Here is a 214400-nt window from a genome sequence, read left to right on the forward strand (position 1 = left end):
GTACCACACCTGTAGCCAGGGAGGATTGGAAAATGATGGTCAGAGCCTCCGTTATTTCCTCCCTTGCTTCTCTTAACAGCCTGGGATAATTTCATCCGGGCCTGGTGATTTATCTATTTTCAAAGATGCTAAACCCCTTTGTGTTGAACTAATCAGATGCAAAGCATGGGTTGGGGATGATAAAAACAATTGGCTCCTCAGGACAAGGGTGCGGGCAATGAACACTGAGCCAAGAAAAGCAGATCCATGGAAAGAAAAATGAAAACAAAAAAAAAGGAGCCTCAAACCTGGAATGGCTGAAGTCTCAGATACACGGTGTGGCCATCACTTCCCTGTATTATGAGAGCCTTGCAACATGGTTGTTGACTGACATTGACTACACATTGTCACTGGAAAATAAAGTGTAATGTAATTACTCAACAGTTGGAATAGTGTTTCTACTTAAGTCTTCATTTGTAAAACCATTAGCATTTCAAGGAGGAGTGTCATGGGAACAGAGAGAAAAAACAAGAGGACAATGGAGGAGTTTGAAATCATTAGACAGAGGTCATGGATGCACACAGGCCTGCAGTTGTACCCACAGTCCAGCTGAAGATCAAAGGTCTGAATAAAGCAAAAGGCAAGTCTAAGGCCCCCTAGGAGATGCCTCTAGGGTGAAACTTCTAATGGGGGAGGTGCAGGTTTATTGGTAAGCTTTTTACCTTTTCCCCCTCACAAATTCTGCATTGTCATGAATTTTATTTTTTAAGAGTGTACATAGTGGGGTGAGCAGACAACCAACATGGCCATGCAAGGCCTTGGAAATATTTTTTTTTTGTGAATGTGTATTTTTGGACAGACAGTGACACAAGTCTTTGTTGATTAGCTCAAATTTCACATTTGCATCACATTTACTGATCAGCATGCTTTGGGTGCATGGACATTTTTCCAGATGCAAAAGAAGTAAATGCTGAGCCAAGAAAAGCAGATCCATGGAAAGAGGAATGATATAATAATGTGGGATGTGGGGTGACCACCAGGCCTCATGCTGAGCTCGTGTGATGGCCCCTGTTCAGCCATCGTTCTTGCTACTTCAGTAGACTTCAGAATTTAGCAATTCTGTCAACATTCATCATACTCTCGAAGTTAAAATATAACTGTAATGTTTGTTAAAGGCTTCAGAATTCTTTTGGTTGCCTTTCAAAGGTCCAATCTTAAAACTATCAAAATCATATATCTACTACCTTCAACTCAGCACACCGAAACCAGAAGCTTCACAGACTTTTTTCCAGAACTTTGAAAACAATGACAGCTTTCATATATCGATATGTATAGTGTATATATAAACACACAAATGTGCATTAGAATACTTTGAAACAGTTAAAAATATATTGATCAAAATGTTACATGATTTATGTTAATGTAATTCAAAATGCATTTTTAAATAAAGCATAAAATATTGCATAATATCTATTTTATAAATAAGATTTAGGTTAAAGGTTCAGAGTAACCCATAAAATTGAAAACAATTTAACAGAATTTCAGGCCCCTACTTAACCTATTCTAGGTTATCATTGGGCTGAATGGCCTTTTTCTATGCTGTAAATTTGATGTAATATGTAGAATCTGTAGATGCTGCAAATTCTCAGTGTAGGTAATGGTTGCAACCACAAGCAAGTTTTCTATATTATCTACACTTAACATTCAAATTATTGAAATACCACAATGCAGCATTTATGTGCTCTACAGAAATTGGTTGTAACTTTAAGGTAGTGAATAAAATACAATTCATCTTCATAGAACCAGTGGAATTGAACGAAAAAACAATCCATGAAAACTCTAACAAAAATATAAGATAATTTAATACTGTACATGAAAAGAAAGTTATGTAGTGTCTCAAATGATCACTACATGACAGGATGGGTTTTTACACTTTTGGAGATTTCATTAAATTTTGTAATCTGATGGAATGTTCTAGAAGTAATACTAGATCTTGGTATTTGACTCTAATTGATTGAATGCTGTATGTTTATCCATGAGCCAAGACAGGCTGATTAATGATGCCCTCATGAGATGAATTAACAGATAACAGGTGTCATCTAATCAGACACTTTAGCATCTTGGTAATAGAAATATCTCACTAAGGGAAACAAGGGATATGGGGATCGGGCAGGAAAGTGGAGTTGAGGTAGATCATCAGCTATGATCTTATTGAATGGCGGAGCAGGCTTGAGGGTCCGTATGACCTATTCCTGCTCCTATTACTTATGTTCTTAAGTAAAGAATGAGAAAAGACAATTTCACAGTGAAACTAATAGCATTCAAGATGATGAAAGAAGTGAAACTTAAAAAGTGAAGAATTGTTTTCCTGGCTGAACCTCGTGCAGGTAAACAATCTCTCCCACAGGAGATGAAACCTAATGCTTCAAAGGCAGAGGGAGAAAAATTGAAGGAACGCAAATTCATAAAACTTACCCTACGTTCTGGTCAAATGTTTTGACCGTACAACACGAGAGAAGTTATTTCTCGAAACTATTCCATATTCTCTCCATTTATTGATAGCAACATTTTAACTAAATGCCTGGTTCAATGGGGCAAGGTACTAATAACAACTAGTTCAATTGGTATCATGATGTTTGGTTCAATAGGGCAGAGTTAGGGGAGGCAATGTCGACCACTAGTGTTCTTTTAAAATTGTCGTCTTGCAGTAAGTAGATAAGCCTATTTTGGAGACTCTATTGGGCATTGAGAGAATGTCAGAAGCTCTGCTGTATCATTTCTGGTCACATAATTGAATCCGGCTGATGCTCACTGGTGTGAGACAGATCTGTCACAGTAACATCCATTTCAGGTAAGTCTTCCATTATGTGAGGGTGTCAGTGTGACATTCTAAATATTGGTGCAGGATTATGATCAGTAAGCTTGATCAGAAACTCTAGACTTAATAGGTTGATGCCAAGACGTCAGTGAAAACATTCCTCCAGGCTGATAAATTACCATAGTGTAAGAAACTGCATTTACAGGCTCTCTGTTAAAGACTGTTAAGAGCATCAACAGACATTTTGTTAAGATGACCTAAACCTTGTTGTAGTAGTCCGTCCTTGATGTGTCCACATAATGAGACACGCTGTCTCCATTATTATCTACTGTTTATAGGATGGTGGCATGGGAAACTGTTAGACGTCAGTTTCTTCCTTCTTGTGGAATGTGACAGAAAGAATGATTGTTGTGCGAGCCCAGAAAGGGAGGTGGGGGGGTGGGGGGCGGTGCTCCAGGTCCTATAAGAACTAATGGGCGATTGTAACGTATATAAGTGGAGATTAAAGCATACTAGTTAGAATGTTCTCGGAGCGAGACCGGTCCACTCAAGTGTTAATCACAAGAACCTTGTCGATGTTAAGCTTTGCCAGGTTGTATCTCAATGTCTTATTTAGTATGTTATAATTGTACCCTTATATTTTAACATCTTTACTACTTATATTGTAACTTTTTAATAAAACCTTTATACTTCGGAACAAAACATCCTCTAGTCTCTTTGTGCAAGGGTCCTAACTTTTAACAGATTACTCACACATAGCAATATCAGGGGGGCTAAAGAATGAAAGAACTTGCTTTTATACAGTGCCTTTCATATCCTCAGGATGCCCTGAAGTGCTTCACATTCAATTAATTACTTTTGAAGTCTAGTCATTGTTGCTATGTAGTTAAACGTGACAGCCAAACATCAAATTAGATAAATAACTGTTTAACGTTTTGGTGGTGTTGATTGAGGAATAAATGTTGTCCAGAACATCGGGAATCTTTGGTCTCATTCGAATAGAATGACAGGATCTGTTACATCCACCTGAACAGCCAGACAGAGCCTCAGTTTAATGTCTCATCTGAAAAAACTCCAACAATGCAGAATTCCTTAGTACTGCAATGAAGTGTCAGCCTAGATTATGTGCTCAAGTTCTGAAGTGGGGCTTGAACCAACAACCTTCTGAAGTTTGAGTGTGTTGCCATCACTGAGCCAAGTTGAAGAGGTTGATTATATGTGGAATCAAAAAATTGTGGCATTATGCAATGTATGTTTTGTCTCTGGAAGGAGCTGTTTACCAGAATGATGTTATGTGCTGAGCGAGATCAGAGGCGGATAAAGGAGGGCCCGAGAGCGGGAGAGCTGAGCTGAGCGAGATCGGAGGGGGATAAAGGAGGGCCCGAGAGCGGGAGAGCTGAGCGAGATCGGAGGCGGATAAAGGAGGGCCCGAGAGCGGGAGAGCTGAGCGAGATCGGAGGCGGATAAAGGAGGGCCCGAGAGCGGGAGAGCTGAGCGAGATCGGAGGCGGATAAAGGAGGGCCCGAGAGCGGGAGAGCTGAGCTGAGCGAGATCGGAGGCGGATAAAGGAGGGCCCGAGAGCGGGAGAGCTGAGCTGAGCGAGATCGGAGGGGGATAAAGGAGGGCCCGAGAGCGGGAGAGCTGATCGAGATCGGAGGGGGATAAACTGGGACCAGCGGCGGAGTTCCAAAGGTGACGTCACCAGTGAAAAAGGGACGCGGCGCAGGGGAGGCAGCTGATTGGTGAGTAGGTTCAGTGAATCAAGGTCCCTGTGAGGAGGGCAAGCAAGTTGACTAGGAGGATCGAGCTACTGCAGCTGCTGGAGGCACGAAGTCACAGCCAACAGGTAAGTAATTGGCTGGTGACTGATAAGTAGTTTTTCTTTCCTTTTTTTTTCCTCGAGATTGTAGTTGTTGTTAAGCTAACTTAAGGGTTAAGTCATGGCAGGAGATCCCAGACCCGTGTCATGTTCCTCTTGTGGGATGTGGGAATTCAGGGCTCCTTCCTGTGTCCCTGGTTCCTTCACCTGCGGGAAGTGTGTCCAGCTGCAGCTACTGTTTGACCGCTTGACGGCTCTGGAGCTGCGGGTGGACTCACTTTGGAGCATCCGCGATGCTGAGAAAGTCGTGGATAGCACGTTCAGTGAGTTGGTCACACCACAGATAAAAATTACTGAGGGAGATAGTGAATGGGTAACCAACAGACAGAGGAAGAGTAGGAAGGCAGTGCAGGGGTTCCCTGCGGTCATCTCCCTCCAAAACAGGTATACCGTTTTGGATACTGTTGGGGGAGATGGCTCACCAGGGGAAGGTGGCAGCGGCCAGGTTCATGGCACCGTGGCTGGCTCTGCTGCACAGGAGGGCAGGAAAAAGAGTGGCAGAGCTATAGTGATAGGGGACTCGATTGTAAGGGGAATAGACAGGCGTTTCTGCGGACGCAACCGAGACTCCAGGATGGTATGTTGTCTCCCTGGTGCAAGGGTCAGGGATGTCTCGGAGCGGCTGCAGGACATTCTGGAGGGGGAGGGTGAACAGCCTGTTGTCGTGGTGCATATCGGTACCAACGATATAGGTAAAAAACAATGAGGTCCTACAAGCTGAATTTAGGGAGTTAGGAGTTAAACTAAAAAGTAGGACCTCGAAAGGTAGTAATCTCAGGATTGCTACCAGTGCCACGGGCTAGTCAGAGTAGGAATGACAGGATAGCTAGGATGAATACGTGGCTTGAGAGATGATGCAAGAGGGAGGGATTCAAATTCCTGGGACATTGGAACCGGTTCTGGGGGAGGTGGGACCAGTACAAATTGGACGGTCGACATCTGGGCAGGACTGGAACCAATGTCCTAGGGAGAGTGTTTGCTAGTGCTGTTGGGGAGGGTTTAAACTAATGTGGCAGGGGGATGGGAACCAATGCAGGAAGTCAGTGGGAAGTAAAGTGGTGACAGAAACAAAAGGCAGTAAGGGAGAGTGTACAAAACATGACCGGACAGATGGTCTGAGAAAGCAGGGCAAAGACCAAGGGAAGTCTAGATTAAACTGCATTTATTTCAATGCAAGAAGTCTGAGGGGCAAGGCAGATGAACTCAGGGCATGGATGGGTACATGGGACTGGGATGTTATAGCTATTACTGAAACATGGCAAAGGGAGGGGCAGGACTGGCAGCTCAATGTTCCAGGGTACAGATGCTATAGGAAAGATAGAGCAGGAGGTAAGAGAGGAGGGGGAGTTGCGTTCTTGATTAGGGAGAACATCACGGCAGTAGTGAGAGGGGATATATCCGAGGGTTCGCCCACTGAGTCTATATGGGTAGAACTGAAAAATAAGGGAGAGATCACTTTGATAGGATTGTACTACAGACCCCCAAATAGTCAAAGGGAAATTGAGGAGCAAATATGTAAGGAGATTACAGACAGCTGCAAGAAAAATAGGGTGGTAATAGTAGGGGACTTTAACTTTCCCAACATTGACTGGGACAGCCATAGCATTAGGGGCTTGGATGGAGAGAAATTTGTTGAGTGTATTCAGGAGGAATTTCTCATTCAGGATGTGGATGGCCCGACTAGAGAGGGGGCAAAACTTGACCTCCTCTTGGGAAATAAGGAAGGGCAGGTGACAGAAGTGTTAGTGAGGGATCACTTTGGGACCAGTGATCATAATTCCATTAGTTTTAAGATAGCTATGGAGAAGGATAGGTCTGGCCCAAAAGTTAAAATTCTAAATTGGGGAAAGGCCAATTTTGATGGTATTAGACAGTAACTTTCAGAAGTTGATTGGGAGAGACAGTTGGCAGGCAAAGGGACGTCTGGTAAGTGGGAAGCTTTCAAAAGTGTGTTAACCAGGGTTCAGGGTAAGCACATTCCTTATAAAGTGAAGGGCAAGGCTGGTAGAAGTAGGGAACCTTGGATGACTCGGGAGATTGAGGCCCTAGTCAAAAAGAAGGAGGCATATGACATGCATAGGCAGCTGGCATCAAGTGGATCCCTTGAAGAGAATAGAGATTGCCGGAGTAGAGTTAAGAGAGAAATCAGGAGGGCAAAAAGGGGACATGAGATTGCTTTGGCAGATAAGGCAAAGGAGAATCCAAAGAGCTTCTACAAATACATAAAGGGCAAAAGAGTAACTAGGGAGAGAGTAGGGCCTCTTAAGGATCAACAAGGTCATCTATGTGCGGAACCACAAGAGATGGGTGAAAACCTAAATGAATATTTCACATCGGTATTTACGGTTGAGAAAGGCATGGATGTTAGGGAACTTGGGGAAATAAATAGTGATGTCTTGAGGAGTGTACACATTACAGAGAGGGAGATGCTGGAAGTCTTAACGCGCATCAAGGTAGATAAATCTCCTGGACCTGATGAAATGTATCCCAGGACGTTATGGGAGGTCAGGGAGGAAATTGCGGGTCCCCTAGCAGAGATATTTGAATCATCGACAGTTACAGGTGAGGTGCCTGAAGATTGGAGGGTAGCAAATGTTGTGCCTTTGTTTAAGAAGGGCGGCAGGGAAAAGCCTGGGAACTACAGACCGGTGAGCCTGACATCTGCAGTGGGTAAGTTGTTACAGGGTATTCTGAGAGACAGGATCTACAGGCATTTGGAGAGGCAGGGACTGATTAGGAACAGTCAGCATGTTTTTGTGAGTGGAAAATCATGTCTCACGAATTTGATTGAGTTTTTTGAAGGGGTAACCAAGAAGATAGATGAGGGCTGTGCAGTAGACGTGGTCTACATGGACTTTAGCCAGAGGCAGTAGTAGAGGCGGGTACAATTTTGTCCTTTAAAAAGCCTTTGACAAGGTACCGCATGGTAGGTTGTTACATAAGGTTAAATCTCATGGGATCCGAGGTGAGGTAGCCAATTGGATACAAAATTGGATTGACGTCAGAAGACAGAGGGTGGTTGTAGAGGGTTGTTTTTCAAACTGGAGGCCTGTGACCAGCGGTGTGCCTCAGGGATCGGTGCTGGGTCCGCTGTCATTTGTTATTTATATTAATGATTTGGATGAGAATTTAGGAGGCATGGTTAGTAAGTTTGCAGATGACACCAGGATTGGTGGCATTGTGGACAGTGAAGAAGGTTATCTAGGATTGCAACGGGATCTTGATAAATTGGGCCAGTGGGCCGATGAATGGCAGATGGAGTTTAATTTAGATAAATGTGAGGTGATGCATTTTGGTAGATCGAATCGGGCCAGGACCTACTCTGTTAATGGTAGGGCGTTGGGGAGAGTTATACAACAAAGAGATCTAGGAGTACAGGTTCATAGCTCCTTGAAAGTGGAGTCACAGGTGGATAGGGTGGTGAAGAAGGCAATCAGCATGCTTGGTTTCATTGGTCAGAACATTGAATACAGGAGTTGGGATGTCTTGTTGAAGTTGTACAAGACATTAGTAAGGCCACACTTGGAATACTGTGTACAGTTCTGGTCACCCTATTATAGAAAGGATATTATTAAACTAGAAAGAGTGCAGAAAAGATTTACTAGGATGCTACCAGGACTTGATGGTTTGACTTATAGGGAGAGGTTAGATAGACTGGGACTTTTTTCCCTGGAGAGTAGGAGGTTTAGGGGTGATCTTATGGAAGTCTATAAAATAATGAGGGGCATAGATAAGGTAGATAGTCAAAATCTTTTCCCAAAGGTAGGGGAGTCTATAACGAGGGGGCATAGATTTAAGGTGAGAGGGGAGAGATACAAAAGGGTCCAGAGGGGCAATTTTTTCACTCAAAGGGTGGTGAGTGTCTGGAACGAGCTGCCAGAGGCAGTAGTAGAGGCAGGTACAATTTTGTCTTTTAAAAAGCATTTGGACAGTTACATGGGTAAGATGGGTATAGAGGGATATGGGCCAAGTGCAGGCAATTGGGACTAGCTTAGTGGTATAAACTGGGCGACATGGACATGTTGGGCCGAAGGGCCTGTTTCCATGTTGTAAACTTCTATGATTCTCTGATTCTATAATCAATCTCCAAGTGGCACAATTTTCCTTCTCCCCAGCCAAAAAGGTGCGAGTATTTCTTTGATGGCTTTATACGTGTGGAAATAAGGTTGCCTGCAGTAATATTACTATTAACTCTGACTGCCAAATAGTTTCTGGGGCATTAAAATGTATTTTGGGTTTCCCAGTCATTGAATTGCGTTCTTTGAATTGATAACATCCATTACTACCAAAGTACTGTCATTACTGAAACCAATAACCGATGGCAGAGCAGACTAAATTAAGTCTGGAACGTATTTTTTTTAAGGCATTAAGCATTTGAAATAATGTGGAATATCTCCCCTCTGTACAAGTATTGAATCACAACTCTGTCATGCAATTATTTCTACATAAGTTGTTAAGATTTCTTGCAGAACTGGAATGCATTAATGATCACTGACACAATTAGAGAGGACTATGAATTTATAAACATTTGAGTTTTAGAAGCTAGCTACAATCACAGAAGTATATTATGTACAATTGTTTGATAGGCACAGCATTGCAAACTGACTATAATTAAATACATTTACTATAGAATATACTATATAACACACACTCACATGCTAGGAGATCAACTGTGGTGCTGTCCAGTGAGTCTGAGAGTATGCGGTTTTATAGTTGGGTTACTATGCCATGTAACACACAATATATTATCAGGACCACTGATTTATAGTGACTGAAAAAAAATATATAAAAAAAAATATAAAACATATTCCTTTACCTGTGTTTTCATTTTTATCTATAGAATTACATAGAATGTGCAGCACAGAGACAGGTCACTCGGCCCAACTGGTCAATACAAGTGTTTATACTTCACACGAGCCTCCTCCCACTCTAATTACCTTTTACCACCCTACCCACATTTCCCTCCAATTCCATCTCCCTCCTGTATGCATTAATTCCACCCCCCCATAAATATGTCAAATGCTATCTATTTCAACCATTCCATGTGGCAGCGAGTTCCATATTTTTACCACGCTCTGTGTAAAGAAACTCCTCCTAAAATCTTTATCTGATCTGTTAGTGGCTCTTATATTTATGCCCCTTTGCTCTGGACTCACTCAAGTGGAAATAGTGCGGTAGAAATGAGTCCAGTCCCATTTTCAGAAGCAGCATGTATACACAGCAAGAGGCCCACGATCTGTAGAAATTGGTCCTGGGCCAAGTTATAATATACAATGGAGCTGGGGGAAGATCACCTGACCAACATAGTTACTGGTTGGTGCCAATTACTTTAAGGGACAGGGGCTTCAGGTGCTTCACTTCCCTGCTCCGTCCAATCCCCCCCACTAACCCTATAACTGTACATGTCGTCTTGCCAATTTTATGTCGAGGCTGAATAAAAAAGGCAGAAATAATTAAGGAAAAAGTAGGGGTGGGCCAGGGGATGGATTCACTGAAGACAAAAACCTCCCTCTTGAAAAGCATAATTTTATCTCATTCTGAAATTTTTCCACTGTGATTTGTAATTTCACAGCTTGACGCTAGCAGGCAAGAGGAAAAAAAATGACTAAAATAATGATAAAAGCTGAAAGATGCATATTTACACACAAAATCTCATGATAAATGTATCTCTTGTTCACAACACTTTTTTTTTAATATCGTATGCTTTTATAATTTGTTCCCTCCTCACATTACCTCCCGAGATGGGAGACTTGGATACAGTAGTGCTTAAGAGCTCGGCCAAAAAGTAAGATTGAGCCATGTGAGAGAAAATGCAGCCTCTTTCTCGCACTTCTCCTCCACCCCCTCTCCTCCTCCACCCCCCCCCCCCCCCCACAACAATTGGCACTCTCAATCCACAGGATAATCTAGAACATAAAAGTCAACTAAAACTGGGGAGTCAGCCTCTCAACTGGACAGAGACGAGGTCAAGTTGAAACCCTGGAATCCCCAGGCTGCCCCAGCTACCTTCTTTGAAGCACAGTAATTTATAACTTACAGCAATTTTTATTTTTTTTTAAAACTAAAAAGCAGCTATGGTAAGTGACAGGTATATTTGGAAAATCCAGTAATGACTGGATGTGATACTAAAATAAGGTAGCATATCTATTCAAATCTTTTTACAGATAAGTTATAACATTGTCTATAGATGGAAAAAATTGATTAATATATTATACTGTAGGATATAGCAATGGAACACAAGAGCTATTGTGCCACAGCTAGACAAAAACACAACCACAAACATGCAAATATCCTTTCCCCAAATCAATTGCATCTTGCAGCTGATTTGCTCCTGGACCTCTGCCAATGCTTCTCCAAGTCAGCTGCCATGAGGTGTATGACAGCAGCGCTGCAATGATATTGGGGAGACCTGGCCTCTACTCAACGACCTCCCAGAATAGTGCTACAGAGATTGGGAATCAAACGGTATGGGAAATCAAGAATATGTTCTAGCTTCCTCTGCCATGATATGCCAATGCACTGCACTATGATGCCTTGCAGAGGAGGGGCAGGTGACCTGCAAACTTACACGTCTACAAATATAATGTACCTTTCAGCAGCAGCTTCGATTAAAGATTTTCCTTTCTTTAATACTACTTCCAGACTGACTGACATCAAAAAGGGCAGCTAGGTCAATTTTAAATTGAACAAGTTTAAGAGGGAGCCTTGCACTATTTTGTTAGGCCCATTTTATGGGCAGGTGCAAAATACACTAGTGAAGTAAAACAACACAGTATATTTGAAGTGAACTTTCTGCATTATTACACGGTGATAAGACAAGAACCACAAGTACTTGACATAATGGCACCAGAATGGACCCTGGATTTTAAAGATGAATGCAGTCACTCAAAAAAGATTTCAAACAAATTTTGTTTTATTAAATACAGTAAATGCCAGGAAAACTGTTAATTTCATATCACTTGCAGTTAAATAGGTAATGCAGTGTCTTCTAATCAGTAGTTTTCACAGATGAACAGGTAATGTGCAGGCAAAATAGTACATTCAACCAAAAAGGAGTCGCATTTAAATTATTAATATTGGAGTAAGGCAAGTCACCACAATGTATCAATGACTTCTATTTATTACAGGCAGTCCATTTACTCATGATGGAATATTAGTGCATATGGTTGTTTACACAGTACTAACTGAGGCAATGTTTTCTACAAGGGTATGTTGTCTCTTCACATCTGAAACTATAGTGCAAGACCTAGCTTACAAATAGCATTTCTAATGTGCTTTATAGTATAAATCAGAGCTGCCCTTCAACTTTGTGTACAAATATCTTCTCTCAAAGTCCAGTGCACTCACACAAAGCACAAGATTCTGAAAACGGGTTCTGTATGATTGTACAGTGTCCCATTTTTAATACTTAGTGGTTTGTTTTTGTTCTATAAACATAAAAAACAAATCTCTCCACAGAACTGTAACCAACACGAAAACACCTAGCTGGAATTTTTAAAAAAATGATGCAAGATGAAATGAACCAGAAGTAACTCGAGTGATTCTCCCTCCCAGGAAACTGCTATTAAGTGCCCCAGTTAAAGTCGTAGTTACAAATACAAAAACACCCCCCAGCTACGAAATGTGGATACATTCCTATGGATTGAGTGCCACAATGAATGTCAATACCAAACTCCACACTGTACAACTTAGTCAGTCACATTATTCTAGCCAGTCCACCTCATCAAATTCAGAATCATCCTCAGAGTCACTGTATTCCACTGCAATACGCCGGGACAGAATGGTTGCCACATCATTTCCAACTTGTTCGTGTTTTGCCTCCTGTTCACGCTGCTCTTCTACCTTGCGAAGTTGAATGCCTACCAATGAATCAGAAGATACAGGAGATTAATCAAACACTTAATTGTAGCAAAGATTTGATTTTATTCCTTGAAAAGAAAGGTTTTATTAGATGAAAATGCTGTGCATTCTGAAAAGTATTGGAGAAAGCCTTGTTCTTCGACGACTATCTCCTTTGCAATGCAAAATAGGGCAACGTAAACCTGCCCAAGAATTTACAGTATTAGAATTTCAGAGATCGATTTTCACTGTATATTGTTACAATAAAATTTTATGTTTGCTATCTACATTAAGTCTGTTGTTTACATCGTGCAAGTTGACGCAATAAGCTCATCGTCTTCAAGATACAACCACCGTGACTTAGTTCTTCACCCATCCCAACCTTAAATATAACATTTTAGATAGTGCAAGGAAAATTACAAAAAACATAAAACGTACCCATAAACTTGGCTACAACATTTCCCACCTCTTCTACAAACAGCATGACAAACCCCAGTGGGCCTCTGTGCTAGGAAACCAATGAATGCACAAACTAGCAGCTGGCTCCAGAGGCCCTCTGACACTCCAACACATGTACAAACTAGCCAGATGATAAAACACCGATGTCCCCTCCAGACTCAACTATTCCAATGGTCTCCTGGTCGACCTTCCATCTTCCATCCTCCATAAACTTGAGCTCATCCAAAACTCTGCTGCCCATATCCTAACTCTCACCAAGTCCCGTTCACCCATCACCCCTATCCACGCTGACCGACATTGGCTTTCAGTGCGGGAACGTCTCAATTTTAAAATTCTCATCCTCGTTTTCAAATCCCTCCATGGCCTCGCCCCTCCTATCTCTATAAACTCTTCCAGCCCTACAGCCCGCCGAGATCTCTGTGCTCCTCCAATTCTTGCCTCTTGCGCATCCCTGATTTTAATCGCTCCACCACTGGCGGTCTAGGCCCTACACTCTAGAATTCCCTCCCTGATACCCCTCTCTCCTCCTTTATGACACTCCTTAAAACCTACCTCTTTGACCAAACTTTTGGTCACCTATCCCAATGCCTCCTTATGTGGCTCAGTGTCAAATTTTGTTTGATAATGCTCCTGTGAAGTGCCTTGGGATGTTTTACTACGTTAAAGGCACTATATAAATGCAAGTTGATGATGTTGTTGTTCTCCTGCCCAAAACATTACTATGTTACCATGTGCACAGAAGTCCAATATAAAATGCCTTGGGTATTAATATACAGTTCCAAATGCACTGACACAGTAGATCCATTTTCAACGCATTATAAATATTGATAATTTCAATTAAGAGTACATTTACTTACCCTTACGTATTGCTTCAAGCAGAACACTCCTAGCATCACTTATCACTGGCAGAGAAGATGGATGTCGTTTGGCTTCAGATCCTGGATGTGCTTGGGAAGGAGATGATGGTGGGACCAAGGGAATAGGAGGTCTAGAGCCAAAGGATGGTGGTGGAGGGGGACCCGGTGGTGGTGGGACAGGTCCTGCAAGAAGTGGAGAAAAGGATCGTGGTCCAGATGGAGGAGGTGGTGGTGGTGGTGGTGGGGGTGGTGGAGGAAGCCCTTGTGCTTCATTTGTCTGAGCTGGAAAGGTAGTCATCATATCAACCCCAGGTGCCATGACAGAAACTGGAAGGGAAGGCTTTATTAATGGGGGAGCTACAGGAGGAGCAGCTAGATGGAGTACTCCAGGGGCAATCTGAAGAGGTGTTACAGATACCATTGGCTGTGGCAGTGGAGGAGCAAGTGGAGGAGCTGAATTGATGGCAGCTTTGACTGAAGCCCCTGGCACAGCAGCAGGAAGAGGAGGTGGTGGTGGTGGTAGTGGGGGAGGGGGTGGCGGAACAGCAGGGCTCACAAAAACAGTCGCTTTGCTTGTTGCTGGGGACCTAAGTCGATGATCCATTAAATCAGAGTTGGAACTGAAAAGGAAACCCAACATTTCTTTAGCACAAATATCAATGACACTTTAACAAAATATATAAAGGCAAAAAGTAGTTTGCTCAACTTATAAGATTGCTGTCATTTGTCAAATAGAAGAATATCCATCTATTAATATGAAAATCTGTGTAAAGAAGAGCCACAAAGTTGATTGCTGGTGTCAACATATGAGCTTGTAAAGAACAAGATTCTAGCCCGTTATGCACATGGGACTAATGAAAGTTTTCATGTACCTGCCATTCACAGGGAAACTATCCTATGTTCCGAAATCCACATTCCAGTCAAAGGAGGGCGGGTAAACGCCAAAGACTACCAGGTGGACTGTTAATGAACTAAGTGATAAACTTAGAAAATATGGATAGATTATCCTGGTTTTAAAAATTAGACTATGAACAAAAGATAGATAGAAATATAAAATTAGTAGCCTCAAGCAAGATTTGAGATTAGAAGGACCTCTTTCCCCCACAACCAAAGTATTGGGCACATGGAATAGGTTAGGTATTACATCAATAGAGGGTAAAATAATGGAAACTCTACAGATTAGAATGGAGTACATGTACAATATTAGCTTAATAATTAACAGCCAGCATGGATGATATTATAAAAAAGTAGTGCAAGTTCCTACAATATAAATTACTTGGCCTTAAAGATCCCTTTGACAAAGTTGTACATCAAAGAGTATTAAAACTAAAATCCATGGGAGTCCAGAGAACATTTTCGGACTATATATGGATGTATAAAAACAGAGTCCTTGTGTGAGATGTAATATCATACTCAAGTTTTGCAGTTAAAGTTTTGCAGAAGGATTTAAATCTGTAATGCAAATGTGCCGATAAATGGCATTTAAGTAGGAGAAAGAATGAGCAAATTATATATACAATAAACGGTTCAGAATTACCATAAGGAGACTATGAAAGTCACAAGTTTACTGTTACTCTTGAGTCCTTTTCAATGTCATGACCAAGTGGAGAAACAATTTAAAAGGCAAATAGAATGTTGGGATGCAGAGCCAGAAGAGTGGAATACAAGTCTACATAGGTTATGCTGAAGTTTTATAATATACTGGTCAGACCTCACTCAAATAGTTGAATGCTTTTTGCCTTATGTTCTAGTAAGGACATAAACTGCATGAAGTACGACCTGAGTTGCTTGGATTGTGGAAATCTTTTACCAAGGAAGGCAAGAGGTCAAAGGTGAATAATTTGGGATATCAGGCTAGATGTTTTGGAGTTCAGTTGGGTAGGACACAGCCCATGATAGTGCAAATTATAAATGATCTCTGGAAGGAACAGGCTTGATGGTCAAAATAGCCGGTTCTTGTTTTCCTGAGGTGATGAGTTAGTATTCTCAGATTCTCAGGTGTGGGGGTCTAATCAGGTTTGATTCTAAAATCTAGCAAAGATGATACAATACCAGTGTAGTTTCTAACTACTTAGCCTTACCACCCCTTCCACAACTTGATTAAAATGTACAACTTGTGGCTGTTGGCATGAGTACATGGTGTACCAACAGCAGAAAGAATGAGAGACTAGTTCTATGTAACTGATAAAATTTCAAGTGTTGTCACTCTAAAATGGAAGGGGGAAGACAAAGGAGAGGAATGAGATATTTAGCTGGGTAAGAGGGTTCTAAAGAGTTATCAAATTCTGAAAGTTGTACAAATTACTGTAATTTTATTTACTGATTAAAATAACACAAAGCAGATCTTAATTTGCAGTTTGTCTCATCACTGTGGTGGTCTAATCAGGTTTGATTCTAAAAACAGTCAAAGATCAAAAGATAAATAGGACTGCAGTGAATTTTAGTTACCTAAAAGCTGGTAGTACTGGCTTCACGTCAACTGCTGTCTGTACTGGTGGAGGTGGGGGTGGCTCATGCGGTCTTGAAACAAATAGTTTGTCTCCCATTCCACTGGGATGTTCACTAATATGTCTAAAAGGTACTGTGGACTGTATAAGGTGATCAAGATGGTCATCTGAGTGATTAACACACGTGTCCATCCTTAAAAAAAAAGTGCAGAATTGTGAGTATTATATTTGCTCTTTACATATTATGCATCACCTATTGGCAACTCATTATACACAGATTGGCCATTGGATGAGTTACAACAGTCAATGGACCAAAATTAACAGGAGACTGCATACAAGTCTCTGACAAGCCAGTCATTCTCTGAATAGCCTGTGTCTTTATACATAAAAAAAAGTTAAGGGCTTTTTTGATAATACAAATTTAGTATCTCATTCTACTGGAGAGGGCAGGAACTAAGCAAACATTCATAGAAACATACAGCACAAAAAGGGGCCACTCAGTCCATCGTGCTTGTGCTGGCTCTTTTGAAAGAGCTATCTAATTAGTCCCATTTCCCTGCTCTTTCCCCATAACTCTGCAAATTTTTCCTTTTCCAGTATATACCCAATTCCCTTTAGAAAATTATCAAATCAGCTTCCACTACCCTTTCAGATCATAACAATGAAAGCAATGCAGCAGTGCACATCACATAATACACACAAGAATGTTTTCATTCAGAAGTAGCATCTTCATAACTTCTCATTAACTCGAGTTATCGCTCTTCACTCTTCCACCAGGATTGATAGTCTTGCTGTCTACAAGTTTGGCAATAGCTTTCAATGCTTCTACACTTACTATTTTGCCTGAAACAGAGTTACAGTTCAATATCCTAGATATATTAATTTCATCCTATATTTTGACTTTCACAAGAATATGCAAGCTTTAGGTATGGCATTCCAAATATCGTAGTAAAAGAGTATTGAAACACACCTTGGCTCAGGGTACAATGGTGGTCCATTGATATTATCTCTGTGTTTCTGTGGAAAATCTCCATCAACTGCAAGCTCTAGACCTGGTGCCTGTTTCTCCCATACCTTTCGCCTGTCCTGAGGCACTCTAGGCATTTTGTCTGGTTCTCGAGGACGATCTATTGGTTTCTGCTATAAATGAAAGATGGTGACCACAAGTGAGATACTTCTACTGATATAGAATTATGAAATTAATGCCATAATACAGAACAGAAAGCAGTCATGTACTATTACATTCTCAAAGGGATCTATCGTTTGAAGGCAAAGTACATATTTATTTTTAATACAAGGGGCTCAATTTTCAAAGTAAAAAACGGGTGGGTTGGGGGCAGTGAAAACTGCCATGATTTCAGACCTGCCCCCAACCTGCCCATGCCTGGTTTTCACTGGGGCGGGGAGAAGGGTGAGCGACCAACCCGTTCCCAGGTGGTGGGTCGGGCCTTAAAACCTTTCAAGGAGGCTTTGGGCCTACATTTTTCTGGACTTCCCGATTTCAACCCCGGGGGGCAGGGATTCCTGGGCCTCCAATTTTACGCCTCGTGAAAGGAGGGAGAAGGCCTGAGACTAACAGGTAGGTGCCTAGAAAGGCACAGCTTGTGGGCCCGGAGGAGCAGAAGTGCTTCCCCTGGGCCCAACAAACCTACTTGCACCGACCCCCTGACAATCACGGATCTCCGACCCCCGATCCTCTCCCCAACCCCCCCCACCCACGATCCTTCCCCCTCCACTCCGATCCCCGATCCTCCCCCTCAATGATCGCAGACCCCTGCGATAACCCCCGATCCCGACAACCCCCCCCACGGTGACTGACCCCCGATCCCATCTCCCATGACTCACGACCCCCGTGCCAACCTTTGTCCACCCATGCCCCTCCTCCCATCCATACAAAGACTTACCTGCAGACTTACCTGAACACGTCCTCCACTGGTTTCCCATTTGACTGAGCCTGTCAATCAGGCCGGTCAGTCGGACAGGAAACAGACAAAAAAAAAATCCGTACTAATGGGTTTCCTGACCTCAATTTGACAGCCCCACCCCCATCCCGGCTCGGTTTTAAAATTGAGCCCAAGGACGAGAAATACTGAAATATAGAAATACAGAGAGTGTGCAGACAGACACTTACTTCAATAAAACCTAGGTTTTGCAGAAACCTACTATAACGCAAAAGAGACATGCAATTGAATTTTTTGAGGAGGTAACAAGGAGGGTCAATGAAGGTAGTATATTTGATGTAGTCCACATGGATTTTAGCAAGGCTTTTGACAAGGTCTCACATGGCAGACTGCTCAAAAAAGTACAAGCCCTTGGGATTCAAGGCAGAATGCCAAGTTGGATCCAAAATTGGGTCAGTGGCAGGAAACAAAGGGTAATGGTCGACAGGTGTTTTTGTGACTGGAAGGCTGTTTCCAGTGGGTTCTGCAGGGCTCAGTACTGGGTCCCTTGCTTTTTGCGATATATATTAATGATATGGACTTAAACATAGGAGGCATGATTAAAAAGTTTGCAGATGATACAAAAATTGGCCATGTGGTTAATAGTGAGGAGGAAAGCTGTAGACTGCAGGAAGATATCAATGGACTGGTCAGATGGGCAGAAAAGTGGCAAATGGAATTCAATCCAGAGAAGTGTGAGGTGATGCAAATGGGGAGGGCAAACAAGGCAAGGGCGTACACAATAAATGGGAAGATACTGGAAAGGTGTAGAGGAAGTAAGGGACCTTGGAGTGCATGTCCACAGCCCCCTGAAGGTAGCAGGACAGGTAGATAAGGTGGTTAAGAAGGCAAATGGAATACTTTCCTTTATTAGCCGAGGCATAGAGCAGGGAGGTTATGCTGGAACTGTATAAAACACTGGTTAGGCCACAGCTTGAGTACTGTACAGATCTGGTCACCACATTACAGAAAGGATGTAATTGCACTAGAGAGGGTACAGAGGAGATTTACGAGGATGTTGCCAGGATTGGAGAATTTTAGCTATGAGGAAAGGTTGGATAGGCTGGGGTTGTTTTCTTTGGAACAGAGGAGGCTGAGGGGTGATTTAATTGAGGTGTAAAAAATTATGAAGGGCCTAGATAAAGTGGATAGGAAGGACCTATTTCCCATAGCAGAGAGGTCAATAACCAGAGGGCATAGATTTAAAGTAATTGGTAGAAGGATTAGAGGGGAGCTGAGGAAAATGTTTTCACACAGAGGGTGGTGGGGTTCAGGAACTCACTGCATGAAAGGGTGGTAGAGGCAGAAACCCTCATCACATTTAAAAAGTACCTGGATGCGCACCTAAAGTGTCGTGACCTGCAGGGCTACGGACCAAGTGCTGGAAAGTGGGATAAGGCTGGGTGGCTCATTTTCGGCTGGTGTGGACACGACGGGCCGAATGGCCTCCTTCTGTGCTGTAAATGTTCGATGATCCTATGATTCAATGAGGTGCTTAACCAGGCGACTGTAAGGTGAGCAAGTATAACTGTCCTCAACTTGTTGTTCAATTCTGGCAAAGATTTGAACTCATGTTCACATTTCATGTAAACCTAGATGATTATACAATATGCACCTGCATTCATTCTTTCAGTACATTTAAACAAATGCAAGTTCTATTTTATAATTTATAAATTCAATGGAAAAAACCTTTTGCTTCCGTTCTTTCCTCTTATCTTCAGTATCCTGAAGCATCTTCTCTTTCCACAGATCAAAGAAATATGATGGATTTGTGTAGAACTTTAAGCCATCTTTACCATCATCTCTGCAGCAACAGAATATTCACAGTTAACATCAGGATAATTTCTTCAATTTCATACATAAAACATTACAAGTGACATATGCAGGCCAGACATTAAATAGCCATTCAGAATAGGCACTTAGTGTATTTTATGAGCTATAGAATTCTATCTCAAGGGGACTGGAATATAAAAGTGAGGAAGTGATGCTTCAATTGTACAGAGCCTTGGTCAGACCCCATATGGAGTACTGCGTTCAGTTTTGGGCACTGAACTTTAAGATATATTCCCTTAGAAGGGGGCATAGCACAGGTTCATCAGAATGCTACCAGGGCTTAAAGGGTTACATCATGAAGACAAGTTACATAAACTTGATTTGTATTACCTCGAGTTTAGAAGGCTGAGGGGTGATCTAATTGAGGTGTTTAAAATGATGAGAGATATTTGATGGTGTAGATACGGAGAAACTATTTCATCTGGTGGGGAATCCACAACAAGGGGGTATAATCTTAAAATTGGAGATAGGCCATTAGGAAGTAATTTTTCACACAAAGGGTAGGGGAAATTTGGAATTCTCTCCCAAAAGTCTGTGGATGCTGGGTCAATTGAAATTTTAAAGACCAATTGATAAATTTTTGTTAGGTGAGGGTATTTAGGGTTATAGAGCAGAGGTGGGTAAATGGAGTTGTGGTATAGCTCAGCCATCATCTATCTGAATGGCAGAACAGGCTTGAGGGACTGATAGGAATACAGGAACAGGAGTAGGCCAAATACCAATTACATTTTTTGTGGCAACTGATATATTTAGCATTAGGCAAGAACCAGAATTAGTCACTGTGGTTGATTTGCCCCAACATCATCTACCCTGCCACCACATTTGTGCATAGTCAGCCCAATCAAGAGGAGCAATAATGCTTAGCTGTGTGTATTGGATAATTTGGTTTACAATGTGTTAGAGTTTGAGATGTCACACCTTGGAAGCAAAGCTTAACAGTTTGCGTTACTGCTCATGTTACAGTAGACTACGCTTTGTCTGGACTACACTCCAGACAAGTGCCAGGCAATGACCATCTCCAACAAGAGAGAGTCTAACCACCCCCCCATGACATTCAACAGCATTACCATCGACGAATCCCCCACCATCAACATCCTGGGGGTCACCATTGACCAGAAACTTAACTGGACCAGCCACATAAATACTGTGGCTACAAGAGCAGGTCAGAGGCTGGGTATTCTGCGGCGAGTGACTCACCTCCTGACTCCCCAAAGCCTTTCCACCATCCACAAGGCACAAGTCAGGAGTGTGATGGAATATTCTCCACTTGCCTGGATGAGTGCAGCTCCAACAACACTCAAGAAGCTCGACACTATCCAGGACAAAGTAGCCCGCTTGATTGGCACCCCATGCACTACCCTAAACATTCAGTCCCTTCACCACCGGCGCACTGTGGCTGCAGTGTGTACCATCCACAGGATGCACTGCAGCAACTCGCCAAGGCTTCTTCGACAGCACCTACCAAACCCGCAATCTCTACCACCTAGAAGGACATGGGCAGCAGACACATGGGAACACCACCACCTGCACGTTCCCCTCCAAGTCACACACCATCCCGACTTGGAAATATATCGCCGTTCTTTCATCGTCGCTGGGTCAAAATCCTGGAACTCCCTTCCCAACAGCACTGTGGGAGAACCTCCACCACACGGACTGCAGCGGTTCAAGAAGGCGGCTCACCACCACCTTCTCAAGGGCAATTAGGGATGGGCAATAAATGCTGGCCTTGCCAGTGATGCCCACATCCCATGAACGAATAAAAACAAAATACCGTATATAATAGCAACTTAGACAGTTTTTCATCTTGGTTTTATTTGCCATTAGGCTGTGCTGGCAGTAACAATTCAACTTCAGTACCACACAGTTACGCCAGAAATTATCATGGGATTTATTTTACTGGCTGATGCAGCAGAAAAGCATCACTTCTATATATATTTTATACAAAGTGATAGGTTTCTTTTGGCTTTTAAGCATTTCTGTAGGAGGCAGTTAGTACTCAATCTGGAAAGCTACAGCAGGCTCCCAGTTGTGTATACATGATTCAATGAGGACCAATATTGGGATTTCATTTTACATTACAGGGAAACAACAGTGCGTATATTAGAGCATATTAATGCATTTTGTAAATGAGTACAGCATGGCATTGCTTAGCAACAAAAATTAACTCCAGATATTTTAATCCAGATAGCTGCGCACAGAGCTTCTCAACTTAAAATACATTTTATAACGTTTTGCTGAGAACATTACAAAGCAGAAATCAAAATAATAGGTACATATCGAACTGCACATTGGTCATCTAGCCAACATTTGCACAAACTTTCCTTCCTGCTGCAAAATCCCCCTCTATCAAGAACATGGGATATTTCAGGCCACAGGCAACTCCCCAATCCTCCCATGATGGCCTAGTGGGTAAATCAACTAATGAAATACTGGGCCTAGAAGGCCTGAGGTTCAATGCCTGATCTGTGCTGAGCTAGAGGATCTGAGACAGGGAAGTTGTTAGGTGTGTTAGAAACCACCTCAGCCCCAATGGGGAGAAGAGGAGAAAAATAAAACAAACATTCAGCTCCTAATTGGTATCAAGTGCATGCATGTAGGTATTGAGAAAGGATAGGTCAGGCTTGGCTGTGATGCTTTTGGTGGTCAAACAACATCAATATTCACTGATTCTGTGTGTGCCCAGATGATCATTTGACTGAGGTACCGGAGGTTTGTCAGCAGCTGTGGAACTGTATCCAGTAAGGAGGGAAGAAAAGCAGAGAAAATTGAGGAAGAAGCAAGATATTTTTTAAAAATCCTACTGGGGGAAAAAAGCCCTCTGGTCAACACACCAGAAGACTTGAACAAATGGCGAGTTAAGGATCACAATCCTTTCCGAAACAACCTGGCCTAAGAAAAATATAAAGTCAACGTCGAAGAGAATGTGCAAATAACAATGAAAACTAGGATTCCTGGTTGGCCCACCTGCTCAAAACTAAACCAAACTAAACAAATATAATTATGGAGTCATTTGCTTATTTAGTCAGTTTCTGCCATCTAGTGGCTGAAATAGATACCACGTGCAACTCAGTAACACAAAAAAGTAAACAAAAAAACAGCTGCAAACTATTTCAGAATTTTAGCACCGTAGAATTTGCTTAACGTACAGTCTTATCAATTTCTAACATTTGCACAAAAGACTACCAACATTCTGTATAGTCTTCCTCATTCTTTAATTGTAGTTTACCTACTATATAAGGTACCTTCATAGGCTTATTGTCTATTTGGTGGGGAGGGGGGGGAACAGTGGGAAGATCATCACTGGCAAACTTCAGGGGCTTTAAACTTTGTCATGTGATCTATACAACATAGACCAAATTAATTTTCAATACATAACCTGTAGCATATGGCAGTGGTTTCAAAGACAGACAGACAGCAAAAACCAACACGCTTCTAGGGACCCCTGTCTTAACTTCTGAAAGACCATGTTTGCTGCTCAAAGGAAAACAATGCTATCATTGCTGGAAACCAATTATTATTGAGTCAGCAACTAAAGGACATAAATTTAAGATCACTACTAAAAGAACAAGGGAAGAGATAGGAGAAAAATCTTTTACGTGGGGGCTATTAAGACATTGAATACCCTACCAGAAAAAGTAGTGGAAGCAGAATCCAAATAGCTTCTAAAAGGGAAGTAGATAAATATTTGAAAAAGAAAAATGAAAGGAGTACATGGACAGGGCTGATAAGTAGACCAATCTTGGAGCTGGCACAAGTAACTGGAGCAGAATCGCCATCTTCTGTGCTGTACAGAAATAGGCCCCAAAATGGCTCGGCCGTTCCAGTGGACGTGTGTCAAGATAGCTGAAAACTCTACTGGACTAGGACTAGCACTTTCCACTTGGTCGGGTCTATAGACTCTTGGAAACCTATGGTTTAGGGTATGGATAATCCAAAAATAAAATATTAAAATTATAAGCCAGGACTCCAATTTAGAGCTAGAAACAAATGGTAAAGGGTAACCCCACTTTCAAAAGAATGATGAAATTGATCCAAAAAGAAAAATTATCCTCCATGTAACTTTAGTACACAAATAGGGACTGCTCAATAAAGTGTATTATGGAGCAATCAACAAATTGTACCTTTTTTGGATGGCAAATCCAAATAGAAGTGTTTAGTAAAGGTGTAAGGAGCACTCCAGATGTCTACCAACAGATTGTTTCTGGAGCTACTGTTAGGACTGGTTCATTGGGTGGCTGTAGTTTGAGTGAAATTATTTCTCATTTATCTGAAAACCATCAGTTTATAAACATATATTTCACAACTCAATCTAGCAACACCCTGATTGGTGAAAGGTTAATCTAACATTTGTTCCTCAGATAAAATATGCAAATGTACAGATTTTTATCACTGTTTAATTTGGAGCCCAAGTTGAGCGATTTTGGGTCTGGGAATGGGGAATTTAACAATGTCCAGTATCAGCTATAGCATGAAATAAATGCAAAGTAAAGCTCTCTCTGTGCTGCCCCAACAATATGTCTTAGGTTGAATCACAGAAAAGCACCCTCTAATACACCAGTGCAATATTTCAGCTTCCCACAGAAACCATCCTTTTGGTCTCGCCAAGTAGGATTACCAATTTAGAGCCCAGTTAGGAGCAGCTCTATACTGTGAGCCAAGCCCATTAGTAAGACTGCCAATATTCATTCATGTTGGACTCTTCCAGTCAGTAGAGGAGACTTCATCCCAACACTGAGCTAGACTTGACCCAGGTCTCAGTGGCAAAAAGACAATGCTAACCCACTGGACCATTCAGCCCCATATTTAGTTTTACACAAAATGTCAGTAATATCCCCCAAAACTTTGAAAGATATATATGTGTGTGATGAACCCTGCATTTAATCTCAGAGGAATGCTGCAGCAGAAAGAACAGTTGCACTGTAATTACTTCAGAAAGTTGGAACACAGCTGAATCTTTTAAAAAAAAACTAAAACTAACCTAACTGGAAATGCCAAATGGAGAGGGGATCTATAAAGAGACGCTGAAGGTCATCAAGTTGAAACTAAGATCAGGAGTAGGATGGTTTTAAACACAAAAGATTTAAGGCCACAAGATCAACACAGGCTAAATAAAAATACATAAAAGGTTTATGGAAAATAAGATCATGATTCCACAGAGGACAGATCTAATCTTCCAAGTCTCCTTGAATAAACTGGATGCCAGGGACACTTTCCATGCATTTTCTATCTATAATGGTTTTGAAAGATGGAAAAGCTACTAAAGTACTTTCACAATAAACTAGATTTGAGCCTCTAATTGAACAGATAAAGTAATATAATCGGCATTTCATAATTTAAGGCTGTAAAGTACGGCTGCCACCATAAAGCAGACCTTTCATTTAGAAGCATAGGCATTTGCAGCACAGGAGATCATTTGGCCCACCATATCTCTACCAGTGCAATCCAAAACTAATCGCACTGCCTTGCTCTCCCCATAGCCCTGCATCAACATCAGTTTCAGATATTTATCCAACTTTCCCTTTTAAAGATGCAATGCTCTTTACCTCAGCCACACCCGGTGATAAAGCATTCCAAGCTCCAATAACCCTCTCCATGAAGAAACTTTTCCTAAAGCTTCTCTCCTCATTCTCGGTGACAATTTTTAAATTGATAGTCCGTCACTGACTCCCAAATCAGAGGAAACAGTCTCTCCCTACTCATCAAAACGCTTCATAATTTTGAAAACCTCCATTAAATCTCCTCTTGGCCTTTTCTGCTCCAGTGGAAACAGTGCCAACATGTCCTTTCGCTTCCTAACTATAATTTCCTATCCCTGGCATCATTCTGGTGAATCTACTTTATGTTCTCAATACTTTCTATGGTGGGATGTCCAAAACTTTACATAGCACTCCAACTCCAATTTGCACATAACAAGCTCCCACAAACAGCAATGGGATAATGACCAGATCAGTTTTAGTGCATGATTTAGTGGAGAGATAAATATTGGCCAGGACAATGGGAATAATGCCACTGCTCTTCTTTGAATAGTGCCATGGGATCTTTTATGTCTACCTGAGAGGACAAATGGGGCCTCGGTTGAACGTCTCATCTGAAAAATGGCACCTCTGACAGTGCAGTGCTCCCTCAGTACTGCACTGCAGTGTCAAGCATCGATTACGTGCTCAAGTCTCTGGGTTGGGCCTCTGACTCAGAGGAGAGAGTGCTACCACTGACCCATGCTGACACCAATAAAGGCTGACACTGCAGTACTGCACTGTCAGAGGTGCCATCTTTCGGATGAGACGTTAAACCAATATTTATCCATCAACCAACATCACTAAAAAAAAATTATCTGGTCACATACCTCATTGCTGTTTGTGGAGACTTGCTGTGTGCAAATTGGCTGCCGCGTTTCTCTACAAGTGATTACACTTCAAAAAAGTACTTAATTGGCTGTAAAGCACTTTGAGACATCCTGAGGTCATGAAAGGCGCTATGGAAATGCAAGTCATTTTCTTTCCTTATTACTTCATACCTATCCCCCAATCTGCTCATCACACTAATTTGATAAAGCCTTTTATGGTCCTTCTCACTGTTTGCCAAAATCCACATATTTGTGTTGTCAGCAAATTGTGAGATTGTGCTCCCCACGTCCACGCCATCTACACACACCGCAAACAAAAGCACAGACCCTTGGGGTAAATTACTTCCAACCTTTCTCAAATCTGAGTAGTACCCATTTACCTTAACCCTTCGTTTCCTGTCTGTCAATCAATTTTCAATGCTGCTACATTTCCTCATGCCCACAATTGTGAATTCTAATAAGCCTCGTGAACACCTTATCGAAAGTCATATAAACTACATATACTGCATTCCCTTTATCTTTCCAAATCAGTTATTTCTTCAAAAAACTTTAAATTTGCCAAACAAGACTCACTTTCAACAAATCTGTGCTGGCTGTCCATGATTAATCTATGCATTTCTAAATGCTCACTAATTTTATCTCGAATTATAGATTCCATGAGTTTGCCCACGACTGACACAAGATTAACTGCTACTCAGTTTATCCTTCTCTCCCTTCTTGAACAAAGGTGTTGCGTTGGCTACTCTCGTCTCACAGCACAACTTGTATATTTAAGGTAGGCAGCATTACTGGTACTTCCTCTCTGACTTCTTTCAATAGCCTATGGTGTATGCACATAGGGCTTGGTGGCTTAGCTACCACTATTTTTTTTCAGAACTGTAGAAACCTTTTCTACAGTTATCTTTAATACTTGTTCCATATCCTCCACTAGTGCAGCTATATTTTCACCTTCACTAACATTTGTAAAAACTGATTCATAGTATTTATTTAGTATTTCTGCCATACCATTATCCTTTGTATTTAGACTCTCAGTCCTACCCTCATCTAACTCTTTAGTTGCTGTACCCACCACAAAAAGATTTTCACCTAACAGCCTGTTCCTTTCAAGAACCGAACCATTTGTGGAAGGTCCAGATTGAAACAGCAGTTTTAAAAAGTCAATTGAAGACAGAAGCCCAGCAAGTGAAATGCAGTTGGAGGCGCATTTGTGGATGACAAGGCAGCGTGCATCACCGATCCGTAGTTGCCCTTTGGGCATAAAGAGTATGTGGGAATGGAGTTACACGTAGGCCAGACCAGATTCTCTTCCCTAAAGGGCATTAGTGAACCAGTTAGGTTTTTACAACTATCCAGCAACTCAATTTAAATTCAATTTCTCAACTTGCCATGGTGGGATTTGGCAGTTAGTCCAGTACAATGACCACTATGGCACCGTACCAAGAACAGAGTTGATACTTCTCAGGTTAGATCAGCCTGGAATTGAATATCTCACTCTGAAAAATAGATTTAACAAGAGATCAGTAAAATTACCTTACTTTGAGGCCAAGTCAAAGCTTACATTGATTCTCAATTAATCTCAATGCTCCAACATTACAATAGAGTAGGAATCCCTTTACCAGTAATAAGGGCAGAAATGAGAAAGGAATATATCACAGTCAGTACTGAAGTATTCAATCAGGGCATCCAGGATCTGTATTATTTAGTTTCTTCCTGCGCCTTGCTGGTTTCCTGTCTTTAGATCCAGGTGTATGAAGATGCTGACTTCAAAAGTATTCTAATACTATAGGAAGGATATTGAGGCTCCAGAGTGTACAACGTAGATTCACTAGGATGCTGTCTGGTTTGAGGAAATACAAATATAAAGACAGACTTGAAAAATTGGGTCTTTTTTCAATGGAGCATTTCAGGTTATGAGGCCTGATGATAGATATGTTTAAAATTTTGAAAGGATGGGACAGGGTAGATAGAATCAGACTGTTTCCAGTAGTTGAGGGGGTCTAAAATGAGGAGCGCGAGACACAAGATTAAACTTAACAGTAACAGAAACTTCTTTACACAGAGAATTGTGAGGCTATGGAATTCACTTCCAAGGTTAGTGTTTAAGGAAGAAACTAAGTCAACATTCAAAATTAGATTGGGTAGGTGGATGAAGGAAAAGAGGATAAAGGGATACGAGAATAGAATGCATACATTTAAATCAGGTATTTGCTTGTATGGAGGGTTGTTTCTATGTTGTAACTTCTTTGTATTTCTATATAAGTATTTCAAACTTGTTCCCAAGGATCAGCCTCAATTTTAGCTGAAGATCCTCAGGACTTGAGATACACAAGCAAACAAGTCTACAGAACAGGATCTCTCACCTGATTGGCAAGAGTACTTTAAAGCTATTTTACAGTCTGCACAAATTTTTTATCTACTAGTGAAAATGCACCATCCCACACCCAGGTTCAAGTTATCCTGTCAATAGTTTAAATTCAAGCTATTTGGAGGTGGATATATTTTATTCAGTTCATTCAACAGGCAGCCATCCTTATTACAAAGTTCCCTAGAAGTATATCCTCTTGCGCTATGCAACCAATTTCTTGCAACCTTTGAGGGAATACAGGAGAGGCATTCCATACTTCATTTAATATTGTTGAGGAATGTGTGACAAAGAGGTACCTTGATGTCCATTAGAAACTGTATTTTATATCTTTCAAATGGAATCTTTGGCAAACTTCAAAAGGATGTGGGAATGGAAATCCAGGAAAGCTATGCAATAATTCCAGAGCTTTTGGGGTAGAGTTCTGAAATTTCAGGGGTAGTAGGCAAGAGTACACCAAAGACACATGGTATTCAGATATCAAGAAATGCACTCAATGGCAGCATGGTGCCTCAGCATCATGGAGGAATGAGAGTGTGTGTGTGTCTACAGCCCATGTTTTCAGCAGGTTACTTTCTTAGCCACACCATTGTGGGCAGTGAATCCAGTCTTCAAGGATGAATATGCCATGGAAGGGTGTATCAAACTACCAAAAAAAAAACTTAATTTGAACAAAACACAACTTCCAAAGCATCTGTACTGGAGAGAAAGGAAGGAAATAGTACATCACGTATCTCAGAAAAGTAACATTTCTTTGGTCTTGAAAGAACTCCCTGCTCCTCTTTGAATAGTACATCAAGGCAAAAGAGACTACTGTTTAATCCAAAGGCCAGCACAACTGACAAGGCAGCACTCCCTCAGTACTACACAAGAGAGTGTCAGCTTTGACTATTCGTTCAATTGTGAATTAGGCCTTGAATTCACAATCTTCTGACTTAAGAACTAAAAGCACTAACTGAGCCAAGATGACAGTGGGATATCAACTTTGCAGACCCTGCTGCCAAATAATAGAAGAAAAAGAACAAGAGGTTGGTCTTGTGGTAGAGCTCTTATGCAGAGTGGAATTGGAGGAAGATGAGATTCTCACATGACTTCCATAGAACGCCCGGAGGACACACTTGCTCAGTGATTTCTTCCCTAGTGAGATGAAGTGCCTATCTTGAAGGCATGTATAGAGAAGCGAATGAGAAAAATGGCTCAAGACCTTCTTGAATACCAGGCTACATTAATGCTGTCCCTTACTGCCGCATCAGATCAATGGCTTCATTCAAAAAGCAGACTAACAGCAATAAGTGCAGTCAATTAGTCTGTTGCTTTGAAAAACAATTCAAAGTGCTTTCATTCTATTTTTTCCCCTGCCACTATACATTTCTTTGATCAACGATCGGTGAAGACGACTTTTCAGGAAGCAACTGAAAGAATTTAAATGAGAAACCGTTTTCCCTCCTTCCAGTTTGTGCAATGTACTCCAGCTGGCTGATCAGGATAGCAGGCTCACCTGAACTTCTGTTACTACCTTTCATTGGATTCTAAGATACTGCTCAGTCACAATTCACTTTATGTCACGTTAGCTTTTTTCAAAGTCTGATTAGTGTTAGTACTTAAAAAAAAAATTCAATTTTTCAAAGATCTAAAAGTTTTTCTAACCTGTATGCAGAAAGGATGTTAAGAGGCGGGGGTTTCTCACATGTGCTGTACGTTTCCAGCAATGGAATGGGCAACGACTTGCGGTCAAACAGTTGCTGGTCTTGAACTGTGGAGCTTCGAAAGGCTTTCCTCATAGTAATATCTTGAAGCGAGACTGAAAAAAAATAAATGTCCACTCACTATGCAAATCAGTTTAAAACCTCTGCATGATTGTCTACTGTAAATTTTACACTAATTCCACTGTTATGTTCACAAAAGGGTATCATCGTACATTGACGCCAGCATTGCACTGCTTCTAATAGCCACTGACATTCTCTTAAACATTACAGCAGTTTTATAACAATTTTGCCTGAGTAGTTTCTGTAAAAAATATTTACGAGAGTTTACACGCAGCACTGTCAGATTATTTTTTTAAAAAATAGTTTTCTAACATTGACACAACCACTTCACAACCTGTGCATCAGTTTAGTCACTAATTAATGGCCAAGTAAACAGCATGTGGTATAAATTGAATAATCAGCATGTGGCATAAATAGAATATACAACGAGAAGCCATGGAATAGTATATATACCCCTCAGAGCATTTAACATAACTTGAGAGTTATCAGTAGCATACAAATAAGATCTGACTCCTTGTCAAATATCCTCCATTTCTAACACTGGCACACACAGATTGTAGTTTCCTCGAAAGCAGATTTTATTCCGCTCTCAAAATCTTCCTGAGGACACTCTACAAAGCTTGCGTTTACAGGCTCCAGTCTGATTTGTAGAAATGCACTCCTACTGCCTATGTGGTTTCCAAGGTTATGAGTAATAGAAATCCATGTTAATCCACAATGATCTGAAAATTCAGTATCACTATCAATGCAAGGAAAGAAATGGACAGATATATTAGAAGTAAAATATGTTAAAATTATCGAAGAAACAAAAATACACAATCTACACAATTTTTGCATATTTTGTAGGAAAGGATAACACAAAATGCATACACTTCTTCCATATCCCCTCCACCATCCCCGGATTCTACACATCGGAATTATGGTTATGCATTTTTGATACAGTATGTAATCTTGTTCATACGGAAGTCTAGCACTTAAACAGTGAGTTACTGCATCTTATCTATAATAGGCCCCAATCAAACATCAAGAAACTGTGCAGCTTTTTCATTAGTTGCAATTGCCTTGATGTTTCAGTAATTTTGGTTGTGGTAAGTGCAATGAAGGCCCAGCAAAAGATCAACTATTTATGTACAAACACAAGCAATTTCACTTCAAGACTGATTTAAGCAAATTGACTCTTGGTACTTTACTAGACGGTTTTGGAGTTGTCAGGCATTTTGTTAGACCACTTTTTAATACCTCAGAATTTTTGGTTGGAATGAAGAGGAAACCTCAATATTTCATTGCTTACACATCAAATAAATATACCAGTAAAAAAGACTGGAAAGAAAATGCATCTGCTAGGCAGTCTCAATTACTGAAGGAGTCACAACCACTAGCATTAGTCATCCTGGACAAATATCAGGGTAGAGAAAGACCGCAGAGGATGTGATCTGTACTAAATGACATAATACTGTATTGAGAATGAGTCACTGGCTTAATCCAGAGTGTTCACTTGTAGCGACACGAGACTTTTTGTATGTGTAGTAACAGGTTTGTAGAAAACACATTGTTCTACATTGCGAAGACTGCTGCAAAAACAGAGGCAACTGTGCAACTTCACATCATGCACTTTGTATTTTCTTTTTAAAAAGTCGTCTATAGCAAAACATGACCGGACAGATGGTCTGAGAAAGCAGGGCAAAGACCAAGGGAAGTCTAGATTAAACTGCATTTATTTCAATGCAAGAAGTCTGATGGGCAAGGCAGATGAACTCAGGGCATGGATGGGTACATGGGACTGGGATGTTATAGCTATTACTGAAACATGGCTAAGGGAGGGGCAGGACTGGCAGCTCAATGTTCCAGGGTACAGATGCTATAGGAAAGATAGAGTAGGAGGTAAGAGAGGAGGGGGAGTTGATTCTTGATTAGGGAGAACATCACGGCAGTAGTGAGAGGGGAAAAATCCGAGGGTTCGCCCACTGAGTCTATATGGGTAGAACTGAAAAATAAGAAGAAGGGAGAGATCACTTTGATAGGATTGTACTACAGACCCCCAAATAGTCAAAGGGAAATTGAGGAGCAAATATGTAAGGAGATTACAGACAGCTGCAAGAAAAATAGGGTGGTAATAGTAGGGGACTTTAACTTTCCCAACATTGACTGGGACAGCCATAGCATTAGGGGCTTGGATGGAGAGAAATTTGTTGAGTGTATTCAGGAGGAATTTCTCATTCAGTATGTGAATGGCCCGACTAGAGAGGGGGCAAAACTTGACCTCCTCTTGGGAAATAAGGAAGGGCAGGTGACAGAAGTGTTAGTGAAGGATCACTTTGGGACCAGTGATCATAATTCCAGTAGTTTTAAGATAGCTATGGAGAATGATAGGTCTGGCCCAAAAGTTAAAATTCTAAATTGGGGAAAGGTCAATTTTGATGGTATTAGACAGGAACTTTCAGAAGTTGATTGGGAGAGACTGTTGGCAGGCAAAGGGACGTCTGGTAAGTGGGAGGCTTTCAAAAGTGTGTTAACCAGGGTTCAGGGTAAGCACATTGCTTATAAAGTGAAGGGCAAGGCTGGTAGAAGTAGGGAACCTTGGATGACTCGGGAGATTGAGGCCCTAGTCAAAAAGAATGTGGATCCCTTGAAGAGTATAGAGATTGCCGGAGTAGAGTTAAGAGAGAAATCAGGAGGGCAAAAAGGGGACATGAGATTGCTTTGGCAGATAAGGCAAGGGAGAATCCATAGAGCTTCTACAAATACATAAAGGGCAAAAGAGTAACTAGGGAGAGAGTAGGGCCTCTTAAGGATCAACAAGGTCATCTATGTGCGGAACCACAAGAGATGGGTGAAATCTTAAATGGATATTTCACATAGGTATTTACGGTTGAGAAAGGCATGGATGTTAGGGAACTTGGGGAAATAAATAGTGATGTCTTGAGGAGTGTACACATTACAGAGAGGGAGGTGCTGGAAGTCTTAACGCGCATCAAGGTAGATAAATCTCCGGGACCTGATGAAATGTATCCCAGGACGTTATGGGAGGTTAGGGAGGAAATTGCGGGTCCCCTAGCAGAGATATTTGAATCATCGACAGTTACAGGTGAGGTGCCTGAAGATTGGAGGGTAGCAAATGTTGTGCCTTTGTTTAAGAAGGGCGGCAGGGAAAAGCCTGGGAACTACAGACCGGTGAGCCTGACATCTGTAGTGGGTAAGTTGTTAGAGGGTATTCTGAGAGACAGGATCAACAGGCATTTGGAGAGGCAGGGACTGATTAGGAACAGTCAGCATGGTTTTGTGAGTGGAAAATCATGTCTCACGAATTTGATTGAGTTTTTTGAAGGGGTAACCAAGAAGATAGATGAGGGCTGTGCAGTAGACGTGGTCTGCATGGACTTTAGCAAAGCCTTTGACAAGGTACCGCATGGTAGGTTGTTACATAAGGTTAGATCTCACGGGATCCAAGGTGAGGTAGCCAATTGGATACAAAATTGGATTGACGACAGAAGACAGAGGGTGGTTGTAGAGGGTTGTTTTTCAAACTGGAGGCCTGTGACCAGCGGTGTGCCTCAAGGATCGGTGCTGGGTCCGCTGTTATTTGTTATTTATATTAATGATTTGGATGAGAATTTAGGAGGCATGGTTAGTAAGTTTGCAGATGACACCAAGATTGGTGGCATTGTGGACAGTGAAGAAGGTTATCTAGGATTGCAACGGGATCTTGATAAATTGGGCCAGTGGGCCGATGAATGGCAGATGGAGTTTAATTTAGATAAATGTGAGGTGATGCATTTTGGTAGATCGAATCGGGCCAGGACCTACTCCGTTAATGGTAGGGCGTTGGGGAAGAGTTATAGAACAAAGAGATCTAGGAGTACAGGTTCATAGCTCCTTGAAAGTGGAGTCACAGGTGGATAGGGTGGTGAAGGCGGCATTCAGAATGCTTGGTTTCATTGGTCAGAACATTGAATACAGGAGTTGGGATGTCTTGTTGAAGTTGTACAAGACATTAGTGAGGCCACACTTGGAATACTGTGTACAGTTCTGGTCACCCTATTATAGAAAGGATATTATTAAACTAGAAAGAGGGCAGAAAAGATTTACTAGGATGCTACCGGGACTTGATGGTTTGACTTATAGGGAGAGGTTGGATAGACTGAGACTTTTTTCCCTGGAGAGTAGGAGGTTTAGGGGTGATCTTATAGAAGTCTATAAAATAATGAGGGGCATAGATAAGGTAGATAGTCAAAATCTTTTCCCAAAGGTAGGGGAGTCTATAACGAGGGGGCATAGATTTAAGGTGAGAGGGGAGAGATACAAAAGGGTCCAGAGGGGCAATTTCTTCACTCAAAGGGTGGTGAGTGTCTGGAACGAGCTGCCAGAGGCAGTAGTAGAGGCGGGTACAATTTTGTCTTTTAAAAAGCATTTGGACAGTTACATGGGTAAGGTGGGTATAGAGGGATATGGGCCAAGTGCAGGCAATTGGGACTAGCTTAGTGGTATAAACTGGGCGACATGGACATGTTGGGCCGAAGGGCCTGTTTCCATGTTGTAAACTTCTATGATTCTATAAGTATTAAAAAGTTAGGTAAGTAAATTCTATAATCTTCACAATGAAAGTCATCTCAACAGGATCACACAAACTTCAGAAAAGAAGGGGACAATAATTAAACTAAATTGTACAAATTTCAGGGTTTGCAAGTGCAATTTGGATTTTGTTAGTCTAAGTGCCAAACAATGTAACTGGGCTTGGATGAGACTACCATGCATGCGCAATAGCAATTTCAGGAGTTTCCCATACAAAATTTACTAAATGCACCAGTTTTTTTCTGTGGCTTCGGTATGAAGTTCATTAATAGTAAGTCAGTTGTTTCAAAGTGTTCGAACTTTTTTAATTTTTAAAAACTTACGTTCCTCCTCTTTTGGATCCAGCTGGGTCACGCTAACAGAAAGACGGTCAACACGTTCCTGCAGAGAGTTAACCCTGAAGGAGAAACTATGAGCTTCATTGAAGAGCTCCCCAAATATATCTTCTGCATATTTACCTAAAGAACAGTTTGGAAAAAATCTAGATCAGATCCAAGTTTGGAAAAGGACACAGAGATTGTATCAATGATAAAGCCGAAAACTGAGCTTAAACAACTATCCACCAGCCCAAGAAACTCTTATTATGCACTAAGATCACCTACAGGACTTAAAAGTGGAAATTAGTCAATCAAAAGCTGTTACTCACAGAATTCATCAAGTTTTACAGCACATTGTGGCTGAGATTAATCCACTTAGTTCTAATTCTCTGCCTTTCTCCTATACCCTTTTAAATTTTTCTTTTTCAAATATTTATTCACTTTATTTTTAAAAGTTATTATGGATTCTGCTTCCATCACTGTTTCTGGTAGGGTATTCCATGCAGTAACAACACTGCATAAAAAAAATTCTTCAAACTTCTCTTGATATTTGATGATCTTGAATTTATACCCTCGAATTATCAACTCACCAACCAATGGAAAGTTTTTCCTTGATTTACCTCACCAAAACGTCTCATAATTTTGAGCACCTCTATTAGATCGTTTCTTGGCCTTCTTTGCTCTAGTGGAAAGAGTCCTGGTTTCACACAACAAAAGTCCTTCCTTAGTAAAGCTCTTCTGTGCCCTTCCCATCCTTTCTAAAGTAGGGCACCCAAACTGGACACACCATCCTAACTGTGGACTCACCAATGATTTGTATAGAATTACCTCTTCAGTTTCCTACTCTACGCACTTAGGATCCAACATTTCTTTTTCTTTACAAAGATGTATCTGAACCTCCAAGTTTCTCAGCTCTTCTACTACTTTTAATGTTTTACCATTTGGTATATATTTCTTCTTCTCATTCTTCCTTCAAAAATGTGTCAACTCACATTTATCCACATGAAATTTCCTCCACCTGCCCAATCTACTAACCTGTCTATGTCCTCATGAAGTTGCCTACAATTCTTCTTTCGTTGCTGGACACCACGGTTTATATCCCTCCATTCCAAAAACATCCATTATAGGTACATAGGAACAGGAGTAGGCCATTCAGACCCTCGTGCCTGCTCCGCCATTTGATAAGATCATGGCTGATCTGTGATCTAACTCCATGTACCTGCCTTTGGCCCATATCCCTTAATACCTTTGGTTGCCAAAAAGCTATCTATCTCAGATTTAAATTTAGCAATTGAGCTAGTATCAATTGCCATTTGCGGAAGAGAGTTCCAAACTTCTACCACCCTTTGTGTGTAGAAATGTTTCCTAATCTCACTCCTCAAAAGGTCTGGCCCTACTCCTAAAATCCCCAACCAGCGGAAATAGTTTCTCTCTATCCACCCTATCTGTTCCCCTTAATATCTTATAAACTTCGATCAGATCACCCCTTAACCTTTGAAACTCCAGAGAATACAACCCCAATTTATGTAATCTCTCCTCGTAACTTAACCCTTGAAGTCCGGGTATCATTCTAGTAAACCTACGCTGCACTCCCTCCAAAGCCAAAATGTCCTTCCGAACGTGCGGTGCCCAGAACTGCGCTCAGTATTCCAGGTGCCGTCTAATCAGGGTTTTGTATAGCTGCAGCATAACTTCTGCCCCTTTTTACTCTAGTCCTCTAGATATAAAAGGCCAGCATTCCATTAGCCTTATTGATTATTTTCTGCACCTCTTCATGACACTTCAATGATCTATGTACCTGAACCCTAAGTCCCTTTGGACATCCACAGTTTTTAACTTTTTACCATTCAGAAAGTACCCTGTTCTATCCTTTTTTGATCCAAAGTGGATTACCTCACATTTGTCACAGTTTTGCCCATTCACCTAATCTATCAATATCGCTTTGTAATTTTATGTTTTCATCTACACTGCTTACAATGCCACCAATCTTTGTGTCATTGGCAAACTTAGATATGAGACTTTCTATCCTTTCATCTTAGTCGTTAATAAATAGTGAATAATTGAGGCCCCAAGACAGATCCCTGCGGGACTCCACTAGTCACATCCTGCCAATGTGAGTACCTACCCATTATCCCTATTCTCTGTCGCCTTTCGCTCAGCCAACTTCCTAACCAAGTCCGTACTTTTCCCTCGATTCCATGGGCTTCTATCTTGGCTAACAGTTTCTTATGTGGGACCTTATCAAATGCCTTCTGGAAGTCCATATAAATAACATCCATTGACATTCCCCTGTCCACTACTCTAGTCACCTCTTCAAAAAATTCAATCAGGTTTGTCAAGCACGACCTACCTTTCACATATCCATGCTGGCTCTCTCTGATTAACTGAAAATTCTCGAGGTTTCAGTCACCCTATCCTTAATTATAGACTCCAGCATTTTCCCCACAAGTTAGGCTAACTGGTCTATAATTGCCCGGTTTCCCTCTCTCTCCTTTCTTAAAAAGGAGTGACATGTGGCAATTTTCCAATCTAGAGGTTATAGTTAGGGCATCTGCATTGTGCTCACCTACTTCCTTTAAAACCCTGGGATGGAAACCATCTGGTCCTGGGGATTTGTCACTCTTTAGTGCTGTTATTTTTTTCATTACTGTTGCTTTACTTATGTTGAGTCCCTGTCCCCGATTCAGTATGGGTTTTCTTGGGATTTCCGGCATGCTATCCTCTTTTTCTACTGTAAATACTGACGCAAAGTAATTATTCAACATGTCTGCCATTTCCCCATTGTCAATGACAATATCCCCACTTTTAGTTTTTAAGGGGCCAACACTGCTCCTGACCACCCTCTTTTTCCTAATAACTAAAAGTTCTTCGTATTGGTTTTGATATCCCTTGCAAGTTTCTTTTCATACTCTCTTTTTGTAGCTCTTACTATCTGTTTTGTGATCCTTTGTTGATCTTTGTATCTTTCCCATTCGCCAGGATCTGTACCATTTTTTGCCTTTTTGTATGCCCTTTCCTTATGTCTTATACTGTCCCTTACCTCTTTAGGTGTCTGTGGCTGTTTTTTTTGGCAAGTATAGTTCTTGCCCTTCGGGGTATAAACCAATTCTGTATCACGTCAAATGTTTCTTTAAACATTTCCCACTGATCATCAGTCATTTTACCCATTAACAGATTTGCCCAGTTTACTGTGGACAGTCTCTGTCTCATCCCATTGAAGTCGGCCTTACCCAAGTCTAGAATCTTAGCAGCTGACTCACTTTTTTCCCATTCAAACATTACATTGAACTCTATCATGTTATGATCGCTATTGGATAGATGTTCGCACACAGTTAAGCTGTTAACTAAATCTGGTTCATTCCTTATTACTAAATCTAATATGGCTTGCCCCCTTGTTGCCTCTGGGACGTACTGCTGTAGAAAACTATCCTGGACACATTCAAGAAATTCACTACCTTTCTGACAGTTGCTAGTCTGCTTTTCCCAATCTATGTGAAGGTTAAAGTCCCCCATTAAGATCACTATGCCTTTGTTACATGCTTGTCTAATCTCTGCATTTATACAATCTAGCATTTCAGAGCTGCTGCCAGGGGTCCTATACACAACTCCCACTATAGTCTTAGATCCTTTCCTATTTCTCAATTCAACCTATAAGGTCACTATTCACTACTCTCTGTTTTCTATTCTTTAGCCAACTTCTTATCCATGTTATGGTGGTCTTTTAAACACAAAGCACCTTTAATTTTACCAATAGGCTCTACAGTTACTACCTTTCAATGTTCAGAGGCACTTTTCAATATACATCTACAGCATAATTCTTTGATGAAGATGAAGTAACGAAGAGGGTTGATGAAGGTGGTGCAGTAGATGTATATATGGGCTTTCAAAAGGCATTTGATAAAGTACCACATAACATTCGGAAAACAGAAGCACATGGGATTAAAGGGACGGTGGTAAATTGGGTACGTAATTGGCTAAGGGATAGGAGGCAGACAGTGGTGAATGGATGTTTTTCTGACAAGAGAGAAGTATGCAGTGGGGTCCCCCAGGGGTCGGTATTAGGACTATTGTTTTTCTTGTTATATATAAATGGCCTGGACTTGTGTATAGGGAATACAATTTCGAAGTTTGCAGATGATACAAAACTTGGCAACAGAGTAAATAGTGAGGACGATAGTAGCAGACTTCAGGAGGACTTAGAGGCAGTATAATTTAAATGGTACTATTTTGAGAGGGGATGCAAGAGCAGAGAGACCTGGAAGTAAATATTCACAAATCTTTGAAGGTGGCAGGGCAAGTTGATAAGGCAGTTAATAAAGCATATAGGATATTTGGCTTTGTAAATAGGGGCATTGAATAGAAAAACAAGGAAATCATGCTAAACCTTTACCAATCACTGGTTAGGCCTCAGCTGGAGTAGTGTGTACGATTCTGGGCACCACACTTTAGGAAGGATATCAAGGCCTTGGAGAGGGTAAACAGGAGGTTTATCAGGATGATACAAGGGAAGAGGGACTTCAGTTATGTGGAGAAATTGGAGAAGCTAGGATTAGGAACATAGGAATAGGAGTAGGCCATTTAACCCCTCGAGCCTGTTCCGCCATTCAATGAGATCATGGCTGATGCTGAGAATCCCTACGTGGTCAGTTTTCTGTAAAATATTAAGATGCCTATGTGGCAAAGAAGCAGAATGCAAAATGGTTAGAAAGGGTTAATTAGTTAGTAACTGAGATTGGTACAGGTGGCCTGGCCTCCTGCTGGGCCATATGTTTGCGTAGTCAGCAGGTTTGCATGGTCTTAGCAATGTAGAGTCTTTGATGTGATTCAAGGACTGGTCTGAATGTCTCCATGTTTATGGCAGATCAATATAGGTAACGAGCTTAGCCAAAGTTGAAAGACATTCCAGGTTGGGAGATAAGGAACAGAAGGAACAGGGAAGAACATTCCAAGTTGGAAGGTGAGGAAGTATCCCCTTTGATGTCTAACAGCAACATGGTCAGCACATGATTATCTATGATTGGCCGGAAATAATGTAACCTCGCATGGCAACCTATGCCCGGCTTATGATTGGTGTTGACCCTCGTTAAGTATGTTCCAACCCTATTCATCTGTATAAAAACGTGTGGATTTCTGTATGTTTTTGTTCTTGCTCTGCCAGCATAGAGGGACTCTATCAGGAGTCCAAATCAATGCTGCAGACTAAGAACCCTGCTATTAAAGTTGTGTTGAACTTTAAAATGTATTCGACTTCAGTTTTTACTGAACCAGACTGAGGGGAAAGAATCCGGATCGTCAATGCGACCTAACTCCGTATACCCACCATAGCCCCATATCGTTAATCAAAAGGTATTATCAATCTCAGATTTAAAATTAACCACTGAGCTAGCATCAACTGCCATTTGCGGAAGAGATTTTCAAACTTCTACCACCCTTTGTGTGTAGAAGTGTTTCCTAACTTCACTTCTGAAAGTCCTGGCTCTAATTTTTAAGCTATGTCCCCTAGTCCTCGACTCCCCAACCAGCAGAAATAGTTTCTCCCCAACTTTGATCAAATCACCCCTTAATCTTCTAAATTCCAAGGAATACAACCCTAGTTTGTGTAATCTCATCTCATAATTTAACCGTTGGAGTCCAAGTGTCATTCCAGAAAATCTACGCTGCACTCCCTCCAAGGCCAATATACCCTTCATAAGGTGCGGTGCCCAGAACTGAACATGGTACTCCAGGTGTGGTCTAACCAGAGCTTTGTATAGCTGTAGCATAATTTGTACCCCCTGTATTCTAGTCGTCTTGATATAAAGGGCAGCATTCCATTAGCCGTTTTGATTATTTTCTGTACCTGTCCATGACATTTTAATGATCTATGTACATGAGCCCCTAAGTCTCATTGGACATCCATTGTTTCAAGCTTTTCACCATTTAGAAAGTACTCTGATCTATCCTTTGTAGGTCCAAAGTGGATGACCTCACACTTGCCTACATTGATATCCATTTGCCACAGTTTTGCCTATTCACTTAAATCTATTAATATCTCTAATTTTATGCTTCCATTTACATTGCTTACAACGCTGCCTAAGGATTGTTCTCCTTAGAGCAGAGAAGGTTAAGAGGAAACCTAATAGAGGTATTCAAAATTATGAGGGGTTTTGATAGAGCAAGTAGGGAGAAACTGTGTCCTCTGGCAAGTGGGTCAGTAACCAGAGGTCATAGGTTTAAAATAATTGGCAAAAGAATAAGAGGGGAAGTGAGGAGAAATTTTTTCACACTGAGGGTTGTTAAAATCTGGAACACACTACCTGAAAGGGTGGTGGAAGCGGATTCCACAGGAACTTTCAAAAGGGAATTGGACATGTACTTGAAAAGTACTAATTTGTAGGGTTATGGGGAAAAAGGCTGGGGTGTGGGACTAAATTGGATAGCTCTTTCAAAGAGCCAGCACAGGCATGACAAGCTAAATGGCCTCCTTCTGTGCTGTAAGATTCTATGATTCTATAATGTTGCATTCAACAAGGCTTCATCTCATATTTCTCTTCATGATTCAGTGTATTCATCATTTCTTAGGGTGGCATTGCAGAATAGTGGGATGAATTTGTGATTACTTCATTCTGCCAAACTCAGCTGTACCAAATAAGCACCAGGGCTATAGTTGTTCTTCATATTGCAGGGAGCGAGGGGGCAGGGGGTGCAGGAGGAAGAGATATAGATATATTTAGATATGGGGGGCAAGAAGAGAAATGGAAAAAACTGTCTCCACAAAAGGAAATATGATTTCTTAAATGCAAAAAAAATCATCCAATTAGACTTTAGATTCTGTTCCCTACAGTATGCAGTCAGTTTCAGGTCAAACCTGCTCAGTCAACTAAGTAATTCTGATCATACAAAATAAACAAAAAGGTTTTACTATAATGAAAGTCACACAAGTGGTAATGAAGACTACATAAATGGATTGTAAACATATCAAATGGAATATAAAGTCTTTATTGAACGGAAACTTGTCATTCAAATAGTTCAGGCAATAGGAGGCACCACAATAGGCATGCTGGTAGTAGATACTGCAGAGGTCGAATCACACTCATTTAATAGGAATTGATTAGATTAATGCAGAGAATCCTTTGCCTTTACAGTGTAATTTGTTACATCAAGAAAGAAGCAGATAAAAATATAGATTGGCTTCAACTGGTGACCTATTTGCTGAGGATGAATCATATAAAATTAGTGTCAACAGAAGACTGTGACAGAGGCATTGGTCCAAAAGGAAAGTGAATAATTTGCCACTGAGGTTAGTCTGAGCCCACTTACCTGGGTTGACAGCTGGTAGGCATCCATTTATAAGCATGGAGCAAGTGTGCATTAATCTTTTGTTAATGCATCAGCCATTTAAAAAAGTAATGTACACCACTGTATTTTAAAGGTAATATTTATGTATAACTTTCTCAACTGCAGTTATAAAACTAAAAGATGGAAATTGTATATAATTTTGATCTACATTTTAAAAGAAACACCGTAGTATCCAAAAGCAAGAAAAACTTACTTTAAAAAAAACCTGTGTCATTAATGAGAAAACGTGGAATTGCTTTTTTAAAGTAAACGTGGAAAAATAATTTTAAGGTTATACAATAAACCATATAAATAATTTCTCTTGTCAACTACACCATGCACTTTATGCTACCAGTAATTTGTTTCCATGTTATGTTGCGAGTGTTATAATAGAATGTTTCAGTTTGCGACAATAAATCATCAGGAGCACAATGTCAAACATTATGGGAAAATGCATTCATAGTGAAATGCAAGTTACTTACTAAGGCTGCTCAGCTGTCGGATTACATTTGCTAAAGAAACGTTAGTCACGCATTCCAGTTCATTCCGGATACTTCCTGGCAGTACTGTATGGCACAAATATCTGGGCTCTATGTTCCTTTTCACTAATGGCATTCTGAATTAAATTTACAGAGCAAGAAACCTGGGAGAGAGGAAAAAAAATATCCATTAGTGTTCTTTAGGAATGATTGGAATCGCTGCAACATGTAAATTTGCTACAAGTAAGGATGCTTTTACTTTTCAGGAACCTAAACCCAATTGCTTCCCTCTCCACAAAAACATGATTTCTCCAGGGAGAGGCAGGCTGGAAGAAAGAGTACGAGGACACTAAAAATACAAAGCTGTTTTTAATCCCAGAAAAGCTAAATAAGTTCTGGAACATAAAGTTAAAGCAGCATCATAATAATTAAGTGGATGAAAAGTTAAGTAAAGCGGATGACATCACCACCAGGGTTTAGGTCCCCTTTAATGAGGTACTCAGATACTGAAACCAAAAGATTCCATTAATGCAAATTGCTGTTTGGTAGAAGATTTTTCCAGTAAGGTCAAAAAAGTATTAAAATTCTGCCTCGGACATACTTAATTTTCCTTAGAACATAATAAATGACATATGTAACAAATAATCATTGCTGGAGATGACACTTAGAGACTGGAACATTAAATCCAGTGCCTGAATAGCGATCGTAACGTATTAAGGTTTAAAATAATGATTGAGAAAAACATAGGTAAGACAAAGACCAAAGTAGTAGATTGGAAAAAAGCTAAGTTTGAGGGGACGAGAATGGAACTAGGGCAGGTAAACGGGAAAAAAATTTTGATAGACAAAGAAATAGAACAGCAATGGGTAATATTTAAAATGATGATCAAGTGTGTTCATTAGAAATATATTCATCTAAAAAGCAAGAACAAACTAGCCAATAATGAAACACCATGGATGAATAATACGGGTAAAATTGAAACTAAAGAAAAAGGCATACTCTAAGTACATAGACGATAAAGGAGAGGGTGACAAAAGGGAATACGAAGAAGTTAGGAAAGAAGTCAAAAAAATAATTAGGAAAGCAAAGAGGAACTACGAGATTAAATTATCTAGGAACATAAAAAGAAATTACGTATTCTACAGACACAAATAACAAAAGAAAAATCAGAATACCGTTGGGCCACTAAAGGACGCACAAGATTATCTCACAGGTAACGATAGCAAAACGACAGAAATACTGAATAGTTACTTTGCCTCCATATTTACCAGGGAGACTAACAGGACATTAGAAGAGGAGATCAAAAAAAGATATTAAAACATTTAAGATAGAAAGGGGGAGAAGATAATTGATAAACTAATCAAACTTAGGGAGGATAAGACCCCTGGTCCAGGTGGACTGCATCCGCTAATATTAACAGAAGTTAGGGAGGAGATAGCAGAGGCGCTATATATATATATATATATATATATATATATATAAAAATTCACTAGAAAAGGGAATAGTGCCAGGGGATTGGTGCTGGGACCACTGTTGTTCACAATTTATATTAACGATTTGGATTGGGGAATTGGAAGTACAATTGCAAAAAACAAAAAATTGGGGGGTATAATTAATACAAAGGAAGAACGCGTCAAAATAAGGCAAAGGAGAATCCAAAGAGCTTCTACAAATACATAAAGGGCAAAAGAGTAACTAGGGAGAGAGTAGGGCCTCTTAAGGATCAACAAGGTCATCTATGTGCGGAACCACAAGAGATGGGTGAAATCTTAAATGAATATTTCACATAGGTATTTACGGTTGAGAAAGGCATGGATGTTAGGGAACTTGGGGAAATAAATAGTGATGTCTTGAGGAGTGTACACATTACAGAGAGGGAGGTACTGGAAGTCTTAACGTGCATCAAGGTAAATAAATCTCCAGGACCTGATGAAATGTATCCCAGGATGTTATGGGAGGTTAGGGAGGAAATTGCGGGTCCCCTAGCAGAGATATTTGAATCATCCACCGCTACAGGTGAGGTGCCTGAAGATTGGAGGGTAGCAAATGTTGTGCCTTTGTTTAAGAAGGGCAGCAGGGAAAAGCCTGGGAACTACAGACCGGTGAGCCTGACATCTGTAGTGGGTAAGTTGTTAGAGGGTATTGAGGGACAGGATCAACAGGCATTTGGAGAGGCAGGGACTGATTAGGAACAGTCAGCATGGTTTTGTGAGTGGAAAATCATGTCTCACGAATTTGATTGAGTTTTTTGAAGGGGTAACCAAGAAGATAGATGAGGGCTGTGCAGTAGACGTGGTCTACATGGACTTCAGCAAAGCCTTTGACAAGGTACTGCATGGTAGGTTGTTACATAAGGTTAAATCTCATGGGATCCAAGGTGAGGTAGCCAATTGGATACAAAATTGGATTGACGACAGAAGACAGAGGGTGGTTGTAGAGGGTTGTTTTTCAAACTGGATGCCTGTGTCCAGCGGTGTGCCTCAGGGATCGGTGCTGGGTCTGCTGTTATTTGTTATTTATATTAATGATTTGGATGAGAATTTAGGAGGCATGGTTAGTAAGTTTGCAGATGACACCAAGATTGGTGGCATTGTGGACAGTGAAGAAGGTTATCTAGGATTGCAACGGGATCTTGATAAATTGGGCCAGTGGGCCGATGAATGGCAGATGGAGTTTAATTTAGATAAATGTGAGGTGATGCATTTTGGTAGATCGAATCGGGCCAGGACCTACTCCGTTAATGGTAGGGCGTTGGGGAGAGTTATAGAACAAAGAGATCTAGGAGTACAGGTTCATAGCTCCTTGAAAGTGGAGTCACAGGTGGATAGGGTGGTGAAGAAGGCATTCGGCATGCTTGGTTTCATTGGTCAGAACACTGAATGCAGGAGTTGGGATGTCTTGAAGTTGTACAGGGCATTGGTGAGGCCACACTTGGAATACTGTGTACAGTTCTGGTCACCCTATTATAGAAAGGATATTATTAAACTAGAAAGAGTGCAGAAAAGATTTACTAGGATGCTACCGGGACTTGATGGTTTGACTTATAGGGAGAGGTTAGATAGACTGGGACTTTTTTCCCCTGGAGAGTAGGAGGTTAAGGGGTGATCTTATAGAAGTCTATAAAATAATGAGGGGCATAGATAAGGTAGATAGTCAAAATCTTTTCCCAAAGGTAGGGGAGTCTATAACGAGGGGGCATAGATTTAAGGTGAGAGGGGAGAGATACAAAAGGGTCCAGAGGGGCAATTTCTTCAAAGGGTGGTGAGTGTCTGGAACGAGCTGCCAGAGGCAGTAGTAGAGGCGGGTACAATTTTGTCTTTTAAAAAGCATTTGGACAGTTACATGGGTAAGGTGGGTATAGAGGGATATGGGCCAAGTGCAGGCAATTGGGACTAGCTTAGTGGTATAAACTGGGCGACATGGACATGTTGGGCCGAAGGGCCTGTTTCCATGTTGTAACTTCTATGATTCTATGAAAATGCTAGAGGACATTAATACACTTGCAGAATGGGTGTGTAATTGGCAAATAAATTTCAATATAGAGAAGTGTGAGGTGGTGCATTTTGGTAGGAAGAATAAGGAGGTCACACACTATTTGGTAATAAGAGTCTAAACGAGATAGAGGAGCAAAGGGATCTAGGGGTACAGATACACAAATCACTAAAAGTAGCGATGCAGGTTAATAAGGCCATAAAAAAGGCAAATCAAGCACTGGGGTTCATTTCTAGAGGGATAGAATTGGAAAGCAGAGAAGTTAGTTAAACTTGTATAGAACCTTGGTTAGACCTCGCTTGGAGTATTCTGCACAGTTCCAGTCTCCATATTATAGAAAGGATATAAAGGCATTGGAAAGGGTGCAAAAAGATTTACAAGGATGATACCAGAACTGAGAGGATATCCTTATCAGGAAAGGCTGAGCAGGCTGGGGCTTTTTTCTCTACAAAAGAGAAGGCTGAGGGGTGACCTGATAGGGTAGATGTAGAGAAAATGTTTCCACTTGTGGGGGGAGTCCAAAACTAGAGGTCATAAATATAAATTAGCCGCTAATAAATCTAATAGGGAATTCAGGAGAAACTTCTTTACGCAAAGAGTGGTAAGAATGTGGAACATGCTACCACAAGGAGTAGTTGAAGCAAATAGCATAGATGCATTTAAGGTGAAACTAGGTAAACACATGAGGGGAAAGGAATAGAAGGGTATCCTGATAGGGTTAGAAGAAGTCGGGAGGGAGGAGGCTCGTGTCGAACATAATCGCTGGCATAGACCAGTTGAGCTGAATGGTTTGTTTCTGTGCTGTAGTTTCGATGAATTCTGTATAAGAACTGGACAATGTTTTTAATCAGAATAGTGAATAAATTAGTCCTGTGTCTTTAAGGCAAATACATTTGATCAGAATGGAGACCATTATAAAACTATTTCAATTGAGCTTTTGAATAACTACTTTCCCAATATTTTATATTATCAAGAGCTGAAAAATCTAATTTACCAACTACTTTACATAGTAGTTTAGGGGATTGAGAAATGGGCACTATTTTCTTCTGCTTGCAAGCATTCTCTTCTCTAATTCCTTCTTGCATCTGACCCTCAACTCCATGCCCTAGGGTTTTTTGATCATTGTGTCGACAGTAATCAATTATTTTAATGGTTCCCGCCGGCATTACATTTGGAAGATCTCTGCCATGTCTCTTACTATACTGTACATCTACCCTATCAAACCCCATCAGGTCACCCCTCAGCCTTCTCTTTTGTAGAGAAAAGAGCCCCAGCCTGCTCAGCCTTTCCTGACAACAAGTGGTGGATGAGCTTCTCCAGCTGACAATACCAAAGCCATCCTATTTGGATATTGCCAGAATCTTTGTATCCTTGCCTCCAATCCTGACTTGCACCAAGTCATGTTCACCCATCAACTCTGTTCTCTCTGACCTACATTGGCTCCCGATCCAGCAACACCTCAAATTTAAAATTCTCATCCTTGTGTTCAAATCCCTGCATGGCCTTCCCCCCGCCCCACCGCCCCGCCCCCCCACATCTCTGCAACCCTCAGAGAACTCGGCATTCCTCCAATTCTGGCCTCTTGTGCATCCATGATTTCCTTTGCCCCTCCACTGGCGGCCATGCCTTCTGCTGTCTAGGCTCCAAGTTCTGGAATTCCTTCCCTAAACTTCTCTGTCTCTCTGTCCTCCTTTAAAGTTGCTCCTTAAAACCTCTTTACCTAACATCTTATGTGGCCCAGTGTCAAATTTTGTCTGATAAGGCACTTCACAGCCTTAAGACGTTTTACTTCATTAAAAGGCGCTATATAAGTGCAACTTGTTGTTGTAGTTGCTTGCTCAGGCTGAACTCTACAGTGCACCACCTCAGTGACGCTGTTTGACTGCATGACCCATTCCCTCTGCCCCATCACTGCTATTATAGGCCAGCACTTCTAATTCTTCACCCCCCCCCTGAAAACCTTTTGTTTTGTTAAGTTTTTGCCCTCTTTTAAAAGTTTCTTCAAAAATCCATTTGCAAGCATGCCTTTCCTCACTCCCCATAACTCTTCTACTTTCTTCTGAACAGTTTTGGCTTCTCCCCTTTCACATGTGAAGTGCCTTGAGATATTTCGCTTGTTGAACAAGGATCATTTATGGTTGCCAGATGTATTTATATACATGGATGATGTGGATTTAGAAATTGAAGAAGCAGTATCAAAATTTGCTGAAGACACCAAATTGGGGAGTATGAGAAATTGTGAAAGGTTGAAGGAGGATAGGTTTGATTCCTAGATGGGCAGCTAGAGGGCAGATGCAGTTCAGTTTGGTGGAAAATATGAAGAACAGGGTAAGAAAATAGACCTCAAATGGCATGGTTTTAAATGGAGCAAAGGGGAAGAAGCACCTTGGTGTGTAAATACACAGGTCAAAGGTGGCAGCACAAGTAGTTAGGTGAGAAAATAAAAAAAATGCAAACACAATCTTGGGTTATGTATCTAGATGCATAGAATACAAAAGCAAGGAGGTGTTGTTGAACTTGTACAAGTCCTCAGTTAGGCTGTAGCTGGAATACTGTGCCCGTGAAAATCTGCAGCAAGGCACATCCCTGTATAAGTGCCAAGATGCACCTACATGGAATCTCCATTGTTGATCCTGGTGTACGCTGAATGGTTTTATTTTGAGAGGGAGCCTGGACACCCCTGGAAACAACTTATAACTTCCCCCAGTGGCCCGCTTGTAAAACAAATTGTCCTCCTGTTTGGTCAACTAGGCGACAATCCCTAGATTGAGCCCCGAGTAGGGCCCAAACTTTGATGGCCACCAGCACTTATGCCTGGTTTGACCAGGCACACCTTTGATGATGCCACAACAATGACCAGAAACTTAACTGGACCAGCCATATAAATACTGTGGCTACGAGAGATGGTCAGAGGCTGGGTATTCTGCGGCGAGTGACTTACCTCCTGACTCCCCAAAGCCTTTCATCCATCTACAAGGCACAAGTCAGAAGTGTGATGGAATACTCTCCACTTGCTTGGATGAGTGCAGCTCCAACAACACTCAAGAAGCTCGACACCATCCAAGATAAAACAGCCCGCTTGATCCACCGCCCTAAACATTCACTCCCTTCACCACCAGCGCACAGTGGCTGCAGTGTGTACCATCCACAGGATGCACTGCAGCAACTCGCCAAGGCTTCTTCAACAGCACCTCCCAAACCCGCGACCTCTACCACCTAGAAGGACAAGAGCAGCAGGCACATGGGAACACCACCACCTGCACGTTCCCCTCCAAGTCACACACCATCCCGACTTGGAAATATATCGCCGTTCCTTCATCGTCGCTGGGTCAAAATCCTGGAACTCCCTTCCTAACAGCACTGTGGGAGAACAGTCACCACACGGACTGCAGCGGTTCAAGAAGGTGGCTCACCACCACCTTCTCAAAGGCAATTAGGGATGGGCAATAAATGCTGGCCTTGCCAGCGACGCCCACATCCCATGAACGAATAAAAAAAAAACAGATCCACTGAGGACTGGGAAAACAGGAACTCCCGAGATAGAAGGGCCCTACTTCATCCTATGCTGATGGCCACGTTTGAGGCACTACTGGCTCTGGCCCTGGTCCAAACAAGGCATCCGCAAACCCCTATTCAAGTTTGAGACCTAGCACATCGGGGTCATGGCCCAACTTCTGGCAGACTCCTATGAAAGTTACAGCAGGTGTCTAAGGGCCACAGTTTTTTGGAAACCCAGTTATAGACAGCATATAAAAAGAGTGAAGAAGGTCCAGTGTTGATTAACTAGGATGTTATCATGGCAATTAGAAATTCAGTAAGATAATAAAAAAAATTTAAAGGACGAGAAGTTAGAAAAATATTCTTTACAGGAGGGGTGATTATAATGTGGAATTCCTTTGCACAAATCCTTGGAGAATTGCTTGCAAAAAAGCATTAAAAAAGTATGGAAAGCAGGAAGGAGAGTGGGATTAGATTAGGTAGCTTGTGGAGATAAACAATGGAAGACTTAATGGACAAATAGCTTGTTTTGTGTTGTAACATCCTATGATTCTATGTAGCTCTTCCCCACTGAGACCACCTTCTCATCTACACTTAAAATAAGTGTACTTGATTCCTTTTTAGGATTCATTTCCTCTGGTGAAAGTTCATGTCACAGATCATAAATAGGTGAAAAGTATTAACTACAAAAGAATAGAAACATGCATGTAAATAAAAAAGCATCATTCCAACACTGGTTATTCATCCATTGAAAAGTAAGCCAGAAATGATTTGTTCCATGTGCGCTCCATTATTTTCAATGGGTGCACTAGCCCTGACAGAAATTCAAGTTGCATAATCATCTTGAGATTTCAAAGCAGTAATTTTTTTTTTGAAGGGGGAGAAAGAGAAAGCAAAGTGAAATATATTCAAGAAATGCTCTTTAAAATATGGTGAAAAAGGCTTTCCTACCCAAGGACAGTCATTTACCAATTAAAAACCAAAAGAGACCCACAAAATTAGATCTCCAAGCTAGAAAAGACCATCTTGAATAATCCATCCTACAGCAGCAGGAAGCTCCACCAATACTCAACTTCATATTTACATTTCAGTGCCTGGATAAACATCCAGGAACAGGAAGGATGCAAATTTCTGTTCAAATGAATCCTAGCTTGTTGAGTAAATTATTGGATATATCATACAAATAAGTTTTCCCAACCAGGCGAGGCAATACTGTGGGTCTTAAGCAGGTTACAATTTCCAACTTTCCTCCAAAATTTGTCAACACTTTTTCTCAGGTAGGATTTTTAAGAAAGTGCTTAACTTTTTTTTTGGGAAGGAGCACTTCAGATTGGTGGTACTCCTACTCAAAAACGTACTGGCATGGCTGAATCCAGATGGGTCCAACATGTGCTAGCTCTATCCATCAACAGGACAAATGATGACAACATTGCCATGAAATATAATTTGTATTTTATGAATCAAATAGCAATCGAAAACAAATGGTATGGAGGAAATTTTTTTTTAAGGTCACTTCACTGGAATCACATTCTGATTCACATTTAAATCTATTTAGCCAAGAACTAACTCATATTTTAAAAACTCAATTGTGAACAACCGATATTTTTTTAAAAAAGCATACGAGAGCCAAGGGACAGATTTTATAAACTTAATGGCTTGATCAGTCCACTTGTGGATATAAATCGTAACACACGGCTCTTCATGTTACTCAATATCTGGATTTGCAACACTTATTCAGTGCAATATAAAGAGACTTTATACTTTCCCTAGATAGATGTAGGCTGCTCCCAGACCTGCAATTGATTTCACTCTATGGATACCAACAGGTTGGCAACAGCAGCCCAGATTATGCCCTCCACCTTTCTAACCCTCCCTGTGGGTGAAATATTAACTAATTACCTTGGTGGTATTTTCTATCTTCACCACTCCCTTCCAACCCTTATCTAACCAATTAGAACAGCGAGATGTCAAGTAAGCGAGATGCTATCAGTGCACTTCTGCCAATAGAAGGTAAGGAAACAAGATAAGGTTGGCCAGAACAGTAAGGAAACAGGATCCTGTTGGTCAGAACAGGAGACCAGGATGAAGACAAAGAGGACCTGAATCTGCAAGACCAGGCAGGTAAGTGAGAATTAGTTCTAAATACTTAAGTCTAGAGTAGCATAGAAGTTAGGAAGATATTAATGGGAGTATCAAGAGCTAGGTTAGTGACGTACATATCATTAACAATATTGGATATGCTGACCTACAATATTTCTAAGCGGAGTACAAATTTGAAAAAGTGACGTCAGAATTAGCGCAGAGGGGAAGGAGCGGCAGGACCTGAGGGAACTAAGATAAGTATCAAGCATAAGTATTGAGGTAAGGATCTAAGAACTAGAATAAAGGCAACCGTTTAGAGTCTTCCCGCCATTGTATACCAAGGGGCTGCAATCAGGGAAAAACCCCCTCGGGCAGAATGTAAAATTCTAATTGATGTGATGTAACTGTAATGAATCTGCAATGAACCTGTAAAGAATCTGTAACGTACCTGTTATCAATAATCTGTATTGAGTGTCGTGAACTGTAATTATGTCCAATGTGTTCATTGAACTGTACTTGATGTAACCTGCAAATTGTATGATCTGTATTGTGTACGTTTGGAATGTGATATGACAACTGTATTGTGTGTATTGCTGCAAATTTTATGAATAAAGTATATTTTTTGAAAAAAAAATTAAATCAGGTTTAAAAAGCATGAGATTTTCCAGTAGCATCCATTCGGCTGGGATAAACAACTCACGGACCAGGTGACGCACAGGACAGGAAGTTGGTGATTGGTTAGTGAATAATTTTTTTTTGCTCTCTAAGCTAGGGCAGTGGTTTGAACTAGGATGGGAACCTATAACTTGCTAATACTTTATTAAATTAATAATTTAGACTAGATAAATTAATTGGTTCTTAAAAAAAAGTAAAAATAAATCATGTAAATTAATTACATAAAAACTTTGATTAATAAATAAAATAAGGTTAGATAGAGGCGGCAGTGCAGATGGTGTGCCGTAACTGCAGCACGTGGGAGTTTGTGGACAGCAGCGTGATCCCAGGCAACCACATCTGCAGTAAGTGTCTGCAACTCGAGGAACTTCAACTTAGAGATGTTGAGTTGGAGCTCGAGGTGCAGACATTACGATGCACCAAGATGGGGGAGAGTTACCTGGACACTTTGAGCCAGGAGGCAGTCACACTCCTATGTTAGGTAGTGGTTCAGATTTGGTTAGTAGTCAGGGACAGGAGGATGTGACTGCAAGTCAGGCAGGCAAGGGGATCCCAGATGCAGTGGTGGAGGAGCTTCAGCCTTGTCCAACAGGTGCGAGGTACTTCCTATCTGTGTGGATGAGAACAAAGACTGCAGGAAGGATGGGCAAATAGACCATAGCACTGCGGTACAAGAGGCCGTTCAAGCAGGGGGAATGAAGAAGAATGTGGTGGTGTTAGGGGATAGTATAGTCGGGGAGATAGATACCGGTCTCTGCAGCCGCAACCAGGAGTCCTGAAAGCTGTGTTGCTTCCCTGGTGCAAGGGTTAAGGACATCTCCTCATGGCTGAAGAAAAACTTGGAGCAGGAGGGGAAGGATGCAGTTGTCCTGGTTCACATAGGAACCAATGACATAGGTAGGAATGAGGTTCTATTGAGGGAGCTTGAGGAGCTAGAGTCCAAATTAAAAAGCAGAACTTCAAAAAGGTAATAATCTCTGGATTACTACCTGGGCCACACACAAATTGGCATAGAGACAAACAGATTAGAGGGTTAAATGCGTGGCTGAAAGAGTGGTGTGGGAGGCAGGAGTTTCAATTCATGGGCACTGGCACCAGTACTGGGGAAAGAAAGAGCTGTTCCATTGGGACAGGATCCGTGTAAACCGGGCTGGGACCAGTGTCCTGGGGAATCTAATAACTACGGCAGTAGATAGGGCTTTAAACTAATAAAGGGGCGGGGGGGGGGGGGGGTGCGGCGGAGGGAATGAGAGAAAAGGAGGGTTCAGGTACAGGTAAATTTAAAAGTCTAAAGAGAAAAGTCAAGGCTGTAGAGCAGAGTAGTGATTTGGGTAAAAAGAAGCAGTGTGTGTCAGGAAGGGACAGAGTTTAACAAAGGTAATGGGACATTAGTGACTAAGGTCACATCAGGGAAAAATAGTAAAAAGTTAAAAATAAAGATGCTATATCTGAATGCACAATGCATTCATAACAAGGTAGATGAATTAATGGCACGAATAGAGATACATGGGTTTGATCTAGTAGCTATTACAGAGACATGGATGCAGGGTGATCAAGGTTGGGAATTAAATATTCCAGGGTACTTGACTTTTAGAAAAGATAGGCAAAATGGAAAAGGAGGGGGCGTAGCCCTGATAATAAAGGATGATGTAAGGACAGTAATGAGAAAGGATCTTAGCTCAGAAAATCAGGATTTAGAATCAGCATGGGTGGAGCTAAGAAATAACAAGGGGCAGAAAACATTGGTGGGAGTAGTTTATAGGCCCCCCTAAAGGTAGTTATACTGTTAGACAGAGTATAAATCAGGAATTTAGAGGGGCATGTAACAAGGGCAATGCAATACAGCTGCAAAGGGATATAGACAGATTGCGATGAGGTGTTGCTGCAATTATATAGGACTCTGGTGAGACCACACCTGGAGTACTGTGTACAGTTTTGGTCTCCTTACCTAAGGAAGGATATACTTGCCTTAGAGGGGGTGTAATGAAGGTTCACTAGATTGATTCCTGGGTTGAGTGGGTTGTCCTATGAGGAGAGATTGAGCAGAATGGGCCTATATTCTCTAGAGTTTAGAAGAATGAGAGGTGATCTCATTGAAACATATAAAATTCTTAGAAGGCTTGACAGGGTTGATGCTGAGAGATTGTTTCCCCTGGCTGGAGAATGTAGAACATGGGGTCATAGTCTCAAGATAAGGGGTTGGCCATTTACGACTGAAATGAGGAAAAATGTCTTCACTCAGAGGGTTATCAATCTTTGGAATTCTCCACCCCAGAGGACTGTGGATGCTCAGTCGTTGAGTATATTCAAGACTGAGATCGATGGATATTTGGACACTGAGTGAATCAAGGGATATGAGGATAGGGCAGGAAAGTAGAGTTGAGGTAGAAGATCAGGCAAGATCTTATTGAATGGCGGAGCAGGCTCGAGGGGTCATACTTCTGCTCCTATTTCTTACATTCTTATTTAATAATCGGGGGGGGGGGGGGGGGGGGGCGGGAAAGACGACGACGACAACTTTAATCTTCATATAGACTGGGCAAGCCAAATTCGTTTGGAGGACGAGTTCATGTAATGCATTCGAGACAGTTTTCTAGAACAACATGTCGAGAAACCAACTGGTGAACAGGCTATTTTAGATCTAGTATTGTGTAATGAGAGAGTTTATACAGTAATCTTATAGTTAAGGATCCTCTGGGGTAAAGTGATCATAATATGGTTGAATTTCATATCGAGTTTGAGAGTAATGTAGTTAAGTCCGAAACTAGGGTCTTAAATTTAAACAAAACCAATTACATAGGTATGAGGGGCGAGTTGGCTAAGGTAGATTGGGAAATTAGATTAAAAGATATGACTGTAGATAAGCAATGGCAAACATTTAAAGAAATAACTTATAATTCTCAACGAATATACATTCCCATAAGGAATAAAAACTCCACAGGAAAAGTGGCCCAACCGTGGCTAACTAGAGAAGTTAAGGATAGTACTAGATTTAAAGAGGCTTACAATGTTGCCAAAAAGAGTAATACGTCTGAGGATTGGGAGGGTTTTAGAAATCAGCAAAGGATAGCCAAGAAATTAATAAAAGGGGGAGAAAATAGAATACGTGAATAAACTAGCAAGAAATATAAAAACAGATTATAAGAGCTTCTACAATTATGTAAAAAGGAAGAGATTAGTGAAAGTAAACGTGGGTTCCTTAGACGCAGAGACAGGAGAAATTATAATGGGGAACAAGGAAATAGCAGAGGTGTTAAACAAAGATTTTGTATCTGTCTTAACAGTAGAAGACACTAAAAGCAAGCCGGAAATAGTGGGAAACCAAGGGTCTAATGAAAGTGAGGAACTTAAAGTAATTAAGATTAGTAAAGCAAAAGTATTGGAGAAATCAACGGGACTAAAAGCCGACAAATTCCCTGAGCCTGATGGCTTACATCCAAGGATTTTAAAAGAGGTGGCTGCAGAGAAAGTGGATGCATTGGTTTTGATCTTCCAGAATTAACTAGATTCTAGAACGGTCTCTGTGGATTGGAAGGTAGCAAATATAACCCCGCTATTCAAGATAGGAGGGAGAGAGAAAACAGGGAACTATAGGCCAATTAGCCGGACATCAGTAATAGAATCATAGAATCATACAACATGGAAACAGGCCCTTCGGCCCAACATGTCCATGTTGCCCAGTTTATACCACTAAGCTAGTCCCAATTGCCTGCACTTGGCCCATATCCCTCTATACCCATCTTACCCATGTAACTGTCCAAATGCTTTTTAAAAGACAAAATTGTACCCGCCTCTACTACTGCCTCTGGCAGCTCGTTCCAGACACTCACCACCCTTTGATTGGAAAAAATTGCTCCTCTGGACCCTTTTGTATCTCTCCCCTCTCACCTTAAATCTATGTCCCCTCGTTATAGACTCCCCTACCTTTGGGAAAAGATTTTGACTATCTACGCCCCTCATTATTTTATAGACTTCTATAAGATCACCCCTTAACCTCCTACTCTCCAGGGAAAAAAGTCCCAGTCTATCTAACCTCTCCCTATAAGTCAAACCATCAAGTCCCGGTAGCATCCTAGTAAATCTTTTCTGCACTCTTTCTAGTTTAATAATATCCTTTCTATAATAGGGTGACCAGAACTGTACACAGTATTCCAAGTGTGGCCTTACTAATGTCTTGTACAACTTCAACAAGACATCCCAACTCCTGTATTCAATGTTCTGACCAATGAAACCAAGCATGCTGAATGCCTTCTTCACCACCCTATCCACCTGTGACTCCACTTTCAAGGAGCTATGAACCTGTACTCCTAGATCTCTGTTCTCTAACTCTCCCCAACGCCCTACCATTAACGGAGTAGGTCCTGGCCCGATTCGATCTACCAAAATGCATCACCTCACATTTATCTAAATTAAACTCCATCTGCCATTCATCGGCCCACTGGCCCAATTTATCAAGATCCCATTGCAATCCTAGATAACCTTCTTCACTGTCCACAATGCCACCAATCTTGGTGTCATCCGCAAACTTACTAACCATGCCTCTTAAATTCTCATCCAAATCATTAATATAAATAACAAATAACAGCGGACCCAGCACCGATCCCTGAGGCACATAGCAAAGATGCTACAACCTATTATTAGGGACGTGATAACAGGGAATTAGAAAATCATAATATGATTAGGCAGAGTGAACACGGTTTTGAGAGAGGAAAATCGTGTTTGACAAATCTATTAGAGTTTTTTTTGAGGGTGTAACTAGCAGGGTAGGTAAGGGGGAACCAGTGGATGTAGTATATTTGGATTTTCAAAAACCATTTGATAAGTTGCTATACAAGACGTTGTTACACAAGATTAGGGCTCATGGAATTGGGGGTAATATATTAGCATGGATTGAGGATTGGTTGACGGACAGAGTAGGAATAAATGGGTCTTTTTCAGGTTGGCAGGCTGTAACGGGTGAGCTGCCGCACAGATCAGTGCTTGGGCCTCAGCTATTACAAACTATATCAATGACTTAGATGAGGGGACCGAGTGTAATGTATCCAATTTTGCTGACAATACAAAGCTAGGTGGAAAAGTAAGCTGTAAAAAGGACGCAAAGAAGCTGCAAAGGGATATAGTCAGTTAAGTGATTGGGCGAGAAGGTGGCAGATGGAGTATAATGTGGGGAAATGTGAAATTATCCACTTTGGTAGGAAGAATAGAAAATCAGAATATTTTTTAAAAGGTAAGACTAAGAAATGTTGGTATTCAGAGGGATTTGGCTGTCCTTGTACATGAATCACAGAAAGTTAACATGCAGGTACAGCAAGCAATTAGGAAAGCAAATGGTAGGTTAGCCTTTATTGCAAGGGGGTTGGAGTATAAGAGTAAGGAAGCCATGCTGCAATTATGTAGGGCTTTGGTGAGACCACACCGGGAGTACTGTGTAGTTTTGGTCTCCTTATCTAAGGAAGAACATACTTGCCTTAGAGGCAGTGCAACAAAGGTTCACTAGATTGATTCCTGGGATGAGAGTTGTCCTATGAGGAGAAATTGAGTAGAATGTGCCTATTTCTCTCTGGAGTTTAGAAGAATGAGAAGTGATCTCATTGAAACGTATAAAACTCTTAGAAGGCTTGATGCTGAGAGGTTGTTTCCCCTGGCTGGAGAGTCTAGGACTAGGGGTCATAGTCTCAAGATAAGGGGTTGGCCATTTACGACTGAGATGAGGAAACATTTCTTCACTCGGGGGTTGTGAATCTTTGGCATTCTCTACCCAAGAGGGCTGTGGATGCACAGTCATTGAGTATATTCAAAACGGAGAGCGACAGATTTTTGGGCACTAAGGGAATCAAGGGATATGGGAAAGTGGAGCTGAAGTAAAGTATCAGCCATGATCTTATTGAATGGTGGAGTAGGCTTGACCTACTCCTGCTGTTATTTCTTATGTTCTTAAATGCATGCAGTATCAGAACTGTGTTGCTTGAGTAGAGGAATGGAAAAGATAAATCCAGAATAAAAAGGTAAATCTACAATAATACTTTAAACTGTAAGCGTAGGGCAAGATGACAAAGGCTGAAAGAAATTTTTGTTCAGAGAGTGAAAAGATGTGGAAGATATAGATAGATTGGCTAAGAAGGCAAATAGGTAGGTAGTTGGTAGCGATAGATAGATAGATATCATGATTATCCCCTTTCTCTGGGGATAAAGCAGCATAGAATGAACAGCAGGGTAAATTGTGTAAGGAATAGGCTTGATGGCCTTAATGGCCATTTTTGATTCCATAATTTCTCATGTTCTTACAAAACTGTACACCACAGTTTATTTTTCTATTAGCACTTTTTAAAAAATGAAACAGGAGGAGGAAGAAGAGCAAGAAGAGGAAAGTTGTCTTTACATAGCAAGTTTTAAGATGTCACAAAGCACTTCAAAACCAAATGGATTATTTTTGAAGTGTTGTAACATTTGTGTAGTACATGTTCCAAATGACAGAACCTATTGTTGTCTTGATTGCTAATAGATTTTGAGCAAGAAAGCGTAATCTTATAAAATCTCATTACTGCACAGACATATTACAGGATCGGTTTGGAGGCCTTTAAAGCTATTTGACCTCCTCCTTTCAGCATATCAACTGTAACTGTAACAGCATCTAGTTGCTTCTGTTGATAATCTCTATGAAAAAAAAACTTCCTGATGTCAAATTCATAAATATGCCCTCACAACCCAGATCATCTGCTTTACACACCAAACCACCACAATTACACAAAAGATGTTCTCTTGTTCAGGCAGTTATTTCATTCATACCATCCATCTCCCCTCTGGCCTGCATGGAAATTATTCAATCTTTATCGTACCTAATTTAAACTTCCAACAATTTTTGTGATTACGTGAAATGCTCAAAGACAAAATCATTTTATCTACACAGGAAAACAAACTTCCAAATGAAGATTTTCTGCCATGGAGAGGTCAATAACAATTTCTAACTGGTTGCTGAATAGATAGAATAACTGAGATAGTTGACACAGGCTTTTGTTTCTTTCTAATTAGGAACTTTAAAACAGGAAAATATTTTACACTGAAATCCAATGCTATTTTCCAAGCTCAGCAACCATATGTTTCAGAGAACCACCTTTATATTGTGGGGCACTTCCATGAACCAGTAAGGACTAAAAACCTTCAATGCTGTTCAACCTGCTGCACAACTCTATTCTGCTGCTTCTCACATGGTGATGGAAATTTAAAACAAAAAAAAGTTTATTCCATGAGGTATCATTTCATAGAATGGTTACAGCACAGGAGGCGGCCATTCGGCCCATCGAGCCAGTGTCGGCTCTTTGTAAGAGCAATCCAGTTAGTCCCATTCCCCCGTTCTTTCCCAGTAGCCCTGCAAATTTTTTTCCTTCAAGTATTTATCCAATTCCTTTTTGAAAACCATGATTGAGTCTGCTTCCACCACCCTTTCAGGCAGCGCATTCCAGATCATAACTATTCGCTGCGTAAAAATGTGTTTCCTCATGTTGCCTTTGGTTCTTTTTCCATTCACCTTAAATCTGTGTCCTCTGGTTCTTGACCCTTCTGCTAATGGGAACAGTTTCTCAATTTACTTTATCTAAACCCTTCATGATTTTGAACACTTCAGTCAAATCTCCTCAACCTCTCAGCTCTAAGGAGAACAACCTATCCACGTAACTGAAGTCCAATGGTTCCATTCTAGTAAATCTTTTCTGCACCCTCTCTAAGGCCTTCACATCCTTCCTAAAAGGTGTGGTGCTCAGAATTAGACACAATACTCCAGTTGTGGCCAAACCAGTGTTTTATAAAGATTCAACATAACTTCCTTGCTTTTGTACTCTATGCCTCTATTTATAAAGCCCAGAATCCCGTATACTTTTTTAACCGCTTTCTCAACTCATCCAGTCACCTTCAAAGATTTGTGCACACATACCCCCAGGTCTCTCTGTTCCTGCACCCTCTTTAGAATTGCACCATTTAGTTTATATTGCCTCTCCTCATTCTTCCTGCCAAAACGTATCACTTCGCACTACTCCGCATTAAATTTCATCTGTCATATGTCTGCCCATTCCACCAGCCTGTCTATGTCCTCTTGAAGTCTATTACTATCCTCCTCACTGTTTACTACACTTACAAGTTTGTGTCATCTGCAAATTTTGAAATTGTTCCCTGTACACCCAAGTCCAAGTTATTAATGTATATAAAAAAAGCAGCGGTCCATTACCGACCCCCGGGGAACACCACTGCATACCCTTCTCCAGTCCAAAAAAACAACTGTTCACCACTACTCTCTGTTCCCTGTCACTTAGCCAATTTCATGCTGCCACTGCCCCTTTTATTCCATGGGCTACAATTTTGCTGACAAGCCTATAAGGTGGCACTTTATCAAATGCCTTTTGAAAGTCCATATACACAACATCAACCACATTACCCTCATCAATCCTCTCTGTTACCTCATTAAAAAACTCAATCAAGTTAGTTAAACACAATTTGCCTTCAACAAATCCATGCTGGCTTTCCTTTGTTAATCCACACTTGTCCAAGTGCCTATTAATTTTGTCCCAGATTATCGGTTCTAAAAACTTCCCCACCGTCACTACTTGAAACTTTTCAACTTTAATTTTTCATCAGTTAAGAAGCAGCAAAACAGGTAAGCAGCACGACCACAATGCTTTAGATTCAGAGTGGGACCCAGCTTTGAAGTCGTATTGTGAAAATGACTGTCAAAAACAGCACAAGAAGTTTAACTTGTAGCTGATTTGACTCTCAAATTTTTAGCAAATTTGATTCCTGTTTGCCACTATAAACAGGACACAAGAGCTCAGATTTCACATGTTCTGGTGATAAAGAATATTAACAATAATGGCTGCTCTCAGTATTTAATACAAACATTCACCTGTGAACTTATTTGAACTGTGTAGCTACAATGATAAAAGTTAATTAGTACTAACTAAATATTGGGAGAAGCATGTTTATGTTGCTGTATAGGATTTCATGAAAATTATAGTACAATTAAGAATACAAAAGGGCATGCTGATTTATAGAAAGAGAAGGGAGGGAATGAGGTGGATTGGGAGTAAGGGAAGAAGAGGAAGAGAGGAAAATCAATCAGTTGATCAAGATGCATCCCATGCTTACTTTAAGCAAAACATTACAATACAATTTTATTAGTGCAATATCTTGAGTAATTTTCAAATTAAATAGAAACAGACAAGGAACAAGCTGGCAGTATCCAATTTCAATAATTTCCTAAATTTGATTATGTTGCCAAATATACCACATTAAAAGCTAATGCACAATATATGTCATGTACAGAATGTCAGAATGAAAGATTATTGCAATTGGGTATAATCTATTGCTTACATTTTCTACAGTTTCAAACATGCAATGTTCTCAAAAACATGTATCCAGAATCAGCCAAATGTAAGATTGGAAACATTTCCAAATTACTTGCTGCTCCACCCTTGAAAGTGAAAACAACTCCCTAAAAGTAATGGAATACCACCCCCCTCCCCCCACCCACCTCCTTCGCTATGATCCATTTGTAATCCTTTACAACATTTTCAAGGTAGCTAGCTGTTCAGGCTAATTTAGTATTAATCAGATCAAAATTTCCAACACTTTTTAAAAATACACTTTCTAAGCAACATGAGTTTCAAAAAAATCTTGGTCACAATATCTTAATACTGTGATGCAATAAAATTGTAGGCAACAGACCATACCACATTTTTGAAATGGACAAGATTGGACAAAATTTATGAATACAATATCTAGAATACCGAATAGTGTCCAGTTGATTGCTACCCAAACCACAATGCAATATTCCATCACGGTAGCCAACAATAAGCTACTTACGGTTCAGAGATATTAATTAAAATTACTACATTCTCATAGCATCATAGTATGATGCAGCACAGGCCGCCACCATTTGGCCCATTGTGCATGTGCCGGTTCTTTGGTAGAGTTATCCAATTAGTCCGACTTCCCTGCTCTTTCCCCAAAGCCCTGAAAATTTTTTCCCCCCTTCAACTATTTATCCAATTCCCTTTTGAAAGTTATTGTTGAATCTGCTTTCACCACCCTCTCAGGCAGTGCATTGCAGATCATAACAACTCGCTGCGTAAAAAAATGTTTCCTCATATCGCCCCTGGTTCTTTTGACAATCATCTTAAATCTGTCCTCTAATACCAAAATTTCTGCCACTGGAAATAGTTTCTCCTTACTTACTCTATCAAAACTGTTCATGATTTTGAACACCTCTGTCAAATCTCCTCTTAATCTTCTCTGCACTAAGGAGAACAACCCCAGCTTCTCCAGTCTCTCCACATAACTGAAGTCCCTCATCCCTGGTACCACTCTAGGAAATCTCTTCTGCACCCTCTCCGAGGCCTTGACATCCTTCCTAAAGAGTGGTGCCCAGAATTGAACACAATGAGGCCTAACCACTGTTTTATGAAGGTTTAGCATAACTTCCTTACTTTTGTTCTCTATGGGCTTGATTTTACATGTAAATTACGGGTACATTGGGAACGGCAGGGGGGGGGGGGGGGTGGGGGCTGCGAAAATTGCAGAAATGCAGAGCGGGTTCGGAGGCTGGCTCCAACCCGCCGACTTCCGAGTTCCCCACAGACGCAACTGTGCGTGCAGGCGTCCCAAATCCAGAAGTCCCGCCGGCAATTAAAGCCGGCAGGATGATAGTTAAAGAGCCAAATGTACCTCATTGAGGTACTTAAGGCACTTAGGCACTTTACTTGTGACATATTAGGTAGTTAGAACGATTTTCAAACTTACCTGGGTGGCTTTCCCACGGCTTCTGATTCACGCCTGGTGAAACCAAGCGTGAAGAGCCGGATCAGGCAAAAAGAAACAAAATAAATTAAATAAAAAAACCATTGCACAAAGTTAACACACAAAATCAACCTACCTTTCCACCCTGCTCTGATGTCCCCCACACCTGATCTTCCACTCTCCCCACCCACCCCAATCTTCCACTCTCCCCACCCTGATGATGCTTCACGCTCTCTTTCTCTCCCCCACCCCGCGTTGCAGCTCCTGTCGACAGCTAGCCTGTCAATCAGGCTGGCTGCCGGGTGCGAAACCCGGAGAGCACGTTAACCACCGTCAATTACGATGCAATAGCTTCGAAAAACGGTAAGTTTTGTTTATTTGGGTTTGCCACGCGCACCTTCACCCCCCCACCACCATTTCAAAATTGAGCCCAATGACTATTAATAAAGCCCAGGACCCCATTTGCTTTTTTAAAAAACAGCTTTCTTTGAAAGTGGCAGGACAAGTTGAGATTTGTGTACATACACCCCCAGGTCTCCATTCCTGCAACACCTTTAAAATTGTACCATTTAGTTTATATTGCCTCTCCTCATTCTGCCTACAAAAATGTATCACTTCACATTTCTCTGTTAAATTTCATCCGTCATGTGTCTGCCCATTTCACCAATTGGCTTCCTAGGGCCTGATTTTAGCACCCGCTATCGGGTACGTTCTCGGCAGGGGGGGCGCCTCGATAATCGGGAAATCCAGGATCCCGAACGGATCCCGCCTACTTCCGGGTTCCCTGCTGACGCGCCGGCGTGCGCGCACAGCCCCCGCTGGTGGGAATCCCGCAGGCAATTAAAGTATTTATTTAGCTATTTCAGGTCATTAACTGACCTGATTAAGGGACTATGTGGGATTTTGGATCAACATGGGACTGTTTCCCACACTGGGGGAAACACTCCCAGATCGAATGGACGTGTTGCAGCTGTCAGCCTGTGGCAGCTGCAAAGGTCCATTTGACAGGGTGGGGGAGACCCTCACCCATTGCAGGAGGCCACTCTGTCACTTGGGACAAAGTTTGGCCTCCACCACCCTCCTCCTGACGGTCAAAATCACCAACCTGCACACTTACCCCGGGGTCCGGAGACATCTACCTACCTTGCGGACCCCCTCAGATGTACATCTTGCGGATGGGGGCCGCCGTAGCTGCAGTCATGACCTCCTCGGAGGGCGAACAGCATCACCAGCCTCACCATCCACCTCTGACACGTGGAGCTCCACAACACAGTGCTGTGACACATCCACCTGTACAGCAGGAGGGAGGGCTACCGCAGAGAGAGAGATGCGTCGCAGAGGGCACTACCCTCGCCACAGGTTCCACAGACCGAGGCTCAGCCTTTTGGACCTCTGAGCAGCAGTGCACACGGAGGCTCAGAGTCACTCGACATGTAGCCATGGACATCTGCAGCCTCTTTCATGCCGAGCTGCTCCTGGTTGGCCTGTGCACCATCTTCCTACCTGTCGCTGTCAAAGTCACCACTGCCCTCCCGAACTTCTCCTCCACAGCCTTCCAGGGTGCAACCGGGGACATCGCCGATGTCTCTCAGTCGGCTGCGCAGAAGAGCCCTGCAAATACACCTACACCCACTCTGCAGTGACACAATGGGTGGCATCAGTGGTGGGTCCTCATAGTGATAGCCAGGAGCGGGCATTGTTGCACAAACCAGACAGGATTCGCGAGGACATGGCAGTAGTGGTGCCAATATAATGTGTGATGTGAGTTGTTCTGAAATTCAATAGAAGTAACAACCATGACAAACCCTCAAACATCCTTGCGCATCCCCTTCATGCTCACGACACGTTTGCCTTACGCTGCCTACTGCACATATGTGATGCATGCCCTGTGGCTGCAGCACAGGTGGTGGCAGGTTGAGTGAGGCTGGCCGTGAGAGAGATGCACGAGAGGGTGAGTATGGGATAGAGCCATGAGATTGTATGAGGATTGGGTTGCGTGGTAGTGGCGGGGTGAGTACTGGCGAGGTGAGTAGAGGAGGATGGGGTTTGAGTGGGTATGAGGGGTGATGTGACAGAGTAGTGTTGGCAGTGCCGAAGGAGATGTGGGGTGGGGGCAGTGATGTGGCAGACGGAGTGTAGGGGAAAGACTACGTGTACTCACTTTGGCTGACCTACTGAGGTCATTGGACCGCCTCCTGCACTGTGTGCAGGTGGGCGATATGTTGGTGGCGCAGGTGACCCCCTCTGCCACCTCGAGCCAGCCCTTCCTGGTGGCGGAGGCGGGCCGCTTCCTCCCGCCCGCCGGGTCTGTCCTCCCCCTCCTCCTCACCCTGTCTAATGATACCTGGGGTGAGGCATCATTAAACTGGGAGCAGCCTTCCCCCTGGGCTGCTCCATGCAATCATCTTTGCTATTGGTTGCAGCATCTGTCAGTGGAGGACTGCCCCTTTAAATAGAGCGCCTCCAGCTGACAGATCTTACTGCGCATGCGCAGCCCGCCCGACGCGCAGATCAGCAGCGGGGAACCCGGAGGAGCAGGTAAGTGGCTCCAATTAGTGGTTTGCCTGCTACGATCGCGCGGGAAACCCACTAATTTCACCGGGCGCGTTACCCACCCGCCGAGAACCCGCACCCCTGGTAAAATCGGGCCCCTGAAGTCTGTTACTATCCTCCACATTGTTTACTACATTTCCAAGTTTCGTGTCATCTGCAAACTACGAAATTATACCCTCTATACCCAAGTCCAGGTCATTAATATTTAATCAAAAAGAGCAGTGGTCCTAATATTGACCCCTGGGGAACACCACTGTATGCTTCCCTCCAATCTGAAAAATAATCGTTCACCACTACTCTATGCTATCTTGACCAATTTTGTATCCACCCTGTCACTTTCCCTTTAATCCCATGGGCTTTAATTTTGCTTACAAGTCTATTATGTGGTATTTTAGCAAATGCCTTTTGAAAGTCTATATATACACATCAACCGCACAAACTTCATCAACCCTCTCCGTTACTTCAAAGGACTCAATCAAGTTCATAGAAACATTGAAAGGTTACAGCAGGGAAGAAGGCCATTCAGCCCATTGAGTCCGTGCCAGTTGTATGCAAGAGCAACCCAGCTAGTCCCACTCCCCCACCCTTTCCCCGTATCCCTGCAAATTTTTTCCTTTCAAGTACTTAATCCAGTTCGCTTTCAAAGGCCATGATTGTATCTGCCTCCACCACCCCCTTGGGCAGTGCATTCCAGATCCTAACCACTTACTGTGTTTTAAAAAAAGTTTTCCCTCATATCACCCTTGGTTCTTTTGTCAATCACCTTACATCTATGTCCTCTGGTCCTTGATCTTTCTGCCAATAGGAACAGTTTCTCTCTATCTACCCTGTCTAGATCCTTTATGATTTTGAATACCTCTATCGAATTTCTCGCAACCATCTCTGTTCCAAGGAGAATAACCCCAGCTTCTCCAGTCTATCCATGTAACTAAAGTCCCTCATCCCTGGAATCATTCTCTCTTCTGCACCCTCTCTAAGGCCTTCACATGTTTCCTGAAGTGTGGTGCCCAGAACTGGACACAATACTCCAATTGTGGCCGAACCAGTGTTTTATAAAGGTTCATCATGACTTCCATACTTTTGTACTCTATGCCTCTATTTATAAAGCCCAGGATCCCATATGCTTTTTTAACAGCTTTCTCAACCTGCCCTGCCACCTTCAACGATTTGTGTACATATACCCCCAGATCTCTCTGTTCCTGTATCACTTTTAGAGTTGTGCCCTCTAGATTATAATGCCTCTCCTCGTTCTTCCTACCGAAATGTATCACTTTGCATTTTTCTGCATTAAATTTCATCTGCCACGTGTCCGCCCATGCCATCAGCCTGTCTATATCCTCTTGAAGTCTATCACTATCCTCCTCACTGTTTACTACGCTTCCAAGTTTTGTGTCATCTGCAAATTTTGAAACTGTGCCCTGTACACCCAAGTCCAAGTTATTAATATATATCAAGAAAAGCAGTGGTTCCAGCACTGGCCCCTGCGGACCACCATTGTACACTTCCCTCCTGTCCGAAAAACAACCGTTCGCCACGACTCTCTGTTTCCTATCCTTTAGCCAATTCTGCATCCATGTTGCTACTGCCCCCTTTATTCCATGGTCCGCAATCTTGATAAGCCTACTGTGCGGCACTTTATCAAACGCCTTTCGAAAATCCATATACACCACATCAACTGCATTGCCCTCACCTACCCTCTCTATTACCTCATCAAAAAACTCTCTGGTTAATTAAACACAATTTGCCTTCAACAAATCCATGCTGGCTTTCCCTAATCAATCCACACTTGTCCAAGCGACTGTTAATTCTGTCCTGAATTGTTGTTTCTAAAAGTTTTCCCACCGCTGAGGTTAAACTGACTGGCCTATAGTTGCTGGGTTTATCCTTACACCCTTTTTTGAACAAGGGTGTAACATTTGCAATTCTCCAGTTCTCTAGCACCAACCCCATATCTATGGATGTTTGGAAGATTATGGCCAGTACCTCCGCAATTTCCACCCTTACTTCCCTCAGCAACCTACGATGAATTCCATCCAAACCGGGTGACTTATCTACTTTAAGTACAGCTAGCCTTTCTAGTCCCTCTTAATCATGAATTTTTAGCCCATCCAGTATCTCAACTACATCGTCCTTTACTGAGACTCTAGCAGATACAAAGTACTCATTTAGTACCTCGGCCATCCCCTCTGCCTCCATGAGTAGATCTCCTTTTTGGTCCCTAATCGGCCCCACCTCTCCTCTTACTACTCGTTTACATGACTGTAGAAGACTTTTGGATTCCCTTTTATGTTGGCCGCCAGTCTATTCTCATACTCTCTCTTTGCCCCTCTTCTTATTTTCTTTTTCACTTCCCCTCTGAACTTCCTATATCTCACTTGTGTTATCAACCTGACATCTGTCATACGCCCCTTTTTTCCGTTTCATCTTACTCACTATCTCTTTTGTCATCCAGGGAGCTCTTTCTGCCTTGTAGGAATGTGCCTAAACTGTACCCAAACCATCTCCTCCTTAAAGGCCGCCCACTGTTCAATTACAGTTTTGCCTGACAATCTTTGATTCCAATTTCCCCAGGCCAGATCGGTTCTTATCCTATTGAAATTAGTCCTCCTCCAATTGAGTATTTTTTACTTTAGAATGGTCCATGTCCTTTTCCATAGCTATTCTAAACCTCTGATACTATGACCTCTGCTCCCTAAATGCTCTCCCACTGACACCTGCTCCACTTGGCCCACCTCATTCCCTAGAAGCAAGTCCAGCAATGCCTCCTTCCTCGTTGGGCCGGAAGTGTACTGGTTAAGAAAGTTATCCTGGACACATTTCAAAAATTCCTCCCCCTCTGTGCCCCTTACACTATTATTGTTATCCCTGTCTATATTAGGACAGTTAAAGTCCCCAGTTATCACTACTCTATAGCTTTTGCACCTCTAATTTCCCTGCAAATTTGCTCCTCTATCTCCTTCCACTAGTTGGTGGCCTATAGAATACACCCAGTAGTGTAATGGCACCTCTTTTATTTCTTAACTCTAACCAAATATATTCTGTCCTGGATCCCTCCAGGATATCCTCTCTCTCCAATACTGCAATATTTTCCTTAATCAATACTGCCACTGACTTTCTCCTCCCCACCCCCCCCCCCCCCACTCCTTTCTTTCTTTCCATATCTTTCCTGAACACCTTGTATCCAGGAATATTTAGTACCCAATCCTGCCCCTTTTTTTTAAAAAACACATGCACTGAAAACCAGTTTTAGACTTTTTTACTTTCTCTTAGTCTGATCCCACCTAAATCTGTACTATTACTTGCTCTAGTGCTATTTTTCTCCCTTGATCCTTGTGTCCTTTGTTTCTCCTTTCCATTGCTGCATCCTGGTGCCCATCCCCCTGCCAAATTACTTTAAACCCTCCCCCACAGCACTAGCAAACCTCCTTGCGAGGACATTGGGCCCAGCTCCATTGAGGTGCAACCCGTCCTGCCTGTACAGTTCTCGCCTTCCCCAGAACTGGTCCCAATGCCCCAGGAATCTAAAGCCCTCCCTCCTGCACCATCTCTCCAGCCACACATTCATCTGCTCTATCCTCCTATTTCTATGCTCACTAGCGCGTGGCACCGGGAGTAATTCGGAGATTACTACTTTTGAGGTCCTGCTTCTTATTCTCTTTCCTAACTCCTTAAAATCTGCCTGCAGGACCTTATCCCTCTTTCCACCTATGTCATTGGCACCAATATGGACCACGATCTCTGGCTGTTCACCCCCCACCCCCAGAATGTTCTGCAGCCGCTCAGCGACATCCTTGACCCTGGCACCAGGGAGGCAACATATCAATCTGGAATCACGTCTGCGGCTGCAGAAACGCCTCTCTGCTCCCCTAACTATGGAATCCCCTATCACTATTGCTCTCCTGACCTTTCTCCTCCCCCCTGTACAGCTGAGCCATCCATGGCGCTGTGGACTTGGCTCTGGCTGCACTCTGCAGAGGAACCTGCTGCCTAATCAGTATTCAGAACTGAATACTGGTTAGGGAGCGTGAGATATACTCAGGGGACTCCTGCACTACCTGCCTGGTCCTCCTCGTCTGTCTGGCGGTCACCCAGTCCCTCTCTGCCTGCACTCTCAAGCTGCGGGGTGACCGAAATCCAGAGCTTGAGCTCCTCCAGCTGACGACACTTCCTGCACCTGTGGTTGTCCAGGACAAGGGAAGTGTCCTAGAGTTCCCACATGGCACATGCCGTGTATTCGACGGGTGTGAGCTGCCCCGCCATGCCTCGATTTATTAGACTGTTTACTAACCTTATCAAAAATAAATTAAGCCTTAAAAAAAACTCCACAGGAAAAGAAACGCTCACCAGCTACCAGCCAAGCAGCTCCTTCCCCTGTTTATTTAGTTTTATTAGTCTAGTTAATAAACTAGTTCAAGTTATTAAATTTAATAAATTAACAACAATTTTATGTTAGTCAAACATGATTTTCCTTTAACAAATCAGTGTTGACTTTCATTTGTTAGCCCATACTTTTCCAAGTGCTAATTAATTTTGTCCCAGAGTTCCCCCACTACCGATGTTAGGCTGACTGGCCTGTAATTGCCGAGTTTATCCTTCCTCCCTTTTTTTGAACAGGTGTGTAACATTTGCAATCCTCCAGTCCTCTGGCACCGCTCCCATTTCTAAGGAGGATTAGAAGATTGTGGCCAGAATCTCTGCAATTTCTACCCTTACTTCCCTCAGTAACCTAGGAAGCATCCCATCTGGACCTGGTGATCTTTCCTACTTTGAGTACTGCTGACCTTTCAAGTACCTCCTCTTTATCTATTTTTATCCTATCCAATATTGCTACTACCTCCTCCTTTAATGCCACATTGGCAGTATCCTCTTCTCTAGTGAAGACCGATGTGAAGTATTCATTTAGTCCCTCAGCCACACCCTCTACCTCCACAACAAGATCTTTCCTGTCCCTAATCGGCCCCACCCTTGCTTTGACTACCCTTTTACCAATTATATGTTTATAAAAGACTTTTGGATTCCCTTTTATTTTAAGTATCTAGTCTCAAAATGCAGTTAATATTAAAATTCCTTCTTTGCCTTCAGGAACAATTTAACTACATACAACATTTCCCACTTCAACTAACTTTCAATTAGAAAACATTCACCATGATAAAAGCTAGAAAATTGGAGGTACTGGGTTTGACATGCAACACTCAAACTACAGAAAATAATGGGAACAAAAAGGAAATACATGCCAAGTGTTCACTTCTTGCTGAAACAAAATATAGGCTTGAAGGGAATTCACAACCACATAATTAATCACCCTTGTCTTTGCAAATTATCTAGTTCACACCTGTTATCATTCATGCTTACAGGGGGAACTGACACTAAAGAAACTACAAACAAATACAAGATCCACAACAGTATATATTTAGCTGTATTCACTGAAATAGGGAAGGTGCTGGGTGGGCAGAAAGAAAAAGAGATCTAATAGTAGTGTTGAAAAATCTCAGATTTGAGAGGGTAAATAGTAAAACATTATTTCTAGTTATCTGTGAAATGTAACGAAAGAAACAGGCAGGCAGGCCAGGGGAGAAAAAAAAACAAGATATACAAAGATGAAGCCTACATTGAGCCTGGTTGACCCGTGTAGTACACCAAAGTCAGAGGTCAGAGTGGAAATGGGAGGGCGAGTTAAAGTAAAGTAGAGAGAGTCACAGTGAGATTAGGTCACACCTACAAATCTTCTACTCCATCAGCCTCCAAACCAACCAGGTCATCATCTGCCATTCCTGCCATCTGCAATGTGATCCCATTACTAAGCAAATTTTCCCCCATCTTCTTTCCAGATGAACTGCTTGTCTCCACAATACCCTCCTTCACTCTCCTACTTCCTGCGGTCTTTCCTGCCACCTTTCCATGCTATAATAAGGGCTACAACGCCTGTCTATTTACCTCCTCCCAAAACAGTGTCCATCAGAACCACAAACACTTCTTCCATTTGAGACAGCAATGTACTGTACTTCCTCCAGTCCATAATATTTTTTCATTGCTCACAGTGCAGTCTCCCCTAGATTAGACAATTATTGTAAGGTTCAGGAACAGTATTTCAGCTTTCATCTGGACACTGCAGCCCTCTGGACTGAACAAGGACTTTAGTAACATCCTCCATTTTTGTAAGAGGGGTGCTTGTATGCAGCATGGGTCAGTCAGTGCCTGGGGCGAGGGATCATTGATGTTTAGGATGGTTCAATTGGTATTTGCTTCTTTAACCCGAACCCAAAACTTTAAAATAAATCTTTCCAATTCCGATCTTGCGTTGCTTCCATCAACGTTTCCATTATAGTCACTGATTTTTATTTCTACTTCCTTCTAATTTAGAAATACTGGGCAATTGGGGATGTAAATCTCTCAACAGTCCATTAGTGCACTCTGCCACTATCTGGGAAGAGGGTCATTTAGCACAGCTAGGTGTTGATCACATTCTATTTTATTAGTAAGAATGCTATAATATAGGACATGAATTAGGAAGAGGGCTAATTCTTATTGAGATGATGTGTTGAGATCCACTCTTCCACAAAGTTAATGCTTACGCAGTGTCTCATTAGGAAAACTCAATGCAAATGGGTGCACATTCAACCAATTACCACTGGTGTGCTTTACGCAAGCCCAGAGTCTTGCCACCTTGCATCGTGCCGTAATTATACTCCACAATCACATATCCACCTTTCTCCGGCAAACAAGTCCTTTGGTTGTCAAAGGCACTATATAAATACAAGACTTTCTTTTCATTGCACATGTTCCACAAGTTCCGGGGCTGCAGCCACAATATATTCTGATCTTACCCCTGCAGCCAGCCACTCTGAACTGCTGTCTGGGAGATCAATCTCATGATCCTAGAGGAGCCAGCTCAGCACTTGCTGGATTTGCCCATTTGGAGACAAAAAAAACTCCCTGCAACGAGCATACTAGGACAACTAGTTACTAGTCGCAAAGAGATGTGTCTTCCTTCTGTGATGGAGTGGAACCCCACTCAAACATGCAAGACATCTGCCAATCAGAACAAGTAATGTTTGGCCTCCATCTGGAGCTGGGAAAATACCATTCTTGGAGACCCACTGAACACAAACTACTCCCTCGGTGCAGCAACCTTTTCACTAGCTACGAGGAGCACCGACCTCAGCCAATACAACCACCAGTATGCAGGGCCTTTTCCCACCGGCCCAAAGCCCAACAAACCTCCAGCCAAATACTAAAGCTCCCTTGGCCCTCAACATGCTTCTGTCCCAGTACAAGCAACCTGATGTGAGGATACGTTCTTTCCACATGCAATGTGCAGTAACTTTGTAAACTATGCATGGGAGGGTACATGCTTATGACGTGTCTGTGATTGTACACTGAGTTAATAAAAGAGGTGAATGTGTACCATATTTATAATAATTTCATAAAATACATGAATGATGGAAACTCATTCATGGAGATCATCATGATGCATTTTGGTAGGAAGAATGAGGGGAGGCAATATAAACTAAGTGGTACAAATTTAAAGGGGGTGCAGGAACAGAGAGACCTGGGGCTGTGCATACACAAATCTTTGAAGGTGGCAGGGCTGCTAAAAATGCATATGGGTTTATAAACAGAGGCAGAGTTCAAAAGCAAGGAAGTTATACTAAACCTTTATAAAACACTGGTTAGGCCTCAGCTGGAGTACTGTGTTCACTTCTGGGCACCACACTTTAGGAAGAATGTCACGGCCTCAGAGAGGATGCAGAGGAGATTTACTAGAATGGTACCAGGGATGGTAGACCGAGTAATTATAGGCCAGTCAGTCTAACCTCAGTGGTGGGCAAATTATTGGAATCCATTCTGAGGGACAGCATAACTGGTCATTTAGAAAGGCACGGGTTAATCAAGGACAGTCAGCATGGATTTATTAAGGGGAGGTCGTGTCTGACTAAATTGATTGAATTTTTTTGAGGAGATAACAAGGAGGGTCAATGAGGGTCTCGCGTTTTTTTTATATGTTCATGGGATGTGGGCGTTGCAGGCTCCCCTTGATATTCAGTGGCATTACCATTGCTGAATCCCCCACCATCAACATCCTGGGGGTCACCATTGACCAGAAACTTAACTGGACCAGCCACATAAATACTGTGGCTACAAGAGCAGGTCAGAGGCTGGGTATTCTATGGCGAGTGACTCACCTCCTGACTCCCCAAAGCCTTTCCACCATCGACAAGGCACAAGTCAGGAGTGTGATGGAATACTCTCCACTTCCAAGGATGAATGCAGCTCCAATAACACAAGAAGCTGTCGTGGTGCATATAGGTACCAACGATATAGGTAAAAAAACAGGATGAGGTCGTACAAGCTGAATTTAGGGAGTTAGGAGTTAAACTAAAAAGTAGGACCTCAAAGGTAGTAATCTCAGGATTGCTACCAGTGCCACGGGCTAGTCAGAGTAGGAATGACAGGATGGCTAGGATGAATACGTGGCTTGAGAGATGGTGCAAGAGGGAGGGATTCAAATTCCTGGGACATTGGAACCGGTTCTGGGGGAGGTGGGACCAGTACAAATTGGACGGTCTGCATCTGGGCAGGACTGGAACCAATGTCCTAGGGGGAGTGTTTGCTAGTGCTGTTGGGGAGGGTTTAAACTAATGTGGCAGGGGGATGGGAACGGATGCAGGAAGTCAGTGACAAGTAAAGTGGTGACAGAAACAAAAAGGCAGTAAGGGAGAGTGTACAAAACATGACCGGACAGATGGTCTGAGAAAGCAGGGCAAAGACCAAGGGAAGTCTAGATTAAACTGCATTTATTTCAATGCAAGAAGTCTGATGGGCAAGGCAGATGAACTCAGGGCATGGATGGGTACATGGGACTGGGATGTTATAGCTAGACTGAAACATGGCTAAGGAAGGGGCAGGACTGGCAGCTCAATGTTCCAGGGTATAGATGCTATAGGAAAGATAGAGCAGGAGGTAAGAGAGGAGGGGGAGTTGCGTTCTTGATTAGGGAAAACATCACGGCAGTAGTGAGAGGGGATATATCCGAGGGTTCGCCCACTGAGTCTATATGGGTAGAACTGAAAAATAAGAAGGGAGAGATCACTTTGATAGGATTGTACTACAGACTCCCAAATAGTCAAAGGGAAATTGAGGAGCAAATATGTAAGGAGATTACAGACAGCTGCAAGAAAAATAGGGTGGTAATAGTAGGGGACTTTAACTTTCCCAACATTGACTGGGACAGCCATAGCATTAGGGGCTTGGATGGAGAGAAATTCGTTGAGTGAGAAATTCCTCCTGAATACATTCAGTATGTGGATGGCCCGACTAGAGAGGGGGCAAATCTTGACCTCCTCTTGGGAAATAAGGAAGGGCAGGTGACAGAAGTGTTAGTGAAGGATCACTTTGGGACCAGTGATCATAATTCCATTAGTTTTAAGATAGCTATGGAGAATGATAGGTCTGGCCCAAAAGTTAAAATTCTAAATTGGGGAACGGCCAATTTTGATGGTATTAGACAGGAACTTTCAGAAGTTGATTGGGAGAGTCTGTTGGCAGGCAAAGGGACGTCTGGTAAGTGGGAGGCTTTCAAAAGTGTGTTAACCAGGGTTCAGGGTAAGCACATTCCTTATAAAGTGAAGGGCAAGGCTGGTAGAAGTAGGGAACCTTGGATGACTCGGGAGATTGAGGCCCTAGTCAAAAAGGAGGCATATGACATGCATAGACAGCTGGCATCAAGTGGATCCCTTGAAGAGAATAGAGATTGCCGGAGTAGAGTTAAGAGAGAAATCAGGAGGGCAAAAAGGGGACATGAGATTGCTTTGGCAGATAAGACAAAGGAGAATCCAAAGAGCTTCTACAAATACATAAAGGGCAAAAGAGTAACTAGGGAGAGAGTAGGGCCTCTTAAGGATCAACAAGGTCATCTATGTGCAGAACCACAAGGGATGGGTGAGATCCTAAATGAATATTTCACATCAGTATTTACGGTTGAGAAAGGCATGGATGTTAGGGAACTTGGGGAAATAAATTGTGATGTCTTAACATAAGAAATAGGAGGAGGAGTAGGCCAATCGGCCCCTCGCGCCTGCTCCACCATTCAATAAGATCATGGCTGATCTGATCCTAACCTCAAATCTAAATTCATGTCCAATTTCCTGCCCGCTCCCCGGAGTGTACATCTTACAGAGAGGGAGGTGCTGGAAGTCTTAACGTGCATCAAGGTAGATAAATCTCCGGGACCTGATGAAATGTATCCCAGGACGTTATGGGAGGTTAGGGAGGAAATTGCGGGTCCCCTAGCAGAGATATTTGAATCATCGACAGTTACAGGTGAGGTGCCTGAAGATTGGAGGGTAGCAAATGTTGTGCCTTTGTTTAAGGGCGGCAGGGAAAAGCCTGGGAACTGCAGACCGGTGAGCCTGACATCTGTAGTGGGTAAGTTGTTAGAGGGTATTCTGAGAGACAAGATCTACGGGCATTTGGAGAGGCAGGGACTAATTAGGAACAGTCAGCATGGTTTTGTGAGTGGAAAATCATGTCTCACGAATTTGATTGAGTTTTTTGAAGGGGTAACCAAGAAGATAGATGAGGGCTGTGCAGTAGACGTGGTCTACATGGACTTTAGCAAAGCCTATGACAAGGTACCGCATGGTAGGTTGTTACATAAGGTTAGATCTCACGGGATCCAAGGCGAGGTAGCCAATTGGATACAAAATTGGATTGACGACAGAAGACAGAGGGTGGTTGTAGAGGGTTGTTTTTCAAACTGGAGGCCTGTGACCAGCGGTGTGCCTCAGGGATCGGTGCTGGGTCCGCTGTTATTTGTTATTTATATTAATGATTTGGATGAGAATTTAGGAGGCATGGTTAGTAAGTTTGCAGATGACACCAAGATTGGTGGCATTGTGGACAGTGAAGGTGGTTATCTAGGATTGCAACGGGATCTTGATAAATTGGGCCAGTGGGCCGATGAATGGCAGATGGAGTTTAATTTAGATAAATGTGAGGTGATGCATTTTGGTAGATCGAATCGGGCCAGGACCTACTCCGTTAATGGTAGGGCATTGGGGAGAGTTATAGAACAAAGATCTAGGAGTACAGGTTCATAGCTCCTTGAAAGTGGAGTCACAGGTGGATAGGGTGGTGAAGGCGGCATTCAGCATGCTTGGTTTCATTGGTCAGAACATTGAATACAGGAGTTGGGATGTCTTGTTGAAGTTGTACAAGACATTAGTGAGGCCACACTTGGAATACTGTGTACAGTTCTGGTCACCCTATTATAGAAAGGATATTATTAAACTAGAAAGAGTGCAGAAAAGATTTACTAGGATGCTACCGGGACTTGATGGTTTGACTTATAGGGAGAGGTTAGATAGACTGGGACTTTTTTCCCCTGGAGAGTAGGAGGTTTAGGGGTGATCTTATGGAAGTCTATAAAATAATGAGGGGCATAGATAAGGTAGATAGTCAAAATCTTTTCCCAAAAGGTAGGGGAGTCTATAACGAGGGGACATAGATTTAAGGTGAGAGGGGATAGATACAAAAGGGTCCAGAGGGGCAATTTTTTCACTCAAAGGGTGGTGAGTGTCTGGAACGAGCTGCCAGAGGCAGTAGTAGAGGCGGGTACAATTTTGTCTTTTAAAAAGCATTTGGACAGTTACATGGGTAAGATGGGTATAGAGGGATATGGGCCAAGTGCAAGCAATTGGGACTAGCTTAGTGGTATAAACTGGGCGAGTGACTCACCTCCTGACTCCCCAAAGCCTTTCCACCATCTACAAGGCACAAGTCAGGAGTGTGATGGAATACTCTCCACTTGCCTGGATGAGTGCAGCTCCAACAACACTCAACAAGCTCGACACCATCCAAGATAAAGCAGCCCGCTTGATTGGCACCCCATCCACCACCCTAAACATTCACTCCCTTCACCACCGGCGCACTGTGGCTGCAGTGTGCACCATCCACAGGATGCACTGCAGCAACTCGCCAAGGCTTCTTAGACAGCACCTCCCAAACCCGCGACCTCTACCACCTGGAAGGACAAGGGCAGCAGGCGCATGGGAACAACACCACCTGAACGTTCCCCTCCAAGTCACACACCATCCCGACTTGGAAATATATCGCCGTTCCTTCATTGTCGCTGGGTCAAAATCCTGGAACTCCCTTCCTAACAGCACTGTGGGAGAACCGTCACCACACGGACTGCAGCGGTTCAAGAAGGCGGCTCACCACCACCTTCTCAAGGGCAATTAGGGATGGGCAATAAATGCCGGCCTTGCCAGCGACGCCCACATCCCGTGAACGAATAAAAAAAAACATGGACATGTTGGGCCGAAGGGCCTGTTTCCATGTTGTCAACTTCTATGATTCTATAAGCTCGACACCATCCAGGACAAAGCAGCCCGCTTGATTGGTCCCCCATCCATCAACCTAAACATTCACTCCCTTCACCACCAGCGCACCGTGGCTGCAGTGTGTACCATCTGCAGGATGCTTCTTCGACAGCACCTCCCAAACCCACGACCTCTACCACCTAGAAGAAAAAGGGCAGCAGGCACATGGGAACAATACCACCTGCACGTTCCCCTCCGAGTCTCACACCATCCCAAATTGGAAATAAATCGCCATTCCTTCATCGTCGCTGGGTCAAAATCCTGGAATTCCCTACCTAACAGCACTGTGGGAGAACTGCAGCGGTTTAAGGCGGCGGCTCACCACCACCTTCTCAAGGGCAATTAGGAATGGGCAATAAATGCTGGCCTTGCTAGCGACGCCCACATCCCATGAACAAATAAAAAAAAGCCCAAGCCTGGATGTTGTCCAAGTCTTGCTGCATGCGGGCACGAACTGCTTCATTATCCGATGGGTTGCGAATGGAACTGAACACTGTGCAATCGTTAGTGAACATCCCCATTTCTGACCTTATGATGGGGGGGGGGGGGGGGGAGGTCATTGATGAAGCAGCTGAAGATGGTTGGGCCTCGGACACTGCCCTGAGGAACTCCTGCAGCAATGTCCTGGGGTTGAGATGATTGGCCTACATCAACCATTACCATCTTCCTTTGTGCTTGGTATGACTCCAGCCACTGGAGAGTTTTCCCCGATTCCCATTGACTTCAATTTTACTCGGGCTCCTTGGTGCCACACTCGGTCAAATGCTCCCTTGATGTCAAAGGCAGTCACTCTCACCTCACCTCTGGAATTTAGCTCTTTTGTCCGTGTTTAGGCCAAGGCTGTAATGAGGTCTGGAGCAGAGTAGTCCTGGTGGAACCCAAACTGAACATCGGTGAGCAGGTTATTGGTGAGTAAGTGCCGCTTGGTAGCACTGTCGACGACACCTTCCATCACTTTGCTGATGATCGAGAGTAGACTGATGGGGCGGTAATTGGCCAGATTGGATTTGTCCTGCTTTTTGTGGACAGGACATACCTGGGCAATTTTCTACATTGTCGGGTAGATGCCAGTGTTGTAGCTGTACTGGAACAGTTTGGCTAGAGGTGCAGCTAGTTCTGGACCACAAATCTTCAGCACTACAGCTGGGATGTTGTCAGGGCCCGTAGCCTTTGTTGTATCCAGTGCACTCAGCCGTTTCTTGATATCATGTGGAATGAACTGAAGGCCAAGATGGATCCAGTCGGCACTTCTGGCTGAAGATGGTTTGATGTAGTGTACATGAATTTTAGCAAGGCTTTTGACAAGGTCCCACATGGCAGACTGGTCAAAAAAGTAAAAGCCCATGGGATTCAAGGGAAAGTGACTAGTTGGATCCAAAATTGACTCAATGGCAGGAAGCAAAGGGTAATGGTTGACCCTTTGCTTCCTGCCACTTTTTTTGTCACTGGAAAGCTGTTTCCATTGGGGTTCCGCTTGGCTCAGTACTAGGTCCCTTGCTTTTTGTGGTATACATTAATGATTCAGACTTGATTGTGGAGGGGCTTGAAGAAGCAGCTTGCAGATGATACAAAAATTGGTGTGTGGCTGATAGTGAGGAGGAATGCTGTAGATTGCAGGAAGATATCAATGGACTGGTCAGGTGGGCAGAAAAGTGGCAAATGGAATTTAATCCAGAGAAGTGTGAGGTAATGCATTTGGGGAGGGCAAACAAGGCAAGGGAGTACACAATAAATGAGAGGAGACTGAGAGGTGTAGAGGAACAAAGGGACCTTGGAGTGCATGTCCACAGATCCCTGAAGGTACCAGGACAGGTAGAGAAGGTGGTTAGAACGGCATATTTTCCTTTATTAGCTGAGGCACAGAATATAAGAGCAGGGAGGTTATGCTCGAACTGTATAAAATATTGGTTAGGCCACAGCTTGAGTACTGCGTACAGTTCTGGTCAATGCATTACAGGAAAGATGTGATTGCACTAGAGAGGGAACAGAGGAAATTGAGGAGGAGGTTGCCAGGACTGGAGAATTTTAGCTATGAGAAAAGATTGAATAGGCTGGGGTTGTTTTCTTTGAAACAAAGGAGACTGAGGAGAGATTTAATTGAGGTATATAAAATTATGACAGGACTAGTTAGAGTGGAAAGGGAGGACCTATTTCCCTTAGCAGAGGGGTCAATGATCAGGGGGCATAGATTTCAAGTGGAAGGATTGGAAGGGAGCTGAGGATAAATTTTTTCACACAGAGGGTGGTAGGGGTCTGGAACTCACTGCCTGAGAGGGTGGTAGAGGCAGAAACCCTCAACTCATTTAAAAAATACTTGGATGTGCACTTGAAGTGCTGTAACCTACAGGGCTACAGACCAAGTGCAGGAATGTGGGATTAAGCTGGATGGCTCTTTCGGCCAGTATGGACACGGTGGGCCGAATGACCTCCTTCTGTGCCGTAACTTTCTATGATGCAGGACTTCAGTTACCTGGGGCAACTGGAGAAGCTGGGGTTGTTCTCCTTGGAACAGAGAAGGTGAAGAGGTGTTCAAAATAATGAAGGGTTTTGATAAGAGTAAATAAGGAGAAACTGTGTCCAGTGGTAGAAGGGTTGGTGACCAGAGGACATAAATTTAAGGTAATCGGCAAAAGAATCAGGAGGGGAGATAAGGAGAATTTTTTTCATGCAGCGAGTTATGATGATCTAGAATGCACTATCTAAAAAGGGTGGTGGAATTAAATTGAATAATAACTTTCAAAAGGGAATTGGATATACTTAAAAAGGGAAAAATTTGCAGGGCTTGGGGAAGGGCAGTAGTTGGAAGCTCTTTCAAAGAGCTGGCATAGGCACGATGGGCCGAATGGCCTCCTTCTGTGTTGTATCATTCTATGATGTTATGTATAATAGCTTCATAAAACGTTTGAGAAAATCGTAAAACGTGAAAAAATTAAGTCATAATTAAAAAAAAGTACATCTGCTCCATAGCTAAAGTATTGCAAGACAGGATCATTTGTGTTTAAAGCAATGAGTTGCCAGACATCTGCTGTGGAAAATCAAATCGGTCTTTATTTCTTAGTTATTTAATTATTGGCAGAATGCCACAAGTGCAAATTACCTGATCGGGTCACAGAATACCCCAATTTCAATGTGCATCAACATCACTGTACCAAATTTTCAGGGGGAAAAAAATGCAAAAAAAAATACTCTTGATTGTAAATACTACTTGTTGAACAAGTTAGATGCAAACTTTCACATTGCTACAGAAAGCTCAGTTACCTGCCACGTTTCCAGAATTAGAGCAGTTTTATTTCAGTAGTATTTTTCTCTTTCCCCCACAACAACAGCACTTTCAATCTTTCAGCTACCATAAATAGAAATCATATCAATGATTCATCAACAAGTGAGGGACAGAACAAAACATATAATGTAGTCTCATGGAGAATTGTAAAACCATGTCAGACACTACTTTTCTTCCCCCAATCTTTTAAAATGCATAGCAAAATCAAACAGAATTACTCAATCATGGGGATCCATTTATTCCTCACAGTTGGATTGCTCAAAGTAACAATACTATTTTGCTGCATCTAAAAGTCAGTATCGCAAAATAGTCTTCCTATACAGACAGATTTAAATTGACATTTTATGCTATAGGTACAAATTAAATACAGTGCATTTCCTATCCAACATAATATTGCGCCCCATCCATCACAAATTGCATTGCAGTGGCTGATATGAATTTTAGCAGGTATTTATCCTCAGCTCTGTATTACCAGAAAATCTAACTGTGTAGATTATGAGCTTTTGTATGGAAAGTGGAGAATAGCCATCATTATGGCTCCAGTTTCACACATCAGGCAGGAGTATGGATTTATGCTTTCTAGCATCTGGATACTGATGGTCCTTTGCACTTTAGAATAATTCTGTATTAAATATCACATCAGCAGCAAATTCTATTACGTTGATGGAATACATAAATTTATCTACACATTTATTGACCGCACTTGAAGAAACTGGAATGAGCATACTTCTCCCCACCACCGCCCCCTTATCTTTTGAGAATGCTCGAGACTACTGCAGTTTATTTAGCTGTCATAAATAAAAAAAAAGAGACTATCGTTGATATGTTTCCCCCCCCCCCCCCCCCATTCAACCATGGAAATGCCTACAAGCTGAAGCCTGCGCTGTCTATCAGTTCTTTCCCTCTGCATAAACACAGCATCATTCATCATTGAAGACATGGGTACAACCATGCGTGAAATTAGGTTCAAAATTTCTTTACATGCAAGTCAAGATAACTTCAATTACACAGAAATATTTTCACTAAAAAACCTCATCACATTTACATCTCAATTCCTGTACAAGTTTGAAAATTAACCTAGCAGTATGCATAGATTTTTTTTGAGGGGGGAAGGGAGAGAAAGAGAAGGGGGCTCCTGGTATTTCTCTCCATCAATCAAGATGTGAGAAGGAATTGCCTTGTGGAAGAATAGACTGCATTCTTCAAAACAGAACTGACGAATTAGGTGTCTTTCACAGCTGCTCCAGCCAAACAGTTGGCTAAGAGATGTGGATTACTTCCTGCAGCATCCTTAAAGACCATTGATGGATACCTATTTCAAGGATACCCTGGAAGCAATCGTTGAGAAAGACTGCAATGATCTCTCAATTGTACCGTTGACATTACCAAATGGATGGCAACAATACAAAATACATATCATGAGACACGTGGCAAGCCTTTGCAGACTGACTGGCCTTCGGCCCATGCAAAACAAATAAATGTTAATCCCGGGGATGAGGGGGTGGACATATGAGGAGAGGTTGAGTAGATTGGGACTCTACTCATTGGAGTTCAGAAGAATGAGAGGCGATCTTATTGAAACATATAAGATTGTGAAGGGGCTTGATCGGGTGGATGCGGTAAGGATGTTCCCAAGGATGGGTGAAACTAGAACTAGGGGGCATAATCTTAGAATAAGGGGCTGCTCTTTCAAAACTGAGATGAGGAGAAACTTCTTCACTCAGAGGGTAGTAGGTCTGTGGAATTTGCTGCCCCAGGAAGCTGTGGAAGCTACATCATTAAATAAATTTAAAACAGAAATAGACAGTTTCCTAGAAGTAAAGGGAATTAGGGGTTACGGGGAGCGGGCAGGAAATTGGACATGAATTTAGATTTGAGGTTAGGATCAGATCAGCCATGATCTTATTGAATGGCGGAGCAGGCTCGAGGGGCCGATTGGCCTACTCCTGCTCCTATTTCTTATGTTCTAAATATGATTGACAATGGGCACTTGTATAGTGGAACCATTTTTCTAACTCCAATTTGTGAAGAGGAGAATGAAAGGCATCACAATTTTCTGATGTAAAAGGAAGTGGAATACAACCTTGGCAGAAAACCACCGAGTCCAAAGTACTGCACCATCAGCATACCTAATCAAGTAAGGCTGACTGACGCCAGGGTTCCAATAAACTTACATTCTGAAACTAAGATCATCAAAAGTGCAATCTTCCATGGCATATATTTGAGATCACAGGTACAAAAAGGTTTAAAAGGAGAAAACATTGGGCTGGATCTCACTGTATGCCCAGTTAGTGAGACTTTTTTCTGCAACCTTCAGCTCAAAAATTGCTGGCGATTTGCACAATAATGGCGTGCGTTGTTAACACGCCATTATTTTTAGAGCAAGATCCAGCCCATTAATTTGTTTAAGACTATACTGAAGGCTTAGTTTGGTACTAGAGGTAGTCAGTGTGAATTCAGTTTCCAGGTGCAATCCTAATGTTGGCATACCTTGTGCAAATGCCCATCTGCCCTAGGAGTTCTGACACCAAGACTCTATATAAATGAAAGTTACTGCTTTTTCTGACTCACAATTAGGTGGTACAGGATTAGACTCGAGTGATGCTTCAGCAGGTTGGTTAAATACGTAAAACACAGCAATTGCAGTGTGTAACAGGGCATGACGAGTGGCATGATGAACCCAGAGAGTGTTGGTTGCAGACAGGTTTGATCAGATTTTATTCCTGAATTATCATCCCTTGCAGTCTGTGGAGCTGGTCCTACCTGGTGCAGGTTGAAAAAAACGTGTTGTAGACAGCAGGTATCGTACTTCAAGGATAGATTCCAGTCGTGGCTATTGCAACAGTGAAGGTCTGTGAACACTGTATAAAGTGTCTCAAACCACAGCTGGAGTACTGTGTGCAGTTCTGGTCGCCGCACTACAGGAAGGATGTGATCGCTTTGGAGAGGGTGCAGAGGAGATTCACCAGGATGTTACCAGGGCTGGAGCGCTTCAGCTATGAAGAGAGACTGGGAAGATTGGGTTTGTTTTCCTTGGAGCAGAGGAGGCTGAGGGGGGACATGATTGAGGTGTACAAAATTATGAGGGGCATAGATAGGATGGATACTAAGGAGCTTTTTCCCTTCGTTGAGGGTTCTATAACAAGGGGGCATAGATTCAAGGTAAAAGGCGGGAGGTTTAGAGGGGATTTGAGAAAGAACTTTTTCACCCAGAGGGTGGTTGGAGTCTGGAACTCACTGCCTGAGAGGGTTGTGGAGGCAGGAACCTTCACAACATTCAAGAAGCATTTGGATGAGCACTTGAAATGCCATAGCATACAAGGCTACGGACCAAATGCTGGAATATGGGATTAGATTAGGCTGGGCTTGATGGCCGGCGCGGACACGATGGGCCGAAGGGCCTCTATCCGTGCTGTATAACTCTATGACTCTAAACCAATAAGAGCAGTGACTATTATCTAATATTTGGCAAGAAAAAGAAACAACAAAAATTTGACAGACAACATAACAAATACTGTGACCTCAATCTCAACAAAAACAATGAAACCTTGAAAATTGAAGTTACCACAAGTGCTCGCCATTGATCCTGAGCTGGGAAAAGTGAAATGGTGTACCAGGTGGGGCAGGCCATTGTGCACTGTGCAGCAGCAGGGTTGGACATATGAATACCTCAAACGTTGTGATTTCACAAAATATCTTGCAAGGAGGTCATCCTTTATATACTTTTCCCACTAAGAATGTGGCTTAGTGCCAGTTTGTGGAGAATGTGGTATGCAAAAGAAATTTGATTTGCATCTTCTACTATGATGCTGTTCATGGTAAAACAATGACATTATAACTAAAACCAATCACAATACAATATACTGGCATATCAATAACTCTACCTACTCCCCAGTGGCTTCTTCATCTGGCTACAAGCTGATAAACTTGCAGGAAGGCACTTTTAAGTTGCTTTGCTGCAGCACTTATTTTGTTCACAATTTTAAGTCCTATTTTTAGATTACAAATCTAAAAATAGCAGAACTTGTTGAATGGAAGCTTCCATTCAGAATGTTATCAGCAAAATAACATTTTTAAACAACTTGGATAATGCAATGCAACAATGTCATTGCCATGTATTAACTGTATTACTTTAAAATTTCACACACAAGGGAAAAATGAAACACTTGTATACATTCTACAGATATGAGCGACTGCGTGTCTAACTATTAATCACACTGGGCACTAAGTCATTGGATAGCTCTGAAACATCTTGTACATTCCCACACAGCATTATGATTCAGAGCACAGCCTGCTATCATTGCAGAAGCTGGGCTTTTGTTAAAGAACATAGAACCAATATACCCTTGTGACCAGACCTTTCACTTCTTTTCAAGAAAAGAAAAGGCAGCCACTGGGTATTTCCTAAGGGGGAATGGATCAAGAAATAATCAAGCATTCAGCGCCACAACAAAAGAACTAAACAGTAAATTATATTTATACTCAAGAGATGGTGTAAATAAGTTACAATTATACTCCAGAGAATTTTACACAAATGTGGAGATATTCTATATGCTTGATTATATTGTGCACAATAATCAAAAGAAGAAACATGACTAAATTAGAATTTAGTCAGGCAGAAATAGGATGTATGTATAGAAAAGGCCCACTGTAAAGAAAAAGGGCTGACAGCAAGAAAAAAAATACATAATTCGGTTGCTAAAATTAAACTAGTTCCATTATGCACGAGATATAATTACAGGAATAAAACAATAAGAAAGACTTGCATTTATATTTCACGACCTCAGGATGCTTCAAAGTGCTTTACAGCCAATAAACTACTTTTGAAGTGTAGCCACTGTTGTAAAGTAGGAAACAAGGCAGACAATTTACGCACAGCAAGGTCCCACAAACAGCAAAGTGATAATGCCCAGATGATTTTTTTAAAAAAGTGATGTCAGTTGAGGGATAAATATTGGCCAGGACACCAGGGAGAACTCCCCCGCTCTTCTTTGAAATAGAGCCATGGGATCTGTTACGTCCACCTGAGAGGACCTTGGTTTAATGGCTCATTGAAAAGATAGCACCTCAGACAGTGCAGCACTCCTTCAGTACGGCTCTGAAGTGTCAGCCTGGATTATGTGCTCAAGTCTCTGAATTGGGACTTGAACCCACAACTTTCTGACTTGGAGGCAAGAGTGCTACCACTGAGCCACAGTTGACACTGTGAACAAATGGAAGAAAATGACATCTAAAAAATTGAGTAGATAATTGAACCTTAAAATAACAAGATTGAAGTACTGAAACCTTAATTTTTCAGAGAGGAACAAGCTACAAGGTAAAATAAAACCAAATACATGCAGTTTTTTTTCCCCAGTGAAGATGAAAATTAAAAATACTTTGTTTGTATAGGAAAGCTGTTACCCTCTGCTCTTCAGCTCTGGTTCTTGTTCAAGTCAGAAACAGGAACTGTAAGGGAATCAAGGTATGTGGGGATCAGGCAAGAAAGTGGAGTGGAGGTCAAAGATCAGCCATGATCTTATTGAATGGCGGAGTAGGCTCGAGGGGCCGTACAGCCTATTCCTGCTCCTATTCCTTGTGTTCTTATGAACTACATACAGAGTGGAAATCACCATTATAAAGTATGCAGGTAACTGTATAGAGCTCATTTGCATAAAAATGTAATTAAATCTGCAAATACATCATGACATCCACTATAGCTTTTATAACATGAGTAGTAAGCCAAAGTCCTACAACGCAAACTCCCTCTGGAATCCAGCCCAGACAGATGGGATTAAAGTTATCTAACTATGAAAGCCATTAGCCTTAAATTAAATTAACTTTGGCAGTCTCAATCCAGTTCCTGGTTGACAAATCCACTGCAAAAATTGCTAATCAGATTCAGCAGAACTGCCACTAATTTAGGAGAGATTAGGACAATATAACTCAAGAAAAGGAAAAGTCATGTTCTTTCAATGGTAGGTTCTTGTACAGTGACAGGGTAGTATAGAGTAAGCTCTGCAGCTCCCTTGCTACTGAATCAAGCTGTAATGAAAAAATTGTTGGAGATGCTCAATGTACCAAAAAAAAATTGCTGTCACATTACTTCTTCCCTTGGTAAACAGCACACTCCACCAACTTCTGAAGCACAACTGATAAAGATGCACAATATCGTGTTCTCTCTCTCTCTCTCTCTCCCTGCCAAAATTCAAAAATGTATTCAAATCTAAGCTATTTTTCAATTCAAGCTTTACAATGTAAATGTAAGTTCTTTCTTTTCTGTCGAAATTATGTCTTAAGAATCTTCAAAGTCTCAGACACATCTATGAATCGTGGGAAACTGTCAAAGAATATGCAAGAACTTTTAAGGACCATTTCTTTGCAACGGCTTGGATAAGAGAAGTCGTGATTCTCAGTGACCCAACTGAAGGAGATAGCAGCTGAATGGATTCCTTTCCTTGGAGGCAAAACTCCTCTTGGGTCACAGCAACTCGAGATGGAAAACTCGTTTTCTTCTTAGATAAAAACCACAACACGGAAACGGACCGTTCAGCCCAAACAATTCATATTGGTGTTTATCCTCCATACGAGCAGTCGTCCTAATCCAACGTGTCCGCTCTGTTCCCATATCTATTTAACTGCTTTTTCTTCAACCACCTTTCTAACCTATTCTTAAATTTTGACATGGTCTCTGCTTCAATCACCAGCTCTGCTAGTGCATTCCACAGCCTCATTTATGCCATAGCATCAGCATCAAGTACTTCTGGGGCCAAATCTATGTTGATTATTGTTTACTAGGTCATTAGTGTACAGATGCTCAAGTTTATTCCTGGTAATTGATTCCATTATTTTACACAAAATGGAAGCAAGGCTAAAGGGTCTGTAGTTCTTATTTTCAAGGTTACACCAATAACATTTTTTTGACGCATAGAGGAGATAAATGGGCCTCCAGGCCTTCCAGTTTTCACAGGAACAACCTGACCTATGTAGAACCATCTTTTTGTAGTGAATAAATTCCTTTTATTTGGCTGATATGAAACAATTTAGATATGCATTCAGAAATCATGCAGCAGAATTAAAGGGTACTGTTAAGAGTTTAGAAATCACATTTACTGCAATAAAGCATCTGTACAAGTTTCTTTCTAATTATTCATCCTTGGGATGCGCACATCACTGGCAAGACCAGCATTTATTGCCCATCCCTAGTTTCGCTTAAATTTGATACAACTGGGTGACTTGCTAGACCCCTTCAGAGGGCAGCTAAGAGTCAATCACATTGGTGTGGGACTGGAGTCACATAGGCCAGAACAGGTAAGGACAATGTTTCCTTCCCTAAAGGACAGTGGTGAACCAGTTGGGGTTTTAATTGAATGACCATAAGATATAGGAGCAGCCCCTCGAGCCTGCTGCGTCATTCAACAAGATCATGGCTGATCGTCTACCTCAACACCATTTTCCTGCACTATCCCCATATCCCTTGATGCCTTTAATATCTAGAAATCTATCGATCTCTGTTTTGAACGTACTCAATGACTGAGCCTCCACAGCCCTCTGGGGTAGAGAATTCCAAAGATTCACCACCCTCAGTGAAGAAATTTCTCCTCATCTCAGTCCTAAATGGCCTACCACTTATTCTGAGAGTGTGACCCCTGGTTCTAGACTCCCCAGCCAGGGCAAACATCCTCCCTGCATGAAAAAGGTCAGTTGTCCATTGAACCAACTCCTTCCAAGAGACCATGTAAAATTCTCAGTCATGGATTCTGTATAATTTATTTAGTCTCCCAAGGAAGGTAAAAGTTCCAAGATGATGAACATTTCTCCTCGAAGGTAATCAACCTAATTTATTAACCACCATTACAATCTAAACTATTCAACTTTCAGTGGTTGTTTTCCATAGATGACAGTTTCATGCTTTCAATGTGACTTGGACCACAGTGTTTGGTTATCTTGGAATATAGAAGCCTTCAATCATTCACAATCTGATACTTATTCACCTGCTTCTTAAAGCAGTGAAACAACAGCATAAACTTCTTTTGTTGAATATATGGGTCTGTATTGGGGGGGAAAAAGATTCTAATCTCTAGTTTTCCTTATGGTTTTGTACTTCCTGCTTCCATCTACAGCACATCAGGATTTTGTAAACCCATCTTTCCTCCAATGGAGGTTTAGTTCTAAGCATCTCTCTTGGTAACAGTGCAGCAGTATCATTCCAGTTCTTCTGCTCTGAACGCTCTCGAATACATCAATGACCCTTTGAAAATAAGGGGGTAGAGTTTCCATTTGTTTTGGCTAATTTTGCACCCAGATTCCAGCTCAAAAGATCGGGGAATTTTAAATGTATGTGAGTTAAGCCCAAAACCACTTACTTTGGGGTTTTCCACAATCTTTTATGCTGGTTTAAGATTCAATTTGCCCAGATCAGGCCCTGCCCACAAAACTGGCCACACTCCAAGTCGACATTGCGAGTTTCTGCCGAATGTGCTGGTTAGGGATGGCTCTTCAAATTGTGTTCATTTTCTTAGGCGCACAGGCACTAAAACACGTTTTAAAAGTTTTTACATATCAAAAAATATTTAATTTACTAAGAAACTGACTAGTATCCACCAATGAAACTAGTAAATGGTTCAGCATAGTTTTGTTTTTAAAATGTCACTTTCAGTGATTTTAAATCAGGTTACTCATACGAGGAGGTCTGGACAATTATTAAAAATGCTTATTTTTTGTGATAAACCCACTTTCAGCTGTAGTAATAAAACTGCACCAGGTTACCGCTCTTAATCACAATGAATATTTTTAAAAATTACGTTCTATTACGCTGCCCGATGGCGCTGGTTCATGGAAGATTTTACATTTGCGATTATGCAAACACATTTTATCGGAAGCTTGAACTGTAACCTAACCAGCACAATTTGAGTCGCATTTTGGGTGCAATTTCCCTATTGCACCCAAAGCGGAAACTCTACCCAACGATGTTTAACACTGCAAACAATATTCCAATTGTGGCCTTACTAAAGAGGTATACAGGATTAAAATCAGAAAAATGATGTCAAAAGCCCATGTCATTTTTAAACCCCTACAGCTGGTACCAGACATTTTTGAAAAATCAACTGTGAGTCACTTTGCTGAAATAAATGGAAACATGAAGATAATATGCTTTAGGGAAATTGCACTATACCATAGAACTTAAATTACAAAGAGACTTTGCTGGTATTTCATATTTTGATTGCATTGTCTCTTATAGAGAAATAAGAAAAATTCTTAAATTCAATTTTACGTATGTATGGCATGTTCACATTCATTATAGTGCAAGCGTACTGTGTGTTCACATTCAATGTGCCATACATGCTATTTACATCTGAGGTTTACAGGTTTTACATGACAGTTTGGGAAATATCACATAGTTCTACTACTCACATGGACTGACAATTACTCAAGTTTTCTTGAAAATCACTTATATCCTTCCTTAAAATGTGCCTCTTTCCCATTCTTAATTGGTCAACCCTCCCAACATCATCTTCGTTTCAAGGTTCAGTTTTATCTGATTACACCTTTGAAAAGTGCCTTGGGATGTTTTTCTACATTAAAGGCGCTATATAAATGCAAGTTGTTGTTAATTTGTTTATATTTCCTGGAACTGCTTCTTTCTAAATGGTCTCTACTTTCATTTAGTTTTATACAGGAATTCCCATATGAACCATATGCCCTGTAATCACATACCAAACCTCCATGAAACTGTAACCTCAATTCACCAACTAATTGTTCAGAATGAATACATTATTAGGAAATGAATAACAAAACCAGAAAGAGATTACATTGGGAAGAGGGAGAAGAGTAGAGAAGGAGAGAAAAAGTGCAGATTGTGGAAAATAAACCATTCCGCATATTATGTGACCTCGCTTATTTTACTTAGTCCATTGCCCCCTGCATGCATCCCCCTGCAAAATGTATGGGGAGGGATATCTGCAGATTATAGAAAACAAAATCTCTTATGCATCATGTTTTAACTAGTTTGTTGCTCCCTGGTATATATCCTCCGTAGGGGAACAAATTGTAGCAAAATCATGTGTGTTTACAATTATTAAAAGTCTCCCCCCTCCCCAATTTCTATTCAGCTCAACCCTATAATTAAACATCTGACATTCAACATCCGAATGCAGTATAAAAACACAACACACCTTACATTTTAATACTAGTTTAAATAGAATTTATCACTGAAAAGGTTTCACACCTTTCTAGTCCTACTTTACATGTTGCCTCTCAGTGATATTATTCATAAAGATGAGTTACCTTCCACATATATGCTAACACTCAGCATTACCTCTCCACCACCTCGACTCCCGAATACCGCACATTCCCACACACCCCAGTATTCCACCCCCTCCCTCAGCTGCTCACTGACTGAACCTAATGGTGTGCAATTTCAGTGTCTTGTTTGACCTTGAGCAGAGCTTCAAACCCCATATCAAAATACCAAAGCCATATATTTCCACCTACTCCAGCACTGGTGGCCCCTGCCATCATGATTCAGCACTCCCAAATTCTCTTCCTAAATTCCTCCACTTAGCTACATCTCTTCCCACAAGTTTAGAGAAGGGTACTTGAACTTACAGTACCTCAGTAGAGGAGACAGAAATTAGCAGCAGACAGGAACTAAAGCAGAGACTACAGCAGGCAGCAGTAGAATGGGAAACAAAGAATTTGAGCAGTCAGTCAACAGTCACCAACCAATCTGGGGGAGGGTCAGTTTGCCCAAGTTATGAGCAACAAGATCATTACCAGGAACACCAGAAAAGCAGGAGAGGCATCAGCTGATCCAAGAGGAGAGCAATCAGAAGCAGAGATAACGTGATAAGCAGGCTCACAATGAGAATTCTGTGTTAAGAGGTCTACTATAAAAGTTGTATAGCTACTGTTTCTCCCAATCCAAGATAATTTAGTGCCTCTCTGGATTTTTGTTCTGTCTTTTGAACTCCAAGTACACCACCCTACAAACTCTCCCTCCTTTCTTTGTTCTACTTTTATTAAAATCAAGGTTCAGTGCAGAAGCTCCTACTCTAAGCACTCCTTTGCAGGATCTCAAAAGTTTGCAACTCCTAACCTCCATCAGTCTTTCTTCCCTTCTTACAATCTTCAGACTTTTAATAACAAGCCTGGCATCACCTATTTATTTCTTCCTGATTCACCTTATCTTCTCGTTTACTGTTCAACACTGGTGATGTCTGACACCTCAGTTTCTTAATTAAAATATATAAAATGGACTAGTCAGTGGCAAGATCAGGCACTGAAAAGAAATTCTGAGCAGTCAAAGAAGGGTTGTTCTTGTGTTTTTCAGTAAAATCTTTCTTTTATGTATATAATGGGCCCATCCTCCTGTTAAGTGTGCTGCTACAAAATTGCAATTATCTTAAAACAGGAATGCACTTTGCTACATAGAGAGAAAATAACTGCTGGTGAGTTAGGAGTTTCTCATTTATAGAATAATTTCAGTACTTGCAATTTCACAATATTTCTGCAACTAAAATTAAGGTTAAAAGAACATAATACTTTTTGTTGTTACAAAAATTACAGTAAGATCATCTTGTAAAAGTATGAAGGATCAGAGTAATTGTTGTTTGCAAGTTATATTGTGAAATATGCAGGCAGCATTCAGTATTCTGAGCACTGTAAACACAATTAATTGGCACACTACCACGCTGGGATCAGGATTACAGTTGTTATCTCATCTGTGCTGCCCATAAATGCTATTTAGATGATATTTTTGAAAATTATTTACTGCAACAAGATAACAATTTTGAAATAGTATGACAACGTGCAATAAATCATTTGAGGATCAGGGGGCAAAGCATTTTATAATGGAAAATCCCATAAACCTACGAAGACGACTGGATAGTGAAAATACATTTGTGGTCAGCATATTAATGGTGCAAGGAATATCTAATCACTGGATTGTCAGAGACTGGACAACTATGCAAATTTAAGGAAGCAATTTTAAAGAGGTCCAGCACAGCGACAAGGTAGCTGCCTCTCCTTCCATAAGCTAAATAAAATCCTCCTGGGACCATCTACAATTTTCTCCCCTCAATGGATATTGATCAATGGGTGAAATTCAACCATGGGAGGAAGAGATGGAGGGAAGAGATGGAGAATGGTACAGCACAGTCAACCCAGATCCTTTCTTCAACTTACATCCACACGCAGACTTTTCAGTATGGGTCACAGAATGGCAATCAGAAGCTGCAATCCTGGCCTGGGACTTTTCAACTCCCAAGAGGTCGGTGACCAATTCTACTTCACTGGGCTGAGATTATCACAAGCATAGACTGCGGATAGATCTGGGGATCTTCCTGTCAGTTCTGTACCACAACACAATACTACTATAGTTTTATGAATGGGAGGAACGACACTTGAGAAAGAGAGCTTAATTTTGTTAGTTTGATATTTTAACCCCAGAAAGAGAAGATAATGATTTCCCATTTTCTAAATGCCACACTCACAGAATCATACCTTTCAGCCAACGTCCCATCTCGGCTTCCTCCCGATATTCCCATCATCATTGAAGCCAGTCTTCAGCCAATTCGATTCATTCCACGTGATATCAAGAAACGGCTGAGTGCACTGGATACAGCAAAGGCTATGGGCCCCGACAACATCCCAGCTGTAGTGCTGAATACTTGTGCTGCAGAACTAGCTGCGCCTCGAGCCAAACTGTTCCAGTACAGCTACAACACTGGCATCTACCCAACAATGTGGAAAATTGCCCAGGTATGTCCTGTCCACAAAAAGCAGGACAAATCCAATCCAGCCAATTACCACCCCATCAGTCTACTCTCAATCATCAGCAAAGTGATGGAAGGTGTCGTTGACAGTGCTATCAAGCAGCACTTACTCACCAATAACCTGCTCACCGATGCTCACTTTGGGTTCCGCCAGGACCACTCAGCTCCAGACCTCATTACAGCCTTGGTCCAAACATGGACAAAAGAGCTGAATTCCAGAGATGAGGTGAGAGTGACTGCCCTTGACATCAAGGCAGCATTTGACCAAGTGTGGCACCAAGGAGCCCCAGTAAAATTGAAGTCAATGGGAATCAGGGGGAAAATTCTCCAGTGGCTGGAGTCGTACCTAGCACAAAGGAAGATGGTAGCGGTTGTTTGAGGCCAATCATCTCAGCCCCAGGACATTGCTGCAGGAGCTCCTCAGGGCAGTGAGCTCGGCCCAACCATCTTCAGCTGCTTCATCAATGACCTTCCCTCCATCATAAGGTCAGAAATGGGGATGTTCGCTGATGATTGTGCATTCACAACCCCTCAGATAATGAAGCAGTCCGAGCCCACACGCAAGACCTGGACGACATCCAGGCTTGGGCTGATAAGTGGCAAGTAACATTCGCGCCAGGTAAGTGCCAGGCAATGACCATCTCCAACAAGAGAGAGTCTAACCACCTTCCCTTGACATTCAACGGCATTACCATCGCCGAAACCCCACCATCAACATCCCGGGGGTCACCATTGACCAGAAACTTAACCGGACCAGCCATATAAATACTGTGGCTACAAGAGCAAGTCAGAGGCTGGGTATTCTGCGGCGAGTGACTCACCTCCTGACTCCCCAGAGCCTTTCTGCCATTTACAAGGCTCAAGTCAGGAGTGTGATGGAAGACTCTCCATTTGCCTGGATGAGTGCAGCTCCAACAACACTCAAGAAACTCCACACCATCCAGGACAAAGCTGCCCGCTTGATTAGCACCCCAACCACCACCCTAAACATTCACTCCCTTCACCACCGGCGCAACGTGGCTGCAGTGTGTACCATCTACAGGATGCAATGCAGCAACTCGCAAAGGCTTCTTCGACAGCAGCTCCCAAACCCGCGACCGTTACCACCTAGAAGGACAAGGGCAGCAGGCACATGGGAGCAACACCACCTGCACATTTCCTTCCAAGTCACACACCATCCCAACTTGGAAATATATCGCCGTTCCTTCATCGTCGCTGGGTCAAAATCCTAGAACTCCCTTCCTAACAGCACTGTGGGAGAACCTTCACCACATGGTCTGCAGCAGTTCAAGAAGGCGGCTCACCACCACCTTCTCAAGGGCAATTAGAGATGGGCAATAAATGCTGGCCTCGCCAGCGATGCCCACATTCCATGAACAAATAAGAAAAAATGCCTGTTTTGAACACTGAAAAGGTCGCTAAAGAAAAATTAATTTGAGCAGGTAATATGCAGATTTATTTTATGATTAGATAATCTTGCAACAATTCAAAGATACTTTGATTTGTTTTAAAACACAATAATACCAATGATAAAACATGCCACCTTAGCTGCTGTGCCAGGTTCATTAACTCCATATCATCCAAATAAATATAAACAGATTTGTTACACTGGTTTTCCATGCTGAATTATAATGTTGCTCAGATCAAGTTTATATCGGAAGCAGCTATGGCCCTTAGAAAGCCCATCTACCCCAACACAATTGAAGTACAGTTCTCCTGTATCCATTACATTCTACTTCTTATGACAAGGACAACATTTAACCATTTCTACTGGGGCTTTCAAATATAAAAGTTGAACAACCAATGTCCAAGTAAAAATATGTAATGTCTATTGATAACAATCGTATAGTTATAGAGCACTACATTTCACAAAAAGCTTCGGTCCAAAATGGTTTAACTTCACTGCAGCAAAAGCAAACTAACAAAGGGAAACCACATATACAAATACAGCAAATAAGAGTTTGGCTGGGGGGGGCACTTTCCCACACAAAAATAAAGAATATGTCTTCGAGGATACTAAAAATGCACCTGCCTGTAGTCTCAATTTTTCCTTTATACTCAGTAAACAAATGTATGCCTAATCCAAGACACAATTCTACTTGTCATTATTCCTATTTTGTGATAGTCCCAATAGTTTGTTTACAGTGCAATGATATGCAACACTCATTTTCGTAAACATAAGATTGTATTATCTGTGATATTGCAAGGATTGATATATTTCAATCTTTAGAGAGAGAAAAAGAGAAAATCTACATTAAAATTAGTTAAATTCAGCTTGCAATCACTCAAATACATGCTGGATACTTAAATTTATTAATTTACTAGTTGATCTCACAGGGCGTTGTACACTGATAGTCATGACCAATTTGGTCAATGATTAGAAATGGGGGGATAATGGGACTAATATAGGAGGAGGAAAGGAGGCAACTATGAGTGGAGGGGAGAAGAGAGAGCGCACAGGGAGAGAAAAGAAAAGGTGAGAAGGAGAGAAGAAAGTGCACGTGGTTGGAGGGGGCGGAGGAAAGAGAGCGTGTGCACACAGAGTGCACGCAAAGCAGGTGGACACAGAGGGAGTGAGAGCACAGAATGAGAATCAGCCAGCGAGAGACAGCACACAAATAGAGTGCGCACAAAATGAAATAGCTTACATTTACATTGCACCTTTTATGTCTTCAGGATGGCCCAGCTCTTCACAAGCAATTCATTACTGTTATGTAGGAAAACACAGAACAACTCACAAACAGCACCAGGCATACTTGCTGTTTTTCTTCAAATAAGGCCATGGGTCTTAGCTCTCTCTGCATTCTTTCACAGATAGGCAAAGGCTCCCCACATGGTCAAGCAGACAGGATTAATGCCTCACCTGAAAAAAGGCAATTTTGACACTGCAGCATTTCCTCAGTACTGCACTGGAGTACCAACCTAGATTATTTACTGAAATCCTGATGTGGGAATTTAACCCATAATTTTCTGACTCAGAGGCAAGAGTGCTACCAAATGAGATGAGATGACACTTCTGATCAAAGAATGTGAAGACTGATCACAAAAGTATTCCACTGCTTTACAGCAGAAACAAACCAAGCTATTGTGCAATTAACAAAATCCTCATCGGCTGCACTTCCTCCGTGACAAACTATTACTTTTAATGGATTTATATTACTGAGAGTCGTGCTGGAATTTAAAACGACATCCTTGAAATTGTCAATTGCCAAATCTAGGAGAATGGAGAAAGACAAGAAAATGGAAACTTTGGTTTCGCATTCAGGTGGTGGCCAAACATCCTTGGAGTTATTTATACTAATGTTACAGTTTAGTAGACTACAATATACAAAATTTCTAAATTCTAAAACATTGTAGAATTAATTCCTATTGCACTAGGGAAAAAACTCCCAAGATCGTAGAACCTTTTTTTAAAACTTAAATACACACATATTTTCAGGACAAAAACACCACAACAGGGTTAGTTCAATGTCAACATAAGCCATCAGATATAAAAATTATAAATTCTTTGGCAACATATGTATAAAACTGTTTATTACACTATTGAAGCCACAAATCATTCAGTACTGAAATTCTGGAGTGGGACTTTAACCCATAACTCAGAGGCAAAAGTGCTACCAACTGAGATGAGCTGATAGTAGAATGTGAAGACTGACCACAAAGCATTCAACTGCTTTGCAGCTTGGTGAATAGCACAGATGCATTTAAGAGGAAGCTAGATAAGCACATGAGGGAGAAAGGAATAGAAGGATATGATGAAAGTTAGATGAAGAGGGGTCGACGGATCCTGGTGTGGAGCATAATTACCACCATAGCCCAGTTGGGCCGAATAGACTGTTTCGGTGCTGTAGATTCTAAGTAATTCTATGTAGGACACAGAAACAAGTTCACTATGAGGAGGCTTTAAGTACTGGGACAATGGCAGAGAACCCAAAGGTCAAATTGCAAAAATTCCACAATAAACTACCTTTAACGACCATAGTTGACACTGAGTTTCTGACCATGGCACCATAGGTGTAATATGCCATGACCTTATTGAATGGCGGAGCAGGCTTGAGGGGGCGGATGGCCTACTCCTGCTCCTATTTCTTATGTTCTTATCTTGGCCTGAGCTGGGAATTAAGATATAGCAGGTAAATTTTCCCAGTTAAAAGCTAACCCAAAAGGAAATAAAACAAAAAGTGAATATTCTGTGTGCTATTCAGGCTAGCATAGTGTTTTTTGGCTGCTGTATGCGTTGTAGGAGAAGTTTGAAAAAGTCTGGAATTGCTACTTTTATTCAGTCATGTTTATTTTTCAAAAATAAACCAGTTTCTTGATTTGTCATTGACTTTGTCTTACCAGATTTCCGCTGATGGAAAGATTGGACAAATGCATGGGAAAGCATTTGCGAGTTTCTGATATCCAGTTTGTATGTCAAGAGGGACACATAGTTACACCCCCCTGGTTACACTAACACACAAGCAGATGTTTGGTAGTGCGAGTCAACTCTGGAAAGTGAAGAATGTGGGATTTGCTTATGGGAGCACCTGACTCCACTAAAGCCAAGAAGGTATCTACGGCAAACCCAGTTTGAAACAGTAGTCTTAGTGAGAAAAGGGCTAGAGAAGGAGAGAACCTCTTTCTGAAGTCACATTAACTCATTGGGTTGGAAATTCTGTGTCATTTTCATTTATCATCTGGTCAGCGATTTAACTTTCTATGACAAGAAAAGCCATTATTGCCCATGGCATTGCTTCACATAAAGTACAGTATATGACCTTGTCCTCCTACTAAGATGACTGCTTAAAATAATTACTGTTCATATTCACCACCTTTTGTTTTAAAAAAATGAACATTTGTCATTTATTGGCAACATCCGAACTTCTATTTATTACAATAAACTCAAGTCTTTGGTTTAAATAAACCATCTAATACATGGCTATAATTTCATATTTGGCACTTTCAGTGAAGTATCTACATACACTCAAGATGCCAGATGAAATGTTTATTTACAGTACTGCATCTGAATTGCAAATGAAATGAACTTATAAACGACGCACAATGCCCTTTCATGATAAATAATGATCTGCTTAAATTCAGAAAAGTTGCAAATAATTTTTTTATAATTCATTAACCTCAAATAGACAGTCTCAGTCATTCAACATAAATGCCAAAAACTCAATTTTGTTTATGCTATCACTTATGAACTTCTAATTTGTATTTTTCCAGGTTAAATAGCAAGAAAATGAAATGGGTAATATTGAAACAAACAACTACTTTGCAAGAAAGAAGATTTTTTGTCACTATTATCTGGTGTAGCAAAACAAGTGCAGCAAAATCCTGTTTTGTGCAATAGACTATAGACTAAGAATTCTCAATGTATTGGATTTCCTGTACACTAGGTTTATATTATGCTGCAAGACATTTAATGAGTGACAAAATATAACAGAAACATTAGTAAATATTTCTCCACAAATTATTTTTCAAAAGCAGGTTACATTTTTAAAAGAGAATTTCATTCACATTCAGTATTTTAAAAATTTTAGTTTTATTAAGAAAAACTGCAAGTTAAGCCTTGTTGTTATGGATTGATTTTCTCTGCTTATTCAAGCACAAAACTTCTATTTGTTTAAAACATTTTACAAATTCATGAAAACATTACACCTAACTTCAATTTTGAAATAACTAATATACAGCTGTATAATTTCAGAATTTGAATTGTTCGAAGACAATAATGGTTAATCAAAAGAAAAGACGGTTACCATATTGGGGTGGAATTTCCTGTGCATTTGCACCCAGAGACACGCGTAATTGGGGCGTAAAGCAAATACCTGCCTTAAAAGATCGAGCAAACTCGGGCGCAAGTATGTAACGCATGTAATTACACTATGCCCAAATTTCCTCAATCTTTTATGCCAGTCAATTCATCCTTGCACCCGAACGCATGTCGGCTCAGCACAAAGCCTTCGCGCCCATGCAAAAGCCTTATGCATGCATTTCCGGCAATTATGCTGGTTCTGAATGGGTGTAAAATTAAGCACAGAATTCACGCCTTGCAGGAAACAATGTCATTTTTCTGGTGTTTTATTGTGGTTTTAAAAAAATTTATTCTCACTGTGACCTGCATTGTATTTTCTGTTTCTTTGAATACATTTTTATAGCTTTAGTATGAGTCACATAAAAAATTTAAGAATATGCAATCGTGGAATCTTTTAAACATGCTATGCCTACTGTACACAAATGATGGTTAGATGGCTTGAAATTTTTGATTTTTATACTTAAAAAGGAATATATGGTTCCACACTTTCCTTGAGCCCCGATTGTTCTTGAAGAGTAAATTGATATTAACTCAAATGGGTGTAATTTCAGGTGTAACTTTCCAATTACACCCCACAAGATATGGCCGGCCACCCATCTTCCACCCTCCATAAACTTGAGCCCATACGAAACTCTGCTGCCCTTATCTAACTAGCACCAAGTGCCATTCGCCCATCACCCCTGTGCTCGCTGATCTACATTGGCTCACGGTTCAGCAACGCCTCAAATTAAAAAAGTTCTAATCTTGGCAGTCAAATCCCTCCATGGCCTGGCCCATTCGTATCTCTGTAACCTCCTCCAGCCCTAAAATGCTCCAAGAACTCTGCATTCCTCCGATTCTGACCTCTTGTGCATCCACGATTTCCTTTGCCCACCTTTGGCGGCCGTGCCTTCACTTGTCTAGGCCCTAAGCTCTGTAATTTTCTCCCTAAACCTCTCCACCTCTCTGTCCTCCTTTAAGATGTTCCTTAAAAGCTACCTCTTTGACCACCTGTCCTAATATCTCCTTATGTGGCTCAGTGTCAAATTTCGTCTCATAACGCTCGTGAAGTACCATGGGATGTCTTACTACATTGAAGGCGCTACATAAATGCAAGTTTTGTTGAAATTCCATCCTTTTAGCAGAAAAAGAGGTGTATTTCAATCTCAAGAACATCTGAAGTTTGCAAAAAATAAAATAAAAACACCAGGGCCAGAAATGTTGATGTGTGGTGCAAGAAGTTATGAAACAGGATTCAACCCAATCTGATCAAATACAGCTGAAGTTTAACATGTAAACCTGGAAAAGTTGCCCACCCCCAGCAGAAGTACTTGGAATTTATACTAGAAAAGTAAGATTTCTCGTAATCATTACAATTATTTTGCCGGTAAGTTACTTGGATTTGGAAGTCGCTTTTTAAAAATCATCACAGGTATGCATTTAAAAGTAGTTTGCAAATCCCGCTCTGCTTTGAAAAGCAGCAAATTCTTTCGCACGTAAACACAGTAAACAAAGACTCAAAGCATTCATTGCTTTTAAGTTCTTGCTCAAATCGAGCCAGCTTTCTGCTGCTTTCGCTTATAGCGGAACTGCACAAGTCAGAGAATCACCCCCACCTTTGCTTTTTTTCTTCCTTCAAAATATTGAGACACTTCAGATGGAGGCAGGACGAGTGTGGATGTACTGAAGTGGAGATAAATACACAGGAGCTCGGATCTGCGATCAACCTCTGGCGTGGGAATCGAGTACTGCGGGCGGCAGGATTTAAAGCAGAAAATATGGTTCAGCCTTTCAAAGCCCAAAACGCAATGAATCTTGTTTTGTGCATTAGGTCGAGGGACAGTCCAAAAAGTTGCTCATTAGCATTTGCACTCATTGAATCAAATGTCAGATAATCAATACGTTTTCATACATCACAATTTGTTGATACACAAATTAGCGGCGATTCGTTTTGATCAGGGATGCGGTTGCACCGCATTCGTGGACATAAACTAAATGAATAGCGTTTAAAACTTTACAGATGCGAGGAGGGGGAAAAAAGAGACGCGTGTGCTGCACACATACTTGTAGTTTATAAAATGCACAACCCTGTTGCACTTACTGCCCCGTCGTGCTGACGATCAGTCGGGTGGCACCTTGCAGTAATTGTAACCTTTTTTTTGAGTTACAAAATAATCGCCCTCCTCCCCCCTTCCTCGCACGCCGCACTTTGCTCTGGAAATTGCGGAGCTGGGATCCGTTCGGCTTCACGAAACCCTTTATATAATTCATGTTTTTTTTTAAATGAGAGTGGGGGGGGGGGGTCCCTATTCCCAAATCTACGATCTTAAGTGTGCAAGTGTGTGCGCGCAAGAGAGAGAGTTAGTACTTGGGAGAAAGCTCAGACTCCTGCAGGTTAACTCGGGATGAAGCAGGGCAGTTTGAAGATAGAGCGTGTGTGCGAGACTCGGTGACTAAAGCTCAGGTACATGGCACAAGACCACTACCTGCCGGGGCCTCGGCGAGAAGAGAAAGAGATGGGGATTGGGGGGGGGGGGGGGTGCCGAAAGGGGAGCATGCAGACAGGGAAACATAGCAAAACGCACCCCTCGCTATCAGATCATTGTTTTACACAAAAACAAAAAAAATACCCTGCATTAATAAATTAAAAAGCCCGACATTTCATTCACTGAGATTAAATTACGTACCCCGTTCGGCGTAAACTCTTACCAGCTCGAGCGGGTTTTAATTTTTTTTAAATAATAATTTCCCGGTGTATATATATATGCGTACATATATATTTTTTTAAAAAAGGAACGTTTTTCAGTTGGAGAATAACGTCTTCATTGTCTAGGAGCCGCCGTGTGAAATGTTACCTCTAACCGGTCCGCTTTTCACATCGCTCTCATTGACGCCCCAAGTTTTCATCGGTCTCGATAACAACACCGCACGGCTTCAGCGGGAATGGCGCACGTCAAGCGCACGCAGAGGGACCATCGATCCAGCAACAAAGAAATCCGTTCTTTTCCCCAACCGCCAATCGTGGTGGTTTCAAGTTTTAAATAAAATAGGTTCCATTGACTTTGAACGCGCTTAGGGCATATCGTCTAAGCGGTTTAGATTTCGGGTGGGTTTTTGTTTTTAAATGCATTGGGCATTCCTCCATAGAGTTTTCCAATGGCACAAGCCGGCTGTTAATGCTCGAGACTGGAATGTGTTGTAGAACAGCCCAGTCGAAGGTAGAAGCTTTGTGACGTCACGTGAGCGACAAGCCAGCCGTCCTATAGAAATCGGCTAACGGTCCCAGCAGGAAACGCCCATTTTTGCCCCCAGCGCGCCAATCAGATTGGCGGAGGTGGGACCCCCCCCCCCCCCCGCAGGCGATGCCCTAAATTTGGTCCTTTCAGTTGTGTAGTAAATAAGAAAAAAGCTTCAACGAAACTCAAGGCGGCGATATAGAAGACCAAGCCGATAGAAATCAGCAGAATTTAAAACTGAAGCCACTGTTATGAGGCCGATATCCTTTCTCGTTCGACTTTAATCCGCATGTTCCTTAAGTTTTAGCGATCTGCAAGGACGCGTTATTTACCAAGCGGGATCCAAAATGTCCGCGATCGCGGCTTTGGCTTCTTACGGCAGCGGCAGCGAAAGTGGAAACGACTCGGATGGGGAATGCGGAGAGGTTGCCAGCGAAGACGCCGTGGCTCATTTACACCCTCTCGATCCTGGAAAATCGGTGTCACGCCTTCATGATTCCCTCGCTTTAAACTCCGCGCCCGAGGTTGCAGTGAAGGTGGGTGTCGGGAGGCCTTAGCGGTAGGCCTCGGCTTGTTTTAGCAGTGCACATGGGTCTGTATTAGTGAATCATGCAAACAGCGTGTCCTTCTAACAAGGCTGAATGGACTTGCTGCGGGAAAACCTGACGAACTGATGTGACTCCTTCTGATATGATGTGGAGATGCCGGTGATGGACTGGGGTTGACAAATGTAAGGAATCTTACAACACCAGGTTATAGTCCAACTGTTTATTTGAAAATCACAAGCTTTCGTCAGGTGAGCTCACCTGACGAAGGAGAAAGCCTCCGAAAGCTTGTGATTTTCAAATAAAACAGTTGGACTATAACCTGGTGTTGTAAGATTCCTTACATCCTTCTGATATGCCACTGGCTGGCCGATTATTTATGTCCCTATAGTACTGAACAAAACATAACCAGGAGTTCTCCGCCTTTAAATCCTACCCATGATGATGTGCTGAGGTACCGTTGAGGAGCAGTTGGTAAAGGTGACAACTCTTTAGGGTGCATGTTAATAAGTTCTGTGTTCTTGCTCACTTGCCTCTCTCCTCCAAAAGCAAAACCTTAAAAGCACTTTCTACATATACATATTTAGATGGAGCATTTAACCTACTTTAGTAATTTGTGAAATGACAGTTGATGGTGTTGTTGTTATTATTGGATTTTAATTGACCCTTGAAAATCAGGTATTTAAGGAGGACATTTGTTTAGGGCTCTTTCTCTCTTCCCTCCCCCCCCCTCCCTCCACTTTGATAACTTAGTGGGTAAATGCAACATGGTCTTTGCAAAAGTTTCATGGAATAAGTGCATTTTGCTGGTTGAATTAATCTGTGCCTCTGCTTTACCTGTCGATTACTTTAATGTCAATTTCCACACTTTAAATAAATCCTCACAACGGACTGAAACTGGGAACAATGAAGTGGGGCCTGGTTGAGTGATAGGTAGCATGGTTGCTCAGTGAAAGTGGGCTGGGATTGTGGCACAACTTCAGCGCCCTCTTGTTTAGCTGGACTGGACCTTAGGGCAACATTGATGCCTCGAATTTGGTAGAATTGTCTATCATCTGTGTCACCCAATTTAGTAAAGGGAAGGATGGAGCAGATAGTCTAAAGCCAAGTTAAGGAGAATAGATCTGAGGTTTGGAGAAAGCAGTGAAGATAACTATAGACAGGGGAGGCTGGGGGCAGGAGCACAGGGATTGGTCCGTAGTATGCTATTAGTCACATAATTATCAAGAACCAATTGGCATGTCCAACAGGTCATATAGGACAAGCAATTAAATTATTTTATATATAAATAGAAATGTGTTGAATCTGAAACTGTCTTTATTCAACTTCCTTGTGCTTCAAGGCTCATCACTCAAGTTGGAAGCACTACTTGACCTGGTTTTGGGTAATTAGGCCAAACAAATAGGTGACCTAAAAGTAGGGAAACATTTGGGAAGCAGTGACCACAATATAATTAGGTTCAGTATAAAGGGAAAAAGAAAACATCAAAGACAAGGATGCTGGGGAAAAGAGGTGATAGTGAGATCAAAAGGACCTTGCCCAGATTAAATGGAAGGAAAAATTGGCAAATACAACAGTAGATTAGCAATGGAAGATCTTTAAACAGGAGATTAAAAATTAAGTGCAATCTAGTAAGGAAAAAAAGGGAGTAGTATTGAAGGCTGGGTTTCATGGCTGAATACTGGAATTAGATCATTTTTTTTAAATAGTGCTTACAGAATATCGTATAAAGGGCAGCAAAACTGCAGCAAAACTATATATATATATATATATATATATATATCCCTATATATGGTACAAAAAGGGTGATTAGAAAATAAAAGATGGAGAAAGAGCAAATTGGCAAAAAACATGAAGTGGAAAGAAAAGGCTGTAGGCATATTGGTAGTAAAAGTCAGCATAGTAGGGCTGCTACGAAATGAATGAGGCAAGACTAAGGGAATAGCAAAAATAATGAACAAGTACTTTGCGGGTGATTTTAAACCCCAAGAACAGGTGGGTTGAGGGTGGGTGGGATTTAAAATAGTTGTTTTTTGGGTCGCGACCGCAACCCGGCTTTATTTCCAGGGTTAACGTCGGCGCATAAAAGTACAGGCTTCCCACTGGGAATGCAAAGTCTGACAATTTTGAAGTTGCGACATAAAAAAGCAACTATTTTCAACTCCCACCCACCCCCAACCCACCCATTCTTGGGGATTAAAATCACCGCCTTTGTCTCAGTTTTCACGGAAGAGATGGATATTAAAATTGTACTGCCACCAGAGGTGTAGAACAGTTAAGAGATTATTATTTATAGAGAAATGGGACTAAAGTTGCTGAAACTTAAGGTTGACAAATTACTGGGATCCTGACTGAAGTTAGGGAAGAAATATTATGGGCTCGGACTATAATTTTCAAAAAAATCTTGTTGGAAGGGAAATTGTTCAAGAGGATTTGAGGGTGGCAAGCATGACGTTCCTCTTCAAAAAAGGAGACAGGAAATTGTGGGCCAGTTAGTCTAAGTTCAGTTGTTGATAAGTTATTTGCGTCTCTAATACGGGATAAAATTGGTACGCACGTAGAGAGACACAAGCTAATTGAGACCACAGCACACAATTTTAAATGACAGGTCATGCTTAGCCAATCTTCCAGAATTTTTTGAAGAAGTAAGAGAGAGGATCAGTAAAGAAAATCCAGTGGTTGTGATTCATATAGATTTTTAGAAGTATATGATAAGGTTTGAGTAAGAGATTTATGACAAAGATAATGGAGCATGGAATCGAAGAGAATATCGCCATATTAATAGGGAGATGGCTAGAACTCAGACAGCAAAGGATAGGGGTAAAACAAGCCTTTCTGAATGGACAGGTATGGTGAGGGGTGTTCCCCAGGTGCCTGTGTCGAGACCTTCTTATTTACAATATACATAAATCAGCTGGACTTGGGAATTAAGGGAACAACTTTGAAATTGCCATAATAGAGAATAGGGCATGGTAAGTTGTCGGATTGTGGAAGATTGAGGTACGACATAGGCTATCTGGATGGGCAGATAGGTGGCAGGTGCAGTTCAATATAGAAAACCCGAAGTGAAACATTTTGGAGGACTAGAGAATCAAAATACATACAATAAATGGTAAAAATTAAAATGGAGTAGAAAAGCTGAGGGATATTGGTGTGCAGGTACACAGCTCATTAAAGTTGATTGGGCTGTAAAAAAGGCAAACAGAATCCTTTTTTGTTATCTGGAGGCATAGGATACAAAAGCAAGGAGGTAGTATTGAGTTTGTACAAGATCTTGGCTAGGTTAACGTTGGAGCATTTTGTATAGTTTTGGGCACCTAAAATGGGCAAAGGAAAAGATGCAGCATTGATTTACTAGGATGTTACCAGGAATGAGGGTTTACAATTATGAAGAGAGGCAGAGTATTTTTTTAAACTAGCGTTGAGAAGATTGACTTCAGAGGTCTTCAAGATTAAAAAGAGTTATGATTAGGTAAATAGTGATAGATTATTTCAACTGGTGGACAAAATGGTCATGATAAGGCACAAGATTAAGACAATCACAAAAAAAAGGGCGGTTGGAAAAAAATCTTTAACTGAAGAAGATTAGAATGTAGAAGTTTCTGCTGCAAACTGTTGTTGAAGCAGTCCATAAATTCTTTTAAAAAGCAATAGGATATATGTGTAAAAAAATAATATTAATGGATATAAGAACATAAGAAATAGGAGCAGGAGTAGGCTAATCGGCCCCTCGAGCCTGCTCCGCCATTCATTAAGATCGTGGCTGATCTGATCCTAACCTCAAATCTAAATTCATGTCCAATTTCCTGCCCGCTCCCCGTAACCCCTAATTCCCTTTACTTCCAGGAAACTGTCTATTTCTGTTTTAAATTTAGTTAATGATGTAGCTTCCACAGCTTCCTGGGGCAGCAAATTCTACAGACCTACTACCCTCTGAGTGAAGAAGTTTCTCCTCATCTCAGTTTTGAAAGAGCAGCCCCTTATTCTAAGATTATGCCCCCTAGTTCTAGTTTCACCCATCCTTGGAAACATCCTTACCGCATCCACCCGATCAAGCCCCTTCACAATCTTATATGTTTCATTAAGATCGCCTCTCATTCTTCTGAACTCCAACGAGTAGAGTCCCAATCTACTCAACCTCTCCTCATACGTCCACCCCCTCATCCCCGGGATTAACCGAGTGAACCTTTGTACTGCCTCGAGAGCAAGTATGTCTTTTCTTAAGTATGGAGACCAAAACTGTATGCAGTATTCCAGGTGCGGTCTCACCAATACCTTATATAACTGCAGCAATACCTCCCTGTTTTTATATTCTATCCCCCTAACAATAAAAGCCAACATTCCGTTGGCCTTCTTGATCACCTGCATACTAACTTTTTGATTTTCTTGCACTAGGACCCCCAGATCCCTTTGTACTGCCGTACTTTCCAGTTTCTTGCCATTAAGATAATAACTTAAGATAATAACTTGCTCTCTGATTTTTCCTGCCAAAGTGCATAACCTCACATTTTCCAATATTGTATTGCATCTGCCAAATCTCCGCCCACTCACCCAGCCTGTCTATATCCCCCTTTAGGTTTTTTATGTCCTCCTCACTCTCCACTTTCCCTCCCATCTTTGTATCATCTGCAAACTTTGATATGTTACACTCGGTCCCCTCCTCCAAATCGTTAATATAGATCGTAAAGAGTTGGGGACCCAGCACCGACCCCTGCGGAACACCACTGGCTACTGGTTGCCAGTCCGAGAATGAATCATTTATCCCAACTCTCTGCTTCCTGTTAGATAACCAATCCTCCACCCATGCCAGAATATTACCCCCAGTCCAGTGATTCTTTATCTTGAGCAATAATCTTTTATGTGGCACCTTGTCGAATGCCTTCTGGAAGTCTAAATACACTACGTCCACTGGTTCCCCTTTATCCACCCTGTACGTTATGTCCTCAAAGAACTCAAGCCAATATGTCAGACATGACTTCCCCTTCGTAAAGCCATGCTGACTTTGTCCTATTAAATTATGTTTATCCAAATGTTCTGCTACTGTCTCCTTAATAATAGACTCCAAAATTTTACCCACCACAGATGTTAGGCTAACTGGTCTATAATTTCCAGCCTTCTGCCTACTACCCTTTTTAAATAAGGGTGTTACATTAGCAGTTTTCCAATCTGCCGGGACCTTTGCCGAGTCCAGAGAATTTTGGAAAATTATTACCAAAGCATCCACAATCCCTACTGCCACTTCCCTCAAGACCCTAGGATGTAAGCCATCAGGTCCAGGGGATTAAACTCTCACTCTCATAGATTAGACTCTCACTCTAATATGGAGAAAAACCCCAGCGAACATAAGAAATAGGAGCAGGAGTGGGTCATACGGCCCCTCGGGCCTGTTCCGCCATTCAATGGCTGATCTTCGACCTCAACTCCACTTTCCCGCCCTATCGCCATATCCTTGATTCCCTTAGAGTCTAAAAATCTTATTGATCTCAGCCTTGAACATAATCAATGACTGAGCATCCACAGCCCTCTGGGATAGAGAATTCCAAGGATTCACAACCCTCTGAGTGAAGAAATTTCTCCTCATCTCAGTTCTAAATGGCCAACTCCTTATTCCAAGACTATGCCCTGTAGATCTAGACTCCCCAGCTAGGGGAAACAGCCTCTCAGCATCTACCCTGTCTAGCCCTCTCAGAATCTTTATATGTTTCAATGAGATCTCCTCTCATTCTTCTAAACTCTAGAGTATAAGCCAATTCAACTCAATCTCTCCTCATAGGACAACCCTCTCATCCCAGGAATCAATCTAGTGAACCTTCGTTGCACTGCCTCTAAGACAAGTATATCCTTCCTTAGGTAAGGAGACCAAAACTGTACACAGTACTCCAGATGTGGTCTCACTAAAGCCCTGTACAATTGCAGCAAGACTTCCTTACTCTTGAACTCCAACCCCCTTGCAGTAAAGGCCAAAATACTATTTGCCTTTTGAATTGCTTGCTATACCTGCATGTTAACTTTCTGTGTTTCATGTGCAAGGACACCCAAATTCCTCTGAACACCAACATTTAATAGTTTCTCATCATTTAAAAAATATCCAGTGCAGACTTGATGGGATGAATGGCCTATTTCAATGCTGTAACATTCTACTAATTTAACTTATTTTCATCCATTAATATTTTGCCCATGCTTACACTTGTTGCTGATGTATTGAATGGGAGGTCTGGTAAACATCCAATGTCGTCAAGTGTGTTTTAAATGGAAACATCATTGGGAAAATTGAGCCAAGCTTCAGACAATGGGGCATTCTGTTTTCCCATCTTACCCAGCTTCCCTGCACCCAATTTTAAATGTGTGGCAATGGTGAAATGTTTTTCTCTTTGTGGTTTTAAAATTTTGCCTTGATGTGGTAAAAGTGATTGCATGTTTCTATTGCAGTCATGCTGAACCATTCTGAACACTGTGTTTCCTTACTTCTAGGAAGATGTGGAGACAGGGGTTCACCTTGACCCATTGCTGAAGGAAGTCATGTTCAATCCATCATATGAAACTATGTTTGCACCAGAGGTAAGAAGTCTTAGATGCTCATTTTGAAGTTCCTCCATACCTGTCACTACATAATTGCATGTTCAGCATTGAGCCTGTGAGTATAACTCAGTAAGACTTTACCATAAATGTGAGTTCCACATCAAATTTCTCAGTTAATAAAGTTAGGTTATGGATCCTGAAAAAAGTTGTGCATTGACATGGCATGCAAAATGCTCTGATCTACTTAGTCTCTTTGAGGTGTGACTCCCTGCACACCATCTTCCTCCAACCAGTCTCCTCCATTGTCTAGCTCAGTGGGACCCCCTCGCTTGGTTCCACTCTTAAATATCTGATCATAGCCAGAACATCTCCATTAATGGCTTTGCTTCCTGACCCAACAGTCTATCTTTGGGCATCTCCTCTACCTCATCTACATGCTGCCCCTTGGCAATATCATTCACAGACATGGCTTAGGAACGTTAGTAAGACAAGCTATCGTCTTTGACCCCCGCCACAAACTCTGTACCTTTGCCATTGATTTCATTCCTCTCCCCTGTCCAATGTCTCAGGCTGTTTGCAACTTCAAATTCCTACTTGATACTGAGCTGGGCTTCTAACCCCATATCCTCTCCATCACAAAGATCGTCTACTTCACCCTCCGTAACACTGCCCACCTCCGCCCTTACTTCAGCTCATCTGGTATTGAAGCCTTCATCCATGCCTTTCTCACCTCCAGCCTCGACTATTTCAGTTCTCTCCTGGTCAGCCTTCATCCTTCGTAAACTTCAGCTCTTCCAAAACTCTAAAGCTTGCATCCTATCCCGCACCAAGTCCAACTCATCTATCACCCCTGTCCTCGCTGACCTGTATTGGCTCCCCATTCCCCAATGCCTCAAATTTAAAGTTCTCATGCTTGTGTTTAAATCTCTTCATGGCCTTGCCTCTCCCTGACTCTGTAACCTCCTCCAACACTACAATCCCTGGTTTCTGTGGAATTCACCAAGTCAATGGAAATACTTTTTGTGTGAAACTTACACTTACCTATGTATAGGATACACAATTGGACTATGCAGAATAAAGCAATACGTGATGTCAGGCACATACCTTGCAGGTTTCTGACTTATGTTGGCCAAGTTCAGTTGATCATTTTTGTTTAAACCTGCTCTATGTATCTGGTTTGTGATGCAAAAATGGAAACAAAAATATTCCAGCATTTACAATATTTTGATTTGTTTTTGTGTGTGTGTGTGTGTATTGCTTATGATACATGTTGTCTCTACTAAGCAGTTTTTAAAATGAAGATTGAGGCAGTATAATAGTTTTATTCTTTGTGGGGTTACCTCGGTGGAAAACTGGCCTGTGCTCCATGAAATGGATTTCTTGTTCTGTGATTGAATCATGTAGCAGCTGTTGAGTTCAGTATACAGGAGGGCTGTCTGGCTGTGGCAATGGGACTATCTGTCTGAATATTTTTTCTTTTAAATTGTAAAAGCAATCATTTTTAGGAAATGGACATAACTGATAGAAGGCATTGGTGTGAATGTGAATATTATAGGCTGTCCTAATTGTTGTGTGTGTGTATGCATCAAACAACTGAGACTGAAAAATGTTGCCTTAAGAAAAGATTGGTCTTAAATTCATCAATATTGAATTAGTGAATGTGGTATAAATATGCTGTAACTATATCTAGTGCTACTATAGCTGGTGCTATGGGGGAGGATTTAAATTAATTTGGCAGGGAGTAGGGAAACCAAGATAAAGCATCAGAGAGGAGAAACAAGGTGCATAGAGGACTGGGAGAGACAAATAGCATTAGTTATAAAGAGTAGTCTAGAAAGAGGAGGGATCAGACAGGAGGGAAGTGCAAAGCAGACCTAGGCAGATTTGGAGTGCATGTGTGTAAATGCACAGAGCGTGACAATAAGATTGGTGAGCTGCAGGCACAAGTTGCCACATGGGGTTATGATATAGTGGCAGTAATGGAGACCTGGCTCAAACAAGGGCAGGAATGGGAACTTAACATTCCTGGCTACAATGTATTCAGGAGGGGTGGAGAAGGAAAAAAGGGAGGGGGAGGTGGCAATTTTGATCAAAGATACTGTTACAAACCTGGAAAGGGATGATGTGCTAGAAGGTTCAAAGACAGAATCTATTTGGTTAGAGCTGAGGAGCAGAAAAGAAGCTGTTACGCTGCTGGGTATATACTACACATCACCAAATAGTGGGTAGCAGATGGAGGAGCAGATCTGCAAGCATATTTCAGAAAGATGTAAAAACAATAGAGTAGCGATAATGGGGGACTTCAATTATCCTAAAATAGACTGGGAAAATAAATAGAAAAAGGAGGCTTATACAGTCAGGTTCATAATACGTTAGAGAATCAAGCCGAATACAGAAAGTCCAGAGGAGAACTGGAAAAGGAAATAAGAGGGGCAAAGACAGTGTATGAGAAAAGATTAGCAGATAACATAAAAGGGAATACTAAAGTCCTTTATAAACATATAAAGAGTAAAAGGATAGTTAAAGGAAGAGTGGGCTGATTAGGGACCAAAAGGGAGGCAGAGGGCATAGCTGAAGTACTAAATGAGTACGTTGCAACTATTTTCACAAAAGAAAAGGGTGCTGCCAATTTCACAGTAAAAGAGGAGGGAGTAGAGAAATTGGATAGGATAAAAATAGCTAAAGAGGAGGTATTTAAAAGATTGGCAGCGCACAAAGTAGAAAAGTCACCCGGTCCGGAATGGATTCATCGTAGGTTGCTGAGGGAAGTAAGGGTGGAAATAGAGGAGGCTCTGGCCACAATCTTTCAATCCTCCTTGGATATGGGAGTGGTGTCAGAGGACGGAGGGTTGTAAATGTTAACCCCTGTTCAAAAAAAGGGCCAGTCAGCCTAATGTTGGTGGTGGGGGAACTTTTAGAGACCATAATCTGGGAGAAAATTAATTTTCATTTGGAAAAACATGGGTTAATTAATGACAGCCAACACTGATTTGTTAAAGGTGAGTCATGTCTGACAAACTTGATTGAGTTCTTTGATGAAATAGCAGAGAGGATTGATGAAGGTAGTGCAGTTGATGTGTATATGGAGTTTGATAAAGTGACACATAATAGACTTGTTATTAAAAAATGGCCAATATTTTGCATTTTATAAATAGGGGCTTTGAGTACAAGTGTAAAGAAGTATTGATAAATTTGTATGAATCATTGGTTAGGCCACAAGTTAGAGTACTGTGTGCAGTTTTGGGTACTCCATAAATGGAAAGAACATTAAATCCACAGTGAGTGGACAGTGTAGATTCACCACAGAGAAACTAGGGATGAGAAACTATAGTTATGAGGAGAACCCTGAGATACTGGGACTATTTTCACTGAAGCAGAGAAAGCTGAGAAGATTTAATAGAGGTTTTTAAAATTATGAAGGGTTTTGTTAGAGCAAATAGGAAAAGACTATTTCCTCTGGTTGGCGAGTCAGTGAAGAAGGGACATCAATTTGAAATTGTCACTGAGAGTGAGAAGAGAGGTTAGGAGAAGTTTCTATATGCAGTTGCTAGAGCATGGAATGCTTCGCCACAGGAGGTGATTGAGGCAAAGACCATTGCATCTTTTAAGGGGAAATTGGATAAATATTTGAAGGAGGGCTGTTGGAGAGAGTGGGTCCACGGAAATACTTCTGAATTGATCTAGGAAAGAACTGCCAAAGCCACGATAGGTGGCAGCCATGGAGGTAGATGGAGCTTGAGGCTAAAGGTGCATAGATGTTTGTGGGAGCCAAGGAAGTTGGCTTCAGTTTTGCTGATGTTTATCATGGTAAGTACTGCATAGGAGGAGGCCATTCGGCCCATCATGCCTGCGCCGGCTCTTTGACAGAGCCATCCAATTAGTCCCATTCCTCTGTCCTTTCCTCGTAGCCCTGTAAATTTTTTCCCTTCAAGCATTTATCTAATTCCCTTTTGAAAGTTACTATTGAATCTGCTTCCATCACTCTTTCAGGCAGTGCATTCCCGATCATTACAATTCGCTACGTAAAAAAATGTTTCCTCATGTCGCCTCTGGCTCGTTTGCCGCTCGCCTTAAATCTGTGTCCTCTGGTTACTGACCCTTCTGCCACTGGAAACAGTTTCTCCTTATTTATTCTATCAAAACCGTTCATGATTTTGAACACCTCTATCAAATCTCCCCTTAATCTTCTCTGCTCGAAGGAGAACAACCCCAGCTTCTCCTGTCTCTCCACATAACTGAAGTCTCTCATCCCTGGTACCATTCTAGCAAATCTCTTCTGCACCCTCTCTATGGCCTTGCCATCCTTCCTAAAGTGTGCCCAGAACTGAACAAAATAGTCCAGCTGAGGCCTAACCAGTGTTTTATAATGGTTTAGCATAATTTCCTTGCTTTTGTACTCTCTTCCTCTATTAATAAAGCCCAGGATCCCATTTGCTTTTTTAACAGCCTTCTCAACTTGTCCTGCCACCTTCAAAGATTTGTGTACATGCACCCACAGGTTTTGCTGTTCCTGCACCCCCTTTAAAATTGTACCATTTAGTTTATATTGCCTCTTGTTCTTCCTACCAAAATGTATCACTTTGCACTTCTCTACGTTAAATTTTATCTGCCATGTGTCTGCCCATTTTACCAATCTGTCTATGTCCTTCGGAAGTCTGTTTCTATCCTCCACATTGTTTACTACATTTCCGAGTTTCATATCATCTGCAAACTTTGAAATCATACCCAAGTCCAGGTCATTAATATATATTAAAAAGAGCAGTGGTCCTAATACTGACCCTGGGGAACACCATTGTATACTTTCCTCCAGTCTGAAAAACAACCGTTCACCACTACTCTCTGCTTTCTGTCCCTTTGCTAATTTTGTATCTACGCTGCCAATGTCACTTTAATCCCATGGGCTTCAATTTTGCTAACCAGTCTATTATGTTTATTACTTTAACAAACGTCTTTTGAAAGTGTCTGTACACAACATTAGCCGCGCTACTCTCATCAATCCTTTCCGTTACTTCCCTCAAAGAACATAATCAAGTTAGTCAAACACGATTTTCCTTTAACAAATCCGTTCTGACTTCCATTTATTAGCCCATACATTTCCAAGTGCCAATTAATTTTGTCCAGGATTATTGTCTCTAAAAGTTCCCCCACCACTGACATTAGGCTGACTGGCCTATAATTGCCGGGTTTATCCCTCTCCCCATTTTTGAACAGGGCTGTAACATTTGCAATCCTCCAGTCTTCTGGCACCGTCCCCATATCGAAGGAGGATTAGAAGATTGTGGCCAGAGCCTCGGCAATTTCTACCCTTACTTCCCTCAGTAACCTAGGATGCATCCCATCTGGACTAGGTGACTTTTCTACTTTGAGTACTGCCAATCTTTTAAGTACCTCCTCATTATTTATTTTGATCCTATCCAGTATCGCTACCACCGCCTCCCTTACTGCTACAATGGCAGCATCCTCTACTCTAGTGAAGATGGATGCGAAGCATTTATTTAGTCCCTGAGCCATGCCCTCTGCCTCCATAAGAAGATCTCCTTTTTTGTCCCTAATCGGTCCCACACTTCCTTTGACTATCTTTTTGCTGTTTATATGTTTATAAAAGTTTTTTGAATTCCCTTTTATGTTAGCTGCTAATCTATTCTCATACTCTCTCTTTGCCCCTCTTATTCCCTTTTTTAGATCTCCTCTGTACTTTCTGTATTCAGACTGGTTCTCTACTGTATTATAAACCTTACATTTGTCATAAGCCTCCTTTTTCTGTTTCATTTTATTCTCTATATCTTTAGTCATCTAGGGATCTCTAGCTTTGGATACCCTTCCTTTCCCCCTCGTAGGAATGCGTCCACTCAGTACCCGAACCATCTCCTCCTTAAAGGCCTCCCATTGTTCAATTACTGGAGGAAATTTTGACTCATCCAAGTCTTCGTCGTCTGAAGAGCATTGCCCCAGTGTGACATTTCTGTTTGCCCACAGCAGATATCCGTATAATGGTCCTGAGTAAGACTGACAAGTTAGTGTGAATTAGTGCTGATCTGCAGGCAGTTTTGTTGTGAGTCCAAATTTGTTTTGTGTAGAGAAAACTTTTATCTCATCAATCTGACTTGGATTTGAAACCAAATCTTCTATCTCTACAAACCCCCCCCCCCCCCCCACACACACACATGCTATTCTGTTATGGAGAAGAGTTAGTGTAGAAAAGAACAAATGGCAATTGCAAAAGTGGCTTTTAACAGAGTTACTGTGGAACTGTAAAATCACGCTGATGATAGAAGTTAGAATCAAACGCAAAATACTGTAGATGCTGGAAATCTGAAATAAAAACAGAAAATGCTGGAAATACTCAGCAAATCAGGCAGCATCTGTGGAGAAAGAAACAGAGTTAATGTTTCAGGTCGATGACCTTTCATCAGAACTGGAAGAAGTTGAAGATTAAACAGTTTTTAAGCAAGTTCAGAGGTAGCGAAAGGGGGGAGGGGAGGGAAGGAAAGAACAAAAGGGAAGGTCTGTGATAGGGTAGAGGGCAGGAATGATTAAATGACAAAAAGGATGATGGTGCAAGGCAAGGAGGGTGGTAATGGGACAGGTTAGGAAACAAAAGATGGGTCTAGAGGAGCTGTAAATGGCAACATCAGAACCATTAGCAACACTGACTGTCCAGAAAAAATGAGAGCAGCGGTCATGATCTGAAGGTATTGAAATCAGTGTTGAGTCTGGAAAGTTGTAAAGTGCCAATTCGAAAGATGGGGTGCTGTTCCTCGAGCTTCATTGGAACAATGTAAGAGGCCGAGGTCAGAGTGGGAGTAGGACGGGGAATTAAAATGTCAGGGTCACGCTTGCGGACTGAGCGAAGGTGTTCAGCGAAGCGCTCGTCCAATCTATGTTTGGACTCCCTACTATAGAGGAGATTGCATCATGAGCAGCGCACACAGTATACTAAATTGAAAGAAGTACAAGTAAATCGCTGTTTCACCTGGAAGAAGTGTTTAGGGCCTGGATGGTGGGAAGGGAGGCGATGAAAGGGCAGGTGTTGCATCTCCTGCGCTCGCACGGGAAGGTACCGTGGAGAGGAAAGCGGGTGTTGGGCGTGATGGAAGAGTGGATCAAAGTGGAGGAGCGGTCCCTCTGGAAGTTGCTGTCCAAAATGCGCTGCCCCTCTGTAAACTGTGCAAAAATGACATCTTGCCATGTGGTCCCCCATTCAAATGTTTGAACGGTGTGAAGTTTGTGTATTGACGTTGAGATTTCTTTTCACTCGCCACAAAAAGTTAGGGCTTGTCCATTCCAGTGTAAGTACCCTTTTAACGGTGTGGTAATCGTAATAACTGCCAAAAAACCTCTCTGGCACTCAAAATTAACTTTTACAAGTTTTTTAAAAATTCGTTCACGGGATGTGGGCGTCGCTGGCAAGGCCGGCATTTATTGCCCATCCCTAATTGCCCTCGAGAAGGTGGTGGTGAGCCGCCTTCTTGAACCGCTGCAGTCCGTGTGGTGACGGTTCTCCCACAGTGCTGTTAGGAAGGGAGTTCCAGGATTTTGACCCAGCGACAATGAAGGAACGGCGATATATTTCCAAGTCGGGATGGTGTGTGACTTGGAGGGGAACGTGCAGGTGGTGTTGTTCCCATGCGCCTGCTGCCCTTGTCCTTCTAGGTGGTAGAGGTCGCGGGTTTGGGAGGTGCTGTCGAAGAAGCCTTGGCGAGTTGCTGCATTGCATCCTGTGGATGGTGCACACTGCAGCCACAGTGCGCCGGTGGTGAAGGGAGTGAATGTTTAGGGTGGTGGATGGGGTGCCAATCAAGCGGGCTGCTTTATCTTGGATGGTGTCGAGCTTCTTGAGTGTTGTTGGAGCTGCACTCATCCAGGCAAGTGGAGAGTATTCCATCACACTCCTGAATTGTGCCTTGTAGATGGTGGAAAGGCTTTGGGGAGTCAGGAGGTGAGTCACTCGCCGCAGAATACCCAGCCTCTGACCTGCTCTCGTAGCCACAGTATTTATTTGGCTGGTCCAGTTAAGTTTCTGGTCAATGGTGACCCCCAGGATGTTGATGGTGGGGGATTCGGCGATGGTAATGCCGTTGAATGTCAAGGGGAGGTGGTTAGACTCTCTCTTGTTGGAGATGGTCATTGCCTGGCACTTATCTGACGCGAATGTTACTTGCCACTTATCAGCCCAAGCCTGGATGTCGTCCAGGTCTTGCTGCATGCAGGCTCGGACTGCTTCATTATCTGAGGGGTTGCGAATGGAACTGAACACTGTGCAGTCATCAGCGAACATCCCCATTTCTGACCTTATGATGGAGGGAAGGTCATTGATGAAGCAGCTGAAGATGGTTGGGCCTCGGACACTGCCCTGAGGAACTCCTGCAGCAATGTTCTGGGGCTGAGATGATTGGCCTCCAACAACCACTACCATCTTCCTTTGTGCTAGGTATGACTCCAGCCACTGGAGAGTTTTCCCCCTGATTCCCATTGACTTCAATTTTACTCGGGCTCCTTGGTGCCACACTCGGTCAAATGCTGCCTTGATGTCAAGGGCAGTCACTCTCACCTCACCTCTGGAATTCAGCTCTTTTGTCCATGTTTGGACCAAGGCTGTAATGAGGTCTGGAGCCGAGTGGTCCTGGCGGAACCCAAACTGAGCATCGGTGAGCAGGTTATTGGTGAGTAAGTGCCGCTTGATAGCACTGTCGACGACACCTTCCATCACTTTGCTGATGATTGAGAGTAGACTGATGGGGCGGTAATTGGCCGGATTGGATTTGTCCTGCTTTTTGTGGACAGGACATACCTGGTCAATTTTCCACATTGTCGGGTGGATGCCAGTGTTGTAGCTGTACTGGAACAGCTTGGCTCGAGGCGCAGCTAGTTCTGGAGCACAAGTCTTCAGCACTACAGCTGGGATGTTGTCGGGGCCCATAGCCTTTGCTGTATCCAGTGCACTCAGCCGTTTCTTGATATCACGTGGAGTGAATCGAATTGGCCGAAGACTGGCTTCCGTGATGGTGGGGATATCGGGAGGAGGCTGAGATGGATTATCCACTCGGCACTTCTGGCTGAAGATGGTTGCAAACGCTTCAGCCTTGTCTTTTGCACTCACGTGCTGGACTCCGCCATCATTGAGAATGGGGATGTTTGCAGAGCCTCCTCCTCCCGTTAGTTGTTTAATTGTCCACCACCATTCACGACTGGATGTGGCAGGACTGCAGAGCTTTGATCTGATCCGTTGGTTGTGGAATCGCTTAGCTCTGTCTATAGCATGTTGCTTCCGCTGTTTAGCATGCATGTAGTCCTGAGTTGTAGCTTCACCAGGTTGGCACCTCATTTTTCGGTACGCCTGGTGCTGCTCCTGGCATGCTCTTCTACACTCCTCATTGAACCAGGGTTGATCCCCTGGCTTGTTGGTAATGGTAGAGTGAGGAATATGCCGGGCCATGAGGTTACAGATTGTGCTGGAATACAATTCTGCTGCTGCTGATGGCCCACAGCGCCTCATGGATGCCCAGTTTTGAGCTGCTAGATCTGTTCTGAATCTATCCCATTTAGCATGGTGGTAGTGCCACACAACACGTTGGATGGTGTCCTCAGTGCGAAGACGGCTGTGCGGTGGTCACTCCTACCAATACTGTCATAGACAGATGCATTTGCGACAGGTAGATTGGTGAGGACGAGGTCAAGTAAGTTTTTCCCTCGTGTTGGTTCGCTCACCACCTGCCGCAGGCCCAGTCCAGCAGCTATGTCCTTCAGGACTCGGCCAGCTCGGTCAGTAGTGGTGCTACCGAGCCACTCTTGGTGATGGACATTGAAGTCCCCCACCCAGAGTACATTTTGTGCCCTTGCTGCCCTCAGTGCTTCCTCCAAGTGGTGTTCAACATGGAGGAGGACTGATTCATCAGCTGAGGGAGGACGGTAGGTGGTAATCAGCAGGAGGTTTCCTTGCCCATGTTTGACCTGATGCCATGAGGACTCCCAGGGCCACTCCCTCCTGACTGTATATCACTGTACCGCCACCTCTGGTCGGTCTGTCCTGCCGGTGGGACAGGACATACCCAGGGATGGTGATGGAAGAGTCTGGGATGTTGGCTGAAAGATATGATTCTGTGAGTATGGCTATGTCAGGCTGTTGCTTGACTCGTCTGTGGGACAGCTCTCCCAATTTTGGCACAAGTCCCCAGATGTTAGTAAGGAGGACCTTGCAGGGTCGACTGGGCTTGGTGTTTTGCCGTTGTCGTGTCCGATGCCGGGTGGTCCGTCCGGTTTTATTCTTATTATGACTTTTCGTAGCGAGATTTTACAACAGAGGGCAATTAAGAATCAACCACATTGCTGTGGGTCTGGAGTCACATATAGGCCAGACCGGGTAAGGGCGGCAGGCTTCCTTCCCTAAAGGACATTAGTGAACCAGATGGGTTTTTACGACAATCCGGTAGTTTCATGGCCATCATTACTGATACTAGTATTTTAATTCCAGATTTTATTTTAATTAATTGAATTAATTAATTGAATTTAAATTCGCCAGCTGCCGTGGCGGGATTTGAACTCATGACTCTGGATTTTAGTCCAGGCCTCTGGATTACTAGCCCAGTAACATAACCACTATGCTACCGTACCCTTGGAGTCTCATTCCTTCGGCTTTTAATTATTGTTGGAGATTTTTTTTGAAAATTTTTTTTTAACTTCTTTTATCTCTCGCTCTCATAATCCAATCTTTCTTTCCCTCTTTATTTCGCTTTCTGTACCTCATTTGACATTGAATGTACTATTTTGATTTACACTTCCTGGTTCAGAGTTTGCGCTGCTCATTAACAATTCTTCAATCTGATTGGTTAAGGAGATACACAATTGCTTGTCCAGTTCAGACAGGTCCCAGATGCCCTGTAGAGGGTGCTGCATTTTTTGGCTGTTTGGCTGATAGGAACTTGCCATGCAAATCCCCATAGAAAGTCTATGGGCAAGTGCAAGTCCAACGAACGGCTGGAGCCATTCATTTGCTGCTCACAGCAAAATCTGGCCCAATGTCGTTAATCACATTTCAATGTAACATTCTAATTCTTAACATTAGGTTGGTTTTACAGTTGCACAGACACTCTATATTAAATGCCACTTTTGCAGTTGTTATCCTCCATTTAACTCTGTTGCTTTGCTTTAGACTATCCAGGAAAATCTATTTTATCATCTTGCCCTATTTCCATATTGTTCATTCTAAAGTCACTTTCTGTGGAGGGTCATCTTTCCTTATGATCATCATTGCCTTAGTTGTCTTTAGCATTTATTTTCACTTTATAGTCCAAACATGTCTGCTTTACCATTTGAACTATCTCTTGTAATCTCTACATCTAGAACATTTGATCAAAATGTGTTTAGGATTCTTAAAGCGCCCTTTTGAAAAATGTTAACTGTAGACATTGGGATCTTAAATAACAATTTTAGTGTTTTGGCTAAGTTAACACCACAGCTCATATCAGTCAAAATATCTGCAAAGCATGTTACAGGAATATGGATAATCAAAAGAATAATGGTTAGTATTCATTTTAAATGTGTTCTATATAGGATTTTCATGCTTGCAATAAATCTATTTGTGCACATCATCTATCTTCTATATAATTAGAAGTCTTGCCTATAAATGTACCTGATAATAATCACATTCTCAATTTATTTTATTTCAAACTGGTGTCAGCCCTAGCCTTGATTTCTGACCCATTGCTATATAGATAAGATTTTTTATAATATACAATACATTCTGAGGGGGTTGGGGGGGAAAGCTGAACTTACCCATAAAGGCAGTAAGTATATGCTCGAAATACCTCCAATAAGTTTCTCTTCTTTCTAGAGCCTGAATTCTGATCCATCCTTCAGCTTTTTATATACTTGAACCCTAAATGAGAGGCTTATAGCGAGTGGATCCCCAGAATGTAGTTATGCCAACCTCTGTTTATCACTTCATTGGACTATAACTTCCAGGATGCTGGCTAAGCCTGCCACCTTTTACTGAGATGAGCTTCCGACCATATATCCGCTCCATCACCAAGACCGCCTACTTCCACCTCCATAATGTCTCCCGTCTCCACCCATACCTCAGCTCATCTGCAGCTGAAACCCTTATCCATGCCTTTGTTACCTCTAGACTCGACTATGCCAATGTTCTCCTGACCAGCCTCCCATCTTCCACCCTCCATTAACTTGAGCTGATCCAAAACTCTGCTACCCGTATTCTAACTCACACAAGTCCTGTTCACCCATCATCCCTGTACTCGCTGACCTACATTAGCTCCTGGTCTGGGAAAGCCTCGATTTTAAAATTCACATCCTTGTTTTCAAATCCCTCTATGGCCTCGCCCCTCCCTATCTCTGTAACCTCCTCCAGGCCTACAGCCCTCCAAGATCTCTGCGCTCCTCCAATTCTTGCCTCTTGCACAGCCCCGATTTTTAATCGCTCCACTATTAGCGGCTGTGCCTTCAGCTGCCTAGGCCCTAAGTTCTGGAATTCCCTCCCTAAACCTCTCTGCCTCTCTATCCCTCTCTCCTCCATTAAGATGCTCCTTAAAACCTACCTCTTTGACCAAGCTTTTGGTCACCTGTCCTAATATCTCCTTATGTGGCTCAGTGTCATATAATGCTGCTGTGCAGCACCTTGGGACTTTTTACTACGTTAAAGGCGCTATATAAATGCACGTTGTTGTTGTAGTACTTCACTGGGCAGGTTGAGCGGGGCATACAAAAAATAAATTGTGGTACATTCTTTTAATGGCCCAGCTTATAATTTTTAAAAGGGAAATCCAATGTTTTAAAGTGGCATTTCAATTTTTCTGATTGTCCAAAAAACATTTTTTCTCTCAGATACAGCCTTCTGATTGGAAATTAGATCCAAAATATTAAAAAATCCTCTTTGAACTCTTGCATTTGTACAGCACCTTTCATGACCTTGGGACGTTCTAAAGCACTTTACAGCCAATGAAGTACTTTTGTAATGTAGGAAATTTGCCAATTTGCGCACAGCAAGGTCCCACAAATGGCAATGAGATAATGACCAGATGTTGGTTGAGGGATAAATATTAGCCGGGATACCGGGGAGAACTCCCCTGCCCTTCTTCAAATAGTGCCATTTGATCTTTTATGACCACCTGAGGGGGCAAACATGATCTCAGTTTAACATCTCATCTGAAAGAGGGCATCTCTGACAATGCAGCACTCCCTCAGTATTGCACTGGAAGTGTCAGCTTGGATTATGTGCACGTCTCTGGAGTGGGGCTTGAACCCACAACTTCTGACTCAGAAGCGAGAGTGCTACCACTGAGCCACAGCTGACACCTAGAACAGCTACCATCACAGTGCATGGCATCTCTGCCATCACAGTTTTCTGCATATCAGCGCAATTGCATAGGTAAGCATCTGCTTCTGTCAAAATCTTATAAATTCTCAAAATTTTAAAATTCTGCCCTGTGCTTCCTTCCCTCCCACCTCTGCTATGCTTTGCTCCTTATTTTCCCTTCCCCAGCTCGGAACAGGACAATATTAAACATCACAACCATTCTCCAGACCCCAGACTATTGTGTACCAGGGGAGATCAGCAAGTTTGGGCTATATTTCAATTTATACTTGTAACATATGTTTATCTTGAGTCATTACTGTGGTTTTACTGCACTCAAAAAAAAAAACTTAAATAATTTATTTTGTTTTAATTCTTTCTACCTCCTCAGTGGCCAGAAAACGACCCATTAATACTGCTTACCAGTTGTTAAATGATTTTGTTGAGCAGTTTAAATAATTTAGATGTGAAGGAAACCCGTTACAGGTGCAAGGCTGTAAAGATGAATCGCTACATTGTTTTCTGCTTTCTGGCAAAATTTCCATCTATCTTGCTGCAGTATTTTGCTGGGTAAGCAAGGTGGGCATTTGGGCAAGCAAAATTAGATGGCAAAAGTTAATGCTGAACCCAAACCGCACATATGCATTTCCTTTTGTGGTTTTGTCAGTTGTTTTCCTCTACTGACCCTCTGCATTGCACCACAGTCTCAGAATAAGAAGCTGGTAACCTGTCAGGCTGTTGATCCAGCCACTGAAGTACAAGATTACCTTCATAGGTGTTTTCCCAAACAAATGACAAACGTTCTCAGTGGAAATTAATAACAACAACAAAACCTTGCATTTATATAGCGCCTTTAATGTAGTAAAACACCCCGAGGGGCTAACAAAGGGGAAAAACTCTTTCCCATGAATGCACAGTATCTTGGTATATCAAAACATTGTATCATTGGACTATTTTCCATTTTTTGATAAACTTATTTCTTCACTGTGATTTTTGTTTTGTATCCATTCTATCCTTGGTCTTGAGGGTAATTCAGGTGAAAATTCTACTTCTGATGTGTCATTGCCAATTTTATTTTACCTTAATGTGACATTTGGTCATTATTTTATAACTAGACTAAAAACCATTTGATACAAATGTTTCTAAAATATTCCCGCAGTCAACATATAGATGACTAGTTCTTTTAAATAACACGATACTGGAAAATGCCTAGTGGGACATATTTTTCTAATTTAGTTTCTTGGAAAACAATCTCTGAACTTTTTTTTGCCTAATAAAAAGGACAGTGTTTACCCAATTGGTTTTCTTGACTTAATTTTATAGTCCTTGTTCATTTTATATTTCAACATAAATATTTTAGTATCATTACTGAATAAATTACTCTGATGTGTACTTTCAATTGTAAACAATTTTACAACACCAAGTTATAGTCCAGCAATTTTATTTTAAATTCACAAGCTTTCGGAGGCTTCCTCGTTCGTCAGGTGAACGATGTGAACAATGCCATAGCACTGAATTAAAGGAAATACATTTTGAGTCAGAAAAATTAACCATATGTACATAATATCTCTTTCAGTTTGGTCCAGTGAACCCCTTCAGGACGCAGCAGATGGCTGCCCCTAGAAATATGTTGTCTGGGTATGCTGAACCTGCCCATATCAATGACTTCATGTTTGAGCAGCAGAGAAGAACCTTTCATACCTATGGTAAGCTCCAATTTATTGAAAACTTTTTTTTCAAAATTCTCTTCAAACAGTAGTTCAGTGTTATATTTCAGAACAAGCTGTCCATGATTTGTACACTGGTTTGTTGTCCAGTCTTGTTTGCATTATATGTATAAAGTTGGTCCACGACCAAGAACAGTGGCTGTCTGTAGGTTATCTCTTATCCAGCTCTTTCAGACAAACATTCTGGTTAATTACAGCTTCAATTTTGCTACTGTTATGGAGTGCAGGAATGTGTGGGCTCGTTGGCTACTAGTTCCTTAAATGCAGGGGAAAATGGTTTTGATGGAGGAGAGAATGTCTTGTCTGTATTATGATTTTGATCTTTTTGACTTTGGTCCACATATCAATAGCTGGATTGCAACTCTACACAAAAAGCAGGAGTAATAGGGAGCTGTTCCTTCTCTTCCCACTTTCAAAGGCCTCTTGTTGAGAGATATGGAAAGGTTGAAGACTTTGGAGTGTAACAACTGAGAGTTCTGTCCTGAGGGTGGAAGTTGCAGGAGAGAATGTACTGAAGGCCAGAATGGAAAGAATGGAGGATGTGAGCTAGGAGGTAGGACTGGCAGAGTTTGCAGCGGTAGGGAGAGGCAAGGCCGTGGAGGGATTTAAAGACTAGGACAAGAATTTTGAAACATTACCATAGACTGTAGAGCAGATCTTCATTCTGTTGCATGAACATTAACTTATGGATGTCAAATAAGGATCATAATCTTTAAGCACACTGTAGAATTTCAGGGTGTTTGGATGTCTCTGAGGTCGTGAAAGGTGCTATAACTTATAGTAGTAATTCTTTCTCATTTTCTCAAGTATCCTGAATTTAAGTCTCTTACATTGCACTGTACTTAATGTAGATGCAGATTCTCAAAAAATTGTATCTACTGTTACTACTTTTATTGGGACACATTGGTGTTTTTAACAATATAACAAGGCATTTTAAAAACAATGAAACTTGTATTGTTTATTTATTCCAAAGCGAGAACAAAGACATCCTCAGATGATTCCAGTTCTTTGTATGAATTGGATTGGATTTTGGTAGACCAATGGAGTACCACCACTTGCAGGCCATAAATTAGACTTTAAGGATGTATGCCCTGTTAATCTTGGAGAACCAATATGAGGCGTCCGCCAGTTCACTAAAAGCCTCTGTGATCAGTGGGCAGCACATAGGATTAACAGTTTTATTGCACCTGATTTAATAATTGTAATTTTTAGTTATCGCTGTTTGTTAAATTCTAAATATCAATCTGGATAGACTTTGCCTCCCTGAACGGTTTGTTGTGTCTTCCCTGTACAAAGAGGAGGTGGCTACTGGTTTTAATAAAGGTGTAACTGGTTCCTTCCCTGTAAGGGGTGGCATTTAATCATTTCCGCGGCATTGGTCTTCATTGTAGGTCTGTATAAGAGAGTGCACTGATCCTCGAAAATGTGCACTTAGTAATGAATCAGTAACCACGGGAGCATTACTGATCTAATGGGCCAGTGAATGAATTCCACCACAAGATAAGACAGATAAGATGGGCTATTCGGCTCATCTGAGCTGATTCATTAGAAAAAACCTAGTCTTTCCCACTCGCCATTCCATCACAGCATCCAGCTGTTTCTTAAATGAATCCCATGATTTTTTGCCTCTGTTAACTGTCTGTATTTATTAATGTTGTATGTCTTTCATCTTTATAGCATTCCTCTTCTAGCAGTTGTGGAAATAGACATTGTATTTTAATGGTTACATAGTGCATTGGGGTTCCACTGTGCTGTTCTATGGAGTGGCAAGATGTTGGCTCGTGAGGGAGCTGCCGTGGGTGGGCAAGTTTTTTTAAAAAAAATTGATTCAAAAGAAATGTTAATTTCGTACAGTTTGAAGGGCCACAGTGTCCCGTTTAAATGGCCACTTTCTGGATTTTTGAAAATGGTATTGGCGGTGGAACTCTTACAGGTGCAGGCTCACGGGCACGCGCCTTCTATTGTGATGTAAGGTAGTTAAAAAAACCATGTGCACCTCTTGTGCTATTCTCTGCCTGCCCTCATGTAGTTTCTCCCCAGCAATGTATCGAAATGTGCTTACATGTTGCTAACATTTTAAAGAAATAAGGAAAAGACTTGCATTTATATAGTGCCTTTCATGATCTCAGGATGTTCCAAAGTGATTTACAGCCAATGAAGTACTTTTGAAGTCACTGTTGTAGGGAAACATGGCAGCCAATTTGCCTACAGCAAGGTCCCACAAACAGCAATGAGATCTGTTTTTAGTGATGTTTGTTTAGGGATAAAAATTGACCAGGACACCGGGAGAACTCCCCAGCTGTTCTTCGAATAGACCCATGGGATCTTTTATATGTCTTTTAGGCTCTACTAGGTGTCATCCGTGGCTCAGTGGTAGCATTCGCCTGTGAGTTAGAAGGTTGAGGGTTCAAGTCCCACTCCAGGGATTTGAGCAAATAATCTAGGCTGACACTTCACTGCAGTACTAAGGGAGTGCTGTACTGTCGGATGAGACATTAAACCGAGGCCCCATCTGCCCTCTCGTGTGGACATAATAGATCCCATGGCACTATTTCGAAGAGGAGCAGGGGAGTTCTCCCCGGTGTCCTGGCCAGTGTTTGTCCCTCAACCAACATCACTAAAACAGATTATCTGATCATTGTCACATCGCTGTTTTTGGGACCTTGCTGCAGGCAAATTGGCTGCTGCGTTTCCTACATTACAACAGTGACTACACTTCAAAAGTAATTCGTAGGCTGTAAAGAGCTTTGGGATGCCTCCGAGGTCGTGAAAGGTGCTATATAAATTCAAGTCAGTCTTGTTTTTCACCTGAGGGCAGACAGGGCCTCGGTTTAACGTCTCATCCAAAAGATGACACATCTGACAATACAGCACTCCCTCAGTACTGTACTGAAGTGCGAGCCTAGATTATGTGCTCAATACCTGGAATGGGGCTTAGACCCATGATCTTCTGACTCAGAATCTAAAGTGCTAACTGTTAAAGAAGGGCAGTAGAGATGCAGAGAAATGTTTTCCAGCACTTAAAATTGCTCCCATCTATTGATGAATCACAATACTGGTAGTGCCCAAATGTGAGGGGATAGAGTCTCTACACTCTCTCGCTTGGTCAGGTCTCATTGTGCTTCCCTTTTTACAGCATTTGTACTGTAAGGAGACAAATTTTATCTTGAGTTACTATTTAATACTGTTTCTGAATTCAAGTTCCAGCACAAGGAGCAAATCTACACTGCAAATCTATCTGTTTCTTGCAACATATTCAAAAACCCATTCCACATTCGATATTCCACCTGTATTATTAGATAAATAGAATTTATGGAATTGCAGAGTGATCATTGATGGAAATTACATAGAGATTAAATAGGTTTAGGCTAATCAATACTAGAATGTATGAAAACATGGCAAAGTATAGTATCCGGTACTTTATTAATCAGCACATAACCAGAGCAGATAGTTTTATAAAAACCATGAGTGTAGAATTAATATTTGCTTCATTTTAAACCTGATATTTAAAACTTGTGAAAAGTTGCCATATAAATATGTATTGGTCTATGCTTGGTATTACAGACCTTAAACTGGCCTAGGTGCAAAAAAGGTACTACTGCTGCATAAGTGAGGAGATATTGATCGTATAGGGTCACAGATGATGTTGGAGAGGTAACAGGTTTGTAGAGATAGTGATAAAGGCAGATTATGTAGAGGAAGAGATATGATGTTACATTATTTAGAGAGACACAAAATTAGTCAGTAGATTGCACATGTGTTGAAATCAAATTTCTAGACTGGGTAATGGGGCAAATAAGTTCAAGATAATGGAGAATGTAGGTACCTTTTGAGAAGGAAGATGGAAAGATAATGATGGAAATGATTCCTATGTTACAGTAATGATTCATTGTGGGTCAGGAATGTAGGTCAGAAAAGCACATTTTTGGACAGTGGAATGATGATACAGGTGAAAGCGATTCTGGGAAGCATTATCTGACTGGAGACACAAATAGGACATTTCTAATGCGACATAAAAAGATATAATGGTGAATTGACTGTGATGAGGTGTTACTGATTAATGATCTTCCTATAGGCAGAGACAGTATACATTAAATATTCAGTGATTTTGGATGGAGGAAGTAGCCATTTATAACAAATAAGGAAAGTGTCAGCACATCGGTGTTTGGGGGCCAGGTTCTGGTATCTGACCAAGACTCAGGTTATCGGCACTCTGTTCTCCGTACACACTCAGTTAATAATTTGTGGAGAAGCATTAAGTTCTGATTCCTTCCCCAAGTGAATTATGATTTTGTATGCAAACTGAAAGAATGTTACTGTGGTTTATAGTATTGCATTACTACTTATATTGTGTAATAAATAGATTGCATGACCGCACAACTTTGGATTAATAATATAAATTGTTCAGATATCACTGCATAAATAAGGATAAGCTGCAGTTTTTATTCTACTGTGTTCCTTTGCCTTTATTACTAAGTTCACACTTTACAGCCAAAAATAAGTGCTAAAAATATAACCGTTGATTACAATTAAGATAATTTTTTGATCATTTGGCCAGGATGAACACGTCACATGAGCTGAACATAATGATAGATTTAAAATAAAATGGAAAATATAATTTTTCTCCAGAGCTTCAGGATTTTTCTGCAACAAAATTAGGTGTCCACCCCTGTCCTGATCTGAGCTACGCTGAAGCAGGGACACATTTTCACAGTTGCCATATCAGCTGGCAATCTCCTTGCCACTTTCTCCATGAGAAGTGATCTAGAGGTAGCTGGACCTTGCAGAACCATTAATAATAAATAAAACTATGCACTGACAATACAATACATTACACATACATACTGATTTTGGGGGGCGGGTGTGGTGACAAAACAAAAGCAATAGTAATTTTACAAACCATGTCCCTAACAGAGCTCTTCCATTGTGTCACACGCTGTCTGCAGCATCGCTTTCCTGGCTGAAAATGTTAGGGTGCCACTTGACCAGAAGCAATGATTTCTTCAATGAGGTCAGTTCTGGCCTATTTCAAGTCAGCAGCTATTGATGCACTTGCTGCAGCAGATAAGGTTAGCTCCATCATCCCAACTAGAGGTGGAAGTAATATTCCTGTATTGTTTTTAAGAGAAAAAAGTCAAGCAGAGTATATGTTTCGATCAGCTATGGACTACTTTACTTTTACTTGCCTGTCACTCACAGATGACTTCACTTGTGAAATTAAAAGTCCTATTTTGCAGCTGTCTATGATTTATTGTCAGTATACTGCAGGTTATCATCTGAGGCTGTGTTGATATTCTGTTTTGTGCTGTGTTTATTAAAAAATATGAACCTTCAAAAATTAAGTGTTCATAACCCTAGTGATGACAAAATTACATTGTGGAATAAATACATTAAGTGGTTGACTAATGTGTTTCTGGTGGGCTTCTTCTCAGTTTAGTATATTTATTCTTGACTACATTATCCCAGCCAGCCATTAAATAATGTATACTTATGGATCTTCTAACATTGGACCTGGTTACTGGTTATGTTACGATTGTCAGGCGTTCCCTGTACCAGGTTCAATTAAATTGTCCTAGTTATTTACGCACTACATTTTACCTTTTGACAACACTGTTATTGGATATTCCAAAGAGACTTCTCCTACAGGAGAGCATTCAAGATTTATTATCAAATTATATATAAAGAACAGCCTTGTGTAATTCAGAACATTGTGCACAAAATGAAATGTAAATATAAAATTTTCACTTGCACTAATGGATGGAATATAAATGTTAAAGGAGCTGGAAGGTTTTTGTATTGTACATATAAGCGAGCATTACCCCCGACAGGTAGTGAAGTGACTGGTGTTGAATTTCTTTAAAGCAATGGTTTATGGTTTTCATGGGAAAAGTGGACAGAAATGTAGAATGAGATCCCCAAGATATCTGACATCTTGAGTCACTGTAAACCAGTGGCCCTGATTATATACGTCCACATATGTAATGGCCATTTAAAACTGCTCCCAAATATTTTTTTTGGTGGCTGGGGGGAGGTGGGGGTACAGTAGTTGGTTTGATATCCGTTCTATTGTTCAGTCTGGTCTTGTTCGTTCCCCTCATCTGAATGCTCTGTTCATTAATATTTTTGTTTTGATTGTCATATCTTGTGTTTTTTCCCCCTTTTCAATATTCGTTTTACCCCTCTTGTGTGTTTCATATTTTTACTTGTACCTGTTTGAAATTTTGTAAAAAAAAATAATTTTTGTTTTATTAAAAGAAAAATTAAGAAGGTTTGAAAAATAGAGGAAACTGCAGACAAACCCATCGTAAAACATACAATTCCATTAAAAAAAAATTGCAGTGCTGAGGATGTGTCAGGCTTGGCGCTTTCACTCTGAAATAGTTTCTCTACCATTTTAAAATATTAAATATCAGTGACATAAAGGGAAGCAGGAATAGTATTGGTTTTAATCCCGGTAATTATTAATTCTACCCCATTGCAGCATCATGAAGAAGAATTTCCCTTTCTTTCAGCCTTTGAGAATTTGTAATATTTTTACAACATCAACTTGCATTTATATAGCACCGTAGACAGTGTTCTTCATTTCTTTAATTCTGTCTTTGGTGATCCCTTTTTTACATCGAGCTTTTAATCTTTTTGTCCATCTCTGGCTCTCTCATCAACATTACGGTCAGTGCTCCTCTGAACTTTCCACGCTCATTTCTTCTAAGCTTCAAATCAGCTCTCCTCCTCCTTATATCCTTACTGCTTTGAAATGCAGACTTGCACAGTTTCCTACTCCAACTCATTCTTTCCTAGAGCCTGAAAATTATGGAGCTCATTACCAACTTCACTCCTTCATCTAGACTTCAGGCTTTTAAAATGCAAGCTGGGTGTCACGTAATCACTGCTTCCTGATTTTTATTTTTATTTTATTCTTTTTCAGCCTTAATGATGGTCTGTGCATGTGACTTTGTGCTTAATCTTGGTTTTTCAATTGAAGGAAAAATGTTCATGATATTTGTTGTTGGAAATTGATCGACAAATATTTTTTGCAGATAGGTGACAATATCTGTAAAAATATTATTGTAAAATAGTATGAGTGTAAAATGTGACCTTTCTGGGTGACTAGTCCAGGATCATTCAGAATATCAAAGCCCAGAGTATAGTGAACAGAGGTGGTTTTTTTGCACCATTCCCCACCCCCCTCCCACCTGCTTCATTTTCTTTCCCACCCTCAGCCCTTTGATTCCCTTTGTTAAGATTAATGCTGTTATAATTTGGACCTACTCAGCACCACCCAGTGGGAGAAACGAAAAATTGCAACATTGAATGCTACATTGTATTTAGCAAGAATTGAGTACCAATGTGATGCAAAGTCCAGTGACTGTCTGACCTGATGGGAATATTTTCTTCCAGTAGGCACCCATGAAAGTATCAGAACACATTCCGCTGTTTTCCCCGTAAAACCTCTGACATGTTTTGAAAGACAAAGAGAGTCTTTTTGAACAATTCTAAACAAAGTGGTGCTTATTCACAATTTTAAAAAAAGTTGGTACATTCTAAAATCCTTAAACTAGACCTCAACATGAACTCTGTAATGCGACAGCTTTACTTCATTTTGTTGGAAATGTTCACTGCACATTACGCGAGTTTTACAATTACCTTGAAAGACTAATACCTGTTTTCCTGTCCAATTTTTAAAATTCTGTATTAAATAGCAATACGTAGAAGTTACAACACGGAAACAGGCTATTCGGCCCAACCAATCCGTGTTGGCGTTTACCCTCCATGTGAACAGATAGTCCTAATCATATTTACCCACCCTGTTCCCATATCGCTTCAACCCCTTTTCTTCATCCACCTATCCAATCTAATCTTGAATGTTGACATAGGGCCGGATTTTGCTGTGAGCGGCGAACGAATGGTACCTGCCATTCATTAGACTTGCGCTTGCCTGTAGACTTTCTGTGAGCTTTTGCATGGCAAGTTCCTCTAAATTAGAGAACCAAAAAGCACAATGCCCTCTACAGGGTATCTGGGACCTGTGTCAATGGGGCAAGCAACTGCATATCTCCTTAACCAGTCAGATTGAAGCATCATTAATAACAGCGCAGAATCAGAACCAGAAAGTGTAAGTTAGAATAGTGAATTCAGTGTCAAATCAGGCACAGAAAGCGAAATAAAGGGAAGGTAAGAAAGATTGAATTAAGAGACACCAATAAAAGAGACAGAAAGGAAAAGTTTTTTTAAAAAGTATTAACATTTTTTTTAAATGTCCAACAACAATTAAAATCTGAAGGAATGAGACTCCACACTTGTAAAAGTTAATTTTCAGTGCCAGAGAGGTGGTTTGGCAGTAATACTTACCACACCGTTAAAAGGGCACTTAGACTTGAAATGACTTAGCTTAACTTATTTGGTGAGATTAGTTCGTATCGATCAGGTAAGTACTGGAACTTCACGCTGTATCCGCACAGCTTTTGGAGGAGCATCGCATCTGGTACAGCAGCTTCCAGATTTCCATATTTAACTGCGCACGTGCGGTTGCTGGAAGTTGCTTTCTGACTTACACATGAATAATGGCGAGCGCTGTTAGCCTCACCATTATTTTTACAGCAAAATCCAGCCCATAAATTCTGCCTCAACCACTAACTCTGGAAGTGAATTTCACAGCCTCACAATTCTCTGTGTAATGACATTCCTCCTGCTCTCTGTTTAAATCTCTAAATCTTGTATCTATGGCCCCTCGTTCTTGACCCCTCCATTACTGGGACCAGTCTGCTTCCATCTACCCTGTCCCATGCTTTCATTGTTTTAAACACTTCTGTTATATCTACGTTGTTCTAAGGGAAAAAGACCCAATTTTTCTTCGCATTTGTATTTCCTCATACCAGGCAGCATCCTGGTGAATTGTACCCTCTCTATAGTGTGGAGCCCAATACCGCACTCAATACTTGCAGTCTTATTGTTTTATATAGGCTCATCATTATCTTTTGGCTCTTATATTCTGTATTTCTTGAGATAAAGCCTTGAATTCTATTAATTTCTTTAAGGCCTTGTTAACCTGAGGTGCTGCCTTTAATGTTCTGTGAACCTGTACCACCAAAATCCCTTAGCTCTTCCATAGCACCAAGCCTACTTCTGTTCAGAGTATATTTACTGCTGTTATTTTTACCAAAATAAAACTCCAAGTTCAGTAGATTCACATCATCGAAACAATCACTTGTACAGTGCATTGATCATGCTGTAACGTCTTGACATCTGTCTTTTTTTCCCCGCTAATTCTCTCTTTTCTTGATGGTTTTGACTTTTTACTGGGGTGCAGTTGCACAGATGCCAGGTAACCTTTATCTTGCCAAATAAGCCACAATTCATATGTGAGTCTTGATGATGAGTGTCAGTAGGCGATCTGACTGCCTGGGCATCACAGTTAAGCCTGATCCCGACCTTGCCTAACAATCTGGAGTGGAAATCCTAGTGATCGTTTTTTTTCCCTCCCCCTCCCTATTACCAACCTTACCGTCATCCCAGCTGAGGTCAGTTAACTCGGCTCTGAATGGAGATTGGACAGTGATCTTCCTGGTCTATGTGGCTCAGCTACTAACTGAATAAGTAACAGTACATCTTAAAGCTTTTCTGGCACACAACACTTAAAACTTTCTTGTAACTAATCTTGTACAGCATTTAATAATGGGAAATTACACTAGAGAAAAGATGCAAGATTGCAGGTGAAGTCCTTCAACCTGTGTGCTAGCCTTGAATCTCCCATTACAGAAAGAGTCCATTTTTGGTCTTCACTTGAGGTGTTTGTGTTTGACTATTCTTCAGTTCCTTTTTGCCATTTTTTTTGCCTGGGCTCCAGCTGTAGCATAAAACTCGTTGACATGTTAACGGGCTGGTTGTTCTACATTGGTTACACTAGCTAGATTGTGCAGTTCTCGTGTAAACAGGGCACTGAAGATCAGCTGTTTTCTGGTCCAGTTCAATGGAACAAACTGGTACAGAATGTATGATGCACGTCTAAGTGCCCCCGAGACAAGTTAAATTATTGAATTTTTTTTTCAGTTTTGATGTATCAAATGTCCTTTCCATCCCCATATCTTGGCAATCTGCAAAGCAAAACAGTCTGCTTACTGCTTTGCAATTTTACACATCTGTGAAAAATCATGTGCTTCAAATTAATTTCCCTGCCTAGGGCCTTGGTGCTTATGTGGATGGCTTCACAAAACTTACTTCTGTACAAATTGTGCAGCACCTTTTTGGTCAGACCTTTAGTGACCATATAGATACTTTATTGTGAATCTAGTGAGCATGTCCATTCTCTGATCTCGCCTCTTCTAATCCTGCTTCCTGTGCCGTTTTTATAAATCCAAGTAGTTAATGCAAATGTCATGTGTGATGGTGCCAAAGCTTTACATCTCTAGTCAATCATGAAGGAGGCAAGAGATGATAAATGGAGGTTCAGAGTAATCCTGATAGTCTGATCTTGTGGTTGTTGAGGGTAGTTACTTTAAGGGATTAGGACTGCCAATTCTTTTTATTAAAAAAAAGTTTTGCTAACATTTTGTTTTAGATATAAATGGTTAATTTTGGGCTGAATTGAGGGGGTGTGTCTAGCTTATCCACTGTATCTAAATCTCCCTTTACTCTGCCCTAGCAATGTGCCTTAATCCCAATCTCTCAAATGCCTTCAGATTTTTTTCAGTTTCGCTCTCCACAGTTGGTAATCTCTCTGAGTGAGACGACTACTTAAATATTGATTTGTTTCAAATTATGGACAGTATTTTGTGTTGTGAACTTATACCTGCTGGGAATTGGGCTGAGACTGCCCAAACTAATTTCAGTTAAGACTCTTATAGCCAGCAGAGGAGACTTTCATCCTATTTTCCTGAGCTGCATTTGAATCCAGGTCTCTGAAGTGAAAAAACTACATGTTTAACCAACTGTTTCACCCATTCCCTAATTCCCTATTTAATACTTCCACAAAAAAAATTACCGGTTACAGTAACAGATAACATTGTGACGTCCTCTTGCAATGCTTATGGATAATGTGGTGTTCCCATATATAATTGTAAATGGAATCCTTTTCTTTTTGCAACAATTCAATTGGTGACCAGGTCATAATAAAAACTGTTCCCAACACGATTCTGGCTGATTTTGAACTTTTACTTCAAAATGGTTCTTTCCTCTAATTATAATTACAATATAGCTTGTTGTTTCCCAGGACTTGCTTCATGGCAAATCTGGTGTGGTGGTAAAACATAAAAAGATGGGCAGTACTTTTTGAAGTACACTCTGGCACAGATCTTGTCTGACTGATTCCTTGCATGATTTGTTTTTCCAGAAATCCTTTTCATTGAACTCTGACGAAACTTTAATGTGATTTGATGGATTTCCATTTTTCTTTCTTGCTTTATAAATCACCTTTTAAAAAAAAAATCTAATTTTAGGTTATGCTTTGGATCCAACTGTAGACCACAGTGAAGGACCTGGAGGGGATATGTATATTGGTAGCGTGGAAGATGCTGAGAAGAATCAAGGTAAATGCCTGTCATTCAAAAATGGTATCAAAAATATTATACTTTGATACCAGACCTTTGATTTAGTCATAGGGTTTGGTTACCAGTGCATCATTTTGATGCCCTATATTTGTGATGGCAACGTTTTTATTGTAAAATGTGATCATTGCAGTTTTATTTCATGGAAAATAAATAATATTGAGGGTTGATACCCCTATTTATTAATGAATGATTTACTTGTATTTGTAGTTTTCTCCCCTTCCCTTCCATCCTGTGGAACAATACTCTGGCTCCCTTGCCAGAGTATTGTTCCACAGGTGACAGTAACTTTCTGGTACCTTGCTCAAGTAGTACGGTAGCATAGTGGTTATGTTACTGGGCTAGTAATCCAGAGGCCTGGACTAAAATCCAGAGTCATGAGTTCAAATCCCGCCACGGTAGCTGGCGAATTTAAATTCAATTAATTAAATAAAAATCTGGAATTAAAATACTAGTATCAGTAATGATGGCCATGAAACTACCGGATTGTCGTAAAAACCCATCTGGTTCACTAATGTCCTTTAGGGAAGGAAGCCTGCCGCCCTTACCCGGTCTGGCCTATATGTGACTCCAGACCCACAGCAATGTGGTTGATTCTTAATTGCCCTCTGAAATGGCCTAGCAAGCCACTCAGTTGTAAAATCTCGCTACGAAAAGTCATAATAAGAATAAAACCGGACTGACCACCCGGCATCGGACACGACAACGGCAAAACACCAAGCCCAGTTGACCCTGCAAGGTCCTCCTTACCAACATCTGGGGACTTGTGCCAAAATTGGGAGAGCTGTCCCACAGACTAGTCAAGCAACAGCCTGACACAGCCATATTCACAGAATCATATCTTTCAGCCAACGTCCCAGACTCTTCCATCACCATCCCTGGGTATGTCCTGTCCCACCGGCAGGACAGACCCACCAGAGGTGGCGGTACAGTGATATACAGTCAGGAGGGAGTGGCCCTGGGAGTCCTCAACATTGACTCTGGACCCCATGAAATCTCATGGCATCAGGTCAAACATGGGCAAGGAAACCTCCTGCTGATTACCACCTACCGTCCTCCCTCAGCGAATGAATCAGTCCTCCTCCATGTTGAACACCACTTGGAGGAAGCACTGAGGGTAGCAAGGGCACAAAATGTACTCTGGGTGGGGGACTTCAATGTCCATCACCAAGAGTGGCTCGGTAGCACCACTACTGACCGAGCTGGCCGAGTCCTGAAGGACATAGCTGCTAGACTGGGCCTGCGGCAGGTGGTGAGCGAACCAACACGAGGGAAAAACTTACTTGACATCGTCCTCGCCAATCTACCTGTCGCAAATGCATCTGTCCATGACAGTATTGGTAGGAGTGACCACCGCACAGTCCTCGTGGAGATGAAATCCCGTCTTCGCACTGAGGACACCATCCAACGTGTTGTGTGGCACTACCACCGTGCTAAATGGGATAGATTCAGAACAGATCTAGCAGCTCAAAACTGGGCATCCATGAGGCGCTGTGGGCCATCAGCAGCAGCAGAATTGTATTCCAGCACAATCTGTAACCTCATGGCCTGGCATATTCCTCACTCTACCATTACCAACAAGCCAGGGGATCAACCCTGGTTCAATGAGGAGTGTAGAAGAGCATGCCAGGAGCAGCACCAGGTGTACCGAAAAATGAGGTGCCAACCTGGTGAAGCTACAACTCAGGATTACATGCATGCTAAACAGCGGAAGCAACATGCTATAGACAGAGCTAAGCGATTCCACAACCAACGGATCAGATCAAAGCTCTGCAGTCCTGCCACATCCAGTCGTGAATGGTGGTGGACAATTAAACAACTAACGGGAGGAGGAGGCTCTGCAAACATCCCCATTCTCAATGATGGCGGAGTCCAGCACGTGAGTGCAAAAGACAAGGCTGAAGCGTTTGCAACCATCTTCAGCCAGAAGTGCCGAGTGGATAATCCATCTCAGCCTCCTCCCGATATCCCCACCATCACGGAAGCCAGTCTTCGGCCAATTCGATTCACTCCACGTGATATCAAGAAACGGCTGAGTGCACTGGATACAGCAAAGGCTATGGGCCCCGACAACATCCCAGCTGTACTGCTGAAGACTTGTGCTCCAGAACTAGCTGCGCCTCGAGCCAAGCTGTTCCAGTACAGCTACAACACTGGCATCCACCCGACAATGTGGAAAATTGCCCAGGTATGTCCTGTCCACAAAAAGCAGGACAAATCCAATCCGGCCAATTACCGCCCCATCAGTCTACTCTCAATCATCAGCAAAGTGATGGAAGGTGTCGTCGACAGTGCTATCAAGCGGCACTTACTCACCAATAACCTGCTCACCGATGCTCAGTTTGGGTTCCGCCAGGACCACTCGGCTCCAGACCTCATTACAGCCTTGGTCCAAACATGGACAAAAGAGCTGAATTCCAGAGGTGAGGTGAGGTGAGAGTGACTGCCCTTGACATCAAGGCAGCATTTGACCGAGTGTGGCACCAAGGAGCCCCAGTAAAATTGAAGTCAATGGGAATCAGGGGGAAAACTCTCCAGTGGCTGGAGTCATACCTAGCACAAAGGAAGATGGTAGTGGTTGTTGGAGGCCAATCATCTCAGCCCCAGGGCATTGCTGCAGGAGTTCCTCAGGGCAGTGTCCTAGGCCCAACCATCTTCAGCTGCTTCATCAATGACCTTCCCTCCATCATAAGGTCAGAAATGGGGATGTTCGCTGATGACTGCACAGTGTTCAGTTCCATTCGCAACCCCTCAGATAATGAAGCAGTCCGAGCCCGCATGCAGCAAGACCTGGACAACATCCAGGCTTGGGCTGATAAGTGGCAAGTAACATTCGCGCCAGATAAGTGCCAGGCAATGACCATCTCCAACAAGAGAGAGTCTTCAACGGCAGTACCATCGCCGAATCCCCCACCATCAACATCCTGGGGGTCACCATTGACCAGAAACTGAACTGGACCAGCCATATAAATACTGTGGCTACGAGAGCAGGTCAGAGGCTGGGTATTCTGCGGCGAGTGACTCACCTCCTGACTCCCCAAAGCCTTTCCACCATCTACAAGGCACAAGTCAGGAGTGTGATGGAATACTCTCCACTTGCCTGGATGAGTGCAGCTCCAACAACACTCAAGAAGCTCGACACCATCCAAGATAAAGCAGCCCGCTTGATTGGCACCCCATCCACCACCCTAAACATTCACTCCCTTCACCACCGGCGCACTGTGGCTGCAGTGTGCACAATCCACAGGATGCACTGCAGCAACTCGCCAAGGCTTCTTCGACAGCACCTCCCAAACCCGCGACCTCTACCACCTAGAAGGACAAGGGCAGCAGGCGCATGGGAACAACACCACCTGCACGTTCCCCTCCAAGTCACACACCATCCCGACTTGGAAATATATCGCCGTTCCTTCATTGTCGCTGGGTCAAAATCCTGGAACTCCCTTCCTAACAGCACTGTGGGAGAACCGTCACCACACGGACTGCAGCGGTTCAAGAAGGCGGCTCACCACCACCTTCTCGAGGGCAATTAGGGATGGGCAATAAATGCCGGCCTTGCCAGCGATGCCCACATCCCGTGAACGAATAAAAAAAAAGTAGCCATAATTAATTAATTCATGTGGTTGCCATGACACTGAGTATCAGCAGGTTATCTGATTGTGAAGAACATCAGAGTCAACCCGGTCCTGTCCTCACCTGGCCTTCACGCACAAGCACTTTCATTCTCTTTCCCCCCCCCCTCCCCAATCTTCCTCTTCTTGCCTAACCCAAGGCTGCTGGGAATGATTGTAGCCCCAGCAGAGAGTAGCTAACTCAGCACAAATCAGGATTTGAACCAGGGACCTTCCTGGTTTGTGAGGTTCAGAGATGGAGACTTTGCCTCTGAGCCATGCAATGCTTACTGTTGCAGTTTTGAAACAGATATTGGAGTGCACGAGCCCAAACGTTTTCTCCCTACCAAAAATATGCTGTGGTTGGCATCCCACGTTTGGAAATCTGGGCAAACCATGTGGATTTTGGTTTGATGTTCAATTTCATTTTGGAACCACAGACCACTATTGGAAAACGTTGTGTTTAGAGTCCCAAATAATATCACTTAAATGGAACATATTGAATTTTGGTTCTAATCTGTAATTTTATTTGACATGTTTAAAAGTACATCCTGTGAGTTAGATTCCAACTCCAATCACAGTCAGAGCTGCCGGAGTTGCCATTGGCCAAAGAATTGCAATATTAATAACACCATCTTTTATGTCCAAGGACTTTGGACCAATTTTTTCGGTCTCTCTAAAATTGTTGTCAAAATTTCTGTCCCCAGCTTAAGTCAATTTATTTTTTCTTCACTCCTCATCCTTCGAAAGAGTTGATCATTAGAAAGTAGTTCAACCCAAAACAAACTGGATAAAAAGCCAGCAGAGAGATGGAACTGGGTGGTGCAGTGGGTAGACACAGACATTTTATCTGGAATTTGGGTTCAAATCCAGCCCAGATTGATGGGTTGAATCTCTTCTAGCTGTACGGATCCTATGAAATTGGCAGTCTTATTCAGACAGATCTAAGAATGGTTGGTGTGGGAAATGGAAATAAATTCACACTTGTGCAATAAGGGGTATTCTTCCTAGGTTGGGGCAGAGCAATGCTGTACCTGACCAGGGAGTGGTTGATGCTGACACCGAGTGCCTGAAATAGAAAGCATTCCAGCCCCTCAACTGATGAGCATAATTTAGTCTCTTTAAAACCATTCTTGGAGGAACTAAGCAGTTTATAATTAAACTATGCTCATAAACGACCATCTGCAGCTAGTTCACAGCACTTAAAGGCCCTCTCGTGCCAAACAGCTGTTTTTAAAATGAGCAAGAATAATGACTCCTTTTTAGACTTCAGTCTTAGACTGGGAAAGTACCAATTTCTACTCAAGTAGGTTTCTAGCACACCACTGATGATCACTATTAGAACAACCTTAACTTGACTTTGCAAAGAATCCAGGCATGCCCTGTGGGGGTGGTCACTGGCTGCCTGCCTCTCTTCCGAGGTCTTGTCCGTGCCCGGGTAGACCTGGAGAAGGAGCACATGGTGTCCGCCAGTATGCTTGAGGCCTTCCGCCACCAGTGGGACTGGAGTACATAGTTGACATTGGCAACAACATTATGATTTAATTTGATAAGTTTCCTTTTTCTTTGGTATGATTTAGGTGTTTATTGTTTGTGCCCCTCTAATAAGGGGGCACTTTTCTTAGATTTCTTTTATTTTGGGTTGATGACACTGAGGCAACCCAGTGTCTCCTAATGGGTGTATTAAAAAGAGACAAAAAGTCAAGGGTGTTTATGCTGTCATTGGCAAACCCGATTGGAATGGAAGTGGGAAGTGTTCCAGTTTGCAAATGACAGCATAATTGGTGAATAAGTGACAGAAATTAAAACTAGAATAAAGCTGTCTAGGAGCATGAGATAGTTTATTTGGAGGCAAATGGGTACTAGTTTGTCTTTTGGTGGGTATTAGATCTAGAGAAGACCTAAAGTGAAACTAAGGAAATACAATACCAGTCAGGAATTACTGATTTCTAATTTCCTGCTTTTTGTGTAGTCTTAAAATGTTTGCAGGCTATCAGGTGCCATTAATGCTACTAGCAAAATACAAAATTAATTCCTCATTACAATACTAACTTATAGTCCTGTGTACACAAGTGCATTAGCTGCTTCTGCATTTTGAAGAAGGTATTGTATTATGTTGAGTAACATGCTACTGAATGCTCTAAATTGGGTGACAATTTTCATAACATATTTACAGAAAGTTATGTTTGATTGCCTGACTTATATGTTCTCAAAAAAATAATATTTGAGTTGAAGACTTTGTATGGGTATATGACAGGGAATTGTTTCAAGCTTGTGTGACTTGTTTAAATGAAACATTGATGCTTAAACTTTTAACTGTAGTTTATTTGCTGCCAGACAGGGGGCACCCAGTACTGTACTACAAACTTGTAAAGTTACAAACACTTTAGTACTGCTTTAAAGGGGAATTGCTATTACAGGGTAGTTTCCTTCTAAAGCACTCTAGAAAAACTTTCAGAAAGTTAACGGTCTCCTGGCTGAAAGGAGATACATTCACAAGCAGCAACTTCAGAGACCCTCCACATCCAGTCCCCCAGCTGGAAAAGGTCGGTCAGATAGTGGATCTAGATCTGTCTCTCTTCCACTTGGTGCCATTTATCTCCGGGGATTGGTATGTGATGAAATTATTGCTGTTTTTATTTACTTTGAATTGCTGATGATGTGTGATTTCAGTTTTAGTCCTCACTTTGTACTTGGCTCAACAATGTATTTGAAACATTGCTGAATGTCATGTGCCATTTTAGAAAAGCCCATGTTAGTTGATATGGATTTGCTATGCCTAGTTTAAGGTATGTACGAACATGTCATTTATATTTATTTTGAAATAATGCAGGGCTTACAGTGTTTGAGTCTGGTAAAAAGAAAACAGAAAAACGAAAGAAATTAAAAGAACCCAACCCAGCAAATATTGATGGTTTTCAGGGGCCTTGGGCAAAGTATGTGGATGAAAAGGATGTGGCCAAACCTTCAGAGGTCAGTTTATCTACTTCTTTTAGCCTTTGCAAAGAAGGAAAAGCTTGATTAATTTAGGATTCACATGTGGTTCAGTAAAATGTACAAAAAATGAATAGTCTAAATAACTGTAGTTGCTTTTTGTTATCTATTTCCCTGCTGGAGGGAGTGGGCATGTGCCCTGCTGCTCTTGATTTGACCATTAGGGGGGGCATTGGACAGTGACTGACTCAGATCAGCTCCCTCTACCAGTTCTCCCTTACCTGCAGTGAAATGCACAATCACAGATCAAAAACTTGCTGTATGGGGGAAGCTGAGCTATGTGATCATGTCGCAGTAAGTTTTTTTTTTAATGTATACTAATCGATTTCCCTGAAGGCATATGTTCTGCTAGGTTTTTAGGTACCCTCCCCTTTACTAATGGGTATTCCAAACTTTGCTTTGAATCCTTGCAGAGATGCTGACAAAAACCTTTACACAGTCTACAGCAAACCTGCATAAAATGCAATGTCCCTACTGCTTTCAAGATAGCTGGCCTGCCAAAGGAAGTGTGAATGTTTCTGTAAAAATAGCATGTGAAATTAAAATTGCTTTGACAGCAAGAGTGCAAATGCTGACTTGCTAATTATTTTACTTACAAATAACCATAACACTGCTTCGTTAAATTGGGAGCTTGTTCAACACAGATGTAATAGATTATTTGGACCTCTGTCTGAACTTGAATTTGTACGACTTCTATTTACAGTGATTTATATCATCAAGTATTATATTCAATGTAATTTTTTCTATTTTATTGTTCAAATGCGCAACACAGCAATAATGTAAGACATATTATCGAAGGTGATGGGTAACATTTGGTTACAGGTATGATAAAATGGGCCAAAAGGGCAATACACTCACTATTGTGCGTTCTGGCTATTTAAAAAAAAAATTTTGCTAGATAATTTGCTTCAAAGAAACTCAATAAACACGCAGTAGTGACATCAGTTAGGAAACTTCAAAATAAGGCTTTTTTAATGGCTTGGTCCACGTACTTATGGCAGAAACACCCTGCTCTCCATCTCTGGAGGATAGAAATTTATTGGTCCAGAATTTGCTGCAAAAATAACGTTGAGTTTAATGGCGCTCACCGCTATTAATGTGTAAGTCATCCAGAAACTTTTGGTGAGGAATAGATATCCCATGAATTGCGAATCACCACAAACTGCTGGACAATTTGCACCGCTCCGCCGTTAGCCTCACAATAGCGACAACTTGCCATCAACCTCATGAAGATTGCTGCATTTGCGCATTAATTGCCAATTAAACTCACTGTAGAAAGTTAGGGCCGTACTTAATGGTGTAAGTACCTTTTTAATAAGATTTATCTTCCTGCAATAACAATCAACCTCTCCAGCCCAGAAAGGGAACAATTTAAACTGTGGAGTCTCGTTCCTATAGGTAGTAAATTGTTGTTGTTTAAAATTTAAATTTTTAATTTTTTTCTTACTTTTCCTTTCTGTGTATTTTTCTTTCTCTCTTAATCCAATCTTTCCTTCCCTCTCTTTGTTTTTCTTTCGGTACCTAATTTGACTCTAATTCACCATCCTTCTCTGTCGTTCTTCTGTTTCCTTCTCAATCCTTAAAATCGTTGGTTATGAAGATATACTGTTGGTCCCGTCATTCACTAAGGTCCCAGATGCCCCGTTGCCCTCACTGCCCTGTTATCAGCTCGCACTTGCAGCAATTTACATGGCAAAAAAATTTTGAATTGAAGGATGGGGAGAAAAGTCTAATGGGGCACGCTGCGAGATGCCCCACTCCAGCAAAATCTGGGTCAATATTTCTTCATTTAGCCTCTGCTTACTGCTCCACCGGAACGCAGAGTAGCTGAGCCAAAGGAAAGAAAGTCCTGGTTCAGTAACCAATCAGTCTCGGATTGTTGTGCACATGTCTGGGAGGCAAATTATATGTTAGCTCCAGAAAACATGCTGAAAAAGTATGCAATGGTATTTTCCCCACGTACTCAGATAAGGAGCTGGGGAAATATTGATCTCTCTCTCTTAACGTCACTGCATATCAACAATATAGAATGTAATGTTAATCAGTATCCTCAATGGCATCAGCTGCCAACACTAAATGGACAGAAGCATTATGGAAGCACCACAGAAGTTTACAATATACTTAAAAATTACAAAATAATTTTAAGGTTGTTATTTGTTCTTGGGGTTCAGGTGCCAGTTATAAACCATTTGAGCTTTGTTCTCGCAGTTCATATGTCCTTAATTAGATTATTGCCTTGTAATTGTTCCCAATTATCCTTTATTCTCTGCAGAATGTCCAACCAGTGTAACTGAGTGGATTGTCAGTAGAGGTCGCATTCCCATCTTTTACTGTAGACCACATGTAATACGGAGAATTTGGTTATTTCCACAGGAAGAACAGAAAGAACTTGATGAGATCATAGCAAAAAGACAGAAGAAAGGCAAACAAGAAGATGAGAAACCTGCAGAAGAGAAAACGATCCTTCACGGTAATGTATATATTTTGTTTGTTTGCATTTCCACAGAGGGGGTGGCAACTCTGATCCTTTGGGATGGGAGAACTGACTTGTGCTTTCATGCTATTTCAACACCATCTACAAGTTGATTGTGGTGTAGTCTAAAATGTTTTTTCTCTTGAACAAAATTCTTTTAAATGCCTGTTTCATATCCCATATCCTTCACTTTCCTTTTTTTTATTTCTCCATCCTCTTCTCCATGCTCTGACACCTCTTCTGTCTCATTTTTCCTATCTAAAGTTCACCAGTTAATGTTGTAATGTACACATGCAGTGGGTCTTGCTAGGAATCTCACTTGAATTAAAGCCACAGTATTAGCTTCAGATCATGGAAAGAATAGGCTAGCAGAAATTACCTCTGAATTGTCATCAACAACTCACATTTATATAGTGCCTTTAACATAGTAAAATATCCCAAGGCGCTACAAAATAGCGTTATCAGACAAAATTTGACACCGAGCCACATAAAAAGCTATTAGGCCAGGTGACCAAAAGCTTGGTCAAAGAGGTAGGTTTTAAGGAGTGCCTTAAAGGAGGAGAGAGAGGCGGTTCGGGGTGGGAATTCCAGAGTTTAAGATCTAGACAGCTGAAGGCAAGGCCACCAATGTAGGGGCGAAGAAAATCAGGGATACACAAGAGGACAGAATTGGAGGAATGCAGAGTTGTCTGAGGGTTGTAGGGTTGGAGAGGTAACAGATAGGATGGGGCAAGTAATTGGTAGAAGGATTAGAGGGAAGTTGAGGAGAAATTTTTTCACCCAGAGGGTGGTGGGGGCCTGTAACTCACTGCCTGAAAGGGTGATAGAGGCAGAAACTCTCATCACATTTAAAAAGTATTTGGATCTGCACTTCAAGTGCCGTAACCTACAAGGCTATGGACCAAGAGCTGGAAAGTAGGATTAGGCTGGATAGCTCTTTTTCGGCCAGTACAGACACGATGGGCCGAATGGCCTCCTGTTCTGTAAATTTCTATGATTCAATTATTCTAAGGCCATGGAGGGATTTGAACGCAATGCTGAGAATTTTAAATTTTGAGGCATTGCTGGATCGGGAGCCAATGTAGATCAGCGAGCACAGGGAAGATGGGTGAACAGGGACTTGGTGTTGAGTCAGGGTATGGGCAGCAGAACTTTGAATGAGCTGAAGTTTACGGAGGGTGAAAGAGGGGAGGCCGGCCAGGAGAACATTGGTATAGTTGAGTCTCGGGGTAACAAAAGCGTGGATGAGAGTTTCAGCAGCAGATTGGCTGAGGTTGGGGTGGAGATGGGTGATATTATGGAGGTGAAGTAGGTGGTCATGATGTTAGAGGGTATGGGGTTGAAAGCTCAGGGTCAAATTGGACACTGAGGTTGCGAATAGTCTGGTTCAGCCACAGACAGTGGCCATGGAGGGGGATGGAATCAATGTCTAGGAAATGGAGTTTGCGGCGTGAGCTGAAGACAATGGCATCGGTCTTTCCAATATTTAACTGGAGAAGATATCTGCTCATCCAGTACTGGATGTCAGACAAGCAGTGTGACAAATCAAATGCAGTGGAGGGGTTGAGAGAGGTGGTGGTGAGGTAGAACAGGTTGTCATCAGCATACATGTGGAACCCAACATTGTGTTTTTGGATGATGTCACCAAGGGGCAACATGTAGATAAGAAATAGGACTCCAGAGGTAGCGGTGCGGGAGCAGGAAGAGAAGCCATTGCAGGAGATTCTCTGGCTATGACTGGATAGATAAGAATGGAACCAGGCGATGGCAGTCTCGCTCAGCTAGACAGTGGAGGAGGATGGCGTGGTCAACTGTGTCAAAGGCTGTAGACAGGTGGAGAAGGATGAGGTGGGATAGTTTACCACAGTCACAGTTGCATAGGATGTCATTTGTGACTTTGATTAGGGCCATTTCAGTGCTGTTGAAGGGGTTCAAACATGGAGTTGCTGGAGAGATGGGCACAGATTTTGGAGGATACAACATGTTCAAGGACTTTGGAGAAGAAAGGGAGGTTGGAGATGGGGCGGTGGTTTGCAAGGACAGGGGTCAAGAGTGGTTTTTTTTGAGGAAAAGGGTGATGACAGCAGGTTTGAAGGGAAGGGGGACAGTACCAGAGTAGAGGGAACCGTTAACAGTATCAGCTAGCATGGGGACCAGGAAGGGTAGTTGGGTGGTCAGCATTTTGGTGGGAATAGAGTCGAGAGAGCAAGAGGGGGCGTCTCCTGGACACAAGATGAGCTTGGAGAGGGCATGAGGGGAGATAGGAGCGAAATTAGAGAAAGATGTGTGTTTAGCGTTAGGGCAGGACGGAACCTTGAGGAAATTTGGCTTGGTGGGCTGGGGGAAGGGAGGGATGCGGCAGAGGCAGTTGAGTGGATGGTCTCGCTATTAGAGACAAAGAAGTCCATTAGCTCCTCGCACTTGTTGGAGGTGAGGGTGGAGTAGGCAAGGGAGAGGGGTTTAAGAACATGGTTGGTAGTGGAGAAGAGAAGCCAGGGGTTATCTTTGTGCTCCAGGTTGATGCTGGTGGGAGAGAGTGAGGGTTTTACTTGGGACAAGAGCATCAAAGGTGGAGGTTGAGGGTGTGATTGAATAGATCGGTAGCTGCAGAAATATAGTGGCGAATGGCAGGCCAAAAGCTGGACAGTTGGGAATTTGAAAGTGCCATCAAAAGTGACTTGGGGCAGAGTTTTCCCAGGGGCGGAGGCAGAAGGAAGTGGGGTTGGAAGGGGGATGTGAATGGGAGAGGGATACAAGGAAATGATCAGAGATGGCCTTATCTATTGATAAGGATTGAGATGATGGGACTAGAGAGACCACGTGAGATGGCAAGGTCAAAGAATAATGTTGTAGCAGAAAATGTTAAGAATAGTTAATATTAAGAAGGATAGGATATTGATTACTGTAAAAACACATGGGATGTCTCTCCCATTAATCAATCATCTTTCATTGATTTATTTTCCTCCTTTATAGCTATTTTAATTTCATTTTTATTTTTCTCCTCATTTTATGCTTTACCTGCTGGCTCCTACAGTCGTTCTATTCTGGGTGGGTGGGATGGGCTGGCATTTGGACATTTCTATACCCTGCGTCACTCCCACATTCACAAGTGAGGGAAAGGCTACAATGGTGAAATTAGCCATTGGCGTACTGAACATAGACATGTTTCAAAAAATAAGATTGTCAATCAATTGGCTCTCATAGCCTGGAAGCACAGATCATGGAATTACCCTAATGTGAATTGTAGCCAAAATGATAAGCAGTCATGAAAATTTAGTGCAGAAACAATGTAGTTATTAATTCCAAAGATAGAATGACATCTGGCTGCCTGTAATTGGAGTTAGCTAGACAAGGGTTTAAGGGTTTTTAGTTAACTTGTAACATACTTTGTGACACCTGGTTTGTGATCAGAATTACTGAGGAAACAGCTTGGGGGACTTTTGACAACTTGTAAATACCTGCTGTGGTTTTTAACATCCCTGCATTTTCTGCTGTTTAAAATCTCCAGTAGTTTCTTTGATGTTTCTGAAAACATTGCCTGCCAGAGTAATGAAAAATTGAGTCTTAAAGTTGTGCTTATTAGGTGAAGGATGTTAGTAATAGGGAATGGCACTCTTTGCATTTCAGGCACCCAGTATCAGCATTAATTACTCGCAGGTCAGCTATACTACAGCCAGGTGTAGACTAAAGCTTTCTACTCTGTCCACTAACATCCATCACCCCCAACCTCAAAAAAGCATCTCCCACTGCACCAGAGTGATATTTTTACCCATTCATGCACTAACCGTCCTGTAGCCTCTCTGAGCACTATAGATTGGATGGAGACTGCCTCAATTCATTTCACACAGGGCCCTAAAGCCAGCAGACAAAACAGACTTATCAGTTTGGGCTGGATTTGAACCCAGGTCCTAGAGATTAAAGATCAGTGTCTGACCCACTGAAGCACCCCATTCCCCGAGTGTTGCGTTTTATCCTTTTTATATTTTTACTTTGTTGCCTTACTTCCCCTTTTTAAATAATTCTGTCACTGGTAGTTGATGTCTCCCTTGAACTATAACCCCTGTTGAGAAACTTTCTAAGAATTATTTACATTTGGTGAGAATACAGTTATTATGAAAAGCTGCGGACTTAAATAAACAATAGTCTATAGAACTGGAGTACTATAGAGGAGAAACAGCTTTTTTTAAGGGTACACCGTCTAAGAGGAATACACCCCAGCATAGAATAAACAGTTTTCATAATGGTTCCGCATGAGTAATTCAACATTTGTATTCATGAACTGAATCATGCATAAGCTGCACATGTTTAATTGACAGAAGGTAAGTCTCTGCAGGCGCTTTTGGTCTTCATCTTGGACACTCTAATTCCAATTTTTAGAATTGTATATTAATATGAACATACATAAGAACATAAGAAATAGGAGCAGGAGTAGGCCATCTGGCCCCTCGAGCCTGCTGCGCCATTCAACAAGACCGTGGCTGATCTTCTACCTCAACGCCATTTTCCTGCACTATCCCCATATCCCTTCGTGCTTTTTAATATCTAGAAATCTATCGATCTCTGTTTTGAATGTACTCAATGACAGAATTCTAAAGATTCACCACCCTCTGAATGAAGAAATTTCTCCTCATCTCAGTCCTAAATGGCCTAACCCTTATTCTGAGATTGTGACCCCTGGTTCTAGACTCCCCAGCCAGGGGAAACATGCTCCTTGCATCCACCCTGTCGAGCCCTGTAAGGGCTTGTTTCAATGTGAAACTATGTTTCAATGAGATCACCTCTCATTCTTCTAAACTCTAGAGAATACAGGCCTAGTCGACCCAATCTGTCCTTATACGACAATCCCGCCATCCCAGGAATCAGTATGGTGAGCCTTTGTTGCACTCCCTCTATGGCAAGTATATCTTTTCTTAGGTAAGGAGACCAAAATTGTACACAATACTCCAGGTGTGGTCTCACCAAGGTCCTATATAATTGCTGTAAACAATTTTACAACACCAAGTTATAGTCCAGCAATTTTATTTTAAATTCACAAGCTTTCGGAGGCTACCTCCTTCCTCAGGTGAACGATGTGGAAATGAAATCCTCGAAATGAAGTCGCATTTATAATTCACAGAACAATGCTTGGTGAGTACAGACAGTTTTTTCAACTGCCCGTTGCCAAGGCAATCAGTGTGCAGACAGACAGGTGTTACCTGCCAGGTCTCAGAATATACAAATCACCAAAAAAAAACAACAAGCAAAAAAAAACAGAGATAGAGAGGTAGAAACATAGAAAAGACAGCAACTGACCCGTTATATTAAAAACAGATAACATTTGTTCGCTGGTGGGGTAACGTGTAGCGTGACATGAACCCAAGATCCCGGTTGAGGCCGTCCTCATGGGTGCGGAACTTGGCAATCAATTTCTGCTCGATGATTTTGCGTTGTCGTGTGTCTCGAAGGCCGCCTTGGAGTATGCTTACCCGAAGGTCGGTGGCTGAATGTCCTTGACTGCTGAAGTGTTCCCCGACTGGGAGGGAACCCTCCTGTTTGGCGATTGTTGCGCGGTGTCCGTTCATCCGTTGTCGCAGTGTCTGCATGGTCTCGCCAATGTACCATGCTCTGGGGCATCCTTTCCTGCAACGTATGAGGTAGACAACATTGGCCGAGTCACAGGAGTATGAACCATGCACCTGGTGGGTGGTGTTTTTTTGTGTTTGTTGTTTTTTTTTGGTGATTTGTATATTCTGAGACCTGGCAGGTAACACCTGTCTGTCTGCACACTGATTGCCTTGGCAACGGGCAGTTGAAAAAACTGTCTGTACTCACCAAGCATTGTTCTGTGAATTATAAATGCGACTTCATTTCGAGGATTTCATTTCCACATCGTTCACCTGAGGAAGGAGGTAGCCTCCGAAAGCTTGTGAATTTAAAATAAAATTGCTGGACTATAACTTGGTGTTGTAAAATTGTTTACAATTGTTAACCCCAGTCCATCACCGGCATCTCCACATCATGACTATATAATTGCAGTAAGACATCTTTACTTTATGATTTAACAGTGATGATTTTTTTTGAGGAATGATCATGTTTTATTCAGTATTGTCCATTTATTATACTCTCACATTTTGAGTTGTAAGAGAACTTTTGTGACTACCTACATTTGAAAAGTATTTGTCATAACCTTGTCTAGCCTTTTGATCATGGGTAAGACATTGAAAAGGATTGTGTATTCTTTTTATAGTCAAAGATATGTATGACTACCAAGGAAGGTCATATCTTCACATTCCTCAGGACCTTGGAGTCAATTTACGATCTGCTCAACCACCTGAGAAATGTTATCTTCCCAAGAAGCAGATGCACGTATGGACTGGACATACTAAGGTACTGTTTCAAATTGCAGTGTTAAGTATGTGTTTGCTAAATTTCTAAAATGACACAGCAGTTGATTTTCATCTTTCCATTTCATTTCTTTTTATGATTTGCAAAATAACAAACTGCATGTGCTGGCGGTTCCCTTGAGTTTTGGCTCAAATATGTTAATCCAGGTTTTCTCACAAATACCATTGCTGGCATTTGGGTGGGGGCAGAAAATGGATGACCCATTATGTCCCGATGCATTTTCTGTTGGGTGCAACCAGCAGAGGAACTGCAACAGGCCATACGAGAGATGCTTTGTGTCTACCTGCAGGCATGCACACGTGTGTGTCCACAGGTTAAAGTGTACTTTTCCTAACTTTGGCAGACAATTAGTACAGGTGGAGGCTCGTATTCCTGCAGGAAACTGGGACAGCAGACTCGCTATGTTAATGCCTGACAACGTTACTGTTGGGTCCCTCCTGTAAACGCCTCTGTCACCATATGTCATGCTTTCATGGGCATTGCATGCCAAATTAATCAACAGCCTGATTGTCTGCACCAACCAAGAAGCCACCAAGTATTTCTTCAGGCACACCCAGCTGGCAATTACAGGGAGCTGCCTTCTTAGGATCTGGCTCAGCAGGGAGGTAGGTACACTGCTGCGCTATCTGCTGCAAGGACATTGACAGCTTCTATGCAGAAGTGACAGTAACAGTCAGCTGTGACCTGAAATTGGGTCTATCCCTTCAGGCTTACTGCATTGCTGACCTATATTGATAGTACCATAGAGTGGGATAAAGGACCTATGTCCTTGCAACGACCTCTTTCACCACCATTACCACTTCAGCAGTGATCAAACAGCGGGTCAGGTGTTGGGTTGCTCCCTCACTTATTTGCAGACATGCCTACACCTTGGTTTTTTCCCCTCAATTTTTGTTTGCCTATTCGTATTGCTTACCCTCTTCACCCTAGGCACAGCCTGATAATAGGTCCGTGCCTTCTGAAGCTCTCTGAAGGCTTTAAGAATATTTGTTCCTTTATTGTGATGTTCCCCTTTAATTATCCCCTTAAATTTGTCGTGCACACAGTTTTACAACTTGCACCACCAGTCTTCTCTCTAGATCTGTCCGAATCTGCACCTGCTGTTATGTGAATGAGCTGAGCAATGCCACAATACAATCTAGGCTGTTGTCTTTTATTATCTGGTGGTTTTACAAATTAAATGTTTTTACTGTTATTTTAGTTTTGAAATACAGCAGTTCATCATTTACTTAATGAGAAAGAAAGAACGTGCATTTATATAGCGCCTTTCATGACCTCAGGACGTCCCAAAGTGCTTTACAGCCAATGAAATACTTTAGACGTGTAGTCACTGTTATAATATAGGGAAACGAGGCAACCAGTTTGCACATAGCAAGGTCCCACAATCAGCAATGAAATAAATGACCAGATAATCTGTTTCAGATATGTTGGTTGAGAAATAAATATTGGCCAGGGCACGAGGAGAATTACCCTGCCCTTTGAATAGTGCCATGGGATTTTTACGCCCACCTGTGAGGACAGACAGGGCATGATTTAACGTTTCATCCGAAAGTCGGCAATTCCGACAGTGCAGCACACCCTTGGTTCTGCGTTCAAGTGTCAGCCTCGATTATGTGCTCGTGTCTAGAGTAGGGCTTGAACTCATGACCTTCAGAGTTCAAGCCCTACTCTACCACAGAGTAGGGCTTGAACTCTGAAGGTCATGAGAGTTCTACCACAGAGCCAAGGCTGACACATTATAATTATTTGGAAGCAGAGGAATGTAAAGATAATGAAATCACATGAAGCAATGGTGACTGCCCAGTGATATTTATGAGATACTTTTAGCAAGATTCGTTTTGCTCTTTCAATGTTATTTTTCTAATTTTTTTTGTTATTGCTGTTCTGAAGGCAGCAATTCATATTTTGTGTGTTTTTGTACCAGTAGCCTTCCAGCACTATGCTGGAAGGCTACTGGTACAAAAAATGAACCTGGACAGTAAATGTTGATAACCTATTTAACTGTAGGATATCATCAATGGGCCTGACCTATTCTTGGCCACTCTGTGTCTGTTTATGGACTTCCAAAAAGGACTCATTTGATGGCTGCCAGGAATGATGACCTTGTCTGATCTCCCTAGACTCTGGGCTATTATTGTATGTCCTCACCAATGCCCTGGCTGAGATAATTTAATTTAGCATAGAATAGCAATAAAACATGGGGCTATTTGTGTCTATTCGGTTCAGTGCTACATCATTATAGTGTAATTATTCACTGATAATGGAAGGTCTTTTATGTTGCCTATTAAATTAAACATTGCAAGATGTGCATCTCAGTCCCTTTTTATCTACTTCAGTTTAACATGTCGCTGTAGTTGTCCCACTAACTTATTTGAAGCAGTTTTTCAATTTGAATAGTCCAGTATGTTTTCGGTAATGGTGATATTGTTTTGACCCCACCCATGCTCTTAGCCTGTGGCTATAGACTATAATCCTTTCCTCCCCAGTCAGGCAGACTGCCAAAGTGATCCTGATCTGAACATGGCATGGTTGTCTTTATATATTGAAATTATATCCAGTGTTTTCTCTCTCTTACTATCCCCTCCCTTTAAACTACTTTTTGACGTTCTTCCAAAATACATAAATGAACAGAAATGCAGTTTATACACAGATATCCACATAGGAACATCAAGCAAATGTTCTGATCTGAGCCAACTCCTCCAATTACAGTACAGTCTAGATGGCATTTTTCAGCTAGCACTCCAAAATACAGAAAGCAAGATTGCTAAAACACAGAACAAGAAGAGACATCCTGCTTATTAAGCCAGCTCCCTCCATCAGCAGAAAATATACAGGATCTACCAAAGACCCACAGGATGCTGGCAACAATAAAGTAACTCGTTTTGGCTGTAGTCGTTCCCCTACACTGCCAACAATATCATTTGTCAGATCTTCACATCGTTTACTGCAGCACATTGCAGGTCAAACTTTAATGTTCAGTATTCTGATTAGCTGGAAAATTGGCCTTTGAAGCTTTTGATGTACTTACGGCAGTGCACTCCTTTTATTATTTGGTTGTTTTTGTTAAAAGGAGGTCCTCCTGTGCAATCATTTTTGTATAATTATTCTAAACTTTTTGTTTAGAAAAGATATAACCTCTCCAAGTTGATGTTTGCCATTTGTGCTGAGCAGTGATGTTCAGCAACTTGATATTCTTGCTGGCAAGCAAGAAAAAAATGCACAAGATGCCATAAGTTCTCCTAATTCCTGATTTTAGATGAACTAGTGTCGGGTGAGAAGTATGGCAGAGGGCAAGCACTATCCCAGGGTAGTGGGAACATTGAGGGTTCATTGAAGAGAGTTGCCATGAGGTCAGAAAGCAGCATGCCTCATATCCACAATTGGTCTGCAGCCTAAGAAATGGGGAGAAAGATAATAAATGGAGGGGGACAAACTTTCAAACAAAAAATAAACACTGGCCTTTTGTTACAAAATATATTTTTTGGAACTGTTTTCTCATCTTGTTTTTGAGTATTTGTGTGTTTTATTGTACATGCAGCTCTTTTGAATAGCTCTCTGTAATCAGAAACTTCAGCTTGCTAGGCTAGTGTTTCGAAATCCTGTTTTTGATCTGGATTTTCTAGCCATTGTGTATATTGTATATTAAAAAACATAACCAAAGGGTGCTTTGCCCCTGCAAAGTATTAAAGTGCACAGCAAGTGGATTTTAATTTTTTTTCACTTCTGTAGTTGACTAATATTTAAGTGTTTTGTTATGATACTACCATCTTGTTTGATATTCAGTTGCTTTCATACACCAGATGCCTTTAGTTGTGTGCAAATTAGATGTGGGAGTGGGTGTGTGTGAAAGCTATATTTGTCGCTTGTAGTTTATAAAAAATGGCTACAAACAAGATCTGGAATGGTTGCTGATGTTGATTAGCTGAGAGATTTGATAAATAACTGCAGTTCTAGGCCTAGAGCTTGCGCTAGTTATATCGGCGCAATCCGCCGAACCAGTGGAAAAGATTGCGGAATTTTAAGCGTAAGCGAGTTACGCCCAAAACTCACTTACACTTGAGTTTCCGTGAGCTTTTACACTGGTTTAAAAATCACTGCGCCTGAAGCCAGCCCCGCCCACAAAACTGGCCACACCCCAGCTCGAAATAACGAGGATAGTGAGTTTCCATCAATTGCACCCATTCGAGGAGGGTCTTCAAATTGAGCTCGTTTTCTTAGGCATACAGGCACTAGTAGGCCCATTTTAAAGGTTTTTACGTATTAAAAATATTTAATTTACTAAGAAACTGACGAGTGTACACCAGTGAAACTAGTAAATGGTTCAGTATAGCTTTTTTAAAGTCATTTTCAGTAATTTAAAATAAGGTTACTCACTGGTGGAGGACTAGACACTCTATTTTCAGCTCTATTAATAAAACTGCACCATGTTACCACTCTTAAATACATCAGTGAACAATTACGTTCTCTTACTCTGCCCGATGGGGCTGTTTCATGGAAGATTTTACGTTTGTGATTATGCAAATGCATTTTAGCGGAAACTTGAACTGTGCCCTAACCAGTGCAATTTGCGCTAATTTCCCGATTGTGCCCAAAGCGGAAACTCTACCCCCTAATTTCTTTTTTAACTCTAAATTTAAGCAAGACTTGTCTCTATGGGGCATATTACTTAGATGCTGCTTTTTAAGCATGTAGTGATTTGTATATGGTACTTGTGACTTTCTGTTGTAATTAAAATAAGAAAGTGAAGTGTATCAGGTAATAATCTTGCACTCTAGAGATGATTGCGCTACATTACTTTTAACAATAAAGGATGTGAAAATCATGTGCTAAATTAAAGTTCTGTTGAGTACTAGTGGAAAGTGACTTTATTTTTAACATTCAGTCAGGAATGAAGTGATAAAGTAGGATTGATACTAAGTTGACTGTGTTATGTGTATAATTCTTGCCAAAACAAAACCAATGATAATTCCAGCCTCCATAACCAGTGAAATGTCTCATGACTATTATACTCTACTTCTCTTGGGGCTAGAGGTTTCAGGGCTAACCTGAGGGGTAGGGAAATCAGCTTAATGTTTTGTGGTAATGTCAGGTTTAAAACTCATTGTGCCTGTCAAATGCCATGTCTTGAATTTGGAGTATGTTCTCACTTGTGTATATATATATATTAGTCTTCTATTTCAGAGTTCAATCTGATCTATGCTGTTAAATAAAATCGCTTGTGTATGTAGTGTTCCAAAATATAACTTTGCATGAATTTGCACAGAAAGATGTTTAATCTTAGAAATAAGTTATTGCAGTGATCCACAAGCCTGGTGCTCTGTGCAATGTAGTGATTGTACAGAAGTTTTCATCACTTGTCTTACCAAGTGTTTTCTTGGTATGCTTTCAAACAGATTGGAGAGACGCACGGGGAAAATGCCAGAGTCAAATATCTAGTTCAGATCACAAGTTACACCCCTGAGTTCTGCTATCATATAAGTAGATATTTGGTAATGTGAGTCAACATGTGAGGTTCGGGGAATCCACTTACGGGAGTGACACACGCCACTGAACTTGAGAAGGTATCAGCAGCAGACTTGGATTTGTAACAGACCAGCTGCCGATGTCCACACCATCATAAGTACCGATGTTCAGTCAATTCGGATCACTCCACGTGACATTAAGAAGCTCATTGACGCAGCAAAGGTTATGGACCATTATAACATCCCAGATATTATGCTGAAGACTTGCACACCAGAACTAGCCGGCCCCCTAGCCAAACTATTCCAGTGCTGCTATGAGGCTGACACTACCTGATGATATGGAAAATTGCCCCGATTATGTCCTATCCACAAAAAGCAGGACAAATCTAATTCCGACAATTTTTAATAGTTTATAGTTTGTGCTCGATATTTGCAACTGAAGTAATTTTGATCCTTTATGTTTCAGGGTGTCAGTGCTATTCGATTGTTTCCAACATCTGGTCACTTGCTTTTGTCCTCGTCCATGGACTGTAAAATCAAGGTAAAATTTCTTGCACTGCTTCACAGTTCCTAAATGTATTCATCCAGAATGTAATAGTGCAGAGAATAAAGTTTACTAGTGAGTGGTTGCAGCAAAATAATCTCACTAATGAGTTCAGATGACATCCTGAACCATGAAATGAGTCTTGAACATTTTGTCATCTGAAAACCAAATTAAGATTATTTTCATTGTAATTGTTTCCACCTGCCCCCTCATCTATTACTATGCTATTTATGTGTTATTTTGAATGATGAAGTCTGACCCATTGCTGTCTGAAAAGCTTTTTATTAGGATTTCTCTGCCAGCTCATATTTTGGCCAGTGTTGACATGCGAGGCACCTCATTATGAATATAATGGATTTGATTACTGGAAATAATACTTGTATATATTATAAGGTAGATATATAACTGAGAAATTTAGATGACATCCTAAATCACGAGAGCTACTCTCTTGAACTTTATAACCAAGATTAGATTATAGCCCTGCAATAGCTCCCTGGTGTCTGCTGCTGTTAATGTAAACTGTTTTAATTTTGCACGGGGGATTTATTCTGTTTTCATTTAGGTTTTGTGCAGCTGTCGAGATAGATGTCACTTGTGAGTGGGCTCCACATCCTTGGTGTGTGATGTTCACGCATACAATTAACACTTGTGCTATTAATGCAGGTTTAAAAATAATCTGCATTTAATTAACAGCGATTTCAATATTCAGCACCTAAAATTGGTTACAAAAGTGCACATGCAGAGTTTGACAATTTTTTCTTGACTCCAAGTTAGTAACAGTAACTTGCATTTATATAACATCTTTTAGCATAGAAAAGCTTCTCAAACTGCTTCACAGAGAAAGAAAGGAACAGATATCCAGCTGTTGTAAATTTGGGAGAAATGACCAAAAGCTTGCTTGAGGCGATAGGTTTTGAAAAGAGTTTTGAAGGTACAGGGAAAGATGGAGGAGTTTGGTGAAAGAAATAGGGAAAGTAGGGCTGAGATGGCTGATGGCTATGGAAAACCAGAGTTGGGACCGGAGGAAATGTAAGGCTACAGAGGTTACCAATGCACCTTGGGGTGAGGTCTTGAAGGCATTTGTAAATCAGAGCGAAGATTTTAAATTCAATGCCATGGGTCAAGGAGCCAATATATGTCAACGAGAACACGGTTGATGGATGAGCAAGAGTTAGTGTGGATCAAGGTTTATGCAGTGGAGTTTTGAATCATTCGGGGTGTTTGGAGGAGAGGAGGCCAGCTTAGAAGACACTGAAGAAATCAAGTCTGGACGTAACTAAGGTGCATTAAGATTACAGCAGCAATGGGGACAGAGGCGGGCGATATTGCAAAAATGGATATAGTTGATATAGGGTTTGTAGCTCCACTCAGGATCAAACACAAAGACCAGCTTGCACACAGCTCGGTTCAGACTGAATAAGCAGCCAAGGAGGGGGTGGTGTCAGTTGCAAGCGAGCAGAGTTTAGCAGGGGCTGAAAACAATGGTTTGAGTCATCTGACGTTCAATTAGAGAAAATTCTGGCTCGTCATGACTTAATTTCAAACAGGAAGTCTGACAGCACAGAGCTGCTCATGGGATCGATGGAAGTGATGGAGAGGTAGAATTGAGTCGCAGCATTCATATGGAAGCTGACCCTGTGCCTATCATGATATCACAAAAGGGCATTGTGTAGAAGGGGGGATCAAGAATGGACCCTTGGGGAAATCTGATGGAAGAGAAGCCTTTGCTTGAGATGTGCTTGCTGCATTGAGCTAGGTGGAAGTGGAAGCATACAAGGGCAGTCTCGTGAAGCTGTATGTTAGCAGAGAGACGTGGTCAACCATATCAAATGTTATGGAGAGGTCAAGGATGGATAATGCGCCATGATATTCATTCCATATTTCAGAGATAGCTTGTTGTATAGCCTAGTTTTTGAATCCCTAATATGCAAGAGTTTCTGATCTCAGCCATGTTAGTGGGGACAGATCCAGACCAGTAGCAGGGAGAGAATGTCTGAGAAGAGTTATCACGAGGTCAAACGCTCCCTGCTTTCCAACAGCTGGCTAAATACTGGCATTGGTTTAAGCTTGGAAGCGAATGCCTGACCACTTTATAGCTGCAGGAGAGACCAGAAAGGGAGAAAAGTGGGGTGGGTAATAAACCTTTTTCATCATGTATTAAATGTTTTGTTTGCAGCTTTGGGAAGTTTACAATGACCGCAGATGCATTAGAACATTCATTGGTAAGTAGAATTCTGTTCCACTAGATCTGCACAAGCACGGAATGCATGTGAGAATGGTCAGACATATGAGTAAAATAGTTAGATTTAAATTGGATGGGCAGAGAGGGGCAGGCAGTTTGAGTTACTTATTTAAAAATTGTTCAGTTTTTAAAAAAGAAAACCTAGCCTATTGTTTAAAGGGGGAATCCTCTATTATCCAGTTTGCCAGATTGTATTTCAAGAATTGCAACCTTGGTCATACTAGTTAAAAATAGTGCCATTTCTGGGCATGCTCTCCTTGTATGCACTTGTTTTCGGTGTGCACCACACAAATGGGCTCACTGAAGACTTCACTCAACAATTTAAATGTAATAATTTTTTATACTTTTTTTTTCTCCTTTATTCCCAGCAGTCCTTGTAATTCAAAGAAACAATTGCTCTTCCCTTCTCTTGCTGGTCTCTCTACTTACCTTGTTCCCTGACCCCTGGTATGTTGCCTGTGTGCAGGTCCCTGATGCACTGCCTGTCTGCCACACTATGGGTTCCTAGTCTGCTGCTTCACTGCCCACTTATGGATGGGATGTGGTGCTGGGGAGACCAAAGAAAAGTGCAGAATATAAATGGCTTGGTGGAGGTTTTTGCTCTCAAAATATTGAGCAGTAAGATTGGACTCTTGACACAGTTTGGAAAGTTTATTTATTTGAAAACTACAAACTTTATATGAAGTGCACTTTTTGAATCTATAATGTAAAAATTGTGATCCACTTGAATGCCAAGCACCATTTTGATTTGCTGAATTGCAATGTTTTACACGGGTACTTTTGTTTTGAAAGATAAATTGATGACCATAATGCCCCTTTTGAAATTAGGTATTGTATAATCAGCTTAATGTTTTGTAGACTTTATATACTAGCGCTAAAGTGAATGACCATACCAGTAGAGTGCAAGTATTTTCTTTTTGAAAGGCGGAGATGTCGATGTAAAATACATCACAATGGTGGGAACTGATCTTCTGTTTTTTTTTGGCATAGTCAGTATGGCTTGTTCAAGCTGGGTCTACTACATCATAATTTTTATGGTGCTTCATGTAATTTAACATTAGTAACATAATAGAATACTGCAGAAGACTTGCTTTGTGACTAAAGGACATTGCTTGCAATCTTTAACATGATTGACTTTGCATTTGGCTAAAAAATGGTAAACAAAATTATAAGAAAAGAGTTCTACTTAGCAAGTATTAATTTTGGAAGAGCTGTGTAGCATGACTACATTGTTACAGTAGGTAGACGGGAAAGTAGAGTTGAGGTCACAATCCGATCAGCCATGATTTTATCAAATGGCAAAGCAGGCTCGAGGGGCCAAATGGCCTATTCCTGCTCTTAATTTGTATTTTCTTATGTTTAGTTGTTTATAGTACTTTTTTGGCCCTGATATTTACAGGGAGGAAGAGGGGGAGTGTGTTTGCGGGGGGGGGGGGGCGGGGGGGGGTGACCTGGAAATGCCAAATTTAACAGCAGAACCTCATTATCATTTTTTTTTACTACATTTCTTGCCCAGCAGCCGGCCAGATTGACAGGCTGGCCAGCTGCTGCGAGGGGAAGCCTGTGATAGAAGGCCACAGCGGGGAAAGATCGGGAGTTGGTAGAGGAGGGGGGGTGCGGGGATCGGAGCAGCAATCGTGGGGGTGGAGGGAGACCGGGAGAGATCATGGGGCAGAAAGGGGGAAGGGGTGACCGGGAAAGATCGTGGGTTTTGGAGGGTGGGGGGTGGGTGTCGGCCGATCAAGTGGAATATTTGTTTGAGGGGCCTGAAGGGAGCACTCCTGCTCCTTCTGGCCCACAAGCATTGCTCTAAAAAGCACTCACCTGCTGGATCGAGCTGCTCCCGCCTCCCTTTAGCTACCAGGTTTCCCGATCCTGGCCGGCAGCTGTTAAATTTAAATCTGCACCGTGGGAGCCTGATTTAAATATTACATTGATGCATCCCACCTCTTGAGAGCGGGACACTCACTGCACGCAACCTGTCACCGTAAAAATGGTGGCAGACATATATGCAGCGGGTTGTGATCGGCTACCCGATTTTTATTTTTATTTTTAACTCCCGCCCATCATGGGGGGGGGGGTTTAAAATTCTCCCTATTATTTTTGTTGTATGTTCTTCTCGGTGAGGTTTGGGGGAATTGAATGCAATAAATCATTATGATGGTTAATTGTGTTTAATAGAGCCTTTTTTAAATCACACTGCTTTGTATCATTAGTATGTGATGGCACTTAGCCACCTTAGCAGGCATAGCAAGGTCATTTTAACCATATCAGGCTATTGTTTTGTCCATTATCTTGTTCCCAAAATTTGATTCACCAATTTTCTTTTTTAAACTAATACTAATTGGGGGTGGTGGGTACTTTTATATCAAGGACATGCCAAATGGCACGAGAAATATTGAAAGAAACAAATAGAAGAATATGCACAGTGTGTTTTTGGAAGCAGGGAATGAGGAAAAGCGGATGGCTGGCCAAGTGCAATTTAATACGTACAGGTTAAAGATACGGTGCAGTGAGCTTCTGGAACCATTTTACAGAGGGAGCTTATTTTAAAACTTGTAGCACATTCTACGAGAAAGTACTACAGTAAAGTAGAACCCCCTTCTACTGAACTCCATCCTACTGAAAATAAATGTATTGAAGTCCTCCCTGTCTCAGTGACTCACCCACTTTCTCTGTATTTGCCGTGATGTTGTCCCATGCATTGACCCGTTGAATTTCACAGGCCTGGTGAGTCTGTTACCCCGTTGGTGGATAAGCCCCTGCAGGAGCGTGGCTTGCCAGGGCAGGGATTCATTTGGTAAATCTGGAGTTTTGGTAGGATAAAGTTTAACAAATTAGCGTCATCTGTGGAGCTATTGAATTTCCACCTTACTGAATAGGTCTTAATTTGGACTACGTTGGCATGGTGAGGTTTTACTACACTGATGACTTTTTTTCTTTTTTTAAACTTGTATATCAGTTTTAAGTGACAGAAACATTAAATGTGTATTGCACTGAATAAATCTAATTGTAGCTATTGTATATTTAAAATTCTTAATGAAGCATTTTTTTTATAAAGTGCTTCTTTTCCAGCAGATTAGGAGTCAAAGTTGATGCACTTGTTTTCAGTGTAACAGATAGACTTCATGTGGTTTTCCACATACATGCCCATGCATTCAAGAAAGCATGGACAGCTTTACTGTTTGGAGGCCAGTTAACTAAGGCCATTTTCTATGAATCTCCCCAGCAAACAGAAGCCAAGAAACATTTATAACCATTGATGTTATTAGTGTTCATGTACTTTTTTTTTTCCCCCCATCTCTCTTTGAAGGCCATAGTAAAGCCGTGCGAGACATATGCTTTAACAATGATGGCACCCAGTTCCTTAGTGCTGCTTATGACCGGTACCTTAAACTCTGGGACACAGAGACAGGTGCGTAAAAATGCTTGGTTTTGGTATTTGAAATTCTCCAATCGTCTTGTACAGCTCAGTAAATTCACACCAACTAATTCCTATTTTTAATATAGTAAATTCACAGTAAATGCCACAACTGAAAGTTCTCCAGAATTATTATGTCTCTTGACTTTTTCGCAAATCATTTGAACTGTTCACATTGTAGCTGTGATGCATATGGTTCTGTAGTTTATACAGATTTGACTGCTGATCTAAAATTATAGTTAAGGTAAGTTTTTTTTTTAAGATTTTAAACACGTTCCCCCAGAAAAATCTTCCCACCTCCTGCCAGATGCACTGTGTCTCCCTCCTGTGATTGCCTCTCCCCCCATATAGGATTTCCTGCCTCACCACCATCCCCCCCACTCCCCTCCCCCCCCCCCCCCCCCCCAAACAGCAAGCTGACTGTGAACACTGGTTCAGCACTCGCAGCTCACCATGCATATTAAAATGGGACCCGGCCATCAACCACGCTGGTGTGGGACCGGGTAAGGACAATAGGTTTCTGGTCACTTTTACTGATACCAGCTTTTTATTTCCAGATTTTGTTTTGTAACTGAATTCATTTTCTCAAACTGCCATGGTGAGATTCGAATTTGTGTTCTCAGGATTATTCGTCCAGACCTATAGATTACTAGTTCAGTAACATAACTCTGTTGGAGACCAGAATCGCGTCCAAATAACCCCAGGCTATAAAACGAGTACTTGTGGGCTTGACAACATAGCTACTGATTGGTAACCTATGCAGTACAATTTTATAGTGATATCACCTTCTCTGTGACATGTAGAAAAATGCTTTCAAATTTTTAATGTTTTTTTTAAAGAAATCTGTGGAAAAATAAAGGAATATTGATCTTTTTTATTTTTCCATTTGTTGATCACTTTTTTTATCTCCCCTCCCCCTTTGTAAGTGCTCACACAAATGCAATAAACTGCACCATCAAATGCTTCCATCTTCCCCCCCCCCCCCCAGTCAAATTCTTTCCGTTGCAATGCAACCATAGTGACAGCTAAGTAAAGGTTTTCACTCGCGTATATGTTCATTGTGTTAGTAATTATATGGTAGTGACTCTGAAGATATTGTTCTTTAGTCTGCAGTGCTGTATAATCCTTTACACCATAATTGACCTTTTTTATATTGTTTCTTTGCCATCAGGGAAGTGTACTGCCAAGTTTTCTAGTCGAAAAGTTCCATACTGTGTCAAGTTCAATCCTGATGAAGACAAGCAGCATCTGTTTGTGGCTGGAATGTCAGATAAAAAAATTGTCCAGGTGAGATCTGCCTATAGTACTGCATCCTTGTTTTGAATTCTATTGTACTGTATTGATAGTTGCTTATTATCCTCTCAAAATCCAGATGACTGTTACAACAGTGTGAGAGGTAACTGAGTTATAATTACTCTATGAATACCAATATTTATTTTTACATATTAGCATGCAATTATTTCATAAGGACTTTCATTTTCATGGGTCTTCCACATAGTGAGAGGGTGGACAAATGACCCGATCCCAAACCCGCGACCTCTACCACCTAGAAGGACAAGAGCAGCGGGCACATGGGAACAACACCACCTGCACATTCCCCTCCAAGTCACACACGACTTTGAAATATCGCCATTCCTTCATTGTCGCTGGGTCAAAATCCTGGAACTCCCTACCTAACAACACTGTGGGAGAACCTTCACCACATGGACTGCAGTGGTTCAAGAAGGTGGCTCACCACCACCTTCTCGAGGACAATTAGGGATGTGCAATAAACACCGGCCTCGCCAGCGACGCCCACATCCCATGAATGAATAATAAAAAAAAGAATCTGGCACTGATGTGTAACAGCATCTACCGGTACACAAATACAATTTTGAATAACTGATTTTACTTTTCTCCTCTGAGTAGGTGGATTGATACAGTGCATGGTACACCAATCCATGCTGTCCTCAAATGATTCCATGATTTGATAATCTGAAAATCAATGTAATGAATCATTTGGACTGGAAGTATCTTCTTCCAGTCATTGCAGAACTTTTAGAATTGCCTGTAATTTCCTTTTGACTTGCAAAAAAAAAGTATTACTGGCAAATCCCTGCATTTTTATACATGTATATAAAACCTATTGTTTCTTTTCTGTAGACAGTAATAGCTGTATTGCAGCAATACAGACTTCCAGAAGTGTGTTTTTCCTTCTATTATGCAGTTGACTCGGTTGTCACTACTGAGTGCACAGTATATGATTGAATGGGTTCCGCACTGATAGGGAGGCCATCACTTCATGCTGTGTCAGTAGAATGTACACAACCTTGCACAAAAGCTATTTGTAGATGGTTTAGTCATTTTGCCATCTGTTTCTTTGTGATCTTCTTCTGCAGTTTTTCACGTCACAATTCAGTCCATATTGTATTTTCTGCTCATTAATTGAAAATTGATAACAGTGGTGGCATTCTTGATTGGCTGCATGTGGAATGCATTTTGTTTAAGTTTTGCAGTTCTGGTCAGCCGATCAATTTTTTTTTTGCTTAATGTTCTACTGATGGTGCTTAAAAGTGTATGTTACATTTTTATGGTAATTATGATGTAATGAGATTCTGTTTTAATAGCATGGCAACAGAACTAGATATTATCAGGATCAACAAGTAAGAAAAATGTTTTCTTTTTGGGTATGTAGCCAGTACTAGTTAGCATTCCTATACTTTAACATCAGTTACGCATGGGGGTGAAAGGAAACCGTGCTAGTCATATAAGTGTCTCAAAGTTTGTTGTGTTTAATGGGGTTCAGTTTGTGTGCGGGTTTTTTTTCAGAAATTATTTAGTGCATTTCTGTAGTACAGGATGGCTACGCTAGACAAAATGTAACTACAGTATTAGATTCCCATTCAGACAGTGACCTCAAACAGTGAAGGAAAAAGAACACATAACCCAGTGTTTAAGGATATACATACTCAGCTAATGACTTATTCCACAGATCTTTAACCGACTTTAAGTAGCTACAGATGTTTGTAAAGCCATGGGAAATTTAAAAACCATTCCAGAGACCTGCTGGGATTAGAATCATAGAAAGGTTACAGCACGGAAGGAGGCTATTCGGCCCATCGAGTCTACTCCGCTCTATGCAAGAGCAATCCAGGTAGTCCCACTCCCCTGCCCTTTCCCCATAGCCCTGTAAACTTTATCCTTTCAAGTAATTATCCAGTTCCCTTTTGAAGGCCATGATTGAATCTGCCTCCACCACCCCCTCGGCGAGTGCATTCCGGATCCTCACCACTCGCTGTGTAAATATAGTTTTTCCTCATGTCACCTTTGGTTAAATCTTAAATCTGGTCCTTGATCCTTCTGCCAATGGGAACAGTTTCTCTCTATCTACTCTGTCTAGTCCCTTCATGATTTTGAATACCTCTACCGAATCGCCTCGCAACTGTCTCTGTTCCAAGGAGAACAACCCTAGCTTCTCCAGTCTATCCACATAACTAAAGTCCCTCGTCCCTGGAATCATTCTAGTAAATCTCTTCTGCACCCTGTCTAAGGCCGTCACATCTTTCCTGAAGTTGTGACTGAACCAGTGTTTTATAAAGATTCATCATGACTTCCAGACTTTTGTACTCTGTGCCTCTATTTATAAAGCCCAGGATCTCGTATGCTTTTTTAACCGCTTTCTCAACCTGCCCTGCCACCTTCAACGATTTGAGCACATATACCCCCAGATCTCTCTGTTCCTGTACCCCTTTTAGAGTTATGTCCTCTAGTTTATATTGCTTCTCCTCATTCTTCCTACTGAAATGTATCACTTCGCATTTTTCTGCGTTAAATTTCATCTGCCGCGTGTCCGCCCATGCCACCAGCCTGACTATATCCTGTTGAAGTCTATCACTATCCTCTTCACTGTTTACTACCCTTCCAAGTTTTGTGCCATCTGCAAATTTTGAAATTGTGCCCTGTACACCCAAGTCCAAGTCATTAATATATATCAAGAAAAGCAGTGGTCCCAGCACTGACCCCTGGGGAACACCATTGTACACTTTCCTCCAGTCCAAAAAACAACTGTTCATCACTACTCTCTGTTTCCTGTCCCTTAGCCAGTTCTGTATCCATGTTGCTACTGCCCCCTTTTTTCCATGGGCCACAATCTTGCTAAGTGCGGCACTTTATCAAACGCCTTTTGAAAGTCCATGTACACCACATCAGCTGCATTGCCCTCATCCACCCTCTCTGTCACCTCATCAAAAAACTCTGTTCAGGTTAGCTAAACACGATTTGCCTTTAATAAATCCATGCTGGCTTTCCCTAATCAATCCACTCTCGTCCACGTGACTGTTAATTCTGTCCCGGATTATCGTTTCTAAAAGTTTCCCCACCACCGAGGTTAAACTGATTGGCCTATAGTTGCTGGGTTTATGCTTGCACCCTTTTTTGAACAAGGGTGTAACATTTGCAGTTCTCCAGTACTCTGGCACCACCCCCGTATCTATGGATGTTTGGAAGATTATGGCCAGTACCTCTGCAATTTCCACCCTTACTTCCCTCAGCAACCTAGGATACATCCCATCCAGACCGGTTGACTTACCTACTTTAAGTACAGCTAGCCTTTCAAGTACCTCCTCATTATCAATTTTTAGCCCATGCTGTATCTCAACTATATCTTCCTTTACTGAGACTGTGGCTGCATCTTCTTCCATGGTAAAGACAGATGCAAAGTATGCATTTAGTACCTCAGCCATGCCTTCTGCCTCCATGAGTAGATCTCTTTTATGGTCCCTAATCGGCCCCACCCCTCCTCTTACTATCTATTTACAGTTTTCATGCCTGTAGAAGACTTTTGGATTCCCTTTTATGTTGGCCACCAGTCCATTCTCATACTCTCTCTTTGCCCCTCTTATTTCCTTTTTCTCTTCCCCTCTGAACTTTTCTATATTCTGCCTGGTTCTCATTTGTGTTATCAACCTGACATCTGTCATACGCCCCTTTTTTCCGTTTCTTCTTACTCACTATCTCTTTTTGTCATCCAGGGAACTCTGGCTTTAGTTGTCCTACCTTTCTGCCTCGTGGGAATGTGCCTAGACTGTACCCGAACCATCTCCTTCTTAAAGGTCGCCCACTGTTCAGTTACAGTTTTGCCTGCCAATCTTTGATTTGATTTACCCAGGCCAGATCTGTTCTCATCCCATTGAAATTGGCCCTTCTCCAATTGAGTACTTTTACTTTAGAGTGGTCTGTTCCTTTTCCATAGCTATTCTTAACCTTATGATACTATGATCGCTGCTCCCTAAATGCTCCCCCACTGACACTTGCTCCACTTGGCCCCCTCATTCCCTAGAATAGTTCAGATTAGATCACTCCTGATCTCCAGTAAAGTTTTCTAACAAAAAGATAGACTGTGGGCGCTGTTCATTGAAGATTCTATAGCAGTGCTGCCAAAAGGTCTTAATGGTAAGACTGCTTGATGAGATGGAGTCTTTTTGTAATAGTTGATTTTCGTGGTGTTGCTCATGGTTGGTCTAGGTATTGGAATATAATTGTGATGATTAGTTACTAAAATAGACCTGTGCTTAACCTGGCCTGCCCACTGCTCTGGTATTCCTTGTCAAGAACAGGTCTATACAGTCATATCCTGAAGTCATTTCGAAGCTAAAATTGTTGAGCGAAGTTTCTGGAATGACTCTCATCAGATAAATGCCCCAATTATAATGATTTAAAGTAAGTCTTTGTTTCACACAATTGATTAGCTGTTTGCAATTTGTACGCCAACATGCTTTTACTTTAAGTTGCATAACCACATTTTTTTTGCTTCTATATTAAAAGAATACCTCATGATAATGCCCTGCAGTTGTGTTGTTTTTATTTGTTTTTTAAAGTCACCGGAAAGAGGTTGGTCTCCCAATTGGGGTCACCGTCTTGGATGTGTTTGAGATGGAGGCACATTCATTGCTTTCAGGGAATAGCTGCAGATTCTGGGAGCCAATGATTTGACAAATACATTTTTCCCTATTTCCAGCTTTCAAAATTCAGCAAAGATGACCCCTTATTGTAAAATGGGCTTTGACCTTAACTTTAAATTGCAATGAATGAAAATAGGTGTTTATAGGAAATAATTCTGGGCTCCTCGGAGTTTATCTTCAGTGGATATTTAAATATTAAGTTATTGTTAAGAGGATAATCCTATTGCAGAGGACATTAGAACACTAGCACTGGAACACCTATTTGGTAAAATATCTGCATGGGATAATTAATGCTTTTAAAACAGATATATATCTCAAACATCTGTATCTCTGTTAACCAAAGCAAATTTCTAAAATATATTATTAATTGGATGGAAAAATTCAAATTCCCTCGAAGGAAAATCAAAGTTTTTTCTAACCTGCAGTGAGCTCCTGAGATTTTCCATATTTGCAAACCTCTTGTGTAAAAACAAGTAATTACCATGTTATCTCTTGCTTTAAAACGCCCAACATGAAGAATCAAATTTTCTTTCAACAGTGGGACATTCGATCTGGAGAGATTGTTCAAGAATATGATAGGCATCTGGGAGCTGTCAATACGATCACATTTGTGGATGAAAACAGGCGATTTGTGAGTACTTCTGACGACAAGAGCCTCCGAGTCTGGGAATGGTAAGTTTCCTTACCACTGTGGAGAAGAGAGTTGATCTTGATTTTCTCTGTGTATGAGAGAAAGAGGGGAAAATCCTGAAAGGGAATGATATCCCAAGAAATTGCATATCTGGTTCCATGGTGGAATTTTCCTAACATAATGCTTAATTAGGTTATATTGTGGGCCACGTAAATACTGCAATTGGTTTTACCAAAGTTTCAAATTCCCTGATGTATTCAGAATATCGATTCTTTTCTTTTTTAGAATTTTATTTGTGTCCTCCCATGGTAAATATTCTGCTGCGGCTGTTGTGCTGCGTTTACACTGAATGAAAATTACTTTGGATCTCTAGGAGCGGTTTAAGCAGTTGTAAACATTTCTCAATTTAATATAGTCATTATTACTGACCAGATTGGTAAACCAGTTATGCAGTCTAATGGTAATGAACAAGAAGGTATATTGTGGTTTTTAGTAGTTCACTTCAGATTACTGATTGTAAAATTCCTGATTTACTAATGGTCTGACAAATAGATCAAATTGGTGTAAACTCCTTGAATAAGTAGAGTTCAGTTTGGTCTTCTAGCCATTCATTATTCTGTATCAGAGCAGCTGCTGTGAGGTTTCTAGTATACCAGGCAACAACTGAAAATAAACTGAAGCATTTGCAGAAAAGAAGTACAATAGATGAATCTGAATTCCCATGACAATAGTGACATCAATGGTATGTTTCTTTTGATGTTTTATTTCTCCATTTTCTCCCCTGCTCTTCACAGGTGCTGGCAGTCTTCTGTGCCTCGCCAAGTAATCATTTCTCATTCAGGCTATTTGAATGTGGAGGGCATTACAGTCCTCACATAATGTCCACAGACATGCACTTTCCAGAGGGGTCACAGCTGACTTTCTGCGCCCCAAGCCCAAGGTTGCTAAAGCTAGTTGCAGAGCCCCCAGCACTTCTGTGACCAAATTCAATGTGTGTTTTTAACCGACCACCAAAACACATTTTGGTACACTATAGTGCACAATAATGCAAACCCTTCATTTGATTATCATCTAATACATCTACTTTGGCTAGTTTATCTCTGCTTAATAACCACAAAACAATTGTGCTTAATTAGATATTCCCTAGCCCCACCGATGGCTCAGCTGGTGAAGGCAGTGAGTAACTGAGCCATGAAGATCAGTTCTGCGCTGAGTTGTTCTCAGCAGGCACAGTGGTAGAGGTACTACAATTGACCAGGAATTGTTAAATCTGCCACACGTTCCACCACTGATCACTATTGAGCAACATCTTTTCAACATATGCATGTATGAATATGGAACAAGGACAGGATCATGTTAGGCTGTGATGCCCCATGCAGTCAAATAGCACATTGCTTAGGTTCACACATAAAGATTGGCCAATTAGGCAATGTACTAGAGGTGGTCAGAACCATAGAATTGTACACCAGAAAAGAAGCGAAAGTCTTAGGAGAGAAACAATCTTTTTTTCCTTCCCTTCCTCCTCTCTCAAGGGTGCTGACTCTTTTCAGGCATATAATTCTATGGTTCCAATCAAACTGCCAGGAAGAATCATGATTAAAATCTTTTTCAGTTTCAGTTGAACCTTTTAAAATATTTTATTTGCATTATTTTAGCCTGCTTAAAATTCATATCAATACACAGCAGAAGATGTAACAGTCTAATGGCTAATATGTCATTTAAAGAGTGAACCTTTAGGAGTGGAGGGGGGAAGGGGTTAGTTTTAAGGAGTTACTGATAGTGACCTTGGGAGTGAAGTGAATTAATATTCTTAGACCCTGTCATTCATCTAAAGTACTTTTCTTTTTCTTCGTTCATGGGATTTGGGCATTGCTGGCAAGGCCAGCGTTTATTGCCCATCCCTAATTGCCCTTGAGAAGGTGGTGGTGAGCCGCCTTCTTGAACCGCTGCAGTCCGTGTGGTGAAGATTCTCCCACAGTGCTGTTAGGTAGGGAGTTCCAGGATTTTGACCCAGTGACGATGAAGGAACGGTGATCTATTTCCAAGTCGGGATAGGGTGTGGCTTGGAGGGGAACGTGCAGGAAGTGTTGTTCCCATTGTTGCCCTTGTCCTTCTAGGTGGTAGAGGTCGTGGGTTTGGGAGGTGCTGTCGAAGAAGCCTTGGCAAGTTGCTGCAGTGCATCCTGTAGATGGTACACTCTGCAGCCACAGTGTGCCGGTGGTGAAGGGAGTGAATGTTTAGGGTGGTGGATGGGGTGCCAATCAAGCGGGCTGCTTTGTCCTGGATGATGTCAAGCTTCTTGAGTGTTATTGGAGCTGCACTCATCCAGGCAAGTGGTGAGTATTCCTGTGATACCGTCTTTTATCCATTTCTCCAATAAGCTAATTGGCAGTGGAAAGAGTAAAAACTTGTATCCAATTGGTGGCCCCTAAAACTAAATTGTATAAATCGATGACGAAAGACAGCATCAAATAAAAAATGGAAATCTAGAGTAAATCTGCATTTCAGGACACAATGAATATGTACCTCCTACATGTGTAAAATCATTCAAACCATAGGTGCGGACTATTTGCTTTTCGCTCAACGATTTGGGTTTTTCCAAATGTCTTTTAATTCCTTGTTACTTGTAATCTCCTAGAATCTATTTCCCAGCACTTTTTATTTAATACAATTTAAATTTTAAAAATCTGATACTTTAATACCTAGCAACAGTAATTAGTTGCTTTAGTAGGTCTGCCGGTTAGTGGGTACTAACACTTGAATATTAGATTAACTCAGTTTGAATTTTAAACTGATTTGTTCCATTTTATAAAAAAGACTAATTTATCTGCTTGTAATGAATGGAAAAAATGACAGTTACAGTGGGGGGGAAAATCTTTAATTTTGCTTTCAAATTGTGTAAATATATTCTGATCAGTATATATATATATGTGTGTGTGTTTCTGAAAAGGATCCTTTGTTCATTAATTAAACTTGAACATCAGTTTGAATGTTTTCCTCGTTCCTCAATTTTCAAAGCTCAGATTCTCACTAAATAAGTGCTATATCTTTCTATTCTGCTTCATCTTTATAATCAGATGCATTTGATACACAATATGATGTATAATTAAAATATTGAAATTAAAATGAGATTACCACTTTTTTACACAAACATAAACAAAATCAAAGCATATAATTCTCGTACTGAAAATCGGGTAATGCTTTGACGTAGGTTTGGAATATTTTTCCCGTCTCTATCTCTTTCTTGGATCTTGTGCATTCCTATGTACGGTCATTGTTCTGCATATGCAGATATCTAGGTGACGCTCCAGGACTCCACCAGTGCGCTTTGAAGCAGTTGTAGCAAGACTTACAACAGTAGCTTGGAGGTAATTTTTCTCTGCTTAGTTTTTTTTTTAAGTGTCCGTTTGGCTCAGTTGATAGCAATCTCACCTCTGAGTCAGAAGTTTGTGGGCTAAAGTCCCCATTCCAAGATTTTGAGAGTAAAAACTGACTGTAAAAGCTTCTATAAATATGTTAAGAGAAAAAGATTAGTGAAGACAAATGTAGGTCCCTTAGAGTCAGAAATGGGGGAAATTATAATGGGGAACAAAGAAATGGCAGAACAATTAAACACATACTTTGGTTCTGTCTTCACAAAGGAGGACACAAATAACCTCCCGTAAATGTTAGGGAACCAAGGGTCTAGTGAGAGGGAGGAACTGAAGGAAATCAGTATTAGTAAAAAAAGAAATAGTGCTAGGGAAATTAATGGGGCTAAAGGCTGACAAATCCCCAGGGCCTGATAATCTACATCCCAGAGTACTAAAGGAAGTGGCCCTGGAAATAGTGGATGCATTGGCGATCATCTTCCAAAATTCTATGGACTCTGGAACAGTTCCTACAGATTGGAGGGTGGCAAATGTAACCCCACTATTTAAAAAAGGAGGGAGAGAAAAAACAGAATTACAGACCAGTTAGCCTAACATCAGTAGTGGGGAAAATGCTAGTCTATTATAAAAGGATGTGATAACAGAACACTTGGAAGACATTAATGGGATTGGACAAAGTCAGCATGGGTTTATGAAAGGGTTAACAAACATGCTTAACAAATCTACTGGAGTTTTTTGAGGAGGTAACTAGTGGAATCGATAGGGGAGAACCAGTGGATGTGGTGTACTTGGATTTTCAGAAGGCTTTTGATAAGGTCCCACACAAGAGGTTAGTGTGCATAATTAAAGCACATGGGATTGGGGGGAATATACTGGCATGGATTGAGAATTGGTTGACAGACAGGAAACAGAGAGTACGAATAAATGGGTCTTTTTCCGGGTGGCAGGCAGTGACTAGTGGGGTACCGCAGGGATCAGTGCTTGGGCCCCAGCTATTCACAATATATATCAATGATTTGGATGAGGGAACTGAATGTAACATTTCCAAGTTTGCAGCTGACACAAAGCTGGGGTGGAATGTGAGCTGTGAGGAGGATGCAAAGATGCTCCAATGTGATTTAGACAAGTTAGGTGAGTGGGCAAGAACATGGCAGATGCAGTATAACATGGATAAATGAGAGGTTATCCACTTTGGTTGTAAAAACAGAAAGACAGATTATTATCTAAATGGTGATAGATTGGGAAAAGGGGAGGTGCAATGAGACCTGGGTGTCCTTGTACACCAGTCGCTGAAAGCGAGCATTCAGGTGCAGCAAGCAATTAGGAAGGTGAATGGTATGTTGGCCTTCATTGCAAGAGGATTTGAGTCCAGGAACAGGGATGTCTTACTGCAGTTGTACAGGGCCTTGGTGAGACCACATCTGGAGTATTGTGTGCAGTTTTGGTCTCCTTATCCGAGGAAGGATGTCCTTGCCATGGAGGGAGTGCAACGAAGGTTTACCAGACTGATTCCTGGGATGGCAGGATTGACGTAAGAGGAGAGATTGGGTCGACTCGGCCTATATTCACTAGAGTTTAGAAGAATGAGAGGTGATCTCATCGAAACATATAAAATTCTAACAGGACTAGACAGACTAGATGCAGGGAGGATGTTCCCGATGGATGGGGAGTCCAGAACCAGGGGTCACAGTCTCAGGATATGGGGTATGCCATTTAGAACCGAGATGAGGAGAAATTTCTTCACTCAGAGGGTGGTGAACCTGTGGAATTCTCTACCACAGAAGGCAGTGGAGGCCAATTCATTAGATGTATTCAAGAAGGAGATAGATATATTTCTTAATGCTAAAGGGATCAAGGGATATGAGGAAAAAGCGGGAACAGGGTACTGAGTTCGACTATCAGCCATGATCATTTTGAATGGCGGAGCAGGGCCGAACGGCCTACTCTTGCTCCTATTTTCCATGATTAATCTAAACCGGCGTAAGGGTGTGCTGCGATGTCAGATGCTGTATTTTGGATAAGATGTTAAACCATTCTGGTGGATGTAAAGGATTCCACGGCGCTATTCAAAGAAGAGCAGGAAGTTCTACCAGTGACCTGACCAACATCCCTCAGTTAACACCACTAAATAAGATTAACAGGTCATTCATTTCATATGCTGTTTATGGGATCTTGCTGTGTGCAAATTGGCTGCTACATTTGCCTACATAATGATGGTGACTACACTTCAAAAGTAGTTTATTGGCTATGAAGTACTTTGGGATGTCCTGAACACATGCAAGGTGCTATATAAATGCAACCTCATTCATTTGTTCCTTCTTTCTCGAGTTTCCCTTTAATGGAGAAGTAACTTTTACATGGCTAGGTGCCAGTGGGTTGACTTAAATTCATAAATAATTGATATTACAGAAAACTGCTGTGTTTATACATTAAACAGCTTCACTGTTTTGCTTAGTTTATCCTTTACCTCCATGAAGCATCTTTCACTACAAACTGCTATTGAGTCCAGATTTTTTGCCTACACCTGCAAGCTGTTCCTTAAAATCACAATAGCCAAAAGTGGTAATTCAGCAGTGCGAGCATAGCTTAGTGGTGCTTGGAGTGCACAGTACAAATACACTTCCTGAAAGCCAGACAATTTATTACTGAGATTAAATTGCTGGCTCTGCTATTCCTGACCTGGATCAGTTTGTAGTGATAATCATTAACACTGTGAAGCGGTGAGACGCCCCACTCCACCCCACCCCACCTCACCTAGTGGTTAAATAACAGTGTAAATAATAGATAATTGTTTTAGCAACAAGATTACTATCAGATCAGCCTCTCTTGTATAAAAAAAATCATCACACAGATTGTGCTACAGGATTCTTTTTTTAAAAAAAACTATGTATTATCACAATTGGAGGTCAAATGTCATAAACCAGTGGCTGTTGCACCTCGTCATGTACCTATTAGCAACAGTGTTACTAAGACGTAAACATTCCTGTTCGTACCTTCTCTAAATCAGATCTCTTGCCCTTGCACATTACAAAGCATATTCTCTCCCTTCCTTCCTTTTTGCTGACATTTTCTCCAGCCATCTTGGAGCCCAAATGTTACCACAGTGAGAACATAATTTGGCTGTCATTAAATATTCTTGATCTTCAAAGAAAATTTACATGAGTAATTTCTATAAACTAATATAGTCTCAACTATACTGTCAGTTTGGAGTTGTACAGGCAAAATACCATAACTAAATTAGTTCTGTGACTCTGGCAGTAATTTTAATTGAAGTATCTGCATGTTACGGTCTTTAAAAGCTTCATTTATGCAACATGGGGGCCCATAAGTAATCTGTTTATATTACATATTATGTAGAATTTACAGCACAAAAATAGGCCATTCGGCTCAACAGGTCTATGCTAGCATTTATGCCCCACACGAGCCTCCTCCCACCTTACTTCACATCGCCTTATCAACATATCCTTCTATTCCTTTCTCTCTCATGTACTTATTGAGCTTCTCCTTAAATGACTCTGCTATTCGCCTCAACTACTCCATGTGATAGCATATTCTCTCACATCTGCCGCATCCCCATTCCCCACGTGCCACTAATCATCTGATCTTGTCTATGCTGATGTGTGGAAATGCTGAACAGATGCTAGGCCATCTCACACAAGGGGAAAGGGCAAATTTTGAAACAAAGAAAGAATTTGCATTTAATAAGCACCTTTCCCAAAGCGCTTCACAGACAATTATTTATTTTGCAAGTACTATATAGGCTAACCCAGCAGCTAATTTGCACTCCGTAAGGTCCCACAAACAGCACATGAGGTAAATGACCAATTAATCTTATTTGGTGGTGTCAGTTCAGGAAAAAATATCAGCCAGAACTCCCTGACAGTCTCCAAATAATGCCATGGAATCTTAAATATCCACCTGAGTAAGAGTTTGGGGCCTTGATTTAACATCTCATCTGAATAACGGTACCTCTAGCAATGCAGCACTCCCTCTGTTCTTCACTGAAGTGTCAGCTTTGATGATGTGCTCAAGTTCTAAGGTTGGGTTTAAGCCACTCTTACTCACCTCCTGATTGACAGTGACGTTGGTCCACAATTTTGACTGAAGCTGTTGGATGACCAAGGGGGAATGGTGGAGGGAGTTCATCGTTAAATTAGAAGAAACTCTCTGATGTTTTCTGTAGGTATAAAATATGCACATTTTAAGGTCATATGCTAGCAGCTTTGATACGCAAATGGTTTTTTTTCCCTTTCTTAACCTACGCATTAATAACTTGTAAAAAGTTAAGCATGCTTAGTGTTCTGAGCATATTTAAAGCATGCTTTTTAAATGTTACTGTTCTTATCCCCATGTTTTCTCCCCTATTCTCCTAAAGGCATTGACTGTTGCTGGGGCAAATTGCCACAGTACAATGGCCCTGCAGTGCCTCGCTCAGAAAATGGCCATTCTTCATAGGTGAGCTCTACAGCTATATAGGTAGGTTAGCACAACTAAGCCTTATCCTGTCCACCCATGCACTTTCCAGAAGGTGTCACTAGGCAGCAGTCAGGAGTTGATTTTCCCCCCCCCCGCCGACCCCTGTTGAGATCAAATGTGATGTGGAGATGCCGGTGATGGACTGGGGTTGACAATTGTAAACAATTTTACAACACCAAGTTATAGTCCAACAAATTTATTTTTAATTCCACAAGCTTTCGGAGGCTTCCTCCTTCGTCAGGTGAACGGTATGGGATACCGTTCACCTGACGCATTAAAAATAAATTTGCATAAATTTGTTGGACTATAACTTGGTGTTGTAAAATTGTTTACAAGAGATCAAATGTGACACCACAACTGCTTTCCTATGTGAAATCAACTGACCCAACTCAGACCAGAAGTCAAACCTTCTTTCTCTGTTTTAGGGGTTCACATCCTCTTTTCCCCCCCCCCCGCAATTCCATGATCAGTAGGAAAGTAGGTGACTCTCTCCTACCTCTTTTCAGCCAGCCAATAATTGGATTGGGGAAGTAACCCTGAATGACTCATGCATTAATTATATTTAAACTTTGCCCCTCCCTGTGGGAGCCTGCCTAGCATCTGCTTCATACCTTTTCCCCAGTGCAGTCAAAGGTTTCCAGCTTTGTTTGAGCCACGGGTGTGAATACGACGCCACAGAGTCTTAGAAAAAGGAACCCTGGTATCGGTCCAATGATGTCGTGTTATGTGTTTATTCACATCGTAGGCTTAAGAATGTACACCTATTGACTTCACATCTGTCAGCAATCTTGGAAAATTTTCCATGCCACCTAGGATTTGATGAATTTCCAACTCATAGTAAGTGACTGGGATCTTACAGTTGCTGCTATAAATAAAAGCCAAGGCAATAACAGAATCTATGTATTTAAACAAATGGTATAAATTAATCAAAATGAATTCTCATTGGTTACAATTGCTTCTGAGCTCCTGGATTGAATTGTGACCCTGCAGTCAGCTCCAAGTTATCTTTTCAAGTCTGTTTTTTTAACTAACAAAATTGTAACAACTTCTGTATTTAATTTGGTGAATTTTAAAAGGCATATGCCCATTTTTAATTTCTGTATCTGTTCCTGCCCATACTTTGTGGATTAAAATACTGTCAGCACTTTACACAATAATCTCCATATGGTTTTCTGGCACACAAATCTTGAGCAGAGTTCCTTAATCCAATCCTGCTTCTTGCTTTAATTAATCTTTGGGTTCAGGTTGACAGTCGTAAAACTAAAGAATTCATTTTTATACATCGATGACTTTACCCTGTGACACTTTACTTTTTACGATGGAGCCTGCTGGAAAAAGCTGCATTGTTACTTATACCATGAGTGCCTCCAAGACCAGGCAAACTTGCTTCCAAACTACAAAGTTATAACCCTGTTATACTGTTGTGTTACATGTAACTACACAGGAGTTACAACACGGAAACAGGCCATTCGGCCTAACCAGATTGTTGTCAGCGTTTACCCTCCTGCAAACAAATAGTCCAAGTCACATTTAGGAACAGGCCGTTCAGCCCTTTGAGCCTGCTCCACCATTCAATCATATCATGGCTAATCTGCACCATAATTCCATTTACCATATCCCTCAATATCTTTATCTAATAAAAATTTGTCATCTCAGTTTTGAAAATTTCAATTAACCTAGCAACCACAGTCTTTTGGGGGAGAGAATTGCAGATTTTCACTACCCTTTGTGTGGAAAAAGTGCTTTCTGATTTCACTCCTGAATGGCCTAGCTCTAATTTTAAGATTGTGCCCCCTTTTCCCCACCAGAGAAAATAGTTTCTCTGTATCTATTCTACGGAAACCCTGTATCATTTTAAACACCTCAATTAAACCACCCCTCAAACTTCTAAACTCAAGGAAATACAAGTCATGTTTATGCAATCGGTCCTCATAATTTAACCCTTGAAACCCTGTTATTATTTCGGTGAATCTGCACTATACATCCTCCAAAGCCACTATATCCTTCCTGAGTTGCGGTGCCCAAAATTGGCCTCAACCACTAACCCACTGATCGATAATAACGTCACTTATCTCGCGCTCAACCACTTCAGGATTCACCTCCTCATGTGACCTGGCATTGCTACAGTAACATATTCCCAAAAAGTAAGATGACCACTTTCCACCCAATCCAATGACACATTCTAGCTCTATCTTTGCTGTTACCAGCTCTAAAGTGAGTATCTCTCTCTCTTTTTAAAAAAAACTTATGACTGTGGCACTTCTGTCTACAAAACACTACTTCCTTTTGTCATATTTCTATCATACTTTCGTGTTAACTTTTCACATTATAAATTCCCGTGTTCACATTTATAATGGAAACTGCCTATGTAAACTTGTCATACTGTAATTATATTCCCACCCACCAGTGGTGCTGCTATAGTGCCTCAGTTTTCTGTATCTCAGCTCCTCAGCCTGTACCACAGAGAAACTCCTATGCTCCAACCAACTCTACAACTCTTGCTTCCAAAATTATAGTGAATTTTCCTTTCTAACTATAAGTAGTACCATATTAAAGTTTTATATAAAAATATGGACAGAATATATAACTGAAATGACGGCGTGCCCTGGTCCAATTATCCCCCTCCCTCTCACCCCATTTACCACAAGACTACATTTGTTCTTGATTGCCTGTGTGCAAACTAGTTGTGTGTGTGTGTGTGTGTGTTGCAAATGATACGACAGTCTTGTGGTTCAGATGCCTTTCTGAACAAATCCAGTTGTGCTGTCACAGTTAGTGTCATCTGCACCACTTGATTTGTCACCCTGGCTAATAACTCTACAACAATTGTCCCACGTCTAACAAAAGGCTGGTTTTTTTTTGTTGGACTTTGCTTCCCATTTTATTTAACACGAGTTGAATCTAGACGAACAGTTAGGATAGTTTAAAATGAAATGATCGCTTAGTGGAATTTGTCGTCCTAATCTTGTTAATCTGTCTGCAGTCAAGTAACTCTGTTAAATTTATATAGGATTTATGACCGGCATGGTGCTTAACCCCTAGCTGGGAATGAGGTCATGCAATTGTATGCTGTTGTAAAGCTTAAACAATGCCATACCCCAGCCACAAATTTTTTAGTGTACTGTGATAAATTATGATCATGCATTGTTTTATGATTGTAGCTTTAGGGAGAGAAAGAAAATGGTGTTGAGGCTAAAATCTAATTCATTGGTTTCTTTTGTATGTGTAATTTGTTATTTATAATTTAAAGTATATTTTTATATAGGAGGCCATAATTTGTTGCGTTAATCCAGCCCAATAATAAACTGGAAATCGCTTAGAGCTCACTGTTCAACCCTTGCAGATGATTTTTAATGTGTGATGCATTCAAACTGCACTTGTGAAGGTTCAGTGGTCATAAAATATGACCTCCTTATTTCATTAGGTTCAAGTTAAATATTTCCTGTGGAAGATGCAGCAATGTAGACTGGAAATTTTCTTGCACGAAAGTCCTGCAACATAACTGCATTTTTTTTTTAGAAGGCATCCCTTTCTTCTAATTTACTTATGTCACTGTTTTAGTGCCTTTGTCAAGCTTTACAGTAATTCAGATGTTGGCAAATGGACAGCTGAGAGAAGCTGTACTTATTTAGAAGAGTGCTGTTCTTTCTTACTGGTTTGAAGATGATTGTAACCTGATGACTAAAAGGAATGTCTTTATGGCATCATCATGACACACTAGCTTCTCCCTCAACTCCATGAATTGATGGATCTGTCAGGATAATTGCAGGGCTCTTGCAACATAACATCATTTTCTACAGTAAAAGGGCACACAGGTAACTTTTTAATGGTGGCAGTGTTATTCTTTATGTGCTGCATGCATTTTCCATTGGAAAATATACCACCTAATTTCCATAACATTACAATTAGGCACAGTCTAGGGAATTGCAGAGTTTTGCTGGTCTGAGTTCCTTAAAGGAGAAAGGTTCATCAAAGTAATGTTTTATTTTGCTTCCCCCCCCCCCCGTCCCTCCACCTCATCAGACCCATATCCACTGTGTAATTCCAGATGCTGTCTGTCACAATTTGCCAACCTGAATTAAAAAGGCCAAAAGGTTAAATTTGAGCAATCAAACTCGTACAATAGTGGAACGCCCAGCACCCCACCAAAGCATCCCTGACAAAAATGGATCAGGGAGGCTTCCAGCCCTTACCCCATCGTACACCTCTCCTACGTCCTTGCTGGCAAGGTGCCATCCTCTGCTCGCACTCCCTTCTCTAAGTAATCTAATGTGCAAAACACAGGCTGCAACTTCCAGGTTCATACTGAGGCTATCAACAATGTCACCCATATCACATGCCCTGGACCTTCTGCTGCACCTAGCAAGGCACAATAAAAAGTTGTAGAAAAGCTTATGTCTAAATAACAATGGTTTCATTAAGAGGGTTCCAATGTTGATGCCTTCCGAACTAGGTGTAATAAATATATTTTTATTTGAAATCAGTGTAATATCTGCTGGAAAATACATTAATTGCAATTTAACGATTTATCAATTATCCAGATTGTATCTTGTGAATATCATGCAGTTATCAATAAGGGGCTGCTTCTTGTGAGCTTTTGCTCAATTGTAGCGGATTATATTAAACCTGTACAACTGATTGTTACCTTTTTATTCAATCAAACTCGTACAATAGTGACAATGCCCAATGCCCAGCGCCCCACCAAAGCACCCCTGACAAAAATGGAACAGTAAGGCTTCCATCCATACTCAATCGTACACCTCTCCTACGTCATTGCTGGCAGAGTGCCATCCTCTGCTCGCACTCCCTATCATGAAAAGTGTAAGGAATCTTACAACACCAGGTTATAGTCCAACAGTTTTATTTGAAAATCACAAGCTTTCAGAGGCTTTCTCCTTCGTCAGGCACACTCGCTCACCTGACGAAGGAGAAAGCCTCCGAAAGCTTGTGATTTTCAAATAAAACAGTTGGACTATAACCTGGTGTTGTAAGATTCCTTACATTTGTCAACCCCAGTCCATCACCGGCATCTCCACATCATATCATGAAAAGGACATTCATGGTATTTAGGAAAGTTCAAACAGCAGCAAGGATGACTCCATGACTTAAAATTCCCTAAGTTATTAGGATCTGTGGACAGAATTGAACTTCTTTTCACTGGCTGAGTTTGAACATAATCCAAGTCTTTAAAATGAAATACAGTACATCATGAATGAGTAATGCATAAATAAGCAATTATGTAACTTGAACTGCGATCACAGAATGAGAGGACCTCCACTCAGAATTGGCACGCCTCAAGCAAGATCAGAGGTTAAAGAAAGGTTTCCTAAAAAGTAAAAAGATATATGGAACAGACTGCTTTCAAGAGCAGTTAACATTATGCTGCTTAACTCTTCAAAAAGTTGGAAAAGTATCTATTTGAGAAAAGGATTGATGGCTTAAGAATAAATGTAGGCAGAGGTGCCCTTCTATTTCATTTGCTTTGCAGAGTTGTTAGCAGCGAGCATGTCATATTTTGCAACCCTGTAAGTTATAAAAAAAACACTGAAATGTAAATATACTCCACAACTAATGTTTATAAAAAAACACTGAAATGTAAATATACTCAGGGTGACCCAAGAACGGTGCCATTTGAGGAGGGGTTTCACTGAATTCCTCTGAACAGCCAAGTGTCACCTCTATTGTGTGCATCCAGCATCTTGGCTCCGACTGGAATCTCTTCCCACCTATACAGGCAAGCAACACATTATTGTCACTGCTGTCTTACATGGACCTTCCCCTGATATCAGGGAAGGTCAGAGCCAGAATGTCCAAATTATTCAATCTCCTGAAGGTAGTGAATAAGAAGCAGATAAAACTTAGTAACTTCTCCCCGACTATGAACGTGCATGCGAACTCTAGGATATAAATTTAACATTATAATCAACATTACTCAACCCTGACCAGCTGCACAACATTCCAAAGGCCCCAACAGGATTAGAACCATAATATAACACTGAGCATCTTACCCCATTTATATTAAGAAAATGCTTAGCGGTCGAATACTACTTCTGAACAGTTGTACATGTGCAAAGTTTGCATGCATGCAGTTCTTCTATTGTTGCTGAATTAGCCTTACAGAGTAAATGGAGCAGCATTTTCTTAATATAAATTGGGTAAGATGCTCAGTGCTCTAGTTATGGTTCTAATCCTGTTGGGGCTTGAGGAGTATTGTGCAGCTGGTCAGGGTTGAGTAATGTTGTTTATAATGTTAAATTTATATCCTAGAGTTCTCATTCATGTTCAGAGTCAGGAAGAAGTTACTCAGTTTTATCAGCTTGTTATTCACTTCCGTCAAGAGGTTAAATAATTTGTAGAAAGTGCATAATAAAAGAAAAATCTGCAAATGCTGGAATCTGAAACAAAAGTAGAACATTTTAGAAACACACAGCAGGCCATTCAGCATCCGAAAAGTCATTAAGGTCATCTTAACTCACCTTTTCTCTTTACAGATGCTGATTTATCTGCAGTATATTTCCAGCACCTTATTTTTATTTGTCAACCGTGTCAAACTGTAGATGGCCTGCAGGAAGCAGCAAGTGTGGTGATGTGAATTTTTTTTGTTCCACACCTTTTTTGATAGATTTTTATTCAATCTGTTTTTTAAAAATTCACTTACTCCATTTTGTTCACTCCTTTTGAGTTCCTCCTCATGCAATTTTAATAATGAAGAGAGCAATCTGGTGATATCCTTTCAATCTTCTGACACCACAGTTCAAAATGATGTCCCTACCTTTGGGAGCACCATACCTTCCTCCCTCCCCTGACAGTCCTGAAATTGTCAACTCGCCATTTGAGGCACTGTTTATTTTGGGGAGGCCACGGTATTGGTAACAAAGGCGTAGCTAAATATTAACAGTTTGCAATGTCTCTTTTGTAGTGCAAGTAACTGACATCAGATTTAATATGTTCTTCTTGTACCGTGCATTTTTTTGGATGTCCTTGAAACGTCTTCCGGTGAAGATTTGCGGTAAATAGCAGCATCCCGCTTCTATTTTACCAGAACGTGAGGAGAAATGGTTTGTGGCAGCCTGGGGAAGGCTTGGCTTCTTTGATTTTGATTTAGATTGTCTCCTATATTAAAAAGGGGGGAGTGCATTTAAGCTTTTGTACTCTAGCCTTTTCCGTAGCTTAATGCTAGATGTGCCGCCAGCTATTATACTCCTTTCAGTAATGTAGAATCTGCAGTTGACTCCATTACAGTTATTTGAAATGTTTCCTAGTGTTATAACTATTGTCCTTGACTTGCTGTAGGCTGCAACTTTAACATATAGGAATGACATTTTTCTTTGCATGTAGTTCATGTGATTTTATAATGAGTGCACCCAAGAACAGAATTTATCTTTCAAAGTTTGCATTGACTGTATTTAAAACGCAAGCTGTCTGATGTTAAAATATTTACGTTGATCTTTCTGGCGGCTAGTTGGGATTGCTGCTTTGTTCCATTTTAGTGCAGTACAGCCCCGACTGCAGTTGTATTGACTTGACCTAGCAGTTATATGGTGTGCCTCCACATCTGGAAAGAATCTGTTAGTTAGGACCGGTCTTCTATTTGGGTTATGTTCTCGGTCAAAAAAAGGTTGGAACCCTATTCCTACATCAAAATAGATTAGACTTTGTTCAAACATGAACCAGTCTATTAATTGGGGGGGGGGGGGGGGAATAAATGCATTTTGTTTTGTGTAATTACAGTAACAGGCTTTAAATAAATAAAACACTAAGCAACGTTGCACTGACTCAATGAATGTTTGTCCACTATACGATGAGAAAATAATTTGGCCCAAGATCAGTGGGTGGTACTTACATTTAGATAAGACAGTGAAAGTAGGAAAGTATTTGCCATGTTAAAAAATAGTGTTTAATCAGATGTAGAAAATGATTTAACACTTAGGCACTTTCACCGAGAATAGTTTATTTTTTAAATAATTGTGCATGAGTTATAGAATCCTGGTTGTTGACCAGTATCTATCAAGCTGGAGCAAGTCAGATGGTTTTGCAGAAAACCATGGGAATCTCTGAAATTCTTCGAGGGGATATAAGATTCATAGCGATGTTGCTCATAAAATTACAAGTGCATCTTTTTAAATTATTTGTCAACTTTAACTAGTCGGGAGAGATTTTTTGTTTAAGAACTGTTTTGCAAATCAGTTTTTCACATGTCTGCCCCTCTTGCTTCCACCCTCCATAAACTTGAGCTCTTCCAAAACTCTGCTGTCCGTATCCTAACTTGCACCAAGTTATGTTCACCCATCATCCCTCTGCTCACTGACTTATATTGGCTCCAAGTCCAGGAACGCCTCGTTTTTAAAATTCTCATCCTTGTTTTCGAATACCTCCATGGCCTCGCCCCCCCCTATCTCTGTAACCTCTTCCAGCCCTACAACCCTCCGATCTCTGCATTCCTCCAATTCTTGCCTCTTGCGCATCCCTGATTTTTAATCGCTCCACCATTGGCGGCCATTCCTTCAGCTGCCTAAGCCCTAAGCTCTGGAATTCCCTCCCTAAATCTCTTTGCCTCTCTACCTCTCCTCCTTTAAGGAGCTCCTTAAAACCTACCTCTTTGACCAATCTTTTAGTCACCTGTCCTTACGTGGCTCGGTGTCAAATTTTGATCGCTCCTGTGAAGCGCCCTCGGACGTTTTACTACGTTAAAGGCGCTACATAAATGCAAGTTGTTGTTGGTATCTGCTGTGACTCGTGCAGAAGCAGTTCCTCTGCATGAAACATGTAATATTACATGCTTTAATAAAATGCATGTACACACTGCCTGCAAGCTGTCTGACGTGTAATGCATTACTTTGTTTCTAGGTCATTGGTTAATATTTGACAGTATTCATGTAGCTCAAAACAACAACCAGAGTGGCAAATCATTTTACCCAGATATCTCACTATTTGCATGCTAACTCAAAATGCCCTTTTGGAGAACATTCAAGTAAATGTGTAATGAAGATTCATTTTTGTTCCACAGAACATTGATTTAAAGCTTGCTTTTTATCAGAAATTAATAGTATTTCATTTTGCTTCAGGGGGTGAAATTTCTCTTAGCACACAGTATGTTAATTGGGAGTTAAATTATTTTGGCCTTTTTTGCACACCCTCTCAAATACAATTTTACTCTGCACTTTCTGGAAGCTCTGGTGTGTTTAATAACACACAACTGTAGTGGCCAATCTAAATGCATCTGCAAATGGCCACTTAACCAGTGCAAAAAGCACTCTGTGGCATGCACAATGTCAGGGAGAAGTGGAAGGACGGCGCAGACAAAGGAAGATTTATAGATGAAGATCTCCAGGTCATAGTCGATGGTGTGAGGGCAAGGAGATCTCCTCTGTACCGTGCAGAGGGCCAACCCACTAGTAATCAAGACTTCAGGCTGGTGTGGGAGGCTATTACACTGGCTGCAAATGCGGGATCATGAACCCTTTCTTACTCAGAGGCAAGAGTGCTACCGCTAAGACAAGCTGGCAGTAAGCAACAGTATTAATAAAAAATTGGTTACAATAAACAGAAAATTACAAAAAACAGGAAAGTACATTAAATGAAACAAAGTTTGGCCTTGGGGAAAGAACTCCTCAATCATAGTCTGACAAAACAATGTGACTGCACTGCTTTTGCTAGTTCTTTGGTATCATCATCATCTTCCTAGCGTGCCATGACTTCATAGAATCATGGAAAGGTTACAGCACGGAAGGAGGCCATTCGGCCCATTGAGTCCGCGCCAGCTCTATGCAAGAGCAATCCAGCTAGTCTCAATTCCCCCGCCCTATCCCGGTAGCCCTGCAAATTTTTTCCTTTCAAGTACTTTTCCAGTTCCCTTTTGAAGGCCATGATTGAATCTGCCTCCACCACCCCCTCGGGCAGTGCATTCCAGATCCTAACCACTCGCTATGTAAAAGAGTATTTTCCTCATGTCACCTTTGGTTCTTTTGCCAATCACCTTACACCTATGTCCTCTAGTTCATGACCCTTCTGCCAGTGGGAACAGTTAATCTCTGTCGACTCTGTCTAGACCCTTCATGATTTTGGATACCTCTATCAAATCTCCTCGCAATTGTCTTTGTTGCATGGAGAACAAGCCCAGCTGCTCCAGTCTATCCACGTAACTAAAGCCCCTCATCACTGGAATCATTCTAGTAAATCTCTTCTGCACCCTCTCTAAGGCCTTCACATCTTTCCGAAAGTGCGGTGCCCAGAACTGGACACAATACTCCAATTATGGCCGAACCAATGTTTTATAAAGGTTCAACATGACTTCCATACACTCCTGCACTATGTGGGAAGTCATGGACACTACAGGTGTCCCTGGCGACCATGTGTGCAGGAAGTGTGTCCAGCTGCAGCTACTGGCTAACCGTATTTCGGAGCTGGAACTGCGGGTGGATTCACTGTGGAGCATCTGCGATGCTGAGATTATCGTGGATAGCACGTTCAGTGAGGTGGTCACACCGCAGGTAAAGATTACGCAGGCGGAAAGGAAATGGGTGACCACCAGGCACAGTGAAAGGACTAGGAAGGTGTAGAGCAGGAGTCCCCTGGGGCCATCTCCCTCTCAAACAGATATACCGCTTTGGATACTGTTGGGGGAGATGGCTTATCAGGGGAAAGCAGCAAGAGCCGAGTTTGTGGCACCACGGGTGGCTCTGCTGCACAGGAGGGGAGGAATAAGAGTGGCAGGGCTATATTAGGAACATAGGAACAGGAGTAGGCCATTCAGCATCTCGTGCCTGCTCTGCCATTTGATAAGATCATGGCTGATCTGTGATCTAACTCCTATACCTGCCTTTGGCCCATATCCCTTATTACCATTGGTTACCAAAAAGCTATCTATCTCAGATTTAAATTTAGCAATTGAGCTAGTATCAATTGCCATTTGCGGAAGAGAGTTCCAAACTTCTACCACCCTTTGTGTGTAGAAATGTTTTCTAATCTCACTCCTGAAAGGTCTGGCTCTAATTTTTAGACTGTGCCCCCTACTCCTAGAATCCCCAACCAGTGGAAATAGTTTCTCTCTATCCACCCTATCTGTTCCCCTTAATATCTTATAAACTTCGATCAGATCACCCCTTAACCTTCTAAACTCTAAAGAATACAACCCCAATTTGTATAATCTCGCCTCGTAACTTAACCCTTGAAGTCCGGGTATCAGTCTGGTAAACCTACGCTGCACTCCCTCCAAGGCCAATATGTCCTTCCGAAGGTGCGGTGCCCAGAACTGCGCTCAGTACTCCAGGTGCGGTCTAACCAGGGTTTTGTATAGCTGCAGCATAACTTCTGCCCCCTTGTACTCCAGTCCTCTAGATATAAAGGCCAGCATTCCATTAGCCTTCTTGATTATTTTCTGCACCTGTTCATGACACTTCAATGATCTATGTACCTGAACCCCTAAGTCCCTTTGGACATCCACTGTTTTTAACTTTTTACCATTTAGAAAGTACCCTGTTCTATCCATTTTTGATCCAAAGTGAATGACCTCACATTTGTCTACATTGAATTCCATTTGCCACAGTTTTGCCCATTCACCTAATCTATCAATATCGCTTTGTAATTTTATGTTTTCATCTACACTGCTTACAATGCCACCAATCTTTGTTATAGTGATGGGGGATTCAGTTGTAAGGGGAACAGATAGGCATTTCTGTGGCCGCAAACGTGACTCCAGGATGGTATGTTGCCTCCCTGGTGCTAGGGTCAAGGATGTCACGGAACAGCTGCAGGACATTCTGGAGGGGGAGGGTGAACAGCCAGTAGTCGTGGTCCATATCTGTACCAACGACATAGGTTTAAAAAAAGAGATGAGGTCCTGCAAGGTGAATTTAAGGAGTTAGGAGATAAATTAAAAAGCAAGACCTCAAAGGTAGTGATCTCAGGATTACTACCAGTGCCACGTGCTAGTGAGTATAGGAACAGGAGAATAGACCAGATGAATGCGTGGCTGCAGGGATGGTGTAGGAGGGAGGGATTTAGATTCCTGGGACATTAGGACCGGTTCTGGGGAAAGTGGGACCTGTCCAAGTGGGCCGGGTTACACCCGAGCGGGACCGGGACCGATTCCTCGCGGAGGTGTTTGCAAGTGCTGTTGGAGAAGGTTTAAACTAGAATGGCAAGGGGATGGGAACCTGAGCAGGGAGACAGAGGAGGGGGAAACAAGGATAGAAACAAAAGACAAAAAGGGAAGAAGCAATAGTGGAAGGCAGAGAAAACAAGGGCGAAAAACAAATAGGGCCATAGTGCAAAATAAAACTAAGATGACTAGCAATCTTAAAAAGACAAGTTTAAAGGCAGTGTGTCTTAATGCGCGGAGCATTCGCAATAAGGTAGATGAATTAACAGCGCGGATAGATATTAACGGTTATGATACAGTTGCGATTACAGAGACTTGGCTGCAGGGTGACGAAGGATGGAACTGAACATCTGGGGTATTCAATATTTAGGAAGGACAGGCAAAAAGGGAAAGGAGGTGGGGTAGTGTTGTTAGTAAAGGAGGAAATCAATGCAATAATGAGGAAGGATATTGGCTCGGAAAATCACAATGTGGAATCTGTATGGGTGGAGCTAAGAAACACCAAGGGGCAGAAAACGTTGGTGGGGATTGTCTATAGGCCCCCAAACAGTAGTGGAGATGTAGGGGAGGGCATTAAACAGGAGATTAGAGACGCATGCAAGAAGGGTACAACTATAATCATGGGTGACTTTAATATACATATCGATTGGTCAAACCAAATTAGCTGTAATACTGTGGGGGAGGAATTCCTGGAGTGTGTACTTGATGGTTTTCTAGACCAATGCATTGAGGAACCAACTATCGAACAGGCGATCCTAGACTGGGTGTTGTGCAATGAGAAAGGATTAATTAACAATCTTGTGCGAGGTCGCTTAGGGAAGAGCGACCATAACATGATAGAATTCCTCATTAAGATGGAGAGTGAAGTAGTTGAATCCAAAACTAGGGTCATGAATGTAAATAAAGGAAATTACGACAGTATGAGGTGCGAGTTGGCTAGGATAGATTGGGAAACTTCACTAAAAGGGATGACGGTGAATAGGCAATGGCTAATATTTAAAGAACGTGTGCAGGAATTACAACAATTCCTGCCTGGCGCAAAAATAAAGCAGTAAAGGTAGCTCAACAGTGGCTTACAAAAGAAATTAGGGATAGTATTAGATCCAAAGAGGAGGCATATAAAATTGCCAGAAAATGTGGCAAGCCTGAGGATTGGGAGCAGTTCAGAATTCAGCAAAGGAGGACAAAGATTGATTTAGAGGGGAAAAAAAGGAGTATGAGAATAAACTAGAAGGGAACATAAAAACTGACTGTAAAAGCTTCTATAAATATGTCAATAGAAAAAGATTAGTGAAGACAAATGTTGGCCCCTTACAGTTAGAAATGGGGGAAATTATAATGGGGAACAAAGAAATGGCAAAACAATTAAACACATACTTTGGTTCTGTCTTCACAAAGGAAGACATAAATAACCTGCCAGAAATGTTAGGGAACCAAGGATCTAGTGAGAGGGAGGAACTGAAGGAAACCAGTATTAGTAAAAAGAAATGGTGCTAGGGAAATTAATGGGGCTAAAGGCTGATAAATCCCCAGGGCCTGATAATCTACATCCCAGAGTACTAAAGGAAGTGGCCCTGGAAATAGTGGCTCCATTGGTGGTCATCTTCCAAAATTCTATAGACTCTGGAACAGTTCCTACAGATTGGAGGGTGGCAAATATAACCCCGCTATTTAAAAAAGGAGGGAGAGAAAAAACACGGAATTACAGACCAGTTAGCCTAACATCAGTAGTGGGGAAAATGCTAGAGTCTATTATAAAAGATGTGATAACAGAACACTTGGAGGGTATTAACGGGATTTTTTTTTATTCATTCGTGGGATTCGTCATTGGCGAGGCCGGCATTTATTGCCCATCCCTAATTGCCCTTGAGAAGGTGGTGGTGAGCCGCCTTCTTGAACCGCTGCAGTCAGTGTGGTGAAGGTTCTCCCACAGTGCTGTTAGGAAGGGAGTTCCAGGATTTTGACCCAGCGACGACGAAGGAACGGCGATATATTTTCAAGTTGGGATGGTGTGTGACTTAGAACATAAGAACACAAGAAATAGGAGCAGGAGTAGGCCAATCGGCCCTTCGAGCCTGCTCCGCCATTTAATAAAATCATGGCTGATCTGATCCTAACCTCAAATCTAAATTCATGTCCACTTTCCTGCCCGCTCCCCGTAACCCCTAATTCCCTTCACTTCCAGGAAACTGTCCATTTCTGCTTTGAATTTATTCAATGATGTAGCTTCCACAGCTTCCTGGGGCAGCAAATTTCACAGACCTACCACCCTCTGAGTGAAGAAGTTTCCCTTCATCTCAGTTTTGAAGGAGCAGCCCCTTATTCTAAGATTATGCCCCCTAGTTCTAGTTTCACCCAACCTTGGGAACATCCTCACCGCATCCACCCGATCAAGCCCCTTCACAATCTTATATGTTTCAATAAGATCGCCTCTCATTCTTCTGAACTCCAATGAGTAGAGTCCCAATCTACTCAACCTCTCCTCATATGTCCGCCCCCTCATCCCCGGGATTAACCGAGTGAACCTTCTTTGTACTGCCTCGAGAGCAAGTATGTCTTTTCTTAAGTATGGAGACCAAATCTGTATGCAGTATTCCAGGTGCAGTCTCACCAATACCTTATATAACTGCAGCAATACCTCTCTGTTTTTATATTCTATCCCCCGAGCAATAAAAGCCAACATTCCGTTGGCCTTGATCACCTGCTGCACCTGCATACTAACTTTTTGATTTTCTTGCACTAGGACCCCCAGATCCCTTTGTACTGCAGTACTTTCCAGTCTCTTGCCATCAAGAAAATAACTTACTCTCTGGTTTTTCCTGCCAAAGTGCATAACCTCACATTTTCCAATATTGTATTTCATCTGCCAAATCTCCGCCCACTCACCCAGCCTGTCTATATCCCCCTGCAGGTTTTTTATGTCCTCACTCTCTACTTTCCCTCCCATCTTTGTATCATCTGCAAACTTCGATATGTTGCACTCAGTCCCCTCCTCCAAATCGTTAATATAGATCGTAAAGAGTTGGGGACCCAGCACCGACCCCTGCGGAACACCACTGGCCAGTGGTTGCCAGTCCGAGAATGAGCCATTTATCCCAACTCTTTGCTTCCTGTTAGATAACCAGTCCTCCACCCATGCCAGAATATTACCCCCAATCCAGTGATTCTTTATCTTGAGCAATAATCTTTTATGTGGCACCTTGTCGAATGCCTTCTGGAAGTCTAAATACACTACATCCACTGGTTCCCCTTTATCCACCCTGTACGTTATGTCCTCAAAGAACTCGAGCAAATTTGTCAGACATGACTTCCCCTTCATAAAGCCATGCTGACTTTGTCCTATTAAATTATGTTTATCCAAATGTTCTGCTACTGTCTCCTTAATAATAAACTCCAAAATTTTACCCACCACAGATGTTAGGCTAACTGGTCTATAATTTCCAGCCTTCTGTCTACTACCCTTTTTAAATAAGGGTGTTACATTGGCAGTTTTCCAATCTGCCGGGACCTTTGCCGAGTCCAGAGAATTTTGGAAAATTATTACCAAAGCATCCACAATCCCCACTGCCACTTCCCTCAAGACCCTAGGATGTAAGCCATCAGGTCCAGGGGATTTATCCGCCTTGAGTCCCATTAATTTACTGAGTACCAATTCCTTAGTGATTTTAATCATATTTAGCTCCTCCCCCCCCCTTAGAGCCCCCTGTTTGTCCAGTGTTGGGATATTCTTAGTGTCCTCTACCGTAAAGACTGAAACAAAATATTTGTTCAGCATTTTTGCCATCTCCATGTTTCCCACCATTAATTTCCCGGTCTCATCCTCTAAGGGACCTACGTTTGCCTTAGCCACCCTTTTTCTTTTAATATAACTGTAGAAACTCTTGCTATCTGTTTTTATATTTTTTGCTAATTTATTTTCATAATCTATCTTCCCTTTCTTAATCAATCCTTTAGTTACTTTTTGCTGTCTTTTGAAGACTTCCCAATCTTCTATCCTCCCACTAAGTTTGGCTACCATATATGTCCTTGTTTTTAGTCGGATACTATCCTTAATTTCTTTACTTAGCCACGGATGGCTGTCATTTCTTTTACACCCTTTTTTCCTCAGTGGAATATATTTGTTTTGAAAGTTGTAAAATAACTCCTTAAATGAACACCACTGCTCATGTACCGTCTTACCCCTTAATCTATTTTCCCAGTCCACTTTAATCATTTCCGCCCTCATACCATCATAGTCTCCTTTATTCAAGCTCAGTACGCTTGTTTGAGAACCAACCTTCTCACCCTCTAATTGGATATGGAATGTAACCATGTTATGGTCACTCATTCCAAGGGGATCCTTAACTAGGACATTATTAATTAATCCTGGCTCATTACACAGGACCAGGTCCAAGGTTGCTTGCCCCCTTGTGGGATCAGTTACATACTGCTCAAGAAATCCATCCCTAATACACTCAATAAACTCTTCCTCAAGGCTGCCCTGCCCAATTTGATTTGTCCAGTTAATATGATAGTTAAAATCCCCCATAATTATAGCTGTTCCCTTATTACATGCCCCGACTATTTCCTGATTAATACTTCTTCCAGCAGAGTTGCAACTATTAGGAGGCCTATATACTACGCCCACAAGTGTTTTTTTCCCCTTATTATTCCTTATCTCTACCCAAACTGTTTCATTATCCTGATCCAATATCATTTCTCTGTATTACAGTGATTCCTTCCTTTATTAACATAGCCACCCCACCTCCCCTTCCCTCCTGCCTGTCCTTCCTGATTGTTAAATACCCTGGCATATTTAATTCCCAGTCGTTGTCACCCTGCAGCCATGTTTCTGTAATGGCCACAAAATCATACCCATACGTAGTTATTTATGCCGTTAACTCGTCCATTTTGTTACGAATGCTACGTGCATTCGGATAAAGAACTTTCAAATATGTTTTGTGACACTTAGTTCCTGCTTTTTCCTTCTTGTCCCGATGTTTGTCCTGGATCTCTTTCATCTCCTCTGCGTACTTGCTGAAGGTGCTGCCGAACTTGGACCAGGCTTTATAGGGGATGGTGATGGAGTTCCTGTAAGAGGGCTTCACCTCACTCACTCGCATGAGTTGGAGGGGGACGTGCAGGTGGTGTTGTTCCCATGTACCTGCTGCTCTTGTCCTTCTAGGTGGTAGAGGTCGCGAGTTTGGGAGGTGCTGTCGAAGAAGCCTTGGCGAGTTGCTGTAGTGCATCCTGTGGATGGTACACACTGCAGCCACTGTGCGCCAGTGGTGAAGGGAGTGAATGTATAGGGTGGTGGATGGGGTGCCAATCAAGTGGGCTGCTTTGTCCTGGATGGTGTCAAGATTCTTGAGTGTTGTTGGAACTGCACTCATCCAGGCAAGTGGAGAGTATTCCATCACACTCCTGACTTGTGCCTTGTAGATGGTGGAAAGGCTTAGGGGAGTCAGGAGGTGAGTCACTCGCCGCAGAATACCCAGCCTCTGACCTGGTCTTGTAGCCACAGTATTTATATGGCTGGTCCAGTTAAGTTTCTGGTCAATGGTGACCCCCAGGATGTTGATGGTGGGGGATTTGGCGATGGTAATGCCTTTGAATGTCATGGGGAGGTGGTTAGACTCTCTCTTGTTGGAAATGGTCATTGCCTGGCACTTGTCTGGCACGAATGTTACTTGCCACTTATGAGCCAAGCCTGGATGTTGTCCAGGTCTTGCTGCATGCGGGCACGGACTGCTTCATTATCTGAGGGGTCGTGAATGGAACTGAACACTGTGCAATCATCAGCGAACATCCCCATTTCTGACCTTATGATGGAGGGAAGGTCATTGATGAAGCAGCTGAAGATGGTTGGGCCTAGGACACTGCCTTGAGGAACTCCTGCAGCAATGTCCTGGGGCTGAGATAATTGGCCTCCAACAACCACTACCATCTTCCTTTGTGCTAGGTATGACCCCAGCCACTGGAGAGATTCCCCCCTGATTCCCATTGACTTCAATTTTACTAGGGCTCCTTGGTGCCACACTCGGTCAAATGTTGCCTCGATGTCAAGGGCAGTCACTCTCACCTCACCTCTGGAATTCAGCTCTTTTGTCCATGTTTGGACCAAGGCTGTAATGAGGTCTGGAGCTGAGTGGTCCTGGCGGAACCCAAACTGAGCAGGTTATTGGTGAGTAAGTGCCGCTTGAGAGCACTGTCGACGACACCTTCCATCACTTTGCTGATGATTGAGAGTAGACTGATGGGGCAGTAATTGGCCGGATTGGATTTGTCCTGCTTTTTGTGGACAGGACATACCTGGGCAATTTTCCACATTGTCGGGTAGATGCCAGTGTTGTAGCTGTACTGGAACAGCTTGGCTATAGGCGCAGCTAGTTCTGGAACACAAGTCTTCAGCACTACAGTCGGGATGTTGTCGGGGCCCATAGCCTTTGCTGTATCCAGTGCACTCAGCCGTTTCTTGATATCACGTGGAGTGAATCGAATTGGCTGAAGACTGGCTTCTGTGATGGTGGGGATATCAGGAGGAGGCCGAGATGGATCATACACGCGACACTTTTGGATGAAGATGTTTGCAAATGCTTCAGCCTTGTCTTTTGCACTCACGTGCTGGACTCCGCCATCATTGAGAATGGGGATGTTTGCAGAGCCTCCTTCTCCTCCCGTTGGTTGTTTAATTGTCCACCACCATTCACGACTGGATGTGGCAGGACTGCAGAGCTTTGATCTGATCCGTTGGTTGTGGAATCGCTTAGCCCTGTCTATAGCATGTTGCTTCCGCTGTTTAGCATGCATGTAGTCCTGAGTTGTAGCTTCACCAGGTTGGCACCTCATTTTTCGGTACGCCTGGTGCTGCTCCTGGCATGCTCTTCTACACTCCTTATTGAACCAGGGTTGATCCCCTGGCTTGTTGGTAATGGTAGAGTGAGGAATATGCCGGGCCATGAGATTACAGATTGTGCTGGAATACAATTCTGCTGCTGCAAAGTCAGCATGGGTTTATGAAAGGGAAATCATGCTTAACAAATCTACTGGAGTTTATTTGAGGATGTATCAAGTAGAATAGATAAGGGAGAACCAGTGGATGCGGTGTATTCGGATTTTCAGAAGGCTTTTGATAAGGTCCCACACAAGAGGTTAGTGTGCAAAATTAAAGCACATGGGATTGGGGGGAATATACTGGCATGGATTGAGAATTGGTTGACAGACAGGAAACAGAGAGTAGGAATAAACGGGTCTTTTTCCAGTTGGCAGGCAGTGACTAGTGGGGTACTGCAGGGATCAGTGCTTGGGCCCCAGCTATTCACAATATATATCAATGATTTGGATGAGGGAACTAAATGTATCATTTTCAAGTTTGCAGACGACACAAAGCTGGGGTGGAATGTGAGCTGTGAGGAGGATGCAGAGGCTCCAATGTGATTTCGACAAGTTGGGTGAGTGGGCAAGAACATGGCAGATGCAGTATAACGTGGATAAATGTGAGGTTATCCACTTTGGTTGTAAAAACAGAAAGGCAGATTATTATCTGAATGGTGATAGATTGGGAAAAGGGGAGGTGCAACGAGACCTGGGTGTCCTTGTACACCAGTCGCTGAAAGCGAGCATTCAGGTGCAGCAAGCAGTTAGGAAGGCGAATGGTACGTTGGCCTTCATTGCAAGAGGATTTGAGTACAGGAGCAGGGATGTCTTACTGCAGTTATACAGGGCAGTGGAGGCCAATTCATTAAATGTATTCAAGAAGGAGGTAGATATATTTCTTAATGCTAAAGGGATCAAGGGATATGAGGAAAAAGCGGGAACAGGGTACTGAGTTAGACGATCAGCCATGCTCATTTTGAATGGCGCAGCAGGTCCGAAAGGCCGAATGGCCTACTCTTGCTCCTATTTTCTGTGTTTCATACTTTTGTACTCTATGGGCTCGATTTTCCTGGGAAATTGCGGGTCTGTTGGGGGCGGGGGGCTCTGAAAATTGTGGAAATCCCGTTCGGGTTCGGAGCCCGGCTCCAACCCGCCGACTTCCGAGTTCCCCACGAACACACGTGTACGTGCTGGTTTCCCGAATCCAGAAGTCCCGCCGGCAATTAAAGCCAGTGGGATGATAGTTAAAGAGCCAAATGTATCTCATTGAGGTACTTAGGGCACTTTACTTGTGACATATTAAGTAGTTAGAATGATTTTTAACTTACCTGGGTAGCTTTCCCATGCCTTCTGATTCAAGCCTGGTGAAACCAGGCGTGAAGGGCTGGATCAGGCAAAAAGAAACGAAATAGATTAAATAAAAAACCATTGCATGGAGTTAAAACATAAAATCAACCTATCTTTCCACCCTGCTCCGATGTCTCCCTCTCCAATGTCCCCTCCTTCACCCCCTCCCCCGATCTTCCCGTCTTTCCCCCCTGGATCTTCCGTTCCAGCACTGGATGACGTCTAGGTCGCTCTCTTTCTCTTTCTCCTTCCCCCCCCCCCCCCCCCCCCACCGTGTTAATCACCATCAATTACGACGCGATCGCGTTCGAAACGGTAAGTTTTGTTTATTTGGGTTTGCCATGCGCACCTTCAACCTCCCCCTGCTGCCAACCTGCCACCATTTCAAAATTGAGCCCTATGCCTCTATTTATAAAGCCCAGGATCCCGTATGCTTTTTTAACCGCTTTCTCAACCCGCACTGCCACCTTCAACGATTTGTGCACATATACCCCCAGATCTCTCTGTTCCTGTACCCCTTTTAGAGTTGTGCCTCTAGTTTATATTGGCTCTCCTCGTTCTTCCTACCGAAATGTATCACTTTGCATTTTTCTGCGTTAATTTTTATCTGCCATGTGTCTGCCTTTGCCACCAGCCTGTCTATATCCTCTTGAAGTCTATCACTATCCTCCGCACTGTTTACTATCCTTCCAAGTTTTGTGTCATCTGCAAATTTTGAAATTGTGCCCTGTACATCCAAGTCCAAGTCATTAATGACTTATCGCATGTCCTCATCAAGCAGACAGATGTATGTCTTCTTCCGTGGTTATATTGTGCAGCATATCACTGCCATTTTGCCAATATCTCTAGGGCATATTGTAATGCATTCTGGCACATACTGAATGTGAGAACAGTTCTTTCGGCACCCCAAATGTACACCTGATATGGTTACGAGCTGTCTCTGTACTTTATTGTAGGTTCTTTGTTGAGCATTGTATTGTGTATTGATCCAAATTTCAAGTCAGTATCCCATATCTGTGAGGAGCTAACCATTCAACATATTCTCACTATGGTACAGACAGGGAACTCATGAGTCCCGTAACTCTTGAGCATTCTAGGCACTGCTTGAAACTGTATTAATATGTAGAATCTTGTGATGATGGTTGCAGACCATTTAGATGTTTTTTTCCATTGATTTAATACCATGCGGTGTTGCACAAGTGCTAGAATTACCCCATGGATGCAATAGATGATGTCCCACATCCTTGGAATGCTGGTTAGCATGGAATGCTGGTTCACATTGTCCACCATCAAAAGCGGCTTGGTATTACCACAGCTGACTGAGCTAGCCAAATCCTGAAGTACATAGCTGCCAGACTGGGCTTGTATCAGATGGTGAGGGAACCCACATAAGAGAGTTACCTGCTTGACCTCATTCTTAACAATCTGCCTTTTTTAAAATTCATTCATGGGATATGGGCATCACCGGCAAGGCCAGCATTTATTGTCCATCCCTAATTGCCCTTGAGAAGGTGGTGGTGAGCCACCGCCTTGAACCACTGCAGTCCGTGTGGTGAAGGTTCTCCCACAGTGCAGTTAGGTAGGGAGTTCTGGGATTTTGGCCCAGCGACGATGAAGGTACAACAATATATTTCCAAGTCAGGATGGTGTGTGACTTGGAAGGAAACTTGGAGGTGGTGTTGTTCCCATGTGCCTGCTGCTCTTGTCCTTCTTGGTGGTAAAGGTCACGGGTTTGGGAGGTGCTGTCGAAGAAGCCTTGGCGAGTTGCTGCAGTGCATCTTGGAGATGGTACACATGGCAGCCACGGTGCGCCTGCTGTAGACCTATCTGCCCAGGCTCCACGAACAACCCCATCTTCAATCATGGTGGGGCGCAGCATGAATGCTAGATTACAAGGCTGTTGTGATTACAAGCGTCTTCAGCTAAATGCCAAATGGACGATCCAACTCGCTTCCTGAGGACACCACATTCATAGATGTCAGTATCTGGCCAATTTGGTTCACTCCACATGACATTAAGAAGCAGCTGAGTACATTGGACACAACAACGGCTATGGTCCTGATAATACCCTGGCTGTAGTGCTGATGCTGCTTCCTTAGTCAAGCTGTTCCAGTGCAGCTATGACACAAGCATCTGTTTAGCAATTTAAAAAAAAATTGCCCAGGTGTGTCCTGTCCACAGTGAATGGGACAGTTGTAATCCAGCCAATTACTTCCCCATCAGCCTCCTCCCAATCATCAGTAAGTAATGGAAGAAGAAATCAAAAGTGTCATCAAGCACCCCTGTTCACCGATGCTTAGTGCCTATTTCAACAAAACCATTCTGTTCTGGATCTTGCCACAGCCTTGATGTACACATGGATACAAGAGCTGAATGCCAGAGGAGAGGTGCGAGCAGCTGCCTTCAACAGCACGGCAGCATTTGATTGGGTATGGCACCAAGGAGAACCTATCACAACCAAAGTCGTGGGGACCAATGGGAAAAATCAAGTAGCTGAGGTCATACTTGACCCACAGGAAGACGGTCGTGGTTGTCAAATGCTAATCATCTCAGTCAGGACATAGAATGATAGAATCTAATGGTAAAGAATGAGGCCATTCTCACTGCCAGAGTTCCTCAGGAAAGCATTCAAAACCAACCATCTTCAGCTGCTTCATCACTGACCTCCATTCTGTCTTATGGTCAGGAGTGGGGTGTTTGCAGACTATTCTAGTGTTCAGCGCCATTCACAAATCCTCTGATAATGAAACAGCATTTGCCAGCCCACAATATCCAGGTTTGAGCTGAGAAGTGGTAGGTAACATTCATGTCACATAAATGCCAGGCAGTGACCACCTCCAACAAGAAAAGACCCAATCATTTCTTCTTCACTTTTAATGGCACCACCATTGCCAAAGTTCCCCACCGTCAGCATCATAGAGGCCACTGGAAACTTAATTGGACCTGCCATATCAATACTGTAGCTACAAGAACAGAGCAGAGGCTGGGTGACATGTGGCTCACTTCCTAACCCCTCAATGTCTCTCCACAATCCGAAAGGCTCGAGTAGGATCGAATACTTACCACCAGCCTGGATGGGTGCAGCTGCAGCAACACTTGAAGATCGACATCCTCCAGGACGGGTCAGTCTGCTCAATCAGTGCCACTGGACTCAATATCCACCCTTCAAACCATCGGTGCACTACGGCTACGGTATGAATTATCTAGAGGATGCAATCCAGTAACTTGCTGATCGTACTTAGACAGCAGCTCCCATCCGCAAGACCTTTACTACCAAAAAGGACGAGCAGCCACATCATGAGAACGCCATCACCTGGAAGTTCCCCTCCAAGTTACACACCATCCTGCAATTCCTTCATTTGCCTGGGTCAAAATCCTGAAATTCCCTACCTAACACCATCGTGGTAGCACCATCACCACTGGGAGAAGGCTTACCACCTTCTCGGGACAACTAGGGATGGGCAATAAATGCAGTCTTTTCACGTCCCAAGAACAAATAAATCTTTATAGTGGGTATTATGGATGTGGTGTGGTCTGGAAGGCAAGCATATGCAAATTTGCACATTCGGCTTTAATGTGTCTTGACAAGCCCTTACGAGCCAAAACAAGTTTGCTCAGTGCCTGTGTTAACATGTGCTAATACATATTACTCCCCTGGAGACATTTTAAAATCATGAGCAACTGTGTATGAATGTTCCACAAATGCCAATGCCAAATTACTACAAAATCAAACCTGTGCCAAGTGTATATTAATGTGTAGTCATTTGGAGTGTTAACAAATACAGAATATTAATGCATTTTTGCTTCGGCAATAATTTCACAATCTTGCCATCGATATCACTTTTTAAAAAGTGAACTGTTTAGGAAGAATTATGATTTAACATTTTTCCATCCATTGTCTGTTGAGTTATTAAATATTTTTGTTTAAACAGAACAAGTGCTCATGACTTGATTAAGGGACACTCTGGGAAATGTTACTGAGCCAACAATGAGAGAAAGCTGAATTAGCAAACATGAAATGTGTAATCTGAATGAATATCCAGTTGGTGAGCTCCTTCGTTCTGTCAGGCTTTGTAAGCATTCCAAGTTAGTTTCTGTATCCCCCACCCGCCCCCCGCCCCCCCCGCCCTCCTGATGATACCATTACTGAGCAATTCGCAACCAGTGCTTAAAATAAAATGCTGGAATGGTAAGAGGGGAAGAGAGATCGCACCTAAAATAGCTGCAGACATAAACCCTGGGTCATCAACAATTGTCCAAACCAAATGGTTCAAAAATTCAATAAAAAGATTAAACAGAAGGATGAAATTAATCCTAATACTTTTTAACTATATGACTTTTAAAGGCATCGCAATATTGCAATGCTCTCTTTGCTTCAGTTGGGTACCCGTAGCTGTGAATTCTGAAGAGGATATGTCCTGTTCTTTTTTTAGAAAATGGAGGGGATGCAGTAATATTACTGAAATTGTAGGAATTTTATCAATACGTATTTTAAGGAAAATTATCAGTTTTGACCGGGAGCACTTTTGTACTCCTTTCTCCTGACCTCCCAATTACAGAAAGAGATTTGTGACATTTATTTCAAAGTACAGTTGTAATCATTCTATTTAGTTTCCTAAGCATCATCTATCTAAAAATATTAAATGCCTAACCCTTAGAAATAACCATCATCTTTGTCTCTTCAAGCAGGCTAATAATTGCAATAGTTCGATGTTAAGTTGTTCATCAGTTATTTGCATTATCTGCTTGTTTAACACTCATCCCTTTCCTTTCATGGTCTGGTTTACAACTCTAATGTGATGCTCGACTGAACGACTTACACTTTGTTCTCTTTATTTCTCTGTACAGTGAAATAGTTGCTGTGTTTAAAAATAAAAAAATGCAGTTGTTAAGATTTCCTCTTGGAGCTTTTATCCCACTTATTCATTACTCTTGACAGTTTGGCTTTTGTTTGAGTGCACGTTTTGTGCTTTTGGAGTATTTTGCTCATCGCATTCTCTCAGACTCAGGCAGGCTGATCAAATAGTCTGAACTTTAGTGGAACTTTAAACAGGGATTTTTTTCCATTACCTTATCTGTCTCTGTTGCTATCTTACAGGGACATTCCTGTAGACTTCAAGTACATTGCTGAGCCAAGTATGCACTCCATGCCTGCAGTAACATTGTCACCAAACGGTGAGTTTGTTTATTCTGCTATCCTGACCATTCAGCCACACCTTCAGTAAAGGTACTATGTCTGATGCTATATTCAATTTTTTAACAATATAGTTGATTATCCATGGCATTGTACTTAGAATCAAGACCAAATGTAATATTCAAGTGAAATGGAGTTAAAGGGCAGGGGATAATTGGATTGGGGCGCACATATGTAATTCAGCCCCATTTTAAAGTCAGACATTTTGTTCTTATTTTGATATACTTTGATTTTTATGTTCCTATTTATAGTTAAATAGCAAAGTGTGCAAGAATTTGGGAAGCAGAAAAGTAGAGTTGATTGCAGCATAAAAATTTCTCTGGAGTACCGGCCGAGGAACTGGGAGATGCTTATAGGATCACCACTGGTGGAGGGGTTGTAATTATAGTGTTGCAAGTTTACATAGGCAGTTCCTATTATAAATGTGGACGTGGAAACTTATAATGGAAAAGGTTGACACCAGAATTGTACATGGGCACAAGATTTTTTTTTACTATAGATGTACTTTTTATGGGCTAATTGTATGAAATTAACTATTCTGACACAAATGTCTGGCTGCCCAACCTTTCAAACACTGCCACTTTTATTTTTTTTATTCGTTCATGGATGTGGGCGTTGCTGGCGAGGCCAGCATTTATTGCCCATCACTAATTGCCCTTGAGAAGGTGGTGGTGAGCTGCTGCCTTGAACTACTGCAGTCCGTGTGGTGAAGGTTCTCCCACAGTGCTGTTAGGAAGGGAGTTTCAGGCTTTTGACCCAGCGACAATGAAGGAACGGCAATATATTTCCAAGTCGGGATGTTATGTGACTTGGAGGGGAACGTGCAGGTGGTGTTGTTCCCATGTACCTGCTGCCCTTGTCCTTCTAGGTGGTAGAGGTCGTGGGTTTGGGAGGTGCTGTCCTTCATTAGCTGAGGCATAGAATGTGAGAGCAGGGCGGTTATACTAGAACTGTATAAAACAATAGTTAGGCCACAGCTTGAGTACTGTGTACAGTTCTGGTCACCACATTACAGGAAAGATGTGAATGCACTAGAGTGGGTACAGAGGAATTTTACGATGATGTTGCCAGGGCTGGATAATTTTAGGTATGAGGAAAGATTGCATAGGCTGTGGTTGTTTTCTTTGCAACAGAGGAGGCTGAGTGGAGATTTAATAGATCTGTATAAAATTATGAGAAGCCTAGATAGAGTGGATAGGAAAGGCCCATTTCCCTTAGCAGAGAGGTCAGTAACAGGGGGCATAGATTAAAGTAATTCGTAGAAGGATAGGAAGGGAGCAGAGGAGATTTTGTTTAACCAAAGGGGGGTGGTGGTCTAGAACTCACTGCGTGAAAGGGTGGTAGAGGCAGAAACCCTCAACTCATTTAAAAAGTACTTGGATATGCACTTGAAGTGCCGTAACCTACAAGGCTACAGACCAAGTGCTGGAAAGTGGGACTAGGCACGATGGCTCTTTTTCGGCCGGCACAGACACGATGGGCCGAATGACCTCCTTCTGTGCCTTAAATTTCTATGATTCTATGATTTCTAAGCCTTGGCGAGTTGCTGCAGTGCATCCTGTGGATGGTACACACTGCAGCCACAGTGCGCCGGTGGTGAAGGGAGTGAATGTTTATGGTGGTGGATGGGGTGCCAATCAAGTGGGCTGCTTTGTCCTGGATGGTGTCGAGCTTCTTGAGTGTTGTTGGAGCTGCACTCATCCAGGCAAGTGGAGAGTATTCCATCACACTCCTGACTTGTGCCTTGTAGATGGTGGAAAGGCTTTGGGGAGTCAGGAGGTGAGTCACTCGCCGCAGAATACCCAGCCTCTGACCTGCTCTTGTAGCCACAGTATTTATGTGGCTGGTCCAGTTAAGTTACTGGTCAATGGTGACCCCAAGGATGTTGATGGTGGGGGATTCGACGATGGAAATGCCGTTGAATGTCAAGGGGTGATGGTTAGACTCTCTCTTGTTGGAGATGGTCATTGCCTGGCACTTGTCTGGCATGAATGTTACTTGCCACTTATGAGCCCAAGCCTGGATGTTGTCCAGGTCTTGCTGCATGCGGGCTCGGACTGCTTCATTATTTGAGGGGTTGTGAATGGAACTGAACACTGTGCAATCATCAGCGAACATCCCCATTTCTGACCTTATGATGGAGGGAAGGTCATTGATGAAGCAGCTGAAGATGGTTGGGCCTAGGGCACTGCCCTGAGGAACTCCTGCAGCAATGTCCTGGGGCTGAAATGATTGGCCTCCAACAACCACTACCATCTTCCTTTGTGCTAGGTATGACTCCAGCCACTGGAGAGTTTTCCCCCTGATTCCCATTGACTTCAATTTTACTCGGGCTCCTTGGTGCCACACTCGGTCAAATGCTGCCTTGATGTCAAAGGCAGTCACTCTCACCTCACCTCTGGAATTCAGCTCTTTTGTCCATGTTTGGACCAAGGCTGTAATGAAGTCTGGAGCCGAGTGGTCCTGGCGGAACCCAAACTGAGCATCGGTGAGCAGGCTATTGGTGAGTAAGTGCCACTTGATAGCACAGTCGACGACACCTTCCATCACTTTGCTGATGATTGAGAGTAGACTGATGGGGTGGTAATTGGCCGGATTGAATTTGTCCTGCTTTTTGTGGACAGGACATACCTGGGCAATTTTCCACATTGTCGGGTAGATGCCAGTGTTGTAGCTGTAGTGGAACAGTTTGGCTAGTTTTGGAGCACAAGTCTTTAGCACTACAGCTGGGATGTTATCGCGACCCATAGCCTTTGTTGTATCCAGTGCACTCAGCCGTTTCTTGATATCACGTGGAGTGAATCGAATTGGCTGAAGCCTGGCTTCTGTGACGGTGGAGATATCGGGAGGAGGCCGAGATGGATCATCCACTCGGCGCTTCTGGCTGAAGATGGTTTAAAGACAGGGGAGGGCCCACAGCAAACATACATTCACGTTCGCTATTTTGTGATTATTTGGAAGTTATGGATGGTTTGTACCACCAGCAGTTTCATCCATTAAAGTGGAAATTATAGTTGGGATATATATTACTTCTGAGCACCAAAATCCTGCATGTGGGCAAGGTGGACTAATTTTAGGGTAAAACTAATATTTTTCTTCTCCCCATCCCCTAATGCAACTTACCATTCTCCATGCTCCAAGATGGTGAGTACGTGATCTGTTCCTAGGCCTCTACTTATATACTACGTTGTAAATCACTTTTGGGAGAGCAACACGAGGTCTGTCTTGGTTAACTCCCTCCTCCCCCAAGGACAAACACACCTTGTGGGGCAAACAAGCTGCAGATCTTCCATGTGTGGAACTGTAGATTCGAACTCGTGTCCTTCTGCTCTGTGTCATAAGACACTGATACAAGAATTATTGATAACAGACTAATCTCTATTTGTGAAATACGGATAGAGGGAATTAAAGAAAGTCAGACATTACTTTTGAATCTGATGTAAAGTTGGCACTTGCAAGGGTTTACACTTCAGACTTAAATAGTAATTGGTGTATGTGATACATTTTTACACTGTTGCACATGCAAAAGACCTGATTGTTTTCTCCTTTGTTTCCTGTGCAGGCAAATGGCTGGCCTGTCAATCAATGGACAACCAAATTCTAATCTTTGGGGCTCAAAACCGATTTAGACTGAACAAGAAAAAGATCTTCAAGGGCCACATGGTGGCAGGTTATGCCTGTCAGGTGGATTTTTCACCTGATATGAGGTGAGTTTTTCAGTTGTGACTTTTTTACGATGAATTCTTTTCTGATTCACTGTTGCCATTACATCAAACTTTTCGAGTAGGCCATATGCAGTCTAAAAGACAGTTTGACGGCTGAACTAAGGTGACCTTTGGGAAAAGGATGAAACTATGCTATTTTTTTTTAACAGCCTCTCGCACTAACATGTCTGTATTCCTTGACCTGGTAATTATTAGCAGGCATACGTGGGATCGGGTTATGCATGGAAAATGCATGTATTTTGTATGATAGTTACCTGAACATTCTATTCTAAACTGTATTGCTGTTTGAAACAAATATGGAAATGGAACAAATAATTAACGTTCAGTGATCGGCCTCAGAAGATGTTGCCTAGTTATATATTAATTTGAAACTCCTCAAAAATAGTGTATTGTTCCTGAAGTCTTATGTGTCGTGCATCACAGGTGGAAGGTATCCATGGAATCTATCTGCATGGAGCTTCCTGTTTCCCAGCTACCTTAAAAATCCATATTTAAATGATGAATTAGATTCTCTTGTCTAAATTTATTTTATTAAAAAAAGTACTAACTTTTGGTTACTGAAAGAATTTGTGCATGTATTTATTTTAGTGTCAGTGTGCCTTATTACACCTAGAGATAGACATTCTGGTCGTTGAATTCTGTTTCAAAACTTTGCCATGTGTTCCAAAATGTTTTTTTTTGTTCAAACAGCTATGTCGCCTCAGGAGATGCTGATGGCAAACTGAATATCTGGGACTGGAAAACGACCAAACTTTATAGTCGAATCAAGGCACACGATAAAGTCTGCATCAGTGCAATCTGGCACCCACATGAAACATCCAAAGTCATCACGTGTGGCTGGGACGGGCAGATCAAACTGTGGGACTGATGGGAGTTCGTGGAATTTTAAGCTTTATTGGTTTCGGGACTTTTCAGAGAAATCGTGTTTGTGTTCCTTGAGAAGTGCTCTCTGGCCAGATACTTGGCGCCCTCCTTGCTGGCTGAAGACACAGACATGCTCAAGGAGAGTTGGTGGCTGTATATTAGACTGAAAGATTCAATACACAAGAGTATCCATCTGCTTCACAACCTTTCATATATTTGAGTAATCTTCTGTTACAGGTTTCTTTTTTTTTTTAAAAATTGCAACAAAACTATCACAGCCTAAAGCAATTTCCAGTTTTTAAAAGGTTCATTTCAGAATCTGTGAACAGATTTCAAAATCTTCAGTACCGCTTGCATCTTCCATTATTTATTTTGTAATTTGTGCAGTTCTGAGGAAAGCAGTTGACCACACAAACTGGAAAATAAAAGATAAAAGAGATTTTCAAATGGGTAACTTCAGAAGTCCAAATATTGATGAAAAGTCCTTCAGTGCAAATACTGGACCATTATACAATGCTTCTTTTGGGCCAAAGCAGTTGAAAGAGCCCTCAGAGGATTGCGGTATTTTCAAAGAACCTACTGCCTTTGGAATGCAGAACCATTGTTTGATGCAACTGTGCCTAATGTATTACTTCGGTGTACCATGGGATACCATTTTCTTGATATTTCACGGTGTTTTCTTTTATCATGTGTATATATATTCTTTTAATGGAAACAAGATAATGCCTGTTTTTCTCCATAATTAATGACCTGTTATTGAAATGGGAACACACAATTTTGAAATGAGTAATTTCTGAAGATGTCCTGTTAGAGGACCATAAATTATGGAGGGAAAAAAGCCATTCTTCTGTCAAGGAATTTGATCCCCGTAGTGTCTCATTAATGAAAGTGACCATTCTTTAACATTCTGTCGAAACAGTAATCTACATATATCATTCAGAAACCAAATTATTGACCGTTTCAAAACTACTATTGACTGTATGATCAGGAATGTTTGTATAAAAGGAATTTTTTGTTTTTCTGTTTGTTTCCTATTGCGAAATTAGTAAAATCCTAGCTGTAAACCAGCATATTCTGTACTATGAACCTTGCTAGAGGAGTTTGCCCTTCAATGCTATGGAGACTGTTTATTCAGAGAGCTGGTTACATATCTCAGTGGCTTTTAGTGAAATGTGAATAACCTCTGTATAACTGAATACTGGTTGAACCAGAAGGGAGAATCTCACATACCTGCTTTTGTGCACAGTCGTAAGGAGGGCATGGAATTGAAACAAAACCCATACATGCTGGCATTCACGGGTCTTCAACAGAAGACTTTAAATTATTTTTATGCTGCATGATTAATAAGAGTTTATTTTTTGACATATTGGAGAACTGTGCAGACTTAATTGAGTTCAAAGGGTTTTTTATTTAACTGCTGTGGCTTCTTTGTTGTACAGTGATTTCTAATAAACATACTTTTCTATGCCATTTTGTGTGTGTGTGTGTGTGTGTGTGTGTGTGTGCGTGCCTGTTTCAGTAGCATGTTGGTTATGCAATGTCAGTTTAAGGCTGACGGTATGAAAGGACAGAGTTCATAATAAAATGCCAAGCAGTCAACTTTGACAGGCGAACAGAAAGCATTTCACATAGCGAAACTGCACTTGAACTTATATGTCCTGAAAACAGTCTGTTTGACTTTTATAAATCTCTGAGACAAAAGAGGTTATGATCTGGACAGTTATTAATCATTGTGCACTTTGAATGGTTTGGAAATTCAAATTGACTTGACTCTTTGTAATTTGACACAGATTTTAATATCCTGACCAGTCAATCAGCTTACAGGCTACCGTGTAGTCTTGTATGGAGTTATCTGATGCACAGAATAAGCTTGCATTGCAAAGGTCATAAGTAATTGTCATAATTATCATGACAATTTAGCAGGTTGATCTATGTCAGAGCTGAGGCAGAGAATCAGTTTATCTGCAAATGCTGAGCAAAGACAGAGAAACCAAGTCTTTTCTTCTAGTTTGTGGGTATCTAGTGATTCTCTGTTGAAACAAATCCACTCAAAAGCACAAGATTTTCTCAACAAATGTTTATCCACCACAAACCTAAAGAAAACAGCAGGGTTCCTGGTATGTGCCTTTTTGGCAATTTCCCCATCTCCTTTTATCCGGTCCTAAAGTGAACTTCTTTTAAAAGGCTATATTTGGAGTGTTCACCAGTTTACTCGATGCTTTCTCTAAAGATTATATTTTCTTATATTTACCTGTGATGTATTGATTGCTGATGATGGGTTGGTCATCTGGACTTCTACTACAGAGAAGTAGAGAAGTGCTGTTGAAAGCCCAGCGTGCTTGATTTTTAATATGCCATTATAACAAGGTATACACAGCAACATTTAGAAAGAAAGAAATGGTGTCTATATAGCACCTTTCACTTCCTGAGGACCCCAAAGCCCTTCACAGCCAATGAATTATCTTTGGAGTGCCATCACTCATTTTGTAACATTTTGCAGCAGCCAATTTGTGCATGACAATATCCTATAAGCAGTGAATGAATGACCAGATAATCTGTTTCTGGTGGTGGTGGTTGAGAGCAGAGTGTTGGCCAGGACAGTGGGAGAACTCCCTGCTCTTTGAATAGTGCCATGGGATCTATCTCATCCACCTGAGCAGGCTGACTGGGCCTTGCTTTGGCATCTCAACCAAAAGATGGCTCCTCTACTACACGGAAGTGCCAGCTTAGATTATGTGCTGAAGTCTGTAGTGGGGCTTGAACCACGGCCTTCTGACTCAGGCAAGGGTGCTACCTCTCCTAGTGTCTGTTTAAACTTACCCTCTATTGTTTTTCTGCCCATTTTGCTGAAGTTTTCAAATTGCAGGCAGCAAGCACACCCGCTCCAAGTCGGCAGGGTCCTCTTGAAATGTGCAGATTTGGCTCCCGTGACATGATCAGGTCCTGATCTGCCATTTTAACCTGAGGCCTGAGCGAGGGAGCAGTGGTGGCTTTCCTGCCAGGCCAAACCAACTGGGCACAGCAGAAGAGGCCCAGCAAAGTTATTAATTTTTTTTTTAAAGTTTCCTTGTGGGCCAAGATTGGGCCCCACAAGGAAACCTCTGGCCACCCCGCTCCAGATTTCCTCTCTTTCCCAACCCCCCAGCTCCCCCTGACCGAGATCCCTGTCCTGGAGCACTTACCTTGTGCTGGGGACCATACCCCTTGGTCCCCAGCAGCAACCTCCTGCTGCCCAATTTTGGTTGGCAGGCAGAATGCTAATGAGACCCGGATGCTAAAATCGGCCAAGCCAGCCTGCTGCCACGCCGGGATGGATGAGCCGTTCACTTCGCTGCGTTCGTGCCCGGGAGTTAAAATGGAGCCCATTGCCATATTCTGTGGCTCCCAACATTTCCTTTGCATTTGCACTGTGGTGACACTTTCAATGTTTCATCTTGTAATACATTAAAGCTTAGAAATTGCTGTCTGCAATATTAGTGGGCAAATACCCAGTGTCTGTATGGCATTTTTTTTGCTTTTGTCACTGAGGTATTAATACATTTAAAATAAACTAGTTAATACCGCAATTAAAATGGCAGGCAAAGGACTGTCATGCACACATTGAGTTCATCTGTCAAACAGTAATTTCTGAGCTTAATATGTTTTATTTAACTATAATTATTCTCTAACTAAGTTATGTATCATTTCCCAATATTCTAATTATAATCCATCTCGAATCATTAATTCTCTTGGGTGAATGTACTTGCATGGCAAAGATATGGATTACATAGATGGTTGATGTCAACACAAAAATGTAAAACTAAGATGCCCAACCAATGAGTTCCCACTCTCAGCCAAGGCTCTTACGAGGAGACACCAAGCAAAGTTTAGCCCACAGGGCTAAAAGAAAATCGGGGAGAGTTCACCTGGCCAGCCTTGTGTGCCTCCTAGTAGTTGAGTCAGAAGTTGAGATGCTCTGGCAGCATCCTGGGAACAGGTTGCCTCTGTGCAGTGGATGCAGGACCCAGGAAGGCTGCCCCAGCTGTCCCCACACAAACCCCAACATCCAGAACTCCACCTCCTGCAACCCTATCCCATACTAAGCACCATTCACTCCTATCTTAGTGCATTAATTTCATGCTCCATAACCTTATTTATGAAACCCTCCTTGGCCTTGCTCCACCCTCTTCCAGCCCTTCAACCCAGCTCACATCCTCTTCCCTTCTGAATCTGAACTACTGCGCATACATTCCACCTCCGGCAGCTGGAATTTTCTGGCAAAGTGCAGAATGTTTTCCCTGTCGTGCACAGTAGGTCAAAATAACAATATGCCCATTGCTAAGAATGAACAGCTGAAAAAATACATAAGTTGAACATAAGAGATAGGAGCAGGAGTAGGCCAATCGGCCCCTCGAGCCTGCTCCGCCATTCAATAAGATCATGGCTGATCTGATCCTAACCTCAAATCTAAATTCATGTCCAATTTCCTGCCCGCTCCCCGTAACCCCTAATTCTCTTCTAGGAAACTGTCTATTTCTGTTTTAAATTTATTTAATGATGTAGCTTCCACAGCTTCCTGGGGCAGCAAATTCCACAGACCGACTACCCTCTGAGTGAAGAAGTTTCTCCTCATCTCAGTTTTGAAAGAGCAGCCCCTTATTCTAAGATTATGCCCCCTAGTTCTAGTTTCACCCATCCTTGGGAACATCCTTACCGCATCCACCCGATCAAGCCCCTTCACAATCTTATATGTTTCAATAAGATCGCCTCTCATTCTTCTGAACTCCAATGAGTAGAGTCCCAATCTACTCAACCTCTCCTCATATGTCCACCCCCTCATCCCCGGGATTAACCGAGTGAACCTTCTTTGTACTGCCTCGAGAGCAAGTATGTCTTTTCTTAAGTATGGACACCAAAACTGTATGCAGTGTTCCAGGTGCAGTCTCACCAATACCTTATATAACTGCAGCAATACCTCCCTGTTTTATATATATATATATAAAAATGTGCTCTTTACCCCACCTCACCCCTCCCCAGTACTTGGCATTACACTGTTGTTACCCAGTACTGTTAACCAAGAGCTTCACAAGCACTGCGTTCCACTTGAAAGAACAAGTAGCTAGAGCAGCTCAAATTCTAATCAGATGTTGATAACAGTAATGGAGCTGTCATTGTGCATATTTTACGACCTGAATGAAGCCATCTTACTTGCATACAAAAAAAACCTGACAAGCTAATACAGCTTTGCTTTATCACGCTGTATCCCTGCCTGCATCCCACTCCACTAGGATCAGAGTTCCATGATCTCTTCCAAGGTTTAAACTGACAGCTGCCCTGAGCTGCTGGTTGTGCTGAAGGCTGAATTCCACCTGAAACGAGCAAGAGATTGGCGTCAGCTGTTTAGACGAGCCCGATTTGAATCTCTTGCTTTG

At 41.8% G+C, this 214400-nt stretch overlaps 2 protein-coding genes across 4 annotated transcripts; one reads left to right on the top strand and one right to left on the bottom strand.

The window, feature by feature from the left end:
• Nucleotides 1-11597: 11597 nt before the first annotated feature.
• On the bottom strand, nucleotides 11598-103682 carry wasf1 (WASP family member 1). Of its 3 annotated transcripts, none has more exons than XM_067985025.1 (10): nucleotides 103339-103682; nucleotides 102100-102231; nucleotides 43208-43368; nucleotides 35415-35549; nucleotides 30404-30557; nucleotides 19908-20022; nucleotides 17249-17418; nucleotides 16280-16471; nucleotides 13832-14451; nucleotides 11598-12535 (listed from the first exon to the last, which is right to left on the bottom strand). In XM_067985025.1, exons 3-10 carry the CDS (start codon nucleotides 43338-43340, stop codon nucleotides 12378-12380), a joined length of 1677 nt encoding a protein of 558 aa, XP_067841126.1. In that variant the 5' UTR covers nucleotides 43341-43368; nucleotides 102100-102231; nucleotides 103339-103682; the 3' UTR covers nucleotides 11598-12377. The 3 variants fall into 3 exon arrangements, with proteins under 3 accessions (XP_067841126.1, XP_067841127.1, XP_067841128.1); XM_067985026.1 differs by lacking the exon at nucleotides 103339-103682 and adding an exon at nucleotides 103193-103320; XM_067985027.1 differs by lacking the exon at nucleotides 102100-102231.
• Nucleotides 103683-103850: 168 nt separating this feature from the next.
• cdc40 (cell division cycle 40 homolog (S. cerevisiae)) lies at nucleotides 103851-210459 on the top strand. The gene is made up of 15 exons (XM_067985028.1): nucleotides 103851-104255; nucleotides 110736-110822; nucleotides 125666-125795; nucleotides 137249-137338; nucleotides 143801-143940; nucleotides 146335-146431; nucleotides 152661-152800; nucleotides 158747-158821; nucleotides 161001-161046; nucleotides 164380-164481; nucleotides 165659-165774; nucleotides 170965-171098; nucleotides 204305-204381; nucleotides 207963-208107; nucleotides 208816-210459. Exons 1-15 carry the CDS (start codon nucleotides 104067-104069, stop codon nucleotides 208991-208993), a joined length of 1746 nt encoding a protein of 581 aa, XP_067841129.1. The 5' UTR covers nucleotides 103851-104066; the 3' UTR covers nucleotides 208994-210459.
• Nucleotides 210460-214400: the final 3941 nt, after the last annotated feature.

Source organism: Heptranchias perlo, chromosome 5 (genome assembly GCF_035084215.1).
Source record: "Heptranchias perlo isolate sHepPer1 chromosome 5, sHepPer1.hap1, whole genome shotgun sequence".
Lineage (NCBI taxonomy): Eukaryota > Metazoa > Chordata > Chondrichthyes > Hexanchiformes > Hexanchidae > Heptranchias > Heptranchias perlo.

Excerpts from the sequence above, each read along its gene's own strand:
- wasf1 (XM_067985027.1), bottom strand. The coding sequence starts at position 43,340 with ATGCCATTAGTGAAAAGGAACATAGAGCCCAGATATTTGTGCCATACA. Across the intron at positions 20,023-30,403 it reads AACATCCTTTCTGCATACAG|AGATGATGGTAAAGATGGCT; the intron begins GTTAGAAAAACT and ends CTGTTGCTGCAG. Across the intron at positions 12,536-13,831 it reads GCTTGAAGCAATACGTAAGG|GCATTCAACTTCGCAAGGTA; the intron begins GTAAGTAAATGT and ends ATTCATTGGTAG.
- cdc40 (XM_067985028.1), top strand. The coding sequence starts at position 104,067 with ATGTCCGCGATCGCGGCTTTGGCTTCTTACGGCAGCGGCAGCGAAAGT. Across the intron at positions 143,941-146,334 it reads ATGTGGCCAAACCTTCAGAG|GAAGAACAGAAAGAACTTGA; the intron begins GTCAGTTTATCT and ends TTATTTCCACAG. Across the intron at positions 171,099-204,304 it reads AGCCTCCGAGTCTGGGAATG|GGACATTCCTGTAGACTTCA; the intron begins GTAAGTTTCCTT and ends GCTATCTTACAG.